The sequence below is a fragment of the Rhinatrema bivittatum genome, chromosome 14 (assembly GCF_901001135.1).
Source record: "Rhinatrema bivittatum chromosome 14, aRhiBiv1.1, whole genome shotgun sequence".
Classification (NCBI taxonomy): domain Eukaryota; kingdom Metazoa; phylum Chordata; class Amphibia; order Gymnophiona; family Rhinatrematidae; genus Rhinatrema; species Rhinatrema bivittatum.
In genome coordinates this window covers 48,139,995-48,345,435 of record NC_042628.1, presented here as the reverse complement: position 1 = coordinate 48,345,435, position 205,441 = coordinate 48,139,995, and the positions used below count along the sequence as shown (strand labels likewise).

At 45.2% G+C, this 205,441-nt stretch overlaps 2 protein-coding genes and 1 long non-coding RNA gene across 5 annotated transcripts; all 3 read left to right on the top strand.

Moving 5' to 3' along the window:
- Nucleotides 1-27,175: 27,175 nt before the first annotated feature.
- On the top strand, nucleotides 27,176-196,409 carry RGS11 (regulator of G protein signaling 11). Of its 3 annotated transcripts, XM_029577311.1 has the most exons (19): nucleotides 27,176-27,308; nucleotides 30,214-30,310; nucleotides 39,253-39,303; nucleotides 57,513-57,619; nucleotides 74,568-74,619; nucleotides 78,894-78,952; nucleotides 86,486-86,562; nucleotides 97,213-97,294; nucleotides 105,215-105,283; nucleotides 133,031-133,060; nucleotides 134,932-134,993; nucleotides 139,914-140,027; nucleotides 143,773-143,888; nucleotides 144,466-144,553; nucleotides 151,382-151,520; nucleotides 152,329-152,411; nucleotides 162,848-162,971; nucleotides 185,254-185,402; nucleotides 194,958-196,409. In XM_029577311.1, the coding sequence occupies exons 1-19, from the start codon at nucleotides 27,246-27,248 to the stop codon at nucleotides 195,070-195,072; spliced, it is 1,677 nt and encodes a 558-aa protein (XP_029433171.1). In that variant the 5' UTR covers nucleotides 27,176-27,245; the 3' UTR covers nucleotides 195,073-196,409. The 3 variants fall into 3 exon arrangements, with proteins under 3 accessions (XP_029433171.1, XP_029433170.1, XP_029433173.1); XM_029577310.1 differs by lacking the exon at nucleotides 194,958-196,409 and having other exon boundaries at nucleotides 185,254-186,284; XM_029577313.1 differs by lacking the exons at nucleotides 97,213-97,294; nucleotides 134,932-134,993; nucleotides 194,958-196,409 and having other exon boundaries at nucleotides 185,254-186,284.
- Nucleotides 196,410-196,798: 389 nt separating this feature from the next.
- Nucleotides 196,799-200,817, top strand: LOC115076213 (hepatitis A virus cellular receptor 1-like). Its single transcript, XM_029577433.1, has 2 exons — nucleotides 196,799-200,263; nucleotides 200,550-200,817. The coding sequence occupies exon 1, from the start codon at nucleotides 196,848-196,850 to the stop codon at nucleotides 197,817-197,819; it is 972 nt and encodes a 323-aa protein (XP_029433293.1). The 5' UTR covers nucleotides 196,799-196,847; the 3' UTR covers nucleotides 197,820-200,263; nucleotides 200,550-200,817.
- Nucleotides 200,818-201,282: 465 nt separating this feature from the next.
- Nucleotides 201,283-202,295, top strand: LOC115075991. Its single transcript, XR_003852663.1, has 2 exons — nucleotides 201,283-201,788; nucleotides 201,848-202,295. It is a non-coding gene; the product is annotated as an uncharacterized LOC115075991 (long non-coding RNA).
- The last annotated feature ends 3,146 nt before the right edge of the window (nucleotides 202,296-205,441 follow it).

Below are 205,441 nucleotides of genomic sequence, written 5' to 3'. Positions count from 1 at the left end.
CCCCTCAGCCGTCTCTTCTCCAAGCTGAACAGCCCTAACCTCTTCAGTCTTTCCTCATAGGAGAGCTGTTCCATCCTCTTCATTTTGGTTGCCCTTCTCTGTACCTTCTCCATTGCATCTATATCTTTTTTGAGGTGCAGCGACCAGAACTGTACATAGTATTCAAGGTGCGGTCTTACCATGGAGCGATACAGAGGCATTATGACATTTTCCGTTTTATTAACCATTCCCTTCCCAATAATTCCTAATAATCTCTTTGCTCTTTTGACTGCTGCAGCACACTAAGCTGACGATTTTAAAGTATTATCCACTATGATGCCAATGTCAGGAAGAATTTCTTCACGGAGAGAGTGGTGGATGCCTGGAATGCCCTTCCGGAGGAAGTGGTGAAGTCCAAAACTGTGAAGCACTTCAAAGGGGCATGGGATAAATATTGTGGATCCATCAGGTCCAGAGGACGCATATAAAGAGCAGGTAGTAAAATACTGCACGGAGCGGCAGTAGCCACAGAGGCATTCACGGAGCGGGATGCCAGTGGCCAGTGGTAGGTGTCCACCTTCATGGAGCGGAAGGATGTAGGGCTGTCATCTCCCAATTAAATAAAAAACAAAAACAAAACAGGGATGGGATCCATCAGGTCTAGAGGACACATATAAAGAGCAGGTAGTAAAATACTGCACGGAGCGGCAGTAGCCACAGAGGCATTCACGGAGCGGGATGCCAGTGGCCAGTGGTAGGTGTCCATATAAAGAGCAGGTAGTAAAATACTGCACAGAGCGGCAGTAGCCACAGAGGCATTCACGGAGCGGGATGCCAGTGGCCAGTGGTAGGTGTCCACCTTCACGGAGCGGAAGGATGGAGGGCTGTCATCTCCCAATTAAATAAATAATAAAAAAACCCAGGGATGGGATCCATCAGTTCTAGAGGACGCATATAAAGAGCAGGTAGTAAAACACTGCATGGAGCGGCAGTAGCCACAGAGGCATTAACGGAGCGGGATGCCAGTGGCCGGTGGTAGGTGTCCACCTTCACAGAGTAGAAGGATGAAGGGCATCCATCTCCCAATTAAAAAAAGAAAAGAAAAAAAAGAAAAAAAAACAGGGATGGGTTCATGGGCTTATAGGTATTACCAATTATTAGGCTTTTCAATATTTGATGATAGTTAATGTGACTTTCAAGGCATTCTTCACTTTCGGTGCATGTCCGGCATGACTCCTTGCTTCAATGACAGGGGAAAAGAAAAACTGATACTTCACACATTTCCAGCATTGCCCTCTGCTTCATGGCAGAGAGCTATGCTGCCGCTTACCCAACTAATCAAACTTAATATTTCACTTGGAAGCAGCTCCAGCACTGCTCTCTACATTAATGGTGGGGGTGAAAAGGGAATTAGAACATAAGGTTACTAAGAGCCAAGAGAAACAGTTAAGTATGAGAACAAATGTGTGAAGCTTGCTGGGCAGACTGGATGGACCGGTTGGTCTTCTTCTGCCGTCATTTCTATGTTTCTATGTTTCTATGCCTAGATATTTTTCCTGGGTGGTAGCTCCTAATATGGAACCTAACATCGTGTAACTACAGCAAGGGTTATTTTTTCCCTATATGCAACACCTTGCACTTGTCCACATTAAATTTCATCTGCCATTTGGATGCCCAATCTTCCACTCTTGCAAGGTCCTCCTGTGATGTATCACAATCCGCTTGTGATTTAACTACTCTGAATAATTTTGTATCATCCGCAAATTTGTTAACCTCACTCGTCGTATTCCTCTTCGCGGAGAGGGTGGTGGATGCCTGGAGGGCCCTTCCGAGTGAGGTGGTGGGGACAGGGGCGGTGGGGGAGTTCGGAGGGGCGTGGGATGGACACTGTGGATCCCTGGAGGCTAGAGTTTGAAAATAAAGGAAAGAGTGCATGGGGGTAACTGGAGGTAACTTGCTGGTGTGACGGTTGCTTACCATTATCACATACTGTTAATGAAACTCCAGTTGTGCTCTCTGCTTCAGCGGCAGTGAGAGAGAGGGGGGGGGGGGGGGGGTTGGAGTCAGACAGCAATCAATGAGAGCCCCAACGTTTGCGGTTTGGGGAACAAATGAACATAGGGGTAGCTTGGTGATGTGGAGCTTACTGCCCTTGGTCACTAAGTCTGATACTTTTTATGCAGCTCCAACATTGCTCTCTGCTTTCATGGCAGGGGTTAAGGGAAATTGGATTCAAACAGCATCCCAGGGCCCTGACTTTTATTGTCTGGAAAACTGATAATCATGGGGATAGCCTGCATGGTGCAGCAGATACTGGTATAAGCTTGCTGGGCAGACTGCGCGGATCATTTGGTCCTTTTCTGCCATCTTTTCTATGTTTATCATTCCCCGCAGCGAAGAAGTAAAAGAAATTATAAGTATTTATTTATTTGCTATCACTTTTATAGCAATAAGTCAAAGCAGTGTACAAGCTTAAAAGCAAATACATACATTTTAAAAATAGATAATACAAAACAAACTTAAGAAATCACCATCCTAAACTCATCTGCAAATAACTCATTGGATCATATCAGCCCTACAAACCTACTAGGACAACCTACAGCAACCATCATATGTGTTATATGTTTAATTGACTACTTTAGTTCTCTCCAGTTATATTAGCTTGTATTCTTTCCTGTCTTCCAAAGCCCAAGTTCTGCTCCCTGTTTATTGTAACTTTATCTTCTATACAGTTGTTAACTATTCCCCTAATTACATTGTAAACCGGTACGATAAGACCTGGTCTTGAGCATCGGTATATTAAAAGAACTTAAATAAATAAATAAATAAATGCACCAGTCCAAGTACAGATCTCTGAGGCACTCCACTGTTTACCATTTTCCACTGAGAAAATTGACCATTGAATCCTACTCTCTGTTTCCTGTCTTTTAACCAGCTTGTAATCCATTAAAGGACATCGCTTCCTCTAACTCTCCCATCTTACTTCTTAGACTTCTGGCATTGGCATACAGACATTTCAAAGCGTGTTTTTTGTTTGTATTAACAACCTGCTTTTCAATTGTTAGGGATAATTTGGAAATCATTAGCTATGGTGATTTTTTACATATAGGCACATGGACTATGTTTGCTTTTATTGGAGCCTCTTTGTTGGGATGCCCTAACTCTCCTGTTTCATTAGTATTCTTCAAGGATACATTTCTCCGATCCATGCACTGCTGAGTGACTGTCGGCTTTCCCCCTTGTTCTAGTTTAAAAGTTGCTCTATCTCCTTTTTGAAAGTTAGTGCCAGCAGTCTGGTTCCACTCTGGTTAAGGTGGAGCCCATCCTTTCAGAAAAGTCTCTCCCTTCCCCAAAAGTTTCCCCAGTTCCTAATAAAGCTGAATCCCTCTTCCCTGCACCATCGTCTCACCCACGCATTGAAACTCTGGAGCTCTGCCTGCCTCTGGTGACCTGCGCGTGGAACAGAGAGCATTTCAGAGAATGCCACCCTGGAGGTTCTGGATTTCAGCTTCCTACCTAAAATCCTAAATTTGGCTTCCAGAAACTCTCTCCCACATTTTCCTATATCGTTGGTGCCCACATGTATCACGACAGCTGGCTCCTCCCCAGCCCTGTCTATAATCCTATCTAGGTGACGCGTGAGGTCTGCCACCTTCGCACCAGGCAGGCAAGTTACCAGGCGGTCCTCACTTGTGGGAGGAGGCTGATGGCTGTTGGGTTGGGCATGGAAACATATATTCAACTGCTTGCAATGGAGGAGAACCAAAAAGGAAGACAACAAAACCTGTCTCAGATAAGAGGCAATATCCAACAGGCAGTCAAGCTTCTGTGGCTGGCAGCTGGTATATATCCTCGACGGTAGACTGGATAACTCGGTTGCCTTTTCTGCCATCATCTGCTATTTTAATATGTGAACCTTTTAGGGAAGCAGAAGCAGCTGCAGTTTTCATCCCTGCATGGGACACACTGGAAGGGGAAGCGACAGCTGTACTCTTTAACTTCCACAGGTCACACTGAAGGAGGGGCAGTGGCTGCACTCTGTAGCCTTTAAAGGGCTGCCTCTGTAGATGTCATCGGGGGAATTTTTATACTGGCTGTGGGAATACTATAATGGATCTGCCTATGAACTAATCTTCAGAGGGAAACTCCATGGGGGAGTTTCCCTTTGAAAATCTGGGTTGATGGGAATGAGGGTACTTTGAAGTAGGTTTAAAGTAAATGTGCGAGAATAGTGCAGAGATTTCAAAATGAAATTCCCACATGTAACTTCAGGGTCCTTACCTAATCCACACTCTATTCCTTGCCTGGGGCGGGCGGGGAGGAATTTTGAAATGAACATTTTACATGGCTAAACTATCTGCATAAAAAGTTTTGAAAATTACCCTCATAAAGCACGAATACAGCATAGATAGCTGAGAAGCAAATCATCATGCAAAGCATGAATACAGCACAGACAGCAGAAGAGAGGATACAGACTTGGAAGGTAATCTTAAAAGATTAGGGGTCATGACCATAACAAAAAGATGCACATTTTATTCTAATATCAAAAGAAAAAAGACGTACAAACATAAGATTTGCCATACTGGGACAGACCAAGATCCATCAAGCCCAGTATCCTATTTCCAACAGTGGCCAATCCAGGTCACAAATACACAGCAGGATCCCAAGGGGTAGATAGATTCCTAGCTGCTTATCCCAGGGATAAGAAGTGGATTTCTGCAACTCCATCTTAATAATGGTTTATGGACTTTTCCTCCACCAATTTGTCCAAACCTTTTTTAAATACAGCTACACAAACAGCTTCCACCGCATCCTTTGGCAATAAATTCCAGACCTTAATTATGAATTGAATAAAAATATATTTTCCCTTATTAGTTTTAAATGTATTATCTAGTAACTTAATTCTGTGTCCCTTTCCTGGATCCTTCTTCCCTCTCCCCATGGCCCCACCCCAAATGTTCTTTTATTTATTTAATTGGATTTATTACCAACATTTTTAAATTAGAAATTCACCCAAAGTGGGGTTCAACATATTTGATAGCCATCAATGGCAAGACTAAACTAGATAAATGTAGAATTGGACTAAACTTGAATAAATCAACAGGACTAAAAATACAGTACATCTCAGTAAAATCAACACAGGATTAATTAGAAAAGAAACAAGCATCTCAGCACAACAGTAGGTTATAGCTGCATTTTCAAGGCACTTACATAATTACAAATGTTTCAGTAAAACATTAGGCTGCTGCAGTACTTTTAATAAGGTGCCAGGCAGTTTATAGCACTCCCTCCTGCCCTCCTCCCTGCTAAGGCTCTTTCCAAGTGCTTTCATTCCTATACTCTCCCTCTTACTCTCTCCTCCCCTTAATCCCTTCTCGATATCTTTATGTGTTGATCCCACTATTGCCCCCATCCCTAAGTGCCCCTATAACCCCTTAATCATCTAATGCTCCAACTGACTCCCTTGCAAACGTTTTTATTGTGAGTTTTTGCTTCCACGGACAGCTTCTTTTCAAATTCTCTCTTTGTCTTCCTTATCAATGCTTTGCATCTGACTTGCCCGTGCTTATGTTGTTTCTTGTTTTCTTCATTTGGATGCCTTTTCCATTCTTGAAAGATGTTCCTTTAGCTATTGAGGCCTCTCTCACCTCACCTTTTTACCATTGCAAGTAGTCATTTAGCCTTCCTTCCACCTTTTCTAATGCATGGAATACATCTAGTCTGGGCTTCCAGGATGTTTTTTTGTTTTTTTTTAAATAATGTCCATGCTTGATCTAAACTCTTAACCTTTGCAATTGCTCCTTTCAGTTTTTTCCTAACCATTTTCTTCATTTTATCATAGTCACCCTTTTGAAAGTTAAAAGCTGTCGCAGTAGAATTCTTTGTGTCCTCCCTCCAGTTATTAAGCCAAATTTCATCATATTGTGATCACTGTTGCCAAGTGGCTCCAACACTGTTACGTCTCACACCAAATCCTGTGTTCCACTAAGGACTAGGTTTAAAATAGTTTCCCCTCATGTTGGTTCTTGTACTGGCTGCTCTATGAAGCATTTATTTCATCTAGGAACTTTACCTCTATAGCATGTCCTGATGTGACATTCACCCAGTCAGTACTGGGGTAATTGAAATCACCCATTATTACTGTGCTGCTGATTTTGTTAGTTTCCTTTCTTTCTTTTAGCATTTCATTGTCTGTTTCTTCATTCTGGCCAAGTGAACAGTAATACATCCCCCACTGCTATTTTATTCCCCTTGTCACCTGGAATTTCTATCAATAAGCATTCAACATTGCATTTTGTTTCCTGCAGAACTTTAATCCTGTTTGACTCAATGCTCTCTTTAACGTATAGTGCCACCCCCTCCACCAATTTGATCCATTCTATCATTTTGATATAATTTGTACCCTGGTATCACAGTGACCCATTGGTTATCCTCCTTCCACCAGGTCTCTGAGATGCCAATTATATCTACCTCTTCATCCAGTGCTATACACTCTAACTTTCCCATTTTATTTTTTAAACTTCTAGCATTGGTATACAGACATTACTAAGTATGGTTTTTGTTTGAATTAACAATCTGCATAGCAGCCGACAGGGATAATTTGGAATCTTTCTGCTCTGTCTGCTCTTTACTTAAAGACACCTGGGCCACTTTAGCATTTATTGCAACCTCTCTGCTGGGATGCCCTAATTTCCCTGTTCTGTTACTTGCCTTCAAAGATGCATCATTCTGAACAATGCACTTCTGAGTAACTGTTGGCTTTCCCCTGTCATCTAGGTTAAAAGCTGCGCTCTCTCATTTTTAGTGCCAGCAGCCTGGTTCCACTCTGGTTAAGGTGGAGCCCATCCTTTTGGAAAATTCCCCCCCACCCCCCCGAAAAATGATGCCCGATTCCCAGAAACCTAAAACCCTCTTCTCCTACACCATCTCTTACCGACACATTGAGACTCTGCCTGCCTCTTTGGTCCTGCACATGGGGTCCTGCATATGGAACGGGGAGCATTTCTGAGAATGGATTTCAACTTTCTACTAAAACCCTACATTTGGCTTCCAGAACCTCCCTCCTGCACTTTCCTGTGTCACTGGTACCCACCCGTACCAAGACAGCCGGCTCCTCCCCAGCACTGTCTAAAATCCTATCTATGTGATGTGTGAGATCTGCCACCTTCGCACCAGGAAAGGAAGTTACTAAGCGATCCTCACATCCACTGGTCTCCCAGCTGTCTACATTCCTAATAATCAAATCACCAACTCCAACGGCTGTCCTAACCCTTCCCTCCTGACATGTGCTCCTGGAGACACATCCTTGGTGCAAGAGTTTGCTTCATCACCTTGAGGGCAGGTCTTGGCTACAGGATTGCTTCCTGCCTCACCGAGGTGATGCTTTCCTTTCAGGTGACCTTTCTCCTCCAAGGCAGCACAAGGTACTTTACTGTTCTGTTATTTACCTGAAGTTCTGCTCTGTATACCTCTCTGTTTCCTTTAGCTCAGGGGTGGCGAACTCCAGTCCTCGAGGGCCACAAACAGGCCGGGTTTTCAGGATAACCGCAATGAATATGCATGAGATAGTTTTGCATACATTGGAGGCAGAGCATGCAGATCTATCTCATGTATATTCATTGTGGATATCCTGAAAACCTGGCCTGTTTGTGGCCCTCGAGGACCGGAGTTTGCCACCTGTGAGCTCCTCCAGGCCTGCCACTCTGTGACCTCCAGAGATTGGACTCATTCTCTGAGGGCTGGGAGTCTTTGCACTTAATGCACACATACAAACGCTCACCAATTGGGAGATAATTGTACACGTAGTGCTCGGTGCACATGGCTGGAAAGCCTCCCTCGTGCTGCTGGACTACTGTCTGCATCTTAATTTAGTAGATTTGTAATTGAGTTAAAATTTCTAAGGGAGTAGGGATGTAAAACTAATCTAAAGTACTTATAGTCTATTAATTTATTTTGTATTTATCTGTCAGTGACTCTCAAAACACTACAATTAATCTACTTACTTTCCACCTTATTGACTTATTTTTAATTAAATTCCTTCTGTATCAAATCTGTAGTAAATTTATAGTATGGTATTTTGAGGCAGGCGCGTTCTGGTCCTCCTGCTGCAAGGCGTGTGGGACCTCTGGAAGCTGAAACTGTAGCGACTGAAGCCTGGCTAGCTTGCGGTGACCTCTGGGGTTCGCTCCCAGGGGCTGCTGGGTAATGTATGCAGATGAGCCTTCTGGTCCTCAAAAGCAGATCAACGGAGCAAAGATACAGAGAAGTAGAGAGGTTGGAGAGTCCAGTTAATGCTGCAGAGTTATAGCAGAAAGAAATTACAATTCATACACTGAATGATAGTACAGAGTGCTGTTTCTTCACTGACCTGATGAAGAGAGGATAACTGTCAAAAGCTCGCCACAAATGTATCAAGTTGGTGAATGGAAGGGAAGGGGATGAATGGCTGTAAGATAAGAAGGAGGGTGAGTGAGAGGAAAGGGGGTAGGAGGGAAGGAAAGGGGTGAGACGTGCATGAGGGAAGGGTGAGGGGGAGGAATGGGTGAGGGAAGGGGTAAAAAGGGAGAGAAGGAAAAGAAAGGGATGAGACGAGGGAAGGAGAGAATGAATGAGTGAGAGGGAAGGGGGGATGAATGAGAGACTAGGGTCAGGAGTAGCACTGATCCAAGTGGCCAGAAGAAAGAAGCAGGAGCAGCACTGGCCCATGCCCCGAGAGGAAGGAGGAGTAGTCCAATTGGCTGCGTGGGCTGAAGGTGGAGGCTGCTGCTGCAACTTGTGGATTCCAGAGGGGGAAAAGTGTGTGTGTGTGTGAGTGTGTGTGAGAGCATGTAAGTATGAGAGAATGAACATGTGTGTGTTAGTGTGTATATATGGGCGAGAGAGGGCAAAGTTTCTGCACCCCTCTCCTCCCCCAACTAATCTATGACAATCTACAGGTTACTGGAAATCAAAAGTTCCCAGGTATGGAGAGCAGCAAATCTCTTAGATCCTTATTAGCTTTTTTTCATTGGGTGTTAGGTGATATGTATACTCTTAGTCTTTAGAACTAATTCATTGATTTTTGAGAACTTTTTAAACCTTTTTATCTGAGTTTAATTATTGAATGCTCTATTTATCAGCTGTTTTGAAAATGTTTTTCTCAGTATGTTTTTACTATTATGATTTATGTGTTATAGTTCATAATGTTGTTTGATGGTTTTTGAGGCATGTTGATATTTCTATTTTTCCATTGTTGCACCGCACTGTATGCGGTATCTAGTTCAGTTTTTGTCTGCACGTTTCTGTTTATACATTATGGTCTCTTTATTCTGTATTTGGTGAGGGTCTGTCTATGTTCTGCATGTGTGGCCGAGGTAAGGCATTCTGCTAGTGTGTAGTTTCTGTGCAGGGATGTGTAGCAGCCTGGTTTGTACTGTTTTTTGTTGTTTTTCTCCTTTTCTATCAGGGGGAAATGTGGAAAAGATGATTTGCATTCAGACAACAACCAACAAGGACAGAACTTCACAATCTGGGTAAACAAATAAGCATGGGGATGGCTTGCTTATTACAGCGGTTACTACCCTAAACCAATTAAGCCTGATACATCACTTTGAATATATATACAGCGATGCTCTCTGCTTCAACGGCAGGGGGAAATTTGTAAAACAGGATTTACATTCAGACAACATCCAACAAGGCATTGATCTGTGCAGTCTGGGTAAACAAGCATCGGGGTACCTTCCTTGATGTGGCAGTTACTACCCTTAACCATTAAGCCTTAGGCTCACCTTTGATGTAACTCCAACATTACCCTCTGCTTCAATGACAGGGGATGGCAGGAAATTCGAATCAAACAGTTATCAACAAGGACCCTGAACTTGGTGGTTGGTGAAACAGATAAGTATGGGAAAATAAGTGTGGGAACTTGCTGGGCAGACTGGATGGGCCGATTGGTCTTTTTCTGCCATCATTTCTATGTTTCTATGTCTGGTTTTCTAGCATTAAGCATTTAATTGGAATGAATAATTGTACTCCATGATTTATGCAAAGAATGTATGTAAGATAGAATGGCATTAACTATAAATGTAAAGTAAAAATTTGGCAGTGGGAACATGGGCAGAGCCTGGGCTGAGTTGGGAGCAGAGCTGGGGCAAGAGCTTATTTGCCACCCCCCCCCCCCCAACCAAAAAAGGTCTTCCGCTGCCCCAATCTCCAACTTGTTTTTGACTCTTAATTCCATGTATCCAAGTGGACTAACACAGCAAGCACAGAGATTTATCCAGATATTCAGTGAAACATATCCAGATAAATGTTCTGCTGAATGTACCTGGCCAACTTTAGGACAGCGTTTCTCCAACCTGGCTAAGATTATGTGGCTAGTGCTGAATATCGGTGCCAGGCCCTAGTGTCACTTTCAATCTCTTAGTGATCTAATATTTTATTAATCTTCATAGTCCCTGTGATTTTTAACAACCTTTGTTTGCAACACCACCTTTTTATGCAAAATGCTTCAGTTTTCCAGGTTTTTTTTTTTTAATGATCAGAGCAGGCGTCGTCAGCTTAGAAAAGAGGACCAAATGAACATGGAGGTCATCCCGGTAAGAGTCTGAATGTAGATGTGTAGCTAACCTTGCTCTGTGACACTTGTTGACATTTAAAAATGCTATTTCTTATAAATCATTACAAATCTAAAATCCACGGGTGCTTTCTAAGGTGTAAATGTTGCTACATAAGAACATGCCATACTGGGTCAGACCAAGGGTCCATCAAGCCCAGCATCCTGTTTCCAACAGTGGCCAATCCAGGCCATAAGAACCTGGCAAGTACCCAAAAAGTAAGTCTATTCCATGTTACTGTTGCTAGTAGTAGCAGTGGTTATTATCCAAGTCAACTTAATTAATAACAGGTAATGGTGGTTATTATCTAAGTCAACTTAATTAATAGCAGGTATTGGACTTCTCCAAGAACTTATCCAATCCTTTTTTAAACACAGCTATACTAACTGCACTATTCACATCCTCTGGCAACAAATTCCAGAGTTTAATTGTGTGTTGAGTGAAAAAGAATTCTCTCTGATTAGTCTTAAATGTGCTACTTGCTAACTTCATGGAATGCCCTTTAGTCCTTCTATTATCTGAAAGTGCAAATAACCGATTCACATCTACTTGTTCAAGACCTCTCATGATCTTAAAGATCTCTATCATATCCCCCTCAGCGTCTCTTCTCCAAGCTGAACAGCCCTAACCTCTTCAGCCTTTCCTCATAGGGGAGCTGTTCCATCCCCTTTATCATTTTGGTCACCCTTCTCTGTACCTTTTCCATTGCAATTATATCTTTTTTGAGGTGCGGTCTCACCATGGAGCGATACAGAGGCATTATGACATTTTCCGTTTTATTCACCATTCCCTTTCTAATAATTCCCAACATTCTGTTTGCTTTTTTGACTGCCGCAGCTGATGATTTCAATGTGTCCACTATGACGCCTAGATCTCTTTCTTGGGTGGTAGCACCTAATATGGAACCTAACGTTGTGTAACTATTGTTGCAGTTGGACACTGCTGGCGAGATAGTGGACCCTTGGGCTGGCCCACCTAGGGTGACAGGGTAGGCCGGGAGGCGGAGCCACAAGCAGGAGGTGTTCACCTGGGAACCAGGATCTCCCCGGGAGGAGCCCGTAGGGCGCTGGGACCTCGGGACTTGGAATAGAGGCAGAAAGTCCAGGGACTGAGAGAGTTTTATACCGGGACTAGAGCAAACAGGAAGGATAGGAAGTCCAAGGTACCCGGGAAGCAAGGGACCGGCTGTACAGGGCTGAAGGCAGGGCAGCGGGCGGCAGCGGAGTCTGTAGCAAACCGGTGGCTGAAGCAGGCTGTAGGCTGAAGCGGAGTCAGAGGCAAACCGGGGTCAGAGGCAGGCCGCAGGCAGAAGCGGAGTCAGAGGCAAACCGGGGTCAGAGGCATGCAGCAGGCTGAAGCGGAGTCAGAGGCAAACCGGGGTCAGAGGCAGGCCGCAGGCAGAAGCGGAGTCAGAGGCAAACCGGGGTCAGAGGCAGGCAGCAGGCTGAAGCGGAGTCAGAGGCAAACCGGGGTCAGAGGCAGGCCGCAGGCAGAAGCGGAGTCAGAGGCAAACCGGGGTCAGAGGCATGCAGCAGGCTGAAGCGGAGTCAGAGGCAAACCGGGGTCAGAGGCAGGCCGCAGGCAGAAGCGGAGTCAGAGGCAAACCGGGGTCAGAGGCAGGCAGCAGGCTGAAGCGGAGTCAGAGGCAAACCGGGGTCAGAGGCAGGCCGCAGGCAGAAGCGGAGTCAGAGGCAAACCGGGGTCAGAGGCATGCAGCAGGCTGAAGCAGAGTCGGAAGCAGACCGGAGTCAGAAGCAGGAAACGTGGAGATCACCAGGAACGCAACTAAGAACAACTATGGAGTTGTGAACCTCGTTGCAAGGCGATGAGAGAGAGTTTGAGCGCCGGTTATATCGGGGCTTGGGGCGTGACGTCAGCAGCACGGGCGGGGCCAGGCTTCCGGGAGTTGAGCGCTCAAGACGGGCGTCCTTGCGCGCGAGACTGACGAGAAGCAGGCACGTAATGGCGGCCGCCACGTGGAGTGAGAGAAGCCCCCGGGGTCCAGAGTGGGCAGAACGCGAGATTCCTGAAGCGGAGGTAGGCGGGTTTTAGCCCTAAGCGGAGGGAAGCGGTAGAGACCGCAACAACTATAGCACTGGTTATTTTTCCCCTATATCCATCACCTTGCACTTATCCACATTAAATTTCATCTGCCATTTTGATGCCCAATTTTTCAGTCTCACAAGATCTTCCTGCAATTTATCACAATCTGCTTGTGAACAATTTGGTATCATCTGCAAACAATTGATGATACCAAACAATTTGGTATCATCTGCAAATCATCTGCAAATTTGATTATCTCACTCGTCATATTTCTTTCCAGATCATTTATAAATATATTGAAAAGTAAAGGTCCCAATACAGATCCCTGAGGCACTCCACTGCCCACTCCCTTCCACTGAGAAAATTGTCCATTTAATCCTACTCTCTGTTTCCTGTCTTTTAGCCAGTTTGCAATCCACGAAAGGACATCACCACCTATCCCATGACTTTTTACTTTTCCTAGAAGCCTCTCATGAGGAACTTTGTCAAATGCCTTCTGAAAATCCAAGTATACTATATCTACCGGTTCACCTTTATCCACATGTTTATTAACTCCTTCAAAAAAGTGAAGCAGATTTGTGAGGCAAGACTTGCCTTGGGTAAAGCCATGCTGACTTTGTTCCATTAAACCATGTATTTCTATATGTTCTGTGATTCTGATGTTTAGAACACTTTCCACTATTTTCCTGGCACTGAAATCAGGCTAACCGGTCTGTAGTTTCCCGGATCGCCCCGGAGCCCTTTTTATATATTGGGGTTACATTTGCTATCTTCCAGTCTTCAGATACAATGGATGATTTTAATGATAGGTTACAAATTTTTACTAATAGGTCTGAAATTTCATTTTTTAGTTCCTTCAGAACTCTGGGGTGTATACCATCTGGTCCAGGTGATTTACTACTCTTCAGTTTGTCAATCAGGTCTACCACATCTTCTAGGTTCACTGTGATTTGATTCAGTCCCTCTGAATCATTACCCATGAAAACCTTCTCCAGTACAGGTACCTCCCCCAACATCCTCTTCAGTAAACACCGAAGCAAAGAAATCATTTAATCTTTCCTCGATGGCCTTATCTTCTCTAAGTGCCCCTTTAACCCCTCGATCATCTAACAGTCCAACTGACTCCCTCACAGGCTTTCTGCTTCAGATATATTTTAAAAAGTTTTTACTGTGAGTTTTTGCCTCTACGGCCAACTTCTTTTCAAATTCTCTACTAGCCTGTCTTATCAATGTCTTACATTTAACTTGCCAACGTTTATGCATTATCCTATTTTCTTCTGTTGGATCCTTCTTCCAATTTTTGAATGAAGATCTTTTGGCTAAAATAGCTTCTTTCACCTCCCTTTTAACCATGCCAGTAATCGTTTTGCCTTCTTTCCACCTTTCTTAATGTGTGGAATACATCTGGACTGTGCTTCTAGAATGGTATTTTTTAACAATGACCACGCCTCTTGCACACTTTTTACTTTTGTAGCTGCTCCTTTCAGGTTTTTTCTAACAATTTATCTCATTTTACCAAAGTTTCCCTTTTGAAAGTTTAGCACGAGAGCCGTGGATTACTATTCCTCTTTCAGTCATTAATTCAAATTTGATCATATTATGATCACTATTGCCAAGTGGCCCCACCACCGTTACCTCTCTCATCAAATCCTGTGCTCCACTGAGAATTAGATCTAAAATTGCTCCCTCTCTCGTTGGTTCCTGAACCAATTGCTCCATAAAGCTATCATTTATTCCATCCAGGAATGTTATCTCTCTAGCGTGTTCCGATTGATACATTTACCCAGTCAATAATTGAAGTCTCCCATTATCACCACACTACCAATTTGGTTAGCTTCCCTAATTTCTCTTAGCATTTCACTGTCTGTCTCACCATCTTGACCAGGTGATTGGTGGTATACTCCTCTCTCCGAACTATGAACTGCTGAGCGACTGTCGCCTTTCCCCTTTGTTCTAGTTTAAAAGCTGCTCTATCTCCTTTTAAAGGTTAGCGCCAGCAGTCTGGTTCCACCCTGGTTAAGGTGGAGCCAATCCCTTCGGAAGAGACTCCCCCTTCCCCAAAAGGTTCCCCAGTTCCTAACAAAACTGAATCCCTCTTCCTTGCACCATCGTCTCATCCACGCATTGAGATTCCGGAGCTCTGCCTGCCTCTGGTGACCTGCGCGTGGAACAGGGAGCATTTCAGAGAATGCTACCCTGGAGGTTCTGGATTTAAGCTTTCTACCTAAGAGCCTAAATTTGGCTTCCAGAACTTCCCTCCCACATTTTACCATGTCGTTGGTGCCCACATGTACCAAGACAGCCTGCTCCTCCCCAGCACTGTCTAAAATCCTATCTAGGTGACGCGTGAGGTCCGCCACCTTTGCACCAGGTAGGCATGTTACCAGGTGATCCTCACGCCCATCAGCCACCCAGCTATCTACATTCCTAATAATCGAATCACCAACTATGAAGGCTGACCTAACCCTTCCCTCCTGGGCAGTAGGCGTTGGGGATATATCCTTGGTGCGAAAGGACAATGCATCACCTGGAGAGCAGGTCCTTGCTACAGGATCCTTTGCTGCTGCACCCGGTTGATGCTCTCCAATCATGAGACCTTCTTCCTCCAAGGCAGCACCAGGGCTGCCAGTCTGAAGTTGGGACTTGGCTACTATGTCCCTAAAGGTCTCATCTATATACCTCTCTGTCTGCTTCAGTTCCTCCAGGTCTGCCACTCTAGCCTCCAGAGATCGGACTCATTCTCTGAGAGCCAGAAGCTCTTTGCATCACATGCACATGTATAACTTCTCACTGGCAGGTAAAAAATCATACATGTGACACTCAATGCAAAAGACTGGGAAGCCCCCCTCTTCTTGCTGGGCTGTTGCCTTCATCTCAATTTTGTTCAGTTCCTAGTTAAGTTTTAGGTTTCTATGGGAGTAGGAAAGTGTCTAATTAACGTCCTTTAAATGTATTAGTGAATTCACTATATGTCTGGTAGTGGCCTACAAGGGACTGATCAAACTCTCAATAAAGTTGTTTTTTGTTGTTTTTTTTTTTTTTTGTGAAAGTGGCACCTGCCTATAAATTAAAGGATGAGCTAGGGGTGGTTGGGCAAGGGGTGGGAGGGTTGGGAAATCCAAACAGTCTAACTTCAGTTAGTCAGCCAGAGTGACTCACTGCTCTCTTGATTATCAAATGTTGGTACCAAATCACACTACCTCAACACCTTTCCAAGGTGAGTAACTGAACTGAACCTTTTCAAGCTTTTTACTTAGGTATACACTGCTCCTAGCTTATTTCTAGCTTCTGGCTAATTTTTTTAAATTTTTTTAAATACAAACACTCAGTTCTGCTTACTAGTTGCCTTATAGACTTTTAAAAATAAACACACTAACTACTGCTTACTAGCTGCCTTACTGACTGACCATTGAAAAATACAGTCTAACTTGTTTATTCGCTGCCTTACTGACTATTAAAAGCACAAACATACAAACACACTAAATAATATTCCCAAATAGTTAACTTTGCCCCAATACGTTTGAAAAAGACAATGTCTCAAACAAAAACTTACTGATTCCTTTCAGCCACCAGCAAGGTGATCCTCTCCTCTCAGTGCTCCCACTGGAATGTGTGCTACCGGTGTGTATTGCAGTTCATGACTCCTTGCCTCAGACCTGTGCACACTGGCTCCTAAAAAAATACAATTAATAGGGATGTGCATTTGTTTTGGACGTGTACAGTTCTGGTCGCCGCATCTCAAAAAAGATACAGCTGCGATGGAGAAGATACAGAGAAGGGCGACCAAAATGATAAGGGGAATGGAACAGCTCCACTATGAGGACTGAAGAGGTTAGGGCTGTTCAGCTTGGAGAAGAGACGGCTGAGGGGGGATATGATAGAGGTCTTTAAGATCATGAGAGGTCAAGAACGGGTAGATGTGAATCGGTTATTTACACTTTCAAATAATATAAGGAGTAGGGGGCATTCCATGAAGTTAGCAAATAGCACATTTAAGACTAATCAGAGAAAATTATTTTTCACTCAACGCACAATTAAGCTCTGGAATTTGTTGCCAGAGGATGTGGTTAGTGCAGTTAGTGTAGCTGGGTTCAAAAACGATTTGGATAAGTTCTTGGAGGAGAAGTCCATTAAATGCTATTAATCAAGTTTACTTAGGGAATAACCACTGCTATTAATTGCATCAGTAGCATGGGATCTTCTTAGTGTTTGGGTAATTGCCAGGTTCTTGTGGCCTGGTTTGGCCTCTGTTAGAAACAGGATGCTGGGCTTGATGGCCCTTGGTCTGACCCAGCATGGCAATTTCATATGTTCTTATGAATTAGACAATTTCAATGAAATTGACTAATTCGCCCTGGTTCGGAGGACCTGAAAAACAAACACAATTTTTCTGAAATTTCAGAAAAATTTGTTTTTCGGGTTAGTGTGCGCTAACTTTAAAATGTTAGTGCACACCAACGGGAGTTAGCATGCACTAACCCAAAAATCGCCTTCCCCTGAAAAAAAAAAAGCCCGAATCACTGGAATAACGAAATTTCCTGCGGTGGGCTGAAAACGAAGCCCGAACCAAAGTGCAGTATCGCTGCACATCTCTATCAATTAACTGATTTAAGAGGATCTCACAATCACAAACTTTTACGCTTCGTTATATCTAGTGGCACTTTAAAAATGATAAGTTGTAGTAATGGTAATGAATCAGGGTCTTTTGCTTTCCTTTTTTGGAGATAAGTTTGAGATTATTCCTCTGCAGAAGTGAATACTGAAATGAGTTTGAACATTCCTAGCAATGTCAGAAGTGTCCATCTTGCCCATTCTGCTTGCTTGTTTCCATTCTTATAACTGATTTTTTTGTTTGATTTAGTTGGAGGTGTTGGAAGGTTCCGGAAACAACAATAACAGGTCCAAAATGTAAAGCTAGGACAGGGCTGACCCCCATTCTTGATGCACCCTTAAAGTTCAAAAAATCTAAATCTGATTTTGGATACTAAATCATCTTCCTTCAAAATTCCAGTGTACAATTTTCTCCAAATTGGTTGGAAAATAAATTCCGTCTGAAACCCAAACAATGTGCTTCCTTCTTTGCTCCTTGGGCTTCAGTTTCTGGAAAAGTGTTGGGATACAGGGTCAGCTCTGAGCAGACTGAGGTGTTTTCTATGGGGTCTGAGGTCTGCGTCTTCCTTTTCCTGGGCAAATCGGCACATTTAAGATGAAGTATCGCAGAGTGCCTGTTAGAATAATATGCTGATTTTGTCTGTCCTGAAAAAGCAGTGATGTTGCTCTCAGAATGTGGGTCCTTGTATGGATTTGCAATGACATTACTCTTAGAATGCGGCTCTGTGTATGATTCTATAGTGATGTCATTCTCTGAATGCAGCTCCATACATGGACCTGCAATGGGAGCAAGACTAGGTCACTGCCTGAGCCTGGAGTGTGTTTGCACGGGGCTGGCATTCAGGGTGAAAGCAGGAGAGAGGCACTGATCCAGTCAAGTCTGTGCTGATTGAGGGAGGGGGATTGTGGCTGACCGCAGCCCTGGTGTGGGCAGAAATAATTAAGAACCTAAGAAGTGCGATGCAGGGTCAGACCAAGATCCATCAAGCCCAGCATCCTGTCTCCAACAATGGCCAGTCGAGATTACACGTTCTCGTTGGATCCCCAATAGTTGATCCATTTATTACATTTCATTCCCAGGAATAAGTGATGGCTTTTCCACATCTCCTTGGTTAATAACTGGTTATGGATCTCCTTGTTTGAGCCCCACTATGTAAGTTGCCTTGACCATGTCCTCCAGCAATAAATTCCATAGCTTGATTGTGTGCTGAGTGAAAAAATGCTTCTTACAGTTTGTTTTAAATCTGCCAGTTGCTAGTTTCATGGAGTATCCCCTAGTCCTAGTGCTGTTTGAAGGGTAAATAAGCATTCCCTATTTACACATTTCACCCCACTCATGATTTTATAAATTTCAATCATATCCCCCCCCCCTCAGTCATCTCTTCTCCAAGCTAAAAAGTCATTATCTAGCCTTTCTCCATAAGGGAGCGTTTTCATTCCCTTTATCATGTTTTGTCGCTCTTCTCTGTACCATTTCCATGTCCACTATGTCTTTTTTTGCGATGGGGCAACCAGAATAGCGTACAGTACTCAAGGTGCAGTCTGCATCATGGATCTATACAAGGGCATTATGATATTCTCAGTTTTGTTCTCTGTTTCTTTCCAAATAATTCCTAATATTCTGTTTGCCTTTTTGACCGCCATCGCACACTGAGCTGAAGATGTCAACGTATTAAGAACTCCGAGGTCCTTTTCCTGGGTGGTGCCACGTAACACAGAACCATCGTACTCTTCCAGATGGGATTCTTTTTCCCTACGTGCATTACTTTGCGCTTGTCCACAGCTGTCATTTAGAAGCCTAGTCTCCAGTTTCACAAGGTCCATCTGCAGATCTTCACAATCTGCTGCCATTTTAACAACTCAAAACAAGTTAATGTCACCTGCAAATTTGGTCACTTCACTTGTTCCTTTCTTCAGATCATTTATGACCATGCTAAGTAGCACAGGTCCCAATATAGACCCCCTGGGGCAGTCCACTAATAGCCTTTCTCCATTTGGGAACCTGACCATTTAGTCCTACCCTCTGTTTCCTGTCTTTTATTCAGTTACCAATCCACAATAGGACACTGCTTCCAATCCCATGAGTTTCCACTTTCTTGAGGGGTCTCTCATGAGGGACTTTGTCAAATGCCTTCAAAAATGCACTTTTTGTCTACATGTTCACTTACTCCAGGGGCAGTGGAACACTTTTTTTTTTGGCTGGGTGGGGCCATGCAAATTATTCCCAACTCCGCCCCCAACTATCATTCTCTTTACATACATTAAGTCTGGGGAGGAAGGAGGGTAAAGGATCTGGGAATAGGAAGAGAGGCGATCACACAGGAGGGACATGAAGAAGGAATCTTAGGCAGGGCATGAAGACAGATAAGGGATGGAGGAGGACAGAAGGAGAGGAACTCAGGGAGGATAAGGAAAGGGGATGTAAGTAAAGGAGGGAGGGGAGAAAAGAGGGTTCAGGAGTGGGATGGAAGAGGAAGGATCGGGAAGGGGAAGATGGGAAACAGGAGTATTGGGATGGGGTGAAAGAGAAGGAGGAAAGAGGGAAGACTTAGGGATGGGGATTTTGCGGGTTATAAAATTTAAAAACTAAAATAAATAAATGGGGGTGGAGGAGAAGGAGGAGGGAAGGTTGGGATGGGGTGGAGAAGGAAGGAAGCCACAGCCCCGTTCACTCTGTCCCTCCCCCTCCTCGTGATCGGTTTTCTACCTTTTAACCAGCTCCCGATGCCCAATAGAACACTGCCTCCTATCCCAGGACTTTTTAATGTCCTCATGAGGAGCTGGGGGAGGTGACCTAATTAGCAACTTTTTTTTTTTGTTATATATAGTTTTATTGGAAACAAACACCAAGTTCCAGAACATAACATTGAAGCAAAGACCATACTTCCATAGGCTGGAAACTCAGCTAAACCTGTGCAGGTGGGCTCCAATCTCTCTTCAGCTTCTTCAACTCGGAGCACGCTCTGCTCATTCTGACCCTACCAGATAAACACTGTGAGGATTTAGTAACCACTGCCTACACATTTACATATTCTTTATGCAGTCCCCTGCTTCAGGTGTTAGAGCCCAAATAGGGGCAGAAGACACACTCAGTCCCGGGGCTGAGTCCTCGCAGGGATGGTAACTTTTAAAACAAGCGCGTGAGCAGGCATACGTTGGAATTTTAAATCACGCACACACTTGTGCGCGCGTATGATTTAAAATGTGCCTCCTGCATTTTTGTGTGCACCTAATTTTTAAGCTGTTACTTGAGCAAATATACTTCGCATATCTTCCTTAGGACTTTGTGGGCTTTAACTTAAAGCACGCAGGTAAGCGGATTTTAAAACGTGCTCATGTGAAGGACATTCCCGGTTTTCTCAGCTGGTCCACCGATTTGCCCAGTCTGTCTTGAGGTCATCCCCGAGCCCTCTGGTTCTTCAGCCTGCACTCTCCCCAGTTGACCCTGTCGGGTTAGGCCTGAAAAGAGATTTCTTTTAGGCTTACACCTCATCAGGAGCAGCAGTAAATATACGCGGCTAACAAGGCGCAGCATGTGGCTGTCGGTTTCAAAATATGATTTTTCACAGGTGACCGTTGGCCCCACTCCGGAATGCCCAGGCCCCGCCCTTTTTCTATACTCTGCTCAATCACGCGCATATCCGCATGTAATTAGCAGCTTTTTAAAATGTGCTTCGCTCACGCACGGTCCAGGTAATCGTGTATATGGGCCTTTTAGTGTGAGCAACGCTTTTAATATTTGCCCCATAGTCTCAGAACAGTCCAGGGGCATGGATTCTCCAGCGGGGGGTGGGGAAGCTGAAACTCCAGGGTCCAAGGCTTACAGGAGGAATCTCGGTGTCTCTCTCGCTGTCCCTTGGGTATAATCAGAGTTTGATGATTTTTTTCCACACGGTCTCTGCCCCAGTATCAAGGACTCACAGGACACTCGCGTGGGATGTTCCAAAACAAAGCTTTACTGTAACAAATCTTCAAAGTCAGTCTCAGGAATCCTTTCATGCAATCTTCAAAAGCCAAACCCGGGTGCGAATAAAGGTCTCCGCCCTGGTCCTCCACGTGAGTGCCCCTCCGTTTGACTGACGTTAGGAGAACCCTTCCTTCCCAGTGGTGGAAGCCAGACAACCAGTAGAGGGCCCTGGGGGTCTCCGGACTCTCCTCCGATGTTCCAAGGGTCTTCTCAGGCAGAAGGTCCCACAGGCAGCAACACACACATTCCTAAGCTCCTTATCCCAGGCAGGAATGGTGGGCAAAATTCCTCAAAAAAAAAAATCTCCAAAATATAGCAACCTTCTCTGAAGAAAGTCACTAATGTCCCTTATCAGGGAGACTGCCTGGTAAAAGATCTTTCTCTGGACCTGCCCACTTTCAACTCCCTCATGGAAAGGATGGCCAGATGAAACCTTTCGCTTGATCTTAGTGGATGATTTAGGAGATACCACTGCGCTGCCCTTCTGAGGCTCTGAAAGTTAAACACAGGATTTTAATAAAAAAACATAAAATATTTTTTCAAATCTTCCAATAAAATATTTCAAAACAGCAGACACATCAGATAACACCCAATAATTAAAACTAATAAGGATAAAGGAAATTTCCCACTCACCATACCAAAGAACCTTTGATTTCCAGGTGCCCTAAGATTGTTGTGAATTAACCGGAGGTTGGAGGGCTGAGGTGATTGCTGCACACAAATTTTCTCCTCTCTCTCATACACACATACCCTCTCACTCACAGGCACACCCTCACACCCTTACTCACTCACATCGTCGCAGAACTAAACTTAAAACAACATATATCTCTAAAAGTAAAGGAAGGATACGCTAAACTAATGGTGCTGAAAAGACTTAAACCTCTCCTAACAACCGCCAACTTCCGATCAGTACTCCAAGCGCTGATCTTTGCAAGTACCGATTACTGTAACACCCTTCTGCTAGGCCTACCACACACGTCACTAAGACCACTACAGATATTACAAAACACAGCGGCCAGAATCTTAACCGGCAAAAGCAAAAGAGAACACATCACAGAAACCCTGGCAGAATTACACTGGCTACCCATTGAACAAAGAATTCAGTACAAAACACACTATGCACCATACATAAATTAATACATAATGAAAATGCAGATTGGCTGAACACAGCCCTTCGTGTACACGTCCCAAATTGGAATCTGAGATCAGCCAACAAAGCACTCCTCACTATTCCATCAATCAAAACAGCCAGACTCACTCAAGTAAGAGAAAGAGCTCTATCCTTGGCAGGACCCATACTTTGGAACACCATGCCCACAGAGTTGAGACTACAAAGCAACAACAAAACCTTTAGAAAAAATCTAAAAACCTGGCTTTTTAAACTAGCTTACCAAAAAGAGAAAGGAGAATAGTACTCAAGGGAAAGCAGGTACAAACAATTGAACTACAAACAATTGAACAACAAACACATAACCAAAAACAATATGTGTGTAACTTTTAAGCAGATTAAGTTTCATTCTTTAAAGCTCAGCAAAAGAGTTAAAGTACAATGTTAAAGGTATTCTAGTAACCTAATCTGTTACAATGTGACTTGGAAATGAATCATTACACTTACCAATTAATATTATTTACAAACCATGTTACCCACCCTCAAATGGCACCTATGTAACTTAAGATACATTAGCTTCTTTTTATGTGCCTTAATGTAAACCGTTGTGACGGTTCCCACCAAACGACGGTATAGAAAAATGTTAAAATAAATAAATAAATATGCTCTCTGTCTTTCCCTCTCAAACAAATGCTGATTTCACATACACTCCTTTAGAACATAAAAATGTAAGGCTTACCACACTGGGACATACTAAAGGTCCATCAAGCCCAGTACCCTGCTTCCAACAGTGGCCAATCCAGGTCAAAGGTACCTGACAGGATCCCAAAGGGTAGATAGATTCCTAGCTGCTTATCCCAAGAAAATGCAGTGGATTTCTGCAACTCTACCTTAATAATGGTGTACGGACTTTTCGTCCAGGAACTTGTCCAAATACAGCTACACTAATAGCTTTCACCACATCCTCTGACAACAAATTCCAGAGCTGCTTTATGGGTTGAGTAAAACAATATTTTCTCTTGTTAGTTATAAATGTATTACCCAGTAACTTCATTTACTCACCCCCTCACATCCTCTCACTTGCACATGCTCACTCACATATCTGCTCTTTCATGCCATGTTCACACACTCTTTCACTAACTCTTCTCCCTGAAGTGGAAGAACATAAGAAATTGCCATACAGGATCAGACCAAGGGTCCATCAAGCCCAGCATCTTGTTTCGAGCAGTGACCAATCTAGGCTACAAGTACCTGGCAAGTACCCAAACACTAAGTAGATCCCAAGCTACTAATGCCAGTAATAGCAGTGGCTATTCCTTAAGTCAACATGATTAATAGCAGTTAATGGACTTCTCCTCCAAGAACTTATCCAAACCTTTTTTAAACCCAGCTACACTAACTGCACTAACCACATCCTCTGGCAGCAAATTCCAGAGCTTAATTGTGCGTTGAGTGAAAAAGAGTTTTCTCCGATTAGTTTTAAATGTGTTACTTCCTAACTTCATAGAATGCCCCTAGTCCTTCTATTATCCAAAAGAGTAAATAACCGATTCACATCTACCCATTCTAGATCTCTCATGATGTAAAGACCTCTATTATATCCCCCCTCAGCCGTCTCTTCTTCAAGCTGAACAGCCCTAACCTCTTTAGCCTTTCTCATAGGGGAGCTGTTCCATCCCCTTTTATCATTTTGGTTGCCCTTCTCCATCGCAACTATATCTTTTTTGAGATTTTTCAGAATTGTACACAGTATTCAAGGTGCGGTCTCATCAGGGAGAGATACGGAGGCATTATGACATTTTGGGGTAGATTTTACAAAATTACGTGGGACTTTAATAGATATGCGAGTAGCCGCGTGTATTTGTTAAAATCCGGGATTGGCATGCTCAAGGCTGAGCAAAATCGGCAGCCTGCGTGCGCCGAGCCGTGCAGCTGGCCCCCGTTCCCTCTGAGGCCGCTCCGAAATCGGAGCGGCCTCGGAGGGAACTTTCCTTCCACCTCCCCCCACTTCCCCTCCCCTCCCTTCCCCTCCCTAACCCACCCCCCAGCCCTATCTAAACCCCCCCTACCTTTATTCCAGAAGTTACGCCTGCTCGGGCCGGCTGCTGGCGCGCCATGTTCCGGTCCGGGGGCTGGTCCGGAGGCTGCGGCCATGCCCCCCCCCCCCCGGAACGCCCCTGGGCCGGAACCACGCCCGTGACCCCGCCCCCAGAATGCCCCCGGATGATGTGCCGCTGCGACACGCCCCCCCAGGAAAGCCCCAGGACTTACGTGCGTCCCGGGGCTTGCGCGAGCCGCTGAGCCTATGCAAGATAGGCTTGGCGCACGCAGGGGGGGGGGGGGGGGTTGGGGTAGGTTTTCGGGGGTTACGTGCGTAACCCTGTGAAAATCTACCCCATTCTGTTTTATTCACTGTTCTCTTCCTAATAATTCCCAACATTCTGTTTGCTTTTTTGACTGCCGCAGCACACTGAGCCGACGATTTCAAAGTATTATCCACTATGACGCCTCAATCTTTTTCCTGGGTGGTAGCTCCTAATATGGAACCTAACATTGTGTAACCACACAAGGGTTATTTTTCCCTATATGCAACACCTTGCACTTGTCCATATTAAATTTCATCTGCCATTTGGATGCCCAATCTTCCAGTCTTGCAAGGTCCTCCTGCAATTGATCACAATCCGCTTGTGAGTTAACTGTTCACACACACACACCCACACCCAAACACCCTCTTATACACACTCACATACACATTCCACCACCCTCTCATTTATACACACACACACACTCCACTGCCCTTTCATACACACACACACACACACACACAGTCACCTCCACACACCATCTCATACAGATACTCCCACCCTCCATCTCATTCAGTCACACACCATTTCATAAAGACATCCACCCACACCCACCCTTTCATATACACACACACATACACACCACCACCCTCTCATATGCATACACACACCCTTTCATAGACATGCAAAAGTCTGTCTCACACACAGGCACTCACTCTCACAGGTCCAGTCTCTTTCACACACACATTTTGGACCTTTACTCTGGCTGCACAGCAAGGCCTCTTCTGCCGCCGGCTGCAGGGAAAACACTGGTGGCACCGCAGTGACTCTTCTTTGGCTGCTGGATAGTGGTGTACCTAAAGAATTTGGCACCTGGGATGGATACCTTCTTTGGCACCCTCCCCCCAGATTCAATTCTCCAATCCCCCCCCCCGCCAAATTCACTTCTCCATCTCCCTTCCTCTCCCAGATTCACTTTTCCGTCTCCCCCACAGGTCAATTCTCCACCCCTCCAGTGATCTCTGGTTCCCCTCTCTTTCTCACAGGCTCCCTCTCTCTCACACACAAACATGCACTCTCCCTCACTCCCATACACACGCACACAGACATAGTCAGATTGTCCCAGACAGACACACTCTCTCTCTCACTTCCTACCCCGCTCCCCATCAGCAGTACAGCAGCAGCTTCCTCCTTCAGCCCACGTGACAGATGGGAGTCTCTTCATTTTTCTTGAGGCCACATGGGGGCTGGTGCGACTCTGCTTCTTGCACTTGGGGTGGGGGAGTAGCGTTGTTGCCCACGCTAATGCTGCCTTTTCATGCGACTCGGGACACGTGCTGTTTTTCCTTCTTCTTTGCGCCGTGACTGCATGGCCTTTCCTTTTTCCTCGCCCGCGCCGACCCCACCACTTCCTCTTCTGGGCCGCGCAGGTGGGAAGAGGAAAAGGCAATGCAGTTGCTGGCTCCAGACCTGTAGCTTCCACCGGCTCTGCCTCCTAGTTCCGCCAAGAGTGGGATGGGTTCCGCTCGTGGCTGCCGACTTCCCGGCTGGCACCTCACTCCTGGCTGTCACCCGGGGCGGACCGCACCTCCCTTTAGTACGCCACTGCCGCTGGATCATCCGTTTGCTGGCGGGGAGTGGAAACCCCGCCAGCTTATTGCTGCTCCATGCGGCCAGCAGTGCAAGTTTTCCTGCCGCCCGAGTTTGCCTGAATGAAGGGTGAGGCAGCTGTGGCAGGAAGGTTTCAGGGGGCAATTCTGCCACCTCAAAATCTTGCCGCCCGAAGCAGCCGCCTCATCCCGCCTCATTGTAGAACCGCTCCTGGGTTCTCATGACACCACTTCCTCTTCCAAGCCCACGAGTGCGGGAAGGTGGTGATGCTAATGCTGCGGCATTAGCACCCCATAACTGTGGTGCTCTAGGTGGCCACCTAGACTATCTAGGGCTTCCATTGGCCCTACTGGCCAGATGTTATTTTTTCATATTGCAGGTGAATGAAATATGAAAGTTGCAGAATTCTGTTCCCATGATCTTCCATGGGAGGAAAAGAAAAAGATCAGATGCATTTCCTGTCATAGAAGTCAATAAAGGGAGGCAGTCCATATTTTCTCTTACCCTGAGCAGGAATAAGTATATGTGTGGTGGAGGGCTCTGGGAGGTGAATAAAAGTCACGTAAGTGTGAGGTGAATAACTCCTTGGGTCTGGTTCAGGTGTGGAAGGGAAGGGCATTAATGGAGCCACCTGCCAGCCCTGAATATATATATTTTTTCAAGCTATGGTGAATAAGCGTTCATTCATTTGCTGTAAAATTTCCCAAATAAACTTTTTCTGATGGTTGCTATTTGGGAAAGTTCAAATCTCCAAGGCTGTTTGCCAAGGAGAAGTCCGAAGCAGCAGGGAGGGAGGTGTGGGAGGAAGGGCGTGAATCAGCCCCCCTTAATGAAGCAGTTGGAAGTGAAGGGGTTAATCCCCGGGCTGCTGCGCCTCTCTGGATCCTCACTTTACTCCACAGGGTGGCAGCAGAAGGGAGCAGCAGAGCCTGTGCCAGCATTCAGTTTTCATTCAGTTTTCCGGAGCTGGGAGAAGCAGGGAGTTGGGAACTGAGGATCCCTCCAGCAGCCAACTCTGAGCCCGCGGGATGACCATAACCACGCAACATCAGGGCAGGAGCCAGCTCAGCCAGCTGCCATGTCTGACCAAGGTAGGTTCCCCGCGGCGCCCTGCATCCAGCTCTGCAGCCTTTTCACGAGGATGCTGAGGAGGGGAGGGAACAGCAGCTAAAGCTGGGGCAAGTTTTGGTGATGAAAGGTGCCTTGCCCACCTCAGTGCTGATCCGTCCGAGAGCCACAGCCGTGAATTATAATAAAGCAAAACATTCTTTTGCAGTTGTTAAGATAATATAGGGAAGTAAACACTGTGAGCAGCCTAGGGCGTGCACGTAAGGACCATCTGGTGTACAACTGTAGCAGTCCAGATACAGCAAGAGAGGAGGGGGAGATACAGGGTGGGGGTGCAGAGGGTGGAGGAGAGAAGGAGAGGGAGACTGGACACAGGGTGGGGGTGCAGAGGATGGAAGAGAGAAGGAGAGGTGAGAGGGAGACAGGGTGGAGCGCAGAGGATGGGAAGGGGGAGATGCAGGGTGGAGGTGGCGTGTAGGGGGCAGTAGGGGAGGATATAGGGTAAGGGTGAGGTATAGAGTGGGCGAGGGAGGATGGGGAGGTAGCTTTCCTTTCTCTGTCATGCTCCTTCGCTCTGGTCGTGCCCGCGCCTCTTCACCTCTCCTCCTGCCTCTTTGCCTCTGAATTCTGCTCTGCCGCCCGGCCACTCTCCTTCTGGTCCTCCCCCTTTCCCAATGTCCCTTTCCATATGTTCTCACTGTCCAGCCCTCGCATGCCCCCTCACCCTCTCGTTACCTCTGCTGAGAGGCTGCGTCAATCTTTTCCCTCCCCTAGTTGGGGCTTCCCCTTTGGCCCCCAAGCCCCTCTTTCTGAGCACAAAGGAGGGTGGGGCTGTACATCAGAGCACTTCCCTCTCCCCCTTTCACCCCCTCCCCTACCCTGAGCCAGGCAGTGGAAGTGGGTGGGGTTGTGTATGAAAGTGACCTCCTCCAGAGATGGGCTGTATATGAGTACCCCTCCCCTCCAGAGAGAGGCAGCGAGAGTGGGTGGGGCTGTTTACTGGGAATACCCCTTCTCTAGAGACAGGCAGAGGGAGTGGGTAGGTCTGTGTTGGGCGTGCCCCCTCCAGAGATAGGCAGTGGGATGGATGGGGCACTGTATTGGGAGAAACCTCTTCTCCAGAGTGGGTGGAGCTTGAGAGTATCTCCCCACCCCTTCCTGGGTGAGAGAGGGAGAGATGTAGGATTCCAGAGTCTGATCTTTCACCACCCTCCTCCTCTCCCTCCTGGTAGTGAGATCAGCGGCAGGAATGGCAGAGGTCTACACCATGGGGACCTGTTAAGCCCTCTCTCCCAATCTCTGTGGCCACTCCTCCTCCCCCTTCCCCTGGATTAGACAGGAATCCATGCAGTACATGGGGGAAAGAGCAGCTGAGGGGGGCAGAGAGCTCATATTTACTGCATCCCCGCCCAGCTGGCCTGGCAGTACTCGATAGCACTGTGCCCCAAGAAATGGAGAGAAGCTTGATGGGGAGGGACCTGGGAATGGGGTGATAGAATCAGAAGAGGGAGGTCAGGGAATGCAGAGTTGGGGAATCCAAGAACGGGGGGGGGGGGAGGAGTCTATAGGTGAGTGTTTGAGGGAGGAGGAGGAAGGTGTAGGGGAGTGATGATACACTATACCATCTGCACCCTTCTTTTTAAAATCCTCGATCTTCCCATGACTAACTTGCATGAAATTCAATCAGATTTCTTTTTCGGTGTATGTCCAGATTGATAACCGAGATGTATAATACTTTCTTTAAATAACAGGACTGTCCTGTACAAAGCAGAACACCTGGCCAGCCTAGCTGGGGCTAAATATTGGAGTACAACCCTTCCCCTCAAAATAGGCAGAATGAGAGAGGGTGGACCCGTGTGAAGGGGTTTTCAGCCACCCTCCCCCCCGAACACACACACACACACTCAGGGGTTTTATATTGGAGGAGTCCACCCTCCCCACTCCCCCCCCCCGCACATAAAAAAACAGAGGGTGGGGTGAGGTATTTTGGAGTGCCCCCTCCCCATAGAGATAGATAGTGGAGGAGGATAGGGAGTGATCCCCCCCACCTCTTGGAGAGAGTGAAGTTGCATGTGAACCAAATGACAGTGGGAAGACTGCATTGGTCTTCCAAGAAGGCCCTGGGGTAACCTGCATGGAGAGGCAGTTATGGCCTTAACAGCAGTGATGGTTGGGTCTGGATCAAATTTCCAAGAAGGCCCTGGGGTGACCTGCATGGAGAGGCAGTTATGACCTTAACAGCAGTGATGGTTGGGTCTGGATCAAATTTCCAAGAAGGCCCTGGGGTGACCTGCATGGAGAGGCAGTTATGACCTTAACAGCAGTGATGGTTGGGTCTGGATCAAATTTCCAAGAAGGCCCTGGGGTGACCTGCACGGAGTGACTGTGGTTAAAACCCAGACTTCAGTGAGACCTTTTTGGACATTGGCTTCACTAGTTTTGGTAGCTGTGTGGATTATCAGAACATTTGGTAAAAAGACATGGAAGGTGTTGGATTTAGCATTGGTCTTATAAGAATCGTAGAGGAAGATGGCAAGGCCTGAAAGTGACTTCCAGGGGAGGTGGTGGGGGCCAGGATTTTAACAGATTCTTAGCATGCCTGGGACGGATATGGAGGGCAGCGGTAGGAAAGAGAGTGAGAGTTCAGGTAAAAGACATAGTGAGGGGAGACGGGTGGAAATTTACATGCTCATCTCCCAATGGGAAGAACTGGGCAGACTGGATGGGCCAATTTAGTATTTTATTTTATGCAGAAAGTTCAAAATGCAAACATCTGCACTTGTATGCATGTCCGTTTTCTTTTTCATCTGCGTGTGTGTGTGTGTGTGGGGGGGGGGGGGGGGTGTTTGCATTTGTTGTGATGTTTCGGAGAACCCTGTGCTATTCTGTGGTAGATCTCTTTCTTTATGTTCCCTTTTTCTGTCTCAGATGGAGCGTATCATCGTTGCCATGCAAGACCCAGACTTGGGCATCAAGATGAAAAATCAGAGGCTGCTGATCACTGTTATCCCACATGCTGTAACAGGTAGCTGTCACTGATGTTCCGTTGCACGGTTATCCTATACACCATGAAAGGGAATTTCTGGGGGTTATATTACACGGTTATTCTATACACTATAAAAGGTCATTCCCAACTGGTTACTTGAGAGAGTTTTCCTGAAAGGCTTCCAGTATCCCCCTACTTTTAGTTGGGGGATATTGGAAGCCTGGCGCTCTCCAGTCTACATACACATTAAGAGCACCCCACCTTTGTGTGCAATTCCTCGGATGCTTTCTGGCATTTCTATATCTACCTCGTCCCTTTCTGACGGTGACCTATAGAGTGCATCTACTTAAGATATTAGTTTTTTTTTTCAAGGGATCTTTTGCCCAATCCTTCCTTGGCACTTCAGTAGCTTGTATGTTGTCCCTGACATATAAAACTGCTCCTCCTCCCCTTTTTTTTAACCTGTTCCATCCTTTCTGAAAAGAATATATCCTGGTACATTCACCTCCCAGTCTGCCTCATCCATATGTTTACCTCCAGGACGAGTCACAAGCCTTACAAATTTCAGCAGCCTTTCTCTTAGGTCTCAGATTAGGGCTTCCGGCAGGCAGCACTCCCCCCTACCACCTGCAGACAGGACGTTTGCTAGGCAGACGGGTTCTTCTGTCCCTTGTAGAATCGCCAACAGCAATAACCCTTCTTGTCTTTGTTGCGGGCCTCCGGCGTGTTCTGCTTCCCCTCTTCTACATGTGACCGATAGCCAGTTTCGGTCACCGGTAAGCCCTGGGTGAGTCCTGTTTTGTAGCTAGAGCAGTGTAGGTCAGTAAGGGGGAGGAATCCATTCAGATGCAGCCTCTCCCTTTGAGGGTCCCCACGAGAGGTTTTTTAAGCAGCTCCCTGGCCTCACGGGAGCGTGTGGGCAGTCCTTTCTGGGTTTGGTGACGTTAGGAGGTAGTTCAGGAGCTTAGCCTTTTGTTATTTTTCAGGCCCAGTCAGGCTAACCCAGCCTGCCCAAGGTGACCAGCATCAGGAGGGTTTCCATCCAGCCTACTCACTAGCTGGTTGGGATATCCCTCTGGGTATAGTTTGGGCTTTTACGTTTTCTTGATAGGAGGCCTGGTGAAACCCTGTGCACCACCTGGACTCGGGGATGGGGGGGGCGGGGGGGGGGGGCGGAAACCCTGTTTTTGGGGGTTGCCCAGGTTAGGGAAGACCTGCCTCTCTACACCTCGACGAGGACAGAGGAGGGGGTGACCCGGTGCCTGGACCCTCCAGTGTTAAATTTGCTTTTCAAGAGAAGAGATTTGTTTTGAGTCTCAGGGGGACGTGTTTGCCTGCCCCTTCCTACCTGAAGGGAACATCAGAAGCTGCTGTTCCATATGGATTCCTCCCATAAGGGATCCAAGCACCAAGAGAACAATGAACTGTGAGTAACAATAAATTGAGAACACTGAGGACACCACAGAGGAGTCTTCACCCTGGGGAGGGAGAGAGAATTTTACAACTCTCAATGCCAAGACTGTTTTGCATATTGTTATGCAGGGTTGGAGGGGAATCCCTGCCACACCACGAAAAGCGGGTACCTTTCCCTCGCAGGGCCTCCACTCCTTTTACTACTCGGAAGTGGGGGACACCCTGGGTCCCTGTGAGGGATACGTCTGCACAGATAGAGAGAAAGAACTGAAAAGTGCCCAGATTAATTGTGAGGCTGGGACTGAATAGATTGAGCCCATTTACCACTGCTTATCTGCAAGTAAACTTTTATTTTTGGACACCAGCTCGGAGTTTGGAGTGAGGTTTTTTTTTGTTTGTTTTTGCATAATGGGCCCACAATGAGAACTTCATCATGGGTTGCTCCTCTCCCAGGGGCACACAAACATACCCGAGACACCCTTAGCACTCAGGGCCTTGGAAGATAACGCCCCCCCCCCCCCCAATCCAACAAAGGATCCACATCCTGGGGGAAAAGAGACAGTGCCTACTGCTAGCTTTGTTCCCTGCCCCCAAAAGACTATAAATTCTTTTATGGCCCCATCTGTGCAGGACAAACATGTGGCTTGTGATTTTTCTGCATTTCCAGGACTGCATTCCAATTCTGTAAACAAGTTGATGGAAGCTCGGGATGGTGTGCTGTCTTTTGCGAGAATTGACTATCTTCTAGTTCTTGTGTAAAATGGATGCAGTATCTTCCTTCTCCTCTGCTTTCCCTGTTGTTCTTTCTAGTTGGCTGTTGATCATGGGGACATTGAGGTTTCTTTGTATAACTTATCAATAAATACTTCCTCTTCGGGATACTTATCAGCCTGGTTATCTCCTCCAGCAAGCTCTCGTAATTGCTTCTTAAGGGATTTCACCAGCTGGCATTTCACAATGAATATTATCCCTAGACTGATGCTCATTGGCTGGAATGTACATGCCACCTTCCCAAAAAATTGAGATCAGAAACAAAACCTGGAAAAGAGAGAGAGAGAAGGCTAAGCCTAACATCCTGACACTTCAGGAGCCATGTTTGCTCCTCAATGTCTGTTGACTAGATTGTAAGCTCCATGGGGCAGGAACTGTCTCTTCTAGGTGCCTGTCTCTTCTAGGTGCCTGTACAGCACTGTGGATAATGTGCAGCATTATATAAATGTTTAGTAGTAGCAGTTCAGCAGGATCCTAGAAGTGCAGGCAGCAGAGTCTTCCAACCACCATGGATGCTTCTGTTGAGATTTTCTTCCTTTCTGTTTATAAGCAGCAGCTGTCACTTTGTTTATTGCAATTCTACTTTCAGAACGAAGGGGCTTAGGCAATAAAACATAGGGTGCACGTAAGGCCATTTTACACATGCATGTAAGGTCTATAGGGAGTCTCAAACCCTTGGTCCTGGAGGTATGTGACTGGCGCTCTGGCAGAGAGCTTTCCGATTTGTGGGAATGGTGAAAGTAGCTAGCAATGCTAGTTTTCAGGTATGGTGGGTGGCGCTATACCGAATAGAGGTAGTCATTGGCTACCTGGTAGATCCACCCTACCTGTGCAGCTGTTTTTAAGTGCTAGCCAGCAGGGACTTCCAGTGGACAGGGTCACGCTGGAAAACACGGAACTGTGCTGGATCTCCTCCTTTGACGCTCTAGTTAAGAGGAATTCACATTGCTGGACTATTTTGTTTGTTGTTGCAGTTTACAAGTCAGGAATCCTATGTTCTGCTTGGACTTTTTTGTTTCTTTATTAAACGCCCCTGAAAAGGTGTCCCTGTTGTGTTGTATCTAAGCCAGACCCTGACAATGCTAAAATTAGAATGCCATGCAATAAGGCCTTAACATGTATGTTAAACGGGTCCACATGGATGCACTAAAATTAGTATCTCTGCGCATTAAAATGAAGGAATACCACATGCAGATGAGGCTTTAACCTCTGCATAGTATGCTTTCCTTACATGTGATTTACCGAGCACTTGGTAAGGCTTAAAATATAATGCATGATAAATCCTAAAGTGCCTATCTATCTGGAAATACCCCATGCTAGCCAGTTTGAAGCTGGTTAGTATGGGAGAATCTCTCTCGCATATCTCCAATTAATTTAAAAAGAAGCCCCCTCAGAGGCTATCCCCTACCCTAAGAGTGAAGAAACCCCTCTGAGGACTGGATCAGGCCTCCCCAGCCACCTTCTGGAACAGCTACTCACCATTCCAGGTCCCTGCATTCTTCACTAGCAAGCATGACTGCAGAGTCCTTCTGTTGGCCTGACCATTGATTTCCAAATGATGCCACCTAACACGATCACATTTGTTTTCCATCAAGAAGCAGAGCTAAATTAGCCATTACATGTGGCACTGAACAAACTTACCTCTCCTAACTAGTAGAGCTTTGAGCTCTACTGAGCATGTGCGTGAGTTTCTGCATGGGCGTTGCCTTGTCAGCTTCCTCAGTCATTTTTGGTCTGAGCACAGTACAGACGTACTCTGTTTCGCCAGATATTTTTTTCTAAATTCTTCTTTTTTCATTTTTTTCTTAGTTTTTTCTACTTTTAATTGCCCTGCTGAACTGCAGCACTCGTAGCAGCACTTCTCGGTGCTACAAAGAAAACGGCTTCCTCAAATTGGCCAGCAGGAAAAGCCACAGTGAGTGGATTCATGAACTTCATCCGTGGTAAGGTGATGATTCTTATTGAAGGTTATGCTTGCTTCACTCTGGATCATGCCAAGGCAAACAGTTAAGCCTGTGGATAGATGTCTCATGTTCTTAATATTCCAGAGCATAGAGGAGCTGCATAAATCTCTCAGAAGCCACAGTAGATCCTCTTCCTCCTTTGATGCACTCAATGCAGAGGAAGCCTTGATGCATGGGACGTATGCTGACATGCAAATGAAGTATGCAGGAAGCAAACTGATGGTGGGCTGATGCACAGCAGAAAAAGAAGCATGCTTGCGCATTAAAAGCCAATCTCTACAATGCAACTGATGCATGCTTCGAGAAAAGCATCCTCACTCTGCACACAATTAGAGACTCCAGCTCTGCTATGCTTCATACTGATGCTTGCCTCCAAAAAAAAAAAAAAAAGAAGAAGAAAAGAAACCTCTTATTGAGATCTGGGAACCTAACCTTGTCCCTGAAGAGGATGTTCCACCACTTACACCTGGTCAGAGGACAAGTCAGTCGCTCAACAAACTTGCAGGGCTAGTGAGAAATTTCTTTACCTCTCTGTTTAAAGAGACTGAGGAAATAATCCAGTGGCTCCTCACCAGCATTGCTGCAGCGTTACCTCTGACTGGAGTCCCAGGGTCGCCCATTGGGGTGAACACATTGTTATGTGGTTCTTCATCTTCCCACTCAATAGAAGCAAAGTCAGGTCACTCAGAGTCGGTTGACTGTATTTTTCTTTTCCCCTCCAAGGCAACTGGTACAGCCTGGTTCGCCCTTGTCATCCTTGGGGTTCTGAGTTAGTAAACTTACACATTCACAAGCTGAGTCTACAGATTTACCCTCTATCCCATTTCTGGGTACACCACTATGCATCATCCCAGAACCCCTGGCATACTAAAAGTTCATGGAAAAGGTGGGGGCAACACTTAGCATCGAAGACCCCTGCTTAGGAGTCTTTGGATCTCTCCAGCTGTTGGACACCCTGTCAGACTCAGCAGCTCTCCCAGTCCACAACACTCTAAACTGGTTATAGATAACACCTATAGGAATGCTTTTCTAGCTATAGGCACACCTATCTTTGGTATTCCTATAGCCAGAAAGTTGAATCTTCAAATACAAAATCCAAATATATTTGTGGGGGGGTTGCAGTTGACCAAAAAAGCTGCTAGGCAGTTTTGCCAAGGAGGTCTTCCACAGCTCCATGCTTACTGCCCAGATTTCTACGCTAACAGTCCTATATGGTGCAGTATTCTCATGACTGTATTCAAATTCTGAAGGTTTTTTCTACTACCTCTGCAAAGACAGTCTTATTACTCACAAGAGTGCATTCGTCACCTTCTCCGTTCTGTCAACAAATTTTTTTGATTTCATTTTCATGCACCTCCTCAGCTTTAGTTGTGTCAGGTCATATGGTAGTAACTATTACATGTGATCTCACTGATCCGCCTTTGTACACTGGGGTCTCCACTTTCGATGAGATCATCTGACCCAACCATCGTCCAAGTTTCCGAGGCGAAAGCTACACATGTGAAACCCCGCATGCTTCAGGAAGCAGCATCACTTTGTGCGCTTCCTCATCATGTCTCGCTAGCGATGAACACCTCATGGGATCATTCTGATCCCAGGGCACCAGGTCTCATGAGGAAAGCTGCTACCAGATCAATTTGCTGGAATTAAGGGTAAACAGATATGATCTATCAACGTCCATGCAGCTTCTTTGAGCCAAGCAGGCTGCTATGTTCTATATCAGTAAACAGGGAGGAATTCCCTGTTTGGTGGCCTCTCTACAAGGAAGCATTTAAGATTTGAGGATGCACAACTAGACATTGGCCTGTCCAACAATAAGAACATGCCACACTGGGTCAGACTAAGGGTCCGTCAAGCCAGCATCCTGTTTCCAACAGTGGCCAATCCAGGCCATAAGAACCTGGCAAATACCCAAAAATTAAGTCTATCCCATGCTACTATTGCTAATAAAGCAGTGGCTATTCTCTAAGTCAACTTAATTAATAGCAGGTAATGGACTTCTCCTCCAAGAACTTATCCAATCCTTTTTTAAACACGGCTATACTAACTGCACTAACCACATCCTCTGGCAACAAATTTCAGAGTTTAATTGTTCGTTGAGTGAAAAAGAACTTTCTCCAATTAGTTTTAAATGTGCCACATGCTAACTTCATGGAGTGCCCCCTAGTCTTTCTATTATCTGAAAGACTAACTAACTGATTCACATCTACCCGTTCTAGACCTCTCATGATTTTAAACACCTCTATCATATCCCCCTTCAGCAGTCTCTTTTCTAAGCTGAAAAGTCCTAACCTCTTCAGCTTTTCCTCATAGGGGAGCTGTTCCATCCCCTTTATCATTTTGGTTGCCCTTCTCTGTACCTTTTCTATCACAACTATATCTTTTTTGAGATGCGACGACCAGAATTGTAAACAGTATTCAAGGTGTGGTCTCACCATGGAGCGATACAGATGCATTATGACATTTTCCGTTTTATTCACCATTCCCTTTCTAATAATTCCCAACATTCTGTTTGCTTTTTTGACTGCCGCAGTACACTGAACCGACGATTTCAATGTGTTATCCACTATGACGCCTAGATCTCTTTCTTGGGTGGTAGCTCCTAATATAGAACCTAACATTGTGTAACTATAGCATGGATTATTTTTCCCTATATGCATCACCTTGCATTTATCCACATTAAATTTCATCTGCCATTTGGATGCCCAATTTTCCAGTCTCACAAGGTCTTCCTGCAATTTATCACAATCTGCTTGTGATTTAACTACTCTGAACAATTTTGTATAATCTGCAAATTTGATTACCTCACTCATCGTATTTCTTTCCCAATCATTTATAAATATATTGAAAAGTAAAGGTCCCAATACAGATCCCTGAGGCACTCCACTGCCCACTCCCTTCCACTGAGTAAATTGTCCATTTAATCCTACTCTCTGTTTCCTGTCTTTTAGCCAGTTTGTAATCCACGAATGGACATCGCCACCTATCCCATGACTTTTTACTTTTCCTAGAAGCCGCTCATGAAGAACTTTGTCAAACGTCTTCTGAAAATCCAAATATACTACATCTACCGGTTCACCTTTATCTACATGTTTGTTAACTCCTTCAAAAAAGTGAAGCAGATTTGTGAGGCAAGACCTGCCTTGGGTAAAGCCATGCTGACTTTGTTCCATTAAACCACCTATCTTTCTGGAATCTCTAACACACTGGCATATCGCCTTAGCAAAGTATTTTGACTGCACGAGTGGTCTTTCCGACAACCAACAGCCGATGAACTATTCAACTTAGGGGGTCCATCAAGCCCAGTATCCTGTTTCCAACAGTGGCTAATCCAGGTCACAAGTACCTGGCAAGATCCTAAACAGTAAATAGATCCCATGCTACTATCGTGCAGTAATAAATAGAGGCTATTTCTTAAGGCTGCTTGGTTAATAAGTTTATTGATTTCTCCTCCAGGAGTTTATCCAAACCTTTTTTAAACCCAGCTACACTAACTTCCTTAACCACATCCTCCAGTAATGTATTCCAGAGCTTAATTTGTGTTGAGCAAAAAATAATTTTCTCCGATTTGTTTTGAATGTGCTACTTACTAACTTCATGGAATGCTCCCTAGTCTTCGTATTTTTTTGAAAGAGTAAATAACTGATTACATTTACCCGCTCTATTCACTCATGCTTTTTTAGACCTCTATCATATTCCCTCTCAGCCATCTTTTCTCCAAGCTGAACAGCCCTAACCTCTTTAGCCTTTTCTCACAGAGGATCTGTTCCATCCCCTTTATCATTATGATTGCCCTTCTTTCTACCTTTTCCAATGCAACTATATCTTTTCTGAGATGCGGCCACCAGAACTGCATATAGCACTCCAGGTGAGGCTTCACCATGGAGCGATACAGAAGCATTATGATATTTACTATTTTATTCTCTATTCCTTTCCTACTATTTCTTAACATTCTGTTTGCTTTTTTGACTGCCACCGCATAATGAACCAAGGATTTCAAAGTATTGTCCACTATGATGCCCAGATCCTTTTTCTGGGCCATAACTCCTAATATGGAGCCTAACATCATGTAAATACAGTGTGGATTATTTTTCCCCCTGTGCATCACTTTGCACTTGTCCACATTAAATTTAATCTGCCATTAAAATGCCAAGACTCCCAGTCTCGCAATATCCTCCTGCACTTTATCACAATCCACCTGTGATTTAATAATTCGGAATAATTTTGTGTCTGCAAATTTGATCACCTTACTTGTTCCACTTTTCAGATCATTTATAAATATATTAAAAAGCACTGATTCCACTACCAATACCTGAGGCACTCAAATGTTTACCCTTCTCTACTGAGAAAACTGACCATTTAATCCTACTTTTGCTTCTTATCATGTAACCAGTTTGCAGTCCACACTGTACATCCACTCCCCACTAAAGTCTGCTGAGGGGAACCCACTAATTATTCAGGCAGAAACTACCGAATGTCCATTGAAGCTTGTCTAGCTGTTTCTTGCCTCTAGAACATCTGTTTCTCAAAGGAGCTAAAAGCGTGGCCCTTTCCTACATGGGCACAGCTTGTGACCATTATATGGAAATTTGTTAGTAAATCATTTTAGAAGTGTCTGTTTTCAGGTACATTGCTGGTTTTAATTATTTTTCCTTTTTTACAACATAAATTGTATTGTCAATCGCTTAACACCTTGAGATTTTGATAAATGGTGATCATCAGATGTTAAGTATCTATTGGTCTTATCCAGTGTCAGGTGGTGTGACCTGTCATTGGGCATCCTGGGTGCTTCTTATTACAAAGCTGGAATGGAAATATGTCTTATTCTTTCAGGAAGTGACATTGTGGAGTGGCTGATTCAGAAGTTCTCCATCCCAGAAGAAGGTAAAGTACTCTTGTATTTGGGGAACCTGAGTTTCAGGCGATGCTGAAGTCATGTACGTCTCCAGTCCCCATACCCAGAATTCAGCATGGGAATAAAGGTTAACAAACAAACAAACAAAAAACTTATAAGGTTATATCTTTTATTGAATTAACCTAATACATTCCTTGGCTAACTTTAGGGGGCTACTACTTCCATCTTCAGGTCAGAATAGAATGGGTAAAAGATGGCACTACCAGAAAATATAAGTGAATCATAAAGGCATTTCCAGTGGTAGTGGGAAAGGGAAGGTCAGAGTGAGAATGAGTTTATGGGTTATCAGTATAAGTTTATGGCTCATAATGAGTTAAGAAACCAAAGTCTTTGAGTCCTTTCTGGTCAGTTCTGATTATTTTAATAAAAAAAATTAGATTCTAAAAAGATTCAACAGGCACCTTCCTCCCTCCACTATTATTGACATTGCATTCTGCTCTCTATTATACCCTTTGATACTCGTCCAGAGGAGTTTGGGGTTTAGTCCCTCATTGAGGCGGTGGAGGCAGAGAGCATTCTGTTTTTTTTTATCCTGTGACATCACGACTACATCCGTTGACCACAGACCAAACTGACCCAGCATTCTCTGCTTCCAGCTAATGTAAGAACTGCTGGTGGAGCAACAGTATTTATCTTACTGGTCTGCCATATGATTTGAATTTAATTAAAGAAATGTTTTCGCCATGCACCTGTAATTTTTTTTTTTTTTTTTTACTCAGTAGCGCACCAACATTTTGTTATGCTCCCATTTCCATTAGAGGGGTATTGGTTGAGCCAATTCAGAGCACATATCCATATATTAAGGAAAGGAAGAAGATAATTCTCTAAGAGATTTTAAATCTTCTTTTCTTTACTCTGTGTAATTAAAAAAAAAAAAAAAGAAGACAGCCCGCACTGCAACAGATAGCATAGTCTGCACTGCATGAAATTGTGGTGGATAAAACGAGAATAATGTATTAAAAAGAGTATCTAGGGCCTTGAACAAGCTCCAGAGTTAAGGTAAAACAGTGTAAAACAGTTTATCCTGAGTTGTATGAATGAACAATTTCCTCACTGATTTTTGAACGGCGGCCATTTTGTATACAGCTAGAGCAAAGCACTGCACAGCCACAGATTAAAAAAATTACAATTTGCCAATTTTGAATCCTGGACCATATGTCAAAATGTTATCAGTCATATCAGACAGCATCGTTTCCAGTAATGTTTATTCAAAAGAGTCTTCAGATTCCTTAATTAGCATTCTGTGCTTTGCAAGTAGGATGAAGATTTAGAGGCTTTATCTCTAGCAATACAGATTCTTCAGCAGCATTGCAAGCAATTGTCTTTGTAAACTTCAGAGTTTTAAGATCTTCAAAAGTAACTTATAAAAAACTGCCTCTTAAGCAATAGATCTTTCTATTGCAGGCGTGAAGGTGGAGTTTTGATTCCCTGGTAGAAAAGGGGCATTTTTTTATGAAAGGAAAGTGGTTTTCTGTAACCCCCCTGTTCCATAGAGAAGTGAATATAGCATTATTGTCACAGGATTTTTCTTCCCTAAAGTTGCGAACAGTTGGATATTTGTCCCTCTCCATTACGTTGCAGCAAAAAACTTCAGTTTAATACTTTCTTTTTAAATTGTAGTAATTTTAAGTATGTCAGTTGAATAAACAATTTAGTTCAGATTCAGGTAAAAAAAAAAAAAGATGGCATCACAGAGAGAGAATTTTTCTAAAGAAGGTAAAACACTTTCATTCTATAAAAACTGTAACCAAAACAAGGTATGTACAACCAACCTGATCAGGGGATAACTAAGATCGGATTATAACGGACAGCCGGCCTCCCGTCACACCCACATTCTTCACAAGCATTGTCACACCAACTCTTTTCTGCCAGAAATAACCCCTAAGACCCAAATTTTGCAAATCAAAGGCCACAGTTTTATTATAACAAAACAATAAGCATGATACCCGAGCCATAATGAAAATCTACCTACAAAATTTCCCCGATGGGCATCTGCCATGCTCCAGCAAAATGCGCCACCCCCAGGTATCCCAGCCTACCCAGTGAGTCCCCTACCACATCCCAGCAAGGAGCCTCGCACCAGATGTGACTGCACCACAGGGTTCTTTGTAGCCAACTGGCCAGCCCCCTGCCATGCAGTTGGCACCAGCAATTCCCTAACCTGCTCGGGTATTCCACCACAGGCACATGGTGGTGAAGCCACTCGTGTGCCTCCTCCCTAAAAGATGCAGCTTAGGAGTTCCACGACAACACCTCCTCCAAGACCTGGAAATCATTGTTTAACAGATCCTGCCTAACATCAGATAAATGCACCCCATCCCCCCAAACAACCCAGCACACCGATCCCAAAACCAGGGATGTCGTATGTGCCCACCCTCCTTTGCAGAGAATTAGGATCCTAGCTGCTGGTTCAATTCTGCTCTCCCCCAACCCCAAATAACCTGATCTGACAAAGCAGGCCTTGGAATAATGTCTTACCAGAAAAACATGGTGTGTGGCAACCCTAAGATTACTTGAGAAGTGTAAATTCCAAGTCTCATCTATTAATTGTCGGCATATCCATTTCCTCAAGTCATTCCTCCCTAGATGTAATAAAAGAAAGTCCAGCCAGGCCCAATACGTCAACAACCAACTGAGGAATGCCAATAAGTGATTCTGTTGCATCCCTTGTCTGCTGAATTACTGCACCATCACACCTTGCAATGTCAGGCCCAACTGTGGTCCACTCGATTGCTGTTGAGCCTGTTCCTTTGCCCACACTACATAAGAATGGCCAATGATCCAAGCAATTTGGCCTCTGCTTCCGTGACCTGTAAAACAAAGAATGTTATGCGTTATCTTACTATTTTACACTTAGTCCCCCACCTTCACATAAGACTGAAAAGCCCCAGATTTCTAACGTCCAATATGTTGAATCACACCCTCGACAGACCAGACATCGCTGCCAATGTTGTAGCCATGCCAATATGAAAGGAATGAGTACTGAAACAATGTACTTCAAACCCAACCGCTCCAAAGTCCTGGGCAATACTGCCGAAAATTGATATTTGGTAAGTGGGCTCCCATTACCATACAGCAAAAATTGCCCTCCCCCATCCGGGACAAATTACAATAAACCTCTGCACATTCTCCACTGGACATGTCAAACCACCCAAGCCCCTCTTGCCAATTGATCTATATTAGAACTTGGAACCAATAGCCAAACCTTGTCATCCTCCAGCACTATATGCTCGAACAACAAACCAGATGAGACTCGCAGATTTGCTGCTCTTGCAACCACCTGAAAAACTCTATAATAGGCCAAGACAAAGGTCACCCAAAACAAGGAAGTTTCATAATCTGAAAGACAAACCAAGAACAAAGCATCCCAAAGACAGAGCAGCAAGTCATGAGTGAATGGGCAATCTTCCATCCGGCACAACAGTCAAACCCATTGACCATTCCATCAATAACTGCTTTACCAAAAAATGACCAGCTGGATATCCCACCCTTGTACCTTTGCAAAGAAGGAAAATCCAGAGAGATGACTAGAGACTGCCACTCTGGAAAACATTGCCTTCTTGGCAAAGGTAACATACTCCAATAACTCATCCGATACAGGACCCCATGACCACCCCTTGTCAAATAAAAACTTCACCATCTTCCCAGATCCACTGGTGGTATATGCAGTCCACATTGATGGCAGTAATGAATCTTGCAGTAAGCTCCAGGCTTTGGGACTCCAAACTTCCATAGGAAATCTGAAATCACTGCTCTGCATCAATCTGCCTCTGCCTCTGAGACCACTTGCAATGAAAAATAGAATCTGCAATTTGCTCTATGTACCCCTAGAATATGATGTTGTGAGCACGGGGTACAGTCATTTGCCTGAGAGAGAGAGAGTGAGCTCTTGGATCATGGTACGACCTCAAGGCGGAGCTCCAAGGTACACACTGTGGGAGGCAAGCATATCCAGGCCACGGGCTGGTTTTGGAACATATCTTGGATTTGGAACATCATTCTCAGACCTCTGCTGAATCTGTATGGACAGAGTGAGAATCAACACAGTGCTGGTCTCTAGGGTAGTCCTCCGGCCAGTCAATAGGCCTTTCGGACCTGCTGCTTGGAATGGCGAATGTGTCAGGATAGACAAAGGCTGAGGATAGGACATGGCATGATGAGGAATGTGGACGAAGACACTGAAGGCTTGGCACTTGAACGAAGACTAGGAACTTGGATGAAGACTTGAATCCGAGGAACATGGACGAAGGCTCTGGAGATGAAGAACATGGATGTAGGCTCAGGTTAAAGTTCAGCTTCCCAGGGCACTGCACCTCAGTGCCTTTCACAACCTGCCAAAGGTTGGTTGCTGACCACGCCGAGACTGAGACAGGCTCAGGGCTGAGATGAGAATGGGAGCCAAAGCATCCCTTGGAACGAGGAACATGGCTTGGAACAAGGAACAAGGAGATCTGCTGGCTGGACAAGCACCACGAACCCTGGAACTAAGAACATGACTGGGAACTAGAGACTGGACTAGGAACTTGATTTGGAACTTGGAACTCTAAAAACAAGGATGGACTCCGAGGACTTGATCCAGTGAAGACGACTTGGAGACAGGCCCTGTGCCAGGAAGCGCCCTATGCAGCCCCCCATGGGCTGGTCACAGACCACAATGCTGGCATGTCTGGAGGAAGAATGTAGGAGGATCTAGAAGGCTGACCTTGGAATGAAGACAGGAACATCAGGAACTTGACTGAAGATTCCGAAGACTTGGATGAGGCACTAACGAAAGACCAGGAACATGGAACCTAGAATATGGAGGAGCTCCCACAAAGAACAAGGTAACCAGGAACATAAAACAGGAACATAGACTAGGAACATCCTACGAAGAACATGAAGACCATCAAGACATGAACATGACCACGGAAGACCTTGCAGGATGACAAGACCATGGACGACCATGAACACTCTTGCGAAGGCCCTGAGGAACTGGCAGAGAACCCTTTTATAGGGCTAAGGATGTGATGAGGCAGTGACATCATCAACAAGGGCCGTGGGGCTCTTCTCACTGTGGGCCCTTTAAATTATGAAGAGAGATGCGCGCGTGCTCCTAGGATGTCAGGGCAGAAGCAGGATGTTGGCGGCATCAGCAGCATGGCAATGATCAGAAGAGCGGCGGCAGCTCCTGCCATGAAGAAGACAGTGGTGTCTGTGGCCCCCTGCTGCAAAGATGGCCAAGGCAGCAGCAGGCACAACAGCGGCTTCAATGCCGCAAGGACCATCTCTGCAGCGACAGAGTCAGCACTGTGGAGAAAGAGATAATATTGGCAGCAGCCCTGCCCCAAGGGAGCACATGGGACTGGCGTCTTGACGATGTAGTTGAGCGCACAGGCCCGGTGTTCTGCCGGCGGAGATGAGAAGCCGCTCGCAGACCCTTCGTCGGGAGACCATCTGTATTTAGCCCTCTCAACCTTCAGAAAGTGCCTGCTCCCTGGAGTAATCCAAGTCTCGTCTTAATTTTTGTTTCAGATCTTTTACTGTGCCTTGTCATAATGTTTCTGTATCGCTCAATGTTTAGACCGCACCTTGAATACTGTGTGCAATTCTGGTCACTGAATCTAAAAAAATATATAGTTGTACCAGAGAAAGTACAGAGAAGGGCATCTAAAATGATAAAGGGCATGGAATGGCTCCTCTATGAGGAAAGGCTAAAGAGGTTAGGGCTGTTCAGCTTGGAGAAGAGACGACTGGAGGGGAGGGGGGAGATATGAAAGAGGTCTACAAATTATGAAAAGACTTGAACAGGAAAATGTGAAATGATCATTTACTCTTTCAGATTATACAAGGATTAGGGGGTACATTTAATACGAATTGGAGAAAATTCCAGAGGATGTGGTTAAAGTGGTTAGTGTAACCAGTTTTAAGAAAAGGTTTGGATAAGTTTCTGGAGGAGAAGTCCATAAGCTGCTGTTAATCAATAGGGAATAGCCACTGCTTGCTGCAGGCATTAGTAGCATGGGATCTGTTTAATGTTTTGGTACTTGCCAGGTATTTGTGACTTGGATTAGTCACTGTTGGTGACAGGATGCTGGGCTTGATGGACCCTTGGTCTGACCCAGTATGGCATATCTTATGTTCTTATGACCTTTACTCCTAACCGGGCTCACCACCATTGCCATCCCTAAGCCAACTGTGGGGTCAAAACTAGGATGCCTTCCCCACCACGGAGCAAATCTCCCTGCTGCCTCACCCCCTTATACCGCAAACACCATTGGCCATCTCTCAACACCTCATGCAGGTTCCTCTCCTCCCAAAAAGCACCCTGGCCTGTGTGTGAAAGGGGCCCCCAAAATGCCCCAGGGGACTTACCTCTGCAGACACTTGCTCTGGTCAAGGAATTACCACTGCTGCTGCTGCACAGGCCAGAGCTGAAGTCATACTCGAACTCCCCCTGCCCAGTCTGTTCCATCACTCCCTCTCCTCCAGGAGGTGCAGGTGTAGACTGAACAACCCCCTCCCCTCCTCTTGTTTCCTCCGACTTCAACCCTCCTGGAATCATTCACTGGCACAGCTCCTCTGCTCTCCCTGCTCAAGCCTGCCCACATACCTTGACCACGACTCCTCTCAGCTCCGTTCCCCTGCCCAACACTGCTTTCCACAGGCCCTATTACCACTGTTACATGACTGCTGTTATGCTTGTGGACCCGTGTGCACGGACCAACCTGTAGGGCCTACACCGACCATGGGCAGAGGTTCCTGGGTGGGACTATCTGGAGCTTCACCTATACCAACTGACGTACCTGCAGGTTGAGCCCTTGATGCAGACGGCTGGCAGGACCTTAGGTGAGTTCCAGGGGCAAGGCAAGAGGGAATGTCCAGGTCCCAGCAAAGGTCGAGGCATGTGGCAAGCAAGGAATTCCAAGGCACAAACTAAGGTCAGGGCTGGCAGCAGAAAGCAGAATCTGAAAGGTTAACCTGGGTCTGAGCAGATGGCAGACAACCAGGTCCAAGCCTGGTTCAGGTCCAAGAAGCAGTCAGCAGAGTCCAGGGCCAAGCTGAGTTCAACTAAGAAGTCAATCCAAAGAAGCAGGGAGGGCTAGGAGAGGAATCAGAGGCAGGACACATAAGAAGACAAGAGACAGAGGAAGGAGCAGATACAAGACAACCAAGAAGCTGGCATATAGGAGCAGGGGCAAGAACAAGCAACATGCATTGAGAAGCAGGCTACTCAGAAGACCTGTTGCCAAGGTGCTGGGTGTTTGCAAGAGATTTCCTTATATACTCCTGAAGAATGTGATGTCATCAAGCCAGCACCACAGGAAGTCCCGGCTAGGGGGCCTATAAAGACAGTCCAAGTCTACAGGAAGTTCTCTCCTGGGTCCTTGGAACAGCATTCTGCCGGAGGCTATGCCAGAGTCACTTCAGATCAGAGGTGAGGGGCTTACATGGGGAAGATGGCTGGAGCCTAACAATTCTTCCACTCCAAAGCCCTCTCCCCAATCTCTTGGGCCTGGGTTTTCTGGAGACTCAGTGGTGAAATTACTAGATTAACTGAGGAGCCTGTAAGTTGGAGGCTGGTTCCTAGGAATTCTCCTCTGGTCCATAGCTCTTCCAGACTATGAGATATTGAAGTTTGTTCCTTACTCTTCTAGAATCCAAGATTTTGGCTACCTCATATTGTGTCCTTCTCCACGGGTTGTGGTGGAGGTCTTGATGGCCAGGATAAGATAGCTGGCTTTGAGAGGAAGACATGGAATACATTATGAATATGGACAGTAATCTCAGCTTGTAAGCTCGCTCCCCACTTGGTGTATCACCAGAAAAGGCCCAACAAAGCATGGAGCAAATCTGAGCAAGGGAGATTTCAGGTACTCAGCCAGACTAAGTCCTTGGGTTGTAGCTGGGGTGGAGATCGTCATTTTTTGTCCGTTTGAACCTTGGCACGGATAGCGGCTTACTCCAACAGTTGATTAGTTGACTGCCACAAGTTGATTAATTCATGACCTTTCAGGTGGACAACAGGGCAGGTTCCAGGAGTGGCTAAGGCATGGATATTTGGGGATGCTTGCCATAGACTAGGTAAAAGGGAGAGGATCCGGTGGCTTTAGTAACATGATTGTTATGACAGCCCTCTGCCCAGGGGAGAACGGAGACCCAGTTGTCCACGTTGACTGATGGAGGAATGGAGGAATCCTTTTAAAGACTGATTAGTCTGCTTGGTATGTCTGCTGGTCTGGGGGTGATAGGCTGATGAGAAATCTAGTATGATTCTAAATTTTTGGCATAGAGACCGCCAGTACCATGCGGCAAACTGGATCCCATGGTCAGAAAGAATGTGGTGGGGGAAATCCATGTAGACAAATGACGTGTCTAATAAATAATTCAACCAGCTTGGGAGTGGAGGGTAATCCAGGCAGGGGCACAAAGTGAGCCATTTTAGAAAAACGGTCCACTACTACCGAGACGGTAGTATTACCGGCTGAAGGTGGAAGGTCAGTGGTAAAATCCGTTGTCAGATGCATCCAGGGTTCCTTAGGTGCAAGTAGAGGGTGGAGCAAGCCCAGGGGCTGGGCTCGGGAACTCTTGTTTGCAGCACAGACTGGGCAAGATTCTACATAATTCTTTCCGTCCTTTCATACATGGGACCGCCAGTAATAACGGGTAGACAATTCCAGCATTCTACTGACCTCCTGGTGACCTGCCAACCGTGAGTCATAGGCCCATTTTAAAACACGTTTTGTTGTCTAGGACTATGGTTTTTCCTTGGGGTATCATTATGGCTGGGTGGGTCTGGCAGACTCTTATAGTCAAAGAAGCGTGATAGTGCATCGGCACATTGATTCTTTTCAGCTGGTCGGTACCGCAGCTCAAAGTCAAAACAGTTAAAAAACAGTAATGACCATCGAGCCTGTTTGGGATTCAGGCACAGAGCTCTAGATAAGTATTCGGAGGGGCATCGTTGCATGCTACATTTATTCTTATTTTTTTGCAGGACCGCCTTAGATGGATCCAGGGTGGGGAGGGGAGTCTAGTCAGATCCCCAGTACCTTTTTTTTTTTTTTTTACTTCTTGGGGGAATGTTGATTTGGCTCTTATGGCTCTTTAAAGTGATGGCGGCCCCACGTTTTGGGGGCCACAATCACACTTTGTAGAGGCCTTTGCGTTGTTTGTCTTGTGGACTTTTAACGTGAGACTGTTGCGATGTTTTGTCGGGGATGGGCACAATTTGTGGGAATGCCCCCCCCCCCCCCCCCCCCCCCCAATATTATGCCCTCTCCTGCCATAAAATAGAGTGGCTTAGTTAATGTGGGCCTTAAAAAGCCATTTATATGTGAAAAGTGCACTTATTTGTGAATATCCAGTGGACAATTCAATAGCATATGTTGTAGCAATTTTCAGAAGCCCACTTACTTGGTTAAAGTGCACACGTAAAACTCAATTTTAAGCACGTAAATGCTTTTTAAATCAGACCTTAAATAGTATTTTACATGTGCAACCCTTATGAAAATTCACCTCAAAGGTTCTTAAAAGTAAGCAGGATTTTACTGAGATATTAAGTCACAAATTATTTTTCAAGAAAGTCAGATAAATTGTTCATTGCATTTGGAGGAGCATGAAAAGTTTAGGTGACATCCATACCAAGCATAGCATGATGGACAAAGGAGAAGATAAGCACAGCACATATGTCAAAAGAAAGAAAATCAGGCTCTAAAGTAATCAGAGCCCATTCAACCAGAGCATAATTATCTTCCTGGGAGTAATGTGTCATCCTGCAGAGATTTGTAAAGTGGCCACATGGTTCACATTGCATTCATTTTTGAAAAACACTACAGATTGAATGTTCTCATCAAAAAAAGAGCTCTCCTTCAAAGCAAGTGCTCTAAAAGCAGGTTTGATATCCTCCAACCCAGAATAACTGGGCTTGAGTACCTCCCGATCATTCTGGACTGGTGTAGCAGAAAGCAAAGGAAGGAGGCATTTAGACACACCTGACAATTTCCTTTCCTTTATTTCTGCTACACCAGTCCAGACACCCACTGGATAGAGAGAAACTACTTTTAAAAGTCTTCAACATTTTCAAAGAGAATCCACCGCTTTCTTTAAAAAAAAAAAAAAAAAAAAAAAAAGGAACAAGCTGTTTTCTGTTTAGAGTATATGGACTTTTCCATAGTTTTCAGTATGCTTTGTCAGAGGGGAATGCTGAGGCAATCTGGTTTGTGCACAACAGATGTAGTAGTGTCAAATAAAATAGAATGTTTTCTGCAGCAGCTGGACGAGGGGCTAAAACAAATTGCTCTGGACTGGTGTAGCAGGAGTAAAAGAAAGACAGCTGAACGCACCGGTTTACGTGGTCTTAAATGCTTCTTTTGCGAGGGTAAACCTTACTGCCACTGCAGCAAAGAATTGTACATAAGAACATAAGAAAATGCCATACTGGGTCAGACCAAGGGTCCATCAAGCCCAGCATCCTGTTTCCAACAGTGGTACACGCTCCACAAAATGAGCGTCCAGAAACGTGTGGTCAGCTCACTGCCCTCGCATGGAAATTCCATGCCAACGAGGGCACTAAGTGTGCTCTCCCACTTCAGAGATCTGTGTCGGCTGAACATGCAGACGGTAACTTTCAAACTGGCACGCGGGCGCACATTTCCGCGCGTGCGTCGGCCCACGCTCAGGGACGCAGCCATTTTAGAACATATACGAGCATGTTATAAAGCAGTCTTGCTGCGTGCACGTGTGCGGGATTTTACGTGGGCATGTGCGCCCAAATCCCGCTCCTGCTGTGTAAATTGGGGGCTTTTAAAAGGGGGCACGTGCCGATGCCATTCCTAGTCTTACCATTTCGTCCCCATTTCGCCCTCAGTTGAGAGAGAGGTCCTCCAAACCCCCCTAGCCTTCACTCCCCACAGTTACCCCTGACCCTTAAAGCACTGCAGCCCTACCTAGTTTTATTTAGTTTTTAACTCGCACCTCCTCCATAGCAGGACTACATTTAGGCGGCAGTGGGCCTCAGCGCATGCTGGGGGCGCGTACGTTTTAATGCGCACTTCTCTGCGTCACGCTTTTTTGGAGATATGCACACTGCGGGAGATACGCAGGGCTCTAGGTGGCTTTTAAAATCCGCTCAGCAGGCGCGAGCCCAACTTATTCGTGCATCCCCTAATTAATGTGTGCGCCGGGCTTTTAAAATTCACCTCACTTTGTTTTAAGGCTGGAACTTTACACCCGGACAGAGGGGGAGTAAAATTTCCAGCATTGCTCTCTGGCGACAGTCAGGCAAAAATAAGATTTTCCCCAAGGCCAGTCAGACAGCCGGATAAGTACAGAGTTATCTGGGTAACTGGCTATCTTATCCGGCGAAATATCAATGGCTGTCATCGGACGGATTGTTCCGGAGGCAGCTCCCTCACTTCCATCCCCTTCCGAGTTGAAATGTGCATTCAGCTCGCGGTGAACACGTTTAACTCATCGAATGCACCTTTTAACTCCAGATGCATTAGCATATCATTAGCTTTCTGTATCAGGAATTAAAAAAAAAATGTAATTTGTGTGTTAAAAAAAAAAGTGAGCACTGGATTTCAGATTACTGCATTGGCTTGTGAGAGTGGATCTTAAATCAGGGTGTGGTTAGCGTCAATTTGCAAGATTTGCTAGAACCAACTGTCCTGCTAGCTCTGGCTGCTCTTGGTAGAATTCTTGTACCAGACATCCTTGGGCTGTGAGGCTGGTGACGCGTGCAGTCCCCTGAGTCGGATTGCTAGGGCTCAGGAAGAAATTAGATTGTGAGCCCTCTGGGGAGAGGGCAATACCTGCAGGATCTGAATGTAATCTGTTTTGCAGTGTCTGAAATGTGGACTATAAATCAAATAAATGAAATGTAATCCCTGGGCTGAGGTCTTCATGAGGAGAGCATGGGCCACTCTGATTCCTAATTCCACCCATTCCAGGGGTTTAAGATATTCAGAATTCCCTTACAGTTCTTATATCCCTCTCTGAGTTTTAAGATTTCCTGGGGTGGTGGTGGGGGATGGTATAGGAGGCTTCTTTCCAAGGCAGTGAGCATTGTTAAGACAGTTGTTGCATACAGCAGTAATAATCAAGCTGAAAGCTGATTGTGGTTTCCAATTTAACTTTACTGACAATTGATGGTGGAATAGTGAAAATAACTGCAAATCCTTATGCAATCAAATCCATTTGACTCTTCAATAAATCTGTGACTTTGTAACACTTGATGCATCTTTTAGTTTATTTCCAATTGTAAAGATGTTATAGAAATTCAGGATGCAGGTAGATGTAATTTGGTTAATGGGATACACCACAAAGTCACATATCGCACACCTTTATCCAGATGAACAGCAGGTACATCTCACTTCCCAGTTCAATCTTCTCTCTTCACTATACAGGTGATAGGATAATAGTCCACACCCAAACGGTGCCAATGTTCTTCTTCCATGATCCACATCTCCTTGCTGGAATGAAAGAGAATTCAATACGATAATAACCTAAAGGGTTATTGAGTCTCTGCAGATGACGTTCTCTGAGTGCCTGGATCCAAAAGGAACTCAGGTGAAAGATAAAACCAGTTTCAAACAGGTGGATAAACTTCTTTCCCCAAAACAAGAGACCCACAGGTCCTCTTCCCAAAACAAACAAAAGCCAGGAGCAAGCAAGATGGCATGCTGACTCTGGAAAGGCAACTCAAAGTCCACACCTACAAAATGGTGCCCTGACTTTTTATAGATCAGGAAGCTACCATTAAATTCTCCATATGGGGGAGCCAGAACCTAATTAAACCTGATTCTTTTTTTTTCTACCCACTGAATTCATTGGTATGCCCCTTTAGTAGAGACTCAGAAGGAGAATCTAAGTAGTCTATGGATACACTGTTAATCAAACTGATTTACAGGTGAGATAAGAATGATGTCAGCCAATCAGCGTTCACGTTTGGTCTAAGCCACACCCCTCCTGGCCCTGGCCCCGCCCCTAGCTCCGCCCCAGGCCCCGCACATGCTTCTCCCCCAATAGAAGTGAATGGAGTGGCCCCTCCCATGCCCCACCCCAAACCACCCCCCTATGATGTCACCAGTGGGTGGCCCCTCCCGTACCCCGCCCCAAGCCAAACCTCCTATGATGTACCAGGTTCATACTGAAGTCCGTCCCCTCACCACACCCCCCACACCACGATCCTCTTCTAGGGCCCTGTCGCTTTTTAATGACAGCAGAATTAATGGACTCTGGCTGTTTTTGATGATCTCACCAGAAGTACAATGCAAAACCCAACCCACTGCCCCCAAAAAATGCATGGCGTGGGTGGGGCTTAGATCGGAAGTGAACACTGATTGGCTGACATCATTCTTATCTCACCTGTAAATCAGTTTGACTACTAATCTACATAATTAAACTCTAACAGCTCTGGATTCTCCAGCAGAGATGCTATTGCATTTCTGTGATGAGCAGTATGATGTACTATAGTAACATAGTAATGATGGCAGATGAAGACCATCCATCCATCCAGTCTGCCTAGTAATTTGCTTATGGTAGTAACTGCCGCTCCATGGAGGTTACCCCATTCGTTCTGTTGGTTGTAACTGCCGCTCCATGCAGGTTACCCCCATGTGTTCTGTTAAGGGTAGTAACTACCGCTCTGTGCATGTTACCCCCATGTGTTCAGTTAGGGGTAGTAACTACCGCTCTGTGCATGTTACCCCCATGTGTTCAGTTAGGGGTAGTAACTGCCGCTCTGTGCAGGTTAGCCCCATGCAGAAATATTACACCACTCTTTTTTTTCTTCATTTCCAACCTCAAGCCTTTAGGGGCAGTGTTTGTCCCATGCCCTTTTGAATGCATTTACCCACATTAGTGACTCTCACAGCTTCCTGTGCCTCAGGCTCAGCCCCCCACCCACATTAGTGACTCTCACAGCTTCCTGTGCCTCAGGCTCAGCCCCCCACCCACATTAGTGACTCTCACAGCTTCCTGTGCCTCAGGCTCAGCCCCCCTCCCACATTAGTGACTCTCACAGCTTCCTGTGCCTCAGGCTCAACCCCCCCTCCTACTTTAGTGACTCTCACAGCTTCCTGTGCCTCAGGCTCAGCCCCCCACCCACATTAGTGACTCTCACAGCTTCCTGTGCCTCAGGCTCAGCCCCCCACCCACATTAGTGACTCTCACAGCTTCCTGTGCCTCAGGCTCAACCCCCCCTCCTACTTTAGTGACTCTCACAGCTTCCTGTGCCTCAGGCTCAGCCCCCCACCCACATTAGTGACTCTCACAGCTTCCTGTGCCTCAGGCTCAACCCCCCCTCCCACATTAGTGACTCTCACAGCCTCCTGTGCCTCAGGTTCAGCCCCCCACCCATATTAGTGACTCTTGCAGCCTCCTGTGCCTCAGGCTCAGCCCCCCACCCATATTAGTGACTCTTGTAGCCTCCAGTGCCTCAGGCTTAGCCCCCCACCCATATTAGTGACTCTTGTAGCCTCCAGTGCCTCAGGCTTAGCCCCCCCACCCATATTAGTGACTCTTGTAGCCTCCAGTGCCTCAGGTTCAGCCCCCCACTCACATTAATGACTCTTGTAGCCTCCTGTGCCTCAGGCTCAGCCCCCCACCCATATTAGTGACTCTTGTAGCCTCCAGTGCCTCAGGCTTAGCCCCCCACCCATATTAGTGACTCTTGCAGCCTCCTGTGCCTCAGGCTCAGCCCCCCACCCATATTAGTGACTCTTGTAGCCTCCAGTGCCTCAGGCTTAGCCCCCCACCCATATTAGTGACTCTTGCAGCCTCCTGTGCCTCAGGCTCAGCCCCCCACCCATATTAGTGACTCTTGTAGCCTCCAGTGCCTCAGGCTTAGCCCCCCCCCCATATTAGTGACTCTTGTAGCCTCCTGTGCCTCAGGCTCAGCCCCCCACCCATATTAGTGACTCTTGTAGCCTCCAGTGCCTCAGGCTTAGCCCCCCACCCATATTAGTGACTCTTGTAGCCTCCAGTGCCTCAGGCTTAGCCCCCCACCCATATTAGTGACTCTTGCAGCCTCCTGTGCCTCAGGCTCAGCCCCCCACTCATATTAATGACTCTTGTAGCCTCCAGTGCCTCAGGCTCAGCCCCCCACCCACATTAATGACTCTTGTAGCCTCCTGTGCCTCAGGCTCAGCCCCCCACCCATATTAGTGACTCTTGTAGCCTCCAGTGCCTCAGGCTTAGCCCCCCACCCATATTAATGACTCTTGTAGCCTCCAGTGCCTCAGGCTCAGCCCCCCACCCACATTAGTGACTCTTGTAGCCTCCAGTGCCTCAGGCTCAGCCCCCCACCCACAATCACTCTTGTAGCCTCCAGTGCCTCAGGCTCAGCCCCCCACCCACATTAGTGACTCTTGTAGCCTCCTGTGCCTCAGGCTCAGCCCCCCACCCACAATCACTCTTGTAGCCTCCAGTGCCTCAGGCTCAGCCCCCCACCCACATTGACTCTTGTAGCCTTCTGTGCCTCAGGCTCAGCCCCCCACTCACATTAATGACTCTTGTAGCCTCCAGTGCCTCAGGCACAGCCCCCCACCCACATTAGTGACTCTTGTAGCCTCCTGTGCCTCAGGCTCAGCCCCCCCACTCACATTAATGACTCTTGTAGCCTCCAGTGCCTCAGGCTCAGCCCCCCACCCACATTAGTGACTCTTGCAGCCTCCTGTGCCTCAGGCTCAGCCCCCCACCCACAATGACTCTTGTAGCCTCCTGTGCCTCAGGCTCAGCCCCCCACTCACATTAGTGACTCTTGTAGCCTCCAGTGCCTCAGGCTCAGCCCCCCACCCACATTAGTGACTCTTGCAGCCTCCTGTGCCTCAGGCTCAGCCCCCCACCCACAATGACTCTTGTAGCCTCCTGTGCCTCAGGCTCAGCCCCCCACTCATATTAATGACTCTTGTAGCCTCCAGTGCCTCAGGCTCAGCCCCCCACCCACAATGACTCTTGTAGCCTCCTGTGCCTCAGGTTCAGCCCCCCACCCACAATGACTCTTGCAGCCTCCAGTGCCTCAGGCTCAGCCCCCCACCCATATTAGTGACTCTTGCAGCCTCCTGTGCCTCAGGCTCAGCCCCCCACCCACATTGACTCTTGTAGCTTCCTGTGCCTCAGGCTCAGCCCCCCACTCACATTAATGACTCTTGTAGCCTCCAGTGCCTCAGGCTCAGCCCCCCACCCACATTAATGACTCTTGGAGCCTCCTGTGCCTCAGGCTCAGCCCCCCATCCACATTAGTGACTCTCACAGCCTCCTGTGCCTCAGGTTCAGCCCCCCACCCACATTAGTGATTCTTGTAGCCTCCTGTGCCTCAGGCTCAGCCCCCCACCCATATTAGTGACTCTTGTAGCCTCCTGTGCCTCAGGCTCAGCCCCCCACCCATATTAATGACTCTTGCAGCCTCCTGTGCCTCAGGCTCAGCCCCCCACCCACATTGACTCTTGTAGCCTCCAGTGCCTCAGGCTCAGCCCCCCACTCACATTAATGACTCTTGTAGCCTCCTGTGCCTCAGGCTCAGCCCCCCACCCATATTAGTGACTCTTGTAGCCTCCTGTGCCTCAGGCTCAGCCCCCCACCCACATTAATGACTCTTGTAGCCTCCTGTGCCTCAGGCTCAGCCCCCCACCCATATTAGTGACTCTTGTAGCCTCCTGTGCCTCAGGCTCAGCCCCCCACCCACATTAATGACTCTTGTAGCCTCCTGTGCCTCAGGCTCAGCCCCCCACCCATATTAGTGACTCTTGCAGCCTCCTGTGCCTCAGGCTCAGCCCCCCACCCATATTAGTGACTCTTGCAGCCTCCTGTGCCTCAGGCTCAGCCCCCCACCCATATTAGTGACTCTTGCAGCCTTCTGTGCCTCAGGCTCAGCCCCCCACCCATATTAGTGACTCTTGCAGCCTTCTGTGCCTCAGGCTCAGCCCCCCACCCATATTAATGACTCTTGTAGCCTCCAGTGCCTCAGGCTCAGCCCCCCACCCACAATGACTCTTGCAGCCTCCTGTGCCTCAGGCTCAGCCCCCCACCCATATTAATGACTCTTGTAGCCTCCTGTGCCTCAGGCTCAGCCCCCCACCCATATTAGTGACTCTTGCAGCCTCCTGTGCCTCAGGCTCAGCCCCCCCACCCATATTAGTGACTCTTGTAGCCTCCTGTGCCTCAGGCTCAGCCCCCCACCCATATTAGTGACTCTTGCAGCCTCCTGTGCCTCAGGCTCAGCCCCCCACCCATATTAGTGACTCTTGCCGCCTGCTGCGTTTCAGTCCTCCACCCCTAGTAGAGATGTTAACATCACAGATTTTTTCAGAGTTTAACCCAGGAGATTAGTTGCAATGATTTTATGGCTCCGCTTCAGCTTCCTGTCTCCCAGGGCTGTCAGGAAACTGAAAAGCATTCTATTTTTTTTTTGTTTTGTTTTCTTGCTCCATGATCCCCCTCCTCCTCTGGGAGAAACTCTGGAGCTCCCTCTCTTCAACCTGCTGCTATAATGAGCTCCTCTAATGAGGAAACACGAGGAAGACGGTTCACCTATAATTACTGCCAGCTTCTTGGAGTATAATGGTGCTCAGGTGTGACAGTAATTAATGAACGTAGCCTGGGAGCTCTTCTCCTGACCGCAAGGTAGATGGCGTCGTAGCTGCTGGCAGAATCTGGGGGGCGGGTAGGTTCTGGGGTAAAGCCTTTGGAGGTGGCCAGGTAGAGGATGCTGTGCTGTGAGAGCCGAGCACTTACGGGTCAACGCATCCTTTGCTCTTGCTGAGGGAAGGACCCTTAAGATGGGGTCGGGAGGGAAATCCTGTGCATCAGAGCTGGGGCTCAAGGGTAGCTGAGAGGGGGAAAAGGGGGGGTGCATCTGGTGCTCTGGGAGTTTGCAGGGGCATCCTGTTTTTTAAAGGGAGGGGTAGGACATGTTCCAGGCCCGGGGCTCTAAGAGCGTGTCCTGGGTTGCTGGGGCTCAGGGGGGCATGTCTTGCACTTTTGGGGCTCTGGAGGAATATGGTGATGGGGGAGAGGGCATGGGTGTTAAACAATAACACCGCTAGCGGTTTTTTTTGTAAAGTATCTTTTTATTGCGTTATAATTTTGCAACAAAACTAGAATAGTGACATTTAGCAATCTAGAAATCTAAACTGCGAGGGTAGACAAGGATTGCTTTTTGACCAGATCTTGGGTTTTTTTTTTCCCTCATTTCCAGAGTCCGTGCACCTGGGGAATCTGGTTGTTCGATATGGTTACATCTATCCACTGAAAGACCCCAGGAACATGATTCTCAAGGCAGACGAGTCACCATATAGGTTCCAGGTACGGTAAGGCCTGTTCCCCCCTTCACATTGCAGTGTCCAGGGTCGTTGGAAGGGGCAGCCAGGACAGACGCCAGGCTAGGGGAGGTAGGCTCCCATGTGGACTGCCACATCATCAGAGAGAAACACACTGCTCCCCCCGCCCCCCCCCCCAATCAACCATCCAGGGCACCGGGTAGCCTGGCACCAATCCTGGCAGCGCACTAAGAGGTGAATGTTCAAAAGTTGCACGCGTAAAATGGTGTGTATGCGAGTATATGCTATTTAAAAAAACCCCCACAAGATCCACGCATAAATCAGGGACCACGGGTAAATCTGCATTTCTTAAAAAAAAAAAAAAAAGGGGGGGCGGGCCAACATTTCCACAAATAAGTTGCTATTTCACAATCTGCCAAAGTGATGTGCATAAGTCTTTTATTTGACTATATTTACGCTTGCTCAATATCTGGTGTAAGTGATCATAGACATCTTAAGAGTAATGAAATGACCGGGTGGGGGGGGGGGGGGGGGGGGGCGGATCTGGGTGAAATGGGGGCACTTCAGGCTGAAGATCCAGAAGGACTGGGCAAACAGACTAACTGGTAAAACGGGTTAGTTCATTGCTGTGCGCATGTTAGAAAATTCCCTGACTCTCGAGTGTAAAAGCCGGCTTAGGATGGGGTAATTGCACATAAATAATGCGAGTAAAATCAATTAGTGTATCCCTTTAAAATTTGAAATACAAATACACGGGTTTATCATTTGTGTACACTTATCTGGCTAAATTTCGACTTATCCGGCTAAATAGCACCTTTGCCACTTCTTAGACAGACAAATTTGAACTTATCCGGATAAACAGTGCTACTTTTTTTAGATTTTTCTGGCTATCTTGCATCCCCATGTAAGTCCAAAAAGTGCTGCTTAGACAAAGTGCTCTTCAGACTTTGCTGCTACTTAGCTGCATAAATCAGAATTCATCCAGATCAGTGTTGCTACTTTTTACTTGCACGGTTCATGATTTTTACATACATGAGCATGTGTGTGCATTAGGGGTGTGTTTTCGTTTGAAATGAAATAGAAAATACCAATGATATTTCCTATTTCATTTCATGGTTCAAAAAAACCCCACAAAATTTTGTATAGCTTTTCCTATTTTTATTTTTATTTTTTTTGGGGGGGGGGCCAAAAAAGCAATATTTTATTTAAAAAAAAAAAGGTTGATAAGACCAATCCCAACCCTTTCTATTTATTCAAATATTCACCCATCCCATTAGCTAAGCCCCTCATCTACGAGCCCTTAGGACTCACCAAAATGTTCCTGATGTCTAGGGGGGGGAGGGGCCCAGGAACGACCTCCTGCTCCTGGGCCCAGTGGCTGCCATTATTCAAAATGGTATGGGCCACCCTTTGACCCTATCATGTGATGGGGCTACCGGTTCCATTGGACAGACCCTGTCACATGATAGGGGCAATGGGTGGTGAGCACCATTTTTCAAAAGGGCGGTTCCTGTTAGCCTTTAAAAAAAAAAAGAAATAAAAATAAAATGGTTCATCCTTCCGAAACAATAGGGGAAACAAACTAAAATGTTGTTTTGTGCACGTGTATTTTATAAACTGTGCATATCATTTGCACACAGGTTATAAAATATACTAGTAAACTTTGCATGCACCCATATATACATGCGTACATGGGCGCATGTGAGTAGTTTTGAAAGTTATCCTCCCTTTTTTTAAAAATTCAGACAGCCACCAGCATTGATAATATTCTTGTTTCCGATTTCTGTTTCATTCGTAATAAAGCTGGAAATGATTTGAAAGCTTCTCCAGCTTAGCTATGCTCTCTCTCTTTTATGGAGCCAGATAAATCCCTCTTACATCCAAATGGATCATGTCATTTGCAGGGAAGAAATGACTTGTTAAACATGTCCACATGTAACTTTTACACAAAGAAATGAGGAACTAGATAAATGGTTTTGTGCAAAGAATGTCTGCAAGATTGTTTTGCAGCGCAGTGTTCATCCAGTAGCACTATAAAAATATAAGTAGTAATATTCACAGGATAAGGATCAACAGAAAGGGGCACTGGTTAAGATTTTGCTATTAAGCAAGTTTCTTACTGGCAGCGTGGCTGAAATATAGAATCTGATGCCAGATAGGGATCAATAGGTCCATCTAACCTGTCCGATTTTATTCCTGTTGCAATGCCATAGACTGCAGTTGATCTCTGGCTTATCTTTCTTTTCTTTGCAATGAGGGATCCTCTGTTTATTTCATGCTTTCTTGAATTCTGTTAGTTTGGGGTTTTTTTTACCTTCATTCACTTCCCTCGGAAGCCTGGCAGATATTCATTCCTCTTTCCACGAAGCAATATTTGCTGATCCTGCTCCTCCCTTGGAGTTTCACGCCATGATCCAGAGTAGCGGTTCCAGACCTGTCCTGGTTGACCCCCCCAGCCAGATGGGCTTTCAGGATATCTGCAATGAATAAGCATGAGATCAGTCTGCAAGCGCGGCTTCCATTCCTTTAAAAAAGGTTTGCTTCTTGGGCCCGTAACCCTCCATGACGTAGGCAATGGGCCTGCTTAGAGTTCTGGAGGTGAGGTTCGCAGCTTGCAGCAGAGTGCTAACCAAGTCGCCGCAGTCCCGTGATCAGGCTCCTCCAGTGGGGGGGGAGTTTAAGCTGCAAAGGCCAAGGAGATCGCACGCCTGTTCTCTCAAGAAACGAACCACACACTGGGACGGTAATGTTTAAACAGCAGCGCCAGGCGCACATATGTGCGCGTTTGCAGGCTCGCGCCCCAGGGATGCAGCCATTTTATAACATACACGCGTGTATGCGCGCATGGTATAAGATAGGCTGTAGGTGCGCATATGTGCGCGCAGTTTTAAGTAGGCGTGCGCAAATGCCGCTTCTGCTGCGTAAGGGGGGATTTTAGCAGACATCCACGCCGACGCAATTACCAGTTTTCCCAATTTGTTCCCAGTTCGCTCAGGAAAGGGATAGGCCTTCTTAACCCCCGTTGTTAAATACCCTCCCTTTTACCCTGTTAACCCCACCCTTTAAAACCCTATTCACCTCTTTACTTTTTTTGGTTTTCCAACTTACACGCCATCCATAGCAGTAGTAAAGCTACGCAGTTAGTGTAGCTGTGTTTAAAAAAGGATTCTGAGCTTTTGACTGAGCTTTTGACTTGTGCTCGTACCGGGAGATATGTGTGTACATGGGGCGCCTTTTAAAATCCACGTGGTGTGCACATATCTCCCAGCTTTGGCATGCTTAGGGCTTTTACAGTTCACCTAAAAGCAGTGGCGTAGCCAGAATTGATTTTTTGGGTGGGCACAAGGTTAACATGGGTGGGCTGTAGGCATGCAGGTCTACTAGTTGTTTTTTTTACTGATAAATAATGCCAAATTATGCAGCATAGCATTCACATCTACGCCTAAGTATGAGGTTTACTTAATGATACAAACATAATTCACGGTGATTTGTGGTACTTTAGCCTTCTTATTATTACGATTTTATACACGGCTCCTACCTGTCCATAAATTTTGAGAGAGCGGTTGTGTTGCTTATATTTAAATTGCTAACATCTCAAAATATAGATATATATTTTTACCTTTGTTGTCTGATCTTTGTATTTTTCTAATCAGTTGGTCCTGGTCTCTTTTTCCCATTTTTTTCCCTTATAGCTCATTTCCTAATTCCTTTTCAGTGTCTTTCTTCTATTACTGTCTTCTTCCCTTACACACACACACACACACACACACACACACACACACACACACACACACACACACACACATATACACGCTTTCTCTCACAGACTCCCTCTCACACACTCAAGCTGTCACTCTCATATGCTCTCCCCCCCCCCCCAAGCTCACATTCAAGTTCTCACTTTCTCACCCCTCCCCAGGCTTATATTCTTATGCACACACAGACGCACATCCAGGCACCCATTCTCACCCACACACATAAACCCAGACTCCCAGTCTCACCCACACATATTCAAGCTCCCATTCTCATCCATACATATACACATTTAAGGTACTATTCTCACCCACACATACACACATTCAAGCACCCATTCTTATCCACATATTCAAGCTTCCATTCTCACCCACCCACACAAACCCAGGCTCTCATTCTCACCCATATATACACACATTCAAGCTCCCATTCTCACCCACCCACAAACCCAGGCTCCCATTCTCAACCACACATACACACATTCGAGCTCCCATTCACCCACATATTCAAGCTTCCATTCTCACCCACATACACACCCAGGCTCCAGTTTTCACCCACACACACTCCCATTCTCATCCACACATACACATTCAAGCACGTGCACAGCTTCCGCTTTCTCCCCCAGAGCAGGAAGATCAGCTGCCTCTCCTGCTGCCACCGGCCTCCTGCTATCTTCGGGCGTCGGGCCGTACTGCCCGCCGAACTTCCTGTCGGGGGGGGGGAGGGAGGAAGCGGACGTTGTGCGCTGCGCTTCCGCTATCCCCCCCCCCCCGACAGGAAGTTCGGCGGGCAGTACGGCCCGACGCCCGAAGATAGCAGGAGGCCGGTGGCAGCAGGAGAGGCAGCTGATCTTCCTGCTTTGGGGGAGCGGAAGCTGCGCGCGGCGCTTCCGCTCCCCCAAACAGGAAGTTCGGCGTGGCCCGAAGATAGCAGGAGAACGGGTGGCAGCAGGAGAGGCAGCTGATCTTCCTGCATTGGGGGGAGAAAGCGGAAGCTGCGCGCGGCGCTTCCGCTCCCCCCCGAACAGGAAGACCGGTTGGCCATACGGCCGCAGCAGCGCTTCCCCACGTGTGCCGTGATGGCGCGCGAGGCGTGGGTTCTCTTGTTCGCTGTCGCGGGGATGGGATCCCGCGACAGCCTTGCAGTTCCGGTGCCAGTTGGGTGGGCCTGGGTCTAAGTTGGGTGGGCACCTGCCCACCCAGGCCCACCCGTGGCTACGCCACTGCCTAAAAGGGTGTTGTTCCCAAACCAAAACCAACTTTTACCGAAGACAAAAATATGTATATATTTTGTAGTACAAAAATAGGACAACATAAGAAAATGCCATACTGGGTCAGACCAAGGGTCCATCAAGCCCAGCATCCTGTTTCCAACAGTGGCCAATCCAGGCCATAAGAACCTGGCAAGTACCCAAAAACTAAGTCTATTCCATGTTACCATTGCTAATGGCAGTGGCTATTCTCTAAGGGCCTGATTTTAAAAAGCATTTACTCGAGCAAAACTGGTTTTTGCTCGAGTAAATACACTTTACTCAAGTAAGTGGGCTTTTCAAACTTGCTACAATATATGCCATTGAATTGTCCATAGGTTTTACTCAAGTAAGTGCACTTTACTCGAGTAAATAGCTTTTGAAAATTGCTACGATAGTATGTCACATTTACATGCGTAACTCCTTTGAAAATGACCCCCTAAGTGAACTTAATAGCAGGTAATGGACTTCTCCTCCAAGAACTTATCCAATCCTTTTTTAAACACAGCTACACTAACTGCACTAACCACATCCTCTGGCAACAAATTCCAGAGTATAATTGTGCGTTGAGTAAAAAAGAACTTTCTCCGATTAGTTTTAAATGTTCCACATGCTAACTTCATGGAATGCCCCCTAGTCTTTCTATTATCCGAAAGAGTAAATTCTATTATCCAAAAGAGTAAAATTCACATTAACCCGTTCTAGATCTCTCATGATTTTAAACACCTCTATCATATCCCCCTTCAGCCGTCTCTTCTCCAAGCTGAACAGCCCTAACCTCTTTAGTCTTTCCTCATAGGGGAGCTGTTCCTTCCCCTTTATCATTTTGGTCGCCCTTCTCTGTACCCTCTCCATCGCAACTATATCTTTTTTGAGATGCAGCGACCAGAACTGTACACAGTATTCAAGGTGCAGTCTCACCATGGAGCGATACAGAGGCATTATGACATTTTCTGTTTTATTCTCCATTTCCTTTTCTAATAATTCCCAACATTCTGTTTGCTTTTTTGACTGCTGCAGCACACTGAGCCGACAATTTCAATGTGTTATCCACTATGACACCTAGATCTCTTTCTTGGGAGGTAGCACCTAATATGGAACCTAACATTGTATAACTATAGCATGGGTTATTTTTCCCTATATGCATCACCTTGCACTTGTCCACATTAAATTTCATCTGCCATTTGGATGCCCAATTTTCTAGTCTCAGAAGGTCTTCCTGCAATTTATCACAATCTGCTTGTGATTTAACTACTCTGAACAATTTTGTATCATCTGCAAATTTGATTACCTCACTCGTCGTATTTCTTTCCAGATCATTTATAAATATATTGAAAAGTAAGGGTCCCAATACAGATCCCTGAGGCACTCCATTGTCCACTCCCTTCCACTGAGAAAATTGCCCATTTAATCCTACTCTCTGTTTCCTGTCTTTTAGCCAGTTTGCAATCCACGAAAGGACATCGCCACCTATCCCATGACTTTTTACTTTTCCTAGAAGGAAACTTTGTCAAACACCTTCTGAAAATCCAAGTATACTATATCTACCGGTTCACCTTTATCCACATGTTTATTAACGCCTTCAAAAAAGTGAAGCAGATTTGTGAGGCAAGACTTGCGCTGGGTAAAGCCGACTCAAAAATTAAAATATTTAGGTCCACAGTTTGATGATATGGAAGGGAAGGTCTATTTATCCTGGAAGAGACTAGAAAAGACTATCAATCAAGTCAAAAAATTCATAAATTTAATATCTCCAAAAGCAATAGACCATGTACAGCTGTTGGGCACAATGGCGTCTGCAATAGAGCTAACGCCTTGGGCAAGGGCTCACATAAGACCATTACAATGGCCTCTTCTTTCAAGATGGACCGCACATCAACAGATCTTCTCTGGTGATCAGATAAATTAAACTTTTCAAAAGGAGTATTTCTGGATCCCCCACAATGTATAACGGTGGAGTCGGATGCACGTTTACTTGGATGGGTGCACATTGCTAGAATCAGTATATCCGAGGTTCATGGACTCAAGGAAGACAACCTGATCAGTCAACAGACCAGAGACCAGAGCAATTCATCTGGCAAGTCTACATTTCCAGCCAATAATATGATGTTAGTAATTTTTAATTTTATGAGATTTCAGTCATTTGATGTTATTTTTATTGTACATATCTCTGTTTTACTAATGTAATAAGATGCGATCAATCAAGAGAACAAATACATATAAACTTAATTCAGGGGAAAGCTTTCAGGCTCCTTTGCAACAATGTAACTGCAGTAGCATACGTAAACAAACAGGAAGGAACTCACAGTCAACCAGTCTCAGAGGAAACCTACTCTTTCCTTGGGCAGATAGGAATTTATTACAGATATCTGCACTTCACAACCAAGGGAAGAAGAATGTAAAGGCAGATTAGCTAAATAGAAATCTCATAGACCCAGAGAGTGGGAATTGAGAAAAGAAGCTTTTCAGATGATTTTACAGAGATAGGGCATGCCTCAGTTAGTTCTAATGGCAATGCACAAAAATTCTAAATTAAAATGACAAAATGATTACAGTACAGAACAGACAGATGCGCTCACTCAGATTTGGCCACAAGGAAAACTGATGTATGTCTTTCCTCCATGGCCTATGATAGGGCAAGCACTTTGCAAAGTGGAGAAAGAGAAGGCGTCTTTGATTGTAGTAGCTCTAGATTGACTAAGGAGACCCTGGTACACAGATCTAAAAAGACTCAAAATAGATTCCCTCCTCCCCCCCATAGAATGCGATCTGCACTATGAACAATTTTATATCCAAAAGACTTGAAGGAATCAAATGTCTGAGAGACAATAAAGATCATATAGTGAGAATGGAGCAATCCATCAAAGTTTTCTCTGAGAAACGTTTTGACTTTGAAGCAAGGTTAACATAGGTTCAGTCCAATAATGAAAGCCTGCAACTTTAAATTACAACATAGGCTGAAATTGATGGAAAATAAAATGAGACTTTTGCATTTGAGAATTTAAACTTTCCTTGGACTTCCTTGGTTAGTCCAGGAGAATTGTTTAAGAGATATATGTTGGAGATTTTAAAGTTCACTCCGGAAGCACTACCACCTTTAAATAAGATCTTTTACCTTCCTCAGAAAAAATAAACGTGTTATTGCTACTGAAATGCAAGTTGAAGCTGAGCAAGAACAGCTGGATATAGATACTTTAGAATTGTCTGCTTATTGGAGAATTTGCAGGATGCGGCGTCTTCTCGCCACCTTGTTACTATCTTTTCTCTTCGAGTCTGATAAAAACTCTGTAATGCAACTTTTCATTAGATATAAAGAATGTTTATTTATGGGTCAAAAAATGTGGTGTTTCCTAGATGTATCTTTTGAGGCACAGGCTAGACGTAAGCAATTCCTGCAGATGAGGCATGATGTGCTCAATATCTGTGGTGATTACTTTCTTCCTTTTCCATGTAAGTGCCTTGTGAAATTTGAAAATTAGCAGTACATATTTTTTGACCCATTACAACCGAGACAGTTTCTTGATGCTAAAATTGCTTCTGGTGCTGTTATTGCTTCCACCTAGGATTTGTTATTATACACCTCTAGGAATGTCTTTTTCTTAGGATTATTTCCTTGTTTAACTTGGCTTCTTTTTATTTCTGATTTCCCCCAGGTCATGTGGGCTTGAAAGAGGATTATTAGCGTTATTGTTATTTTTTCTTAGTACTATGTTGCATTTGTTTGTGTATCTCTGTAATCTATTTTCCTACAAATATTAATGTATTGTTATTTGTTAAAACAGAATAAATTAGTTTAAAAAAATAGATACCTCCCCCTCCTAAGATTACCAGGAGTACAAGGTCTCCTACACCAGGGACCATTAATAATGGAAGATCCAGCACGGTTGTATCTTACAGCCTGGCTCCTCAAAGGAGAAAATTGATTTAAAAAGGCTATTGTAAAGCTGTAATTTTAACTTTGCTAAAAGCAAGGAAAAATTCAACATCATTAACTATATTTGGACATGGAGTTGTTTTGAAGCTCTCTGCAAAGAGGCTTCCATCTCTCACCATGGCAGTCACAAATTCTGGACATTTTAGATTTTTACAAAAAGATTAGAAAAGGGATTAGCTCTCATAAGAACATAAGAACATGCCATACTGGGTCAGACCAAGGGTCCATCAAGTCCAGCATCCTGTTTCCAACAGTGGCCAATCCAGGCCATAAGAACCTGGCAAGTACCCAAAAACCAGGGGTGGATTGGCCCATCGGGGGATCAGGCATCCCCTGGTGGGCCGGTCGTGCTAGTCACGTGGTCTGCCGAGTGTGGCCGTGACAGAGCCTCGCTCGGCAGACCACGTGGTATCTCCTGGGCCGGCCTAGGCGGTGAATCTCTGGGCCGGTCTTCATCGGGAATTCGCTGCTTCCAAAAACTAAGTCTTTTTCATGTTACCTTTGCTAGTGATAGCAGTGGCTATTTTCTAAGTCAACTTAATAGCAGGTAATGGACTTCTCCAAGAACGTATCCAATCCTTTTTTAAACACAGCTACACTAACTGCACTAACCTCATCCTCTGGCAACAAATTCCAGAGTTTAATTGTGCGTTGAGTGAAGAAGAACTTTCTCCGATTAGTTTTAAATGTGCCACATGCTAACTTCATGGAGTGCCCCCTAATCTTTCTATTATCTGAAAGACTAAATAACCAATTTACATCTACCCGTTCTAGACCTCTCATGATTTTAAACACCTCTATCATATCCCCGTCAGCCGTCTCTTCTCCAAGCTGAAAAGTCCTAACCTCTTTAGTCTTTCCTCAACCTTTTTCCCATCGTGACACACCTGATGGACAATGCACACTTGTGTGACATACTGCTCATTACAATCCACAGCCGAAATAAAAAGTAAAGGCCCAGTATTACTTTTATTGTTAAGAATGACTCAAGGGAAAGATAAGTACTCTGTCTGAACAGAAATTACATAAATAGTAAACCTCCTATACCAGAACAGCACCAACTTCCAGCACTCAAACAGTACCCACCTTACCTAAGAAAAGGCAACACTGAAAATACTACACCAGGCCTTAAAACACCAATACACCTCCTATTAGGAAAACGGACCAAGCCAGGCTGCTATAGAGCCCTCCACAGAAACTACACACCAGCAGAATACCTCACCTCAGTCACATGTGCAGACCCTCACCTAACAAAGAATAAAGAGACCATAAAGCATAACTATAAACATGCAGACAAAAACTGAAATGGAAACCACAACAAGCCAGAGACTCTGTAGGCAGTGCAACAAAGGAAAAAGAGAAACATCAATAGTCCTCATAAAACAAACTCAAGAAATATAAAATCAATAGCAGTAAACTATACTAACAAAAAGAACAAATTATTTCAAAACAGCTGATGAATGGAATATCCAATAATTAAAAACTAAAATAAAAAGTTTCCAGACACCAATACAATATTTCAAAACTGGCAACACAAAGACCAAATAATTAAAAATAATAAGGGTAAAGGGATGCTCTGCTCTCCATACCCAGGAGCATTTGATATCCAGGTGCCCTGAGATTGTTTTGAATTAGTAGGTGCACACATGGGGTCTCTTTCTCACTTACATAGGCTCTTAATCACACATTTACACACATGCTGTCTTTCTGACACACATACACTCTTTCAATCACACACTTACATACATGCTGTCTCTCTCACACACACATAGGGGCCGATTTTAAATCCTACGTGCGCGGGGTACATTTGTGAGCGCTACCCAGCGCGCACAAATGTACACCCAATTTTATAACAAGCACGCTGCCGCGAGCATGTTATAAAATCCAGGGTCGGCGCGCGCAAGAGGGTGCACACTTGTGCACCTTGCACGCACTGAGCCCAAAGGGAGCCCTGATGGCTTTCCCCGTTCCCTCCAAGGCCACTCCGAAATCGGAGCGGCCTTAGAGGGAACTTTCTTTTAGCTCCCCCCACCTTTCCCTCCCTTCCCCTATCTAACCCACCCCCCAGCCCTACCTAAATCCCCCCCTACCTTATTTTGCCAAGTTACACCAGCCTCTGGCAGTTGTAACTTGCGCGCACCGGCCGGCGAACCTCTGGCACGGCTGCTGTGCCGGAGGAATCAGGCCCGCCCCCGGCCCGCCCGTTTTTGAAAGCTCCGGGACATATGCGCGTCCTGGGGCTTGTGCGCGCCGCCGAGCCTATGCACAGGGATAGTTTTGAAAATCTACCTCATAGGTTCTCATTCACATATTTACATACTTACTCGCATGTACAGGCTCTCAATCACATATACACATGCTCTGTCTTTCACACAAACAGGTTCTCAATGACACACTTATACACATGCGCTCGCGCTCTCTTCTCACACACAGGCTGTCAATCACACAGTTACACACATGCTGTCTCCTTCTCACACACACATAGGTTCTCATTCACATATTTACATACATACTTACTCTCATGCACAGGCTCTCAATCACATATACACATGCTCTCAGTCTTACACACAAACATGCACTCACGCTCTCTTCTCACACACAGGCTGTCAATCACACACATGCTGTCTCCCTCTCACACACACATAGGTTCTCATTCACATATTTACATACATACACTCATGCACAGGCTCTCAATCACATATACAATGCTCTCAGTCTTACACACAAACAGGTTCTCAATGACACACTTATAAACATGCGCTCACGCTCTCTTCTCACACACAGGCTGTCAATCACACACACATGCTGTCTCCCTCTCACACACACATAGGTTCTCATTCACATATTTACATACATACACTCATGCACAGGCTCTCAATCACATACACAAATGCACTCAGTCATATACACACGTTCTCTTTCACACAAACAGGTTCTCAATGACACACTTATACACATGCGCTCACGCTCTCTCACACACAGGCTGTCAATCACACACTTACATACATACATACTGTCTCACATACACACACACACACACAGGGTTTCAAACACATATGTTCGCTCACTCTCTCTCTCTTTCTCTCTCCCTCCCCCCACCGAAGAGCAAATGGCAGCAGCAGCAGCAATCTCCTCCTCTTCTTCCAACCCTCGCGGCCTTGAGAAAGAAGTCCCATCGGCTGCAGGGGCTGACGTTGTTCCTCTTTTTGCTCCGGGCCAATGCTGCATGCACTTGTAACTTGCCACAGTCTCTTCTTCCCACGATTGTGGCCATTGCACACCACTTCCTCTTCCAGGCCACGGGGGCAGGAAGAAGAGACCATGCTGCTAGAGCAGTGGACTCCAGCTATCCTGTTGCCTTCTGATAGCCCGGGCGGAGGAAAAGTTTGCATCTTGCTGGGGCAGGGGGAGCTGCTGGGCTAGCGGGGGACCGGTAAGGTGGCGACACACTGGTTGAAAACTGCAGCTCCAAAGGTACAAATAGTGGGAACAGCAGGTTATAGAGGAAGAATAAAAGGTTTTCCAATCACCTCATCCATTCTAAAAGATTTTGATAGCGGTAAACATTACATTCTAATAATGCTAGACTTATCAGCAGCCTTCGACACAGTAAACCATAAAATATTACTAAAAAGACTAGAAGAAATCGGATTACACAGCAAAACAATAAACTGGTTCAGTTCATATCTAAATAATAGGTTCTTCCAAGTTCAGATCAACAAAGTATTATCAGAAAAAGTCAATCTCAAAACAGGAGTACCGCAGGGATCAGCCCTGTCTGCAACCCTCTTTAACATATACATGCTGCCCTTATGTCATCTGCTTGCAGGACTAGGAATTATACATTATATTTATGCAGACGATATTCAACTAATTTTACCAATCGAGGACACAGTAGAGAAAACGTTAAACCTAGCTAACATGTACCTAGACATTATAAAACTGCTAAACCGAATGGAACATGTGATTAATATTGAAAAAACAGAATTTCTACACTTAGAATGGAAGAATATTGAAATCATCCAAACTCCAATAATCCTCAAAGACAACCAGAAAACTGAAGTAGCTGAAAAAGTACGAAACCTTGGAATAATAATGGACCCTGAAATCAATCTAAATCAGCACATATTGCTAAAAGTAAAAGAAGGCTATGCAAAACTCATGGTACTCAGAAAACTAAAACCACTACTAAAACTAGCTGATTTCAGAACAGTACTTCAGGCATTAGTTTTCTCCAGCACGGACTACTGTAATGCCCTTTTACTAGGACTCGCGAATACAACATTAAGGCCATGTCAAATACTTCAAAACACAGCAGCTAGAATACTAACCGGAAAAAGGAGGAGGGACCATATAACTGAAACCCTGGCGGAATTAAATTGGCTACCTATTGAACACGGAATTAAATACAAAGCCCTATGTACCATACATAAACTAATACATGATGAAAAATCGGACTGGCTAAACACAGCATTACGAGTACACATCCCACACAGAAACCTTCAATCAGCAAATAAAGCACTCTTAACCATTCCTTCAGTAAAGACAGAGAGACTAACCTAAGTGAGAGAAAGGGCCTTATCTTTAGCAGGCCCCACACTTTGAAACACAATGATCTAGAGATCAGATTACAAAGAGATCTCAAAACCTTTAAAAAAAGTTTAAAAACATGGCTTTTTAAACAAGCATTTTATAAAGAGACTGGAGAATAGAAAATATTAGAGATGTGAATCGGAACCGGAATCGGTTCGGTTCCGGTTCCAATTCAAATCGTGCATTTTTTTTCATCCGGCCCGATCGTTTTTTTGTTTTTTTTTTTATCGGCTGCGCCCAATCCGATAAACAAAAAACCCACCCCGACCCTTTAAAACCACTCCCTTAGCCTCCACCACCCTCCCAACCCCCCCAAAACATTTTAAAATTACCTGGTGGTCCAGTGGGCCCCTGGAGCGATCTCCCGCTCTCGGGCCGTTGGCTGCCACTAATAAAAATGGCGCCAATGGCCCTTTGCCCTTACCATGTGACGGGGTAACCATGCCATTGGCCGGCCCCTGTCACATGGTAGGAGCACTGGACGTCCAGTGCCATCTTTAAAAATGGCGCGGGCCATCCATTGTGGCATTAATGGTCTGAAAGGTGGCTGAATTCTTTTAACCCCTTTCATACACGAGTTTTACCCGTGAACAGTACCTTACAGGTACACCTGGTCATGACCTACTTCACTAAACAATTGATTGTCTTTAACGATATATTGTAACAGAACCTTTTGTGGCACCTGTTAGAATGTACTATAGTACGCATCCACTACATTAATTTTTGTGCCTACATGTAAACCGTTATGATGGTACATAACTTAGCGATGGTATAGAAAATATTTTAAATAAATAAATAAATAAACATTGCACATTTTTGAAAGGGGTTAAAAGAATTCAGCCACCTTTCAGACCATTAATGCCACAATGGAATTTGAATTTAGTTTTAAAAGTTCTAGCTTAGTCCCCATTTGAGCTGCTAAGGCACACCTCTATAAAGGAGCTCGCTTTAAATCTAGGGTTCTTGATAGTCATTGCTTCAACAAGAAGGATATCAGAATTACAGGCTCTGGAGGTAATTTTCAAAGGACTTATGCATGTAAATGTAATATACTATCGTAGCAATCTTCAAAAGCCCACTTATACATGTAAAACCCATTTTTAAGCATATAAATGCTTTTGAAAATCAGGCCCCTAAAGTGCACTTATGCATGTAAAAACCTATGGACAAATCAATGGCATATACTGTAGCAATTTTCAAAAGCCCACTTACACAAGGAAAGTGAATTTACAGTGCAAAACCCAGTTTTAATCGTGTAAATGTTTTTGTAAATTACCCCCTCTATCTTGTAGAGATCCATTTTTAAAGTTTCCCACAGACTCAGTTATAATAAGTCCAATACCTTCCTTTTTGCCAAAGATTGCACTGCCTTTCCATCTTAATCAGTCTAGAAATTTACCATCACTTAATAAGGACGGTTGTAGAGGTAAAAGGAAAACTTTAAAGTTTTTAGACGCGCATCGAACATTATTAATATATTTAGAACCTACAAATTCTAATAGGAAAACAAATAAATTAGTTTTAGTAGGAGAAAAATGCAAAGGAGAAGCAGCTTCCAAGGCAAGATTGTTAAAGGAGACAATATCTTCTAACTACTTGTTAAGAGGTCAACAGTTGCTGAAAGTAACAAAGGTCCATTCAGTAAGAGCACAGCCTTCCTCTTGGGCAGAATTAGGGGCAATGAGCACTGAAGAGGTCTGCAAAGTGGTAGCTTGCTCGTCTATACATTCCTTCACCAGACATTATAGAGTGGATGTTTATGCTAAAGAAGATGCTGCTTATGACGCGAGCATCTTAAAAGCAGGATTAACATCCACCATCCCTGAGTGATTGGGCTTTGGGAATTCCCAGATGTTCTGGACTGGTGTGGCAGAAAGCTAACAAAGAAAAAAATTAAAATTGCCTGATAATAAACAAATATCTCCTTGTCTCTTTTTTCTTCTAGATCTAGGGCATTCATATTTAGGACCTTATGTCTCATCTCATAAGACTTTTGATGTAGACCCTGCTCCATTTTGATAGCCTCTCTCTTGACCACCTCCAGCCTGCTTTTATTCTATTGGAAATATGGCCTCCAGAACTAGACATGATATTCTAAGGGAGGTCTCATCAATGACCTGTGCCAAGGTGTAATCACAGAGGCTGCTTTAGGCTGTGTTATTGATGCAAGTGCATAGCTATCTAACAGGACTCCCGAGGGTGTAATCTTTGTTGGAACTCAGAGTCAGTGAGGGGAGGTAGAGGATTTGATAACATACGTTTAGTCAGAAAGCCTGTACACGTTGCTTACACTCAGTCCAGAGAGTTACAAGTAAAACAGGTTTCCCTTGCAGCATGCAGGAAAATAGATGCTCTCAGAATATACTTATCTATCACCCAGTGAATGCAACTAACATTTATATGTTAAGGTGAATATATACTGTTCATGAATGTTCTCCCTTAAGTTCTATGTCAACATGTTATAATGTTATAATGTATTCCGCCCCTGAGGCGACAGTTCAGTTCCATGTAAACCGGTGCGATATGTATTGTATACAGGAACATCGGTGTAGAAAAAATAAAAATAAATAAATAAATAAATAAATATAACATCTTCTCCGCAAATGATGGAATCATTCAGAAGTTGGGGCTCAGCTCCAACACACTACAGTCATGTGATTTGTTCAGGCTGAGGTGCAATGGCTTGTGTCTGCAGTGATGACATTGCTGTTTGGGTACATCCAATGGGTGCATTAACAGGTTGCGCCGTTCAATAGGTTCATGTGGTTTTGGAACCAGTGGTACAGCATCTGCTGGGCCTATCAAAGGAATTTGTATAGGGAGTGAAACTGTAGGTTGTTCTGATGGTGACTGTGATTGAGAGTTGTAGAGTTGATCAACATGTTGATATCTGTCTGTTAAGGGTTCTTGCAATGTATAAAATGGGGCCATTCTTTTTAATGATACTAGCTGCTACCCTCTTTAATGATACTAGCTGCTACCCTCTTTATCCATTCTTCACTCAAAATTCCAATGGACCAATATTTTTCTACCTTTCATAGCACCTCAGTGGTACAATTTTTGTTTCTCCAGTTTAGTCTGGGTTTAAGCAAGACTCTAACAGAAACGTTTGTGAACTGCCATCTAAACTTCATCATGCTGTGGTACATGATCTAACATGTTTAGCAATTAGGAGACAAATGAATTGGGTTGGCCTGTCTCTTTCAGCGAATCTTTGGTTGTCTGTACCATTTGCTTGTCTTGGCCCTTTGATGAGGGGCGGCATGAAGCAGAGACTGTAGGACGAGTCAGATTTTGTTTCACAAATGACTTTAATTCTTCTGGCTTGAACGCTATTTCAGAATCCAATATGACTATGCAACTCAGAGTTTAGCACAGGGGCCTTATATCTGGTTGCTGTTCTTATCCACCTGCACTGATTCTACCCTTTTTTGACTCTCACAGACTCCTTACTTTTGGACTACGAATAAGTGGCCTGCCTCGGAGCTGGATTATGGTAAGTACAGACTTGTTCTTGTTTTATAATGCAAGATTTAAATATATTTGTGGGTGTGAGCTCTGGGTGTCAGGCTCTGTCATTCCTCACTCGCATGATGGAAGTAGTTCTGTACAGTCCTGCTGTTATTTAACCTTTCCTAAAACAGATATATCCACACTAAACAATTCATTGTCCTAGATCAGGGATGAGCAAACTGAGCTGCAGCCCCCATGCAATTGGTTGTCCTCAGGGGCGGCTCAAGGCAATCTGCTGCCTGAGGTGAAGGATGAGATGGCACCCCCCTCGTTCTTGCCCCCCCCCCCCCATAGGCTCCCTCTCTCTGGCACCCACACGAAAGCACCCTCACACCTCCCAGGCTCGCAGTCTCTCTCACAGACACACACACACACAAGCAGGCTGCCTCACACACATGCACATACACACAAGCTGCCTCTCAAACTCACACACACACACACAAACACACGCACACAAGCTGCCTCTCACCAAAGTACACACACACAAGCAAGTTGCCTTTCTCTCACACGGGGCCTCTTCTCTTCTCTTTCTTCAGCTGCCACCTGCCTGGGCTCCACTGGCAGCCTCCAACCTCTCTGCGTTCTTCAGCCAGCAGCCCCCAGCCTCTCTCCATTATTCAGCCACCGCCGGCCTTACCTCTGGTGGCAGCCCCCAGCCTCTCTCTTTGGCTGGGGGCTGCCACCAGCCTGAGCTGAGGCAGCTGTGGCAGGGGCAGGCAGTGTGAGGCGGACGCCACAGGGGTGTTCTGAGGGAGGTATTTTTTGACGCCTCAAGTGGCTGCCTCACCCTAGAACTGCCCCTGGTTATCCTCCTTTCCCAAGTCTGATTACATCTCTCATATATATCCTGGATTGCTGGCTTGGTGTTACTCTTGACAACCAATCAGTTCTTGACCAGTGTCCAAGCACTGAGACACACACACTCACACACTTTAGAATACATTCCATGGAAGAAATAGTTGTACATACATTACAGATATATTTTAGAAAACATGACTGACAAAATGTTCTTTATATTAATTTTTGACATCAATTAAAAAAAAAAATCTGATACTGTTCAATGGATGAAAATCAAACAAGGGTGGAAAAATCCCAGGCACCTAATTGCTCAAGTCAGAGCCTAGTTTCCCCTTACAACTTCCAATTATATTGGGCACCATCAGCCTAATTAAAAGGCATTCCCAAGTGCACCTTGATAAGTTGACTGTATATATGATATCAGAAGGAAGCTTTTTTGGCAAAACGCAAGTACTGAGGCAAGCATCAGTAGTAAATTTGAGAGACTGAGATCATATTCATCATAGCTGGGGCTTATGAGTGAGGTTCATTCCTGTCATGTATGTGTAATACAAATTCATTTGTAGACACTACAAAAATATATTCAAATTCTGGTGTCACCTTAGTAACAGCAATACATACTTCCTCCATTACCAGGCACTCTGTGACAAAACACAAAAATCAGCAAAAGAGACATTCAAAACCTATATAGCAAACTTGCTGTAACAACACTAATTACCAGGATTCAAATAGCAACAACCCTACATTTAAAAAATATTACAACAGGCAATAGAACATTGATATACCTCCTATTGGAAAAGAGAGCGAGCTGGACTGCCATAGATTTCCATACAGAAAATACATGCTATCAGAATCCCTCATCTCTGACACACAGACAAATCCTCACCAAATTCAGAATAAAGAGACTATAAAGTATAAGAGAACCATGCAAACAAAACTGAACTGGAAACTGCCACAAGCCAGACCTTGTATGCAGTGCAACAAAGGAAAACCAGAAACATCATGATTCATTATAAAACAAACAATAAAATCAAGAAATATGAAATATAATAAAATCATACTAACAAAAAGAATAAATATTTCAAGACAGCTGATAGAACATCCAATAATTAAAATCTCATAACATTTTTTAAATATTTCCCCAAACACCAATAAAATTCTTCATAATAGCAGACACATCAAACAACTTTCAATAATTAAGACTAATAAAGATGTATCTGGGAATTTATGATTTCCAGTCACCCTGAGATTGTTTCTGATAGCGCTTCATTGGCTACCTGTGCAATCCCGAATACATTCCAAGGTCTTAACACTAATACATACCGCTCTCCACTCTAACAACACTGGTCTGGTTGGGGTAGCGTTACAACCATACAAGCCTCAGAGATCATTAAGATCTCAAAACAAAGGATTACTAGCTGTGCCGTCATTACAGAATACGCATCTATCAAAAATAAGAGCCCTTATGTTCTCCATTGCAGGCCCGAGACTATGGAGCTCTCTACCTGAGAACCCTGCAACTGACTCCAGAAACAAAGAAATTCAAACGGGACCTAAAAACATGGTCATTTCAAAATGCCTATAACCTGACTTAAACTTTTCTGATCTCAATGCTTACCACAACATGGGCAAATTCATTACGAGCTTAACTAGTGAATTCAGTACCACAGAACTTTTCAGTCCTCATTATCACATCACTTCCCAACCCCTCCCAAATAAACAAACCTGAAACTGAAACCTTTCTCTTTTCCACCACCCTCATATCCCACTGGTAGATTGAGATAAAAATGCTAGCTCATCACTGCATATCTTCTCACCCCCGATAACATTAGCCAACGGATGTGTCCCTGAGAACTTTAGACATCGTATGTGTCTATCTTTAAACTGTATGTTATATGAGCACATTAAGTGAATGTATTTGTCAATTCATATTGGGCCCGATTTTATAACATGCGCGCGCAGCCGCGTGCATGTTATAAAATCTGGGGTCGGCGCGCGCAAGGGAGTGCACACTTGTGCACCTTGCGCATGCCGAGCCCTAGGGGAGCCCAGATGGCTTTCCCCATTCCCTCCGAGGCCGTTCCGAAATCGGAGTGGCCTCGAAGGGAACTCTCCTTCTGCTCCCCTCCACCTTCCCCCCCCCCCCCCCCGGACCTTTGTTGTACAAGTTACGCCTGCCTCTGGGCAGGCGTAACTTGTGCGCGCTAGCTGGCTGCCGGCACGCGATCCTCCAGCACAGCCGCCGGCCCAGAGGCCCCCGGACCGACACCTCGCCCCAGCCCCACTCCTTCCCGCCCCTTTTTCAAAGCCCTGGGACATACGCGTGTCCCGAGGCTTGCGCGCGCCGCCAACCCTATGAAAAATAGGCTCGGCGCGCACAGGAGCAGGTTTTCGGGGTTACGCGTGTAAGTTACGTGCGTACCCTTTGAAAATCTGCCCCATTATGTATATCATGATGTAAACCGTTGTGATCTTCATTTGGAATGATGGTATATAAAATGGCTAAATAAATAGATAAATTATATACAAATACAAAGTTTACCGTGTACAAAAATCAACTAATCATCAATTAAAGACATATGAGTTACTGTTAACTGAAATGTCACTTTTGTTGTGAATTAAAATCCAGGGCAACCATCCTTTTTATAATTTCCTGAGAAAGTCTTTGTTGTCTTTCCGAGCTTATGCACAGTGAAGCTGGGCTAAGCCTCAGCAAAGTTTGTCATGCTGTTAATCGAAATTAATACCAGCTCTGGACAGGAGCAGCTGCAGATTTCATCAGCACATTCAGATCCGTCAGCTGCTGTGTGGTTGGCCACATAAGCAGATGTGAGAACCTTTGTATAAAGATGAAATTCTTTTAAAGAGACATCATTTTATCCAGGAATTATCTCAAAATCATCTTTGATTTAAAAAGCAGGGAGGGACTGGATTAGGGAGCAGAGTGGCTTGGTTCTTGTCTACTCCCGCCTCAGCCTCTCCCCTCTCCTCTTGCTCCCTGCAAGGTGCCTGGGAGGGGAAAGGCTGAAATATGAAGCAGAGAGAGATTAGTTGCAGGGGGTTGAGACAGAAGGCTACTGAATTAGTCCTACAGGCACTGTACTTTCCTTCAGATGAATGAATTTGCCCAGGAAAGCTTCAAGTTTGTTGATTGTTCAACAGGTTGTAAATTAATGCAGCAACAGGTTAATTATGTGGTTTATTCCAGAGCTAGCCAGAGGAGCCCTGGGGTCAAGACCTATAGTTATGCTAATGCACCTCAGTACTATCTTGCAGTACCTCCTGCTATTCTGGTACTGTTGATGTACCTGAATCCTGCACTACATCCTTCTGTTCCAGATCAGAAACCCCCCTGCCTGCCACACGACTCTGCCCATGTACTTTAATCATGCCCTGCTGCATCCCCTTTACTTTCTTTCACTCCTCATTATTAAACCTAGCTTTTGTCTTTTTTTTCAGCAATCTATCTGGCAAAGAGGAACATCCAAAAGCAAGGAGACCTGATTGGTCATGAAAAGGTATGTAGGAATGTATGCTTCAGTATCATTATCCAGAGCTAGAATGCTGAGCCATCAAATGATCAATAGCACCAAACCTTCAGAGCTAGAGAGCTGAGTCATCACTAGATTAAAAGCACCAAACTTCAAAGCTAGAATTACTTCTGGGAAAATTGTGCGCAATGCAAAATTTGGTTACATGGGCTAGAAAGACGAAGTGGCAATGTGGCTGGAAGATGGTGTGGCTATATCATCCAGCACAGTCTAGAGTACATGAAGGAGTGTGGTAAGGGGATCAAGCCCATTGTGGGGTGGAGCCTTGGGAGGAAGAAAAGATGGAGCTGAGGAGATAAAGCCTGGGGAAGGGGAGAGATCTGGAGGTTGAGAAGGTACAATTGGGTGGAGTCCGGGGGAGAGAGAGAACACAAATGGTGGACTCAAACTTGGGTGGAGAGGACATAGTAGGATTGATGCTGGGGAAAAAAAGAGATGGGGAGAGAGAGAATGGGGGTGAAGCCTGGTTTGGGGTAGGGAGAGAGCTGTGGGTTTGAGTGATTTGAAAGGAAGATTGCCGTGGAAGCAAAAACTCAAAACCTTTTTCGGGTACATTAGAAATAGAAAGAATGCAAGAGAATCAGTTGGACCATTAGATGATCAAGGGGTGAAAGGGGCTCTTAGGGATGACAAAGCCATAGCAGAGAGACTAAATTAATTCTTTGCTTTGGTCTTCACTGGTCAGCAGAACTGAATCAAATCTCAATATACCTGGAGGTTGTAATAGGGAAAATTGACAAATTAAAGGGTAGCAAATCACCTGGACTAGATGGCATATATTCCTGAGTGCTGAAAGAACTGAAAAATGAACTTGCAGATCTGCTGTTAGTAATTTGTACATTATCATTAAAATCGTCTATGGTACATGAAGACTGGAGGGTTGCCATTGTAACACCAATTTTTAAAAAGGAATCCAGGGCTAATTCAGAATTACAGACCTCTGAGTGTGATGTCTGACCCAGGTAAAATGATAGAAACTATCATAAAGAACAAATTACATATAGAGAAGCATAGTTTAATGGGACAAACCCAAAATGGATTTAGCCAAGGGAAGTCTTGCCTCACCAATCTGCTACTTTTTTTTTAAAGGCATAAATAAACATGTGGATAAAGGTGAGCCAATTGATATAGTGCATCTGCATTTCCAGAATGTATTTGAAAAAGTCCCTCATGAGAGGCTTCTTAGGAAATTAAAGTCATGGGATAGGTGGCAGTGTCCTGTTGTGGATTGGGAACTGGTTAAAAGATAGATAATAGAGAGTAGGGCTAAATGGTAAATTTTCCTAATGGAGGTAGGTAAATAGTGGAGTGCCTCAGGGATCTGTTCTGGGACCATAGCTTTTCAATATATTTATGAACGACCTGGAAATGGGAACAACAAGCGAGGTGATCAAATTTGTCGATGACACCAAATTATTCACATTTGTTCAATCAGGATTGTGAATAACTGCAAGACCTTGCACTTAGAGAAGAGTAACCCAAATTATAGCTACACAATCCAAAGTTCCATATTAGGAGTCACCATTCAGGAAAAGGATCTAGATGTCATTGTCAATAATATGTTGAAATCTTCTGCTCAGTGTGCAGCAGCAGCAGCAGCCAAGAAGGCAACAAGATTGCTAGGAATTATTAGGAAATAAATGGAGAATAAAACAGAGAATATCATAATGTCTCTGTATCGCTCCAAGGTGTGACCTCATCTTGAATATTGTGTGCAATTCTGGTCGCCCCATCTCAAAAAAGATATAGCAGAATAAGAAAAGGTACAGAGAAGGGTGACCAAAATGGTAAAGGGAATGGAACAAATCCCCTATGAAGAAAGGCTAAAGAGGTTAGGACTCTTCAGCTTGGAGAAGAAATGGCTGATGGAAGATACGATGGAGGTCTATAAAATACAGAGCCAGTAACTTTGATACTGGCGCGTGGGTGCACGTTTGCTCACATGCTGGCTCATGCTAAAGGACATGGCCATTTTATAATATACACGCATATATATGCACATGGTATAAAATAAGCTGAACACTCATACATGTGCACACAATTTTATATGCACGTGCACATGTGCGCGTAAATGCTGACTGTACCGCATAAGTGGGAAAATTTTATAAGGGACGCGTGCCTTCGCCATTACTAGTTTTCCCAGTTTGTTCCCAGTTTGCTCAGTTAAGGGATAGGACTTCCAGACTCCCCTAGGTTATCAGCTTCCCTTTTTCCCTATTAGCCCCAACCCTTAAAACCCCGTGAACTAGCCTAGTTTTATTTGTTTTGTTACTTACATGCCATCCATAGCAGTAGAAAAGTTGCCCGGCAGGGTACCCCAGGTATGCTTGTATGCACAAATACTTACGTGCACATTTCATGTTAAAGTTCCAGAACGCCCATTTCTCACCCCTTTTTTGGGCTTTCTCACTTGTGCACGTACCGGGAGATAAGTGTGTACATGGGAGGCTTTTAAAATCCGCTCAGTATGTGCCGGCCAGACATACTCGCGTATCTTCTGATTCTGGCACACGCCGGACTTTTAAAATTCACCTATAAGTGGAGAGGAACGAGTAAATGTGAATTGGTTGTTTACTCTTTCAAAAAGTACAAAGGCTAGGGGGGGACACAATGAAGTTACTAAGTGATACACTTAAAATTAATAAGAGAAAATATTTTTTTACTTAACACATAACTAAGTTCTAGAATTCATTGCCAGAGGATGTGGTGAAAGCTGTTAGTGTAACTGTGTTTAAAAAAGGTTTGGACAAGTTCCTGGAGGAAAAGTCCATAAACCATTATTAAGGTAGAGTTGCAGAAATCCACAGCTTATTCTTGGGATAAGCAGCTTGGAATCTGTCTACCCCTTGGGATCCTGGATTGGCCATTGTTGGAAACAAGGTACTGGGCAGCTTTTAAAATTCACCTTTTAGTCTTTCTGGACTTCATGAATCATGTATATAGTCTCATTCCCTTTATACGTGAATTGTATAATCATTAGTCTAATTTCTGAGCATCCATTTCAAAACAAATAATCCTAATAAAAAGTGTATGGGGGCAATTTTGAAACTTCCCACACTGGTGCTAAGTCTCTGGGTATTTTTTACCCAGTGTCTTTGCACCAATTTTCAAAGAGAAAATACTGAGGAGCTTCCCTTTGAAAATTGCCATGGGTACAGAGTGTGTGCAGTCACTTGCATTTGATTTTCTGGCAGATAGAATTTTGCTTAAAATTATGAGAGTAACTTTAAAGCAACCGCCCGGGCACTCCTACATGCACGTATGGGCGCGAGAGCGAACATACGCTGGAATTTTAAAACATATGCGCGCGTTTACTTTAAAATATGCCTTCCGCGCGTATGTATGCTCCTAATTTTAAGCGGTTACTCGAGCAAACATATTTCGCATATCTTCCTTAGGACTTTGTTGGCTTTAACCCATTCGGGTAATCGGATTTTCCAAACGTGCTCGCATGAAGGACATTCCTAGTTTTACCCATTTGTACACCAGTTTGTCCAGTCCATCTCGAGGTCATCCAGACCCTCTGCTTCTTCAGCCCGCACTCACCCTTGTTGACCCAGACCCCTCACCCAGTCGATTTAATCCTAAATCATCAGGAGCAGAAGCAAACATATACAGCTCCCACCGCACGCTATGGCCGCCGGTTTTAAAATACAGATTTGCGCACGCAACCGTTTGCCCTGACCCAGAGCGCCCTTTTCCATACACCCCTTTTTTTTTTTTTGCTCGAGCGCCTGCATATACGCGCGTAATTAGCAGCTTTTAAAATACGCGTGGCTCACATGCTCGTGTATCTGAGCCTTTTAGCGTGAGCAGCTCTTTTAAAATTCGCTCCCAGCGCGATTGTCCTCGGAAAGTGCCTCGGCGTCTAACGATCTAAAGGGCAGAAAAATGACTTCCCTTGATTCCTGGGAATCCGTTGTCTGTAGGACCTGAGAGCCAGGGTGTACGGAAACTGCAGGAAGCAGCGCCTGCGAGTCGGGCTGAATGTAGAAAGCCACAGCCCTCCCAGACTCTGGTCGGGCATTCTGGATGCGGGGCTGGAGCAGGGAAGAGAGAAGGGGGCAGATGAGTTGGGGTGGGGGCGGGGCGGAGGGGATGGAGAGACATGGTCAGGCCCATTTCATTTGATGTTCAGGAGTCCCGGGGATGGGAGAGGGTAGATGTGAGGATTGGGAGGTCTGGTAGGTTTTTGGATTGAAGATTGAGGGACTGGGGGTGGGACGAAGAGGGTGTTTCTTCACAGGATCTGCCCCATAATCTAAGGTGTTATGAAGATAGAGAAGAAGATCTATCTTCAGAGACTTTTAGCCCCAAATTACCCGTGTATTCTGTGACTCCAAGTCCAACTAGTTATATGGATAAGTCTACCCAGGAATCTTATCTGCTCAGCTACTTTTAAAAAAATTACTGTCTATGTATTTATATCATTACAGTACATGTAATATACAGCAGGCAATAATAAAATGGAATTTGTGTGCGTATAACACTGTTTATTGCCCATCCTCTACTTTGTGCACTCTGCTCATCAGAGAAGTCCCTCCTCTCTGCCTTTCTCTACCGCCAGTTCCCGACTCTGTTTTCCATTTGGCTGCGCCGTGTGCTGGGAATAGACTTCCTGAGTTAATGCGTCAAGGTCCCTCCATCTGAAAACCCACCTTTTTGAGGCTTTTCAAGCCTGATTGTCCACTTTCAGCCTCATTAAGTGACTAATTTTAACCATTGCCTTACTATATGAAACTCTCCTTTTGCCCTGTATGTTTGTCCTGATTAGACTGGAAGCTCTATTGAGCGGGGACTCTCTCTTGTGTGTTGTTTGTACAGCGCAGCGTACATTGAGTAGCTCTATAGAAATGGTAAGTAGTAGTTGTAGGCAATTGTATGTATGTCACTGATGCACAGATTTTAGCTGGGCATTTTATAGACTTTACAACTGGTAGGGGAGGCAACAACACGCCTAGCATAGCTTAAAAAAAACGTACTTGCACAGACATTTGGGGCATATCTGTACTTTTGAGGATGCATTAACCAAAGCTTTGATTATTGCAGCAAACCATGCAGGTAAACATTGAGTTTTCTAGACTGCGCATGGTTTGATTATTTACCCCCTAATGTATAAAACAAGGGAATCCATTATAGAGAACTAAAGATGCTGGGATCAATACTAGTATAGCTGATGAGAAAATCTTAGAGAGAGAATTGTAAATTACTGAGGGTGAGATAGCATTAAGGATTCATAATCCATTATATAGACCTAGGTTCCTGGGATCAATATTTGCAGAATTTGTAACATGATCTCTAATACAAAGGAAATGTGCAAGTGGACATCTTTGATTTATTAAAATTGACTTATAATTGGCTTACAAAATATATTTCTAAAGAAATAGATGCAAGATGATTGATGAAATCAATTTTAACTATTACAGATTGTAAACTGATTGAGTTTATATTATGATAGACTTATTTATAACATACTGGCACAATCATTCAATTTGTTTGTAAGGACCAAGCCAACACTGGGTCAAGGAACAATAAGTATTTGTTAAGCATGTCAAGCCAACATATTTTTCTACGACAGAATAACATGCCTTAAATATCAGGGAAAGAAATTGATATGGCATCTTAGTTTCACTAAAGCATGTGATATACCCATAAACAAAATGTAAAATAGACCATTACTTATTTATTTTTATTTTATTTTAAAGTATGTGTAACCTGTTCTATCTCACATTTTAGGCAGGGTACAAAAATATTCATAATAAAAATGTGAACTCCATTTGAGATACATTCAACATACACGACTCACACCATTACCTTCATGCTCTACACCTTGTCCCCCCTAAGGCAGTCCTGTATTTACAAAGACAGTCTAATAGGTCAGTGAATAACCAGCCAATAGCAATCATGGCAATTACCCTCAGTAATTTTTTCCCATACTTAATCTGAACCAAATGCTTGAGTAAATAATAGAGTTTTTAGTTGTAGTTGGAACTGAAGAATACAATTCTCTGATGTTAAATCACCTGGGAGATAGTTCCATAATACTGGGGCCTGCCACTGCAAGTACCCTCGCCCTCGTCTGCAACAGGTGAAGGAGCCATTCTGATGGGACGTCTACTAGACTGCTCCCACTGGATCTCAACACGCATGATGGATGGTAAACCTTCAGAGCTGAACATCAGCACTCATTGCCAGAATCAAAATTTTAAATGATATATGATATTGCACTGTAGCCAATGGAGATCGTTCAAAACACGTGAAATCTGTTGATTTCCAGTTAACACTCTAGCTGCTGCATTCAGGAAACATCACAGCTAGCAGACAAATGTAAACAGCCATTGCAATAGTCCAGACCGGTCATTACCAGGGACTGCAGTACCGTGAGAAAATCACTTTGATTACAAAATGATTTTATTTATTTATTTGATTTATATTCTGCCTTTCTGACATGTCACAGCAGATCAAATTCAGGTACAGAGCCTGAAAGTGAAACTGCTAGAGCAGTTGCCATGATGGCTGAGTGGTCTAAGGCACCTAACTTAAGTGTTCTTTCTTCTTTGTGCTTTGTGTTCTGGTCTCCTGATGGAGTTGTGGGTTTGAATCCCACTTCTGACATGCACTACATGAAGTTAGCATGTGGCTCATTTAAAATTAATTGGAGAAAGTTATTTTTCACTCAACGCACAATTAAACTCTGGAATTTGTTGCCAGAGGATGTGGATAGTGCAGTTAGTGTAGCTGTGTTTAAAAAAGGATTGGATAAGTTCTTGGAGAAGTCCATTACCTGCTATTAATTAAGTTGACTAAGAAAATAGCCACTGCTATTACTAGCAACAGTAGAATGGGATAGTTTTTGGGTATTTGCCAGGATATTGTGGCCTGGATGGGCCACTGTTGGAAACAGGATGCTGGGCTTGAAGGACCCTTGTTCTGACCCAGTATGGCATGTTCTTGATACACTGAGTAGTTACCTGTGGCTCAAGGTCAATCTGAAAGACTTATCAAGGTGAAGTCCACAACGGTGAGTCCTGGGATTGGCAAGATTGACTTTTCTTTGATAACTTGGAAAAAGGCCAGAAAACTGCAACAAAAATAAGAGATGTAGATCACAACTTATAAAGAAAGGCTGATGAAGCTGAGTTTAATTAACCTTGAGAAGAGAAGAAGGTGGGCATAATTTGATAGTGATCATATACATAATGGGAGCAGTAAAGGAATTGCACAAGGGAAGATTTTGGTCAGACATCAAGAAGTTTCTGACAGCTTAGCACTGGAAGAAATTAGTTCAGATGTACTAGAAACTCCATCTTTTAAGGTTTAAGAGCATTTTAGACCTACTACGGTATATGGTGAATGATAACGACAAGGACCATTCGGTCTGAGCATGACTGGTCACGCTTACTGCAGGTGCCCCAGGGCAAAAACATGGTTGAGGGAGCAAGGATGACAAAGGTTTGTAACTGATTGAAAGTTAATATTGTCCTTTGTTTTATTATTTAGGATAATTATAATCTGCTGCACAAGAGGATAAACCACACATGGGATTTTGTGGTGATGCAGGCCCGAGAGCAGCTGAGGTCAGTACTTGTGTACAATTTCACACACTGATGAAAGCGCTTTCAGAGCTCTAGGGACTTTCAGGTCAAGCCAGAGATGGGCAGAAGTGTGTCAAATCAGAGTCACCCTACAGCAGGAAAGCCAGGCAGTGTATGAAAGACAATGCAAGATAGAATTAAAGTAAAAACCCCAGCCTCCAACCTGATTACAGAATGGCCTCTGTATAAAGCACCTTTCTACCACTGGCCTGATTACACAGCACACAGGTTATATGCCCAGGTAGCAGTAGCAGGGGTTGTCCGCGTTACTCGGGTTGGGGGGAGGGGGTTTGCTCTCAGGCTTTGCTGTCCCCTGGATGTTCCTAGCTGCACATTGGGCGCCTTCTTACCAAGCATGGCGGTATCCGGGAGTATCCACAAAAGGAAAACCCAGTGCTGCCTGGAGCACAACACGTAGTAGTGGCCAAGCAGAAGCATCCTAGTGACAACTAAATGCACGCAGCGTTCGCCTCCGAGTAAACAGATTTTTATTTTCCTCTTTATAGCAATTAGCTGCTGTTCTGCGGTTCTCTAATGTCTGGGCCTCAGGTTATTAATTATGCATATCTCCATAAAAAGCAGCTCATAAAATAGTAATGCCACGTTGGCATCCAACCTCGAAGGGGAATATAGAAATGTTCCACTGATTTCTTACTCTCCAGTTAGCAGCAAGGGTGGAGAGGTGAATAGGAGAGGGAGAGAGAGAAAGTTTTTGGACTGTGGTGAGGCAGACTGATGGATAATCAGGGGGCGGGGGCGGGGGGAGGAGCGAAAGGGCACACTTTTCAGTCACCTACTGGCAATGTGCATGGGTGCTATTAATGCAAATATTTTACTTGCATTTTCAAAGGGGAAGCATCAATACCCGTCCTTTGAAAATCTGAATCGAGTGTGTGCGTTAAACACCATCTGCATTGTTTGTGCCCACTCTTTTGTGTGGGTGGCCAAGGGAGGAGGAGGGGGGGGGAGATAGCACGTGCATTTAAAAAATTGTCATGAACGCTTGCTATATTCCTTCTTCGACCTAAACATGTCCAAAGGAACGCCCCTTTTTAATGTGGATCAAAGTGCACATATTAGGGGGCTGATGTAATAAAACCCACACTAAAATCTGAGTTAGATTTCAGTGCGAGTTTTATTTCATGCACGGGTCAAATCCTCAGGTCCCCGCAGGATGCAGGAAGCCAATGATATGCATTTAGACCAGGAGTAAAAAAAAAGTGTGTTAAACTGAAAGAATGCACTCCTTTTGCTCCTGGTCTATTGGCATGCCAATCCGTGCAAACCGCCCCCGCCCCCTTGAGTGGCCCATGGCCGCTAAACCAATGACATAGTCTTCCTCCCTTCCAATGCAGAAACCCTCCCTCTCAGGTACCTGAAGCAAAGGGGTCTGGGGTCCTCCCACCTTTACTTTGCCAAAACTAGCTCTGAAAACTCCCCCACCTCCCCCATGAACCCAGCCGCAGAAGACATTACCTCCTCCAGCTGGGCTGTTTCCTTTCTAGCAGGTGATTCGTCCCTCCACTGACACATGTCAATGAAAGGGCCAATCCCCTTCCAGAATTCATGAAGGCTAGCCTTCTGAAAGGGGATTGGTCTTTTAACTGACAGCTGACAGTGGAGGGATCAATCAGCAGTTAGTAAAGGCATGAATAAATTAATATTACGTGTTGAGCACGTATGTTGAGGTTTTTAAAATAGCATATAGTCAATTATATGCTATTTTACACACGTCAGTGCTATTTTATATGTGCACAACTTTTGAAAATTCACCTTACAGAGCATATTATCTGACCCACTCCAGACTCAGTAAAGGTTGTCAACTGGCTCCATATTTTCTGGACTGGTTAATCCAGTCCTGGTTTTATGCATTTGCTTGTGTGGTCTTGAAGCTTTGATCTTATCTCAGAATAGCCAGACCAGTCCATATATGCAGTAGGAATAAAACCAGGACTAGATCAACATGTCCTGAAAAAAAAAAAAATGAAGCCAGTTGGCAATCCTAGAAATGATCAGCTGCTTTCAGCTTATTTTCCAAGATGACTAATGGGAGGCCTTTTAACACAGTTCTCCCTTTCATGCTGCCATTTTCGCTTCTGATAATTCTGGCTTGTGCTGGGAGTGAAAGAAGAACAATGTGTGAAATGTGAGCTGCCTTACCGTGTCTCCAATGTCCAGGTGGGTGCCGACCTGAGCGCCAGTGATCATCAAACAGTATGGTTTAATTGTTGCGGTCCGGGCCGCGAGGCTCGCGTCCCGGCCCTTACCTTGGAGGTCTTTTCCAGCTAGCACTGAAGCGGAGTCGGATCCTGGGCGTCTCCGTGAGGGAGACGCCATTGCTGGCCAGCCTCTAGGCGCGCGGCTGCCCCGCACCTTTCTAGACAGTTTCCCGCCTGAGTATGGCTCCGCCCCCAGTCTGACATCAGATGCCGTGGGTCTCCACGGACGCCTGATCAGGGCCTTGCAACAGGGTTCCTTCGTTCCCCCATTGCCTCGAGCCTCGGAGTTTGCTAGCGCTCTAGCCACTCCAACCTTGCCTGCCTGCCTGCCGTGCCGGTACTTGTCTTGCTCTCTTGTACCGGCTTCTTCCTTTCCAGCTTGTGCCTTCCAGGGTCCCAGCCTGCCTACAGCCCGAGCCTGGGTCCAGCCTGTCTACAGCCCGAGCCTGGTTCCTGCCAGCTTCAGCCAAGCCTTGTTCCTGTCTGCCTACGACCCGAGCGTGGATTCTGCCAGCTTCAGTCAAGCCTAGTACCTGCCTGCTTCCGCTCCACCAGCCGCTGTACCTGTCCAAGGTCCAACTCCAAGCTTCGCCTAAGTCCCAGCAGTCGGGCTCCTCCCGGGGGAGCTCTGACTTCCAGGGTGAATCTCCTAAGTCCCAGTAGCTGGGCTCCTAAGGGCTCCACCCGGGGGAGTACCAGCTTCCTGGGTGAAGCTGACACCGCCTGCCCGTCAGAGATCTGCCTCCCGGCCTGTCCAGTTGAGAACAGTGAAGTCCTTCCCAAGTCTCTTGCAGGCCGGCCCAAGGGTCCACTAGTCTTATAGTTCACAACATTAATATCGCAAATAGGACACAGAGAGGTCACACAAAGACCCAAGGTTTGAATTTCAAAAATACGAACTTTGTCAAAATGGGGACATACCTGGAGGCAGAACTAGGAGGAAATGAGAGAGGTGGGCCAAACTAAAAGGAGCAATTACAAAGGCAACAAATCTATACATTAGAAAAGTAAACAACAGTAAAAAAAATTAAGAAACCGATCTGGTTTTCAAAGGACATGGCTAATAAAATAAAGGCAAAAAAAGCAGCATTCACGAAATATAAAGAATCCCATAAAGAGGATCCCAGGGAAAAATATCTGGTGAAACTGAGGGAGACAAAGAAAGAAATCAAGAAAGCAAAAAGGGGGAAGAAAGGCTAGCTAAAGAGGTAAAGCGAGGTGACAAAACATTTTTCAGATATATCAGAGAAAGGTCTGAAGTGGTATAGTGAAATTGAAAGGTGGCAAAGATCAGTGTGTGGAGAGAGACGAAGAAGTGGCAGAAATATTAAACAAATTCTTCAGTTCGGTGTTCACTAAAGAAGATCCTGGAGAAGGACCGTCGCTAGTTGACAAGACTGTGGATGGGAGTGGAGTAGACGTAACTCCGTTTACAGAAGGGAATGTATGGGAAGAGCTAGGAAAACTAAAAGTGGAAAAGGCAATGGGGCCGGATAAGGTACATCCCAGGATACTGAGGGACCTCAGAGATGTGCTGGCAGGTCCGCTGAAGGACCTGTTCAATAGATCCCTGGATATGGGAGTGGAGCCGCAAGATTGGAGAAGAGCGGTGCTGGTCCTGCTTCACAAGAGTAGAGCAGAGAGGAGGCTGGAACTGGATCAAGTAAGAGCGCTAGGTGTGATCTACTTTGATTTCTGCAAAGCTTTTGATACGGTCCCACATAGCAAACTTGTGAACAAAATGAGAAGCTTGGGAGTGGATGCCAAGGTAGTAACACGGATTGCAAACTGGTTGACTGACAGGAGACAGCGTGCAATGGTAAATGGAACCTACTCTGAAGAAAGAACGATGTTAAGTGGAGTACCACAGGGATCGGTTTTGGGACTGATTCTGTTTAATATCTTTGAACGACCTGGCAGAAGGGATAGAAGGTAAAGTTTGTCTATTAGCAGTTGATACTAAGATCTGCAACAGAGTGGACACGCCTGAAGGAGTAAAGAGAATGAAAAGTGATTTAAGAAAGCTTGAAGAGTGGTCGAAGATTTGGCAGCTGGGATTCAATGCTAAGAAGTGCAGAGCCATGCATTTGGGGGTCTGGTAATCCAAATGAGCTGTATGTGATGGGCAGTGAAAGACTAATGTGCACAAACTGGGAGAAGGATCTTGGGGTGATGGTGTCTGGTGATCTGAAGGCGGCAAAGCAATGTGACAAGGCGATAGCTAAAGCCAGAAGAATGCTGGGCTGCATAGAGAGAGGAATAACCAGTAAGAAAAAAAAAAAAGGTGTTAATGCCCTTGTACAGGTCCTTGGTGAGGCCTCACCTGGAGTACTGCATTCAGTCCTGGTGCTTGTATCTCAAAAAGGATAGAGACAGGATGGAGGCAGTCCAGAGAAGAGAGACCAAAATGGTATGGGGTCAGCATTGGAAGACTTATGAGGAGAAGCTGAAGGATATGAATATGTACACCATGGAAGAGAGGAGGTGCAGGGGAGATATGACACAGACCTTCAGATATCTGAAAGGTTTTAATGATGCACAATCGTCAAACCTTTTCCATTGGAAAGAAATCAGTAGAACTAGGGGTCTCGAAATGAAACTCCAGGGACGAGGACTCAGAACCAATGTCAGGAAATATTTCTTACGGAGAGGGTGGTGGATGCCTGGAATGCCCTTCCGGAGGAGGTGGTGAAGATGAAAACAGTGAAGGGATTCAAAGGGGCGTGGGATAAACACTGTGGATCCCTAAAGGCTAGAGGATGGAAATGAAGAAATTGCATGGGGGTAACTGGGGGTAACTTGCGGGGGTGGCAGTTGCTGCCCTTAACAAATAACAGTATCAAGGCTTAATGCAGCTCCATCATTACTTCATCAGCAGTGGGAAAAGGGGAATTGAATTCAGACAGCAACTAATGAGGGCCCCGACTTTTACAGTTTGGAGAACAAATAAACATGGGGTTAATTTGCTGATGCGGCTTTTACTACCCTTAATCATTAAGCCTGATACGTTTGATGCAGCTCTGTCATTGCTCCCTGCTTCCACAGCAGGGGTTAGGGAAAACTGGATTCGGACAGCATCCGGGGGCCCTGACGTTTACGGTCTGGGAAACTGATAAGTATGAGGGTAACCTGTCCAGTGCAGCAGATACTGGCATAAGCTTGCTGGGCAGACTGGGTGGCTCATTTGGTCCTTTTCTGCCGTCATTTCCATTATTCTGTGTTCTGTTTGTTACTGTGGGGTGTTATAACCTCACTTTTGTGTTGAAAGGTGATTTTTCATTCCGTCACCATTCACCAAAATGGCCCCAAATTATTGTTCGTGTTGGGTTTTTTTTTTTGTTTGTTGAAGGTTCAGACTGCTTATAGCCCTGACAGCCTGCCAGATTTCAGAAAAATACCAGAACTCTCTTGAGATGGGATCAAAAACACAGAAACTTTTATCTTTACAAATGTAACGTTTTTCTGTGTTTGCTTGTCTATTTTCCATTCGCTCAGAAACAGCTGAGAATTAATTGTAAAACCTTTCCCATGTCTTTGAAAGTAAAACACAAAGCAGTGCTTTTTGGTGTGCTTGAAATGGACACCACTGGGCAGTTCTGAGGAATATGTCTGTGAGGGCAATTTTAGGGCACCGCACACAGCGGGAAGGTCTGCGTGTACCTTCTGCACGCAGACCTTACTGCTACTTTTACATGTGATTATATGCTCATGGATTAGCTTCGGAAATGCTAGCGCCAAGCCCTCTAGTGCGCACACAAGTGGTGTGTAACTGCTGTGTGAAAAAGCACGCACAGTTTGTGTATACAATTCTGGTCACCGCATCTAAAAAAAGATATAGTTACGATGGAGAAGGTACAGAGAAGGGCGACCAAAATGATAAAGGGGATGGAACAGCTCCCCTATGAGGAAAGTCTGGAGAAGAGACGCTGAGGGGGATATGATAGAGATCTTTAAGATCATGAGAGGTCTTGAACAAGTAGATGTGACTCGGTTATTTGCACTTTCAGATAATAGAAGGACTAGGGGCATTCCATGAAGTTAGCAAGTAGCACATTTAAGACTAATCAGAGAGAATTCTTTTTCACTCAACGCACAATTAAGCTCTGGAATTTGTTGCCAGAGGATGTGGTTAGTGCAGTTAGTGTAACTGGGTTCAAAAAAGGTTTGGATAAGTTCTTCAAGGATAAATCCATTAACTGCTATTAATCAAGTTTACTTAGGGAATAATTGCATCAGTAGCATGGGATCTTCTTAGTGTTTGGGTAATTGCCAGGTTCTCGTGGCCTGGTTTGGCCTCTGTTGGAAACAGGATGCTGGGCTTGATGGACCCTTGGTCTGACCCAGCATGGCAATTTCTTATGTTCTTATTCCCGACTCAGCTCCGTCCCCCTCCCGGAACACTTGAAAGGACACGGCTAGTCAGGTTATGGGCACACTGGTACGTGTACGCCGCCAGGCTTGTTTTCAAAGTGGCTTTGAGAATTACCTGCGGCGCCGAACACCTAAAACGTGTTTTCTAAAGACAAATGCATTAAAGCACAACCTGTGATGTGTGGCACATCTACAGGAGCAAGTTCCCAGGTGGTGAGAATGGGGACTTAGTTTGAAAGCTGAGATTCAGGGGCCATGGCTGTCTGGGGCTGGCTGGGATTAGGGTTCAAGCTCACAGCAGATGTGGCCTGGGCTGGATCCTGGGACGGGAGAGGGAAGACATCTGTCACTGCCGTAGCGGGCCCTGCACCCCGAAGGAGTTGCCTGAGGGCCAGTCTTAGGGGAGATTTCCTTTCTGGCCTGGGAGGGCGTGTCGAATGGGCTGGCGAGGGGATGGCAGGGGATTTAAGGCAACATTTAAACAGCTTGGATTCTGAGCATCTGCAGCCTAAAGATGGGGAGGACAGTTTTAAAAGCAGTTTACCTGAGTTTAACTGGGTAGACCGCCCTGGTTTAGCCCCGCAGAGCAGCTGAAATTCCATGTGAGCCTCCACCTTGTGCATTTATCTGGGTTAAAAAGAGGCGTTCCAGGGAGGTGGAACAAACAGCGCATGTGCACTGCCATTTCCAACTGTACACTCGCTGTGTTGCCCCCACAGAAATAGGTGCAGGTTTGTACAGGACACTTTGAAAACTGCCTAAAAGATACACGTGTACAAAGAGAAACTAATTATTCCTCACCCCTCTTCCTAGTTTAACTAGTCCCTGATGTTCAAATGAAATCCATTAATTTGATACGGACAAATGTTTCTCTCAGATACTCTCTCAATCAGGCCGATACAGTAAGGGCACGCAAGAAAAAGTGCGGCAGTGCCGGGCGCCCGCTCGTTTGCCGCGCGCACAGTCCGGATCACATACCGCTCGATACAGTATTTAAATGGCATGCAAATGCAAGCCGCGTCCAAAGCGCATCCATGAAGCGCAATCCGTTTTACTGTATAGAGTGCTATACAGCGCCTATACAGTATCCTGGGTGCACTGGTACCTGTCATCTCAAATGATGTTTGAAATGACAGGTACCAGGAAGTGGATGGTTCTCCTACAGACTCCGCTGCCTTGACCGCCCGGCGCAAGCAAGCCCCAGCAGCCGGCGATCGGAGGCAGGGAGTGCAACAAAGCACCCTCCTTCGGACGGACAAGAGAGACGAAATTTCACAGTCCCAAATCAAACCAACCCAATCCAAGCCCCAGCAGAGAGAGACGAAATTTCACAGTCCCAAACCAAACCAACCCAATCCAAGCCCCAGCAGCCGGCGATCGGAGGCAGGGAGCACAACAAAGCACCCTCCTTCGGACGGACAAGAGAGACGAAATTTCACAGTCCCAAACCAACCCAATCCAATCCAAGCCCCAGCAGCCGGCGATCGGAGGCAGGGAGCGCAACAAAGCACCCTCCTTCGGACGGACAAGAGAGACGAAATTTCACAGTCCCAAACCAAACCAACCCAATCCAAGCCCCAGCAGAGAAAGATGAAATTTCACAGTCCCGGGCAAACTTTCCCCCAGCCCCCGCTCACCTGCCCTGGCCGCGGCCACGCAAGCCCCCAGCAGCAGCAGTAGAAGGGCGGCGAGAGAGCGCGGCTTCAGCAGCCCGGGGCGGATTGGGTGCTCCCCATCCGAGGCGGCTTCCAGCAGCCCTGCCGGCGAAGGTGAATACGTGCACGCCTGTACGTCCAATATGGGCGCTCAAGGCAGCAGGCGCATGAACGCACGCCGTGACCTGAGCGCCCGGTTGGACGTCGTCACGGCGTGCGCGTATTCACCTTCGCCGGTGGGGCAGCTGAAGCCGCCTCGCATGGGGAGCGCCCGATCCGCTGAAGCCGCTCTCTCTCGACGCCCTTCTACTGCTGCTGCTGGGGGCTTGCGTGGCTGCGGCCAGGGCAGGTGAGCGGGGGCTGGGGGAAAGTTTGCCCGGGACTGTGAAATTTCATCTCTCTATGCTGGGGCTTGGATTGGGTTGGTTTGGTTTGGTTTGGGATTGTGAAATTTTGTCTCTTTCTGCTGGGGCTTGCCTGACGCTTGGATTGGATTGGTTTGGTTTGGGACTGTGAATTTTCGTGTGAAATTTTGTGTGAAATTTCATAATTTACTGCCTATCCTGACCCTGGCGTTAGTGTGAAACCACACTAACGCCAGGGTCAGGGTAGGCGGTAAATTAGCAGGCAAAAGACGCGGCAAGATAGCAGGTTAAAAAGGAGTCGGGGCGCATGCTACTGTATGGGAGGGAATAGCTAATCGGATCGTTTACATACATATACATGCCGCGGGCGGAAAGGGATATGCGTCGAGTAAAAGAAGCGGTAAGGATCGATAAAATCAGATAGTGAATCGCGGGTTAGACTTACGCGGCCAAATTGTGAGTACACAGCGGGTTAGAAACAGGGTAAGTGCGGCCGCGCTTTACTATATCGGCCTGAATGTGATAAAACCTTAAAGCTCGCCTCCCACACCTCACTCAGAGCCAACATTACCCACTGACCTGCTCTCCCTCCCACACCTCACTCAGAGCCAGCATTACCCCACTGACCTGCTCTCCCTCCCACACCATGCACCCACTGACCTGCTGTGCCTCCCACACCTCGCTCAGAGCCAGCATTACCCACTGACCTGCTCTCCCTCCCACACCTCACTCAGAGCCAGCATTACCCCACTGACCTGCTCTCCCTCCCACACCTCACTCAGAGCCAGCATTACTCCACTGACCTGCTCTCCCTCCCACACCACGCTCAGAGCCAGCATTACCCACTGACCTGCTGTGCCTCCCTCACCACGCTCGGTGCCAGCATTACCCACTGACCTGCTCTCCCTCGCACACCTTGCTCAGAGCAAGCATTACCCCACTGACCTGCTCTCCCTCCCACACCTCGCTCAGAGCCAGCATTACCCCACTGACCTGCTCTCCCTCCCACACCTTGCTCAGAGCAAGCATTACCCCACTGACCTGCTCTCCCTCGCACACCTTGCTCAGAGCAAGCATTACCCCACTGACCTGCTCTCCCTCCCACACCTCGCTCAGAGCAAGCATTACCCCACTGACCTGCTCTCCCTCCCACACCTCGCTCAGAGCCAGCATTACCCACTGACCTGCTGTCCCTCCCACACCTCGCTCAGAGCCAGCATTACCCCAATGACCTGCTCTCCCTCCCACAGCTCGCTCAGAGCCAGCATTACCCCAATGACCTGCTCTCCCTCCCACAGCTCGCTCAGAGCCAGCATTACCCCACTGACCTGCTCTCCCTCCCACACCTCGCTCAGAGCCAGCATTACCCACTGACCTGCTGTCCCTCCCACACCTCGCTCAGAGCCAGCATTACCCCACTGACCTGCTCTCCCTCCCACACCTCGCTCAGAGCCAGCATTACCCCACTGACCTGCTGTCCCTCCCACACCTCGCTCAGAGCCAGCATTACCCCACTGACCTGCTCTCCCTCCCACACCTCACTGAGAGCCAGCATTACCCCACTGACCTGCTCTCCCTCCCACACCTCGCTCAGAGCCAGCATTACCCATTGACCTGCTCTCCCTCCCACACCTCGCTCAGAGCCAGCATTACCCCACTGACCTGCTCTCCCTCCCACACCTCGCTCAGAGCCAGCATTACCCACTGACCTGCTCTCCCTCCCACACCTCGCTCAGAGCCAGCATTACCCCACTGACCTGCTCTCCCTCCCACACCTCGCTCAGAGCCAGCATTACCCCACTGACCTGCTCTCCCTCCCACACCTCGCTCAGAGCCAGCATTAACCCACTGACCTGCTCTCCCTCCCACACCATGCACCCACTGACCTGCTCTCCCTCCCACACCTCGCTCAGAGCCAGCATTAACCCACTGACCTGCTCTCCCTTTCTCCTCCTGCTGCAGCAATGATGTGTTATGCATTCAATCTTTCACCATCCTTCTTAACTAACTCTGCATTAACAGGGCAGCAAAACAGCGCCGAAAGGGGGATCGCATTGTTATCGAGTGCCAGGAACAAGCTTACTGGCTGGTGAACAGGCCGCCGGTGAGTGCTTTTCATTTTCTTATAGAGTAGCTTTGTTGCTGGGAAAGGTCATCTTTTCAGATAGAGCCTTTTACCTGGTTAGGTGTCTCCTTGTATTTTTTTGGGGGGGGGACCTCTGTAGTTCAGGGCAATATAAAATACAAAGGCCCGATGTCATGTTGCATAATGTTTGACAAAACATTTGTAAGTGGGTCTTGAAGCAGTTAAAAAATACTTCTAGAGTATAAAGATCAATAGCAGGAGCTCTGATTGGTATCCTATGTGCTGTTAGTATGTATATGTGTGAGGAGTAGAGAAGAAGGGATGGTAGCTTCTAATCTACGGGTCAGTACTATCTAATCTATGTCTGAATTTTTTTGGAGTTGGGCATAAAGGGACTGGTAGGTTCAGTTTCAGTCTTTCTTGACCATACTAAAACTGGGTGGGGATTAGTCAATACATATTAAAAAGGTCTCTCCGACATTCTCCTCGTGGAAATCGGCTCCTCCACCATGCCGGCATCGCAGGCCCAACAGGCCAGCTACAACCACTCTCAAATGCCATGGGAAGGACTGGAGCAGAGTAAGCTGCAAGGCATTTTTGTTTGTTTTACCTAGCAGGCATACGTGCAGGCTGAGGCCCTGGTCCTCGCTGTACACATGCTGCGGCACAACAAGCAGTGACCTGCCGTCAATCCCGTATCAGCACATGTCCGGTCAGCCCGGTCCAAAATGCCAGCAGCAGGGTTCAATGGTAGCTTGAGGGGGAGGAGTGGGCTCCCTAGCCTGGACCAAAGTGCATCTGACTCCAAAGTCGGATATCTAAGAAGCACTAACACTGCCCTGCAACAGGAGGGGGAAAACAAACTGCCGAATGCCTGACTTACCCAACTCAGCCGGAAAGGACCCAGGCTGTAGGCCCGTCATCCTTCACTCACTGAAATGGCTGCCTGCGGCGGGGGTCTTCCCTTACCCAATGAAAGGATCAGATACCGCACACCTTGCCCCCCCCACACCAGTGCCTACTTTCTGCCCCAGTTCTATTCACAGCCTGCACAGGTCCCTGTGCAGGAACCAGAGCACCAAGAGGCATGGAGATAAACTCCCGAAAGAGGCCGTGCAGAGAGTGTGAGGGGGTGGGATGAACGGAGGGAAAGCAAATCGCCACAAGAAGAGGTTGGTGGGCAGGCTGGCCCAGGCTTAAATTGAGATTGCCGGCCCTCCCAGCAGCCTCCGCCCCTCTCCCCCCACATCGGAGCTGGAGCACCCCCATGGTTGTGATCTCCCCCCTAAGAGGGGATGGGAGCGGCTCCTATAGCTAAAGCATCCTACCAATTCCAAAGAAAAGCGATCATAAAGACCCAATGAGACCATAAAAGGCTAGTGTGAACAACCAAGTCATCCCAGCCTTTGTAAACTATAAATCATCTGACAGATGAGAGCATCTCCAGGGACAGCATTCTAGAATGCTCTTGTATCAGTTCTTGCATGTGTCTGTCGCTTGGAATATAGTGTCCCATAACCAGGGAATGGAGTACTTGGTACGGGATTATTTTGCCACCCAATACAGTAGTTCCCCGAATTATAATCCGGTTGACACGGCTTCTTTCCTGAATGGATTGAACATCCCCACTTTGACCACTGAAATGGTCGCAGGCCTGAAAGTGACCATCACTGAACTGGAGGTTCAGAGGGCGATAGGTAGCTTACCAGCTGGCACATGTCCAGATCCTGATGGGTACTATATAGATTTCTTTAAGAAGTGTGGCCCTTTGTAACCGTCCAAGTTGAAAGATCTTTTCAACTACCTTTATGATTACCCAAGTTTGATTAAAGAATTGAATAGTGCACATATTATGTTACTCCATAAGGAGAAAGGTGAGGAATTGGAGATTGGGGCATACAGTCCCATATCTTTGTTAAACTCTGTTGTTAAAATTTGGCCAAGGTATTCCAACTATGGTTGGAAAGCATAATGTCCTTGATTGTTTCCCAAGATCAGACAGGTCTTATTAAGGGCAGATGGCCAGTATATAATACCAGATGACTTTTCAATATTCCATAAATAACAAAGAAGTGTAAGACCCATGGTGCCATTCTGGCACTAGTTGCTAATAAGGCCTTCAATGGAATTCAATGGCCTTATCTTTTTAAGGAGTTAGCAAAGTTTGGATTCCTAGAGCAGTTTAATAGATGGATACTTGCCCTTTATGCTTCTCCTAAGGCATATTGGTCAATGGTAGACTTACAGCTCCCTTTAATGTCTCTAATCGGACACATCAGGATTGTTCCCTCTCTCCTTTCTTGTTTGATATGGTCGTTGGGCCTCTTTCTCAGGCTCTGAGACCATGAGTTGATTAGAGGGGTTAGCATAGATGGGGTGCAGCACAAAATGTCTTTCTATGCTGATGATGTCTTGATTTTTATGACTCAGCTGGATAGTTCATCTCCTTAATTAATATGGCTACTGGAGCAGTACAGGACAATCTCAGGTTATCAGGTTAATTATATGAAATCTGAAGTTCTTCAGGAGGGGTGGGTGGTGGTGTCAGTTACCAGACAGTCTACAAGTGGTTCAGGCTAGTTTTGGATGGGTTCATCTATTTGGCTATCAGGAACATGACCATTGACCAACATGAGCCATCCTTTTTAAACTCAGTTAATGACATCCATTAGGAATGATCTTAGGGACTGGAATACTTGTTCATTTCATGGTCTGGCCAAACAAATCTCATTAAGATACGTATACTACCCAAGCTACTATCTCTATTTCAGCATATTCTGGGGTTTTTTGTCTCTATAAATAGGTTCATGGGGGGTTTTATTTGGCAAAATAAAGTGGCACACATTAATTTGGCTGCCTTCTCAGAGGGGCATGAGACCACTAGATATTCAAAGTTATTAATGGGCAGCGAGGCCAGCCTGTATCCGAGAGTGGTTTGACAACAAATCTTCGTGTGGCTGGCTCCAGTTGGAGCAAGAACAAACTGAAGGAATAGAGCTCCCTTTGTTTTTGACCCTACCCATATTATTTACAACTGCTAGGCATATTGCCCTATATTAGCGCACATGGCCTTCCTCCTTCTCCTCCTCAGACTTCAGATGTTTCAGAACCTGCTCCTGGTGACTACTGGGACCTGGGGCCTGACTGCTGGGATGTATAAAAATACATAGAGAAAAACATGTAAGTATCTAGGATATGACAGCATGGATTCACCAGAGGAAGTTCCTGCCAGACAAACCTGATTGATTTTTTTGATTGGGTGACTAAAGAACTGGATCAAGGAAGAGCTCTCGATGTGATCTACTTAGATTTCAGCACAGGAGGTTTGTAAATAAAATAAGAAACTCGGGAGTGAGTGTCAAGGTGGTGGCTTGGATTACAAACTGGTTGACTGATAGGAGACAGCATGTAATGGTAAATGTAACCTACTCTGAAGAGAGAATCATGTTAAGTGGCATACCACAGGGAATCGGGTCTGTTCAATATCTTTGTGAACAATATTGCAGAAGGGATAGAAGGTAAAATTTGCTATTTGCAGATGATACTAAGATCTGCAATAGAGTGGACATGCCTGAAGGAGTAGAGAGAATGAAAAGGAATGTAAGAAAGCTGGAAGAGCCAAGAAGTGCACAGTTATTCATCTGGGTTCCGGTAATCCAAAAAAGCTGTATGTGATGGTGGGTGAAAGATTTGATGTGCACGGACCAAGAGGGGGATCTTGGGGTAATAGAGTCTGGGGATCTGAAGATGGTGAAGCAATGTGTCAAGGCGATAGCTAAAGCCAGAATAATGCTGGCTATATAGAAAGATGAATAACCAGTAAGAAAAAGGAGGTGATCATGCCCTTGTACAGGTTCTTGGTGAGACCTCATTTGAAGTACTGTGCTCAGTGCTGGAGTCCATATCTCAAGAGGGACAAAGAAAGGATGGAGGCAGTCCAGAGTAAAGCGACCAAAATGGTGTGGGGTCTGCATGAGAAGATTATGAGGAGAGGCTGAAAGATCTGAATATGTACGACCTGGAAGAGAGGAAGTGCAGGGGAGATATGATACAGACTTTCAGATACCTGAAAGGTTTTAGTGACGCACATTCAGCAAACCTTTTCCGATGGAAAAAAAATCAGTAGAACTAGGAGTCATGAAATGAAACTCCAGGAAGGATGACTCAGAAGCAACATCAGAAAATATTTTTTCACGGAGAGGATGGTGAATGCCTGGAATGCCCTTCCAGAGGAGGTGGTGAAGATAATTGTGAAAGAATTCAAAGGGTCATGGGATAAACACTGTAGATCTCTAAAGGTTAGAGGATGGAAATGAAGAAAAGAGTGCATGGGGGTAACTTGCTGGTGTGGCAGTTGCTACCCTTAACAAATAAGCCTTGATACTGATAATGCAACTCCACCATTGCTCTCTTCTTCAATGGCAGGGAGAAAACGGGAATTGGATTTGAACAGCAACCAACAAGAGCCCTGACTTTTACGGTCTGGGGAAACAAATAAGTATGGAGGTAACTTGTTGATGTGGCAGTTACTACCCTTAACAAATAAGCCTGATACTTTGATGCAACACCATCATTGCTCTTTGCTTTAACACAAGGCATAATAGGAAATTGGATTTAAAGAGCAACCAATGAGGGCTCTGATTTTTATGATCTGGGAAACTGATAAGCATGGGGTAACCTACACGATGCAGCAGATACTACCATAAGCTTGCTGGGCAGACTGGATGGACAAATAAATAAATAAATGGACCATGTGATACTTATGTGCCATCATTTCTATGTTTATATTTTGAATAAGATGTTCACAAATTGTGTGCCTAATGTAAGCTTCCTATATAAAACATCTGGTCAGATGTAGTGATCAACTGGTTATCTGTGCTCTCTCAGGCAGTGTCCAGAGCCTCTTCTTTGCCCTGAAAAATGTCTAGTCCCAGCCATTCAATCAGGCGTTGCTCCCCTGAGGTAATCACAATTGGACAGGGTGAACAGCTTCCAGTATCTCTCATGTATTACTTCCTGCTGGCCATCTTAATCTTCAACTGGGCCTTTAGTTCACGATACCAGTGGGCCACCTCTCGCTGCTCCTCCTGATGCCATGCCAATTGGTGATCTCAGCCGCAATCTGCTTCCAGAAGACATCCTTGGCTGCCTGAGAGGTTTTTGCTTTCTGGCTTCCAGTTATGATCCGGTAATTTGCAAGGACACGCTGTATGAGGAGATCATTGTCTGTGGTGTTAAACTTGTTGGCTCGCAGCCTCTGGCTGCCACGGGGTTGGCTTACCAATTCTGCAGGAGTTGTCACTCCCTCCCTCACTCTCACTTCCACTCCCAGTTCCCTGCCCTTCCCCCACCGCCCACCTGTTGCTGTTCTGCCTGATGCCTCCAAACTCTACCCTGCCTTGCTCCTCCCATTGGACTCTTCTGTCGGTGCCTCTCCCCCTCCCTCCATGTCCCATCCTCCCTGTCTCTACTCCTCGGCCTCTGTAACTCTCCCATCTCTATCCCCTCTACCATGCCTGCCCTCTTCATCCCTCTGCCACTCCCAAACCCTCCTTCCTCTCCTGACCTGACTCTCTCCTATCTTTCCTACTACCACTCACCCCCATCTACATGTCTCTCATACCCTCACCCACTCCTCTCACGCTCCATTCTCACTCCTCTCATGCACATACACTCCTCTCTTGAACTCTATAAACAGATAGCGACAGACTGACAAACAGGACCTATTGAATTTTTGGAAACAACTGAAAACATGGTTAATGACAAGTGGCCCAGATTATTAATTAATGGGTGGACAACCAGATTTTTATTATATGTGTGGAAGTAGGAGAGTGTTTAGAGAGCTGAAGAAAAGGAAGAATGACCTGTTGTTGTACTCTATTCTTGAATACGTTCTGTTGTTGTATTGTACCCTTGAATGTGATCTATTGTTTTACTTGTGCTATACATCACTTAGGGAGATTTTTATCAATGAACTAATTAACAAATGATTTTAAATAATTAAACCAAATACAAACTCACACATTCCTTTCACACCAGGTACAAACAGCAGACTATGGGGAAGGTAAACAGTTGGGAAACACACAAGAACAGAAACAAAGCACTCAACAATCTTCACACTCCTCAAATCTCCTCTCCTAGAACCACTAACCTACCTACTCTCTCCACCAATGCCAGATACACCCTCAAAGGGGAAGCTGCAGGAAGCAGGTTTATAGAAACAAACAAATAACACGTGCCGCGATAAATTCAATTTATTTATTTATTAAAAATACTGATGTTCCACCTAAATGACAATGCCATATTAAAACACGGCGCTATAAAATAACGAAAGCCCTAGACGCCTTCCCTCTAGGATGAGCATGGTTGTGCCTCTTTGTTGGTTGTATATAGTTGGTGTATGCGTGTAAATTCCCTCTGTGAGGACGGATGTCTTAAGTCGCAAGGATTTATTCAAGCGCAAGAAGTTTTGGCGGTTTTTCTTATTAGTGAATTTATTTTTCTTCTAACAGCTTCAAGTCATTTATTAAGCCTACAGGCTCTATAATCTCAGGTAGATCCCTAGGGTTCCCCCCATGGGGGAAGCGTGATAAGTAACTTTGGGGTGTCCAGTTTATCCAGTTTTTCCCCTGAGGAAGCCACTTTGCCGAAACAAGGGCCTTGTCGGGATATTGCAACAGCTTATGTGAGGAACACCTTTATTTCAATGGGATATTGTAACAGCTTACTCAAGAGGAACACCTCGGTTTAGGTCATCATTGTTGATACATTGTAATTGTATAGTTTATTGTAACAGCTAATCTAAGTGAATATTTCCTCAGTTTTTGATGTTAATAAATTGAGAATGTATGGCGTTTTGCACGAGACATTTTAATCACATATCTAGGAATATATATAAGAATATAAGGCTTGCCATACTGAGTCAGACAAAGGGTCCATCAAGCCCAGTATACCGTTTCCAACAGTGGCCAAGCCAGGTCACAAGTACCTGGCAGGATCCCAAGAGATAGACAGATTAGAAGCTGCTTATCCCAAGAATAAGCAGTGGATTTCTGCAACTCTCCCTTAATTGTTAATGAACTTTTCATCTGCCTTCAGTTTTTCTAGCTTTCTATGTCAACATATTGTGTATGTATATAACCTTAATCTGTTGATGTATTTAGAGCCATGGCAACAATTTGTTACAAGGTATTTTTCTTTCTTTAATTGTTTGGGTAACACATTGAATGAATGTTACATTGTAAGATACAAATGTGTTGGTTATTGTTGAGTTGCTTTTTACACTGTGTTTATTGAACTATTAGAATTGTGATGTACTAGGGCTATGTAGATTTTTCTATTTGACATGTGATTATTCTGTTTGATACGTATTCATGATTAAAAGATCTTTTGTAATAAAATTATTTTTATTTTTACATTAAATAAATTTTGCAGGTTATGTGCTTTTGTCTCACTCTCTTTAGAGTGTAATTTTTCTTTTATAAATTAAGCACTGGTTAGTGACACATATTGCCTGACTTTTTTTTTATTTCTTTATACACACACACACATTCACACAGAGCCAAGGGCTCCATCTCAGCACAGTGACATATATATGTAACCTTTTTTTTTTTTTGCAGAATTTACTGTTTCCAGAGGGTACACAAAAGTCTCTTTCTCCTTCTTTATTTCTGGGGCTGTTTCCATTTCTGTTATTTTCTCTTGCCCATCCCCAAGGTGTGGGTCCTTTTCTGTGGAGAGGAAAGGTTATCCTTCTCTGAGCGTGTGTGTATGGCACTGTCTCTTTCTCCTTCTTAGTGAGACCGTTCTCTTGGGACAGACAGGCTGGACACTTTGATTCTTCAGTAACAAAATAAATGTCCAATCATGTTGACATTTGTTGTCTGATTACAGCTGAATGGGTGCTTACTACCTCTTTCTGAATTTTTTCTTTTGTAGCCTGGGATCCAAAGTGTCATGGAGAATGGCCCAGAGCGAGGAAACTGCCACACCAGCAGAGTCCAACTGGTAAGATCCATTTGTAAATTACTTTCTGGCAAGCCCAATGCTCCTTACAGGCCTAGATGATGGAGGGTTTGTAAATGGCAGATTCTAATAGAGAGAGAGAGAGAGAGAGTGATGGTTGCAGCCATTGCCTTTGGTAACCAGGAATAAAGGAGAGGCTGAGGAGAGAACGCACTGCTTCACTATTTATACTGCAAACCCCGTATCCTCCCCAACGTAGTCTGCTCCAGTCAGGTCACAGAAAGGGGAAAATATTAGGCCCCTGTCTCAGGTAATAGAAGGACTAGAGGGCACTTCATGAAGTTAGCAAGTAGCTCATTTAAAACAAATTGAAGAAAATTCTTTTTCACTCAGTGCATAGTTAAACTCTGGAACTCATTGCTAGAGGATGTGGTTACAGCAGTTAGTGTAACTGGGTTTAAAAAAGGTTTGCATAAGTTCCTAGAGGATAAAGCCATAAACTGCTATAACGGTAATTAATAACAATAGTAGCTTGTGATCTATCTAATGTTTGGGTTCTTGTGACTTGGAAACAGGATATTGGGCTTGATGGACCCTTGGTCTGACCCAGTATGACACATCTTATGTTCTTATGTCTATGGTCATGGTGCCAGGATTTGCATAGGGGGATTGCTAGACAACTAGATGGTGCTTTTGAAAGGTCCTTGTGGGGCTTTACAGTAGTAATGTGAGAATGTGGCCATTTCACTCTTGTATTCCACCTTGGGAGAACTTCCTATTCGTAAATGTGGGTGATAAATCCAGCTCATGAATAAAATGCCATATATCATCATGATTTCTCACGGAGAAGGAATTTCTATATGGTTTGTTTTTGTTTTTTTACCATATTTTAAAATGAAACAGTTTGCTAACTGAGATGTGGGCAGTGTTTTTGACTTCCTGCATGGTGAGGGGGAGGGGGACATGCTCACGGTGCTTCCTCCATCCAGTTTTACAGATGCCGGTGACATCAAGAGAGTGACCGAACATATGGACAGGAATTACAAGGGTCCTGCAGACTGATTCGGACAATTTGCTAATGTGCTATGCAGTTCAGAGCAGGAGACGGTCTAAAAGCTCTGTGACAGGGCCGCTGCTCTCGTCCTGCCCTGGATCATTGTCAGAAAACACCAAAAGCCAACCAGCCGGGCAGTCTTGCATAGCGCACCTTTTATTCCCTTTGCACAGGTTGAGACCTTGTTGGCAACAGTACAATTCAGTCCCTCAGGCTTTCCCAAACTGATACCATCCTTACTCAAGCCTCCTCCTCTCTTAGAACCTGAAGCTCACCTTTAGCTCAGAACCAGCACCGGGCCAAACTTGCCAAACCCTGTGGTTGATGTTATGTTTGAGAGCTTTTGTATATCTCATATTCTATTAGTCATACAAATGGAATTTCCAATCCACGATCCAGATAGCGTAAAGTTTTTTAATCATGTAACCGAAAATTTATTGGCACCTACTAGCTAATTTATAATCCAAACCAGACTTATTTATGTGCCTTTCTGTAAACCGTTGTGATGGTATACCACTAAACGACGGTATAGAAAAGGTTTTAAATAAATAAATAAACTGCGTAAAGCAGTTCAGGCGCATGGGAGAACTGTGCCCTTGTCAGACCTTGCAACAACAGAAAAGTCAGGAGTTCAATTTTTCATCCTGTCCTTTATCCTCTCAGCTGTTTGTTTATTGATTTCGTATCACTTATGTTCCACTAATACAGGATTACACTCACTCTCAAACGCCAAAGGAAGTCTTTTTCTCCATTTTCATACATGTGGGAAGCTTTAGGCTTTTAAGTGCAGTTCTTGGAATTTTATTATTTCACAAAAAGGAACCAAGGTGTTATCTAGTACTGTCTGATAGAATTTATTGGAAAAGAAAACAGGGATCATGCTAAACATGAAATTAATCTGTGGTGTCAATACCATCTCATTCGCAGCCTTCTGGCTCCACCAGGAGAGATGCAAAGGTGATCGACATATTAAGGTATCCTGAAGGAGACTAAGATTTTGACGCTCACCACTGGATACCGTGGCTTCCAAATCGCCAAGTATTTTAGACCGTCAGATGTCCACTGAAAGCAATAATCTTGTAAAGATGTACAATGCCCTGACACATTCAGAGGCATCATTTCTGAGGTTTGCCAATTAATTCCATATCCAGAAATCTTAGAAAAGGTGGCAATTCTATAGCAATCGGAATCCCGGCCTCAGGATCATGCTGATATAACAAAACAGCAGCAGCAGAAGCAAGAGCGTTTACATTCAGTATCCCTACAGGGAGCCCCTTTGATTAGAGGGTTTTGATGAAGCAAAGGTAGCAAAGGCTCTAATGGCATCAAAAAGGAAGGGGCAAAGAGGAGAATCCCTGCCTAGTGCCTCTATGTAACAGAATCTGATTAGACAGGATAATATTAATCATCAAATAAGAACAAGGGCAATCATACTGAACGTGCACACTATTGACAAAAGAATAACCAAAACCAAGCCATCAGGATACATAAAATAAATAATCCCATTTCACTTGATCAAAAGCCTTTATGGCATCTAAGAAAATTGCAATCACAGGTTCCAACATCTTCCATGCCATTTTAATAACATTGTGAAATAGCTGAGCATTATCAGCAATAAAGCATTGCTTAACAAATCCAGAGTAATCTGCACAGAGTGGAGGAGTAGCCTAGTGGTTAGAGCAGCAGGCTGCAAACCAGTGAAATCAGGGTTCAAATCTTACAGCTGCTCCTGGATTGGCCACTGTAGGAAACAGGATGCTGGGCTTGATGGACCCTTGGTCTGACCCAGTATGGCATGTTCTTATGTGACTCAAAGTTACATCTCCCTTCCTTGCCTTAGGAATAAACTGAGATTGTGAGTCCTCTGTGGACAGGGAAGTGCCTGAAAAAAGCAATAAATAAATAAATAGAATGGATTAGTGCCCCTATTACATACTCCAACCTATGAGTAAGTATTTTATCAAACATTTTATAATCAACACTAAATAAGGAGATGGGCCTATAATTGGTAACTAATGTCTTATCCCTATTCGGTTTGGGAAACACAACAATTTCTTAGCATCCAGACAGATGAATCCAGAACCGATGGGTTATGTACCTCTACCAGCAGATGGAGACAGAGCAAACTGACGTCTCAGTATGTATACCCCTGCCGTGACATCAGCCTGCCAGTATTCTCCATCTCCAGCATAGAGTGGACGTGCATCTCCTTGCTGGGGATTGATTCAAATTTAGAAGAGAATTAATTGGAGATTTGGATTGCCCCACTCTCCTGCGATGATACCTAATGGTCCCCCCCACCCAGCTGAGAATTCCTGAGGTGATTTCCGAGGACCCTCAGATGGTCTGGTAGCTGGCATGAACTTAGCTGATTAATCAACTGAAAGGCAGTGGGCACAGGAAGCCAAGCATGGCGGTGACGGATATGCCCTCTTCCCCCCACAGCTGGAGACCATCTGTACATGACCGGTAAGCTCATGTACGTTTAAAAAAAAGAAACAGTCAGATACAGAGTGGAGGGGTTACTTTAGGACTTCCTCTGGGCTCCGTGCTTGGCACGCCGTCCTGACATGCATTTCCGCTCCCGTGAGGGTTAGCGGAACTGGGCAGCTGATTGGATGAGTAGCCCGTTGGGCTAGGCCCCGCTGATAGGTTTCTTTTTTGTGTACCGTGTGGTAGGCCACAGCGGCATTTTCGCATGCTTTTTTCTGCATGGTTGGCTGCCCTTTACAGGAGGTGTGCGCAAGTGCTGCACGTCTGTATGGTACATGTGGCCTGTGTGCGCACTCTCATGCATATTGTTGAGTGCCAAGGTATGGAGCGGTGACAGTGCTGTTAGCTTTTTGGTGCACAAACTTGGGACACTTAAATTTTGTGCGTATAAATTTTGTTTCAGCGGGGCCTCGGCTGGTCACAAATCTTCAGTCGCCTGTTAAGCATACTGATGGATTAATGGCGTTGGTGGCTAAGAAACATAAGCACCTTTCTTTCTGTGCTGCCTGTCGATTTAGGGTATCTGTGAGGGCTGCTTAGAGGCTCAGGGAGAATTATCTTCATCTGATTTTACTAAGCCTAGGTCTTCCCAGCCTGATGATGGTCTGGTTAAGGATATATATCACAACCAATATGCCCAAATCAATCTTATTCCAGATCCATACAAATGTACACACACATCAAACCAACTAGGGAATCTGGTATTTAAATTCTCACCAATACTGTTCTGGAACCACAAACAATGTCGACATCTTCGAAATGGCCGTCGAAGATGTCGACGGGAGATAAGAAGAAATGTTATAATCGGAACCGCAAGAACAGCGACTACCGGAAGACCCTTTCGATTTGGACAACGCTGCCCCTGAAGCAGGACCAGGACGGTCCGAAACACGATCATGTCGGGACGATGCTATGACGCAGAGAGCGTTTGAGATCTTTGCAATAGATGAGTGGCATGAATGATTGATATTATTAACGAGAGAGTTGTTTCCTCTGTGCATACTTGTGGCACGGTGATGCTAGAAATCAAGAAGTGGGGTCTTTAAATATTTTACAAAAAAAGAAAAAAACTTTCCATAAAAAAGAGTGCGTTTTAAAACGCTAAATAAAACTCAAAAAAGGCGTATTTTCAGGATTAATAAAGTAAATTTTGGACCTGTAAACTACCTTTGGGTTGTACATGTTACAAACTCATGTAGTACAGAGGTCCTACAAACATAAAAGTAATTATAACTTAAATTGTTTGTGGTTCCAGAACAGTATTGGTGAGAATTTAAATACCAGATTCCCTAGTTGGTTTGATGTCTGGTTAAGGATATGTCAGGAGGGACGCCTGACCTTGGAACTTCCTTGACTGGTTCCTCAGTAGGGGATGGCAGCTCAATGGGCACCGCAGGCAATCGAGAGTACACTATCGAGGCTCCTCAGTCTGAGGGCTGTGGTTCCAGTACCCATGTCTCAAGAAAATACGGGTCAGTATTCCATTTATTTCATTGTGCCCAAGAAGAGAACTCCTTTCGTCCCTTCCTGGATCTCAAAGGAGTCAACTGTCGTTTGAGGGTGACTCATTTTTGCATGGAAACATTGCGCTCATTGATAATGGCTGTATAGTCAGGGGAATTTCTGACCTCCTTGGATCTGTTTGAGGCGTACCTCCATATTCCTGTCTGATTGGAGCACCAAAGTTTTCTGCATTTTGCGATGCTGGGATCCCATTATCAGTTTCGAGCACTGCCTTTTAGTCTAGCCACCACTCTCAGAACCTTTTCCAGGTTATGGTGGTAGGGGCAGCAGAACTGAGAAAGGATGGGATCCTTGTACACCCATATTTAGATGACTGGTTGATTCGGGCCAAGTTTCTGTTGTTGCAGGAAATTTGGTTGGGTGGTGAACCTAGCCAAGAGCAGTCTTCAGCCATCTCAGTTGGAGTATCTGAGTGTGCAGTTTGACATGAAGTTTTTCTTCTGGAAGCTCGTATTCAAAAGTTGATGGTGCCGGTGTGTCTTTTGGTGTATATGCCCGGCAGTGTGGTCCTATCTACAGGTGCTCAAGTTGATGGTGGCAACCCTGGAAGGAGTACCATGGGCGAGAGTACATATACATCCACTTCAGCATTCCCTGCTGTCTTGATGGAACCTGCAGTCCCTGGACTATTCGATTTGACTCCACCTGCCGATGGAAGTCTGCTTTCACCTCCAGACCATCTGAAAAAGGGAGTTCCCCTGACATCGCTGGACTGGTTGGTACTCACAACAGATGCGAGCCTCCAAGGTTGGGGAGCACACTGTCAGGAACTAACAGCGCAAGGGCGCTGGAATACAGAGGAGTTTCTCTGGAACATCAATTGGATAGAAGCCCGAGCGGTCTGGTTGGCATGCTTGCAGTTCAGGGTTGAGTGGTCTGAATAATGTTGGACAATGCAACAATGGTGGCTTTTATCAATTGGCAGGGAGGTACCAAGAGCCAGCAAGTATCGCAAGAGATAGACCAACTTATGGAATGGACAGAAGTGCATCTTCAGATCTCAGTCTTGCACATTACAGGAAAATACAATGTAAGAGCAGTCTTTCTCAGCAGGGAGAGTCTGGACCCAGGAGAATGGGTATTGCCGGGTAAGGCATTCCAGCTGCTAGTGGATCGCTGGGGACTTCCATTTCTAGAACTGCTGGTGCAGGGGCCTGTTGCAGCAGGGGCCTGTCCTTCACCAAAATCCAACTCAGTTTTGTCTTATGGTATGGCCCTTGAGAGGGCTCGCTTACTGAAGTGTGGATATTCTACTGCGGTGATTGCCACCTTGCTATGAGCATGAAAGTTTTCCACTTCCTTAGCCTATGTGTGGGTTTGGCGAGTGTTTGAGGCTTGGTGTGAAGATTGAGGAGTGCTTTCTCATTCAGTTAAGATCCTGCTCATTTTGGAATTTTTGCAGGATGGGTTGAATAAAGGGTTGGTCCTTTATTCCTTGAAGGTACAGGTAATGGTGCTTGCCTGTTTCAGGAGCCAGGTGAATGGTGAATCCTTATCTCATCCTGATGTGGCCTGTTTCTTGAGGGTAGTGAAACATCTTCATTCTCCCTTGCGGTTACTGGGTCCTTTGTGAAGTCTTAACCTGGTGTTGGATTTCTTGGCAGGCCCTTCTTATTGACCACTGCATAGCCTTTCCTTGTGGTTAGTAATACTGACTTTGGTGTTTCTCTTTGTTCTACATGTAGAATTTCTGAGCTACAGGCCTTGTCTTGCCGGGAGCTGTTCTTTCGGGTGACTCCAGGGATGATACAGATGCATATTGTTTCTTCCTTCATGCCTAAAATGGTCTTAGATTTTCTCTTGAATCAGTCCATTTCCTTACCATTCTTGGATAAGGAAAGAGATGCAGAGGAATATCGCCTGTTGCATCCCTTGGATGTCAAGAGACGTGTCATGAGATATCTGGAAGTTTCTAAACATTTCCAAAATGTAACCCCTATATTTAAAAAGGGATCCAGGGGTGATTCAAGAAAGTATAGACTGGTGAGCCTGACTTCAATGCCGGGAAAAATCTTGGAAACTGTTGTAAAGAATAAAATCACAAAACATTTAGATAGACATGGTTTGTAGGGATGTGAATCATGCTTCTGACGATCGAAAATATCGTACGATATTTTCAAAGTCGTCAGAAATCGGGGGCTCCCCAAAACAGATAGGAAAACCCCACAAAATTGTTCGTGGGGTTCTCTTATCGTTTTGGGGGAAGGAGGGAAAAACGGCACACCAAAACAACCCCTAAACCCACCTCGACCCTTTAAAACTGATCCCTTAGCTTCCCCCACCCTCCCGAACCCCCCCAAAATGTTTTACAAGTACCTGGTGGTCCAGTAGAAGTCCCGTGAGCGATCTCCTGCTCTCGGGCCATCGGCTGCCACTAATCAAAATGGCGCCGATGGCCCTTTGCCCTAACTATGTGACAGGGTATCCGTGCCATTGGCCAGCCCCTATCACATGGTAGGAGTAATGGACGGCCGGTGCCATCTTTAAAAATGGCGCAGGCCATCCAGTGCTCCTACCATGTGACAGGGGCCAGCCAATGGCATGGATACCCTGTCACATAGTAAGGGCAAAGGGCCATCGGCGCCATTTTTATTAGTGGCAGCCGACGGCCCCAGAGCGGGAGATCGCTCCCGGGACTTCTACTGGACCACTAGGTACTTGTAAAATGTTTGGGGGGGGGGGGGGGGTTCAGGAGGGTGGGGGAAGCTAAGGGATCAGTTTTAAAGGGTCGGGGTGGGTTTTTTGTTTATCGGCTCGGGCGCAGCCGATAAACAAAAATGCGATCGGGCCGCACGAAAAAAAATTAATGATGTGAATCGGAACCAATTCCGGTTCTGATTCACATCTCTAATGGTTTGATGAGACACAGCCAGCATGAATTTACCCAAGGGAAGTCTTGCCTTACAAATCTACATTTTTTTTTTTTTTGAAGGGGTGAATAAACATGTGGACAAAAGTGAACCGGTAGATGTGGTGTATTTGAATTTTCAGAAGGTGTTCGACAAAGCTTCCCCCACCCTCCCGAACCCCCCCAAAACATTTTACAAGTACCTGGTGGTCCAGTAGAAGTCCCGTGAGCGATCTCCTGCTCTCGGGCCATCGGCTGCCACTAATCAAAATGGCGCCAATGGCCCTTTGCCCTTACTATGTGACAGGGTATCCGTGCCATTGGCCAGCCCCTATCACATGGTAGGAGTAATGGACAGCCGGTGCCATCTTTAATAATGGCGCAGGCCATCCAGTGCTCCTACCATGTGACAGGGGCCAGCCAATGGCATGGATACCCTGTCACATAGTAAGGGCAAAGGGCCATCGGCGCCATTTTTATTAGTGGCAGCCGACGGCCCCAGAGCGGGAGATCACTCCCGGGACTTCTACTGGACCACCAGGTACTTGTTAAAATGTTTTGGGGGGGGGGGGGGGGTTCGGGAGGGTGGGGGAAGCTAAGGGATCAGTTTTAAAGGGTCGGGGTGGGTTTTTTGTTTATCGGCTCGGGCGCAGCCGATAAACAAAAATGCGATCGGGCCGCACGAAAAAAAATTAATGATGTGAATCGGAACCAATTCCGGTTCTGATTCACATCTCTAATGGTTTGATGAGACACAGCCAGCATGAATTTACCCAAGGGAAGTCTTGCCTTACAAATCTACTTTTTTTTTTTTGAAGGGGTGAATAAACATGTGGACAAAAGTGAACCGGTAGTTGTGGTGTATTTGAATTTTCAGAAGGTGTTCGACAAAGTCCCGCAAGAGAGGCTTCTAAGAAAACTAAAATGTCATGAGATAGGAGGTGATGTCCTTTTGTGGATTGCAAGCTGGTTAAAAGACAGGAAACAGAGAGTAGGATTAAATGGTCTGTTTTCACAGTGGAAAAAGGTAAACAGTAGAGTGCCTCAGGGATCTTTACTTGAACCGGTGCTTTTTAATATATTTATATATGATCTGGAAAGGGGTACAATGAGTGAGTTGATCAAATTTGCAGATGACACAAAATTATGCAGAGTAGTTAAATCTCAAGTGGATTGTAATGAATTGCAGGAGGACCTTATGAGATTGGCAGATTGGGCTTCCAAATGGCAGATGAAATTTAACTTGGACAAGTGCAAAGTGATGCATATAGGGAAAAATAACCTTTGCTGTAGTTACACAATATTAGGGATGTGAATCGTGTCCTCGATCGTCTTAACGATCGATTTCGGCTGGGAGGGGGAGGGAATCGTATTGTTGCCGTTTGGGGGGGTAAAATATCGTGAAAAATCGTTAAAAAATCGAAAAATCGAAAAATCGAAAAACCGGCACATTAAAACCCCCTAAAACCCACCCCCGACCCTTTAAATTAAATCCCCCACCCCCAAATAACTTAAATAACCTGCGGGTCCAGCGGCGGTCCGGAACGGCAGCGGTCCGGAACGGGCTCCTGCTCCTGCATCTTGTCGTCTTCGGCCGGCGCCATTTTCCAAAATGGCGCCGAAAAATGGCGGCGGCCATAGACGAAAAAGATTGGACGGCAGGAGGTCCTTCCGGACCCCCGCTGGACTTTTGGCAAGTCTCGTGGGGGTCAGGAGGCCCCCCACAAGCTGGCCAAAAGTTCCTGGAGGTCCAGCGGGGGTCAGGGAGCGATTTCCCGCCGCGAATCGTTTTCGTACGGAAAATGGCGCCGGCAGGAGATCGACTGCAGGAGGTCGTTCAGCGAGGCGCCGGAACCCTCGCTGAACGACCTCCTGCAGTCGATCTCCTGCCGGCGCCATTTTTCCGTACGGAAAATGGCGCCGGCCATACGCGTATGGCCGGCGCCATTTTCCGTACGAAAACGATTCGCGGCGGGAAATCGCTCCCTGACCCCCGCTGGACCTCCAGGAACTTTGGCCAGCTTGTGGGGGGCCTCCTGACCCCCACGAGACTTGCCAAAAGTCCAGCGGGGGTCCGGAAGGACCTCCTGCCGTCCAATCTTTTTCGTCTATGGCCGCCGCCATTTTTCGGCGCCATTTTGGAAAATGGCGCCGGCCGAAGACGACAAGATGCAGGAGCAGGAGCCCGTTCCGGACCGCTGCCGTTCCGGACCGCCGCTGGACCCGCAGGTTATTTAAGTTATTTGGGGGTGGGGGGATTTAATTTAAAGGGGGGGGGGGTGGGTTTTAGGGGGTTTTAGTGTGCCGGCTCACGATTCTAACGATTTATAACGATAAATCGTTAGAATCTGTATTGTATTGTGTTCCATAACGGTTTAAGATGATATTAAAATTATCGGACGATAATTTTAATCGTCCTAAAACGATTCACATCCCTACACAATATTAGGTTCTATCTTAGGAGATACCACCTAGGAAAGAGATCTAGGCATCATAGTGGATAATACATTTAAATCGTCGGCCCAGTGTGCTGTGGCAATCAAAAAAGCAAACAATGTTAAGAATTATTAAGAAGGGAATGGAAAATAAAACTGAGGATGTCATAATGCCTCTGTATCGCTCCATGGTGAGACCACACCTTGAATACTGTGTGCAGTTCTGGTCACACATCTCAAAAAGGATATAGCTGCACTGGAAAAAGTGCAGAGAAGTGCGCCCAAAATGATAAGGGGCATGGAATGGCTGCCCTATGAGGAAAGGCTAAAGAAGTTAGGACAGTTCAGTTTGGAGAAGAGACAACTGAGGGGGGAATATGATAGAGGTCTCTAAAATCATGAAAGGACTTGAACAAGTTAATCAGTTATTTACTCTCTCAGATAATAGAAGGACCAGGGGGGCACTCCATGAAGTTAGCAAGTAGCTAATTTAAAACAAATTGAAGAAAGTTCTTTTTCATTCAGCACATAGTTAAGCTCTGGAATTCATTGCCAGAGGATGTGGTTACAGCAATTAATGTAACTGGGTTTACAAATTCCTAGAGGATAAATTCCTCTAGGATAAATTCCTTGAGGATAAATTCTTAGAGGATAAATCCATAAACTGTTATGAAGATAACTAATAAGCAATAGTAGCTTGTGATCCATCTAATGTTTGGGTACTTGCCAGGTATTTGTGACTTGGATTGGCCACTGTTGGAAATAGGATACTGGGCTTGATGGACCCTTGGTCTGACCCAGTATGGGAATTCTTATGTTCTTATGTTAATCGCATGTACCATGAAAATGACTGCTCATGAAGCAGCTCAACCGGAAAATAATCTTAAAAAACATTCTCATCAAAATTATGCAAATGATATAATTGCAAAATGAAGTACCACCGTAAAAAAAAAAAAACAAAACAAAACACCCCAGCAACAAGTGGGGCCTTTAAAAGAAGCTGAACCTTGTCTTATGGCGTGATTACTCCTGCTCTTGCTGCTATATTAGTGAAAAGCATGGTACAATTTATCTCAACCGACCATTCTCAGTGAATGCTGCACTGCCTGCTTCCCACCTTGATTCTGCCCCCAGACATACCTACACTGACAGTATCTACCAACATGGCAGTTGGGGCCTTTAGAAGACCTGCCTCGCCAAGGGGCCCGACAGTGAAAGTCTGCCGGCGAAGGGGGCCAGCAAAAGGTGTCACCCTTCATCTGTCCCTTCGTCTGCAACTTTGGATGCAGCTTTGCTTGGGGTTTAAGCTATTCTAGAGCTTGTTTGCTGGACCTTTCAAATATGCAGATTTCATCGGTTTAAGGTAACATTCGATATTCTTTATTACCAAAATGTTATCCATCCTGGTCTAGGGATAGGATGTTAGCCCAGCGCTGTAATCAGTGAACTAATATCTGCAAAGATCGTGTAAATCAGGTCTTCCTGAGCATAGCATATCTGAATGTTCGGTTAAATGAAAAGTTGATAGGATCCTTGCAAGGATTCTAGATGCTAGTTTAGCAATATATTTACATGTTGAAGCTTGGCATTCAGACACAGATGCCATTTTATTAAATTCTCTATGACCACGGGGTATGTTTATTACAAAGAGCCGGGGCTGGTAAACGTGGTGGGGGGTTTGTGGCTATGTATAAAGATGCTATCCCTGTTCACTGTGTTGATTTTAGAATTGGCTTTGGTTATGAAAATTTAACTCTCAAGCTGTATGATTGGCATATAGATTCCCCCTCCCCAACATTAATCATGTGGTTCTTGTTTTACTAGAGGATTATATTATGCCTTAGGAGCAAGAAAGCTGCTATTAATTGTTGATTTTTAACCTACATAAAGACACGTGTCCTAGAAGTTTGTTTTCTGAATTTCAGATGCTTCTATCTGCTTTAAGTCTCCTACTCATAAACAGGTCTTATTATTGATCAGATAATTATTTCTGAAGATCTGTTTGACAAGCTCTCAGTCTCTGGCCTCATAAATGATCGTATTTTATGGTCTGATCATCATTTCGTTTTTGCAATTTATTCTCAAAATCTCTCCCTCCGTTCTTTTACCAGCATAGCCTGAGGTTTGGAAACTAAGGCATAAATATTATGATAATGACCTGTTCTGTGAAAAATGAATTAAAAAAGGTTGCTCTAAATTATGCTAATGTAAACACTCTTCTTGACACATTCAATTTAATTTTGACTCAGACCTTGGAGGATGTTGCTCCAGTTAAACTATGTAAAAGTACTCGTCTAAAGAATACTGTCCCATGGTTTAATAAAGAACTGATTGAGGAAAAAAGACGTGTATGTACAGCAGAATAGAAATGGTTGAAAGATCCAGAAGCCGCTCATAGGGAAAATTTTAATTCCATTCATAAAAGCTATAGACACCTTTCTAATCAGTTAAAAAAAGAGTTCTAAACAGAGCAAAGGAGCTCTTTTATCTAGCAAAGAAATTAATTAGCTTTTCAAAACACTTATCTAATATTGTTGAGATAGACTGTGAAGAATTTGCAGACTATTGTGTATCGAAGACTGATACTTTGTTGCAAAAATTAGATAGTCCCTTGTCAGATCAATTTGATGCTATTCAGCCTGTCCTTGTTAAGGATAATTCAGATTCTTTAATTGAAATTAAAAATGTATTGTATGAAGTCGGACATTCTCGATGTAAGCTTGATCCTTGTTCTGTAGGAGCGTTAATCACAGGTAAAAACCCATTTCTAAAAGCTATTGCTGATATTCTGCAGTTTTCATTAATGGAACATTCCTGGAAGCATTTAAAAAGGTCACTGTACGTCCGGTGTTAAAGTGAGGGACTCTTCCCAAAAATACTTGCACAGGTTACAGGCCTGTCTCTAACTTTTCTACAATTGTTAAAATCTTAGAGAAAATTGTTTTACAACAAATGACAACATATTTGGATGATCATAAAGTCCTTACAGGTGAATTTTCGGAGGAGTTACGCATGTAAGTGTAACATAGGGGTAGATTTTAAAAGGCTGCGTGCAGGCGTACATGAATGCATGCTACCCGGCGTGTGCACATGTACACCTGATTTAATAACTTGCACGCACAGGCGCAAGGGGGTGCACAATTGTGCACGCCGAGCTACGCTGCCTTCCCCGTCCCTCCCAGGCCACTCCAAAATCAGAGTGACCTGAGAGGGAACTTCCCTTCCCCCTAGCCTGACCTTTCCAACCCTTCCCCTAACCTTCCACCCCCCCCCCCCCCCCAGCTCTACTGTAACCTCCCCTGACCTTTATTTTACCTTTTGCGCCTGCCGGCCAACTGCCAGCACACAATCCTTGGCACAGCATCAAATGGCCACTGTGGCAGGAGCCACTGACCCCACCCCACCCTCTCCCCACCCCTTTTGCAAGCCCCGGGACTTACACGCGTCCCGGGGCTTTTACGTGCATTGCTGGGCCTTTTTAAAATAGGCCCGGCGCGTGTAACCTTTTTAGAATCTGGCCCATATTGTTGTAGCAATTTTCAAAAGCCATTTACACTCATAAAGTGCACTTATGCGGGTAAATTCTATGGGCCAAGTCCCTCACTTTAACACTGGACGTACAGTGACCTTTTTAAATGCTTCCACTTATGTTCCATTAATGAAAACTGCATGTTGAAACTGATACAGCTATGATACTTTAATGACTGCTCCTCCCGACGCAGCCTTGTGGCGATACACGGGAGCTAAAGGCAGCGCTGGAAAAACAGGCGCTGAAGGTAGATGACCTGGAGAATCGCTCGCAGTGATCAAACCTCAGGTTAGTGGGGCTACCCGAAAGTATTGTGGAGCACACACTTCCCCACATTCTCGAGGAACGGCTCCCAGTGGCGCTGCAGCTCACAGATTTGCAAGGCCCGTTTACAGTGGAGAGAGCCCATCGCTTGGGCCCAAAGCGGGCTGACATTGAGAAGCCTCGTGTTGTGATTATTAAAATGATGAACTATGCTCACAAAGCCAGGATCTTGCGTGCTCTTTGGCAGGGAGCCAAGTTAAAATATGAAAATCATCCGGTGTTAATATTCCAGGATTTTTCAGCAGTGGTTTCCACCCAGCGTCGAGCTCTGGCGCCTTATTGCTCTCAGCTTTTCCAGAGGGGCATTCGGGTAGTCCTTGTCTATCCAGCAAAAATGAGGGTCCAGACCGAGGCTGGGGTTCGCTGGGTCACTGAGGCAGCCGCCATTCAACAATATAGTCAAGCACTCCCAGCCCCGGGGCCCTGTAACCCCTGAGCAGTGCCTGGGGGAATCTGCAGAGCTGGTGGACAGCACAGTTCCATCTTAAATGGCAGGCGATAGCCTTTTCCAGATGGTGGTCTCTTCGGAAGCTATTCTGCATTTTGCTTCACCTTTCATCATTTGTCTTCTACATTGCCAGTTTTGGACTTGATGTTTGGGGGTCATTTCTTTCATTATTTTTTTTCTCCTGGCCAGACATGAGATGTATAGTACACTTGGTATAAATGAGCCTTCCTTTATGAAATATCTCCACTCCGTATGATCTTCCTTTGTTTTTAGCTTGTGCTGAGAGCATTCTCAGCGTGGGCGCTCGGACGCAGCTTCAGATATCAGACCATGGGATGGTATCATATGTAGCACTGATTATTAGACACTGGTTGTTCTGGTGACCTCTCAATTTCCTGCAATGCACAAATTATAATGTCTATTTACTGATTTCTAATGGTGGGGTGAAGGGAGAGAGGGTTGGGCACTGTACTGGTGTGATCACCTGCTATCATTAGGACAGCGGGTTGAGGGTAGTGGTTAATTGGGTAATAGGGGTGGAATGCATGGGGGGGGGCAGACAATGCTGGGAAGGGGAGAGGGGACTGGGGAAAAGGGACGGAAAGGGGGGGGAGAGATCCAAATACTATTTTTTTTGCAAGTCTACACTGGCCTGTTCAGGCAGAACTTTGGAGTAGACCTGGGGGGGAGGTGTCCAGCTGGGAGGCCCGCTCCTCTCCAAAATGTTCTTCAATGCTTTATTACAGATACTGATAGAAATGATAGCTGAGTAGTCACAATACCAATATTTTCTCATGGAATGTGGGTGGCATTAATTCTCCTATTAAACGATCCAAGATCTTGCAGGCTCTGAATCAGAAGTCGGCAGACACAGCCTTCTTACAGGAGACTCATTTGTCTGACATAGAGCATGGCAAGTTGTACCAGAGATGGGTGGGTTCGGTTCATTTCTCTTCAGCAAGTACAAAATCGGCAGGGGGTAGCAATATTTATTGATTAGACGCTCTTTCCTGATAAAAATTGTGAAAGAAATCCATGATCCAAAAGGTAGGTATTTAAACTTAAAGGCTGAATTTAATCATGCCCCCCTCATTCTGTGCAATATTTATGCCCCGAATGTGTATCACCCTTCCTTTTTTTCAGGAGTTGCATGTCTTATTGCTTCCCTACATAGATAATATGGTGGTAGTTGGGAGTGATTTTAATGCAGTTAAGGACCCCACATGGGATCGATTTTCCTCGGCTAAGGCGGCGCCGAGTAAAGGGATTCCCTTTTTAGAAAAAACATTACATCTAGTTGATGTAAGGTGTACGCTGCATCCTTTTGAAAGGGTCTTTACTCATATTTCCCGAGCGCACGCAACACATGCCCGGTTGGATTATTTCCTATTAAGCTCTAACAGCTTTTTCACAGTAGCTGACGCAGGGATTGGCGATATTGTAATTTCCAATCATGCTCCCATTAAGCTGGAGTTAACTAATCCTTTGTCGAAACCAACTGCATTCCAATGGAAATACCCCTATTATATAGTGGATGATATAACATTTCAAACGTTTCTTAGAGATAAGTGGACGGAATTTGAGGCCCTGAACTATCAACATAAGGGAGATCCTATCCTATTTTGGAATACAGCTAAGGTGGTACTTCGAGGAGAAATTATTTCTTATGTGGCACACAGAAAGAAGCCTTTACATAAGCAGTTACTTACACTGAGCGATCAACTTCAGAAAGCCAAGCAAGATTTACTACGATGTCATTCCTCCACACATAGAGAAAAGTTTCTGTCTCTGCAAACAGCCATTAATTCCCTGGTACACCAGCGCACTAAGAAGAGCCTTCTATACTACCAACATAAATTATTTCAATTTGGGCAGAAGCCCGGCAAACTGATGGCCTCTTTAATTAAATCTGCAAGAGGATCTCACTATATCCATGCCATTAAGACACTTCACAGTCAGATAGTCACTGATACGGAAGAGATTATGCGAGTCTTCCATACTTACTATTCTAACCTTTATCCCACTGAAGAATGGGACACTGATAAATGGGAGGCTTTGGGGGACAAGCTTCAGCTTCCCTCGTTGACATTGGAATTTAGTCGTTATTTAAATGACCTTATTTCAGAGACCTAGGTGGAGCGGGTCATACACAGTATGCACAAATTGAAAGCACCTGGCCCAGATGGACACAGTTCCGAATTCTATAAATGCCTTGTGGGTCCTGTTACAAAATTACTTCCCACTGTGTACAATTCACTGATTAGTCGTGGAGTTTTTCCTGAGGGGGGGAAATCAGGCCTATGTGATGGTTCTCCCTAAAACTGGGAAGGACCCCTTACTGCCCGCATCGTATCGTCCCATCTCGTTACTGAACGTGGATCATAAAATATTAGCCAGAGTTCTCGCTGATTGATTAGCGAACGTTCTGCCCTCCCTAATTAAACCCGGACAGGTGGGATTTGTTAAACAACATTATGCCCTTAGGAACATCAGACAGGTGACTATAGCAATGGCGCTCTGTCAGAGGATTGAGGACCCCTATTTAGTGGTTAGCCTCAACACAGAGAAGGCCTTTGATAGGGTGGAATGGAGCTATATGTTTCATGTGCTAAACTTAATGGGATTTGGAGGACCTTTCTATCAAGCCATTGAACTCCTATATAGTAAACCGGATGTCTGAATTTGGGTCAATGGGGGGCTAACTGCATCATTCACTGTTGAGAGGGGGACCAAACAGGGGTGCCCACTATCCCCACTACTCTTTCTCTTGACTCTAGAACCGCTCTTGCTTGCTATTCAAGATACACCTGCTATAAGGGGCATCCAAATCCAAAGGGGGGAATATAAGGAAATCTTCAAATATGCGGCCTTCGCTGATGATGTCTTGTTATTTCTTACTTCCCCACACAGGTCCTTATCTGCACTTTTAGCTCGTTTTCAAGTATATGAAGGGCTTTCTGGAATGTGAATTAACTGGGATAAGTCCGAAGTGCTGGCGTATCTGGAGACCCTTAGGGAGCGTTGGAAGGAACCCTTCCCCCTGCAGTGGGCTCGGGATTCCATTAGATATCTAGGGATTCATCTAGCCACCGATTTAAGTGGCATATACAAGCTCAATATTTCCCCTCTATTATAGGCCACTCAGGATAAATTAAGAACATGGTGCGACCTGCCTTTATCGGTCGGAGGAAGGGTCAACTTGTTTAAGATGGTGATTTTGCCGAAATGGCTCTATGTGTTTCAGAACTTTCCTCTATTGTTAAAGCCACGGGATATCTCATGATTAGATTCCATGGTACGCCACTTCATATGGAAGGGTAAAAAAGCCCAAATACCTTTGAAATGGTTGCAATTTTCCTGGGTCAAGGGTGGCATGAGGATACCCGACATTAACTACTATGATAAGGCGGCTAATATCTGCTTAATTAGTGGCTGGCTTCTAGAGCAGTCCCCATTTGTAAATCTTTTGGCAGAGAATACTTTGATATCCCCTTTGGCACTGAATTTTGTTCTTATGAGCCCGAGATCGGGAATCCCCTCCACATTGGTCCAACACCCGCTAATACTGCCTCTCCGGACAATGTGGATTTCTCTTACAAAACTTTTGGGAATTCCCAGAGTATGCATCTATCTCTCATCTATCCGGGGAAACCCGGACTTTTCCCTGGCTCCACAACAGCTTGTTTTAGGACTTGGCGGCAAAAAGGAATTTTGTACTTGGGTCATGTTCTCGATAATGCCGGGTCCATTCTAACTTTTGATTCTCTTAAGGAGCTGTATGGATTATCCAATTCTCAGATGTTTGGATATATGCAATTACGTCACTATGTACAATCCCTGGGATCCCCCGCACAGCACTTGGCAGTGTTCAAAGCTTTAGATGTGTTTTTTCAATTTGATAATTCAAAAATTCCTACCCTCTCGGTTTACTTTTGGCGATTAACATGAAGTTCTCCCATGGACACGTACAAAGTGTCGGTGGAGCACTGGAACCGGGACGGGGTTTTTATAATGACACCAACTGTTTTTTCATTCAGTATCAGGAGTGTGCTTCCCATTATGGGGAATATGTATTTTCGAGAAATGCACTTAAAATGTTTGCACCGAGCATACATATCCCCTCAAATTTCATTCCATGCTGGATTGACCTTTACTGACAAGTGTTTATGCTGCCAGATGTCTGTGGGGACTATGTCTCATGTATTCTGGGCGTGCCCCTCCATTCAGCTTTATTGGAAACTGATAGTCCATTACCTGGAGAAATTAGTTGGGGTTTGCCTTCTGATGTCCCCTTATCTGTGATTGTTTCATTGTGTTACTTGAGTATTGGTGAAGGAGGTGGGCCTGAGAATTCTCCTCAAAAAGGCTGGAATGGTGGGAAAAAAGGTTATCCTGCCTCATTGGCGAGAGGCGGCAAAGCCATCGTTTTGGGTTTGGCGAAACCACTTTCATCGATTGATGCAAATGGAAAATATGTCATCCCGCAACTCACCTAAGCACTGACGCTCCTTTTTACAGACATGGGAACCTTACCTACAATTGCTGCCTCAAAAAGCCAGGAGCCTGATCTTATATGCTTAAAGACTTTTTGTACTGGGACAAGAGGCCGATATATTACACACGGCTAGTGGAAGGAGGATGGACATGGAAATTCTGGTTTGGATATCTTTCGGGGGGGGGGGGGGGGGGGTGATTCCTTCATTGGGAAATATATTGATCACCTGATTTGATGACTACCTGGATGAAAGTTGATAGTTTCTTGTTGCATGTTATGTCTGTGTTTTTTTTTTCTTTCCAAGTTTATATATTCCTTTTCAAAGCATCACTTAATAAAATATATTGGACATAGAATGGGAGCCTGAGTGTGTGCATGTTTGTGGGTTAGAATGGGAGCCTGGAGGTGTATGTGTTTGAGAATGGGAGCCTGAGTATGTGAGGGGGTGAGAATGGGAGCCTGTGTGTGTATTAGAATGGTAGTCTGTGTGTGTGTCTGGGGGGGAGGGGGGGATTGAGAATGGGAGTCTGGGCATGTGTGTATGTGAGTGAGACTGGGAGCCTGAATGTGCATCTGTCTGGATGAGATTGGTAACCTGGGCGTGCATCTGTGTGTGTGAGAATGGGAGCCAGAGAGTGAGAGCTTGTGTGTGTGTGTGTGTGTGTGTGTGTGTATGGTAGAGCATATTAGAGTGAGAGCGTGTGTGTGTGTGTGTAGAGAATGTGAGAGTGAGAGCTTGTGTGGAGGGGAGGAAGAGTATATGAGAGTGAGAGCTTGTGTTTGTGGTAGAGCATGTGAGAGTGAGAGCTTGTGTGTGTTTGTGTGAGAGAGAGAGGCAGGGAAGAAGACAGTAGGAGAAGAAACAGAACAAGAAGAGAGACTCTAAAAAGGAATTAAGAAAAGGCTGCAAGAAAAAAATGGGGAAGAAAGAGACTGGGAACAACTGATTAGAAAAATACAAAGATCAGAAAACAAAGGTAAAAAAAGTTATTTTAGCCATTGGAATATGGCATCTTTGGGAATGCGCATTTCTTATATTTTTGTATTTTGCTCTTTCTTCAGTATTCCACTATTCAGTCTAGTTTCTCAGGCTTTCTATTCTGGTTTTGTCTGCATGTTTCTGTTTCTAATTTGTAGTCTCTTATTTCTATATTAGGTAAAGATCGGTCTCTGTTTTGCCTGTGTGTGTGAGACTGACGTGCAGTATTCCTGCTAGCTTGTAGTTTCTCTGTAGTCCAGCTTGTTCAGTTATTCCAGCAGGTGATGTATTCATGTTCTAGGGCCTGGTGTAGTATTTGCATTGCTGCTTTTTCATAAGGTTTCTGTTATTTGAGTCCTGAGAGTCAGTGCTGTGACTGTATGGTATGGCAAGGTTCTAGATGGCTCTTTTTTTTTAATGCAGGAGTTTGTGTTACTTCTCAAAATGTTTAGAAATGAAGGGATATTTTTTGCTGAGGTGACAGCAGAATTTGAATATTTGTTTTTACATGTTGGTTGTAATGTGAATTGTCCTACCTCTGATCTGCACCTGTTCTGATCATTAATGCTGCTTTATTGTAGTTATGATAATTTCTGGCTTTCTGCAAAGAGGATTCATGAAATACATAGATTTTTGTTTTATTACATGATTGGTTGGATCTGTTTGTTTTCTTTGCTTTTTACATGATATAAATGTACATTTATAAGCTGCAATAAATATAAAATAAATTAATACAGATTAATAAGGAATTTTTAATGCTGGTAAGTGCTTGAAATAATCGAGCTAAAATGTTTTAAAGTTTCATGCTTGATGCATAATGGCTGTTGCAAACTACTTAGAAAACCATTGTAGGGTGCAGTATATGGCATTATTTATCAATAAGAATACAACTAGTAGGTCTCAGACCTGCTTGCCTACAGCCCATCCTTGTTAACCCTGTGCTCTTCCAAGAAATCAATTCTGGCTACGCCACTGATTTACCCTATCAAATAACACTAAAAGAAGTGGACCTTCCATGAAGTTATCAATCAGCAGATGTAAAACACATTGCCGAAAGTATTTATTTATTCAATGCACAGTCAAACCGAGGAATCTGTTGTCAAGGGATATGGTTAAGGCAACTAACATAGAGGTAGATTTTAAAAGCATTGCTCACGCAAAAACGGCCACATACGCGGGCAGCACGCAAGCAACTTGAATTTTAAGAAGCCGTAAAATACGCGCGTGTATACTCATGTGCGCGTCAAGAACAAGGGGGCAGAAAAGGGGCGGAGCAGGGGCATTCTGGGGCAGGGTCAAGACTTACGCACGTAACTCCACATTTTAAAAAAGCTGACCATGGCGCGCCTCCGCGTGTTATCTGCGTAACTTTACTGCTGGTCCCGATGAGGGGCGAGTCTGGATATCTCCATTTTTAGGGCTTTCAGCACCGCGTGAAGGTTTGGGGCCAAGTGGGGGGCTTACTGGATGCAGAACCAGAGGGGTCTTGAAGACCTCAAGATCAATTGGACAAAACTGGTGGACTAATTTGAAAAACTGGTTTTTCCCTCGCACGAGCAGGTTTTAAAATCCGGCTGCATACGTGCGTAAAGCCGCTAAAGCCCTAGCGGAAATAAGCGCGGGACATTTACTCGAGCTGCGTCTTAAGATTACATGCACACGTGCATGCCCCAATTTTTTTCTGCAATCTGTTGTCTCTGTTTAATATGCTACCAATTGTTAAAAACATTGTAATCTGAACTTTGTAAACCGTTATGATGGCTTTCCGAATGACGGTATATAAAACTCAGCAATAAATAAGAACATAAGAACATAAGAAAATGCCATACTGGGTCAGACCAAGGGTCCATCAAGCCCAGCATCCTGTTTCCAACAGTGGCCAAACTAGGCCATAAGAACCTGGCAAGTACCCAAAAACTAAGTCTATTCCATGTAACCATTGCTAATGGCAGTGGCTATTCTCTAAGTGAACTTAATAGCAGGTAATGGACTTCTCCTCCAAGAACTTATCCAATCCTTTTTTAAACACAGCTATACTAACTGCACGAACCACATTCTCTGGCAACAAATTCCAGAGTTTAATTGCATGAACTTGTGCATATAATATAAAATTACAATGTATCTCTGTTCGCACGCTGATATGCGTTTAATGAACTGGATAGTGAGGTTTAAAAGAGGTTTGGCAAAGTCCATAAAACATCATTAGCCGGGCAGATTAGGAAAAGCCAACACTGTCTCTTGGCGTGAGTAACAAAGAAATAGTTCTACTTTCATCTCTGTTCCTTTTCTTGAGTTTTACCCATAACGGGCTCCAGAATTTCCAGACTCTTCTGATCTAGTAATTCTAATTCCACCTCTTTGGTTTTACTCACGAAACCTGCGAGAGGAGATTCATTGTGTTGAAAATTTTGTAGTGGTGCCAGGAGAGAAAGTGCCTGTATGCGGGCTGAATCAAGCTCTGGGAATGATGACTAGGATGCAAGCAAGTAGCAGAGGTTCCAGGAATAAATGTAAAGATTTCAAAACCAAAGGAACAAGTATCAAGTTTATACTTTTAAATCATGATGAACACCTTGCCTGTGCATGCAAACAACTGCTAAAAATATCAAGACAGATGACTACCAGGCACAGCAACCTAGGACATTTTTAGTATGTTTCAAAAAACAGGAAAAGCGCTATTTATTAATTGTGAGTATGAAGTGACCATGTGATCATCTGAGTGGAACGTGGGAACTGACCATGGTGCTGGCAGGAACCAGGAGAGAGGGAGGGGTGCATAGGGTGGTTGGATGGATGTTTATCAGGTCAATGGGTTGGGAGCAAGGGAAACTCCTAGGTTTATTGTTCATAATGAATCGAATGCTCAGAAATTATGGTTCGGGGTCAGATTTTACATTTATTAATTTTCCTAAAATGGCTACATTGCCTCCCCCTCCTCTTCCTTCTGAACATAAACCCCATCCTAACACCTCCTCCTTTCTGAGTAAGCTCTTGGCTTGCCTCTTCCTTCAGAGAGCAATCTCCCAGCCTTCGCCTTCTTGGCTGAGTATTGCAAGCTTGCTTCCTCCTTTAAGTGAGTAGCACTTGGCCAGTCTCTTCTCTCAGGAGGGTTTTGTTGAAAGTGAAAAAAAAAATAACGGGTAGAATTAAACTCATTATTACTAGAGCACACCCTGCTTGATTAATGATGTTGTATGGCTCACTTCACTCATCTCTTTTTTATTTTTTTCCCTGTTGCATCCTTGCCTGACTGAATGGAAGTAAGTATGATAATCAACCAGACATCTCTACAAGATTTAGGAGCTGCTTTTTCTTGTCACTTTACAGCAGTGGTTCTCAACCCTGTCCTGGGGACCCCCCCAGCCAGTCGGGTTTTCAGGATATCCACAATGAATATGCATGAGAGAACATTTGCATGTTATGGAGGCAGTGTATGCAAATTTTCTCTCATGCATATTCATTGTGGATATCCTGAAAACCCGACTGGCTGGGGGGGTCCCCAGGACAGGGTTGAGAACCACTGCTTTACAGATATATAGTCAAGGGGTAAAGGGCATAACTGGCCTGTTTAGGATATATATGTCGCTGAGTCCTGGTCCACCCTCATCTCTCCAAGTGGGGCAAGGAGCCAGGGTTGTGACATGGTTATACTGGTGAATACAAATATACAAACAAAAGGATCCACCAATAATGAGTGTATATATACCTATCTGTGTGTATATAGCTATATATATATATATATATATATGTATATGTATGTATTAGGGATGTGCATTCATTAGCCATTCGTTCATTTGTTTCACCGTCAGCCGAATACCAAAGTCCGTGGCTATGCGTGTAATTCTATGGCCACAGGTACTTTGAGGTACACATGTAATGACGAAACAAATGAACAGTTGCCAAATGTACAGTTACCTAATATATATGTTTTTTCAATTATTTAGAGTGGAAACCCAGTTAGAACAAAAATTAGTTCTGGTTGTTAATGACAACCCTCTGTATCTGTAATCATGCTGGGAAAAAACAATCACGCCAACACCAAAAATATGTGTTTTACTAAACACCAGCCATTTGAAAAAACAGCAAAAAAGGGCAGAACTGCTGATCCACCAACTTCTAGAGAGTCTCCTTTTCCTGAGAAAGAAAGGGTCTTTGTTTTGCCATTAAAGGTTTCCTCAAGGGGGACCGTACAGTCACTTAAAAGTAATGGTGGAACAAACATAAAGTCCAGGTCGATTACAAATACAGAGGGTCGTCATTAACAACCAGAACTCGTTTTTGGAATGACTTAAGCTTTCATTCCTCTCAATAATAGTTGCAACAAAAGTTTAAAAAGGTATCAATAGAGTCCTTCATTTTCAGTTTTTATTGTTCTTTATTTTTCCTGGGAAGTTATCAAGGTTTATTATGATAAGAACAAAAATAGGAGAAAAATCAGTGGGGAAAAAAGGACTCATCATTTTTCCGGGTATATAAAGGAGTTTATTTTGGTGGCCAGAAGTCAGGACAGGCCACACTGGGGCCTCCCACTGTCTCATTCCCTCCCAACCCACAAATTGATTCTTCAGGTGATCCTTTTCCACCTATCCCCAGCATTTCCCCTTTTTCTTTCTTTCCTGCCACTCTTTCATTGTCTCCCTTCTTTCCAAATTTCTCCTCCCCCTCTGTCTCCTACCAAAAAAACCACCTCTATCCCACCACCAAGAATCTTTCCCCAAGAACCACCTCTCTCCCCCTGAAAGAATCCCCCCATTCTGCCCTCAAGAATCTCTCTGTCTTTCCCGAAAAAAATCTCGTTCTCTCCAGTACCCCACTGGTTGAGGTGGCTCCAGGCTCCCCCTCCCCTCGTTTTTGGCAGCATTGATTATGTTGTGGCTCCTGCACTCTATATTTGTCCTCTTTGCATGTTCTGTAATGTAATATGGAGTGAGGCAAAGTCAAAAATATCCAATAGAAAATAAGTCATAGCATTCTTAGACAAGGGATATCGGCAAACCACGTTGCGTGCGATTAGTCACCGCTGGACTGTTCAATCATTTACCCCAAAAGGTACTGAGCACATTTTTAAAATGTTTTTCTTTAGCAAATAAAAAAGGAACAATGGTCCTCATGTTTAAGAGTGCTCAACACAATGCCCGACGCCAGCCAACGTTTCGTAGAATGACTGCATCTGGGCCTTGACAGAAGACCTTGCCACGGACCGGCTGCTGTCAAGAGTGACACTGCATTTTCTTGAGACCGGCCGATCCTTGGCGAGATCTTATGGCTTAACTACGTTTACAGATGAGTGAGTGTGCTTTAAATGTCAAGCCCCTGATGCAGTCATTCTACAAAACATTGGCTGGCGTCGGTGTTGAGCTGGCGTCAGTGTTGAGCACTCTTAAACATTGAGGACCATTGTTCCTTTTTTATTTGCCAACGAAAAAATAAAAAATATGTAGTAGGTACTTTTTGGGGTAAATGATTGAAAGGTCTGGCAGCAATTGTTATGGTCACAACATGGCTTGCTGATACCCCTTGACTAAGGATACTATGATTTCTTTTCTATTGATATTTTTGACTTTGCCTCACTCTACATTATATTGATTTGTTGGCTTAATCTATACACCCCTCTAGCTTTTATTGGTTGCTCTCTGTATGTGCACCATTGCTTTTCCTTTTGTCTTTATTGTGGTTTCCTTGGCCTCTCTTGTTTTGTAGTCACTGCTGTGACTGAGCAGACAAGCCTACCGATGGTCATGACCTGAGCAGACTCGTGTAATCAGTGTTGTGATGAGGACAAGTTATGAAGAGGCACCCTGGGGCACATAGAGAGATGGACCCTCTCTGCTCTCAGTCTCTCCCGGGATAGCATTAACATCTGAGTTCCAGGGCTTTCTGTGTGGGTGGGGGGGGGGGGGGGGAGGTAGTTTTAAGGTACTTTTTCATTTAACCCCAATACCAGCCCCTTTTTTCTTCCACTGTAAACAGCACTGATAATAAACACTGTCCTTTGCATCCAAAAATCACACTGAGGCGCAAGGTGGCTTCCCACTTCTTTACTGATAGTTGATTAGAAGACTGAATAATATTTACAGCACTCAATGCAGATATTAAATAGTCAGGGAATAAATAAGGCAATAGAAAGATTAATAACCTCACTCTTCTAGTAAAGTCTCTGCTTCCTTAACACTCGTTCTCCTTCTCTCACCAGTTAATCAAATTGAAGAGTTCAGTCCTCCTTCTTTTTTCCCAAATTCATCACACATCTTCTCCCCACTGTCGCATTGCTAGAATAAAGTCCCAGTAATTTATCAGAATGTAAGTCCCAATTCTCCTACCTTTCCTGAAGTCTTCTTGACTTTCCTTATGAAGTACCTGACTGGCGCTGTCCTCTCAAGTGTAGCACACTAAAGTCATCAGCAAGCACAGTCCTCGGAATGCCTTCAGCTCCCTCCCTCTGGTTAGGGACAGGAATCCAGGTCTCAGATGAAAAACTCTTCACTCCTCAGGCCCTTCCTAAGTGAAAGACGCCTCTTCCTGACAGAGTGGAAACTGATTTCCTGGTACCAAGGGCACTCAGCTCCAAGGGGAAAAACAATAGTTGTTTACTCAAAAGTTAGAAAAATTAAATCTGAGAAAGGAAGGGTGGAAAAACTTAATTGCCTCCAAAATAACGAGATAATTAATGGCAGAAAAATCCAACTGAAGCTTGAAACTTTACTTCATTGGGTCACAGACAGGTCCAGACCCTGGAGGAGTTATAGCACACAGTCTGGAGCTTCCCTTCCCTTGATTTAACCATACACAAGGTCGACCCAGTCCTCTGCAGACAGTTCACACAAGAGTCTCACAATGGAAATCTCCAAAGATGAATGTAAAGAGTAAAAATCTACAAGTTGGTCAGATTGATCAGTGACCCACCAAAGGGAAAAACATACAGTCCTTATAGGATAATGAAAAAGAAAAAATATCAACAAGAGGCAGAGTGCTCCTGCCTTCAGGAAATCCAACTAAACTTCCATGCTCCTAAGATGGTGCCCGGTAGTGATGAACAGCTGGAGCACACCATCTGAAGCTCCCACACGGGGGGAGTAAAACCCAAACCTCTCATTTTGCTAAAAGGCTCTGAACCTCCCATCCTTACACATCTGTAGACGTAAGAGCAGGGCATCTAATGCTGTCACAGCCAGCCTCTTGGGATTTAACAACAGCTGGTACCATGGAGTGTGCTGACACAGAGCTTCACGATGGGTGATACTGTGATGCCTGGTGCTGGTGCTGCTGCAGTGCTTCTCTGCCTGTGCCAACCAAGTGCCTCATGGTCTGAACTGACGTGACGCTCACAGTGTGTGCTGACAAGGCGCCTCCTGGTATTCAGCAGCATATGACGACTTGGGGAAATCCCTGAGGCAATACTGAGTCAGTGTTTGCTGTGTGAACATGAAATACTGTGCACCCCATGTTAGGCAGAGATTTCAGTTAGGTTAATGTGTGAGGAATCCCTCCTCCAGCCTTTCCAATCCTCACTCTGGAGCTTTCTTCCTTCCCCTGTAGGAGAGGATCCACAGGACTCTGGAAATGTTTCATGCAAATGTCTCACTACCGCTGCTAAAATGAGTCTAAAATTAATTCTGGGTTTGTTTGGTTTCTTTTTGATTTTTCTTTTTTTTTCTTTCAGTTACAGAACATTGAATATTATAAGAAAGAGGTAAGTTTCCAAATGACTGTGTATGCTGCATCTGAAATGTTCTCTGTACTGATCCCAGGGTGGGGGGAGGAAGTCCACTTTGAGCATTGTCAGAATCCCAGGGTCCGGGGATAAAGCGTGCACATTGTAGAGATCCCACATGATGTCATTTCTGTAATCTGGTTTGTGAAGTTCTGTGAAAGTATGCGTGTATCCCTGTTTAAGTTCATGGCAGAGCCTTGAACTAATGTTCCAACATTGCAGTGGGAACCACTTTCTCCTCTGCTAATAAGTAAACTTTGCCTTGGAATAGTGCAAATTAATCAGCGCATTGTCAATACTGAACCAATCCCAGTTATCTGACTTCCTCCACAATTCATTCTGGAAGAATGAAATTTGCTCATGGACGACGTTTCCTGTAAGCTGTGGACATATACCCACACCTACACACAGTTCACACCCACACCCACTCACACACACCAAGTTCACACAGGAAAGCCTAGCATGCACAAGAGAAGGAAACCAGAATGGTGTTTCAAAGAACACTGCACACACACGTGTACACTCTGTTGCACACAAGAACTTTTTTTGTGCACACAGCCCACAAAAACATTAGAAGGAACATTGTCTGTGTAGTTTTCAGCCTTTCCATGTCTCCACGGAGTTTTTCTTTGAAACTGTGGGCCAGCAGGATATACGGCTACTTCTGCACCAGCTTTGCAGCAGGGACAAAGTGCACATGTCAAAGTATGTGTGGAGATTTTAAAGTGAAATCTCCACACATCCTTTCTCTCCTCTGACCTCACGCCTTTCTCCCTGTGGGTTTATAATCTGTTGATCGTGAAGCTGCACGTGGATTGTGTTACCTGCACTATGGGGTGGGAGCAGTTTGCAAAATGTATTTTTATGTGGCTGAGCGTATGTTTACAGAGTTAAAAAAAATATTTGAAGATTGCCCTCATAGTGGATTTCTAGTTCTGAGGAAATGCAATAAAACACTCAGGCCCTTCCATCCCTGAAGGGACAGGGAACAAAACATTATTCTCATTGTCTGATTATAACTGGGCAAATAAGGCCCAGGTAGATACAGGACTGAGAGGGAGTCCATGAGAGAGCAGGATTCAGTGCAGAGACCCAGGGAGCTAAAGTAAATCCCCCAAGGTCTGTGGCAGAGCTGGGATTAGAACTCAGGAATAGGGAGCTGGATTCAGTCAGTAACATTATGAGTATGATCTGAGAGGGACATGAAGAATACTCCTATGGGATCCCTGGGAGGCAGGGGGTGAGAGAGGGGCAGCTGCTGCTACCATGGTGGTCTCTGTTGGGGGATCATCTCCAAGGAGGCATCCATCCATCCCTTGGGACTGGCAAGGATTCCCAGTACTGCCCGGGCATGCCATCTAGGGCAGAGGGAATTAGAACAGAAAAAGGTATGGGGCAAACAGGAAATAAATAATACCATTTTTACAGTGGTTGTAGTTCTTAATTTTTTGCAAATACTTCTGTTAATCCTATCAGAGTCACTATGGTTGCAATCCTACTTTTACTAGCCCAGGTCTTCCCAAACCTGTCTTGCTGACCCCACTCCCAGTTGGATTTTCATGGTATGTGCATTGAATGTGCCTGAGATAAATTTGCATGCATTGGAGGCCCAGCACGTGAAAATGTATCTCAGGCATATTTGTTGTGGATATCCTGAGAACCCACCCTGGGGGGGGGGGGGGGTCACACAGGACAGGTTTGGGAAGCACTGGTCTCTGAGCAGCAACTTTTAAAGCATTTGCTGCAGGCTCACAAGTGTCTGCTTCACATGTGCAGGAAAAGTGCCCTCGCTGCTTCTCTCTTGTGTCCAATTCCTCTTCTGTTTTTCTTTTCTTGGCTTCTGGGGCCAGCTGGAATATCTCAGAAAAGCTATATCTCAAACAAGACTGAAGTCTTCCGTCTCCCTGGAGGGGTGAGCTACCCTATTCATTCCTGTTACCAATAATCCCCCTGCTTATAAGCATAAAATATCTTATGCCTTCCTGTTACAGTTTCTCTGCCTGTAATGGCAAAACACTCTTTACTGCAAGCCTTCTTTTGGAGAAGAGAAGTACTTTATGCATAATCCCGCTATCTGCTGGACCTTTACAAATTATGGATGAAACAATTTCAGGCACTCCAAATGAAAAAAATAGATATTCTGAGACACAATCAGTCCCCCTCCCCCAAATATCTAATTCATATTGCCTAACAGTCCAATAAGATATGAGAATCGGGTAGGAGCTCTCCTGGTCTAGAGCAATCCTTGCAACAATGCATTGGCTCTCTGGGAGCTTCTTGAACTCGCTTCAGAAGTATGCTTGAGCTCCCCTAGGCTAGTGATGATGGACCACTTTAACCTGTCTGTACAGCAGAAGGCCAAGCATCCATCCCTGTGAATTTTCTTGCCATTATGACAACACTAAGACTCATACGGGTAATTAAATCCACAACTCCTGAGAAAGACCACATATTAGATCTCAAGATGCCATCTCAAGACCACATATTAGATCTCAAGGCCATACAGAATCCACCATCCACTGAGAGACCTTCGGTACTATGTAAATAATTACCACAAAGAGACATTACTGCAAAATGTAAATAATTTACCTCTGTAAAGTATATATTTATTCCTTTCTATTCTTGTCTCCATCTCCCAGTTTCAACGACCTTGTTATATTGTAACGTTTTGCCTCTTCTGCACTGGTTAAAAAGAACAAAGTTATTACACACCCCTGTTATTTGTAAACCGGCATGATATGATTGTATCATGAATGCCGGTATAGAAAAGCCTTAAATAAATAAATAGATAAATAAATAGTTTCCTTATTAAATTCTTATTAAACAGCAACCTAAAACAGGTATGCCCAACACATACATGTAAATGTTCCCCTTGGTACTTGCTAGAACTCTGGGCCCAAAAGCACCTAGAATTTGGAATGACGATGGCATGAATCTTACTGGCAGGAGGACTCACATGAAAACATACCACTGAGCCATAACAAAAGCCAAAAACACTGGGGCCGATATTCAGCTGCTATCCGGCTGTACAAATTAGCCCGATAAACTTATCCAGCTAACTTGGCCAAGTTATTCAGCAGTCCTACACTTATCCAGCTAACACTGTTTATCCGGCCAAGTTAGCCAGACAAGTGGCTCCATCCTGCCCCATACTTAGCCATCTGACTTTTTTAGCTAGATAAAAAGTTAGCTGGCTAAGTGACAGCTACTGACCATGCCCAGATATTCAAACAGCGCTACTTTTCTGGTTAAGTGTTCTCTCAGTGTATCAAACAAGCCTCAAATTCAACCAAGAGGTTATGTCAGATAGTAAATGACCTACCACAGCCTCCTCCACAACAGAATCAGTTCAACCTCTCAAAATTAATCTGCAATCACATCACATCCATTTTACCAAGACAACTCTTCAGGCTCTTTAGAAGTGATCTAGATGAGCACATTCAGCCACTTCCCAAAAGCTCCAAATGTCTGGGACTCATTTAATCCGATAAAGGAAGAGGGTCTCAGAAAGACTTTGGGTCGCATTCAGCCAACAAGCTATGCCCTTGATCCATGCCCTTCCAAGCTAGTCAAGCATGGGCCACAAAACTAGTGAACTCTCTTTAAAGGGCTGTTTCAAACCACCTTTAAAAAGGCTGTGGAGCATCCCCTTATTTTAAAAAACACCTCATTAGATCCAGATAAGCTGGGAAACTACTGCCCAATATCAAACATCCTTCTTCTGGGAAAACTAGTAGAGCAGGCAGTATGAGCTCAGTGCTTGGCTGAAAGATAGAAACTGACTTGATCCATGTTAGTCCAGGTCTGAACCTGGATGCAGAACAGAGTTCAGATGCCTTTGTTCATTTCACTTTATTGTAATCTGCCTTGAGACCAACTTTAAGGGAAAGATGGAATATCAAATATCTATAAATAAAATAGTTCTCGTCTTTCTGGCAGATGATCTCTATAGAATACAGGAATTGTAGTTTCCCAATTGATTTAATCTGGTGACATGATCGAGATGCTCCTGAAGAGGCTTTTTTGCAAAACACTGGCCTTTGTCGAGCTGTGATCATTGTTACTCTTTTTTTTATGTGCAAGAAATAGTTTTTGAAAAAAATACAATGTTTCTGAAAAAAAGAGACTTTCACGGTACGCAAATGATGTAGCAGACCGGGTGGCCCATTTAAATAGGGGCACACCGACAGGCTTGCTGATGCGTGGATTATAGTAGGCACTAACCATCTGGTACATTAGCATCTAATTTGATATTTGCTATTGTTTGATTTTCCCTTTTTTGGTGTTTGGTGTCATTGTTTTTGGCAATTTTCTTGGCTCGCTCTTTGTGTTTTAAGCCTACCTCATACCCGTCCTACAAACGTTTCACTGGCTACCAGTGCCATACAGAGGCCAAATTTAAAACCCTGACCTTGATAGTCAAGGCCCTGAGAGATAATGGTCCGGGCTACCTGAAAAAAAGTCCAAATTTCTAAGCACCTTGTGAGGCCTCCAAGATCCTCCCTAATCACACTATCACTCAAAGAAACCAAGTGGTCTGTTATCCATCAGCGGGCCTTCACGCCAGCAGCCCCTACCCTCTGGAACTCTCTTCCAGGTGAGCTACACCAGTTTAGAAAGCAGGTGAAAGCCTGACTCTTCTGTCAGGCTTTTAATGGGTGGTGGGCAAACAGAACACATCCTGCTCTATGCCAAATGCAACCCAAAGCAATATAGCTGCAGTCTTTGCATCAGATTGTACCCCACAATGATGAAGTATGCACCCAGGGGACTAGTACCCAACTCAAGGGCCTTTTCTATAACTTATTTATGTATTTTTGGCTATTATGAGGTTCGTTTAGACATATAATTCACAAGTTATCCATTTAAATGCTGATGTTTGAAAATTCTGGGTACTTATCTGTCTAAACTTCAGCCAGATCTCTTATCATGCGGATAAAATTTAGATAGATAGCACAGGAGCGTTCCAGGAGTGTTTCTAAGAGGAGTTAGGTTAGTTAGCCAGCTAATGTTGATATTCAGATTTAGCCAAATAACATATCCAGCTAACTCTGGTTGTGCCACAGATGAGTTTTAAAGTTAGCCGGATAAACTTATCCCGCTGTCTTTAAGATAGGCAGCTATATTCATTAATGCGGCTTCACCCCTGAATATCCCCCCAAAGTTAGCCAGATATGCTTATCCGTCTTGTGACTGAACATTGATCTCTCTGTGTTTAACTTGCGTTGTCCTGCCTGTAACGAGATCAGTCTTTATATATCTGTATGACTTTACAATATATTAAACTTTGTTGCTCAGTGTTATTATATTTTATACTGTGCTGCTGTTTGCTCTGACTCTGTCAGTTTCTCTATGTTTCTACTATCCTGTTGCATGCTATACTCTGCTGGTTTAATCATTGCTTGCTTATACCACTGCTCAATGTTGATATATGGTTACTATTACCCTAATATGAGCCCATGAGGATCACCTCAGCTTAACTTGCTGTTAGCACTGCCCTGAGCGAATTTCTTCAAAACAGGTAGTTGAAAAATCGTAATAAATAGAATGATTTATTCTTGCCCGCCTCCTAAGTGCCAGCATTTCAGCTGCAACAAAGAGCTTTCATCAGGGCCTTTGTCAAAACTGAAACGCTGGCCCTTAGGAAGCATGTAAGAATAAATAATTTCTATTTATATATTTGGAGTGCCTGGAATTGTTTTCTTCTTCGTCGAGAAGTAGCTGGTTGGCAGGGTTTATCAGCCTTGAAGCCGCAGCATCTGAAAACAGAGAATTCTGCAATTATATTAAGTACTTTAAAAGTGCTGCGCACACTTGGATTTTATTAGAAGTATAAATGATCTGCCAGATTGCAGGTAGTACAGTGAGTGTAGGTGGCCATTGTAGCATGTCTGAATGTGCGTTCCATTTCATCAATTTATGAATTGGTTGGTTAATTTTCTTCTCAATTCAATCGCATGCACTACCTCTCAGATTGTTACTCTTTCAGATAGTATTTTTATCTTTCAATTAAGATTTGGATTTAAAGAGAGAATCTTGAGTATCCGACCTGAATTTAGTTGTCCAGGCAGGGCTGTTGCTATGGATGGGGTAAGAAGGGTGCTTGCCTGGTTAGCAAGCTGGGAAGAGAGCCATAGGCAAGCGGGGTGAGCTGCGCACTACTCGAGCCTCTGCCATGTGCAGCCCTTCCATCTCCCATCCCTGGACATTCGCATGCACTTCCCAGCCTGCCTCAACGTGGGGAGGGCCATGGGAGCCACATTGCTAGCTGGGAAGAGTAGGTGCAGGGGGGGGTAGGAGCAAAAGAATGATAGCAAGCCTTGCCATATTCCCTGGCAATGGTCCTGTGCCTAGTTTAGGCATACTTTCACTGGAGGGGGGTTTGTCATGGAAAATTCGCCTAAATCTAGGCCTGCCTAGAGTTAGGCCTAGTATTGAAAATTTGGACATCTAAATTCCCTTCCTCCCCACCCTAATCCCACCTCTGGAGTTTCCTAATTTTTCAGCAGCTAAATTTAGTTGCTGAGAGGGAGGGAAATTTCCCTCCTGTAGGATCTAGCTGCTTTTCTCCCTGGCCGAGCAGCTAGATGTCTTTGAAAATCCACTCCTAAATTATTTGGTTTAGCATTTTAACAGCTGTAGTATCAGACCTGCTATTCTCTGCCACTTCCCTTTCATTCCTTGACTCAAGTTCCCGAGAGATAATGAGCAAATACCTCTGTTACTTTCCACCCGCACTCCCTTTAATTTTGTCTTCTCATCTCAGACTTGTAAACATAAGTGAGAAATACCCCTGTCACCTTCCTTTATCCTTTTCTTATTTCTTGCTCAGGTTCCTCAGGTTCAGTGAACAGTACCTGCCACAGGATCCCATCATGTCTGGCTGTCTTCCCAGCAATCCTTGGATCACTGATGACATCACCTATTGGACTATAAATGCACCCATGTAAGTCCAAATGTGGGACCGACTTGTACCTGCAGGAATAGGAAATTCCCTACTCCCCGAAACTCTCGATGAACCTCAGCGTTCTCCTTGAAGATTTTGTCAGAGCTACTGAGTGCAGCTCAGGTATTATGATACTCTTGAAGTCCAGGGCCCTCAACTTTGTGTGTCATCCCTCTTTGCCTTTGCTCTTACATTAAACCACAGTATCTGAGAATCACTGGAGCTCAGCTGGTCACCTACTGGGACATTTAGAAACACTTTTCCCATTGTAAATACCAGGTCCACCAGTCCCTCCTTCCCTGGTGGGTTCTGAAACAAGGTGCCTGAGCAGAGCCTGAGGAAGGGAGTCCAGCGTTTCCTGGTTTGAAACTGTTTCTGCATCAGGGATATTGCAAGCAACATCTGCCAGATTAAGATCTCCAGCCAGCAGCATCTTCCCTTCCCCTGGCATTCTTGGAGATTTATTTCACCAAGTCACTGTCCAAGTCTGCTGTCCATGCTGGAGATCTGAGGAAATCGTCAGCTCAGTGTGCTGCGGCAGTCAAAAAAGCAAACAGAATGTTGGGAATTATTAGGAAGGGAAAGGTTAATAAAATGGAAAATGTCATAATGCCTCTGTATCGCTCCATGGTGAGACCGCACCTTGAATACTGTATACAATTCTGGTCGCTGCATCTCAAAAAAGAGATAATTGCGATGGAGAAGGTACAGAGAAGAGCTACCAAAATGATAAGGGGAATGGAACAGCTCCCCTATGAGGAAGGACTAAAGAGGTTAGGACATTTTATCTTGGAGAAGAGACAGCTGAGGGGGGATATGATAGAGGTCTTTAAAAAACTAGGGGGCACGCCATGAAGTTAGCACATTTAAAATTAATCGGAGAAAGTTCTTTTTCACTCAACGCACAATTAAACTCTGGAATTTGTTGCCAGAGGACGTGGTTAGTTCAGTTAATATAGCTGTTTTCAAAAAAGGATTGGATAAGTTCTTGGAGGAGAAGTCCATTACCTGCTATTAATTAAGTTGACTTAGAAAATAGCCACTGCTATTACTAGCAACAGTAACATGGAATAGACAGTTTTTGGGTACTTGCCAGGTTCTTATGGCCTGGACTGGCCACTGTTGGAAACAGGATGCTGGGCTTGATGGACCCTTGGTCTGACCCAGTATGGCATGTTCTTATGTAAAATACTAGAGCGGAAAAATCGGGTTCTCAATATCCCTGTATAAGTATAGAAAAAAGGCAGAAATCACCTTGATTATGTTATTGTATATATATTTGTCTAATATTAGACACTACAAAGTTCATTTGTTAGGTCTGCCAAACTTAACAAATGAGCTTTGCAGTGTCTATGTGCAATGAGATATCCAAAGTCTGAGGCTAACACCAGTGTAAATGGAAGTGCTGTTTCCCTCTCCTCAAATAGCTCATAGTGCCTCACTTCCCTATACCTCCTACTTTAATGTTATGATGAACGTATAGGGGCAGATTTTTTAAAAGTGCGCCCATGCGTACTTTTGTTCACGCGACCGGCACAAACAAAATTACGCCAGATTTTAAAAGATACGTGTGTACCCGCACGTATCTTTTAAAATCCGGGGTCGGCGTGCGCAAGGCTGCGCAAAATCGGCAGCCTGCGTGCGCCGAGCCACGCAGCCTGCCTCGGAGGGAACTTTCCTTCCACCCCCCCCCCCCCCGCACCTTCCCCTCCCTTCCCCTACCTAACCCCCTCCTACCTTTGAAAAGTTACGCCTGCCCGGCTGCCGGTGCGCAATTCCCCAGTCCAGGAGCAGTTTCGGAGGCCTCGGCCACGCCCCCGAAATGCCCCCCAGCCAGAACCACGCCCCCTATTCAACATAGGCTCGGCGCGCGCAGGGGGAGCTTGGGGCAGGTTTTCGGGGGGTACGCATGTATCTTATGCGTGTACCCCTTTGAAAATCTGCCCCATGGTGCTTCTCCTTGCGACCCTGTTTTCTGCCTGCCTTGGTCTTCTGGTTTATATTTCCACACTGTGTTAAATTAACCTCAGAGAGTGATAAAAACAAACAAAATATTGAATCAGTCCAATGTGATGTTATTAGTTAATAGATTCAAAATTACAAAATTTCAATGGCGGGACCATCATATCATTTATAATGCGCTGACTGCACATATTTGGTCTGCACGAAAGTACAACCAATTGGAGTTGCCAAGGTGTATTTATAGTTGTGAGCCCTCTGACTGGACTTACAAGATAAGTTTTACTTGCAATTTAAAATATGAAAAAATGATGCACAACACCAGGCAGACCGATGATTCTAACATGTTGCAGCGCTCAAGAATAGAGCGACTTTCATGCAGACCAAATATGTGCAGTCAGCGCATTATAAATGTTATGATGGTCCTTGCCTTTGAAATCTTGAATCTGTTAATTAATATCTCCAGACAACAGTTCCAGTAATTCAGGGCTTGGAAAGTAGTACTAAGTTAATAAATGATCCTGTCCCATGCTCTTAACAGTTCTTACAAAGGAATAGAAAACTGGTATCACACTAGCTTGAAGGAAGGAATGGAGCATCATACCTAGGACCATATGTCACTTATTTTTAGATCTTCATTTATAAACACCAGGCCAAAATATATTAAAGTCAGTTTTATCCATTTTTAGTCTTTTTCATTTTTCCCTTAAAGGGTAAAAATATTCAGCCGCTAAGTGGCTAGTTAAGTTAGCTGGATACCTGCGCCACTGAAAATATTTATTTTTATTTATTTTTAACTTTTATATACCGACATTCTTGCATTAAATGCAAATCATGCCAATTTACAGTGACACAGAAAAAGCAGGAAAAAATTCCTTAGTCGAATACAATGAAACAGCTTAGTTAACAAAGGAAACATAAATATAAATTTTTTACATATACACAAAGGTTTGCACAAAGGGGTGCACAAAGGGGAGAGCCCCTTTGTTGCGCCCCTTCGGCGCACGACGCCCGGTGTTGAGACTGTCCTAACTGTCCGATGTTAGTGACGTCATGGGGGGGCGGGTCTAATGATCGCAGCACTTACATCGCTGCTTCTTTCCAGTTCCAGGTGAAGATCAAGCTGTTTCCTTCACTTCCCCTCCCATGACTGGGATACCCATGTGGTATCCGGTTAACTTTAGACCTGCCCTATGACGTGTCTAGAGTTAGTCTGTTAACTTAACCAGCTAACTCAGCTCCTCCCCGGAACGCCTACCTCCTGCCCCAGGAATGCCCCCGACTTACCCCGCTAAATTGTAGCCGGATAGTTCTTTATTTAGCCAGGTAAGCATTTTAAAACTGCGGCTAAGCCATTTAGACAGATAACTTTCCTGTTATCTGCCTAAATGGCTTTTGAATATGTGCCTCCAAAATTCTACTTTATCTGACAGATCTGATGCACCGGGCAGCACCCGCACGGATCCAGGCTCTGAGAAGCTCTGCTTCTGAGGATAATGCAAGGTGTCAATGGATTTCTGCTTCCACTGCTGCATTTTCCTGGCATCTTCCTGCAGAAAGCGATTCCTGAAGTAGAGCCTCCTCCTGCACCTGCCTCTCTGTGCGCCGGTTAGATGGGGGGGAGGGGGCGCGTGTGACCCTGCTCTTTGGGGTTACGCGGGACGGGCGTGTTTGGAGATGTCATAGTATGGCTTGGAGGAGAGGGGGTGCACTCGCCGCCCGATCCCTGGCACTTTTCTGTTACTCTTTTCCTGCTATTTGAGGATTTGCATTTCCCTCCTAACAGGGTGCCGACCCCGAGCAAACTGCGGGTGGAACGCTGGGGCTTCGGTTTCATGGAGCTCCTGAGCGACCCGCAGGGGCGGAAGGAGTTTATGCATTTCCTGGAGAAAGAGTTTAGCGGTAAGGCATGCTCTCCTCCTGTCCTTTCTTTATCACTCTCTCTCCTTGGCTTCCTCCTTCTATAACCCTTTGCCCATCCTCAGCCCCCTCTCTGCCTCTCCTCCTTCCCTTCTACAGCCCTCTCTGCTTGTTCCCCCTCTGCCTCTTCTCCTGTCTTTCTCTGCCTCTTCTTTTTTTCTGCACCTCTTTATTTCTGTACCCACTTGCCCTCCTTCCTTCTATATCTCCTTCTTTCTCCCCTTCCATATCTCCAACTTTCTCCACTCCCCCTCTATCTCTCCTCCCTCCCTTTTTATACCTCTCTTTCTCTCCACTGTCTGGGTGAGCAGATCTTCCATTTTGTGAGGCTCTTTATGCATTTTTAAGAGAATGCAGGCTGATGTCAAAGCATTAACACAGAGACTTATTGAATATGGTAATTTTAAATATCCCTGAGTGGGATTTGGCCAGCTACAGCCCATCACAGCCAGGTCTTTAAGTGGAAAGCATATGGATCGAGTGAGGGAAGGACATAGAGCTGTAAACGCTTATCTCAAAATATGCAGTACAATAAATAATCATTTTATTTCTTTATCAGCGGAAAACCTATGTTTCTGGGAGGCCTGTGAGGAATTACGCTATGGAGATCAGTCCAAACTGGCAGAGAAGGTGAACTTGGTGTATCAGTAAGTTACCCAAACACTATAAACTTCTATTATTATAACTGCTGCAGCAGAGTATCAGTGAGATACACACACACACACACACATGCTGATCTTACTCCCGCTGCTGCAGAGTATCAGTGAGATATAGACACACGCTTCTCACTCCTGCTGCTGCAGAGTATCAGTGAGATACAGGCACACACTTTTCTTACTCCCGCTGCTGCAGAGTATCAGTGAGATACAGACACACGCTTCTCTTACTCTCGCTGCTGCAGAGTATCAGTGATATACAGACACACGCTTCTCTTACTCCCGCTGCAGCAGAGTATCAGTGATATACAGACACACGCTTCTCTTACTCCCGCTGCAGCAGAGTATCAGTGAGATACAGACACACGCTTCTCTTACTCCCGCTGCAGCAGAGTATCAGTGAGATACAGACACACGCTTCTCTTACTCTCGCTGCTGCAGAATATCAGTGATATACAGACACACGCTTCTCTTACTCCCGCTGCAGCAGAGTATCAGTGAGATACAGACACATGCTTCTCTTACTCTCGCTGCTGCAGAGTATCAGTGAGATACAGACACACGCTTCTCTTACTCCCGCTGCAGCAGAGTATCAGTGAGATACAGACACATGCTTCTCTTACTCCCGCTGCAGCAGAGTATCAGTGAGATTCAGACACACGCTTCTCTTACTCCCGCTGCAGCAGAGTATCAGTGAGATACAGACACACGCTTCTCTTACTCCCGCTGCAGCAGAGTATCAGTGAGATACAGACACTTGCATATCTGAGACTTTCAGGTCAAAGCACCGTTTAAGCTGTTAACTCGTACGTTCTATAGTAACACTACTTATTTATTACCGGCCTTTCTTCCTTCCAGCTTGTTGTAAGCTTCCAAGTTCTCTCTCCCTGTTGATTGTAACTTTGACTTATTCCTACCATTGTTATCTGTCATTTCACTTGAATTGCTACTCCAGTTATTCCCTTGTTATATTGTAAACCGATCCGATATGGTTATTTACTATGAAGGTCGGTATAAAAAACTGTTAAATAAATAAATAAATATCTTACCCCCACTGCTGCAGCAATCAGTGAGATACAGAAACACACTTTTTTTTACACTCACGGTAGCAGAGTAAGCACGTTTGCCTACAGGTAAACAGGATTCCCCATAGACATTAGGACATAGTAAAGGCTTTACTGAGCATGTGTTAGACCTTTGGCCTGCACACACTTCCTTGTGAGTCCCTTAGTCCCTTTCAGAACCTAAGCTTTAGTAAGGTAATCAATTCTTCAGGGAGGTGGGCTTGGTTCTCCATCTGTCTATGGAGAACCATGTTTAGAGGTAAGCAAACTTGCTTCCTCTGTCAGCCAGCAGGCATGAACAAGCCATTTTATGGGGGAGTCCCTAGTAGAGCATTGCATTGTGGAACTACTTACTAAAAGACAACTTGGCTCCATGAAGTAAAGAGTAGACTGCTGAGTGAACAGGCTGCATAGAACTGCTTGCTCAAGGTTACTGTCATCTCAGAACATATTGTCTAGACAATAGTGGAACATGAAGGTGTGCACAGACTACCAAGTACCAGCTTTGCAAACATGTTCAATGGAAGTGGCCATGACATGAGCCACTGAAATCGCCATGGCTCTTACTTGATGAACCTTGACCAAATCTATAGTATGTAAGCCAGCCAGCAGATAACTGTGCATAATACAATCTGCTAGCAAACTGGATAAAGTTTGCTTGGCTTCTGCCATTCCAAGTCTATTGGTGGTCAAAGGATGCAAATAGTTGAGAAGCTTGACATTGAGGTTGAGTCTTTCTCAAACAATATGCTAGCATTCTCTTACAGTGCAAGGAATGAAGAGCCCTTTCTCTTCTGTATACATGCGGTCTCGGAAAGAAAGTAGACAGCACAATAGCCTTGTGGCAGCAAGGTCCCTCAGTCACCGCCACTTCTCCATATAGCCAGGAGCACTGCTGACGTTGACCTCTTTGCGGCCTGGGCCGCCAACTTCTCCTCTGCTGATGGTGCCCTCTAGGTGTGCACGAGCCTCTCGAACATTTAAAGGGCCCACGGTGGGGAAAGCCCCATGGCCCTCCCTGATGATGTCATCCAGTCAGCTCTAAAAAAGGGCTTTTCTGTCAGTTCCTAGTTGCCTTCACAAGGAGTTGCTTCGCCCTTGGAGTTCCTATTCCATCTCTTGCTCCAGGAGTCATCAGAGCTCTTGATCTTTCCTTTTTCAAGGTCTTCATGCGAGCTCCTCTTTGTTTCTTTGTTCCAATTTTCTGGTCTCTCGGTTCCTGTCTTCAGCGTCTTCCAAGTCTTCAGTCAAGTACCTGATGTTCCAGTTTTCATCTCCAAGTCCCACTTTCTATATGTCTTCTCCATTTTCTTCCAGGCATGCCAGCATTGCAGTCCACAACCAGCGAACGGGTTGTATAGGGTGCTTCATGGCACAAGCCCTGTCTCCAAGTCAGTCTTCACTGGTCAAGTCTCCGCATACCACTTCTTTTTAAACCATGGGGTCCCATCCCTGGTTCTGAGTTCCTGAGTCCCTGAATCCTGTTCCAGCTTCTGTCCATGTCTCAAATCCACAGTCTGCGCTGCCTTCAGCATGGTCCGCAACCAGCCCATGGGTTGTGTAGGGTGCGCAGTGGGATGGAACTCTCCTAGTCTTTGACATGTTTCCAGTGCCAAGTCTTTGTACATGTTTCAAGCCCAAAGTCTGCTCCTCCTTCGGTGGGGTCTGTGACCAGCCCATGAGCTGTGGAGGGCGTGCTGTGGCGCAGGGTTCATTCCATTCCTGAATCTGAAACCTGAACCTGAGACTTCATCTAGTTCCAAGTCTTCAGTGTCTTTATCTAAGTTCCAGATTTTCAGTGCTTTCGTCTCGTCCAAGCCTTCAATGCATTTGTCATGTCCTCATTGCCAGAGTCATCTTATTTATTTATTTATTTAGGGATTTTATATACCGATTTTCTTGATACAGATCAAATCAACTCGGTTTACATAGAACGATAGTACATTAACAGTAACTAGTCAAACCTCAAAAGAGGAGACAGATTGGGAGCAGAAGGTAAAAGTTACATTATAACAAGGGTGAATAACTTGGAATTGGAAATGAAGAGACAGATAATCAAAGTAGAGAGATATAACAGAGAGAAAGGGCTTGAAGCCAACCTCCGGAGAAAAACTCTAGAATTATAACGTGATTATATGACATTCTGCTAGTTATTGAAGTACAGCTGATTGAATAATATCTTAGTAGAATATAGTCTAGGAGACAGGAAAGGCTCTACCGAAAAGCCAAGTCTTCAGTTTCTTTTTAAAATTTATGAGGCAGGTTTCCTGTCGGAGGTCTGGGGGTAGGGTATTCCAAATGGTGGGGCCTGCTGTCCTTGATCCCTGTCTGTCCTGATGCTAAAGCCATTCCCAAGTGGCAAGTCCAAAAGGGCTTTCGGAGTGGCTGGAGGGCTATCCCAGAGACCAAATTTACGTTGCTGGGTTTCACTTCTGTGCGTGCAGGTTCAGTGGAGGCTTGTGTTTCAAGTCTCCAAGCTTCTGCCCAGCCCATGCTCAGATGCGCTCGCCTACCCACGGTGCCTTGCCCTGGGGTTGTGCCGTGGTCCAAGGGCTCACACTCATGTCCGCTCCCGAGCACCATCCATGCTTGCAATAGATTGCAAAGGCCTTATGACTCTGAACGGATAGCGAGACCTGGTTTCTGCAACACCTTCCACAAGGATAGATGATTTCCTGCTCAGTGGTGAGAATCTGGCAGCAACCTGTGTCATAAAACAGATGTTACTTTATAGGGAAGGTCCATTCTGAAAGTAGTTTAGTCTCCAGTTCTGCATAAAGTGGAATGGCTATGGATGCCTTCTGTGTCCATCTCAGAACTGAATCTCAGTTGGCAGAATTTTTTATATCTAAATCTCAGCTTAGTGAAACAGACGGATTGAGACCTCCTATTGCTCAGAATTATTATTATTATTATTTTTTCTTTAAAGGCTGAAAGGCTTTGTGTAGGAATCTTAAGGTTCTGGGAAAGAAACCCCCCCTAGAGGCAGGACTGCTGGAAATAATCACTTTGTCCTAGCACTTGGAGAGTTAAACAGCAGAATCCTTGTTTTTAATCATATGCAGCTGTGCAGAGCCTGTAACTGCTCTAGAGCTCTCAAAAGGGCAGCATTTCAGACACAATAGGAGAAACCCTTGGCTACTCTCTCTCTCTCTGGGAATTCCCAGCACTGGGAGAGTTAATTCTATGCGGCTGTGCAGAACCTGTAACTGCTCTAGAGCTCTCAAGATGGCAGCATTCCAGACACAACAGAAGATCATGTCTCTGTGAGTGTAAAATATACTTATGCACTAGGTTCAGGCTAGTAAGATCCCAGATTGTAAACTTGCTCAATTTGATTTACTCTTTGTTTTATCATCGGGTTTGCAAGCTGAACACTATGTGCTGTCAGACACTGCTGCCTTTTATTGGTCACAGAGAGTGCAGCACTTAGTCATGTGAACTGGCACATGGCAATCCTCAGAAAATCTCTCCTAGCCTTAGAAAGCCATTCCCAATACAAGCAGAAAGTATCTTTTCCCTTTCCTTTTTTTTCAATCATAGCCCATATCACTTACCTTAGCCAGCTGAAAGCTCTGGTTCTTTTTCTGCCTTGAAAAAGGTTAAAGGCAGTTTGAATAATAGAGAGTGTTATCTTCTCTTGTCAACTGACTTTTATAGCTTAACCTATTGCCACGTTCAAGGGATGGGAGCCAGGATGGAAGCAGGCTCGCTTCCAGTCCTGACAAGAGATGGTGAGCTTTCAAATTGTCAACAGCACGCTTCACTGCAAGGCTTACCAATTGCAGGAGCTTGGCGTCCCCAAACATTTCAGCTCAGAGTGTAAGCACATACAGTGCTCTCCCAGAGAAAACAAACCCAATCAGACGGGTAGTGACCTGCTTTGCTGTCCTGGCTCACATCACTGCAGAGAATAATCCACAGGAGCTTGGCCCATTAAGATAAATTTGACTCAAAACTAGTTTAAGGGGTATATCACAACCATAAATTAGTCATAAAAGTTCTTTTCAATGAAAAAACCATGTGGAGGCTTGTCCACAACCATCCATCCAATAGCTGGATGCAGAGAACACAGACTGTATCTGGTTCCAAGTGATGTCATTAAAAAAAAACAAAACAAAATTCTGCCTCCAATTGCTGGATGAGGGGACTAAACCCACAGGTTCTTGACTAGTAGAGCAGAAGGACAAGGAATGTTCTTTTGTGCATGGGTTCTTCTTAGTGCTTGGGTAATTGCCAGGTTCTTGTGGCCTGGTTTTGACCTCTGTTGGAAACAGGATGCTGGGCTTGATGGACCCTTGGTCTGACCCAGCATGGCAATTTCTTATGTTCTTATGTTCTTAATCTGTGCGCTATGAGCCAATATAATGCAAATAATATTAGAATTTCTTGTGCGCCATGTTTTTCTGTGTGCATGTGTGTGTGTGCACAAAGATACAGCCTAGACGGAATAGTGATGAAGGGGTAACAAAGCAACAAATGTGGCAGAAAAGAATCCCAGGAACTGATAGCGGGACAAAGCTGCACCATAGAATGGTATGACCCCATGACACAATGAGAGATGCATAGCAGCCACCCAGTGTGGCAAGAACGCCACAAGATGTAGATTCTGGGGATATGCAGCAAGGCAGAGTGGCAACAAGACCTCCAAGGTGTAAAGACCCCCAAGATGTAACATAAGACGTATAGCAGCAAGGCAGAGTGACAGCAAGAACTCCAAAGTGGAACATCAGGAGAATGGCAGCAAGACAGAATGTAAGCAAGACTTCCAAGATGGTACATCAAGGTGGCAGAAAGGGAGTGTGGCTGCAAGACTCCCAAGGTGTAAAATAAGGGGTAAAGCTGCCAGGCAGAGTGGAAACAAGATGCCCAAAGTGCAGAGTCTAGAGTAGGACAATAAGGCAGAGTGACAGAGACTCCTACAGGTAGAGTAAAGGGTACAGCAGCAAGACAGAGTGTCAGTGAGACCCCTAAGGTATAGCGTCAGGAGCAGTACAGCTTCACATTGTTTGGTCCTCCATCCTGTCTACTTCTCCTACCTTGGCTCCATCCTGGCCACTACCTCACTCAGGGATTTCTTGGTTGCTATAGTTACCAGTCTCACTGCAGCACTTTTCAATGGGTCATAGACTTGAATTGAAAACATAAATGAATGAAATGAAAATTTTCATTTAAATTTGTGGGCACTCTCTGTTAATTTCGGGAGAGCATGAATAAAGCGAAAATGACCTCATTTATTGCATTTTACTCATTCATTTCAAACAAATTGCACATTTCTACTGAATACATCCTGCCTGCAAGTCAGGACTAAATATTACCCAAATCTTCTGAGAGTAGGAGATGGGCCTGGGAAGGGAACACTCACCTCCTTCAGCTCCATATATAGAGAGAGGAAATTAGGCAACACTGTGAATTCCTTGAAATTGAGCATAAGCAGTATTTCTCATTTTTTAAATTTCTTTCCCTTTCCCTTCTTCTCTCCCTGTCTGTGTCACTCTTTATTACTGTTTCCCTTTTTGCATTTTTTTGTCTCAATCTCGGCCTCTCCTCCTTTCCCCCTCCCCTCTGTGAGCCTCCGCTGACTCCTTTTGTGTGAATCTCTCTATTTCTCTTTCTCATTGCTCTCTTTCTGCACTTTGAGTGCTTCTCTTTCTGTTTGTGTCTCCCCCTCACTTGGTTCCTCTCTCCTGTGCACTGCTTTCTCACCTCTGTGCTTCTCAAACTTTCTGGATGTGCCTCTGCTTTTGCTGTACAGACAGTTCCTGGCCCCAGGAGCCACCAAGTGGGTGAATATTGACAGCAAAACCATGGAGAAGACCCTGGAAGGAATCAGGAGTCCACATCGCTATGTGTTTGATGAAGCACAGATGCATATCTATATGCTGATGAAAAAGGTACTTAACAGTGAGATGGTTAGGGGTTCTCTTCTCATACTCAGCATGGGGGGGGGGAGGGAGAGGAGGGGAAGATAGGTGGAGTCCCTCCCTTAAGGTCTGGGGGCTTCGTCTCATCTTCACTGGGGGAGGCTGAGAGATCTCCTTTTTCACTCAGTACCGGGTTAGGAATCTCCTCTCACACTAATGCTGAGTTTAGGGACCCCCCTCTCATTACTTGTTGCTTTTACCAGCCGGTAAGAGATATTTTCCCCCTGCCCTTTGGGAATGTTTGGGTCTGCTGACATGACTGTGTCCGGCCTTGCTGTGCAATGTTACTGTATGTTTATACTTGCTTTGTTTGTAATGTGCGTTGAATTGCATCTGCTGAAGTATTTCTTGCTAGCCACTTTGAGCAGTATTTTACTGGAAAAGCAGGGTACAAAAGCAATTGATTAACTATAAACTTTAATGCTCAGAGCGAGATACAACAAATAGTCATAGTAATAAGAACATGCTTTCCTGGGAATGGGGTCATCCATAAGAGACTTCTGGAACTTTCCCAGGAATATCTTTCAGTACAACAATTGGCAGATGAGCAGCCATTCTCAGGCTCCTTCCCTAGCTGCAGTAAGGGCCGAGGGACTGTGGATCATCCTATTGGATGGAGTTGTAATTATGGAGTATAATGGCTGTGCTAGATATAATGAAGAGTCCATAATTAGTACCATATTCTGGGTGGGGGTTACAGGCTTTATAAAAAGGGGGTTGATGAGCAGAGGTGCATGGGATGTCCAGGCCTTTCTAACTCTGCCCCCCTTGCTTTCAGGATTCTTATCCCAGATATCTTAAATCAGAACTGTACAAGAATTTGATTGGTCAAGCCTTTATTCCTCTGGAGACCAAGAAAGGGTGAGTGGCATCTTTCCCATCAAACATTGAAAAGGTTGATTTCCATAGGCACACAATCATTGTTTTCCACTGACTTCTTCCCATTTATGTTTGTTAAAATGAACACTGATAAAAAAAAAACAACAAAACCCTGGAAAATTAAAATAAAAACTGAAAGTGAAGGTCCCTAACTATGCTATAAGCTATGCCCCACTGCAGGAAATTCCTCTCCAAGCCTAAAGGTTTTAATACTAAGCACATGTGAGACCATTCCACTCAGTCAAATGTTTTTTCAACATCCAATTCATACAGAAGGCCTATGACCCTTCATTCACTGCAGACTGTATATTAGGCCAGTCATTCTTCTAATGTTATTTAATCCCTGATGCCCTTTGATAAAGCCTATTTGGTCTTTATAAATCATGTTCAGTGAAAGTCTCTTCAACCTGCTTGCCAATATCTTGGACAATATTTTATGTCCTTTTTCAGTAGCAGAATCGATGACAAAAACTGTGCTTTGTTGAGTCATTCCTAACATATGTCTTTAGAATCTGTGGCTGAGCTATCTGGTCATATCCTTGTATTTTTAATATCTTGGTTGTGCTGAAGGGATTTTGGTTGATGGATTACTAATTTTTCTGATTTATTGCCCTTGTAATACCTTGTTTTGTTCTTCTAAGACTGGATTCTACCATCCATTAATGAATTCAACACAGCTCTCTAGTATAGAATGGCTTCTTTCAGAAACTGAGAGGGGCATCTCATTTTTAGCTTCTGCTGCACCTCATCAATCAAAATGGAGCTCATTCATCTAAGGGAGGAATTGTCTAGGTTCCAATTAAACTTCTCTTCCTTGAACCATTCAGTATCTCTCGCCCATCTCCCACAGAGGTCTCAGAAACCCAGGAAAAAAATGGATTACAGTGGGTTCTGGCAGAACAAGACATGTGACCAACAGACGATCACCTTCCCCAACTTTATAGTATCCTGTGCATCAACCTCCACTCCCACAGAGATGTAAGACATCCAGGAATCAAAAACCCAGGAACAATTGGATATCAGTGGGATCTGGCAGAATAAGGCCTGTGATGAAGAGACACCCACTCTCCCCACTGATACCTCTACATAATGCTTTTACTGCATTGGAGAATGAAGAAACTCCAGCAATAGATAGTGACGTGATTTCAGAAAGTGAAGTCACCCAATGCACCCATAAGCCCTGCAACGGAATCAAATGTCTAAAGAAAGCTGCTTCTGCTGGGAGACTCATCATCAGAGGAACCAATTTGGGAGCACTTTTTGATGGTGACACAATAGTTAAATGCATTCCAGGATCCTCAGCAAGTAGAAATGCAAACCAGATAGTCCAAGTCATTGAAGAGGAAAGAAGGAACATTGATATCAGTGTTATCATCCATCTGGGGACCAACGACCTCAATAGAAATGGTATCCATGAAGTACAGGAAGATTTCCAAAATCTAGGCAAGATGATAAGACACACTACAAAGACTATTGCCTTTTAGGAAAGAGAAATGAGAAGATATGTCATGTAAATAATTTCAATTCTGGCTCAAAACCTGGTGTGCAGAAAATGGTTTTGGATACATTGGAGACTGGGGTTGTGTATGGAGCAGTAAAAGGCTTTATGGTAAGGATGGCCTACATTTGTCTATAGCAGGAAGGAGGATGCTAAGTGAGACATTCAGATCATATATTATCATTTAAACTAAAGAATGGGGGTGGCAGGAGATGGCCAATGAAATTGGCGTGTCACGCCCAAGCAATACAGGATGTGGGAGGAGAAAATAACAAAATCAATCAGCACAAAAAAGCAGAAAAGGTGCATACAAAGCACAACAAATCAAAGGAAAGCTATGACGACAAATACTCGTAGTTTGGGCAATAAAATCCCAGACCTGCAGGCCCTAATGATGGAGGCAGACTTGGACATTGTTGCTGTCACGGAGCCATGGTTCAGGGATTCTCATGATTGGGATACGGCCATACCAGGCTATAACCTGTTAAGGAAGGACAGAGAGGACAGAAAAGGGGAAGGAGTAGCTCTTTATGTCAAAATCAATATCTAAGCAACTGAACTGCAAGGAATGTGGGGTAGAGAAGAAGCATTATGGGCTGTCCTAAAAAAAAAGATGATGGTTCATCCATTTTTACTAGTGTGGTTTACAGGCCTCCAACTCAAACGGAAGAAATGGACAGGGATCTGGTCGAAGACATCCAAAAGGTGGGAAGGAAAGCATTTTTCTTCCTCTAATGTCCAGTTGGGTGCCCAGCTCAGCACCAGTGATCATCATCAGTATGGTTTGACATTGCAAATAAGAGACAGAGACGTCACACGAAGACCTGAGTTTTGCATTTCAAAAATATGGACTTTGTCAAAATGGGGACATACCTGGAGGTAGAACTAGAAGACTGGGAGAAAATAGGAGAGATGGAACAGTGGGACAAACTAAAGGGAGCAATTACAAAAGCAACAAATCTATATGTTAGAAACGTAAACAAAAGTAAGAGAAATAAGAAACCGATCTGGTTCTCAAGGGAGATGGCTAACATAATAAAAGCAAAAAGAACAGCATTCAGGAAATATAAAGGACCCCAAAAGGTGGAACACAGGAAAGAATATCTGGTGAAACTGAGGGAGACAAAGAAAGTAATTAAGAAATCAAAAAGTCAGGTGGAAGAAAGGATTGCCAAAGACGAGGTGACAAAACATTTTTCAGATATATCAGAAAAAGGAGAAAGGTCTGAAGTGATATAGTGAAATTGAAAGGTGACAAAGATCAGTGTGTGGAGAGAGATGAAGAAATGGCTGAAATATTAAACAGTTCGGTGTTCATGAAAGAACATCTGGGAGAAGGACCGTCGCTAGATAACAAGAAACTGGAGGGGAATGGAGTAGAAGTAACTCCATTTACAGTGGAGAATGTATGGGACGAGCTAGGAAAACTGAAAGTGGACAAAGCCATGGGACCTGATGAGGTTCATCCCAGGATACTGAGGGAGTTCAGAGATGGGCTGGCAGGTTCGCTGATGACTTGTTCAATAGATCCCTGGAAACGGGAGTGGTGCCGAGTGACTGGAGAAGAGAGGTGGTGGTCCAGCTTCACAATAGTGGGAGCAGAGAGGAGGCTGGAAACTACAGGCTGGTGGTGGGAAAATGGAGACTCTGCTGAAGGAAAGGATAGTGAACTATCTACAGGCAGGAGGATTGCTGGACACGAGACAGCATGGATTCACCAGGGGAAGGTCCTGTCAGACAAACCCGATTGATTTTTTTTGATTAGGTGGCTAAAGAATTGGATCAAGGAAGAGCGCTTGATGTGATCTACTTGGATTTCAGCAAAGCTTTCGATACAGTCCCACTTAGGAGGCTTGTGAATAAAATGAGAAACTTGGGAGTGAATGCCAAGGTGGGGATGTCGATTACTAACTGGTTGATGATTAGAAGACAGCGTGTGATAGTGAATTGAACCTACTCTGAAGAGAGAACGGTGTTAAGCAGAGTGCCACAAGGATCTTTGTTGGGACCGGTCCTGTTCAATATCTTTGTCAGCAACATTGCGGAAGATATTGAAGGTAAATTTTGTCTATTTGTAGATGATACTAAGATGTGCAACAGATTTGATACGCTGGAAGGAGTAGAGAGATTAAAACACAATTTAAGGAGGCTTGAACAGTGGTTGAAGATATGAGGGTGGGATTCAATGCCAAGAAGTGCAGAGTCATGCATCTAGGTTGTGGTAATCCAAAAGAGCTGTATGTGATGGGGGTGAAGGGCTGTTTTGCATGGAGCAAGAGAGGGACCTTGGGGTGATAGTGTCTAGCGATCTGAAGACGGCGAAGCAATATGACAAGGCGATAGCTAAAGCCAGAAGAATGCTGGTCTGCATTGAGAGAGGAATAACCAGTAAGAAAAAAGAGGTGATAATGCCCTTGTACAGGTCCTTGGTGAGGCCTCACCTGGTGTATTGTGTTCAGTTCTGGAGAACTTATCTCAAAAGGGGCAGAGACAGGATGGAGGCGGTCCAGAGAAGGGTGACAAAAATGGTGGGGTGGTCTCCATATATTGATTTATGAGGAGAGATTGAAAATCTTAAATATGTATACCCTGGAAGAGAGGAGTTGCAGGGGGGATATGATACAGACCTTCAGATACCTGAAAAGTTTTAATGATGCATAATTTACAAACCTTTTCCATTGGAAAGAAATCAGTAGAACTAGGGGGCATGTAATGAAACTCCAGGGAGGACAACTCAGAACTAACATCAGGAAATATTTCTTCATGGAGAGGATGGTGGATGCCGGGAATGCCCTTCTGGAGGAGGTGGTGAAGACAAAATCAGTGAAAGATTTCAAAGGGGCAGGGGATAAACACTGTGGATCCCTAAAGGCTAGAGGATGGAAATGAGGAAAAGAGTGCATAGGGGTAACTTACTGGTGCGGCGGTTACTACCCTTAACCAATAAGCCTACATACTGTTGATGCAACTCCATCGTTCTCTCTGCTTCAACGGCAAAAGTTGACGGGAATTGGACTCAAACAGCAACCAACAAGGACCCTAGCTTTATGGTCTGGAAGGCTATTAGGTATGGAGCGAATTGTATGACTTGGCAGATGCTGCCATGAGCTTGCTGGGCAGAATGGATGGACCGTTTGGTCCTTTTCTGTCATCATATTTATGTTTCTATTCCCAAATCAACCTTCAGATGTGTTCACCTCCCAATTTATCAGGCAGAGAGAACTGGAAGCACATCAAGAAGGTGGAGGAGGCACTGCAAGGCAGTCTACCATGGTCTGGCTTCCTCCCTGGAATATTTTCACTCTGAAATTGAGCCAAATACCATACACTGGGCTACTCAGGCAAACGGCACAACTCGCCAGTTGTGTGTGATGGAGACCAAATAGATAACTCTCATGCCTCCAGTCTTCCTGTATGCCTGAATGTTCTCTGTCTCCTACCTAGACTGCACAGCCCCACTGTCTTTATTATTTCCCCTTGTGGAAAATACCCAACTGATGTGCCACATTCTGATTCCACCCACTATTCTAGCTCTGACACACTCAAGTGGTCTCACTCCTTGCAGCTGGCCCAGTAGTTTTAACTCAAAGACTACCACCTAAACATGTTTTGTCTGTTTATCTGTCTTTATTAGATCATAAGCTTCAAGATGCAGGGATTTTCTCTTATGTGCCTACAAAGCAATGCATGCACCTGGTAGCAGTAACGATCTTTGGAGTACCTTAATTATGAGCTCATGCAGGCTCCTGTCATACATCTGGAAGTCACCTGTCCACCAGAGTGCCCTTCATATTTGTGCATTCTTTGCCTCCGAGGTTATACAAGATAAAAAAGATTCAGAAAACAAGGCAGGATCAATATGGCTCCTAGAACTCTGCAGTAAATAACTCATCAAATCCATACTCTGATCTGCTAGTCCTAGGCCACTATCTGCGTTTTCTTTAAGTAACAAATCTAATTTCTCTTTTTTAGATCTATATCTTTTTTTCTATCTACCTATATATTTATTTATATTAATATCTAGATATATATTATTAATTTCAACAAAACTTACAAAGAATTTGCTTGAAACAGAAATACAGCATGCAGATTTTTAAATATACAACAAATTCTGGAACACTTTGGTTCACAAAAATTACTAACAAAATAAAAAATATTCCTAATGAATCTGTATGTCTACAAGTTCAAAATATTGGGACCTAAAAGCAATGGGATTAAAAAGAAATTAAATGGAGAAGCAAATCCTAAATGACAAGCCATACAATCCAAAGAATAACAAAATCCGTAATGTCGCAGTCAGTCAGGAATCCCATATTCAGACACTGGCTACCGATGCCACAGGTTTGACCCTTGCTTCCAGAAAAGTCTCTAGTTGACAGGGACGGTAACTTTCAAACCAGTGTGCGGGCGCACATTTGCATGTGTGCGTTGGCCCGTGCCCAAGAATGCGTCTATTTTATAACTTGCACGCATGTTATAGCATAGCCTGGCCGCGTGCACATGTACGCCTAATTTTTTTTTTATTAATATTTTATTGGAGTTTCAAATATGTACACCGAATTTAAAGCGGGCATGCGCATAGGCACGCAAATGCCACCTCTGCCATATAAGTCGGGGATTTTAAAAGGGGCACGCGTCCACGCCATTCCCCGTTTACCAGTTTGTCCATCAGTTTGCCCAGTTAACAGCTAGCTCTTCCAGCCCTCCCTGATTTGATAGCCTACACTCCCTCCCCCAGTTACCCCAGTCCCTTTAAACCCCTCAGAAATGGCTCGATCCTTTTATTTTTTTTTTAGTACACGTCATCCATAGCAGAAGTAAAGTTACATGGCAGGCGCGTAAATATTTACGCCCTCAACTCTTGGCCAGGCCGCGAAACGCCCATGCCCCACCCAAACCATGCCAGTGCGCAGGCCCTTTCTAGAAACATTTAGGATGTGTGCACGGCGGCATTTACACGCATGCATGGGTGCTTTTAAAATACGGTCGTTGCGCTCAGACCAGACTCCTTCGCGCATCCCATAATTTTGGCGCACGCTGGCCTTTTAGAATTCATCTTTTGGCTCATAAAACACGTACTCATTCTCGCCCTTCACAACATACTTGCCAAGAAAGCTCAGCAAGAAAAATTCCCCAAGCTGATTAGCTAAAACCAATTTGTCTCTATTGAGTGGCTTTACAAAAACAAACAAGGAAATCCTATGGCCAAGAAAAACAGCATCTTCAAGCCCCAAGCATAACTTTAAGGTCCAAATTCTTTCTGGCTCCGATGTGTAAGTAAGCGGGAGAGTGGCCCCAGCTGTTGCGACAGACGGCCTCCCCTTCACTAGAGCAGACCAGCAGCAGAGACCTGCAGAGAAATGAGCACCATGGACTTAGGTCAAAGGGAAAGCTACAGGAAGCAGCCACAGTCCTAGGCCTGTAGATACTCTCTCTCTCTTTTCTGAATAAAGTCTGTTGTGATGAAGTCTGGATTCAGCCACACAAATGCAAGTATGGCCTATGACTGAGAGGCTCACAAAAAGCCAGTCAGGTACCGGCTGTCAGATGAAACTTCGTTCCTTCCAGAGTCTCTTTCCAAATTGCTGGTGCGTTGCAGGTGATAAGGAAAACAGCCAGGTAGTCAGAAGTACAGATTCTGCTGGTAAGCTTCAGTACCTCCTGATAGTATTTCCTAAATACATCTTCTGGTGATGATATAGGAGCCTTAGGAAAGTTCAGGGAACATGAATTGTGTCCCTTATCCAAAGCTTCCTGTTTCCTATTTTTAATGGAGGAAGTTTCAATAGCCTGCATCTCTCTCATGCAACATGTGTGTCCAGGTTCTCACTTGGGCCTGCAATGTACTAACAGCCCCCAAAGCAAGAGTCCCTTCTGTCTGACAAGGATTTCTCTGTAGATGTTATGGCAGTGCAGACTGAATCTTGGGTTCTTACCTGGGGGGGGGGTCTTGCTGGTGGTGTCCACCATGCAAGCAGGTTAACGCTATAGCTGATGCAGCAGGATCCAGGGCTCTGGTTGCACCCTCTTCCCACTCATTACCCAAAGCCGTGCTGCCAGTCATTCTGGGCACCAAGGCCCATGCTGCAGATAGGGAGCACAATTCAACTGCCGTGGCTTCTCCAGGGTCCGTGGATGCCACAGAGGCTGAGGGTCTCTATCGCAAAATCGTTTCTGCTCTCTGGGGTTTCTATATAGAGCCGGTCAAGGACTTACCGCAGTCCTCCTCCCTCGCTCTGCTTGCCCCTCTGTCACTGGCATTTCACTTCTTCCTTTTTTCTATCCCTCTCACTCCCTCTCTGTTGCTCTGACATTCTCTCCTCTTCCCTTATTATGTACTCTCCCTCCAGTGCACAGGCTCGCACTTCCTTCTCGTCTTCACTCTTCTCTCTGCTTCTTCTACTGTTACTTATTCTTATAGCGCTGAGACAGACAGTGCTCCTCATCCACAAGCTCCTTCCTTTGCTCTCTGACACTCCCTTACTCTCTCTCTCTCTCTGACACTCCCTTGTTTTTTGTCATTTGCTTCCCGACAAACTGATTTTCTTCCTGTCCTCTCTGAAACTCACTCTCTCCTTTGCTCTCTGTTTCCATGATCCTGTCTCTCTCTCTCTGGGGCCAATGCAATAAAGTGCGCTCACCCTAGTGCACAGCTTAACAAATGATTGACCGCGCACTTTGGATGCACAAGGTTAACACCCCCACCCCCCCGCCACGATGCAATAAGGGGATTAGTGTGTACACAGGTCCCAACTCATGTGCGGCAAATAGTGTTCATCATATGTAAACGCCATATAGCTGAAGCTATTATCTATTACCCCCCAGTGCAGAAAATCTCTGCTTGCCTAACGCACCCTTGTTAATGCGGCAAATTTAAAGCCAGCCAGGGAGCTAGCGGTGTGATACCGTGAGTCAAGGGCCCATTACGTGAGCAGCGATTTTCTGCTGCCTGGTGGTGCTGTGTGAACTGCATTGGCTTCCTGTTAGCAGCAGAATCAGGTATAAAGTTTTAAACCTGCTGTAAAAAATGTTTACATTTTCCGAGGCTAAATACTCAACAGAGAACCTCAGTCCAACCAATCAGGTCTATCCAGTACCGAGCGGTAGGAAGAGCTGCGTTAGTGCCTGCGGCACCCGCGGTTGCCGCACGCACAGTGCAGCTCACCTACCGCTCGATCCTGAACACTAATTTTATGTAAATGTAAACCGCGTCTGTGAAGCCTTAGGCCCGCGCAACCCATTGTACTGGATAGAGCGCCTATACAGTATCCTGGGTGCGCGGGCCTAAGGCTTCACGCCACGCTGGTATCTGTCATTTCAAATGTCATTTGAAATGACAGACACCAGGAAGTCGGGACTGCCAGAAGCAAAAAAAAAAAGTTGCTTCGCCGCTGTGTCTCTTCTCCCCTCTTCCCGGAGCAGGGCGCGAAGAAGAGACACAGCGGCGAAACAACTTTTTTTTTTTGCTTCTGGCAGTCCCGACTTCCTGGTATCTGCGCCGCTGTGTCTCTTCTCCCCTCCTCCCGGAGCAGGGCACGAAGAAGAGACACAGCGGCGAAGCAACTTTTTTTTTTTTGCTTCGCCGCTGTCAGTGTCTCTTTTCCCCTCCGGGAGCAAGGCTGCTTTTCGCGCCCTGCTCCGGGAGGAGGGGAGAAGAGACACAGCGGCGAAGCAACTTACTTTTGCATCCCAGACCTGACCCGACTTACTTTTGCAGCCATCCGGCCATCTGAAGAAGATATCGTGGCTCCTGCCTCCCGGAGGAAGATGACTGCCAGCACGGGGGAAAGCGGCCCCTGTGCATTCAATTGGCTGCTCAAGACGTGACGTCACATGCCGTGACGCCAAACGTCATGACGTCACGTCTTGAGCAGCCAATTGAATGCACAGGGGCCGCTTTCCCCCGTGCTGGCAGCCATCTTCCTCCGGGAGGCAGGAGCCACGATATCTTCTTCAGATGGCCGGACGGCTGCAAAAGTAAGTCGGGTCAGGTCTGGGATGCAAAAGTAAGTTGCTTCGCCGCTGTCAATGTGTCTCTTCTCCCCTCCTCCTGGAGCAGGGCGCGAAAAGCAGCCTTGCTCCGGGAGGAGGGAAGAAGAGACACTGACAGTGAAGCGACTTACTTTTTGCTTTTGGTTTTTTCGCTTCGGGAGGAGGGGAGAGGACTGGGGCTGCCCCGGAGACCGGCACCCATGATCGCGGCCGGGGCAGGTGAGCGGGGGCTGGGGGAAAGCTTGCCACCTACCCTTACCCCTGCCTCTACCGCAGGGGTCAGGGTAGGCGGTAAGTTAGCAGGTTAAACGCGCGACAAACGGCAGGGAAAAGTAGCGATAGTCGGGGCGCGGGTTACGGGATGCTAGGGAATAGCTAATTCGCTCGTTTGCATGCAATATCCATGCCGTGTGCGGAAGGGGTTGCCCGGGGAATTTAGGACGCGGTAGGAGTAGGTTGAAGGGGATTCGGGATCGCAGGAAGGGCTAACGCGGCCGGAAAGTGAGTAGAGAGCCGGTTAGGGACGGGGAAACCGCGGACGCACTTTACAGGATAGACCTAAATATTAGGATGCTGAAGTCTTTACCACAGGGCTACTTGCAACTCCATCCCTGTCCTGGGCACGGCTGCTCTTTGTCACTGCAGGGGATTTCACACGCCAGCTTTCGTTTTCCTAATCTGCGCACTGCCGTCTTCTTGTCACCTGATACAGAGGGCTAGGGACACACAATTGGTCCCCAGTGTGCCCTTTTTAGCGCGGCAGTTCATTATAATGCTGCATCAGGCGCCCAGGAGAGGTATTTGTGCGCGCGTTAGGGACACGGGCGCTCAGTGCAGGTGCCCGTTTTACTGCGTGTCATTTTGCATCAGCCCCTCTGTAATTCTCTCGCTGTCTCTCTGTGACGTTTTCTCGTTTCTTTCTCTGCAGCGTCTTTCCCTTCATGAGGCGGCAGCGACACTCCAGCCCAAGCCCGGCCCTGCTCCCCTCAGGGGACTCGGAGACGGCCACAAATGGGAAGTGCGGCACTTCACCCCCTGCGGCTGTGTCACAGGTGGAAAATTAACTGCTCCTTCGCCACTGCCCTCTCTGCGGGTGGCGCCGGCCTTGCTTCCACGCTTCCTGCACTTCGGACTTGCTGTAGTAATGTATCCATGCTCGCGGCAGACAAGGCCTAAAATGAGATTGAATGGGGCAAAGAAAGGAAAGGATCTGGCGAGCTACACGGGCGATGGGAGGGAGCAGGAATACATAACCCCCTTTCTCCCCTTCCACAGAAATAGATATCATTCTACAACCCCCAACAAATCACAGGCACTCCCAGGGCAACATTCAAAGCCTTTCACATGAGTAAAACAGTGCCTTATTTGCATAATGGGCTTTTTGAATTTTGTCTAAACTGTCTTCGGGTAAACTTGTACACGTAGGGAGTCATTTTCAAAAGGATTTACACGCTTAAAACTGGGTTTTATACGTGTAAATGAACATGTAAGTGGAGCTTTTGAAAACTACAATATATGCAATTGCATTGTCAGTAGGATTTACCAACATTAAGTGCACTTTAACAGGATAACTTTCAAAGCTGCTCGCTTGCGCCTATTTGCGTGTGTATATGGGCACACGCAAAGTTGCTACTGCATTTTATAGCCCGCGTAGACACGATGATTGTAACTTTTAAACAGGTGCGTGGGTGCATGTAGGCGCATATTCGTCAGCCACGGCCATTTGATAACATATGCGAGTATATGCGTGCACGTCATAAAATAGCCTAACCCGCGCGCAATTTTAAATGGGCGCATGTCCGTGCACGCAAATGCCGCTTCTACCATGTAAGTGGGGGATTTTAAAAGTCACGCGTGCCGACGCCCTTACCAGTTTTACCAGCTCATTCCCAGTTCGCCAAGGTAAGGGATAGGACTGCCAAACTCCCCCTACTTTAACAGCCTCCCTTCTCCCCTGTTAGCATTGACCCTTAAAACCCCACCAATCTATTTGTCTTTATTTTTTACTTACACGTCATCCATAGTAGAACTATTCGCCTGTGCACTTAAGAATTTACGCGCAGATTTCAATGTGAAAACTAAGAATGCCCATGCTCCGCCCAGACTACTCCATGCCCCGCCCCTTTTAAAGAATTTTTCATTTGTGCATGTAGTAGCAAGTACATGCGGATGCAGGCGGCTTTTAAACTCAGCTTGGCGCACGCCGTCCTGACTCGTGTGCATATCTCCTGGTTTTGGTGCACGCCAGACTTTTAAAATTCACCCTAATATGCACAGGTTATAAAATATGAGTACATATGCTCGTGTATGTGAAAACCATGAACTGCACAAGTTCAGGCTTATCCGGAGAAGTAGCAGCACTTATCTGGATGAGTTCTGATTTATCCAGATAAATAGCGGAATTTAGCTGGATAAGTCTGATAGCAAGTTTAAAAAATCACTACATATCTGGCTAAATCTGATAGCCAGATAAATAGAGTTGTTAGACTTATCTGGCTATCTAACTTAGGAAAATAAGTAGCATTTTAAAACTTCTCTGGCTAAGTAGTACTTTTATTTTTTTTTTTACTTATCCAGCTATCTTACATATCCGGATAAGTCCAAAAAGTGCTACGTAGACAGACAAGTAGTGCTTTTCAGACTTTTCTGGCTAAGTAGCACCTGTTGTTACTTGGATGGATAAATCGATATATAGCCAGTTAAGTGCCATTACTTATCCAGATAAGTTCAAATTTGTCCGTCTACGTAGCGCCAAAGGCACTACTAAGTTTGATAAATCAGAATTTAGCCGGACAAGTTTGAGCAAATTATATACTCACGGTTTTCTACATCAAATTAGGGATACGTGAGTAGATTATACTTGTCTTCTTTAGACGCATTTACAATCCCCCCCATAAGTCAGTTTTTACATGCGTAAGTCAGGGGATTTTCTAACATGCGCTTGGCAATGAAATAACAAGTTTTAGTCTACCAGTTCTCCCAGTCCATCTCCAGCTCATGAAGATCATCCTGACTCTTCAGCCTTAAGTCTCCCTATTTCACACAGATCCCCCACCCAGTCATTTTTTCATGTTTAAGATGTTTACAATCAGTTACGCTAGATAATAACTAGATGTAAAAATGCACAACTAAAAGACTTACACACATCACTTTGGCAGGCTGTAAAATAGCAACTTGCTTGTACAAATGTTGGCCCCACCCTGGAATGTCCCTGGCCCGCCCCTTTTTTTACACAAGCAAATTAACTTGCAGACCCTGATTTATGCATGCATGCTGTGGTTTTTAATATAGCATATACTTGTGTATACGCTATTTTATGCACACAAGTTTTGAATATTTACCTTTAAGTGGGTAAATAGGCTTTTGAAAATTGCTACGATTGTATGTTACATATATTTGTGTAATTCCTTTGAAAATTCAACAGATGGGGTAATTTTCAAAAGGATTTACACACAAAACTGGGTTTTGCACTTGTAAATGCACTTTACTCGTGTAAGTGGACTTTTGAAAATTGCTACATTATATGCCATTGAATTGTCCATAGGATTTACCCATGTAAGTGCACTTTACACGCATAAATGGCTTTTGCTACAATAGTATATTACATTTATATGCGTAACTCTTCTGAGAATTACCTCCATGGTGGTAATATGTGCAGAGGTTTACCTACATTAGGAGGGTGCGTTTCTAGAGACAGAATTTATAGCCTTAAAAATTTGCATTTTCAAACATATGCACATTTATTTACCTTTTCCTTAGGCAATTTTCAAAGGGAAATGTGGCCAGTATGAATATTGCTCTCTTTCTGCATAGATACTCCTTCTCCCCAGCACACACACAGCCACCTTTTGCCCTCCTGTAGAGATCCCCGAGGCAGTCCACTGTTTACCTTTCTCCACTGAGAAAACTGACTATCTTCTATCTAGTTTGCAATCCACAATAGGACATTGCCCCATATCCCATGACTTTTTAATTTTCTCAGGAGTCTCTCATGGGGCACTTTCTCAAATGCCTTTTGAACATCGAAATATACTACACCTATTGGCTCACCATTATCCACCTGTTTATTAACCCCTTCAAAAAACGTAGCAGATTGGTGAGGCAAGATTTCCCTTGTGTAAATCCATTCTGGCTGTGCCCCATTAAAACATGTCGTTCTATATGCTCTGTGATTTTGTTCTTTTGAATAGTTTCCACAATTTGTCCTGGTACTGAAGTCAGACTCACCAGTCTATAGTTCCCTGCATCACCCCTGGAGCCCTTTTTAAAGATTGTGGTTACAATGGTCATTCTCCAGTCTTTGAGTACAATGAATGATTTTAATGATATGTTACAAATAACTAGTAATAGATCTGCATTTTCATTTTTTAGTTCTTTGAGAACTCTGGATTGTATACCATCTGGTCTGGGTGACTTGCTACTCTTTACTTAGTCTGCCGTATTATATCTTCTAGTTTCACTATGATTTGTTTCAATTCATCTGAATCATCACCACTGAATACATTTTCCAGCATGGATATCTTCCTAACATCCTCTCCAGTAAAAATAGACGCAAAGAATTTAGTTTTCAGTGATGGCCTTATCTTCTCAAAGTGCCTCTTTAACTCCTTAGTCATCCAACAGTCAAACCGACTGCCTTACAAGCTTCCTGCTTCAAACATATTTTTTAAAGTTTTTATTATGAGTTTTTGCTTCTATGGCCAACTCTTTTTCAAATTCGCTTTTAGCCTGCCTTATCAATGTTTTACTTCTAATTTCCTAATGCTTATGCTTTTACCTATTTTCTTCGGATGGATCCTTTTTCCAATTTTTGAATAAAGTTCTTTTGGCTAAAATAGTCTTTCACCTCACCTTTTAACCATGCCGCCAGTTGTTTGGCCTTCTTTCCACTTTTTTTAATGCATGAAATTCACCTGGACTGGACTTCCAGACCATGCATGATGTAAATTCTTAGAGGATAACTTTAAAACAAGCACGTGCACGCGCATATACACAGTATCTTTATTTATTTATTTGACAGTTTTTTAATACTGTCGTTTGGAAATACCATCACAACGGTTTACAAATCAAACAATAAGAGTATAAAATAACAAACTTCTAATACAAATTATTACTAAAATAATACACTTGATTTTATATCATGCATGCAAATGTGTAACACTATAGGCCGAATTCTAAAATGGCTGCATGCGTAAAAATCGGGACTTAAGTGCGTGGCCAGGACCTGCGCGTGCTATATGGATTTTCAAAAGAGCCCTGTTACGCATGTAAGTCTCAATACGTACACAAGTGCTGGGCCCTGAAAAAGGGGCAGGCCGGGAGCGTAGTCTGGGTGGGAAGGGGCAGGGCAGGACAGCGGCCATTAGCCACTGTCCAGGGGAAGCGTGCGCCGGCAGTTGGTCGGTGAGCGCAAACTACTTCTGCTCCAGGAGAGCAGTAAGTCATAAAACAAAACAAACCTAAGTCGATAGGAAGAGTTTAGGGGATGAGGAGGAGAGAGGAAGAGAGAGGGAGTTTAGGTAGGAGGGTAGGGAACTGGGGGAGGCTCGTGCATGTTATAAAATTGGTGTGTCCATGTGTACACACTGGGAACTACTCGCACATAAACATACGTGCACTCCTTTTAAAATCTACCCCTATACACATAAATCTATCCAACAACATGTTCACATATCTAAAAGATACGTGGCACATATTTTCAACATAGCCAGATAAGTAGTGTTTTAACCCTTATCCAGCTGTCTTAGTACCTGATTCACTAAGCATTTTTCCCCATAGACACAAAATGGGAGAAAAGCCTTAATGAATCTGGCCCTTAATTAGCTGGATAACTAGTGGTTCTTAAGACTTATCCGGCTAAGTGGCAACAAAGCTACCACTTATGCGGAGAAGTTAAAATTTATCCAGATAAGTAGCAGAAATCTGCTAAGCGCACACATTTGTGCTCCTAGTTTTAATCATTTATATGAGGAAATATAACTCTTGTATTTTCCATAGCACTTGTTAGCTTTTATAACCTGTGCATGTGAAGGAAATTGCCAGCTTTACCAGTTAGTTCACTAGTTTGCCCAGTCTATCTCTAATCATCAAGATCCTCCTGCTTCCTCAGCCTGAACTTCCTCAATCTACTCAGACCCCTCACCCAGTCAGTATTTGTCTATATAGATTTTTTCATTTCTGTCAGATTATCAGGGGGTGTAAATATGCACAGGTAAAAGCCACATGCACATTGTTGTCGCAGAGCTATAGATTTACTTAATGTCTTCCCTCCATTCATTAAGTCAAACTTGATCTCACTATGATCACTGTTGCCATTGTTACCTCACACCATTGTTACCTCACACCTAATCCTGCATTCCACTAAGAATTCCATCTAAAATGACTCCTCCCGCGTTGGTTCCCAAACCAACTGCTCCATGAAGCAGTCATTTATTTCATCTAGAAACGTAACCTTTCTAGCGTGTCCTGATGCTACATTTACCCAGTCAATATTGGGGTAATTGAAATCTCCAAAATCAACAGAAGCCAACCTTGCACGTAAGCAAGTACTCACATAAACATGGTGCAGGACAAAACATATAGTTCCATTGAAACTTCAAATGTATTTTTTATTATAGCGTCAAGTATTCAAAGGAGAGGCAACTCCATTCCAGGTAATCAAGTGAGACAACAATTAAAGTCCCCCGACACGGTCCGTGTTTCGAGTAAGCTGCATCAGGAGGGACCACGGCGAATGTTTAATCTATAATAGAATAACATATATCACGAACGGAACAATACAGGCTGCTAATAAGGAATTATGCAATGTAAAAGCGTACCTTCAGTGTTGACAGCAGGAGCGCAATATCTTGTAATAGTGACAGCCATTTAAAGGAAAAAATGGCGCGAAAGAGAAAAAGAAAATCCCTCTCGCGAGATGCTGAGAGCGGTAGGTACACAGTGACACATATGCAGAATTAGTGACTCATTAATAGAATAGATACCATTCTATTTCCTTATTTAAACCTTTCGGTGAAACTGTGTCCAAAGTGAAGATCCAGCGCTGTTCTCTCCGACCGAGTATCCCAGCAAAATCACCCCCCCGACGAGGGGGCGCGACTTCCTCCAGGACTAGGAAGGAGAGAGCAGCAACGGAATGACCCGCCTGGAGCCAGTGTGAGACCAAAGGCTCATCACTTCTAGAGGATCTGATATTGCAACAGTGCTCAATGATCCTTGTCTTAATCATTCGCGAAGTTTTACCCACATATAGCAGGGGGCAGGGGCACTTAACCACATATACCACCCCTTTAGTGGTGCAGTCAGTTTTGGAGAATAGTTTAAACACACGTCCAGTCTGAGGGTGTACAAATTCTGTAAACAATTCCGTATGCTGGCACATGATACAGTGGCCACAGGGAGAGTGTTGGCCTCTCACATCTAATCGCATTTCACTGGAGTGGCTCGCTGTGTGTACCAGCCGGTCCCGTAGATTGGTCCCTCTTTTGAAGGTGAACCGGAGTGATTCATGCATAAGGTCATTCAAAGAAAGAGCTGACCAATGTCTTTTTATCATATTGGCTATAGATCTGCCTACGACCGAGAAAGGAAGAATACAGTTCAGAGATGTGTCATCGGAGGGTGAAGGTGATGTAAAAAGCCATTCGCGATGAGTATAAAGTGCCCGCTTAAACGCCTTCTTTATAACCCTCGATGGATAACCCCTCTCTAAAAATCGGACAGATAGGCTCTGAGCTTGTGACAAAAAATCAGTGCGATCAGAACAAAGTCTGCGGAGTCTCAAAAATTGTCCGGTAGGGATGTTATCACGAAGTGCTCTGGGATGACAGCTACTATAGGCTAACAAAGTGTTTCGGTCCGTATGTTTACGGAACAGTGAGGTTTCAAAACGGTCACCCCTCCAGTTGATGGCCACATCCAAAAAGGAAATCTGTGTAGAATGAATGCTAAAGTTAAACTGAATGTGTGGATTACGGGAATTAACCCAGTCACTGTATCATGTGCCAGCATACGGAATTGTTTACAGAATTTGTACACCCTCAGACTGGACGTGTGTTTAAACTATTCTCCAAAACTGACTGCACCACTAAAGGGGTGGTATATGTGGTTAAGTGCCCCTGCCCCCTGCTATATGTGGGTAAAACTTCGCGAATGATTAAGACAAGGATCATTGAGCACTGTTGCAATATCAGATCCTCTAGAAGTGATGAGCCTTTGGTCTCACACTGGCTCCAGGCGGGTCATTCCGTTGCTGCTCTCTCCTTCCTAGTCCTGGAGGAAGTCGCGCCCCCTCGTCGGGGGGGTGATTTTGCCGGGATACTCGGTCGGAGAGAACAGCGCTGGATCTTCACTTTGGACACAGTTTCACCGAAAGGTTTAAATAAGGAAATAGAATGGTATCTATTCTATTAATGAGTCACTAATTCTGCATATGTGTCACTGTGTACCTACCGCTCTCAGCATCTCGCGAGAGGGATTTTCTTTTTCTCTTTCGCGCCATTTTTTCCTTTAAATGGCTGTCACTATTACAAGATATTGCGCTCCTGCTGTCAACACTGAAGGTACGCTTTTACATTGCATAATTCCTTATTAGCAGCCTGTATTGTTCCGTTCGTGATATATGTTATTCTATTATAGATTAAACATTCGCCGTGGTCCCTCCTGATGCAGCTTACTCGAAACACGGACCGTGTCGGGGGACTTTAATTGTTGTCTCACTTGATTACCTGGAATGGAGTTGCCTCTCCTTTGAATACTTGACGCTATAATAAAAAATACATTTGAAGTTTCAATGGAACTATATGTTTTGTCCTGCACCATGTTTATGTGGGTAATTGAAATCTCCCATTATTACTGTGCTGCCAAATTTGCTAGCTTCCCTAATTTGTGTTACTATTTCATCATCTCTCTGTTCATTTCAGCCAGGTGGACAGTAGTATATCCCAACCACTATACTCTTCCCCATCACAGATAGAAGTTCCACCCATAAAGATTCTACTGTGCATTTAGTTTCCCTAACATAAAGAGCCACCCCCCCCCGACACTAAGTTGATCCCACCCTATTCACTGCAATATAATTTGTACCCTGGTATAGCACTGTCCCATTGGTTATCTTCCTTCCACCAGGTCTTTGAGATGACAATTATGTCTCCCTCTTCATTCACTGCTATACATTTTTCCCCTCCCATCTTAGTTTTTAGACTTCTGGCATTAGCATACAGATATTTCAAAGTATGTTTTTTTGTTTATATTAACAATCTGCTTATCACCTGACAGGGGCAATTTAGAATCTTTTCTTTGCTGATAGGAACATGGGCTACTTTTTAGTTTATCAGAACCTCTCTATCAGGATGCCTTATCTCCTGTTATTTTAGTATCCTTTGAAGATACCTCCCGCTGCCGACTTTTAGACTGTCAGCTTTCCCCTATGTTCTAGTTTAAAAGCTGTCTATCTCCTTTTTGAAGGCTAGCGGTAGCAGCATGGTTCCACCCTTTTGAAATAGGCTCCCCTTCCCCAAAATGTTGCCCAGTTCCTTACAAAACTGAATCCCTCTTCCCTGCACCATTGCCTCATCCACACATTGACACTCCGGGGCTCTGCCTGCCTCTGGTGACCTGCGCGTGGAACAGGAAGCATTTCAGAGAACGCTACCTGGAAGTGCTGGATTTCAACTTTCTACCTAAGAACCTAAATTTGGCTTCCAGAACCTCCCTCCCACACCTTCCTATGTCGATGGTACCCACCTAGACCACGACAGCCGGCTCCTCCCCAGCACTGTTTAAAATCCTCTCTCAGTGAGGTCTGCCACCTTCGCAACAGGCAGGCAAGTTACCATGCGATCCTCAAGGCCACCTGCCCGGTATCAGGTTCTGGAAGGAGCCACAGTGAGGAGTCCCTGGCTGAGGACTGTCACTACAATGCCTGGTCTAGATTAGGAGGAAAGGGGGTATTTATAAAATGGGGAAACCCCCCCAGGTAGTCAAGCATGAAGGTTTGTGGTCCTACTGCCTGTTCAGCTGGAAGTCCAAAGGAACAAGAGGAAACTTCCAGCCCAGAACCCAGCAATACAAAATTAAAACAAATTTTAGCTTGTAATCTCTTCAGGAAAGAGTATATATTGTTAATGCCCTTTGAGTTACAGGAATGCAGTTTACCTTGAGATTTTATCTCCTCTTCCTAGGAAAAAGTCAGCCATCCCACTGACCCGGGAAGAGACTCGCCCACTCCTTTCTCCACAGGCCCACGGCCCCACTGACCCAGGAACAGAGCCAGGCATCCATTCCCTCACTGAATCAGAGCTTGCTCATCCAGGAACAGACTAACTTGCCCTTCCTCCGCTGGCTCAGTTCCTCACTGTTTTGCGCTGTGCCTCCTTAATTTCTTCTTTTTTTTTTTTTTGTTGGCCTTAGTCTTTGCTTGTCTGACCTCGGCTGGTCTCCAGTCAGTACAGCTCCATGGTACCACAGGTGTGGCACAGGGAAAGAGCTCTCTGGTTCATAAACTGAATGTGAATAGCACCTGCTGCTGTCTGCTTCCTTACTGTGCCATGAGGTTGTTGCAAGTGGTTATCTTAGGCACTCTTGCCCCTCTCTAGCCTTCTGTGACTCGCAGCGCTCACATTGAGTCCTTTTGGTTGGAGCGCCATGTCCCTTTGAAAATCTGCGACCTGCCATCCTCTCACCAAGCTATGACTTATTTTATAAGAGCAATGGGATTTATTTTTTCACGTTTGGTTGCATGCAGCACGCTGTGGCATGGAGGGCATGAAGTCTTTTGGGATGGATAATGTGGGGAGGTAGGGGTTAAAGAAGAGAGGATTTGACCCTGGCCTGAAAGAAGGAAGCAACTGCTTAACGACGGTATAGAAAAGATTTTAAATAAATAAATAAATGCTTGCTTGCTCTTGACTCTGCCAAAGGGACTTTTCTTCCTTCTGGTACATAAATATTGTGGAAGCTGAGGGGTGCGTGTCCAAGGATAGTGCTCTGGTTAAGATTGTCCATTCCAGGCGGTGAGAATGGAAATCAGAGATGTCCAGGGGGAACCGTTCCACCAACAACAAAGCCCTTCTCACTGTTGCCTCCCCTGTGGTCTTGGCGGAGCAGTGTTTATGCGAAGATTTCCTGGAGTGCAGGCAGCCACGCCCACATCTGGAACCTTTCTTTAAGCTCCGCTCTTAGTGTAGGTCCTAGGAGACTGGTTTCTGGCTGGATTGCAAATGCTTGCCCTTTGCTAACAGCAAGCCTGAGAAATTGATGTAAAAGCTTCCTATCATCATTCCCATGACACCAGCGCTCCTCTCCTGACACTGCTGTAACTCGCTGAGCTCTAATCCTGGCCCTACCAGTGTCCCTCTGTGATCTTGTGTCAGCCACTTTATCTCCCTGCTCATCAGTCAACTCAACTTTAATTGGTTAGTAATAATAACATTATCCCCGCTTGTATTTGCAAGGACACCAAACTCAGCCTCCTAGAGCTGCATGTTTTCATGTGCTATGATGGGAAAAGCACGTTTGATGCTATATGAATGAAAGGTGCACAGTCACACACTGAACATGGAAGGCTGGATTGCTTTAGCCTTTGCATCATTCACCAAGTCACTGAGCGGACACTGACGTCCCAAGGGGTAGATTCGGGGATTCTGTCCATTGGTAGGTGAACAGACGTGACCAAGTAGAAAAGCATCGAGGCTCAGAATAACAGAATAGAGAACCTGAGGGAGTTGTTAGGTGATATTCCTGCAGTAAGGGAGCACAACCAATGGAAAATATAGCAGAATGGAGATTGGGAGCAGCTTAGATAAAAGGCAACAAACCAAACCTCCTTATAAGGAGGAGAAATGCAGGCCAAACATGGAATGGAAAAGATGAGGCAGACAGCTGCACTCTGTACCGAGCAGAGAGGCTGCAGGCAGGGAGCGAGGCAGTCCCAGGCTGACCAATTCAGCACATACCTCACAAACCGCATTGCTCTGGACCCTGTCACCGAGACACAGGGACAGTAACTTTCAAACTGGCGCGTGGGTGCACACGTGCGTGTGTGCGTCGGCCCGTGCCCAGGGCCGCAACTGTTTTATCCATCGCGTGCATATATGCGCGCATGTCCTGAAGTAGCCTGGCCGCGCGCACACGTGTGCCAAATTTTAAGTGGGGGGCACGCACGCGCGCAGAAATGTCCTTCTACTCCGTAAATTGTGGAATTTTGAAAGAGGCGCGCCGACACTATTCCCAGTTTTACCAGTTCGTCTCCAGTTTACCCAGTTGAGAGAGAATCTCCAACCCCCCCCAGTTAACCCCGACCTTAAAATCCTTCATATCTGCCTATTTGTCTTAATTTTTTTTAACTTCCACTTCCACGGCAGAAGTAACGTTATGCAGCAGATCACGTAAGTATTGACACGCACATCTCAGATTCACGCCTCGGAGCACCCCGTACCTCACCCGAGATGTGTACGCTCCAGGAGATGCAAGCATATCCAGGTGCTTTTTCCATACGATCTACGGAATAGTCGTCGGGTACCGGCTCCTGTATCAACAAAGCCGTGTTTTTCTCTTTAAACACTCACTTGGAATGGGAATGTCCCAGGCGATCACAACTTCTCTCTCTTGCATTGTGCTCTCAATGGGGGTAATTTTCAAAAGGAGTTGCGCGTGTAACTGTAACTACTATTGAAGCAATTTTCAAAAGCCCACTTAACTCGAGTAAAGTGTATTTCCTAGAGAAAAACCCAGTTTTACTTGAGTAAATGCTTTTTAAAATCAGGCCCAATGTTTTCTTGGTACATTAATTTTACACAGTTTCCAGTGAATAAGCCGTGCTACCTTATCGTGTCTCTCTGCCTTTAGACAGCAGCACATTACATCCAGTGATGAGCTGTGTAACCATTTCTAGTTTGGTTTTACAGAATCTGCATATGTCCACTTTACCAATTTTTCTATGCTGGCAATGAACCTTCTTGTCTGTAGTCCACTATCCTGTGTTGCAATTATCAAACTCTCATTTCTAGGTTTCAGTTCACCTCTCCTTGGCCACTGCATGTGAACTATATGGGGTTATTGCAGTAACTCTTTGTTATTTGCCACTTTATTCGTGCTTCTGCCAGTTCTCTCTTCGTTTGCTGGTCTGATTCGTTAGTTAAGAACATGCCATACTGGGTCAGACCAAGGGTCCATCAAGCCCAGCATCCTGTTTCCAACCGTGGCCAATCCAGGCCATAAGAACCTGGCAAGTACCCAAAAACTAAGTCTATTCCATGTAACCATTGCTAATGGCAGTGGCTATTCTCTAAGTCAACATAATTAATAGCAGTTAATGGACTTCTCCTCCAAGAACTTATCCAAACCGTTTTTGAACCCAGCTACACTAACTGCACTAACCACATCCTCTGGCAACAAATTCCAGAGCTTTATTGTGTGTTGAGTGAAAAAGAATTTTCTCCGATTAGTCTTAAATGTGCTACTTGCTAACTTCCTGGAATGCCCCGTAGTCCTTCTATTATTCGAAAGTATAAATAACCGAGTCACATCGACTCGTTCAAGACCTCTCATGATCTTAAAGACCTCTATCATATCCCCCCTCAGCCATCTCTTCTCCAAGCTAACAGCCCTAACCTCTTCAGTCTTTCCTCATAGAGGAGCTGTTCCATCCCCTTTATCATTTTGGTTGCCCTTTTCGGTACCTTCTCCATCGTAACTATATCTTTTTTGAGATGCGGCGACCAGAATTGTACACAGTATTCAAGGTACAGTCTCACCATGGAGCGATATAGAGGCATTATGACATTTTCCATTTTATTAACCATTCCTTTCCTAATAATTCCTAACATTCTGTTTGCTTTTTTGACTGCTGCAGCACACTGAGCCAACAATTTTAAAGTATTATCCACTATGATGCCTAGATCTTTTTCCTGGGTGATAGCTCCTAATATGGAACCTAACATCATGTAACTACAGCAAGGGTTATTTTTCCCTATATGCAACACCTTGCACTTGTCCACATTAAATTTCATCTGCCATTTGGATGCCCAATCTTCCAGTCTTGCAAGGTCCTCCTGTAATGTATCACAGTCTGCTTGTGATTTAACTACTCTGAATAATTTTGTATCATCCGCAAATTTGACAATCTCACGTGTTGTATTCCTTTCCAGATCATTTATATATATATTGAAAAGCACCGGTCCAAGTACAGATCCCTGAGGCACTCCACTGTTTACCCTTTTCCACTGAGAAAAATGACCATTTAATCCTACTCTCTGTTTCCTGTCTTTTAACCAGTTTGTAATCCATGAAAGGACATCGCCTCCTATCCCATGACTTTTTAGTTTTTGTAGAAGCCTCTCATTAGGAACTTTGTCAAATGCCTTCTGAAAATCCAAATACACTACATCTACCAGTTCAACCTTTATCCACATGTTTATTAACCCCTTCAAAAAAATGAAGCAGGTTTATTAGACAAGACCTCCCTTGGGTAAATCCATGTTGACTGTGTTCCATTAAATCATGTCTTTCTAAATGCTCTACGATTTTGATCTTGAGAATAGTTTTCACTATTTTTCCCAGCACTGAAGTCAGGCTCACTGGTCTATAGTGACCCAGATTGCCCCTGGAGCCTTTTTTAAATATTGGGATTAAATTGGCCACCCTCCAGTCTTCAGGTACAATGGATGATTTTAATGATAGGCTACAAATTTTAACTAATAGATCAGAAATTTCATTTTTTTAGTTCCTTCAGTACCCTAAGATGCATACCATCCAGTCCAGGTGATTTGCTACTCTTTAGTTTGTCAATCTGGCCTACTACATCTTCCAAGTTCACAGCGATTTCGTTCAGTTCGTCTGACTCATCACCGCTGAAAACCATCTCCTGAACTGGTATCTCCCCAACATCCTCATTAGTAAACACGGCATGCTCAGTAGCCTCAGGTTGCCAGTCAAAAGTTTCTAGAAACTTTGACAGAAGTTTTTCCCGCGAGAAGGCTCCATCAGTGACGTCACCCATATGTGAGGGCTAGCATCCTGCTTGTCCTGGGATAATTTAAATTTACAGGTGAATTTACTAATTAATCAGCTAGTGTCCTACAAGGGGATGATTAAACTTTCAATAAGGGCTGGTACAATAGTATGATTTAGATAAGACCCTGATTGAGTTTTAATGAGAAAGTGTCTTGTGCCTAAAAATCAAGGGTTGAGTGGGTGGGAAAGACAGACACTAGAATTAACTATCTCTGGCTTGCTTATTACCTCAGACACACACAAACTCTAAATAATATATCCTTTAATTTCACCTTTCACCAAACTTTTATAAGCCCAAAAATTTCTGAAAGCTATACTTACCAATCCTCTTTAACCACGGTTAAATTAATCTTCACTCAGTTCATGGAAGGTCCTCCTCTACTGCAAAGGGTGTGGGACCTCTGGAAGCTGGGGCTGTGGAAGTCAATCCCTGGATTTCTTGCGGTGACCTCTGGACTCCTCTCCCGGGGGATGCTGGGAGCAGTATGCAGATAAGCCTTCCGGTCCTCCTCTACTGCAAAGAGTGCGGGGCCTCTGGAAGCTGGGGCTGTGGAAATCAATCCCTGGATCGCTTGCGGTGACCTCTGGACTCCTCTCCCGGGGGATGCTGGGAGCAGTATGCAGATGAGCCTTCCGGTCCTCCTCTACTGCAAAGGAGATACATACTGCAAAGGAAATACATAATGTATTTCTATAAGACCCATAACGCCCTGAGCTCTAGGGATACACAATCGCAGCATATACTAGTTCTTGTCTCATTGGTATGAAGGAGCTTTCTTGTTTTTACATCCAGTTTTTAAAGACCTTTATGGGGCCAGTTTACTATTCCAAAGCTCAGCTGTATGAGAGTACAGCTATTGCAAGCTGATAGCTTATATCTTATTCCGTGATGAGAAAAGAGACTTATTTTTTGCTAATTGGGTTTCCTTTTGTGGGACTACTATTTTCTGCCATTTATTTTTTGTACCTGTATTTGATTGCTGTTAATACTATATCAGTCATATGTCCAGTAGCACTTATATCTTATTCCATGCTGTTAAAGCACTTTTCAATGTCAGTTTCATTCTCCTGTAGTATTCTTTACTGATCTTCTCTCCCAGTACTTTATGCCAAATTTTTCCACCTTCCTTTACTCCTAAGTATTTGTATACTCCTTCCTGCTCCAGTTCCTTTATATTGTAATCTTCATTCAGAGAGATTTTTTTCAGTTTTCCTTTAAGGAAAGTTGCCTTTGCACATTTATCCAAACCAAATGTCATCTTGGTATCAGAGAAACTCTTCACTACTCAGGGTTGTTCTGCTAAACTGCACTCCCTTTGCTCGCTAGAATCAGGGGTTCCATTTCTTTGCTGTGACGTGCTGGCTGTAATCAGATCATGGTTCAGTTATTTATATTTTTGGATTTTTTACGGCTAGCAATGATTACTTTCTACACACTACTTTCTCACCTTTTTTGTAGTATTTGTACGAACCTGCCATTTTTGCCATTATATTTTTTGGTTATGTGTAGTCTTTTATTTGTTAATTACTGCAATTCAATATTTATATAAATCTGTAGAAGAACTTCATTTTTTCTCGTTTCCCTATGTATTTTGGGTTTCCTTTTATGGAACTATTATTTTTTGCCATTTAATTTTTTGTACTGTATTTGATCACTTTTCATACTATATCGTATGTCCAGTAGTGGTATAAAAATGTTAAGTATTATTCTTAGGAATTACAGAGTAAGAATGTAATATTGAATTATGGAAGGATAGGGCTGGAAAGGACATCAAAAGGTCATATAGTCCATCTCATGCCTCCAGGCAGGATCCACTGTGCCACAGAAAGAGTTAAGGAAGGAAAAATAAAAGGCAGAAAGTGGCTGCATGTTTTTAAGAAGACAAGTGGTGATGGGGGTCAGAAGAAGATATAGTGGACCTGGAATAAAGATAAATTCTAAGAGTATTTTTAGGAAAGTAGAACATAGGAAAAGTGGGATGAACTGGCTGATAGAACATCAATAAAGGAAGCAGGATGGGCAAGGAAAGGAATGTACCGTAGCTTTACACTGAAGCAGGACTGACCTTAGGAGGGTGGTGCAGAGCCCAGAACGAATTAACCACAGTCAGACCTGGAATGCTGAAATTATAGTGTCAGGATTGGGGCATCATAGTGGATAATACTTTAAAATCGTCAGCTCACTGTGCTGCAGCAGTCAAAAAAGCAAACAGAATGTTAGGAATTATTAGGAAGGGAATGGTTAATAAAACGGAAAATGTCATAATGCCTCTATCGCTCCATGGTAAGACCACACCTTGAATACTGTGTACAATTCTGGTCGCTGCATCTCAAAAAAGATATAGTTGCGATGGAGAAGGTACAGAGAAGGGCAACCAAAATGATAAAGGGGATGGAACAGCTCCCCTATGAGGAAAGGCTGGAGAGGTTAGGGCTGTTCAGCTTAGAGAAGAGAAGGCTGAGGGGGGATATGATAGCGGTCTTTAAGATCATGAGAGGTCTTGAACGAGTAGATGTGACTCGGTTATTTACACTTTCGAATAATAGAAGGACTAGGGGGCACTCCCTGAAGTTAACAAGTAGCACATTTAAAACTAATCAGAGAAAATTATTTTTCACTCAACGGACAATTAAGCTCTGGAATTTGTGCCAGAGGATGTGGTTAGTGCAGTTAATGTAGCTGGGATTAAAAAAGGGTTTGGATAAGTTCTTGGAAGAGAAGTTCATTAACTGCTATTAAACAAGTTGACTTATTTTTTATTTATTTATTGGGTTTTATATACCGTCACTCGGATTCCATTGTAACGGTTTTCGGAATAGCCATGGCTTGGGGAATAGCCATGGCTATTACTGGCATCAGTAGCATGGGATCTACTTAGTGTTTGGGTACTTGCCAGGTACTTGTAGCCTTGATTGGCCACTGTTGGAAACAGAATGCTGGGCTTGATGGACCCATGGTCTGACCCAGTATGGCAATTTCTAATATTTTTATGTGTAACTTCTTTGAAAATTCATCTAATTTTCAAAGTAAACTTGTGTGTATATGTTTGCTTTCAAAATTACCCCACCAAAACTATCCACATGCAATTACATGCTATTTTTGGATTTAAAAAAATAGAATATATGAGCATTCCTGCAAATTCCTCCACAATTCTGGCCCCAGAAACACTGTTCAGTCCAGATAAGTTTAGGCATATATAGGACATACATGCATAAAGTTAATCCACATATTGGACAGCAAATTTTATAACAAGCCATATCAATGGTTTTATCCATGGAAATGCCTTTGAAAATTACCCTCAAAAGAATTAAAGATGAATAATGTCAACAAGGTTGACTCATAAACAAGTGAAAAAGATACTGATAAATTATGTAAATCAGAGACAAAGGGTAGGCAGCAAGAATCAAATGTAAGGAGAAGGAAAATTGGTTCTTACCTGCTAATTTTTGTTCCTGTAGTACCACAGATCAGTGCAAACTCCTGGGTTTTGCCTCTCTGCCAGTAGATGGAGACAGATAACATTTCAATGGCACTGTACATAACCCAGTATGCCACCTGCAGTCCCTCAGTATTGACCTGTGCCCAAGCCAAGATGACAGCAAACACCATAAATTTCTAAGCAAATTTCTAAGCAAACTCCCTCCCCTCTAATGAACTGGAAGAAGGTGAAGTTGCCCAAAAAGGCAATGGAAAACTTGTTTCCCAAATTTATCATGTGATCAGCATTGAAATCCTCCAATAACTCTGCACTATATACAAAGCAACAGTACAAGCGGTGGACTCTCCCCCCCAGTAAATGGGCAGGTTTCTGGACTGATCTGTGGTACTAAAGCAAGAAAAAATAAGCAGGTAAGAACCAAATTTTCCTTTCCCTGAACATACCCAGATCAGTCCAGACTCCTGGGATGTATCTAAGCTCCCCTTAACTCGGGTGGGACCTGGAGAGTTCTGCTCAAAGAACACTCTCAAAGCGCATGGAATCTGGAGCCCCCAACATCCAAGCAATAATACCTAGCAAAAGCGTGCAACGACCTCCCAGTAGCCACCCAGCAAATTTCATGCTGAGACACCTATTGTGATTCAGCTCAGGAAGTCGCCTGAGAAACCGTCGAGTGCACCCCTAAAACCCTGGGCGCCCTTTAGAAATGTTTGTCAACTCAATTGCTTCCTTCAGCCACCACATAATTGTAGCATTAGATGCCTTACTTCCCTTCTTTGGACACCTCCACAGTACAAAGAGGTAGGGGTGTGCATTCGTTTTGAACTTAAATGGAAAACGCAACTTTTTTTTTTTTTAACTTAAAAAAAAGATGAGGCTTAAACGATCGGCGTCACTCTGACGTGGCGCCGACGTCACGTGATTCCCCTCGGGTTCGCTCCCGGACCCCTCGTTGGGCTCAAAAGGAACTTTTGGCCAGCTTGGGGGGGCCTCCTGACCCCCCCAAGCTGGCCAAAAGTGCCTTTTGGGCCCAACGAGGGGTCCGGGAGCGAACCCGAGGGGAATCACGTGACGCCGCGTCACTCCGACGTGACGCCGACGTCACGTGCTCCTTGTAAAGGAGTTCAGGAATGGCGTCCTGACCCCGCTGGACCACCAGGGAGTTTTGGTAAGTCTTGGGGGGGGGGGGGGGGGGATTAAGGCGGGTGAGGGGTTTTAATTTTTATTTGCACATATGGACATAGACTCAACTTATGGAATTCTCCATATGTCCATATTGACCGCAAATGGGACCCCCTTTCGACTTATGGACTTATGAACTTAAACTTTTGGTCTGCACATCCCTACAAAGAGGTGATCCAATCTACAGAAATCATGTAACCTTTAGATACTTCAATAATGCATGCCTCCCATCTAAGAGCCTAAGTTCCCCTGTGTGAGGCATAGAGGAATCAAAATCTGGAAAAGCTGGAAGCTCCACTTTCTAACTAAGATGGAATGCCAAGACTACCTCAGGCAGAAAAGAAGGCACCATGCATAAAGATACCCCCGAAACTGACATCTGTAGAAAGGGATCTCGACACGACAGCATCTGTAGCTCCAAAATTCTCCTGGCTGAACAAATATTGACCAAGAAAACCACTTTAAGAATCATGCCCTTAACCATAGCTCTCGTTAGTGGTTCAAACCGAGAGCTCTTTAGTGTTTCAAACCAAGCCTCACACAATCCTTTAAAGACTAGATTCAGATTCCAAGACAGCAAATGTTCCGCACCTGAGGATGTAACCTCTTAGCTCACCAAGTAGCAAGAGATGTGCGGACAGAGTGCAACCTAATGTCACTACCTGGACTCACAGTTAAAGGCAGTCCCTTCACCAGAACCTTTCTGTAGAAAAGCCAAAATATGTGACACCATAGCCTGAACAGGCTGAGGCTGCACTCCATCAACAGCAGACCAGGACTCAAAGATCCTCCAAATTTGTAATAAAGTGCAATAAGGTGGAAATAACAGCTTCGGAATATCCCCTCCATCTCAGTCGTCTCCTCTCAGAAGCAAAGCTGTGAGACAGAAGTGAGCTACCTGACCTGAAAATATTGGGCCCTGTTGGAAAAGAGTCGACTGATGTCTGAACCTCAGGAACCCATCTACGGCTATGTTGATCAGATCTGGGAACATGGTCAATGTGGTCACTCGAGCCACCAGGATCAAGTTGCCCAGGTGTTTCTCTATCCGCACGAATGAGCCAGTCCAGATATGGATGTACCAACATACTCTCCTTTCGCAATGCAGTCGCCCCCACCACCATCACCTTTGTTTGAAGGTATGTGGAGCCATTGCCAACTGAAGGGAAGGGCTTGAAACTGAAAATGTTCCCTTAGGACCATGAACCTCAGGAATCTCTGGTGCTCCAGACTGATGGCTATGTGCAAATATGCTTCTGTTGAGGCGAGAGATGGCAAGTACTCTTCCTTGCATACTGCTGCTATAACGGACCTCAAAGTTGAACCTCAGAGTTTCCATACGGAAATGGGGAAACTTGAGAGCTGCATTTACCTTCTTTAAATCCAATATATCTTGAATTGGATACAGGGGGGAAAGAAACAGGATGCTTAACTTAAAATTGACCTCCGGCCATACTAAGTGTGTTCAGGGTCTGAGCCAACAAACCCATCAAGACTTCTATGAAAAAAGAAAAAAATCTGAGCAAAGTCCGAAGCGGCTCTCATTCATATGCAATTTCTCCCTCTTCTGGGGGTGAAAAGCCAATTCCCCATTGGAATCCTCTGATGTGTCATGATCTGAATCCCCTTGAACATTATCAGCCTCCTTGTGGCATTTACCCACTGTAACTGATAAATGGGAGGCATGAGCAGACGATCCCTACAAATTAGGTTGCTTTGCCTTCACTGGGCACCCCTGCAGAAAGGTCTCCAGACCCTGGAAACATTCCACCCAGGAGGATGGATCTATTCCGGAGCAGACAGGCCCAAACTTGCTGTCTCCAACCTCTCTTTCTCAGGGAAGCTTCAGCCCTCGGGAACAAGGGAAGAGGAGAACTGATCATTGCCTCACCTCCCACTCTACTCCCCTCAAGAGACACCATAGGCCAAGGGGATGTCCCAACATGGACAAAAACTGTAGCAGTCAAATCACTTTTAGCATTTAAACAGCGCTGATACAAACGTAGAGACAGTGAGAACTGAATTGCTATCAGAAGGCAAGCCTCAAAGATAGCAAGGCACTTGGACCTGTTTGTCCTTGGTGCCTAGCTCTCCTGAACTTCAGCTCTAGGTGTCCTCCTGCGCGCACACCAATGCCACCCAGGTGTACCAGCACACCCCCCTCCAGGACACACACAAATACGCGTTCAAGACTAGATCACAGTTGTTCGCACACAAGCACATGCACAAATACGCACTCATATAGGCCATGGTCATACGCACACAAGTACCTGCACAAATACGTGCTCAAGTTTAGGTTGCAATCTTATGCGCAAAAGTACCCATACAAATACGCGCGCCAGTCTAGGTCACGGCTTTACGAGTACAAGTACCTGCGCAAATACGCCCTCAAGTACCTGCGCAAATACATGATCAAATCTAGGCCATGGCCTTATATGCACAAGTCTCCGCACATGCAATTTCCACATGGCAAGAATGTGTGCACATGCCTACACACTCAGGAAAAGAATTGCTGCTGCAACCTACCACAGGCTAAGTAAAGCCTGCCTACACCTTCAGTGCGTTTAGGCCTGGATCTGTAGAACATTCGGCACCGAAATTCATTGAAGACCTGATGAGCTTCTCATCAGCTCAAGCCTGTTCAAGCTTTGTGCATAAGCAAATTAAAACTAGCAGAAGACCTCTACCAGAACTAGAGATTTCTCCTTGGTGCAAGTGTCTCTCTGCACCTCCGCAGGACAAGGAACCGCCAACGATAGTTTAGGAAGGGATTCCCCTGCCTCTCCCACCTACACTTCTAGGGAATCGAAAATGGCCGCCATTTCCGTGCTGATGGAGGAAAGCATCAATGCTAGACCCTGTCACCTGTGAGGCTTATTCCCTTTATCTTCAGACTGCAGGTTTTACACCATCTACCCTCTGCTGGAGACAGAAATACTGAGGGACTGCAGGTGGCACACTGGGTTATGTACAGCGTCGGTGAAACGTTCTGTGTCTCCATCTGTTTGCAGGGAGGCAAAACCCGTGGGTTTGGACTGATCGGGATACCTACAAGGAACCCTACTTAGCTACTCTGACCAGCACAAATATATGTAAATTAGGCACTGCTGTACTGATACCTACAAGAACCTCACAAAGAGATTGCACCACTACATAAAGCATGGAAATATATATAAAATTAACAACCCAAGGGTGAATTTGGAAAGAGATGATTAAAGTGATATGACATTTCAAAAGAAGTCTCAAACTGTCATGTACTACATCATCTTTTTTGCTGATTCATTAAAAGGTAACACAACTAAAAAAGCTCTCTATTTTTTTCTCCAGGACCAAAGCAGCTACTAAGATTATATATTCCTTAGCCCAAGCCTTTGCTTCCTTAACCCAACATTATACTCGCTACTGAACACTATACTTCCTAACTCTTCCATCCAACACAATGCTCTCCACAATGAGTAAGATACTGCCATCATTGAATTGTCTCAGGAAGGTGGTCACACAGAAGGAGGTCTTGTTTCTAATACTGCTGGAATAATTAATGTGCTTGCTTCTTACTCGCTGACTATAGTGCTGTAGAGGGTTCACACTAAAAGTTCTGTAAATTGTGTAATAATACTTGTTTGACAAAACCTATGCTGTCTTTGCGGACGTTATACAGTAAATGAATGTTGAATCCTTTCCTGTTTTTGACCCCCCACAGCTCTGCCTCTGTACCAATTCTGTGGCCGTGCTTGGACCCACCTGCCCTGCTCACTCTGAGGAACTGCAGCACCGGTCCCGCTCCAGTGTTCCTTCCTTTCATCCTGGAGCCCTTTCCAACTCAACTCTCTTCGCTAACGATCCCAACAGGTTCTTCTTATGCATTTCCTTTTCTTCAGAGCTACTGCTAAACTCTCCATCGTTCCCTGGTTGTTGCGTCAAGCGGATTCCAGCCAGGATGGTGACAGTGCCCCTGAGGTGCCTAGGGATAGCCTAGGTTAGCCCTCGCCCTGGGCTCATCTGAACATTCTGGGGTTTCTAGTCATGTTTATGTAGTGTTGCAGGGTTGTGCAACCTCTAGCCTTCTACAATTGTGAAAAGGTCGGTTTTTCAATTTGCTCTCTAAATAGGCAAATGAACTATACTATCAACTAAATTATATTGATTGTATGCAGCCTACTACTAGACTTGGTAATCTGGAGATAACTGGATCCTTGCAGGCTGTGATTAACTTAACTGGACCAGTGTAAGACTGGATGCTGATTGATCACATATAGTGATTTGTGGCCCCTTAAGCAGGAGATGGGCACCATGGGAAAAGCAGGACTCTGAAGCCCAGAATGTTTTGGGATGGTCATTAAAGCAGATTGGAAATGTGCGCCTCACTCTTTTTGGCTAAAAACCAAATGTAGGATTGGGGCTATGAACTGAGGACAATCCCTCCTTTGCCTTTTGACTTAGAATTAATGACCTGCCACCCAACCCCACTGGGAGCATGATTGTTAGGGCCATTGGCAAAGCAGGAGGATTAAACCTGTTAAAATATCAGCTTCTTTTCAGTTTCATATATATATGCCACTGCAGTACTAGGTAACTCTGGACTAGGCTATGCGATTGTGAGGTATCTTGCAGTGCTTCTTTGATGGTCCCTGTATCATTGCAGCTCCATCCCACTCTTGGGTGCACTTCCTGCTTGGATAGGTAGCCTGCTTAGGAAGGGGAGGAGCTGGGCTGCAGCACTGCAGGTATTATGAGTGCATGATGGCTCATATTTTCCACATTCAGACACATACCCAGCCTGCTCTCGGGTTGCCTATTGAGGATCTGAGGCGAGGGGAACATACATGGGGGTGAAAAGTAATTAAGGGGTGGCAGAAGTAGCCAGGAGGGGTTGAGGCAGGTTAGAGGAGAGGTGATGGGTGCCCATGGGGGTGGAGGCAGCAAGCTTTGAGTGCACTTAGGCAACCAGGTATCTTGCGTCAGCCCTGCTTTTCAGGCAGATTTTGGCTGAGGAAGTGTAAATTCTGAGTCACAAGCTGAGGATGAGATGTTTTTGGCCTTTGGGCTGATACCGAGATGTTATTTTAATGTCCTGACACTCGACCGCATAGGGACATGAAATTATTTGAACCCTACCATACCTTTAGAATTAAGCCTCCTGAAAAAATCTAAGCTGATGATTCTGAATGTTTTTTTGTTATGATAACTATCCGTGCACAATCTCTCCTGGTGTGCTGTCTGTGAATGCTGAGTAGCTCCTGTTGTCATGGCTTTGACTTCTTAATGTCCCGTGGTGTATTAACTGTAAATGTTGAATGGCTTGGAGTGCATTAGTTGTTTTTGCTGGGTGTCCCATGGTGTATTATAGCTGCGACTACTCAATGTCCCATAGTGTATTAGTTGTGAATTTTGGGTGCCTTTGAGTGTATTTGTTGTGACTATTGGGTATCCCATAGTGCAGTGGTTCTCAACCTTTTTTCACACTGAACACATGACAGTCACAGGGCTAACCCCACCCCTACCCCTGACCCTCAGCAATGGGTATAAAGCAGAAATAGAATATTCCCCATACAACTCACCATACAAAAAAGATATTCTGGTGTTATATCTCAATAACAGCAACACAAACTCCCTCTACTACCAGGCGCAATAGCCCTACTTATAAAAAGACAGCAGGTCACCACCAATTTTATTTATTTATTTTTCATGTTTTTTATACCATTAAGATAAAAAATCCATCACAATGGTTTACATAACATTCAAAAATAGCATGAATAAAATAAATTAAGATAAAAGTACAATAATTAAAAATAGTAAATACAGAATAATAACTATTTCTTCATAAGACTAATAAAAAGTGTTGATAAGATATAAGAAATCAGAATAAATAAGAGTCACACTCGGGCCGATACAGTAAAAGTCGCGGAAGAGCCCGCGGGAGCCCGTTCTCCCGGCACGCGCACAGGCCACTCTCCTGTGCACGCGATTCTGTATTTAAATGAAAGCCCGCAGCAAAAAGAGGCGCTAGGGACACTAGCGCGTCCATAGCGTCTCTTTTTGGACAGGAGTGGCGGCTGTCAGCAGGTTTGACAGCCGACGCTCAATTTTGCCGGCGTCGGTTCTCAAACCCGCTGACAGCCACGGGTTCGGAAACCGGACACCGGCAAAATTGAGCGTCCGGTTTTCAAGCCGCGGGCCGATTTAAATTTTTTTTTTTTTTTTTACTTTTGGGGACCTCCGACTTAATATCGCCATGATATTAAGTCGGAGGGTGCACAGAAAAGCAGTTTTTACTGCTTTTCTGTGCACTTTCCTGGTGCCCGGAGAAATTAACGCCTACCCGTTGCTGCCACCCTAGCAGACGTTTCAAACACATCGTAGGTGGAGCGTACCTCATGCTTGCCGCATTCCAAGCCTTGCTGGACAAGTGCCAAGAAGGCATCCTGTTGCTGTTGAGGCAGATGCTCAAATAACTCCTGGACCTGTTTTCAGAGGTTCCGAGAGCTGTGAATGTTGGAGTGTAATAGCTTTGGATGCTGGGTGGCTGATGGTGTATTAGCTGTGGATGCTGGATGTCTCATGGTGTATTAGCTGTGGATGCTGGGTGTCTCATGGTGTATTAGCTGTGAATGTTGGAGTGTATTAGCTGTGGATGCTGGGTGGATGATGGTGTATTAGGTGTGACTCCTGGGTGTCTCATGGTGTATTAGCTGTGACTGCTGGGTGGCTCTGGGTATATAAGCTGTGAATGCTGGGTGGCTCATGGTGTATAAGCTGTGAATGTTGTGTGTCTCATGGTGTATTAGCTGTGGATGTTGGGTGGCTCATGGTGTATTAGCTGTCAATGTTGGAGTGTATTAGCTGTGAATGCTGGGTGGCTCATGGTGTATTAGCTGTGAATGTTGGCGTGTATTAGCTGTGGATGCTGGGTGGCTGATGGTGTATTAGGTGTGACTGCTGGATGTCTCATGGTGTATTAGCTGTGGATGCTGGGTGGCTGATGGTGTATTAGGTGTGACTGCTGGGTGTCTCATAGTGTATTAGCTGTGGATGCTGGGTGGCTCATGGTGTATTAGCTGTGAATGTTGGCGTGTATTAGCTGTGGATGCTGGGTGGCTGATGGTGTATTAGGTGTGACTGCTGGATGTCTCATGGTGTATTAGCTGTGGATGCTGGGTGGCTGATGGTGTATTAGGTGTGACTGCTGGGTGTCTCATAGTGTATTAGCTGTGGATGCTGGGTGGCTCATGGTGTATTAGGTGTGACTGCTGGATGTCTCATGGTGTATTAGCTGTGGATGCTGGGTGGCTGATGGTGTATTAGCTGTGGATGCTGGGTGGCTGATGGTGTATTAGGTGTGACTGCTGGATGTCTCATGGTGTATTAGCTGTGGATGCTGGGTGGCTGATGGTGTATTAGGTGTGACTGCTGGATGTCTCATGGTGTATTAGCTGTGGATGCTGGGTGGCTGATGGTGTATTAGGTGTGACTGCTGGGTGTCTCATAGTGTATTAGCTGTGGATGCTGGGTGGCTCATGGTGTATTAGGTGTGACTGCTGGATGTCCCATGGTGTATTAGCTGTGAATGTTGGCGTGTATTAGCTGTGGATGCTGGGTGGCTGATGGTGTATTAGGTGTGACTGCTGGATGTCTCATGGTGTATTAGCTGTGGATGCTGGGTGGCTGATGGTGTATTAGGTGTGACTGCTGGGTGTCTCATAGTGTATTAGCTGTGGATGCTGGGTGGCTCATGGTGTATTAGCTGTGAATGTTGGCGTGTATTAGCTGTGGATGCTGGGTGGCTGATGGTGTATTAGGTGTGACTGCTAGGTGGCTCACGTTGTATTAGCTGTGACTGCTAGGTGGCTCATGGTGTATTAGCTTTGGATGCTGGGTGGCTGATGGTGTATTAGCTGTGACTGCTAGGTGGCTGATGGTGTATTAGGTGTGACTGCTAGGTGGCTCACGTTGTATTAGCTGTGACTGCTAGGTGGCTGATGGTGTATTAGGTGTGACTGCTAGGTGGCTGATGGTGTATTAGGTGTGACTGCTAGGTGGCTCACGTTGTATTAGCTGTGACTGCTAGGTGACTGATGGTGTATTAGGTGTGACTGCTAGGTGGCTCACGTTGTATTAGCTGTGACTGCTAGGTGGCTGACGTTGTATTAGCTGTGACTGCTAGGTGGCTGATGGTGTATTAGGTGTGACTGCTAGGTGGCTCACGTTGTATTAGCTGTGACTGCTAGGTGGCTGATGGTGTATTAGGTGTGACTGCTAGGTGGCTGATGGTGTATTAGGTGTGACTGCTAGGTGGCTCACGTTGTATTAGCTGTGACTGCTAGGTGGCTCATGGTGTATTAGCTTTGGATGCTGGGTGGCTGATGGTGTATTAGCTGTGACTGCTAGGTGGCTGATGGTGTATTAGGTGTGACTGCTAGGTGGCTGATGGTGTATTAGCTGTGACTGCTAGATGGCTGATGGTGTATTAACTGTGACTGCTAGGTGGCTCACGTTGTATTAGCTGTGACTGCTAGGTGGCTGATGGTGTATTAGGTGTGACTGCTAGGTGGCTGATGGTGTATTAGGTGTGACTGCTAGGTGGCTCACGTTGTATTAGCTGTGACTGCTAGGTGGCTCATGGTGTATTAGCTTTGGATGCTGGGTGGCTGATGGTGTATTAGCTGTGACTGCTAGGTGGCTGATGGTGTATTAGGTGTGACTGCTAGGTGGCTGATGGTGTATTAGCTGTGACTGCTAGGTGGCTGATGGTGTATTAGCTGTGGATGCTGGGTGGCTGATGGTGTATTAGCTGTGGATGCTGGGTGGCTGATGGTGTATTAGGTGTGACTGCCGGGTATCCTGTGGTGTATTATCTGTCAGTGCTGAGTGTTGCTTGTTGGCAGGACTGTGAGACAGCTCTTTTTGTATCTCTTCCTGGATGCTTCAGCATCAATGCTTTCCCCTCCTCCTCCTTTTGCTCTTCCTCACACCCCCCCCCCCCCCCCCCCATCTCTTTTCAGTCATTGGATTAATGGTGAACGGATGCGCCTTGAAAGCAATTTTACAAATGAATTATGGTTTTATATTATATTTAGCACCATCTGTGCTCCTGCTCAGGGTTTTAGTACTCATCTGACTGAGCCGAGTGCTGCTTGCCTTCAATGCAGACGCAGGGATTACAGGACAGATCTAATGAAATAAAATGTTTTTTATGATGAGCCTGGGTAAAGCTCTGCAACTGCTGAAACCTCCCATTCCTCCATAGTCCCTGCCTCTGTCTCACATTGTACAGTTCTCATCCAGGCGTCATCTCCCACAACCACTCTGCCAACTCCTTCCTTCCTACACTCATCAGGAATTCATCACTTCCCCCTTCTTAGCTTTTCCCTTCCAATCCATTTCCATCACTTGCAGTCCCTCTTCCTGCTTTCTTTCAGGAATTGAGTGGACATGATCTCTTTATTCTTTCCTGTTCAGTTCTCATTAACATCATCAAAAACAACCACCATCTGCTGCCCCTAAATCTTTCTTATATGATTGCAGTCACTGTGCTATCATTGGTCTCATCGCACTGTCATAGATCTCTCACTGCTCTACCCCTGATCTCACTGCATTATTGGTGGTCTCACTTCACCAGACGTGGTGTCTCACTGCACTGTCACAGACTTCACTGCACTATTGGTGATCTCATTGCACTATTACAAACCTCACTATCTTATACTTGGTCTCACTGCTCTTGTCAAAATTCATGCTTTGCTCACTGCACTATCACAGATGTCACTGCCTCATGATTCATCTCATTCATCCGAACAGATCTCACTGCAGTTTCATAGGTTTCAACGCATTCTCATTTGTGACAGCACAGTCACTGACCTCAGTGCACTGTCTCTTATTGCACTGCAGTAAAGTATTGGAAGCCAATTTTTGAGGCTACAGGGAGTCCCCTTGTTAAATATTTTTTTTTTAGCCAAACAGAGAATCATTGTAGGTTATGATTCATGTTATCATATCAACATCACGGTCTCCAGAGAATCCCAGTGTCTTTAGGACCAATTGAATTCTGAATTACAGACAGAGAGACTTTCACCTACTGGAGCAGCGCTGAGTCAGGACTGAAGTGTCTGGAGCAATGGATGGTGCCTGGCAGATCAGGGAAAGTGCATCCGGTTCTTGCTGTCTGCTGCTGGGAATTGAACTGGATTTGACCATGTCGGGATAAGTGTTTGGAGAGGGGATGCTAGAAATGATTTGCAGCAGGAAGGAAACTTTCAGTGCAGCATACTACTCCTATTTCATTATTGTTTTCTCATCTTCGAATGAGAGCCCCCTTGATCATCAGAAAAATCAGCAACGCATCATGCCAGTATTATAATCCCACTGTGCTGTCACAGATCTCCCTGCATGTGACGTGACACATTTACCTGTGTCACTCGTCTGTCTCTCCCTGCTATCATCAACAGTATCTCCTTGGTTTCTGTTCAAAAGCCCTGTACTCACATAAGTCAGCTGCCTGAGAATTGCCGACCCTCCATGCAGCTACAGGCACATATGTGCTTTTATGCATGCTCAGAGGAGAGAACAGAAAATCAAATGTATACATTCCACCACATTAAGAGAGGAGGGAATAATGCACAGAGATTGCATTTTCAACTCTACACCCTACGGTGTGGACTGGAATTGAAACTGGCTAAACGATAGACGGCCGAGGGTAGTGGTAAATGGAATTCATGAGGAGGACAGAGAGGTGATGAGTGGAGTGCCACAAGGATCTGGCCTGAGCTTGGTTCTGTTCAGTATCTTTGTGAGTGATATTGCGGAGGGATGGGAAGGGAAAGTTTGCCTTTTTGCAGATGACACTACGATCTGCAAGAGAATAAAACAGCTCTGAGGGAATGAACAGAATGAGAAGTGATCCAAGAAAGCTTGAGATGTGTTTGAGTGCTTGGCGGTTAAGACTCAATGTAAAAAAAAGTGCAGTCGTATATTTGGGGTGCAGAAGTCCAAAGCATCATGTTGTACATGATAGGTGGCTACTGCTGTGTAATGACCTTGGGGCCATCATGTCTAATGATGATGAGGTAACGAAACAGTGCAATAAGGCAGTGGCAAGAGGAACGCAAGGATGCATAGGGAGAAAAAAAAGGAGGTGATGATGCCTCTGTACAGGTCATTGGTGATTTCATCAAGCTTCTAAGAAGGCTTCATAAAACCTAAACTTCCATGAGCATGGGGAGGCTGGATTTTGTGGGACAACAACCTCACTAATTTTAGTGGCTGTGGGGATTATTACAATACTTGGTTCTAAGACATGGAAGGAGGCCCTAGGTTGTAGATTACGTCTCGGTCTTGAAAGAAGCAAAATTGAAGATGGCAAGGCCTGAAATGGTCCACCAGCAGAGGTGTCAGAGGCCGGTGCTTTTAAAAGATTTTGGGCACCCCGGGGACAGAGATGGCGAGGCAGTGGTTGGTGAAGGGTTGCGAGATCAGGTATAAGACAAGATGAGGAGGAGGGGAAGGGGGAAGCTGATGTTGGACCGCACATAGGAAATCTACCTAACGTGAAAGAATGTAAGAATATAAGAAGGGCCTCGCTGGGGGAAACCAAGCTCCAGCCAGCCCAGCATCCTGTCTCTGAGGGCGGCGCCCTATTTTAAGTGCACGATCTCGAGGAACAAGTCACTTGTGATTCAGGACTCAGCCAGCAGATGCTGCCCCTGGTCTGTGTAAGGCGTCTGGGCCGATCCTTGCAGGGTGACCGGTGTGGGGGAGCGGGAGATGTAATGAGATGCACACCCAGTGGCTCTACCCTAATCCGAACCATGGGGAACAAGTCTGCTGCTTTTATTTTTCTAATGACACAATAAAAAGGCAGCGGTAAAACCTGTGTGCAGCAAATGAACTGAAGACTGAAAATAATCAGGAATGGATCATGCTGCAAACTCAGCCAGTACACCTGAATGCAGCAGAGCCTCTTGTTCCACACCAACAGACAGGAAAATTATCGATGCTTATAAAGAGACAGAAAAAAGCTTTCTAAATCAGAACAAAACACAATGCTCGGGTATGCAGGTTTCAGACTTCCATCAAGGGAAAATTATGAAGAAAATATTGAAAGTGAAGAAAAATCAGTTCTTGATAGACTACAAATTCATACATGTGAATAAAGGATTCCTTATGTTACTCCAGAATCGGTCCCCTTCCTGCCTCCCACCACTGACCCCACACATCATAGGGTGTGAGGTCAGTGATAGGAGGAGTGAGGGAGATTCCATTGTAGTGTGTGGGATCAGTGATGAGAAGAGCAAGGGAGACGCCATTGTAATATGTGAGGTCAGTGATGAATGTTGAGGGAGACTCTGTCATAGAGTGTGAAGTCAGTGATAGGGGAAGGGAGGGAGACTGTCATATTGTGTGAGGTCAGTGATAGGGGAAGGGAGAGAGAATCGTCATAGTGTGTGAGATCAGTGATGGGAGAAGTGAGGGAGAATCCATCACAGTGTGTGAGGTCAGTGATGGGAGAAGTGAGGGAGAATCCATCACAGTGTGTGAGGTCAGTGATGGGAGAAGTGAGGGAGAATCCATCACGGTGTGTGAGATCAGTGATGGGAGAAGTGAGGGAGAATCCATCACGGTGTGTGAGGTCAGTGATGGGAGAAGTGAGGGAGAATCCATCACGGTGTGTGAGGTCAGTGATGGGAGAAGTGAGGGAGAATCCATCACAGTGTGTGAGGTCAGTGGTGAGAGAAGTGAGGGAGAATCCATCACAGTGTGTGAGATCAGTGGTGAGAGAAGTGAGGGAGAATCCATCACAGTCTGTGAGGTCAGTGATGGGAGAAGTGAGGGAGAATCCATCACAGTGTGTGAGGTCAGTGATGAGAGAAGTGAGGGAGAATACATCACGGTGTGTGAGGTCAGTGATGGGAGAAGTGAGGGAGAATCCATCACGGTGTGTGAGGTCAGTGATGGGAGAAGTGAGGGAGAATCCATCACGGTGTGTGAGGTCAGTGATGGGAGAAGTGAGGGAGAATCCATCACGGTGTGTGAGGTCAGTGATGGGAGAAGTGAGGGAGAATCCATCACGGTGTGTGAGGTCAGTGATGGAAGAATACATCACAGTGTGAGAAAGCAGTGATGGGAGAAGTGAGGGAGACTCTTTCACAGTGTATAAGATGAGTGGCATAAGGAAGTAGTGAGATCCCTTTGCAGTGTGTGAGGTCAGTTATGTCAGGCATCAGCGAGTCTGTATTTGAAATTAAGGGATTCTGCTTTAAACAAACCTCTATTTTCCCATAGTCTTTATTTCTGAGTTCTTTACCTACACAAATTTCTGGTGGTATGTCACATTATAGAAAGAACCTAGATGTAAGTATTTTACACAATATAATAAATAAATCCGGATGTATTTGTTTTTTTGTCCTTGGCTAGGTCTGAGTTGACTCTGGAATGCCAGATCTATCCTTCAGATCCTTTCTACAATTCTCAGGACAACAGTGTGGAGCAAAAGAGAGAAGGTATCCTCAGTACATCCACTGCTTTCTAAGAAGAGATTGTGAAAATTTCGATCCTTACTACAGATGGTGGCTTTTTTTTAATCAGAGGTGCCTTTAGTTGGGGGCAGCACAGAGTTAGTGACCTGCCCTGCAGTTAGGTATGGCCTTGGTGAAGTAGGATTAATATGTGAGCCCAGGTAGTCGTCCCTAATAATAGTGTCCAAACACATAATTGAGGAAAGAAATTAGAAAATAAATGTGATGAGTTATCACAGACCAGTCCTTAGTGCGTGAGACAGTTCTGCCCTTTCTCACTAGTAGGTTGTGAATTGCTCATCAGACCTTGTGCTTCCGTTCATAAGCACCTTCTAAGAGACTGATGTATTAAAGTACAAAATTGTTATTGCAACGTGGCTTTTCGCATGAAACGTTTCTTCAGTCATCAAGCAATATGCAAAAATGATGAAAACTTGAAGGTGAATTTTCCGAGTTGTATAGAAATTAGCACATGGGTGTGCAAATAGTGCATATTCGCGTGCTATTTTATAAAACATACATGCGCAAGTAATGGTGCGCGAATACATTTGCTCATATAAAAAAGGGACGTTCCAGGGCAGGGCCAACATTTGCGTGTATAAGTTGCTATTTTATAACCTGTGAAGGCGATGCACTTGTGGCTGTTACCTGCACATTGTTACAGTTCCAGCTGCTATGCAGTCTCCCCTCCACCAGAGGACTCTGGTGCGGCTGAACTGTATCCTCCAGCACATCTCTGGTCCTACAGCCTCTGCTCCATCAGGGGACCTCTATGCACACACTACCTTGGCTGTCCAAGCTCCTCTTACCTGCCTGCAGCACGCTCAGACTCCAGTCCTACTTAACCCTGTCTAGCCTCTAACCTCAATGCTTCGGCATCAAATTCTGTTTGGCTCCTTGCTCTAGCCACTTCTGCCTTGTGGCCTTCTCGGGCCTTTCCTTTTTGTCTCGCGGCCTTTGGGCCTTCCGACTCCAGCCTTGCCCTGTCTTACCTCGTAGCCTCTGGGCCTTCTGATTCCAGTCTCTGCCTTGTGGCCATCCAGCCTCCTGGCCTTCAGCTCTGTCCGTGCCTAGCCCAGAGTTCCCTTGTGGCCTCTTCCTGACTCTAGGCCTTTGTGTCCCTGACCTCAGGCCTACCTAGGCCCGGCCTAGCCCGGAGGCTTCCCTTGGCGTCTCCCTGTTGCTAGACCTCTCCCTGCCTTGCCTGTGCTGTCTTCAGGCTTTCCTATTCTATGTTCTGTGTTGTCCTTGTCTTGTTCTGTCTTGTCCTTGGGGTCCCAAGAAACAGACCGGAAGACCGTCTGTCAAAGCCAGAAGACAAACCAGTCACCTTAGATGGGTGGTATTTATTCGCACATAAAACATGGTAAAAGATCCCAACTCTGGCCGATTTGCACACAATGGCTGCATCAAGGACGTTTTAGAAATATTTATGTTCTCTGTTTCAATTTTGCGAATTCTGGTCTATTAAAAGGATTATAAGATTCCGCCACAAAACTGAGGCTCGTTTTGGATGCGTAAGGTGAGTTTCGGTGGAGATATGTTTTGCAGTGAATATTGATCGCCATACACAGTGCACTATTTTGAAGATTGATTGTGGCGGAATCTTATAATCCTTTTAATAGACCAGAATTCATAAAATTGAAACATAGAACATAAATATTTCTAAAAAGCCCCTGACGCAGCCATTGTGCGCAACTCGGCCAGAGTTGGGCTCTTTTACCATGTTTTATGTGCAAATAAATACCACCCATCTAAGGTGACTGGTTTGTCTTGTTTTTGTTTTGCCATGCTGTCTTGTCCTTGTCCTGTCTGTGCCCTAGCCTTTGTTCAAATTCCACGCTTGCAGTCTGTTCCCATGTTCCAGTTCATTCTCACCTCCACACAGCTCTGGTCCGTCCCTGTGATCCAGCTCCCTCTCACCTCCATGCAGCTCCGGTCCGTCCCTGTGTTCCAGCTCCCTCTCACCTCCACGCTTCTCCGGGCCGTCCCTGTGATCCAGCTCCTTCTCACCTCCACGCTTCCCCGGTCCGTCCCTGTGATCCAGCTCCCTCTCACCTCCACGCTTCTCCGGTCCGTCCCTGTGATCCAGCTCCCTCTCACCTCCACGCTTCCCCGGTCCGTCCCTGTGATCCAGCTCCCTCTCACCTCCACGCTTCCCCGGTCCGTCCCTGTGATCCAGCTCCCTCTCACCTCCACGCTTCTCCGGTCCGTCCCTGTGATCCAGCTCCCTCTCACCTCCACGCTTCTCCGGTCCGTCCCTGTGATCCAGATCCCTCTCACTTCCATGCTTCTCCGGTCCGTCCCTGTGATCCAGCTCCCTCTCACCTCCACGCTTCTTCGGTCCGTCCCTGTGATCCAGCTCCCTCTCACCTTCACGCTTCTCCGGTCCGTCCCTGTGATCCAGCTCCCTCTCACTTCCACGCTTCTCCGGTCCGTCCCTGTGATCCAGCTCCCTCTCACCTCCACGCTTCTTCGGTCCGTCCCTGTGATCCAGCTCCCTCTCACCTCCACGCTTCTCCGGTCCGTCCCTGTGATCCAGCTCCCTCTCACCTCCACGCTTCTCCGGTCCGTCCCTGTGATCCAGCTCCCTCTCACCTCCACGCTTCTCCGGTCTGTCCCTGTGATCCAGCTCCCTCTCACTTCCACGCTTCTCCGGTCCGTCCCTGTGATCCAGCTCTCTCTCACTTCCAAGCAGCTCCGGTCCGTCCCTGGATCCAGCTCCCTCTCACCTCCACGCTTCTCCAGTCCGTCCCTGTGATCCAGCTCCCTCTCACCTCCACGCTTCTCCGGTCCGTCCCTGTGATCCAGCTCCCTCTCACCTCCACGCTTCCCCGGTCCGTCCCTGTGATCCAGCTCCCTCTCACCTCCACGCTTCTCCGGTCCGTCCCTGTGATCCAGCTCCCTCTCACCTCCACGCTTCTCCGGTCCGTCCCTGTGATCCAGATCCCTCTCACTTCCATGCTTCTCCGGTCCGTCCCTGTGATCCAGCTCCCTCTCACCTCCACGCTTCTTCGGTCCGTCCCTGTGATCCAGCTCCCTCTCACCTTCACGCTTCTCCGGTCCGTCCCTGTGATCCAGCTCCCTCTCACTTCCACGCTTCTCCGGTCCGTCCCTGTGATCCAGCTCCCTCTCACCTCCACGCTTCTTCGGTCCGTCCCTGTGATCCAGCTCTCTCTCACTTCCAAGCAGCTCCGGTCCGTCCCTGGATCCAGCTCCCTCTCACCTCCACGCTTCTCCAGTCCGTCCCTGTGATCCAGCTCCCTCTCACCTCCACGCTTCTCCGGTCCGTCCCTGTGATCCAGCTCCCTCTCACCTCCACGCTTCCCCGGTCCGTCCCTGTGATCCAGCTCCCTCTCACCTCCACGCTTCTCCGGTCCGTCCCTGTGATCCAGCTCCCTCTCACCTCCACGCTTCTCCGGTCCGTCCCTGTGATCCAGCTCCCTCTCACCTCCACGCTTCTCCGGTCCGTCCCTGTGATCCAGCTCCCTCTCACCTCCACGCTTCTCCGGTCCGTCCCTGTGATCCAGCTCCCTCTCACCTCCACGCTTCTCCGGTCCGTCCCTGTGATCCAGCTCCCTCTCACTTCCATGCAGCTCCGGTCCATCCCTGTGATCCAGCTCCCTCTCACCTCCACGCTTCTCCGGTCCGTCCCTGTGATCCAGCTCCCTCTCACTTCCATGCAGCTCCGGTCCATCCCTGTGATCCAGCTCCCTCTCACCTCCACGCTTCTCCGGTCCGTCCCTGTGATCCAGCTCCCTCTCACCTCCACGCTTCTCCGGTCCGTCCCTGTGATCCAGCTCCCTCTCACCTCCACGCTTCTCCGGTCCGTCCCTGTGATCCAGCTCCCTCTCACCTCCACGCTTCTCCGGTCCGTCCTTGTGATCCAGCTCCCTCTCACCTCCACGCTTCTCCGGTCCGTCCTTGTGATCCAGCTCACCCTCACCTCTACGCAGCTCCAGTCCATTCCCGAGTCCCAGCCCAGTCTGTATATTCTTCCAGAGCTCCAGCGCTGTCTGCTCCAGCTTAGCCTGCACAGCCTGCCTTGCTCCAGCTTCACCGGACTGCCCAAACCCAAGCTCCAGCCATCATGCCATCCTGCGCCACTCCAGAGGTGGTGTTTTCCATGCTCCGCCAGCAGCAGAGCCTCAACACCCATATTTAGACCCGCTAATTATCTGGTATATGTCAGAATAAAATTCTTTATAGCCAGATACTGACTGGGTGAGAGTTCTGGGTAAACTGGGGGAGCTGAGGCTAGAGAACGTTGGGGGTCTTGATGACCTAGAGATAGACTGGGCAAACTGGTGGACTAATTATCAGTTTTACTAATTTCCTTCATGTGCGCATATTACAAAATTTGATGATTTACACGTATAAAAGCCGACGGGCACTAAGGAAAATCCGAGTTACATTTCCTTGTGCAAATGACTAAAATTAGGAGCACAAGTACGCACGCCCAGCAGATTTGCACCACTTAGGCAGATAAACTTTGACTTCTCCGGGTAGGGTTCAGGTTTGCTGGGTGGGAGGCAGGAGCAGGAGCCGACTTCACGCAAAGCGGTGCCCGACCTATGTGAAGCATCCCCTACTATCCCAGAGTAAAAGACCCGCCCTGGTGGGCCAGTGACCCCTCTCATCCCAATCCCTTCAGGGAGGGCTCTAAAAAGTCTGTGAAACAGAACTGCCCTCATTCACCCAAGCTTATCTAATAACTGGGTCGCGCTTCCTTTTACCCCTCTGCTTATCGTTTTCAAAATGGCCCCAGCTGCCCAGCGCACCTCCTTTAGTGTAATTTTTAATTTCTGCTCTGGCTTTCGTGACTGGTCAGCCACTTCAAAGTGAATTACATTCAAGTACAGGGGGCTCACAATCCGACTTTGTACCTAAGACAGGTTATAAAATCGCAACTTATATGCATAAATGTTGGCCTCACTCTGGAATGCCCTTCACCCACCCCGTAGCTTGCCCGATTTTTACACATTCATATAGCAGTACTTGCACATGTATGTGCAATGTTTATAAAATAGCACTTGTGCGAATATGCGCTGTTTGTGCAAGTATTTGCTATTTTGTGTGCACGTATCTCTTAAATTCACCTTAATGTGTACGAACCGCAGAAAGCACAGAGCTAAGAAACCTGCAGGTGCCCCATATAAACCCAATGTGATAAATCACGGAAAGCACAGCACTGACGAGCTGCAGGTCCTCCCCACAAACTCAATGTGATAAATCACAGAAAGCGCAGCACTGATGAGCTGGTGTCCCACACGGATCCAATGTGAGAAATCACGGAAAGCACAGCACTGACAAGCTGCAGGTCCCCCCACAAACTCAATGTGATAAATCACAAAGCACAGCACTGATAAGCTGCAGATGTCCCACACAGATCCAATGTGATAAATCACAGAAAGCGCAGCACTGATGAGCTGGTGTCCCACGTAGATCCAATGTGAGAAATCACAGAAAGCACCGCACTGACAAGCTGCAGGTCCTCCCCACAAACTCAATGTGATAAATCACAGAAAGCGCAGCACTGATGAGCTGGTGTCCCACACGGATCCAATGTGAGAAATCACGGAAAGCACAGCACTGACAAGCTGCAGGTTCCCCCCACAAACTCAATGTGATAAATCACAATGCACAGCACTGATGAGCTGCAGGTGTCCAACACAGATCCAAAGGGGCAGATTTTCAAAGGGTTACGTGCATAAGATACGGGCGTACCTCCCAAAAACCTGCCCCAAGCTCCCCCTGCGCGCACCGAGCCTATGTTGCATAGGCTGCCAGCACTCGCAAAGCCCCAGGATGCGCGTACGCTTTCCGGGGGGGGGGGGTTCGGGGGGCGTGTCGCGGCCGGCGCTTCATCGGGGGCGGGGCCGCAGCCGTGGTTCCGGCCCAGGGACGTTCCGGGGGCGTGGCTGCAGCCTCCGGACCAGCCCCCGGACCGGAACATGGCGCCCCGGCAGCCGGTCTGGCGCGCGCAAGTTATGCCTGCCTCAGGCAGGCATAACTTTTGCAATAAAGGTAGGGGGGGGGAATTAGGGCCGGGGGTCGGGTTAGTTAGGGGAAGGAAAGGGAAGGTGGGGGGCGCCAGAAAGAAAGTTCACTCCGAGGCCGCTCTGATTTCGGAGCTGCCTCGGAGGGAACGGAGGCAGGCTGCGCGGCTCGGCGCACACAGGCTGCCGATTTTGCGCAGCCTTGAGCACGCCAACCCCGGATTTTAAAAGATACGCGCAGCTACACGCATATCTATTAAAATCCTGCGTACTCTTGTTTGTGCCGGGTGCGCAAACAAAAGTACGTGCTCACGTACTTTTTAAAAATCTGCCCCAATGTGAGAAATCACAGAAAGCACAGCACTGATGAACTGCAGGTACCCCACACAGACCCAATGTGAGAAATCACGGAAAGCACAGCACTGACGAGCTGCAGGTCCCCCCCACAAACTCAATGTGATAAATCACAGAAAGCACAGCACTGATGAACTGCAGGTACCCCACACAGACCCAATGTGAGAAATCACGGAAAGCACAGCACTGACGAGCTGCAGGTCCCCCCCACAAACTCAATGTGATAAATCACAGAAAGCACAGCACTGATGAACTGCAGGTACCCCACACAGACCCAATGTGAGAAATCACGGAAAGCACAGCACTGACGAGCTGCAGGTCCCCCCCACAAACTCAATGTGATAAATCACAGAAAGCACAGCACTGAGGAGCTGCAGGTCCCCCCCACAAACTCAATGTGATAAATCACAGAAAGCACAGCACTGAGGAGCTGCAGACCCATCGTGGAAGTTCTTAGGAGGGAGGCTGCCTGACCTGTCTTTGCACTATATTGGAGTCAAGGAATATTTAAGAGGGAGAAGATGGGCACATTTTGGGAAACAGGAAAAGATATCCTCCCTGCTACACAGAGACAGAGAGAGTGTGTGACAGCTTTTCTGGTTCACATAGCGCTATTTTTCCCAGTCTGTACATTCCACAAAAACCTTTATTAAATACTTTAGAGAGAGCTCTGCTGTAATGTATTTATAGCTCAAACTATGAACCTGTGATTCTAGGTGTGAATGTCCCTACCCACAATGTGACCTTAACTAAATCCCTCAGTAAAACTTAAAACTGTAAGCTCTTTAGGTCATGAACATTGTAACCATGAGATGTATTGTTAATTTGTTCTAGCACTGTGTATACTGATCGCACTGTAAGAAGAATAAATGTTATTCATATTAGCACTCAGACTAGACCCTTATTGGTGCTAATTTGCATTTGGGGCACTTGGGAAGTCACCTTGCTTTGCACGCACGGATCCCAGCCAGCAGAGTCCTGCAGTGCTGTATGTCATATCACTAGAGAGGGGCTGCAGAGGCTCCGTGTTTGCAGTCACAAACCCACCCATGAGCCAGGTATTTAATTGCAGGGTTGTGAACACACAAGAAACCAGGCAACGAATGACAAAAGCCCCCGATGGTACTGAAGCATGCTCAGCCCAGCAGCACGGAAAGTTTCCCTGCCAGCATTTTGCCCAGGGCTGTCTGAGCATTCAGCTTAATCCTGGACAATTATTGCCAGTAAAGCCGGAGCCAGTCTGGGACATTCCACAGATTTCTGTCCATCTGTTCCCAAGTGTTTTCATATCAGTTTCTCCTTTATAGATCTTTTCTCCGTAGGACTCAAAGCGGTTTACAACAGTAAATATCATAATACTATTAGATATAAAAAATACTATTAAAATTGAATATTAAATTAGAATTCCAATCCCTAAATCCCTTTGCAGAAAGGACATAAAATAAGCCCCAATCTTCCATAAGATAATAACAATCCCTTACACTCCCAACAGCTCCTGCGAAGACCCACTGCCACTTTCCAGGCTGGCTCTTTGCCGGGAAATGGGTTATTGGGTGGGGAAGGGGACGGCTCTCCCCTGGCACTTACAGCCTCTGATGGTAGTGGTCCTGCTGTTCTACAGGTGACTGGGAGAGACTGAAAGAATCGTCAGTGCTTCCATGCAAATTCTAAAAAGTGTAAAATCATCAATCTGGGTGCAGAAAATGCATTAGTCGCATATCAAATAGGAACTAGTAGTAATAACCCTGGATGACCTGTGGCTTGCCGGTCAGCATACAAAGCATGCTTGGGTACATACAGAGAAAGAGAGATAAACAGTAGGAAAAAGGCGTAAACATTGCCCACCTTGAGCACTATGTTCAGCTCTGAAGGTTGTGCCTTGTTAGGGAGGCTGAGAGGATATGCACAAGGGGAGGGGGCCGGGCCATCAAAAACCAGCACATGATTGTTTTAGGCTCAGGCCTTCAGTTTGCCAGAGAAGGACGGATTCTGGGAGGATTATGGCCTGTAGGGTTGAGGGGGTTCTGAGTGGGCAGCTCTGTGTTTTTCCAAGTTCTGGTTATGGGTGGGTTAAAGGTGGAGGGAGTTAGGTGGGGGGGGGGGGGGGTAGGCGAGATCTTGTTTTTCTGGGGGAAAATGCAAAACTTTAAAACGCGTACGGACACAGATGCTTGTTGGCAGAAATATGTTTTGAGGGTCATGGAAGATTCTCTTGGGTGGTCCGATTTTTATCTCATACAGCTTTCAGAATGTTTCAAGGAGAATAGTTTTATTTAGACAAATACTTTGTCAATAGCAGAAGTAAAGTTACGCGGCACATGACCTGGGTGCGCACATGTCTTGACCCCGCCCGAAATGCCCACATCCCGCCTACACCACTTCCCTTTTTTGAATCTGCGGGAGAAGCGCGTGCACATCCGGGTGGGGTTTTTAAAATGCGGCGGATGTGCCTAAGCCCTACCCGAGCAGGCATCTCCCGGTTCTGGCATGCACCGGATGTTTAGAATTCGCCTTTAATTCGGTATGGACTGCATCCAGCATAGGCCATGTGAGCTTATGGAAAGTGATATCGATTAAGAGGACTAGAATTTTGCAGTTACTTAGAAAGCCGAGGGGTTCAGGTGGCCTTCCTCCAGAAAACTCATTTGACAAGGGAAGTACACGGTAAAATGGTTAGCGATGGGGTGGGTAAAGACATTTCGGTTTCCTTTAACGTCAAAGTCTTGGGGCCAATATTCAGCTGCATGAATCCTTTCCCTTGGCTAAACAGCCCTTACAGCGGTCATTTTCTGATCCCGAGAGCAGGCTCATTATTGTGGAGGGTACTTTATATGGTGACACTCTTACTCTGGTAAATATATTTATTTATTTATTTATTTATTATTTATAGTCCCAACAGTAACTCAGTGAACTTTTCCGTGATCTGATGGCCATACACGTAAACTATGACTCCAGTTCCTTTCTTTGGGTGGTGCCTAGAACATTTGTTTAAACAATCCCAGAGGGGGACTGTTTGCCTGTGTTTGAGTTGTAGTATATTATGCTGTTTGGTTTTAAGGATTTCTGGAGGTAATGGAACCCAGGTAGTCGGGATTATTTCTTTTAGTCTACAAGATACAATTCCTTTAGCAAGATTGATTCATATCTAGGTTAGGGCTTCCCAAATCTGTCCTGGGGACCCCATAGCCAGTCGTGTTTTCAGGATATCCACAATGAATATGTACGAGATAAATCTGCATATCATGGAGACTTAGTGTATGCAAATGTTAAGAGTTACAGGCCCATCAGACTGAAAAGATGTTTAGATACAGGCATCAAAAATATTATGAGCATGGAACAAAGGTGGTTCGCTTCTTGCTAAAATTGCTGACACAAGGATAAGCAGGGCAATTTGAAGCGTTTATTTCTTGAGAATAGTAGGAACATTTCTCAGATTTAGACTCTGCATCTAGTGATATGCATTCATTTTAAACTACTTTGCAAGATGCAATGAATAAGGGACAATTCATTTCATTCGGGGGCCACGAAATGAACTGAGGGCTCCCCCAAATTAAATGAATCTTATTTGTTTAAAACTTCCAGTCAGGCCTAGGCCCAAGGCTGGGGCTTCGCCTAGGGCATACAGGCCAAGACTCAAAGCAGGGGCCACAGCCTATGCCCGAGCGCAACGTCGCCACCTAGACCTGAGTAAAGGTCTAGAACCCCCAAAGAATTACCTGATCCATTGGGTATCCAAAGTGCAGAGTGGCCAGATCCATGTGCCAGGGGCTTGGCCTAAGCCAGAGCCTGGGCCTAGGTCTGGAGACCAGGTCCTGAGGCCTGGGCCTCGACTTAGTCCGGAGCTAGGTCCCAGACCTGTGCCGGGACCTAGTCCAGAGGCGGGGTCCCAAAACCTGAGCCTACACCTAGGCCCAGCACTGGTTCCCAATGCTTGGGCCTCGGCTGGAGCCCAGACCCAGGCCTGACACTTTGGCCCGGCCCCCTAAGCCAGGGCCTGGTCTCAGGCCTGATGTCCAGGCCCAGCCCGGAG

Coding starts and splice junctions, on each gene's coding strand:
- RGS11 (XM_029577310.1), top strand. CDS start 27,246: ATGACCATAACCACGCAACATCAGGGCAGGAGCCAGCTCAGCCAGCTG. Junction 105,284..133,030: donor ACACCAGCAGAGTCCAACTG/GTAAGATCCATT, acceptor TTTTTCTTTCAG/TTACAGAACATTGAATATTA. Junction 162,972..185,253: donor CCCCTGCGGCTGTGTCACAG/GTGGAAAATTAA, acceptor GACCCCCCACAG/CTCTGCCTCTGTACCAATTC.
- LOC115076213 (XM_029577433.1), top strand. CDS start 196,848: ATGCTGTCTTGTCCTTGTCCTGTCTGTGCCCTAGCCTTTGTTCAAATT.